General features: G+C 41.9%; 2 protein-coding genes across 4 annotated transcripts; one reads left to right on the top strand and one right to left on the bottom strand.

Annotated features, from left to right (window-relative positions):
• Positions 1–19,214: 19,214 nt before the first annotated feature.
• On the top strand, positions 19,215–217,580 carry LOC124041747 (acid-sensing ion channel 1C-like). Of its 3 annotated transcripts, none has more exons than XM_046359701.1 (11): positions 19,215–20,747; positions 200,482–200,632; positions 201,050–201,177; positions 206,980–207,130; positions 207,317–207,373; positions 212,142–212,295; positions 212,541–212,632; positions 213,001–213,080; positions 213,261–213,332; positions 215,197–215,249; positions 216,512–217,580. In XM_046359701.1, exons 1-11 carry the CDS (start codon positions 20,193–20,195, stop codon positions 216,588–216,590), a joined length of 1,572 nt encoding a protein of 523 aa, XP_046215657.1. In that variant the 5' UTR covers positions 19,215–20,192; the 3' UTR covers positions 216,591–217,580. The 3 variants fall into 3 exon arrangements, with proteins under 3 accessions (XP_046215657.1, XP_046215655.1, XP_046215656.1); XM_046359699.1 differs by lacking the exon at positions 19,215–20,747 and adding an exon at positions 196,653–197,315; XM_046359700.1 differs by lacking the exons at positions 19,215–20,747; positions 215,197–215,249 and adding an exon at positions 196,653–197,315.
• A 3,569-nt stretch (positions 217,581–221,149) lies between these two features.
• Positions 221,150–232,918, bottom strand: LOC124041746 (cyclin-dependent-like kinase 5). Its single transcript, XM_046359698.1, has 12 exons — positions 232,502–232,918; positions 231,897–231,985; positions 231,475–231,542; positions 231,221–231,281; positions 230,951–231,007; positions 226,312–226,407; positions 226,110–226,184; positions 225,885–225,981; positions 224,038–224,107; positions 223,785–223,845; positions 223,498–223,578; positions 221,150–222,801 (listed from the first exon to the last, which is right to left on the bottom strand). Exons 1-12 carry the CDS (start codon positions 232,536–232,538, stop codon positions 222,715–222,717), a joined length of 879 nt encoding a protein of 292 aa, XP_046215654.1. The 5' UTR covers positions 232,539–232,918; the 3' UTR covers positions 221,150–222,714.
• Positions 232,919–233,941: the final 1,023 nt, after the last annotated feature.

Here is a 233,941-nt window from a genome sequence, read left to right as displayed (position 1 = left end):
CCTTGACAACAGCCTGGTGTCACACACTAGACGTAACATAGTAAATGTAAACTCGCAACACTCAAATTAGTATGATTTGGTATACGTTTGGTATGGTTATAACGGCAACATCAAAGGTTCTGTGTGCGAATCCCATCATGGCCAACTTTAGCTACTTTTCAGCTACTTGCTACTTTAAAAAAAAAGATATTTCACAACTACTTAGCATATTAGCTAACACTTCCTCTAACCTTTGTACCTAATTCCTAACCTTAACCCCTAGCCTAGCTAACGTTAGGCAGCTAGCTAATATTAACCACAATAAATTGGAATTCATAACAATCCTTTTGATAATTGATAACATATTGTACGTTTCGCAAATTCGTAACATGCACAAATCGTAATTTGTAACATATGATACGAAATGGATGATGAACATCGACAAATGAATACATACCATACGAAATGTAACATTACATACTACTATAAATGATTCCCGGATTTACATACAGAATAAAACGTAATGCTCTAAAACCAGGTTGCAGCCAAAGGAATTCGTGACGCTCATTGCCCAACTGGAGTTGCCCGTGTCGGGATGGACCGAGAGCCAAAGAAAGAGCATGTCATCAAGTTGAAGAAAATAACACACAGCAAGTGGTTAGTTAGAATATAATTTATAAATCTTGCCTATTAGGCACATTATGATAGATGGGCAAACTACAATTACAAATGATAGGTTAAAAGTATATTTGCTATAACCTCGTCTCTTAAGCAAAGCTTTATTGATATAAAACACGTACGTTTCTCTTCTCTTGGCAAGAGAACATCCCTGGTCATCCATACTGCCTCTGATCTGGCGGACTCTCTAAACACAAATGCTTTGTTTAAAAGTATGTCTTGAGTGTTGGAGCATGCCTCTGACTATCCGTCAATAAAAAAATACAAATGAAATTGTGCTGTCTGGTTAGCTTAATATAAGGAATTTGAAACGGTGTATAATTTTACTTTTCATATAGTACTATTTAGCAATTCCATTTACCTTTGATACTTACGTATATTTAAACCCCCCCAAAATGTAACTTTTACTCACGTAGCATTTTACTGGGTGACTTTCACTTTTACTTGAGTCATTTTCTATTAAGATATCTTTACTTTTACTCCAGTATGACAATTGAGTACTTTTTCCACCACTGCCCTTTTTTTTGGTTACATACATCCTTATTCATTTTAGAAACTTGTAAGATACAAAAGAACAAACAGTACTTCATAAGACCTACCTTTTGATACAGACAAAATAAGATCAATTGTATTGAGATACAGAAGGCACTCTTATGGTCTATTGCGCAGCAGCCAAATTCCCACCTCATGAAGCCGTCGCCATCACTTGATTTTAATTCGTCAACAGCTCACGTGGTGTCCTGCACATATTTCTATATTGGCAGATACACAAATGAGTCTGTCATTCATGCGCAATCCGCTGGGTGTCGCGCGTGCACCAGCTTTGTACGCATTAATAAGCATTGCATCAATAACAGTCATTATCACCTCAAGTGGTTTTAAGATTGTGTAGTAAGTGATAATACATTTTTCTTGTACAATGGCGATAGTGGTCACAGTGCACAATGGTCCTTGACAGTGTGTATAATTTGTATGAAAGTTCAATTTTCAGCATTGCAAATTGGCTGAATATTTTTGTTATCCATCATTGGACGATTCCTGTAGTTCAAGAGACACCAAAACAGCATTCAATCATACAAGGTACCAATTTCTTACTATTGCATGCAAATAATGTAGGTAGTCTATCATGGTTATTTCCAGTCTTGGGTTTGCAGTGTGGTTGTACAGTACCACTGAGCTTATGGTCATAATTTAGAGTGTGGGGAAAAATAGCATTTTGCCAGGATTTGAACACAAAAAAAGCAAGGTTACTGTAAATAACTGTTGTGGGAATGTCTGTGGTCTGCTCAAATCAAATTTGATTGGTCACGTACACATACAGTATTTAGCAGATGTTATTGCGGTTGTAGCGAAATGCTTGTGTTTCTAGCTCCAACAGTGTAGTACTATCTAACAATACACACACGTCTAAAAGTAAAAGTATGGAATTAAGGAACATAGAAATATTAGAATGAACAATGTCGGAGTATGGACAGTATGTGGATAGAATATGTTGTGTACCTGAATAATACGTAGGATAGAATAGCATATTTACAGCAATAGTTGAATAGGATGGCCTTGACTAGAATACAGTATATACTTATGAAATGGGTAAAACAGTATGTAAGCATATTAAAGTGAGCAGTGTTCCATTATTAAAGTGGCCAGTGTTCAATGTCTATGTACATAGGGCAGCAGCCTCTAGGGTGCAGGGTTGTGTAACAGAGTGGTAGCCGGCTAGCGACAGTGAATAAGTTCAGGGCAGGGTACTGGGTGGAGGCCGGGTGGTGATGGCTATTCAACAGTCTGATGGACTTAAAATAGAAGCTGTTTTTCAGTTTCTCTGCCCCATCTTTGATGCACCTGCACTGACCTCGCGTTATGGATGATAGTGGGGTGAACAGGCCGTTGCTCGGGTGGCTGAGGTCCTTGATGATTTCCTTGGACTTCTTGCGACAACAGGTGCTGTAGATGTCCTGGAGGGCAGGCAGTGTACCCCCGGTGATAGGTTGAGCAGACCGCGCTACTGTCTGGAGAGCCCTGCGGTTGCCATACCAGCCGGTAATACAGCCCGACAGGATGCTCTAAATGGTGCATCGGTAAATGTTTGAGAGGGACTTAGGAGCCAAGCTGAATTTCTTCAGCCTCCTTAAGCTGTTGCGCCTTCTTCACCACACTGTCTGCGTGGGTGGACCATTTCAGATTGCCACTGATGTGTACACCGAGGAACTTGAAGCTTTTCACCTTCTCCATTGCGGCCACGTCGATGTTGATGGGGGCGTGCTCCCTCTGCGGTCTCCTGAAGTCCACGATCAGCTCCTTTGTTTTGTTGACATTGAGGGTTATTTTCTTGGCACCACTCAGCAAGGGCCCTCACTTCTTCCCTGTAGGCTGTCTCGTCACTGTTGTGTTGTCTGCAAACTTGATGAGTACAGGAGGGGGCTGAGTACGCACCCTTGTGCGGCCCTTGTGTTGAGGATCAGCATAGTGGCTGTGTTGTTGCCTACCTTCCCCACCTGGGCGTGCCCCGTCAGGAAGTCCAGGACCCAGTTGCACAGGGCGGCGTTCAGACCCAGGGCCCCGAGCTTAATGATGAGCTTGCCGTTTAACATGGTGTTGAAGGCTGAGACATATAACAATGTGTTCATTTAAAAAAAAGTGTTACATAACCTAGCATCACAGTAACATCTGTATCGGTTCTGTTTGTGACTGTGTTAGAATGGTCAAGGAGATGATCTTACACCCACAGAAGGATTGATCCTAACCGTCAGTTACCATTCCACGTTCAATTCACTACTATCTAAAGGGGGTCTTTGCGGTTAGTCAGAATTAAATCCATTTGACATTTCAGATGGGAAACCATCTGTCCTATATTTTGTGAGTCTGTGACAAGGTTTTTGTGACAAATAACGTATGTGTGACGCACAGGAGGCTTCTAAGGGGAGGACGGTTCATAATAATGGACGAAGTGGAGCTAATGGAATGGCACCAAACACTTGGAAAGTATATGTTTGATGTATTTGATACCATTCCACTGATTCCGCTCCAGCCATTACCAAAAACCCACTCTCCCCAAATAAGGTGCCACCAACCTCCTGTGGTGTGACGTCCATATGTTGCCATGTCTCCCAGCTCCTATCACAGGACTATAGACCTTGTATGTTGATGAAAGTCCATGTGTCTGTCATTGCAGGAGTAGGACAGTTTCATCATATGCATTTGGCATATCATTTGAAGGTAAGACTCTTTTAGGTTTGTTTTTGCCATAAATGTTTCATCATTAGACTGTCCTGTTTTGTGACACATACAGTAGGCCTGTCTAAACCAGACTTGATCAAACATAAAATGGCATCACATGCAATGCATTCTAGATTATTTCCCCAAATGAAAGAATCATCTCATGGTTTTAATGATTTCATGCACTTGACTGGACTATGATATGGAGATTAACAATCCCTTTTATAATGAATGGTGTAAAAGGAGCAAATCATTTTGGTATCACCACTTTACCAGGACTACTAGTCGAAGCTGGGGTATACTCATTAGTCCGATTCCGTTGCAAAACGTTTTGTCTGTTGCAAAAGTAACAGTTTACTCCAAATGGAAAATGTTTAGCAACAAAGACGAGAGTTTCTGTTGGACAAATTCAGGTAAGTCTCTCCCCGTTTCATTCTGCTTGTTCTGTTTGCTTCCTTTTGGTTCCTAGAGTAAACACTAAACGGACCAAATGTTTTGCAACGGTCTGCGACTAATGAATACACCCCTGAAGTGTTCTGTCCTACAAAGGCTAAATTAAGTAACTACTGTACACTTTTGGTCCAAATTGAATGAATACTGAAATTAGGCATTGTAGCAGTAGAGGCTGCTGAGGGAAGGACAGATCATAATAATGGCTGGAATGGAGTGAATGGAATGATATCAAAACACATGGAAACCATGAGTTTGATGTATTTTATATCATTCCACTCATTCTGCTCCAGCCATTACCAAAAGCCTGTCCTCCCCAATTAAGGTGCCACCAACCTCCTGTGCTTTGTATAATTTTTAAAAATCTTGCGACCAAGTGGCCTGGTTAAATTATGCTCCGTTTCAGAGAAATAGAGTGTGAAATTTGTAGTAACTACAAAATTCAAGCAAAAATCAAGGCAAGCACTGCTTTGTTCCACTGTGTTTTGACTGCAGTTACCTTCTCTGCTATACAAAGGAAAATAGCAGTAAATGGCCTTAAAGTTTATTTGCTGTCCAGCCAAGTATGTTGTAGGTAGATAATTGATAAAGCACTGATGTATCATCTTATTATGAAGTAATTTGTTATGCATATCAACCATGACCACTGATTTGACTTACGATCAAAAGTCAAATAAATTTCCATAGAATGCAAAACAGAAAAACAAAAAGAAAGTTGGATAAAGACATTTAGATTGTAGATAAAGTAAAGTAAAACATTTGCTTTAAGTATAAACATTCTATTTAATGAAATAGTCCTTACCTTGTTTAAAAGTGCTTGAGGGTTACTACAATATAACATGAAAACATAACATGAAACCATTAAATCTCAAACTGTTTTCATCAAACAGAAAAACAACAAGAACATTGGATAAACACATTAGATTGTAGATAATGCACTATATATTGGTTTATATATTAGTTTACATCCCTTTTAGACAGCATTTCTCCTTTGCCAAGATAATCCATCCACCTGCAGGTGTGGCATATCAAGAAGCTGATTAAACAGCATAATCAGTACACAGGTGTACCTTGTGCTGGGGACAATAAAAATCCACTCTAAAATGTGCAGTTTCGTCACACAACACAATGCCACAGATGTCTCAAGTTTTTAGGGAGCGTGCAATTGGCATGCTGACTGCTAGAATGTCCACCAGAGCTGTTACCATAAGCCACCACCAACATGTAACCACGCCAGCCCAGGACCTCCACATCCGGCTTCTTCTTCTGCAGCATCGTCTGAGACCAGCCACCCGGACAGCTGATGAAAGTGTGTTTTTACAACTGAATAATTTCTGCACAAACTGTCAGAAACCGTCTCAGTGAAGCTCATCTGCGTGCTCGTCGTCCTCACCAGAGTAAAGACCTTACTGCTGTTTGGTTTCGTAAACAACTTCAGTGGCACATGCTCACCTTCGATGGACACAAGCACGCTAGAGAAGTGTGCTCTTCACGGATGAATCCAGGGTTTCAACTGTACCAGGCAGATGGCAGACAGCAATGTCAAAGTTGTGAACAGAGGGCTCCATGGTGGCGGTGGGGTTAACGTATGAGCAGGCATAAGCTACGGACAATGAACACAATGGCATTTTATCGATGGCAATTTGAATGCACAGATATACCGTGACGAGATCCTGAAGCCCATTGTTGTGCCATCCATCTGCCGCCATAAACCTCATGTTTCAGCATGATAATGCACTGCACCATGTCGCAAGGATCTGTACACAATGTTTGGAAGCTTAAAATGTCCCAGTTCTTCCATGGCCTGCATACTGAACAGATAGGTCACCCATTGAGTATGTTTGGGATGCTCTGGATCAACATGTACGACAGTGTGTTCTAGTTCCCGCCATTATCCAGCTTCGCACGGCCATTGAAGAGGAGTGGGAAAACATTCCACAGGCCACAATCAACAGCTTGATCAACTCTATGCCAAGGAGATGTGTCAAGCTGCGTGAGGCAAATGGTGGTCACACCAGATACGGACTGTTTTTCTGATCTATGCCCCTACTTTTTTTTTCAAGGTATTCCCAGTCATGCGAAATCCATAAATTAGGACCTAATGAATTTATTTAAATTGACTGACTTCATTTATATGAGCTGTAACTCGGTAAAATATAAACAATTGTTGCATTTATATATTTTTTTCAGTGGAGTAACACCAAACCCAATGGTGCAACACAATAGGAAAAAAGGAAAGTGGCATGAAAAAGTGATCTAACGTTATCTAGGTAAACAGGTAAAAAAATGCACAAATCATTTGGCTGATTAGCAAGCTTAGATTGAACAGAACAAAGCTGGCTGCATTTCCTAAGTTTTTCATCAGATGTTGTTCAAATTAATTACCTCCAAATGAGTCAGGCAGGACTGTTTTTTCTGCCATGCCAATGCAATGTCGTGAAACGATCAGGTGCCCACTTTAGTCCCTGAAAACAAATGGGGGAAAAAATGATTTGCTTCATGTCTTTATCTGGCTAGTAAGTTCACCAATTCATGATTTAAAAACCATCCAAGTCTATCACAATTGACAGATTGTTGAATCTACAATTAGTTTGTTAAGTTGAACATATCTAAACAGCTGATAAGCAGGATGAGATCACCAGCTAGCTAGCTAGCGCGCCCAACATGTTAGCTAGCTAGCATTTGGCAACAGGTTGAACACCAATTACTCAACATGTGAAATCCATATGAAAGTAATTTGTTGAACAATTTAAACATAATTTGGTGAATAAATATACATTACTTCTAATTGTTCTGGAAAATGTTCTCAAGTGAGTACTTTTTCACTGTGCCACAAGGTGTTATGGGATATTGTCCCCAGCAAGGATACTTGGGACTGGGACAACTGAGGTATAAAACCAACGATTGGGACATGCCAATGTTGACGGCCTGGCTAGAAATTCTGCCTCTAAAAGGAAGCGTCCTTATTATTAGATATTCCTGAACAACGTCTATTTGCGCCCCTACTGGATGGAAATTACAAATGTAATGGCTGTGCTCAATGCAATGGCACTTATAAATGTAGATCCTTCAAACACCCACAAACAGGGTAATCGATCCCAATAAAAGGTGTTATTACGTGCTCCAATAAGGCAGTTATTTATCTTACAACTTGTCCTTGTGGTAAAAATTATGTAGGTAAAACAAAGCGCGAATTAAAAGTACATATCTCAGAGCGTTGTAGCACCATTAGGTGTAAAAGCTTTACTTCTCCAGTTGCGGCCCACTTCTCGGAGGCAGGCCTCTCAATTTCGTCTCTGCCTGGAGTGACCTTGATAATTTATTGTTAAAATGAGAGGCCGCCTGGATCTTGAATTTAAAGACAGTTGCGCCCTTCGGTCTCAACGTAGACTTTGATCTGAAGCCATTCTTGTGATTATTGTGACTTTGCCATTGTAATTGTTTGTAAACTTGTGTAGTCAAATTAATCTATGATCGTATGCTATCCATTTGTTTGTATGCTGTTCTTTGTATGACATTTTAATATTTTATTATTAACCAATGATATTAGGCCACTCTTGGCCATGATTACAGACACCTGTGTCTTTTGACATTATATAAACGAGTCATTCCGCAGTGTTTGTGATTATACCCCTGATGAAGACAGCTTGGCTGTCGAAACGTTGGTAATTACATTTTTGCATCTGAGCTCCTAGAGTGTGCGGCTCTCTTTTATTTTCAAGTTTTCTACTCCGCTAGCCAGCACCTCGTCTTAATAGGTGTGCATTTCTTTTTCTTCTAGACTAGAGCATCCTTATTATCACCGACTGATGTCTCGTTAAACCATCAATACTTGCTAAATTCACCCACACAGCTGATCTCAATTGCAACCATTATTGCTTAACTCATTACCGCTCCCTAAAAGATGCTTGCAACCAAAGTCTTTTAAGATATGTTCGCCCTCTGCTTGGTATTGTCATTGCAAGAACTTAGTCCTTTTTGAACAGACTAAGGGTGATTTATCTATTCGGCAAGCATTGTAAACACAATTTAAATTAAGTATTTCCTTGTTTAACACTGCAAATCTACTGTGGAAAATTACCTGACACTGTATGAATGGAAACTAATGTTGGTGTAGCTTACTGACTAAATATTTTATTTGTTTCCTATTTATGTTATTCAGTATTGTTATTTCTTATGAAGATCAGGGGTAAAATAACCCTGGACTGTCCATATTTTAAATGTGTAACTACATCAAGTCAATCAAGGGATTTAGTTATTTGTGCCAGAATGGCATGGGCCGGAATTGAACCCACGCTGACCAGGTAGGCAGAGTCAGTCTCTCCCTATCCCAGTCTGCTGTTCCCACATGCTTCAAGATGGCCACCATTATCCCTGTACCCAAGAAGGCAAAGATAACTGAACTAAACCACCATCACCCCGTAGCACTCACTTCTGTCATCATGAAGTGCTTTGAGAGACTAGTCAAGAATCATATCACCTCCACCTTACCTGCCATGCTAGACCCACCTCCATTTGCATACTGCCCCAATAGGTCCACGGACAATGCAATCACCATCACACTGCATACTGCCCTATCCCATCTGGACAAGAGGATTACCTATGTAAGAATGCTGTTCATTGACTATAGCTCAGCATTCAACACCATAGTACCCTCCAAGCTCATCATTAAGCTGGAGGCCCTGGGTCTCAACCCCGCCATGTGCAATTGGGTCATGGACCTTCTGATGGGCTGCCCCCAAGTGGTGAAGGTAGGAAACAATATCTCCACTTCGCTGATCCTCAACACTGGGGCCTCACAAGTGCTCAGCCCCCTTCTGTACTCCCTGTTCACACATGACTGTGTGGCCATGCACACCTCCAACTCAATCATCAATTTGCAGACAACACAACAGTAGTGGACTTGATTACCAGCAACGACGAGACAACCTACAGGGAGGGGGTGAGGGCACTCGGAGTGTGGTGTCAGGAAAACAACCACTCACTCAACGTCAACAAACAAAGGAGATGATCGTGGACTTCAGGAAACAGCAGAGGGAGCACCCCCTATCCACATCGATGGGACAGTAGTGGAGAGGGTGGAATGTTTTAAGTGTCTCGGCGTACACATCACAGACAAACTGAAATGGTCCACCCACACAGACAGTGTGGTGAAGAAGAAGAAATTTGGCTTGTCACCTAAAACCCTCACAAACTTTTACAAATGCACAATTGAGAGCATTCTGTTGGGCTGTATGTTGTAGCCTAGTGGAGACCGATATCCCCCAAGACACAAGACTCCTGAACATCTAATCAAATGGCTACCCAGACTATTTGCTCCCCCTTTTACGCCGCTGCTACTCTGATATTATCAATACATAGTCACTTTGACAACTCTACCTACATGTAAGGTATTACCTCAATTACCTCGACTAACCGGTGCCCCTGCACATTGACTCTGTACCGGTACCCCCTGTATATAGTGTCCCTATTGTTATTTTACTGCTGCTCTTTAATTACTTGTTCCTCTTATTTATTATTCTTATTCATATTTTTTAAACTGCATTGTTGGTTAGGGGCTTGTTGGTAAGCCTTTCACTATAAGGTGTACACCTGTTGTATTCAGCGCATGTGACTAATACAATTTGTTTTGATATCTAACTTGTGTTATTTTGTTATATAAAACAATGGTTGTTGATGTGTATAATTGCATTTCAAATGCATTTTTGTACATTTCATTGTTGCAGTAATATTACCTAGGTCTAGTGTTTGAGAGAAAGAGAACTGCTCATTTTCAGCCACTCACAAGGCTCATTTGAATTTCCTGATGCATCAGGAAAATTCTCTGCTACAAAAGGGTGATCAAGTTCAGATCCGACATCTGTACAGTGTCCAGTTTTTAAAGCAGAGTTTTGGGGATGTGGAGGTAGTGTCACCATAGTCAAACAGAGGGTGACTTCTTCAAATCAAGGCCTTGCAAGCTGTTCAGGATATCCTCTTCAGAGACAGGAGTGAAGGATCTGGTGTGGGCGGGCACAGGAGGGGAGGTAGGAGGGAAGGGCTGGTGGGTGTGGGCACAGGAGGAGGGCAAGGGGCAGACAACCTTCTTGCAGCATTTGAGGAAATCTCTACGATATAGCTGGCAACCGTGAAAGTGCTCATTAAAGATCTCAGCCAAACAGGCTTTGTCGATTGTAACCACACCTCTGAAGGTGGGAGAGACTGGCAGCTAGGGAGAGGGTGTGCTATTCTGCATGGATTTCAGTTTTCCAGAATTCAGATGGCTTACTGATGGTTACGGCAAACTGTTTATGAAATAAGATAAGCTACTTCGGTATGTCTGATGGTTTGACAGTATTTGTTCCTGATTTGTCTGAAAACTAACCAGTCTTGAGGAAGGTTAGAGTTTCTGGCCTTTACCCAGGCGTTGTTCTTTTGGGTGATTAGCTCAGAGAGGTTATGGGAGAACTAGGTGTTGGAGCGAGTTTATTGATTATTTGCGTGAATGTGTTCTTGAAGTAGGACCAGGCATCTCCAACAGAGGGTATCAGACTCTGCCAGCTATTGTGATCGCAGTCATGCACAAAGGCTTGCTCGTCAAAATGTTTGTAGCCGCGTTTGTGAACTAACACTTCTGATGCAGCCTACGAGGCAGTGGTCACTGAGCTCTTGGGAGAATACACCAGACTGACGGTGGGAGGGGCAGCTGGTGAGAGTGATGTCAATGAGAGAGGACTTGTTGGGCTCTTTGAGAGAGATATGGGTGGGCTCTTTGATGATCTGACTTAGGCTTAGGGATTCCGGTTACAGGGAGACAGCATCGGGGAGGGAGAGCATGTTCCAATTGAGGTCACCCAGTAACAGGAGCTCAGAGGAGAGGAATGGAGATGCGATAGGAGCAGGCTAAGTTCATGCATTTATTTTTATTTTTTTAGAAAACATAAGCCTAAGGGTCAGAATGTCAAAGTTCTTAGGGACAGATTTAGCCAGAGATATAGATCAGGGTAGGTCCTCTTTGACATGGATTGCAGCCCAACCACCTCTAGGAGATCTGTTAGAGCGAAACACATTGTAACTTGGGATAACCTAGGGGTTAACCTTCTTTATAAGGAGTGTGTGTTTTTTTTGGTTTAGTGCTTACTGTAACGAAAAGTGTTGAGATGTTTGTGTAAGATGGTGATTACTGATTGATTGACAGCATTACAATGCAAACAAGAGCACCTGTTACTCATGGTTAGAGTGCGGACACTAGCAATCTACATCAGATTTATGAGTCCAATAAAAGCATGTAAGAGTTTTGATACTCAGTATTAAATAGAAATGTCTCAATCATATGGACTTGTTATTGTAAATGTGAAGAGACAGTGGCATTTGATTTCATTTCATGAGGAGGAATTGAATGGTCATTGTCCATCAAATGTTATGAGGCCTACTATTTGATTTCTTCCTGTAAGTATTCAATATAAATTAGGAACCCGATAATTTCCTGACCATGCTTGGCTGTTATGACAGCACAGATGGGAACCTGTCTTTGGGTTGGTTTTTGACTGAGAGGATGAGTTTGCAAATGCAGATAACGACAGACCTGGAATTTGAAAAGAGGAATAGTGATCCATGGAAGATTCCTTGGCTGGTGAGCTTAGATTTTTACAATGCCTAGCAAGCCTAAAGATCTCGCTGTAGTAGTACAATATCTAAGACACCAATCAGGGCTCCAGAGGAAGATATTATTTTGTTCAATAGAGATGAATTTGCCTACATATTTACGTGCATTAATATCATAGGCAAATTTATTTGGGGCTAATTCATCACCTGACTAAGTGGAAACTCAACCACATTAGCTAGATTGCTAACTGTAAACATAATACCCAATGCTGGTAGCCATGTATTAATCTAACACTAAATTCAATGTCCCTAAAACAACTTTGCAGTTGTAGCCTTCTACCCAATGAGTCCTATGCACTCAATGGCTATGATGTTAAAGTGCAGACTGTCAGCTTTCATTTGATGGTATTTTCATCCATATCGGGTGAACCGTTTAGAAATCACAGCACTTTTTGTACATAGTCCCCCCATTTTAGGGGGACCAAAGATATTGGGACACATTCACTTACTGTATACGTGTAGTAAAGTAGTAAAAAGTTACGTATTTGGTCCCATATTTATAGCAAGCAATGACTTCATCAAGCTTGTGACTCAACAACTTTATTGGATGCATTTGCTGTTTGTTTTGGTTGTGTTTCAGATTATTGAGCCAAATAGAAATGAATGGTAAATAATGTATTGTGTCATTTGAGTCATTTATATTGTAAATAAGAATAAAATATGTTTCTAAACACTTCTACATTAATGTGGATGCTACCATGATTACGGATAGTACTAAATTAATCATGAATAATGATGAGTGAGAAAGTTACAGATGCAAAAAATATCACTTTTAAAAGTTAATATTCTGTTACTCATACCCAAATAATGTTGTAAACTTGTCCTATACTTGTCCTATTTTTTGCCAAATCATAAATTGGAGTAATAAAATAAAAAAATAAAAAAGAACCAATTATTTTAGTACTCCAGCACCTTCCACTTGCGAGGATAATGACACTGACCTTCTTCCAAAATATTATTTTGAGATTGGAGAACACTTTGGAAAGGACCTTAGACCCAGATAGCAACAAGCATGTGGCCCTCCAAAATGATTTGTCGCACAGCGATACAGCTGCCAGTCAAGGGCAAGCCACTTTTTCAGAGTCAAACCAGCAGCACCCTGTTGCCGTTTATTTTAATATATTTATTGGATGGTCAGATGACATGACAATAGTGCTCTTTGGCTACACACACCAGGGGTGGGTTTGGTGTCCAAAAATGGAAGCATATGCAGAACGTACCTAATATCTACTGTAAAATATGATGGTGGATCGTTGATGTTATGGGGCTATTTTGCTTCCACTAGTCCTGGACCCACTGTTAAGGTCAACGGCACCGTGAACTTTACCAAGTACCAGGACATTTTAACCAAAAACCTGGTTACCTGCGACCATGAGGCTAAAACTTGGCAGCAAGTGGATCTTACAGCAAGACAATAAACCAAGCACACTTGATAATCCCCAAAGAAATGGATTAGTGACTAGAAAATCTACATTTTGCAATGGCCATCTCAGTCTCCGGACTTGAACCTTGATAAGCACATCAGGTGCTGCCTATTATAGGTGATCGTCAGTGAGTGTCCTAGCTGACAGTCGTGAGGCTGTTTGCTTTGTTTGGTGGCAATTTTTGTCTTTAGTTTGGGCATGCTTTTGTATTTTTTCATTTCATACATATTTATGTTTAGTCACTATCTGAACAAATAATAATCTGCTTGGATAGGCCGGCCAAGAGGTCAAGAAGGAGCTGGTCCTGGACCTAGTAGTACACGTTTACTTCCCACATTTATGCACACATCACATCAGGTTACAGACCATGTATATAGGCCTAAGACCCCTAGATATAACAAGTTCAGTGAGATCAGTATGCTGGTTATTGGTTTCGTAACAATTTGAATGATTTGTTTTATAGTCTTTTTTTTGCCATCTTTATCAAGGGTGCCAATCATTTTGGTGACTATCTTATATTGAATATGCCACACATTACAATTTATTGGTGTTGTGAGGCTATCTTGGTTAACTAGCCAACAAACTTTCACCACTCCATCTGTATAAAGTCCAATAAATCACTATTTGTTGTATTCCACTAGGCCCTTCAGCTATGCAGAGTACTGGACATATAGGCTGTATCATTTCAGCTGCTTCCAATCCTGTTCCTTGAATACTGAATTGACCAAGTCAATATGAGGATGACTCCTTGCATTTACAAGCATTTCTCTGAGCTAGTAGAAAATATGAAGACATTTGCGTGGCGCATTGTGCGATATGAAGCCCTTTCTTTGGTGCATTGTGCAGTATGAAGGCATGTTATTTGGTGCATTGTGTGTCGGCGCGAGACTTTTGTTATGTTTAGGTTGAGCTACAGCAGTCAGAGCCACAGAACTGTGGCTGTACTTACTGTAGTTATTGACAGGCAGACGCATTCAAAAAGCCCAGCATAAAGCAAAACATTTATATAGCGCTTAAGGAATAAATGCTTAATATTCACTGCATTATGCCGTGTAAACCACCAGCTACGTGAAAGCCAATTACTAAGGAAAAGTCCTACAAATGTTCCTCTGCAATCTGTAACAAGCAGGCATGGAAGAATTGCAGAAGAAAATGCAAATAATTGCATAGGCTATAAGTGTGTAAGTTATTTGAATTTCTTTTGATTAAATATGTGGTTTAAATGATTTATGTGAAAATGTATGCAAAGGATATGAACAACTTGAGTTACTTTATTGATTAGGCCCCTATGTCACACTTAGACACCTACTGTCTGGACATGTCCATGTGGTACAGAAGTAATGTAATGATGGATTGTAATAATGATCATGCATTGCACATTTTGAGCTTTTCAAAGCACCTTATATCAAAAGTGAAGTACAGGCCTTTACTTAGGGAGGGAACGTTATTTATGCAGGAGTTTTTGAAACGCACAGGGCAAGGGCTTTACAGACTACCATGGACAAGAGCAGGGGTGGAAAGATCTCCATTATAGTAAAAGCAGTGGGGCGGCAGGTAGCCTAGTGGTTAAGCCCGTAACCGAAAGTTTGCTGGATCGAATCCCTGAGCTGACAAGGTAAAAATCTGTCGTTCTGCCCCTGAACAAGGCAGTTAACCCCACTGTCCCCCGGTCGACCGTCATTGTAAATAAGAATTTGTTCTTGCCTAGTTATTTTTTATTGCATGAATCTGTCATCATATTTGCAAGGCCAGGAAGGTTTTTTCTTTTATAAACATTTTATGCAATTCTACGTAATTTGACATATTAGGAGAATATTTTTTAATACCACACTCGTTATCGAAATTCCAGGCTAAGAACATACATCTTAGAATATACATCATACCTGTTCATCTTATCATATTTCTCCAATGCCAAATCAGTGTGTCTTGTAATGAAGCTGTCCCTGTTTGCAAATAATTTAATCTTAGACAAAAGTGTTCATTTAAGTCGGGAATTCACAACACCCAGAGTGTAAAGGAAAAATCAATTCAGGTGTTGATCATTGATCCAATGTTGATACAGTCCCAAAATGTTTTGCATGTCAGCAGTCAAGTTTTCGAGATATTGGACTTTGAAGAAGCAAAGTGTCACTTGTCACATCATCACAATGAGTTATTGGCCTCACAATTATACAGATGAGAGTAACTCGCATTGTGGTGCTGAAACTTGAAGCAGCAGTCGTGGCACAATCATTCAGAAATGGACAGCTCGTGGTGCTGAAAGTAGGCAAACTCAAGTAGGCATAATTCATTTCAACATCTTAATTTTGTTTTTAATATGTCGTTTTTCCGTGATATACAAACGGTAGTTACAGTAGTGTCCCATCGCTGCAACTCCAGTACGGACTCGGTAGAGGCGAAGGTCAAGAGCCATTCGTCCTCCGAAACACGACCCCGCCAAGCCGCACTGGTTCTTGACACACTGCTTGCTTAACCCGCACAACAGCCGCACCAATGTGTCAGAGGAAACAACTTACAGCTGGCGACTGATGTCATGGTGCATGCAACCTGCCTGCCACAAGGCGTCGCTAGAGCGTGATAGGACAAGGACATCCCGGCTGACCAAACCCTCCCCCAACCCAGATGACACTGGGCCAATTGTATGCAGCCTCATGGGTCTACCAGTCACGGCCGGCTGCGACACAGCCTGGGATCGAGCCTGGGTCTGTAGTGATGCCTCTAGAACTGCAATGCAGTGCCTTAGACCGCTGTGTCACTCGGGAGGCTCAATGTCTTAATTTTAATTACAACAATTTCTTCCTCGATAAGAAATAAGAGGTAGGTTTACCTGTTTGACAGTCAAAATTAGGCTATATTCTGGCCAATTCCTCCACCCACCATGCACTCTTTAAATAACAGCCCTTCACTGGAGGTAGGCTAAGTTAAAACCAGGACTCGAATTGAGGTGTGCCATAGGCCTACCTTTTATTAAAGAAAATGGCAAAAAGCACAGGCCTACCCAATATTAGCTTACGAGCTTGAAGAAAATAAAACAGATCTGGTAATATAGTGATATTTAATAGCACTTTGGTCCGCAATGCTTTATGCTAGAAACAATGCATATGGGGATAGCATTGGTTCGTTTCTTTGTCATTGAGGCTGATCTACAACCTTCTATAGCAGAGGAAACAAAACATGTACTTTGCTCGGAAAGTAATCTAATTCTGTCACTATCAATTGATTAAGCTATTCACTTTCTGTACAATAGAAGATGTTTAAACCCAGACAGCTTTGAGGGAAACACTTGTGACCTTGTCTCATTGGGCTACACCACAGTAGAAACAGTAGCCAGCAGTTAAAGCTCCTGCATCGGTAGTAGACCTACTTCTTTGGACTTTTCTTCTTTGGACTTTATATGGCGATTTGCATCTAACTTTCATAGTTACCACGACGACCGACCGAACTCGGTTCATATCTCAATCACCTACGTGGGTATAACCAATGAGGAGATGACACGTGGGTACCTGCTTCTATAAACCAAAGAGGAGATGGGAGAGGCATGACTTGCACCGCGTTCAGCGTCACAAATTGAACTGACTTCTATCTATTTTAGCGCTTGGCAACGCAGATGCTCGTTGGTGAGCGCGAGCAGTGTTGGTGCAATAATTGAATAACATGCATGTTTAAATTTATTTTGCAATGCTTGCGCACGCGACATGAGCGGTGTGGTCAGCATGTTAGGGAATAACACATGTAGGGTATAAAGCCTTATTTGCATATTTCCCAGGGTGCCTTTCGAGTTACCCACCCATGACTGTATTTCTTAGTGAGAGAGACATGTTTTTTCCATTGATTCATTTTCTGTCCTGAGGCCTTCACAAAGTGACTGCGTGAATGTGTTTAACTTTAAAAAGTAAACCCTTTGTGACCATATATTATACTTTTCAGTCTTTAGTTATGGCCTAGTTTTCCCCCAACATTGTGGTCTGAAAATCGTGGCTCATGGGCCATATTAGACCTGCAAGTCACAATTTGCTGGCTTGTGAAGTCATTTGAAATTCCTATTAAAATCCAGCCATATGGAGGCTTTTCAACCATTTAAACGTTTTATCACCCACAATCCGCATCCAGAATGATTCCCATGGTGAAGAACTTGTCAAACATGTCTACCTAATCCATCTTAACTGGAACGGCCATCTCAGTGACAGGTGCAATAAGTCCAACCAATTACAGATTGGATTAGTTTAGAAAAATGTCAGTTATTTATTTTAGATCAATCAATGTGCAAGGAAAAACATATATATTAAAGCAAACTATTCTAAAAATGGGAAATACGATGATGTGGCCCCTCCCGTGTCTTTTATTCAGGTAATTAATGGAAATTAACTCAACACATTTGAGTAACAACAGCACTGGTGTAAATGTAAATCCCACTGGCGTTAAACCCACTAGAAACGACTCTCAGATATTGCACTCACAAAACTTTTTTCATCAACACTGAGATTTTAACACCCGCATATTTGCTGTGCAGGGATCATGTTGTCTCCTTCACTGAATGTTTCCAGTTAGCCATTTCTATGACGCCAATATCAGTTTGACATTGCTTTCTTCCACAAGTTGATGGATGAGTATTTTTAGAATGATCTCAATCACACAACAGACAGCGTTAGTATCGCCGCTGGGTAAGGGTTGGTTGCTATGCTGTGAGTGTGAGCTCTTGGTTAGCAGGACGCCATATTGATTTTATCCTCCCGGGTTGTAGTCATATCCTTGGTAATGTTTCTATTGTTATGATAATGAGGCTTCTCAGGGCGAGTCGATGAGTGTTAATCTTGTTTGCTCTTAAAATAAATAAAAGGTTTCTCTTTAGGATAAGGTGGAGTTTCAACCTTAATGAAAAGGCTGAGCCCATTATTATTGGTAAAGCCTGGAAACCCTAGATCACATTTAGTGAAACAATCAACAGAGAGTGACACCTCCAGGGGTTGGTTGGTTCCTTGGCCCGAAGGTGACAATGAGCTCTGGGGATATAGGACCCTTCAATACTAACCTATGTCTACACTTTAGAAAAAAAGTGCTATCTAGAACCTAAAAGGGTTCATTGGCTGTCCCCATAAGAGAACCCTTTGAATAACCATTTTTGGTTCCATGCAGAACCCTTTCCATAAAGTGTTCTACATGGAACCCAAAATAGTTCTACCTGGAACCAAAAAGGGTTCTCCTATGGGGACAGCCGAATAACTCTTTTGGAACCCTTTTTTCTAAGAGTGTAACAGAAAGTGAATGGAAACCAATGTGTTTGGTTCGCTATCCTATTATAAGAAGAAACCAAAATACTATTTTAACTAGAAGAAGATCAATGGATTCAGTACTTCAATGTGTGGATCGTTTGTTTGACTTGTAAGTGAAAATGATCAAATCAAGACACATTCACATTCGCCTTGTAACGATTTAGGCTCTTGCAACCACATCCCCACTACAGATAATTCATTCTCTTTGTGGTTATGCATTTTACATCCATATCAACATGCAACCTGTGGCATTCCCATAACACAGTAGGAGCTATCACTTGATCACAGATGACAAACGCAGACTGTTAGAACGCATTAGAAAACCATAACACAGTGAAGTTAGCAGCAGCACAGAGTGAGAGACTCCCCCTGTGCACACAGAAACTCAGCCAAAGCAGCCATTCGGCAGAAGGATGAATCCTGACTACTAAAGAGGTAGGGAGCGGGGGCGGGGGGAGAAAGAGAGCGAGAGAGAGAGAGAGAGAGAGAGAGAGTGGTGGGAGGGAGCAACAGCAGCAAGCAAGCGAGCTCGGGAAAGAGAGGGAAAGGCTGGCAGACCGCAGAATATAAACCTGTATGTTGAGATCGGGAGAAAAGCTAGTGGTGTTGAGCAGGTTTTAGATGCTAGACTGGCATCAAGAGGTGCATGGGCTTCCCTGCTAATTGTGGATGAGAGCGGAACAAGGTAGATACCGTGGAGGCTACCTACAAACACTGGGCTTGTCTGTAAACCACACAGGAGAGGTGGGTTAGTGGGAAGTCAATGACCCCCCTCATCATTTTCATCTGGGGAAAAGAGAGAAGAGAGTGACAGAGAGAGAAAAGAAAGAAAAGGAAGGTGGCAGTGAAGGATAGGGGGCCATCGCTCTCTCTCTATCTCTCTCTCTCTCTCTATTGTTTCCCCCCATTCACAAATTCATTGCATCCCATTATCACTGTAGTGATATCATTATCACTGTAGTGGCGTTCATGCCAATTGGAGGAGGAAGGGTCCCATTGACTGTTGAGGCTGAACCCCTCTTCAGCCCTACGCAGCCCTTTTCATTACCAATCCCCATCTCTCCCTCTCCTCTCCTCTCCTCTCCCTCTCCCTCACGCCCGTCTGCTGTTTTCTCCCGGTTGTTCTTTTCATTGTCCATTTCACACTGCTCAGAAGGCATTCCCTTTTGGGTAAAAGTGGGTGTTTCTGGAGCTCATTGTTTGGTTCTGCTACAAAGACAGCTGAGCGGGAGCGAGAGAGAGAGAGCGCCACAGAGAGGGAGGGAGAATAGAAGAGGAGCCTGAAAGAAAAGGGGGGACCTGGGACTATATGGAAGAACTGACACCCACTGGAAGAGACATTTTAAAAGCATCTGCCAACCATTTTAAGATAGCGGTTAGAATCTTCCGCTTGCCGCTTATTGTTGGAATAAAAGCCACAGGCTGCGGAGCCAAAGCATTGGCGACTGGTAGGTTTGTGCTACATTCTGTTGCTAAGCAAGTCTCTCTAACCTGAAGTTCTTGTTGAGGATCACTCACCCAAACTGCAACCATGAAGGGGGACTCGGAGGAAAGCATCGAGAGCATCCGGCCTTCCAACCTGCAAGCCTTCGCCAACATGTCCACTCTACATGGCATGAGCCACATCTTTGCCTACGGGCACATGACGTTTCGCCGCTTCCTGTGGACGCTCTCCTTCCTGGGCTCGTTGGCCTTGCTTATGCTGGTGTGCATGGACCGCGTCTCCTACTACTTTGAGTATCCCCACGTCACCAAACTGGATGAGGTGGCAGCACCCAACCTCACCTTCCCTGCTGTGACCTTCTGCAACCTCAACGAGTTCCGCTTCTCCAAGATCACCAGGAACGACCTGTATCATGTGGGGGAGCTCCTGGCCCTCCTGAACTCCAACTACCAGATAGCCAACACTCACCTGGCTGAGCCTGAGGTGCTGGCTGCCCTCAAGGATAAGGCCAACTTCCTCAACTTCAAGCCCAAGCAGTTCAACATGACAGACTTCTACAACCGCACGGGCCACGATATCAGTGACATGCTGCTGCAGTGCACGTTCCGGGGATCGGAGTGTTACCCATGGAACTTCAGTACCGTGAGTCTCTTCAAATCATGTCTGGTTATCTGGTTTGGGGTTTGTTGTGCGTCATCTCTCTGGGTTTATGCTGTGTTCTTTTCCAGGCTTAACAGAGTTTGGATTTCAATGGTTTTAGCTATGCAGTTTCTATGTTAATTGAGGCTTGTGAGGAATACCTCATGTCTTTATTCAGGGAACTTTGTACTAATTTGCCCTCCCCATAGAGGCGGAAGTGGACAAATTAGTTTTTGCATTGTCCTATTGTGCCCTCAAGATCCACATAAGGCTACTGTTGAGTGTAGAAATGGACTGTCACAGTAACTTTAGAATGAAACCAACGCTTTGACGCTCGTGTTACAGACAAGGTACAGTGACTCACACTGGACCTGCTGTGGTGTCGCTGTGCTGAAAGTTGTACATGTTTAAAGGTGATCCAAAGCCTAAAGGGGAATCCAGAATCGGACATGATGGTTACAACGATAACATCGTATAGATCATTTAACAATGGCTAGGTGTAATGACATTATTTTGTACATGGTAGGCTACTGTGAGAGAATCATTGGTTGTAGTTCAGGCAACTCTCGTGGCCTCGGTAAACAACAAGGTGAGTGGAAGATGGATGCCTCGCAGACAGTAGCTTTCATTCCTTTAAGCTGTGGTTTCTGTGAAGGGAAGGAATGATACATCACTTTTCCCATATATTTTAAAAGCAGGAAACACTGAAACCTCGGACTGTGGTCATATCCAATACAGAAATTGCTTAAAATACTCTGCCCATGAGGTGCAGAGTATTAATCTACCCACATTACCCCATAATGACAAAATGAAAACAGTATTTTTCATCTTTCTGGTGAAGTCCACAAAGGAGATATTGCATGTAAATAACAATTACATGATCTGCAGCATGGTCAAGCAAGTTGTTTTCAACGGTTAACTAAACAACTACTGATTTAGAACCACTGAGTGACTGCAAGTCAGCACTAAGACAACAGGAGCACTGCCTCCTCTATTCCAGCACCATTTCAACTTAAACATCACCAAATCAACAGTGCTATATACAGTGCATTTGTAAAGCATTCAGAACCCTTCCCTTTCTCCACATATTGTTACAGCCATATTCTAAAATTGATTATTTTAATTTTATTTACACACAATATGACAAAGCGAAAATATTTACGTAAGTATTCAGACCCTTTGCTATGAGACTTAAAATTGAGCTCAGGTGCATCCTGTTTCTATTGATAATCCTTGAGATGTTTCTACAACTTGATTGGAGTCCACCTAATTCAATTGATTGAATATGATTTGGAAAGGCACACACCTGTCAATGTAAGGTCCCACAGTTGACAGTGTCATGTCAGAGCAAAAACCAAGCCATGAGGTCAGAGGAATTGTCCACAAAGTTCAGAGAAAGGATTGTGTCGAAGAACAGATCTGGAGAAGGGTAGCAGAAAATGTCTACAGCATTGAAGGTCCCCAAGAACTCAGTGGCCTCCATCGCTCTTAAATGGAAGAAGTCAAGGAACCACCAAGACTCTTCCTAGAGCTGGCCCCCAGGCCAAACTGAGCAATCGGGGGAGAAGGGCCTTGGTCAGGGAAGTGACCAAGAACCCGATGGTCACTCTGACAGAGCTCTTGAGTTCCTCTGTGGAGATGGGAGAACCTTCCAGAAGGACAACCATCTCTGCAGCACTCCACCAATCAGACAACCTTTATAGTAGAGTGGCCAGATGGAAGCCACTCCTCCGTAAAAGGCACATTAGAGCCCACTTGGAGTTTGCCAAAAGGCACCTAAAGATTCTCAGGCCATGAGAAACAAGATTATCTGGTCTTTAGAAACCAAGTTTGAAGTCTTTGGCCTGAATGCCAAGCGTCACATCTGGAGGAAACATGGCACCATCCCTACAGTGAAGCATGGTGGTGGCAGCATCATGCTGTAGAGATGATTTTCAGGGACTGGGAGACTAGTCAGTATCGAAGGAAAAAGATGAACGGAGCAAAGTACAGAGAGATTCTAGATGAAAACCTGCTTCAGTGTGCTCAGGACCTCAGACTGGGGTGAAGGTTCATCTATCAACAGAACAACAACCCTAAGCACACAGCCAAGACAACACAGGAGTGGTTTCGGGACAAGTCTCTGAATGTCCTTGAGTGGCACAGCAAGAGCCTGGACTTGAACCCAATCTAACATTTCTGGAGAGACCTGAATATTGCTGTGCAGCGACGCTCCTCATCCAACCTGACAGAGCTTGAGAGGATCTGCAGAGAAGAATGGGAGAAACTCCCCAAATACAGGTGTGCCAAGCTTGTAGCGTCATATCCAAGAAGATTCTAGGCTGTATTCGCTGCCAAAGGTGCTTCAACAAACTACAGAGTAAAGTGTCTAAATACTTATGTAAATGTTTTAATATAATTTGCAAAAAGTCTAAATGGGTTTTTGCTTTGTCATTATTGGGTGTTGTGTGTAGATTGATGAGGGCGGGAACATGATTTAATCAATTTTATAATAAGGCTGTAAGGTTGCAAAATGTGGAAAAATTCAAAGGGTCTGAATACTTTCCAAAGGCACCATATATATGCAAAGTAGCAGACACTTTTATCCAAAGCAACTTAGAGTCATGTGTGCATACATTTTACGTATGGGTGATCCCGGCAATCAAACCCACTATCCTGGTGTTGCAAGTGCCATGCTCTACCAACTGAACGACAGAGGAGCTCATAACAATGTAGATATTGGATTAAATAGTGCATGTTCCCTTGGCAGCAACTCCATATAGCATTGCCATTGGCTATTTTGTAGTTGTGTAACCTAACCAATAGTAAGTGGTGATTATTATGTACTTTTTGACAACTGGCTAAATGATTTATGGAATATTTGTTTGAGAAATTCTGATGTAAAAACATTTACACTGTGACCAAGATGAGCATTATTTTACTTAAAAATGTTTTGTCATTGATGACAGCTACTCTGGTACATGTGATACATATAGCAGGGTCCAAAAGTATTGACATCCTTGATAAAGATTACTGATACTTGTTCTGAAAACATTTTCAATACCTCACCTTGCGTGGATAATGGCACTGAGCCTTTTTCTAAAATGTTTTATGAGAGGGAGAACACATTGGTAGGGACATTAGACCATTCCTCCATACAGAATCCTTCCAGATCCTTGATATTCTTTAGTCTGTGCTTCAAACCACAGGGTTTCAATGGGTTTCAGAGGTTGGAGCCTTGTTGGAGTTGAGGCAGGAAAATAAATTTACATTTACATTTAAGTCATTTAGCAGACGCTCTTATCCAGAGCGACTTACAAATTGGTGCATTCACCTTATGACATCCAGTGGAACAGCCACTTTACAATAGTGCATCTAAATATTTTAAGGGGGGGGGGGGTGAGAAGGATTACTTTATCCTATCCTAGGTATTCCTTAAAGAGGTGGGGTTTCAGGTGTCTCCGGAAGGTGGTGATTGACTAAAATAACCTCTCCTTCAACGAAACCCCCCCCTCCAATGTAGACTACGCTTTTGTCCTGGGAATGAAAATGGCATGCCCATACTCCAATTTTTCACAATAATGCCTTACGATCTGAGGGGCGGCCTTTTGCATCCCCGCAGTGGTCCAAATGTGGAATCCGTGCCCTTACCGATATCATGGACAGTAATGGTTTGAGAACATTCCAAGATTTGAAAGATGCACATTACCATTCCTTATTTCTTTATTTACAACATCGCTGACCTATGAAGTTCCTTTGGAAACCCAACTACCGAGCCATCCAATGATAGGATTGAGAAATATTTGAACTGGGCTCCCGAAAGGACTGATCTCTCTCTTAGACGTTTTTAGACGTTTTACATTTACATTTACATTTAAGTCATTTAGCAGACGCTCTTATCCAGAGCGACTTACAAATTGGTGCATTATATATATATATATATATATATATATTTTAGAAAGCTCATATTCTGAGCTAGCCCTTAAAAACATCTAATGAACAACCCTGAACAACCCTTTAACTGGAGCAGAATATGGACAAATATTACCTTAGCATCCCGTAATTAGAACAATTAACTTATACATTTTAAGTTTGTTCACAGACTGTATTTAACACCAAGGAGAAGTTTTATAATGAAATTGGCCCCAACTGTTCACTGTGTAACCTAAATCAGATAGGCACATTATTTAATATGATGTGGGAGTGCCGTGCAGTTAAATGCTTCTAGGGCAAAGTTACAAAATTCATTTCAAAGTGTATGAATTTAAAAATTCAATGCTATGCATCTATTATGTTTCTTAACAGTGATATCCCTTTGAATCTCTCAATCAGAAAATATTACTGGCCCAAGATGGCAGCCACCTCACTCCTTCCCATTTAACCAGTGGATACAATTACTATTATAAGTTATTATAATAGAATTAGGGTCGGGAGGCATGGAGGCATTGTTTCTGGGTGCCTGCTCTCCAGGACATGTATAAGCACTCGGTGTCAAAGGAAGGCCAAGAAGATCATTAAGGACCTAAGCCAAAAGTGCTCTATTTTCATGTGTATCATGAATGGTCTACCATCCAAAGGGCGTACAGCCAACTTGATACAACTGTGGGAAGCATGGGAGTCAGCATGGGCCAGGATCCCTGTGGAATGCTTTTGACACCTAAAGGGGGTGCAACTCAGTATTAGGAAAGTGTTCCTATTGTTTTGTACCCTCAGTGTAGCTCAGTATTTCAGTTATTTATTTTATACAGTCATTTTTGCTCATCTTCATCCAGGGTGTCAGTAATTTCGGGTCCCACTGTATGTATGAAAATAAAGATTTGTGATTCATCACATTGGAAATTTTTTTTTTTGCATTTAAAATGCCTCATCACACATAGGACCAACTTTACAAAATACAGCCAAAAAAATACAACGAGATATAGCAGAAGGTCTGCGAGTTAAAAAATCCCTCTCCACTGTTACTATGACGCATTGTATTTCAATCTTGCTTGTATTGATATTCCGTCACATTCCATTTTCCTATACCGCCTACCAATAACACGGGTACTACTTTGTTCTTTTAAAAACAAATGATGGGACTAAGTTCTTCTATTGAACACAGTTCTCAAAGGAGTTTATTTTGATCCAGTGTGAATGAAAGGAACTCAGTAAGCTCATGACTTGAGGTGTCCTAAATCTCATTTATTATATTAGGCCAAATATAAGCACCCATTTAAGTCAGATAAAGCTGAGATCTCACCAGATGATACTTTTAGTACCATCAGTTGGTCCAGAAATGGAGACAGCGATGAGATGGGTGATGGAAAAGGAAATTAAATTGAAAAAGCTTAGCTTACAATTTGGGGCCTAAAATGATTTTATATCATTTCTCGATGATGCCCTCATATTATTACCTGGATTTAGGATAATCATAGTGCTACAGAAATGTAATAGTATGGTTCCTTATTGATTTATGTTGTGTTGGTGCTGCTCCTCTATGCATCTGAGGGAGAACTGAATGAGGAGTTGAAACAGAAACCCTCTATATTAGTCCAGATGATATAATACAGCTGTAGACCTAGTAGGTGTATTTACAGCAGACCCAGTAGCTGTATATACAGCAGACCGTGGATCTGTATATATAGTAGACCCAGTAGCTGTATATACAGTAGACTCAGTAGCTGTATATACAGTAGACCCAGAATCTCTATACAGTAGACCCAGTGGCTGTATATACAGTAGACCGTGGAGCTGTTATCATGACGTTGGCCTCTTTTAGGGCATAGCAAGCCCCATCCCCCTCTCCCTGCCTCCCCCTTGCCTCCTTCAACTAGGTTGCTGTGGTCAGAGAGACGTCGTAAATTCCTGAGGATCTCCTCATGGATACACAGTATAGAGAGAGTAAATTTTCATAGAGAACAAAGGAAATCCTTCTACCTCGCAGAACTTGAGGTACGAACAAATTTCATATTCCGGAGAAAGCATAAAAGACTGGTGAAGAATCCAGCTACGAACTGGTCCGTTTGTCACAACTTGGGGAAGCTCATGGGAGACGGTGTGGCCACATTACCATAACACTGTTTATATAATAGCCTCAGATATAAGGTTTACATCTAATTGTTGTATAAGATGAATGAGTGAGCATGATACTGTTTGTATAATTGTGTAGTATTATTTTGGACTGTTTAATGAAGAAAAATACAATTCCCTTTTGATTTGAAGTAAATCAGAGGACCGCCCCTGAGCCCAGTTAGGGTCAGGCCTCCTGGGACAGCCCTCTTTCGGCCCTTCTGAAGTAAGCTCAGCAGACTGAGCTTACTTCAATTACGAGACGGCTAAAGGTTGCAGACCATGTTTTTCTCCATTAGGGGAGGACAAAGGTTGTGGACCATTGCTGAATATTTTAACCATACCACGTGTTTAAACTCTTAGACTATCGATACCGACAGAATAAGAACAAGTATTTGATATTAATTACTAGTCTGTAGCTAGGAATTCGGTATTATAGAACATGAAGAACGACAACCACCGAAACATCCATTCTATAATGAAACTAATGAATGTCACTCTGAACAATCCATCTAACCACAACAGAGAGAGAGAGAGAGAGAGAGAGAGAGAGGGATTCTTCAAAAGAAACAAACTTTTCACCAGCGATCAAGACGACACACTGAGCGTAAATATATATATTGATTGCAATTGTTCCCGAATGAGTGAGCGTTCATGTGCAAAGGATTAGCATTTCAATTGTTATAATTATCACTTTGTAGTGACTTCTTAGTCGACCCCCACTTCCCTTTTGTCTAACAAGCAGCCATGCCGGTTTAGCCCACTAGGGCACATTCTCCTACCATTTCCTGTAACCATATTTACTGTTTGTTTATGCATTTCTGTGAATTACTTAGTTAGTAATAAATAAATAATTTAAGACAATTGATGTTTGGATGACTCATTGTGAAGACTGGGTTCGCGCAGATAACCAACAATTTACGACGTTTGGAATGAGACTAACGTGAGGTAAAGTAAATCATTCATTAATTCGAAGACTAATTGACCAGATAAAATATCTGAAAAGTTATTTTAGGAAATGATAACCTTGTAATCTGAATATTTTTCCTTGGTGCCCCAACTTCCTAGTTAATTAGTTACGTGATTAATCAGTTGATCGCGTAATACTAATTAGAGAATCTTTGATAAAAACGATGTCTTCAGTTTAATGATAGTAAAGACACGACACTGTATATACAGTAGACCCAGTAGCTGTATATACAGTAGACCCAGTATCTCTATATACAGTAGACTGTGGAGTTGTATATACAGTAGACTGTGGAGTTGTATATACAGTAGACCCAGTAGCTGTATATACAGTAGACCCAGTATCTCTATATACAGTAGACTGTGGAGTTGTATATACAGTAGACCCAGTAGCTGTATATACAGTAGACCGTGGAGCTGTATATACAGTAGACCCAGTAGCTGTATATACAGTAGAACCAGTAGCTGTATATACAGTAGACCCAGTAGCTGTATATACAGTAGACCCAGTAGCTGTATATACAGTAGACCCAGTAGCTGTATATACAGTAGACCCAGATGCTGTATATACAGTAGACCCAGTAGCTGTATATACAGTAGACCCAGTAGCTGTACATACAGTAGACCCAGATGCTGTATATACAGTAGACCCAAGCATAGGGTCTGTTTTAAACTGACATCTCCATTGTTAGTACTTTAAGATAATGTGAATAGGGTGGTGATGTGAGGTGTTGGTTCAGGGAAATTCTCAGTTTCTCACCCAATAGTTTTGATCTACAGTACATTGCTAGGCTACAATAAGCTGCACAGGTTTTACACTTAAATGGTTGCAATTTAGTACTGTGCCTATGCTTCCTGTTAAAAACCTCTCATATTGATGGTAAAATTAAAATATTTACAATTAAAAACTAAGTAGCTAACCAACGACGAGACGGCCTACAGGGAGGAGGTGAGGGCCCTAGGAGTGTGGTGTCAGGAAAAAAAACTCACACTCAACGTCAACAAAACAAAGGAGATGATTGTGGACTTCAGGAAACCGCAGAGGGAGCACCCCCCTATCCACATCGACGGGACAGTAGTGAAAAGGGTAGTAAGTTTTAAGTTCCTCAGCGTACACATCAGGGACAAACTGAATTGGTCCACCCACGCAGACAGCATTGTGAAGAAGGCGCAGCAGCGCCTCTTCAACCCCAGGAGGCTGAAGAAATTTGGCTTGTCACCAAAAGCACTCACAAACTTCTACAGATGTATCAGTATCACCACCTGGTACGACAACTGTTCCGCCCACGACCATAAGGCTCTCCAGAGGGTAGTGAGGTCTGCACAACACATCACCGGGGGCAAAGTACCTGCCCTCCAGGACACCTACACCACCCAATGTCACAGGAAGGCCATAAAGATCATCAACGACAACAACTACCCGAGCCACTGCCTGTTCACTCCACTATCATCCAGAAGGTGAATTGATGTAAAAATGTATCACTAGCCACTTTAAACAATGCCACTTAATATAATGTTTACATACCCTACATTACTCATCTCATATGTATATACTGTACTTTATATCAACTACTGCATCTTGCCATCTTTATGTAATACATGTGTCACGTCCTGACCTTAGTTCCTTTGTTATGTCTCTATTTTAGTTTGGTCAGGGTGTGAGTTGGGGTGGGCATTCTGGTTTTTTTCTCTATGTTTTGTATTTCTGGTTTTGGCCTGGTATGGTTCCCAATCAGAGGCAGCTGTCAATCGTTGTCTCTGATTGAGAACCATACTTAGGCAGCCTGTTTTCCCACTATGGAGTGAGTAGTTGTTTTCTGTGTCTGTGTTTCACCATACAGAACTGTTTTGTTTTTGTTTCACTCTCTCTGTTATTTTGTTTAGTGTTTCTGTTCTAATAAATATAACATGAACACTTACCACGCTGCGCATTGGTCCGATCCATCCTATTCCTCATCAGAAGAGGAAGACAATTGTTACAACATGTATCACTAGCCACTTTTAACTATGCCACTTTATGTTTACATACCCTACATTACTCATCTCATATGTATATACTGTACTCTATGCCATCTACTGCATCTTGCCGATGCCGTTCTGTACCATCACTCATTCATATATCTTTATGTACATATTCTTTAGCCCTTTACACGTGTGTATAAGGTTGTAGTTGTGGAATTGTTAGGTGAGATTACTCGAGGGTTATTACTGTATTGTCGGAACAAGAAGCACAAGCATTTCGCGACACTCGCATTAACGTCTGCTAACCATGTCTATGTGACAAATCAAATTGGATTTATAACTGGCACTTTTCCCCAGGCAAGGCCCTCCTTATTGGATTGCTTTGTAGTGTTCTTTTGACAAAAATACCATCAAATGCATCTGCAAGAGCTTTAGCGATTAGGACTAGCTTACATTAATACTGGTACCATTCCAATACATTTCAAGTCGTGCTGCAAAATGTAGCAGAGAAAGATTTTAGTCAAATAGTCTTGAAGCTATTTGATTGCAGAGCAACAAACACATGTTTTGAAGGTTTATTAGAACACTCTTTCGCTCATACCATTTATTCTCCTATCGTGAGTACTTGACAGCAATGGTTGGGAATATGAATTCTCTCTTTGTTTGAGAGTAACCTGGTCTATAACCTTGTCCGTTATTTGTTGAATCCCTCTAAGCCATTTTTATGCTAATGGTCAAAAGTAAATTTGGGATTTGACTCTCAGTAAGTACACCAATTATACAGTGTGTAGTTTTTGTGAGGTTTGCAAGAATGAGTAGACACTTTATATCGACAGTAATTTACCACCAAACTATCTAGCATGTCAGAAGAGAAGGCAGCAAGTGGTATGCTTATCCTAATGTTGGCCCGGTTGGGTTCCTTTTCTCACACTGAAATATTTAATATCAATTGTATCACTCATCCCTTTCACAGATTATGGCCAAGAGATGTGCAAACTCACCCATGTAATGTTTGACCATTGACAAGTGAGTTCAAGTGCCGTTCATGTGAACCAACTGCTTGTGGTCATCCAGAAGGAATTTTGTGTCTTGAACGTGTTAACATTGTGCTCCCTGTAGACCTTGAAAGGGTAACTTGGCACATGGCTTGGCACATCGCTGTGGGCTTATATGATTAATCCGGGACTATGATTTGGTATTCTGGTGACATTTAACTGAAGTCCTTCTTTGGTTGTGAAGTAGTCAACTGTCGTTTCAATTGCTTGTTCCTTTTTTTGTATGAAATGGAAACATCTTTATTTCCATGTTTGTTGCCAAGCAACACTCTACGCCTTGGAAAAAGCAAATAATGGGTAATTGCTATTGTGATGCTTGATTGAAAACACTTGCCATGAAAAATAAAAAGTGGGTTAGGATAGTTCTCACTGAAGCACATCTTTTTGAATGCACATTTCATTGGGGCTGGTGGTTGAACGCACCGGTGCAATTACACATTCATTCTCAGTCACCATATCTGATCATGAATGATTGTGTTGAAGCACAAAACACCGGGCAAACAAACAATATCAAACACACACCAGAAATCAGGTATTGCCGTGTTTTTGATGGAGTGAGAGAAGCAGCACACTGTACCAACATCATGCATCCCCTGTGAAGAAAAGCATTTGTCACCGTTGGCCTGGATGTCAGAAGAACTACGTACTGTACTGGTGCAGCAGTGAGCTGAGTGCTACATTACATCCATCCCCACCCAACAAACCTTAGCCTTTAACCCTCCATGGGGGTAACAGCTCTGTTGATAACCTGCTGTATTGCAAAAACACTGATTATGCTCAGAACTGGGCATAACTCATGGGAGTCAGTCATGATTAATTATGAAATGATTTACTTCATTTCAAATCAAATGTTATTAGTGAAATGCTTACTTACGAGCCTCTAACCAACAATGCAGTTTAAAAAAATACAGATAAGAATAAGAAATAAAAGTAACAAGTCATTTAAGAGCAGCAGTAAAATAACAATGGCGAGACTATAGACATGGGGGTAACCGGGTCAATGTGCAGGGGGCACCGGTTAGTTGAGGTAATATGGGGGGGGGGGCAATGCAAATAGTCTGGGTAGCCATTTGATTAGATGTTCACGAGTCTTATGACTTGTGGGTAAGAAGCTGTTTAGAACCCTCTTGGACCTAGACTTGGCGCTCTGGTACCGCTTGCCGTACAATTTTTGGGGCCTTCCTCTGACACCGCCTGGTATAGAGGTCCTGGATGGCAGGAAGCTTGGCCCTAGTGATGTACTGGGCCATCCGCACTACCATCTGCCATCTGCACTACCCTTGTGGTTCGACGCTGAGCAGTTGCCATACCAGGCGGTGATGCAACCAGGATGCTCTCGATGGTGCAGCTGTAGAAGCTTTTGAGGATCTGAGGACCCATGCCAAGTCATTTCAGTCTTCTGAGGGGAAAAGGTTTTGTCGTGCCCTCTTCATGACTGTATTGGTGTGCTTGGACCATGTTAGTTTGTTGGTGATGTGGACACCAAGGAACTTGAAGCTCTCAACCCTCTCCACTGCAGCCCCGTCGATGAGAATGGGGCGTGCTCTGTCCTCTTTTTCCTGTAGTCCACGATTATCTCCTTTGTCTTGATCATGTTGAGGGAGAGGTTGTTGTTCTGTCACCACCCGGCCAGGTCTCTGACCTCCTCCCTACAGGCTGTCTCGTCATTGTCGGTGATCAGGTCTACCACTGTTGTGTCATCGGCAAACTTAATGATGGTGTTGGAGTCGTGCCTGTCTGTGAAGTCATGAGTGAACAGGGAGTACAGGAGGGGACTGAGCACGCATCCCTTTGTTGAGGATCAGCGTGGCAGATGTTGTTACCTACCCTTACCACCTGGGGGCGGCCCATCAGGAAGTCCAGGATCCAGTTGCAGAGGGAGGTGTTTAGTCCCAAGGTCCTTAGTTTATTGATGAGCTTTGAGGTCACTATGGTGTTGAATGCTGAACTGTTGGAGTGGGTCTAAGGTTTCTGGGATAATGGTGTTGATGTGAACTATGACCAGCCTTTTGAAGCACTCCATGGCTACAGAAGTGAGTGCTATGGGTCGGTAGTCATTTAGGCAGGTTACCTTAGTGTTCTTGGGCACAGGCACTATGGTGGTCTGCTTAAAACATGTTAGTATTACAGACTCGGACAGGGAGAGGTTGAAAATGTCAGTGAAGACACTTGCCACTTGGTCGGTGCATGCTCGCAGTACACGTCCTGGTAATCCAGGATTACCAAGACCTCGGAGGGCATTTGAATAATCCTGGCCCTGCGGTCTTATGAATTTTGACCTGTTTAAAGGTCTTGTTCACATCGGCTGCGGAGAGCGTGATCACACAGTCTTCCAGAACAGCTGGTGCTCTCATGCATGTTTAAGTGTTATTTGTCTCGAAGCGAGAATAGGAGTAGTTTAGCTCGTATGGTAGGCTCGTGTCACTGGGCTGCTCTCGGCTGTGCTTCCCTTTTGTAGTCTGCAATGGTTTGCAAGCCCTGCCACATCCGACGAGCGTTAGAGCAGGTCTTAGTCCTGTATTGAAGCTTTGCCTGTTTGATGGTTTGTCAGAGAGCATAGTGGGATTTCTTATAGGCTTCCAGGTAAGAGTCCCGCTCCATGAAAGCGGCAGCTCTAGCCTTTAGCTCAGTGCGGGTGTCGCCTGTAAATCCATGGCTTCTGGTTGGGGTATGTACGTACGGTCACTGTGGGGACGAGGTCATCAATGTACTTATTGATGAAGCCAATGACAGATGTGGTGTACTCCACAATGCCATCGGAGGAATCCCGGAATATATTCCAGTCTGTGCTAGCAAAACAGTCCTGTAGCTTAGCATCTGCTTCATTTGACCACTATTTTATTGATCTAGTCACTGGTGCTTCCTGCTTTAATTTTTGCTTGTAAGCAGGAATCAGGAGGATAGAATTATGATCAGAGTTTCCAAATGGAGGGCGAGGGAGAGCTTTGTATGCATCTCTGTGTGTAGAGTGAAGGGGGTCCAGAGTTTTTCCCCCTCGGGTTGTACATTGAACATGCTGATATTTACAAAAATACATAGTCCGCCGCCCCTTGTCTTACCAGACGCTGCCGTTCTGTCCTGCCGGTGCAGCGTATAACCAGCCAGCTGTATGTTGATAATGTCGTCGTTCAGCCACGTCTCTGTGAAGCAGAAGATATTACCGTTTCGTATGTTCCGTTGGTATTTTAATCTTCCGCGTAGGTCATATATTTTATTGTTCAAATATTGCACGTTTGCTAGCAGAATGGAAGGAAGTTTGGGTTTATTCAATCTCCTACGAATTCTCAGAAGGCAGCCTTTTTCTCTGCCTCCTTTTCACGCAAATCACGGGGATCTGGGCCTGTACCCGAGAAAGCAGTATATCGTTTTCGCTTCGGCCTTGTCAGACTTGTTAAAGCGAAAAAAGGATTCTACCAGTCTGTGGTGAGTAATTGCCATCCTGATGTCCAGAAGTTATTTTCGGTCATAAGAGAAGGTAGCGGCAACATCACAAAATAAGTAACAAAATAAGTTACAAACAACACAAATAAACTAACAAATAAACTAACAAAAAACACAATCGGTTGGGGGCACGTAAAACGCCTGCCTTCTCTGGCGCCCTCTTACATTCATTGCCCATTTACTTCAGTTGATGCGTTTGTTTTCATTGTGATAGACGTGAATCCCCCCCCCCTATAAAAATCTGTATTCAGTGTCATAAGGCTTATAGACGAATATTTAGAGAAATACCACAGGAAACTTTTGATTATTCAAATGCCCTCCGAGGTCTTGAGAGAGAGATTTACCATGCAAAGGATTGTGGGAGGGATGAGCTTTGACCTTGAGTAAATGAGGACGGAATTCCATTAAAGTCTGGAGCGTGATGTGATGGCGCTTGGAAAGCATTCAAGTTTACCTTAAAGTAAAAACAAACCACAATTTTCATTGCCAAACTTTCTCCACCCATCATACAAACTTGCTATATATTATACACGACACACAAAATAGTGGCCCTGACATCTAAGTAAGGTGACACTCTTTCGGTCCTGTTTCCTCCATCTATATTCCCCATAGGGTTTGGCTAATAAAAGGAGGGAAATTGAAGCTGTGCTGCTCTGCAGGGCTAGTCTGGAGAGGAGCGCCTCGTCAGTTCACAGGTGAAGGCTGCTGTGCACAAATCGATTTGCTTTGGCTTTTGTGACCTTCCTCTTTTCACTATAATGTTATTTCTGAGTTTAATCCAAGTATGTCCTAGAGTTGTTGTTGAAGAGCTGTCGGTTAGTCCCTCATAATGTAATCTCTATGCAGCAATGTATTCAATGTATGAGTGCTTATAGTCCATCTTATGCCACAACATTCTCAAGAAGCAGAAGTGCCACTAACTCAGAAAGGCCAGGGCATTAGTAGGTCTGTGGGTTACAGTACCTTAAGTCTCATGAAGGCTGTAGCGATGCTAATTTAGCCATCCACTACACTTTCAAATGACAGAATCCCATTGGCTATGGCTGTGACATTTTTATGAAGATGTCTCCTCAATACAAATCAAAATGAGTTTCAATTTTGATCATATTCATCATGTCCACACTGAGGCGGTGTGGACATAATAGCATGGAGCCCATTGAGAAATGTAACAAGTGAGAGCCTAATATGCACAGCGGAAGTACCTTGTAACCAGGTAGGCCAGTTGAGAACAAGTTCTCATTTACAACTGCGACCTGTCCAAGGTAAAGCAAAGCCGTGCTACACAAACAACAGAGTTACACATGGGATAAACAGTCAATAACACAATAGAAACATCTATATACAGTGTGTGCAAATGTAGTAAGATTAGGTAGGAAACAAATAGGCCATAGTGGCGAAATAATTACAATTTAGCAATTAAAACACTAGAGTTATAGATGTGCAGAAGATGGTGTACAAGTAGAGATACTGTGGTGCAAAGGAGCAAAACAAATAAACAACAATATGGAGATGAGGTATTTGGATGGGCTATTTACAGGTGCAATGATCAATAAGCTGCTCTGACAGCAGATGCTTAAAGTTAGAGAGGGAGATATACGACTCCAGCTTCAGTGATTTTTGCAATTCGTTCCAGTCATTGGCAGCAGAGAACTGGAAGGAAAGGCGATCAAACAAGGAGTTGGCTTTGGGGATGACCAGTGAAATATTCCTGCTGGAGTGTGTGCTACGGGTGGGTACTGCTATGGTGACCAGTGAGCTGAGATAAGGCACGGCTTTACCTAGCAAAGACTTATAGATGACCTGGAGCCAGTGGGTTTGGCAACGAATATGAAGCGAGGGCCAGCCACCGAGAGCATACAGATCGCAGTGGTGGGTAGTTTATGGGGCTTTGATGACAAAACGGATGGCACTGTGATAGACTACATTCAATTTGCTGAGTAGAGTGTTGGAGGCAGAAGCGTCCAGAGTAGTGATGCTAGACGGGCGGGATGGTGCGGGCAGTGATCGGTTGAAGTCCAAAGAAGGGCCAGATATATACAGAATGGTGTCGTCTGCATAGAGGTCGATCAGAGAACCACCAGCAGCAAGAGCGACATCATTGAGGTATACAGAGAAAAGAGTCGGCCCGAGAATTGAACCGTGTGGCATGCCCATAAAGACTGCCAGAGGTCCGGACAACAGGCCCTCCGATTTAACACACTGGACTCTATCTGAGAAGTAGTTGGTGAACCAGGTGAGGCAGTCATTTGAGAAACCAAGGCTGTTGAGTCTGCCGGTAAGAATGCGGTGATTGACAGATTAGAAAGCCTTGGCCAGGTCGATGAAGACGGCTGAACAGTATTGTCTTTTATCGATGGTGGTTATGATATTGTTTAGGAACTTGAGCATGGCTGAGGTAATCCTGAATACATTTTCTCTTCTAGATCAATGGAAGAGCTACACAGTGTTTAGGATTTTTATAGAATTTTACTGCAAGGTTTACCAAAGGTTTACTCAGTTAAAGAAGTGGCCTATTCCATAATACTTACACTATGCTAACCCATTCAATGACAATTGTCCTTCTGTGGCTTATAGAGTATGGTGAAATGATCAAGTTTCCTTAGTTGTATGTATGGGACGTACATGCTTTAAATTGTGCAGTATTCAGCTATCACAATAAGAGTCTGGTAGCAGCAGGTGTGTGTGTGTGAATGAGTGTGAATGAGTGTGAATGAGTGTATACAGGTGCTTTCAGAAAGTAGTCCCACCCCTTGATTTTTCCCAAATGTTGTTGTGTTACAGCCTGAATTTAAAATAATTCAATGTAGATTTTGTCACTGGCCTACACACAATACCTCATAATGTCAAAACTGGAATTATGTTTTTACGCATATTTACAAATTCATAAAAAATGAAAAGCTGAAATGTCTTGAGTCAATAAGTATTCAACCCCTTTGTTATGGAAAGCCTAAATAAGTTTGCTTAACAAGTCACAAGTTGCATGGACTCTGTGTGCAATAATAGTGTTTAACTCCCTCTGTACCGCACACATACGAATCTGACCTTATCTGTAAGGTCCCTTAGGCGAGCATTGAATTTCAAACACAGATTAAATCGCAAAGACCAGGGAGGTTTTCCAATGCCTTGCAAAGAAGGGCACCTATTGGTAGATGGGTAAAAATTTTAAAAAGCATGGTGAAGTTATTATTTACACTTTGGATGGTGTATAAAGTCACTACAAAGATACAGGAGTCCTTCCTAACTCAGTTGCTGGTGAGGAAGGAAACCGCTTAGGGATTTCACCATGAGGCCAACAGGGACTCTAAAACAGTTACAGAGTTTAATGGCTGGGATAAGAGATAACTGAGGATGAATCAACAGCATTGTATTTACACCACAATACTAATCTAAATGACAGAGTGAAAAGGAAGAGGCTGACATACAGTTTGGAATTGTTTAAAATGGTCACACTACTATGGACCCTTTTAGGTATTAAACAAATATATACAACAATTTGATAACATTTTGAATTTGGCCTTCACTACTATAACCCAGAGGAATGCATTGAATAACACATTTATAAATGGCAAAGAATACAAGAAACAAGGTTTTGAAGTGTTTGTCCTATATCTAGGAGATAAGGATATATGAAAGCTCAGGATATATATATATATATATATATATATATATATATATCATATATATAAATATATATATATCACACACACATAAAATATTTACACATACCCATTTTTTTGCATAAAACAACATACATACTTCCATACATTTTTAAAACCCGTACCGGTTACTTTTTATTTATTTATTTTATTTTTATTTCACCTTTATTTAACCAGGTAGGCTAGTTGAGAACAAGTTCTCATTTGCAACTGCGACCTGGCCAAGATAAAGCATAGCAGCGTGAACAGACAACACAGAGTTACACATGGAGTAAACAATTAACAAGTCAATAACACAGTAGGAAAAAAAATGGGCAGTCTATATACAATGTGCGCAAAAGGCATGAGGAGGTAGGCGAATAATACAATTTTGCAGATTAACACTGGAGTGATACATGATCAGATGGTCATGTACAGGTAGAGATATTGGTGTGCAAAAGAGCAGAAAAGTAAATAAATAAAAAACAGTATAAAAACAGTATGGGAATGAGGTAGGTGAAAATGGGTGGGCTATTTACCAATAGACTATGTACAGCTGCAGCGATCGGTTAGCTGCTCGGATAGCTGATGTTTGAAGTTGGTGAGGGAGATAAAAGTCTCCAACTTCAGCGATTTTTGCAGTTCGTTCCAGTCACAGGCAGCAGAGTACTGGAACTTTAAGACAGTCCCGTGACACTAGTGGCAGTCATAGAGCCAAACGGAGAACAACAGCATGTTTGTGAGAGTCTTTCCATAGAGGGGTCATAATAGTTTTCTAGGTCAAACCGTTCAGACATTTTCTTGAGAAGACCAATTTTCATCCCGGTCTTATGGTCTGACAAACACCACTCTAGCTCTGCCACCTTTCACCGCAGATGCAAAAGTACGACATCGCCGGATGTGGTGAATTGAGACTCATCCAAAACATATCTCCAGCTTAAATTGACATATTTTGTGGGGATTTTTTAAATTATGTTACTTGGATTGACACGCCTGTGCGTCAATCGACTTTAGGGGGGGTAATATATACACTGGAGTTGCTTACCAAGACGACATTGAATGTTCCCGAGTGGCCTAGCTATGGCTTGAAAATCTATGGCAAGACTTGAAAATGGTTGTCTAGCAATGATCATCAACCAACTTGAGCTTGAAGAATTTAAAAAAGAATGTGCAAATATTGTACAATCCAGGTGTGTAAAGCTCTTAGACACTTACCTAGAAAGACTCACAGCTGGAATCGCTGCCAAAGGAGATTCTAACATGTATTGACTCAGGGGTGTGAATACTTATGTAAATGAGATATTTCTGCATTTCATTCTAATTATTGGGTATTGTGTGTATCTGTGTGGGTGTGAGTGCATGTGTGTTACGGTGCGGAGAGTCAGTGCAGGTGGTCAGTCCAGTTCAAGTGTTCAGCAGTCTGAAAACAAATATTGCTGTTATCGATGTGATTGGCTAGCCACGTTAAAGAGTCTATGCCCAGTAGAGCATGTTAATTGTTTCTCACTCTTTGATGGACAAGCCAGTTATAGTGAGCAAGAAGTTGATTATCATAATCTTATAGCGCTGAGGTAATACTAGAGCCTTTAGTCTTGACAGGTCCCTCTAGGGTACAACCTGCCCTTGCATTTTGTCACACATACAGTACCAGTCAAAAGTTTGGACAAGCTGTCATCGAGGCAAAGGGTGGCTACTTCGAAGAATCTAAAATCTATTTTGATTTGTTTAACATTTGTTTGGTTACTACATGATTCCATATGTGTTATTTCATAGTTTTGATGTCTTCATTATTATTCTACAATGTAGAACATGGTAAAAATACAGGAAAACCCTTGAATGAGTAGGTGTGTCCAAACGTTTGACTGGTTCTGTAGATCTCTCTGCGAATTAAACAGAATCACTATTCATCTGTGTTTTTCTGAAACTTGCTGAAACTTCTTGAAGACCTGGAACAGCCTTTCATCTTGAGTGTTCTCTGTGACAGCAGGTGTTGAGGGGGTGAGACGTACAGTAGCTGTGAGACGTAGATAGCTGTTATTACTAGGATTCAATGAGGCTGATTGACATGATGCTATGTCTCCTGGATTTAGCTGGCACCCACTGAGCATGTGAAGCTAAGAGATCCTAACAACACGCTGATATGGAACCCCATTCCTTATACACTAGTATAGGTATTTTACTTAACAAGGTGCCATTTCAGAGGAACCCGTGACATCATATAGGACTTTTAAAAATGTGTATCAAACAAGACACTCCAGTGAGTAATTGATACATGGAATAAGCATGAATGCTGTTTTTGTGAAACAAGCAACTAGTTATTGTTATGGTGTAGTCGGTCGATGGAAAAGCAAGGACTGTCGTAGTATACCCCTCCATTTTTTTTCCTATTAAACTACAGCAACAAAACAAGGGTAGCTCAAATGAATGTCGCTCTGAAAATCGATTCTGCGTCCTTCCCACACGTTCTAAATTATGATTAATCCCCTTTAAATTTGGCCCAGAGAGAAAAACAAATTGGTGCAGGAAGCTCTCAAGATGAGCAACTAAGGCTAGTCCTCATAAAACCTTACCTCAATGCACCATCACACACGGAGAAACTAAACTAGCAAAAGTCATTTCACCTGCCACTGACTTGATGCAGTCTGTTTTGCATAGTCATAAGCAGTGCTGCGGTTCCCAGAGTCATTTCAATTCATTGCCTGCAGTTAGGTTTATCTTTATCACTGGCCACAACGACCGGATTCCTGAGGTTGAGGCCAAATAACCATAAAACAGGTTCTACTGCATGTCCTATTCTTGAAAGAAGTCAGTCTAGTCCGAGGCCCATTTTCAAGCAATGAGAAACTGAATGATGTTGTTAGAAGACTGTTTCTTACAGTCACTGTAAGTGGGCCTTCTAGTCTGCTACTAGGAATTAATGTGATTCAATATTTGGCTTCCAGCAGTATGTACTTAGGTCCCCACTATGTGGTTCAGAAAGACCCCAGTATTTCCAAGGTAATGGGTTCTTATTTTAAGAAGCCAGTTGTCATTCTGTGATGTGATCCAGACAGTTCTGTTCGCCTACTTCATTTGCTGACTGTTTATGCGGACTGATATAAATGTTGTAAGCAGCTTTATTTGCATTTCATGAATATTTAAGACCCTTTGTCTACCGAGAGATACAGTAGAAGACAAAGGATCAAAAGAACCTGCTACAGATGTTCCCGATTATAGACCCATTTAACGTTTGAACAACAATGCCAAAGTGTTTTTAAACACATGTTAGCTGTGTAATCTGAAGACTTGGTGGAACAGAGGAAATGTTTGCTTCCACCAACATCTCAACAAAGTGTTCTGATGTAGCGTAGCGTCGATGCAAGGTCTTAAAGGTCCAGCGCAGTCAAAAAACACGATTTTGCTGTATTTTATACACTGTATATTTCCACAGTATGAGGTTGGAATAATACTGTGAAATTATGAAAATGATGAGAATGCCATTTTAGTGGAAGAGCAGTTTGAAAAGACCACCTAAAATGTCAGCCTGATATGGCCTGCCTGGTGACATCTGCCTGGTGACTCCACCAGGCGATAAATGAGTTAATAGACCTATAAGAAAGAGTTCCAAACATCTCAAATAACAGGTCATTTTCAGTTTCTCTCCCCTCTCACACCACTCCCAGACAGTCCTATCAAAGTTCTTGCTTGAGAAATGTATATTTGCCAAGAAGCTATTTTTGTTTATTTTGGACCATATTAATTGAAAACAATGACAGTAAGGAACTTAATTGTTACCCATAAATTATTTGATATTGAGATTAAAACGGCTGCATTAGACCTTTAACTTCTGGGTGGGATGTAAACAAAAATAAATGTTATAATTTGACGATAATGCCACCTTTTTTCCTCAGAACTGTTATTTTTAATTGGTCTGTCATGCTGTTTCATCTTCTAGACGAGCGATTCTTCACGAAACCAGGACAAATAAAGACCATGATCTTTTAGCTTCTCACAGATTTTATTCCTTGGAATGGTCCTTTGGAGCTTTTTTGAGGGGGAGATTGTTGACATACAGTATATTTGACAATTGAATATAAAAGCATAGTTGAGAAATAATGTATTCGAAGTTGCCATATGACATTTTGGCCTTACCCAGGCCTCCTTTTAAGACTCCATCATGTTTAATCTGTAAATGCTACAAAGCCAAAATTGGTGTCATGGAAGGTTTTAGTTTACCGCTTGCCAGTAATGAATGGTGTGTGGGTAATATCACTGAGGAAACAAAAGAAAAGAGGCATATTATTGTGATAATTGCGTTGTTTGCTCTAGAACCCATTAGTTCATACGCCATCACACCGTGATATACAATAAGGCTGTGAAAAGAAAAAGACAAGTGGCGGAATAAGTCCACAAAGCAAATATTGCATGTAAAAAAAATAGTTATTTGACCTGCAGCATAGTCAAGCAAGTTGTTTGCAACAGTTTACGAAACACCTACTGATTTAGAACCACTGAGTTATAGCAAGTCAGCACTAAGACAACAGGAGCACTGCCTCCTCTATTCCAGCACCATTTCAACTTAAACATCATCAAATCAACAGTGCTATATACAGTGCATTTGGAAAGCATTCAGAACCCTTCCCTTTCTCCACATTTTGTTACATTACAGCCATATTCTAAAATGTATTAAATCATTTTTTTTACTCATCGATCTGCACACATAGCCCATAATGACAAAGTGAAAACAGGTTTTTAGAAATTTTGGCAGATGTATTTGAAATAAAACAGAAATACCTTATTCAGACCCTTTGCTATGAGACTTGAAATTGAACTCAGGTGCATTCTGTTTCCATTGATCATCCTTGAGTTGTTTCTCCAACTTGATTGGAGTCCACCTGTGGTAAATTAAATTGATTTGATATTATTTGTAAAGACACACATACTTGTCTATAATATAATGCTAATGCTATGATGTGATGGTGCATTGAGGAAATATTTTTTTGATGACTGGCCTAAGTTGCTCCTCTTAAGAGCTTCCTGCACCAAATGAGTTATTTGTTTTTTTCTGTCTGGGACAAAATAATTTAGAATGTGTAGGAAGGACGCAGAATTGATTTTCAGAGCGACATTCATTTGAGCTCCCCTTGTTTTGTTGCTGTAGTTTTTAATACATTTGACAACATTTCTAAAAACCTGTTTTCGCTTTGTCATTATGAGGTATTGTATGTAGATTGAAGAGTAAAAAAATGATTTCATCCATTTTAGAATAAGGCTGTATAAAGTAACAAAATGTGGAAAATGGGAAGGGTTCTGAATACTCTCCAAATGCATCCTCTGCAGCGGAGGTAACTCTGGGTCTTTCATTCCTGTGGCAGTCCTCATGAGAGCCAGTTTCATCATAGCGCTTGATGGTTTTTGCAACTGTACTTGAAAAAACTTTCAAAGTTCTTGAATCCAGAAACTTGGTCCAGAAACCAATGGGTTGGGCCAGAGCCAGAACACAAGTGGGTAGAGTGGCAGTTTGAAATGTATTATTGGCTTTGATACTCTGATTGGTTAGAGACAATCCAATCGCTGAGGACTTTGTTTTGTTTTGATGGTAGTGGTGCCCCCCCAATGATGGCAGTCTCAGACTAAAGTATGTAACGAATGACAGAGCAGTGGAAGAATTTAGTGCGAGTCGTCAGGCTATGACTGCACAAAAATTGTCATAATATGGACTTGGTTTTTTACCAAATAGGGCTATGTTCTGTATACCCCCTACCTTGTTACAACACAACAGATTGGCTCAAACGCATTAAAAAGGAAAGAAATTCCACAAATTAAGCTGGTTGAGAGAATACCAAGAGTGTGCAAATCTGTTATGAAGGCAAAAGTTGGCTATTTGAAGAATCTCAAATCTATTTTGATTTGTTTAACACCTTTTTTGGTTTCTACATGATTCCATATGTGTTATTCCACAGTTGTAATGTATTCACTATTATTCTACAATGTAGAAAATAATAAAAAGTTCTGAAAGACCTTTGAATGAGTAGGTGTTCTAAAACATTTGACCGGTAGTGTATATTATTTAGTATATGTAAAGATACGATTAAATCAAGAATAGTGACAATGTTAGCCTATTCATTGTGAATTATATATTATCACTTGTGAATGACGCCCAGCATAAGAAACAATGCCTTTTTGGGGGGACTTTTTCTAATCATAGTCGTACACCTCATGTAGCCTAGGCCATAGACCTATATGTTTTGATAATGTTTGTATCACAACTAAAGCAACCAAAGAACTTATCTTCATTAATCTGAATTTCAAAGTTTGGGGAAGATAATTTTCACCATATAAAAGCATTAAATGCATAATTGCATTTGCAGTCACTTTTCATAGCAGTGTTTTCCTGCTAATGGAACATTTTCACTTATAGCCTACTGCCATGTGTGCATTGCTGAGCTTATAATGTGAAGAAATAGTTTATCAACATTTTAAGATATATGTTCTGATCTGTTGCATCAGCCAGATTAAGTAAACATGTTTTTGATAGTAGTGGTTGTATTAATTTGGGCTCTATCACAACCCACAACTGTCCCAGACTATGTTTGTAATATTTATTTCTCGCACAGAATAGGTCGACTTTTGTTAAATGGGAATAGTAGATTGACATAGGCTAGTGCTTTTGCTGTTCATTAGGCCTACTCGTCTTGTTATCTGATGAAAAGTAAATGTCTACAGTTCTTCCAATATCTTCAATATGCACCTCGGAATTGGATAAGGATGAGAGCAGTTGTGTCTGCCAATGTGTCTGCCTTCACTTGTAGCCTGTGAGAAAGAACGATGGAGAGCCATGTGATGGAGAGCCATGTGAGTGAGAGGTGCTTCAGAGCAAGCAGCTCTCAGGGAGAAGGGCACAATACAGCACTCTGGGCCAAGGGCACAATGGCCACTTGCCGCAAAAGGCATGTTTTTTTTTGAGGGTGTACTAATGCCACTCAAACAGGATGCCGGAGGGAAATGAATGAGAGACTGAGTGTGTACAGCCTGCGTCTACTCCCGCTCCCCCTCCTCCGGCTCTCGACTTCGCTGGTCTACCAACCAATGGTCCTGGCAACATGGACTCCATCACTACACTGATTACTTCCCCTTTATCTAGCACTCCTTTGTTATCACCCACCAGGCAAAATGGTTTATGTTTCCATGTAAGACGCTTCCCTTGTTTTGTATCGTTCCATGTTTGGATTAGGCATTTTGCTACGCCAGGAAAACCCACAGTTGAGCTTAGCTCAATGCTGATTGTGTCACGTCCTGACCATAGAGAGCCATTGTTTCTCTATGGTATAGTAGGTCAGGGTGTGAATAGGTGGTGACCTAGTATTTCTATGGCTATGTTGTGTTCTAGTTTCTTTTCTATGTTGGTGTTTTGTATGATTCCAAATTAGAGGCAGCTGGTAATCCTTGTCTCTAATTGGGGATCATATTTAAGTCGTTATTTTTCCCACCTGTGTTTGTGGGATCTTGCTTATGTTTAGTTGCCTAATAGCACTTCATTGACCTCACGATTCGTTCTTTCTTTCTTTATTATTTTTATGCGTTTCACTAAATAAATATGTGGAAACCATATCACGCTGCACCTTGGTCTGATGATTCTAACGACGATTGTGACAGATTGGCTAATTATTATTATTATTTTTTATCAAGGGAGGCCAAATACTTACTGGCATCAACCAATCAAATGCTACAGCGGCAACGTGTCATACTCTTTTGTTCCAGACAGCAATAGATACATGGGCTACACATACTGAGACAGAGGGGCACTGTTTCCCCCGCTCAGAAGATTTCTCCCATGAGATTCAGACACTTGAGAATCAATGGAAAATTATGAAAACACAGACAGACAAAAGAGACATTACAATTTTGAAAAATGTATTGGTCAAATATTTGGGAAGCCTGGCTTACCTTGGCATCCATGAATATACGCCTCTGCCGCATTCCCTATAATGAGCATTTAAATTTAAATGTTTTTCTTTTACATTAATTTATAAATATAAAAAATATAAATATAAATATTGAGAACACCATTTTTGATTTGGCTAATTGTTCAATATATTGTAGAACATAATATAATCTAAGGGCATATTTAAGTTCCAGAGTGGGATCTATTTTACTTTCATTACCACTGAGTGAAAGTGAAAAGTGAAAGTTCAAATGGATTCAAAATGGTCACTCTCTGCTGGTGATTTGCAGGATGTGCAATCACACCAAGTAAAAAGTTACATTTTCTAATTTGCTAATTTCCCTGTATACAGTTTTTTAGGGTCATAAAACTTTTCAGGGTCATCAAAGACATTACCATGATGAACCATGTTAACCTTTGTATTGATATCTTAAAAAAGGAAACTATTAACAATTCACTTTTTTGACTATATAACGCTACTGCTACCTCTTAAGGATCTTCCCCCTTTTTAAAATTTTTGCCTAAAATGACATACCCAAATCTAACTGCCTGTAGCTCGGGCCCTGAAGCAAGGATATGCATATTTTTGTTACCATTTGAAAGGAAACACTTTGATGTTTGTGGAAATGTGAAAGGAGTGTAGGAAAATATAACACATTAGATATGGTAAAAGATCATTCAAAGAAAAAAAGAGAAAGTTTTCCATATTTATTTTGTACCATCATCTTTGAAATGCAAGAGAAAGGCTATCATGTATTATTCCAGCCCAGGTGCAATTTAGATTTAGTTCACTAGATGGCAGCAGTGTATGTGCAAAGTTTTAGACTGATCCAATGAGCCATTGTATTTCTGTTCAAAATTATATATCAAGACTGCCCAAATGTACCTAATTTGTTTATTAATAACTTTTCCAGTTCAAAACTGGGCACTCTGCTTTAACAATAGCATGGTATTCTTTCACTGTAATAGCTACTGTAAATCGGACAGTGCAGTTAGATTAACAACAATATCAGATATGTCTATGACCTTGGAAATGTTCTTGTTACCTACAACCTCATGCTAATCACATTAGCTCAACCGTTCCATGGGGGACCCACCGATCCTGTAGAAGCTTTAAAATAGCCATGCAAATATTCTTCTCATGGGCTGAAAGTCAGATTCACTCAACATGTGGTCATTGGACTCATCACAAGAGTCCCTAAAGAGTTTAAGAAAATAATGTTGATTCATTTAAAGATGACCACATTATGTAGATGCAAAATAGCACATACACTAAAATGCAAAAATATGCAAAAAAATAGTTTGTTTCTGGGGCGGGACATCTGTTTTTGGGAGATAATGGGTTATCACATATCTGGTCCCAAAATTTCCTTTTGTAGGATACCTGGAGGCAAACTATTTAATATCTGTTGGGTGATCAATCGGGACAGTTTTCCTTGCCTCGGATCTAAAGTAAGTAAGTACCAACTTCAATTACAGTTCATTTAAAATTAAAAGACCAATCTAACATTCCCGCTCCCCAATAACATTGTTGCTGAGAAGGGGATGCTACTGTTGTTGCTTGCAATGTTCGTAAAAAACGAATCATAATTAATTCATCATTAACTTTTGGTTCATGCATTTGACCGACCAATACTGGTTCATGCATGGAACAGACCGATACCTCACGAGGCTTCCTCTCTCCAATCTGAAACCTTGAAACTGAGGTATCCCTTTCATTCTCAAAACAAGGTTCTGGGTGTAATGCCAAATTGCAGATACTGATAGTGAGGATTCCTCCCAGGCACATTCAATCACTTGAGTCACTTGAACACAGAAATTGGTTATGAACACACGTGAACACAGAAATTGGTTATTAGAAAAGCACAAACATAGAACACATACATTGGTTATTAGAAAAACAATGTGCTCCCTTGAAATACCTTCATTTGAAGAAACTAGAATAAAGCGTCAATATGACTATTTGTCCCTCTTAAGACATTGTAGCAACAAGTACACTTCCTCAAAATAGTCAGAATTAATCTAAGATAACTCAAGAAATCTGTAATTAATTTGTACGTTTTTGAAGAGGTCTTGGTCGTGCAATTTGACATCTAACTAATACGTTTGGTGCAGTATTTCTCAAGTGAACAAAATGTGCATGAAAACTAATCTTCTGTCGTTGAATGACAACAAACACTTCAGTGAAGATTACCTACCATTGACCCTTCACCAATGAAGGGGCGTAGACTTCGGCTACTGAACGCTGCCCAACACCAAAACTAACAAAAACATCACAAAATGTTGAGTTAATATATGCCTAAACTGTTTGGACTGGGAAGCATAGGATAAGCTTTAAAGGAGGCCTGGGTAAGGTTTGCCTTGAGAACCTAAGGCATTCTCCAAAGTGTTCACAGCTATGAGCACCAGTTTCTGGTAGGACCATGTGACCTACAACCCGACACACTGTTTTAATGTTTAAAAACATAAATCATTGCTTGCGATACAGTTATCTTTCATATCAGCGAGAAATAATATTTCAAATAAAAAATATACTTACTGTAGGTTTGCACAGATCCATACGGCTGTGTTCCTCCAGTTGACCAACTACACTTCCGCTACACTTCCTCCCCAGTTACGCTTACACACAGGTGTTCTAGCACGCTAGATAGCTAATTAGCACAGGTGGTCGCTTCTGTCTGTCTGCCGTAAACAAGTGCTGTAACATGGAGAGATAGCTGTGTGAGAATGCAACCCTATAAAGGTGTGTAGTAATTCAACCTTTTTCCCTCATATGTTAGATACTTTCCTTATGTTTTCAAAACCATACCGCAAGCGATGCATGTTAACATTCAGAATGAGTGTCAGGGCTCTTAACCTCTCTGCGCACCGAACCGCGGGATGAAATTTGACAACATACGGTGATCGCTACATAGTCATATTAAACATTCATGACCATACAAGTGTCACATGTTTCAAAAGCCTAGAATCTTGCTAATCCAACTGCATTGTCAGATTTTAAAAAGGATTTACTGTGAAAGAATACGATGTGATTATCTGAGGATAGAGCCCCATAAAAAACAACTATTTCAACCAGCACAGGCGTAACAAAATCACAAACTGCAATAAAATAAATTGTTTACCTTTGACGATCTTCCTCTGTTTGTAATCCCAATGCTCATTGTTACACAATGAAATGGTCTTTTGTTTGATAAAATCATTTTTTTATAGCCTAACACGAAACATTTTGTGAACCGCTTGTGTCGTGAATTCCGTCTCATTCCATTTTCGACGACACATTTCGATGTAAATACACACACTAAACGTGACTTTTCCAGTCATGTTTGGTTTCATTGCAATCAACTGGTTTGTTTGTTTGTAACACAACCAAACCTGATGGGTCATTTCGCAGGACGTATTGACTGAAAGAAACTGTTTTGAAGACAACAAGTAATGACATCATTGTGCACCAATGATGTGACCGCTGTTTCGTTGATTGACTGTATTTTAACCCAATGACCACTGATCGTCTTGAAATCTAGCTGGGTAGATAGCCAATGAGCTGAGGTAAACGGCGATATGTAATGTTTATGTGTTGGAAGACCAACCCATGTCGTAAACTCCGGCAGAAAGATGTTAATTTGCCATTGAAGATTCATACCGGAAGGAGCCACGCATGTTACGCACAGCGTTATTTTGGTAAAGCGCATCTTCAGCAGTTTATATATCAATCAGTATGGCGACTAAGTCAGGGAAAGCTAAATCTAAGTCTAGATATACAGATGAACACACAATTTTAGAAGAAATTGATCGGGAAAGTGAGACAGAAATTGTTGGAGGACGATTCATTTAGCGATTCCCAAATGGAGGAATAGTTTTTGAACAGAGAGGACATCGTTTTGGACTGGTAAGTTTTTCTCATGCCAATGCCGTTGTTTAAAATTAATAATATAATATTATTTGTGAAATGAAATAGCCTATTTGAGGCTGTTGAGGGGAGGGCAGGCTCACAACAATGGCCAAAGTGAAATGGAGACAGTAGATACAGCCGGTCTGTTGTAATATAATAAAGACAGTAGATCTAGCTGGTCTGTCATAATATAATAGAGACAGTAGATCTAGCTGAAATGTCATAATATGAAATAGACAGTAGATCTAGCTGATCTGTCATAATATAAATGAGACAGTAGATCTAGCAGGTCTATAATAATATATTCAACCTTATGTTCCCTGTACTCTACATATACACTGCTCAAAAAATAAAGGGAACACTTAAACAGCACAATGTAACTCCAAGTCAATCACACTTCTGTGAAATCAAACTGTCCACTTAGGAAGCAACACTGATTGGCAATAAATTTCACATGCTGTTGTGCAAATGGAATAGACAACAGGTAGAAATTAGGCAATTAGCAAGACACCGCCAATAAAGGAGTGGATCTGCAGGTGGTGACCACAGACCACTTCTCAGTTCTTATGCTTCTTGGCTGATGTTTTGGTCACTTTTGAATGCTGGTGGTGCTTTCACTCTAGTGGTAGCATGAGACGGAGTCTACAACCCACACAAGTGGCTCAGGTAGTGCAGCTCATCCAGGATGGCACATCAATGCGAGCTGTGGCAAGAAGGTTTGCTGTGTCTGTCAGCGTAGTGTCCAGAGCATGGAGGCGCTACCAGGAGACAGGCCAGTACATCAGGAGACGTGGAGGAGGCCGTAGGAGAGCAACAACCCAGCAGCAGGACCGCTACCTCCACCTTTGTGCAAGGAGGAGCACCGCCAGAGTCATGCAAAATTACCTAAAGCAGGCCACAAATGTGCATGTGTCTGCTCAAACGGTCAGAAACAGACTCCACGAGGGTGGTATGAGGGCCCGACTTCCACAGGTGGGGGTTGTGCTTACAGCCCAACACCGTGCAGGACATTTGGCATTTGCCAGAGAACACCAAGATTGGCAAATTCGCCACTGGCGCCCTTGCTCTACACAGATGAAAACAGGTTCACACTGAGCACATGTGACAGACGTGACAGAGTCTGGAGATGCCGTGGAGAACGTTCTGCTGCCTGCAACATCCTCCAGCATGACTGGTTTGGCGGTGAGTCAGTCATGGTGTGGGGTGGCATTTCTTTTAGCCTGACTGCTATTAGGTACCGAGATGAGAACATCAGACCCCTTGTGAGACCATATGCTGGTGCGGTTGGCCCTGGGTCGCTCCTAATGCAAGACAATGCTAGACCTCATGTGGCTGGAGTGTGTCAGCAGTTCCTGCAAGAGGAAGCCATTGATGCTATGGACTGGCCCGCCCGTTCCCCAGACCTGAATCCAATTGAGCACTTCTGGGACATCATGTCTCGCTCCATCCACCAACGTCACTTTGCACCACAGACTGTCCAGGAGTTTGCGGATGCTTTAGTCCAGGTCTGGGAGGAGATCCCTCAGGAGACCATCCGCCACCTCATCAGGAGCATGCCCAGGCGTTGTAGGATGGTCATACAGGCACGTGGAGCCCACACACACTACTGAGCCTAATTTTTACTTGTTTTAAGGACATTACATCAGCCTGTAGTGTGGTTTTCCACTTTAATTTTGAGTGTGACTCCAAATCCAGACCTCCATGGGTTGATAAATTTGATTTCCATTTACCTGTTGATACAGGGCTCATATGTGAAACTATTCTTACTGAACATTTTCTTTCACAGTGACACTGACTCCGAATGGGAGCCCCCAGTGCCAAGGCGTCCATCCCCCACTGAAGCTGGTTCATCCAGCTCCTGCCACAAGTGGTGTTCATCTGCCCCAAATGTATTTCTGCAGGCATGGATATGCCTCAGGGCCAAAAGGGCACAGCATGGAGGCGTCGCTGTATTGTTTGCAAAATGAAGTCCCCCATCACCTGCACCACATGCTTGGTGACCCTCTACTTTACAGCAGAAAGAGACTGCTATGGCACCTGGCATCAGCAGCACAATATTGTGTAGAGGTCTGAGGGTCTTCCAAATATTGAAAGTGTTATTTTGTAAATGTATATATATATTTTTTCATGTTTTTTCTCCATTATGGGGGGGGGGGTGTGTGTTAGAATACCATTTTGGTATTTTGTATATAGTTATTCCATTCAAAATGTATAACTTCACCAATTTGGGCTACTTATGTGGGACACCTGGGTGACTTCATGATAAATGTCATGTTGCACACTCATTTTGGAAGTTATCATTGTGAAACTTTGCACAAGTACTGTTGCCCTATTACGTTTTTCACTGAAATTGTCCCCATCTGAATGTTTGTTTTGTCTTGTTCATTTTAAAAAGATGATACAACAATAAAAATGAAAAAAACATATGGTTTTTTGATTGTATTATCTAAACCAGATCTATTGTGTTATATTCTCCTACGTTCAATTCACATTTACACAAACTTCAGAGTGTTTTCTTTCAAATGAAACCAAGAATATGCATATCCTTGGTCCTGGACCTGAGCTACAGGCAGTTAGATTTGGGTATGTATTCAGGCGGAAATTGAAAAAAGTAGGGGGGTAGCTGTAAGAGGTTTAACAAAACTCCCCCGGCCAGAAGATACCTTCATGAATAGAAGCTAAAGTGTCATAAATATGTAAACTTTTATAAATTATTTCTCAATGCCAAAAAAAGTTGTCAAGTACGTGTCAACAATCTTTCCTCCAAAGAATCATTCTATAGATACAATTTTGTGAAAATCACCAAACTCACTATTTTTTTTGTCCTGGTTTCACAAGGAATCACTAGGATGTGAGTCTTGAAAAAGATTTATCATAAAGCGTCAATCAGCAGTTGAAACAATAACTAACAAAGTGGACTCCCCACCACTGTTTTGGTAAAACGCGGGGGGGCTGGAGAAATGTAACCACACACAAATTCAAAGACGGAGCTATGGATGCGAGGACTGACCATCCATGATATTAAAATGATAGTTTTAACCATGTTTTAGGCTGTATAGTGTTTACATTTACATTGTTTACAATCATCGGAGCATATATTTTGGGTTCTGATGGGGTACCACAGTTGAACGAAGCTCATAAGGCCTTATCTAAGTTATATTCTTCAAGAATCAATGGGTACATATCATTCATTTTTATGTAGCAACTACGGATTACCCCTTTTATGAAATGAATCTCTGCGAGAGAAACTGGTGTGTGTGTGTGTGTGTGTGTGTGTGTGTGTGTGTGTGTGTGTGTGTGTGTGTGTGTGTGTGTGTGTGTGTGTGTGTGTGTGTGTGTGTGTGTGTGTGTGTGTGTGTGTGTGTGTGTGTGTGTGTGTGTGTGTGTGTGTGTGTGTGTGTGTATGCCTCTTGCTTTTCAGTGGCTCCATTGACATTAGGCCACCACCAAAATGTATCTTGTTTGTTCTGGGTACTGACTGGCTTTGCTCTGTCATGCATTGTTGCCTCTATCACACGAATCTGTGCTCAGTACTATAGTGGTTTTTAGTATTTGTTTCAGACCTTCCCTGCATGCTCTTTGTATAGCGTTTTCATATTGAGCGCAATATCATGCCCTAGGGTAATATGCATGGCACGCTGCATAATTTGCAGTGTCGTGTTGTAATGTCAGCAAGCTTACATTGAACTCTCTGCATTATCCCCCCACCCATGATTCTATTACACCAATGGAACTCAGTGGAGTGGGTGTTTGTAAAGCAACTGCAACTGTGAGAAGGCTTTCCAAACGCAGTCGCAGCAGCAGTCACCATGCAGTCAAAGAGCACACTGCTGGAGTGATGCGCAGAGCTGTTTGATAAAGCGAAACACACTATCCTGTGACGAGAGAATGAGGTCATACGCTGTAGTTTCAGTCAATGTTTGTGGGCAGGTTAACAGACCATTACAGTGTTTTTGTCCCCGTAGATTACCTTATGGCCTGTAGACGTCAGGCGTTTCTATTGGAACCACATTGCAACAACAATAACTTAAGGGATAGGCAACCTCGTTTTACAAAGGACACTCCTTTTATTATCAACTGCATTTAATTGTTTAGTTTGTTGGGTCTCTTACTGCAGCTTTAAAACGTTTTTATTCATCTCGGGGGATTAAGAGCGGGTTCATTCCTATCGATTTATTTTCATTTCTTGCCGTCAACAAAAACAAATGAATTAAGTACCAGCGAAACGAAGAACTTGTGCAAATAGACTGACATCATCAGTGGAGTCTAATTGGAACCAAAATCCTATTTCCACACACACACACACACACACACACACACACACACACACACACACACACACACACACACACACACACACACACACACACACACACACACACACACACACACACACACACACACACACACACACACACACACACACACACACACACACATATATGTTCTCAGAGAATATTTTATTATTTAGAACCTCCAATCAGATGTAAACCATAATTTAATCCATAATCTATTGAACACATGTCACACCCTAACCTTGGAGAGCCTTTTTATGTCCCTATTTAGTTTGGTCAGGGTGTGATTTGGATGGGCATTCTATGTGTTGTATTTCTTTGTGTTTGGCTGAGTGTGGTTCCCAATCAGAGGCAGCTGTCTATCATTGTCTCTGAATGGGAACTGTCACGCCTTGACCTTGGAGAGCCTTTTTATGTCCCTATTTAGTTTGGTCAGGGTGTGATTTGGGTGGGCATTCTATGTGTTGTATTTCTTTATGTTTGGCTGAGTGTGGTTCCCAATCAGAGGCAGCTGTCTATCGTTGTCTCTGATTGGGAATCATACTTAGGTAGCCTTTTTTCCCACCTATGTTGTGGGATCCTGTCCTTGTATTGTTGCGGTTGAGCCCTACAAGGCTGTAGGCTTCATTAGTTCGCTCGTTCTTGTTTTTCTGGTTATCGTTAAAGATAATGATTAACCTACCCCGTGCTGCATCCTGGTCTCATTCCCCCAAAGACGATCGTTACACCACATTTCTTATTTTAGCTGAAAATAAACAAATCTCCTGGGAAAACATGCAGGCATCATCAGTTGAGAGTATAATTCTGAAATATTCTAACCAAGCAATTTCCAAATTAAAGAAAGTACAACCCACAATGCACTGCAAAGCTTTAGATGCATACATACTCTTTACATATGTAATTTCCTGTGCTGCTGGTCTACCTTGAACCCTTCCCCTTCATAGTCATTCTGTATGTATATATTAATGTATGTATATATTCATGTATCTATATAAGGTAAAGTGGAATGTTGGGTCAGTAGCCATGGATTCTATCTGCTCTATCTAAAGCATGATATTGGCATGTTGGATTTTCATAAATAGATTTGTTCAAGGTGTTTTTCACGGTCCAGCCTGTTCTGTTGCCATGGCAGTAGCAGTGTCTTCTGGGATGCATGGCTCCTCTGGCATTATCAAAATCAGGATAAGTTTGGGTTGAGCATAATTAAACCAAAGATGGTTAATATGAAGATGCCTAGAAACTGCTTCTCCAATAGAAATCCCCAATCAGGCTTGTAATCTTTGTCATGTGGAAGTTAGCTAAGCTCATGCACAGAAATATCATCGGGTCTAATGGTCGTGTCTCTCAGAACTGCGCATGTGCATGCCGGCACTCCTTCGATATATAAAGATCTTTTTAAAACAATAATGTAACTTTCAGGAGGTTGGAGTATTAACATGTTCAGCTAATTAAGACATTGACTCGAATATAGGTTGTGCCTTTCGAAATAGAGAACATTTACAACTAAGAAATAATTTTTCACTTCTCTCATTGACTTCCCATACCCCCGTCTGGTCTCTCGAGTCTGCTTCACAAAGCATTCCTGGGAAGTACCGCGATGTCGGGCCTCTGGGTTTAGAAATTCTGTGAATAAAAGATCGTTCTTCCCTCTCCTCTCCACCAGCTCTTTAAGACTCAGAGCAGAGGCCCACTCCATTTGGATAACATGCATATTGGGCAAAATGGGGAATACTTCAATTGACACTTTTCTTTAGATGAAGCCTGTAAGATTTCTAGGCATATTCAATAGAATTCCTGTTACATTGTCTGATAACTTTCTTTTATTGTGTAGACACAGTCCTGTATGGTTCAGTTGGTAGAGCATGGCGCTTGCCATGTCAGGGTTTTGGGTTTGATTCCCAGGACTACTAAGTCACTTTGGATAAATGGGTCTGCTAAATGGAAATGACTGTGCCTTCAGAAAGTATTCAGATCACTTGACTTTTTCAACATCTTGTTATGTTACAGCCTTATTCTAAAATTGATTTAAAAAATAAATTATTCTCAGCAATCTACATACAGTAGCACATAATGACAAAGTGGAAACAGGTTTTGGGACATTTTTGAAAATGTATACAAAATTAAAAACAGATACCTTATTTACATAAGTATTCAGACCCTTTGCTATGAGACTCAAGACTTGAGATGTTTCTACAACTTGATTGGAGTCCACCTGTGGTAAATTCAATTGACTGGACATGATTTGGTAAGGCACACACCTGACTATATAAGGTCCCACAGTTGACAGTGCATGTCAGAGCAGAAAACCAAGCCATGGGGTTGAAGGAATTATCCGTAGAGCTCTGAGACAGGATTGTGTCGAGGTACAGATCTGGGGAAGGGTACCAAAACATTTCTGCAGCATTGAAGATCCAAGAACACAGTGGCCTCCATCATTCTTAAATGGAAGAAGTTTGGACCACCAAGACTCTTCTTAGAGCTTGCCGCCAGGCCAAACTGAGCAAACGGGGATATGGAAGTTGGTCAGGGAGGTGACCAAGAACCCAATGGTTACTCTGACAGAGCTCTAGAGTTCCTCTGTGGAGACGGGAGAACCTTCCAGAAGGACAACCATCACTGCAGCACTCCTCCAATTAGGCCTTTATGGTAGAGTGGCCAGACGGAAGCAACAACTCGGTAAAAGGCACATGACAGCACGCCTAAAGTACAGAGAGATCCTTGATGAAAATCACAGGACTGCTCAGGACCTCAGACTGGGGCGAAGGTTCATCTTCCAACAGGACAATGACCCTAAGCACACAGCCAAGACAACGCAGGAGTGACTTCGGGACAAGTCTCTGGATGTCCTTGAGTGGCCCAGGCAGAGCTTGGACTTGAATCCGATCAAACATTTCAGGAAAGACCTGAAAATACCTGTGTAGCAACGGCTCACCCATCCAATCTGACAGAGCTTAAGAGGACCTGCAGAGAAGAATGGGAGAAACTCCCCAAATACAGGTGTGCCAAGCTGAGTAAAGGGTCTGAATACTTATGTAAATTTGATATAAATTAGCATACAAATCTAAAAATCTGTTTTGCTTTGTCATTATGGGGTATTGTGTGTAGATTGATGGGGAGGGGGAAAAACAATTTAATCAATTTTAGAATAAGGTGGTAATGTAACAAAAAGTTGGAAAAAGCCAAGGGGTCTGAATACTTTCCGATGGCACTGTATATTATAAATTATAAGGCATACTGGACTGTAATAGCTCCTTTCAATTCACATTGTCCTCGAGGGAGAGGGTGGTAGTCTAATCATAAATAGTACACAGCACAATGAGGTTTGGAAAACATTTTCAAATACAAGAGAACACTTTTTGTACTTTTCAAACCATTCACGCTTCTCAATTTGCTGGCAAAATTCATGGTAATTAATGTAATTGTGTAATGTAAATTCAATTAACCGATCTAGACTGGTCAAGGCAAGACAGACTGCCTTGTCACTACTCAAGAAAATGTGCATTTCATGACTGACATGTAGGCTAAAGCTACCTCTGATATGTGCCTTGTGTAGAAATTGTTCATTTTCCTTCATTTCGTTTTTCCTTCAAGCTTTTACATAAATAGAGTTAAGACACCATCATTGACTTGTATGGAAATGTCATTTCGTTACACTGCTTTGCGTTATGATAACGATATGCACAGGCCCTGCTATTCTCCATCATCCTCTGTCAGGGCCCAATTCCAGTCCTGGAGGTCCTAAACAATTCTTGTTTTCATCCGCTCCTTCCAATCAGGGACTAATTCAGACCTGGGACACCAGGTGAGTGCAATTTAACTGGCAGAGGTGGCTACGCCCTCCAGGACCGGAATTCGGCACCCCTACTCGGTGTTTGATTCACAGCAGGTCAACTGTAACAAGTTACATTTTATTACTGAAATGTCTTCCTGTCTCCCTTTGTGTTTGGAGGAAGACGATGCCTCTCTTTAAGCCAGCCCTTCCTCGAGACTCATTATGACTCTGAAACTGGAGGATATAAAATAATGACTTCACAAGAGACTTGAGCCTCTCAAACCCACGCCACGTCTTTGAATTAAGAGAGGACGGTAAAAGCACATCCCGATCAAGGTGCTCTGTCTAGATCCGCTGTCACAGTGTGGACACTTGAAAGGCATGTCTGTATGCATGGTCGCAGCCATAGCACTTTACAAGCAGCCACCTCATTACGGTACATGCGATTACGGTGCATATGGTTGGTGGGTTAGGTTTGGACGTCAGAGTGAATACTGATGAGAATCTCCCTTCAGGATGTCAGTGGTCAGTCAGTCGCTGTGTGTAGAATCCCGATTAGACCTAAGGTTATTACCAGCGTTGGGCTAGTAAATGGAACGTTGAGTACCCAAAATATGGTGTAAGTGTACAGAACCACATTTGCGTGATGACATGGAGTGAAAGTACAGGTGGACCTACAGTATCACTACCTGCCTGTCTCCCAACTCTCCCTTCTCAGACTGTGAATTAGTGTGCATAACAAAACATTGAGACAGCACTTGACTTGCACTCTTTACATTTTCAGGTAATATTATTGCTTGACTGACAATTAGTCGATTATGGATGTGGGGGAAATGATTTGCGCTTCCTTTTTTTGTGTGCACACTGCTTTCTCCCGGAATCAGGGAAAGGGTATACCTAGTCAGTTGCACAACTGAATACAACCAAAATGTGCATTTAACCCAACCGCTCTAAATTAGAGAGGTACGGGGGACTGCCTTAATCGATGTCCATGTCATTGGCGCCCGGGAGCAGTTATTGTTGGGGTTAACTACCTTGGTCAAGGGCAGAACGATAGATTTTTCTACCTTTCCGGCTTAGGGACTCAAACCAGCGACCTTTTGGTTACTGGACCAACGCTCTTAATCGCTAGGCTAGTTTACTGAATGTATGATGAGTCTATCACAGAGAAGAAAGAAGAAATGTTCACCAAATCATAGTCTTCATAACTACATGTATTACTGCATTAGGCACAATTAGACAATTGCACCACTTTACATTTTTCAATAAAACACTAATTCCATGTGTATTGAAGTAAAATTGGGGTATTTAATAATTAAATCGCTATTACAATGACATTTGGGCTGCCTGGGAAAATAGAGAATGATACGATAACGTAGTGCGGCACTTACTGTAGTTAACTATCCTCTTTGCCTTGGAAGTTGAACCAATGCAGCGGTTCATATAATTAATGTACCTCAGGACATTTCAGGGTGACCCAGGGGAATCTCCCCTCAGTAAAGGCTGCTCTACACTCTCCTCTCTCTCTGTCTTATCTGCCAATAGATCGAGCCTGTTAGGGACTCTACATCTCACAACCACATGGGGGTGGAGTGCATTCTGAAGAGACTTTAGTGCTGCTGAACAGTTATTGAGGAACAAACCGTTTGGAGTGTTCAGCAGGGACCGTCTCTGATGAATGGGTATGCGTCGTGTTCCTCCAGAAATAATCACATAATGTTACTCTTTGTATTCACCTGCTTCATACCCAGTTCTATCTTACAAGCAGTTTGTGTGTAGGCCATGATGCTAAGAGGATGTCTTATCTGGATAAAGTGATGCTACATGTCGGTCCAGGCAATTCTGAGCCAATTTGTGGGCTAACGTAGTGGGTCCAATGCTAGCACCAGCAGCGTTATGTGTTTGATTCTTGTATGTTCCACCTACAGTGAATAAATGTTTCACATTGAACTGTAAGTCGATTTAGAAGATATGTGTCCTCTTATTTACCTACGGTATGAGCTGACCAGAGCCTTTCCAGAATGGATGAGGTGCTGATCTCGTCTCCCCTCCAGCCCCTGTCGATATGAGTGTGAGAAGGGTTGCTGCAGACAAGTCAATGTCTCTCTCCCATTCCCTCTCTCTCTCTCTCTCTCTCTCTCTCTCTCTCCATCCCACCTCTCTTTATCACTCTTGCTCTCACCCCCCCCCCCTTACTCTACCCCCTCCTCTCTCTCCCCCTCTGCCCCATTCTCTCTCCATGCTGAGTCAGGTCCAACACAACGGAGGGAGATCACTTCTCTGAATGCATTTGCCTACCCAGACTCCTTGCTCTGGCCAAAAGATACGCCACGCCCATGGATGTTAGTTTCTTCTCAGTGACGAGTCTGGATCTGAGTACCTCTCTGACCCTTCACCGAATGCAAACACATTTGAGGCCGTCTGATTGATTGGTCCAGAAACCGATGGGTTGGGCCAGAGCCAGAACACCAAGTGGGTAGAGTGGCAGTTTGAAAATGTATTATTGACTTTGATACTCTGATTGGTTAGAGACGATCCAATCGCTGAGGACTTTGTTTTCTACAATGCTCCCCGTGCCCCTTGTCGCCACAAATAACTCCAATGTTGGCAGTCTCAGACTAAAGTATGTAGCGAATGACAGAGCAGCGGAAGAATTTGGTGTGAGTCGTCAGGCTATGACTGCATTATAAATGAAAAGAGATTGTCTCGTCCACGCTTTGTTATCTGCTGCTCCACTGAGTGCTTTTTCAAAACTTCTCACAAAATCTTGCCAATGCTCGCTTCAGGGACTAATGGCAGATTTGAACTCATTCACGTTTCATGCAGAGCAGGGGGATGAGTAATGACAATGTGAGGCGAGCGTCTGTTTTGATGGGCGGTGTTGCAGTAGGTGAAATGACTACTGGTGATTCACGTTGGACCCACTCGTGTTTCATTTTCATAAACAATCTTGTGTTGTTGACACTTGGAACATTCTGCACACGTGTACAGTACAATATGTCTTCTTTGTAGTAGTAAACAATGACTCGTTCTTTGTAGCCCATATCAGTCATTAACCATTTTCTAAAGATTTTCTTTTAAATATCAGGGGACTTCAATTACTTCATGGACAATAATATTAAGCAATTGACTTTTGGAAAAGATCAGTCATTATTCAGGCTAGATGTTACTGTTTTCAGAGCTCTATAACATGCTTTCCAATGGCAACTAGCTACAGTATTAGGGCAACACACGTTGTTTACAAGTAGTGGCCATGGATTTTAGCTCCCCAGTAAGTGGTTGGTATTTTCCAACCCCATGTCTTCTCTGGGCCAATGTGTTGAGTATTGGGTTTTGCCAATCTAAATTGCTCGGGTCAAAACTAATACAGGACTTTAAGGTAGAGAATACATCAGTCTTGGCTATTTCCCCATTTTAATTGAGTCATTATAGGGCTGACAATTTACTTCCTTTTGGTCAAGAGGATTGGAAAATTGTGTGTGAGAATTATTAAGATTATGGCATTGAGGTTCCTTAAAAGGTGGAATCCGAATGAGGGGAAGTGGCGTCACTGTCCGCCCCAGCACCTTTATTATTGTTTTTGTTGTTGACAAAACTGAGGTGAGGTGAGTAGAGCAGTGTGGTTAAAAAAATGGCAGTACATATTCTGCAGTTCTGTCGCCCCCGTGCAATGATGTACAGAGGGGGGGGGGGGGGGCAGTGTTTGTTGTTTGCAGAAACGTCTTTGTTGTTGTAAAAACCCGAACGGACTTGGCACTTTCACTACTAAGGATTCCAACGTGAATTGTTTTCTCTATTTCAATAACTAAGAATGTCAGGAACTGAGTTGTATTGATAATAACTGTTGTTATCAGTAGTATTGTTAGTTGTTGTCTCAGTAATGTTGACAGTGGCACAAACTAAGGGCATGAACCAATACATAGACGTGATTGTGAGTTGCTATAACTTGTTTGCATACTACTACCAGAATAGTACCACTTTATTCAGTGCTGTAATGTGGAGTCCGATTTAGATGTACTGTACATAGTCTACCAAAGACACGTACACCAATTTGGGCAACTGAGCCATGGATGCAGTGCGGAGTGCCATTTCTAATATAATATGGGGATACTATTCTCATCTGTCTGTCAGACTCCCAACGTGCTGCTGTGTGGTTAGGCGGAAGCAGCAGCGCCTGCTCTGCATTCTGATAGAGTGTGTGTGTGTATGGGTTCATGTGTGCATCTCACTTGCTGTTATAGACCCGTCTCTCTCTTAATTGGCTGGGTTAAGGCTGACCTCGTTCAGGCTCGTCTCTGACGATCTCCGCTCCAGACCCTTTAAAGAGGATTTCCACTCAAATCTCCCTGACCCTCACCACCCCTCATGTCATTTACCACACCAACCTCCTCTACTTGTCTGGAAAGAGCAACAATGTTTAATGTCTTGTCTTGTCTCAACCATGTACAGTGGGGCAAAAAAGTATTTAGTCAGCCACCAATTGTGCAAGTTCTCCCACTTAAAAAGACGAGAGAGGCCTGTAATTTTCATCATAGGTACACTTCAACTATGACAGACAAAATTAGAAATAAATACATCCAGAAAATTACATTGTAGGGTTTTTAATGAATTTATTTGCAAATTATGGTGGAAAATAAGTATTTGGTCACCTACAAACAAGCAAGATTTCTGGCTCTCACAGACCTGTAACTTCTTCTTTAAGAGGCTCCTCTGTCCTCCACTCATTACCTGTATTAATGGCACCTGTTTGAACTTGTTATCAGTATAAAAGACACCTGTCCACAACCTCAAACAGTCACACTCCAAACTCCACTATGGCCAAGACCAAAGAGCTGTCAAAGGACACCACAAACAAAATTGTAGACCTGCAACAGGCTGGGAAGACTGAATCTGCAATAGGTAAGCAGCTTGGTTTGAATAAATCAACTGTGGGAGCAATTATTAGGAAATGGAAGACATACAAGACCACTGATAATCTCCCTCGATCTGGGGCTCCATGCAAGATCTCACCCCTAAATGATCACAAGAACGGTGAGAAGAAATACCAGAACCACATGGGGGGGACCTAGTGAATGACCTGCAGAGAGCTGGGACCAAAGTAACAAAGCCTACCATCAGTAACACACTACGCTGCCAGGGACTCAAATCCTGCAGTGCCAGACGTGTCCCCCTGCTTAAGCCAGTACATGTCCAGGCCCGTCTGAAGTTTGCTAGAGAGCATTTGGATGATCCAGAAGAAGATTGGGAGAATGTCATATGGTCAGATTAAACCAAAATATAACTTTTTGGTAAAAACTCAACTTGTCGCGTTTGGAGGACAACGAATGCTGAGTTGCATCCAAAGAACACCATACCTACTGTGAAGCATGGGGGTGGAAACATCATGCTTTAGGGCTGTTTTTCTGCAAAGGGACCAGGACGACTGATCTGTGTAAAGGAAAGAATGAATGGGGCCATGTATCGTGAGATTTTGAGTGAAAACCTCCTTCCATCAGCAAGGGCATTGAAGATGAAACATGGCTGAGTCTTTCAGCATGACAATGATCCCAAACACACCGCCCGGGCAACGAAGGAGTGGCTTCATAAGAAGCATTTCAAGATCCTGGAGTGGCCTAGCCAGTCTCCAGATCTCAACCCCATAGAAAATCTTTGGAGGGAGTTGAAAGTCCGTGTTGCCCAGCAACAGCCCCAAGACATCACTGCTCTAGAGGAGATCTGCATGGAGGAATGGGCCAAAATACCAGCAACAGTGTGTGAAAACCTTGTGAAGACTTACAGAAAACGTTTGACCTCTGTCATTGCCAACAAACGGTATATAACAAAGTATTGAGATAAACTTTTGTTATTGACCAAATACTTATTTTCCACCATAATTTGCAAATAAATTCATAAAAAATCCTACAATGTGATTTTCTGGATTGTATTTCTTATTTTGTCTGTACCTATGATGAAAATTACAGGCCTCTCATCTTTTTAAGTGGGAGAACTTGCACAATTGGTGGCTGACTAAATACTTTTCTGCCCCACTGTATGTGAAAGTTTCTTGACATGTTTATGTTTTGCATATTATAGGCTCCATCTAAGAAGTTAGTGAGAAATTGGACGAGGCTATAAATCGTTTCTGACCAGATTATCATCATGAGGCTCTCAGGACATAAATAGAAGAAGCCTTTAAAATGCCTGAATACCAGCTTTCATAACATAGAGATCACCATCATCCCTCAGACTTGGAGAAAGGCCCATATTGCCTAAGGCCTGTGTTTGTCAGGATGGAGGGCTTCAGCTTGTATCTGGCTCCCTCTGCCAGATATTTAATGTCCTCCTCCCTTCCTGTCTCGCTGTGTTACACCCCCTCCCCGCTAAGAGCCCCCTGCTAAGAGCCCCCTGCTGTACAGCCACCTGTCTCTCTGTAGAAGGCCTCCTCCCACCCACCATCCATCCATAAGGGAGCCGTAGATGCCCACCATGATGCAGGACTCCCACCACTAGGCCTCAAACGTCCCAATACTGACAAGACTGTATGCTGTGACTTGGCTTCACAGCAATGCAGTGTTCCGCAAACCTAGGTTGTGTTCAGTAGTGAGAAGAAAGTTTTTAAACAGTGAAACTGGGAAGGTCTACATGAATTTGTCCAACTAGAATACTGATTTTCATTTGTCTTTGAAAATGTTTTGCTATGGTGTGCTCATCTATTGAACACGACCCTGTGTTTTGCTATGGTGTGCTCATCTATTGAACACGACCCTGTTTTTTGCCAGTACGCTATAAAAACTACATGAAGTAATGAGTGGTTAAATTATTGTTCACTGTGCATGCCACTGACTGGCCATTAAAGGAATTTGGATTTCTTTTACACTACCTTCTATGTTGCCAAACAATGTTACACTCTGCATTGGTAAAGTCAGAGATTTTTGAAGAGATTTCAGTTGATTTTAAAGCATTTAAAACTAGAGGCCAGTGAACCACAGGAACATGGAAAACGTATTTAATAATTCAGTGTGAGGAGTGTTGGTGTGGATGCTGACCTTTTTAGATGGAATTTTCCCTATGAGCCAATCACCAGTGACCAAATTTAAGGTCTTCAATCTTGTAGATGTAAACTCTGACATTCAGAGCCCTTCTGTCTGTCTCATTGATTTGGCAAACATCAAGCACCAGAGCCTCGCAAGCAAATTCCCCTCGCAAGCTGCAGTCCCCCACCATGCCATTTCCCAGCCTCTCTTCTGCCTCCCATGGATGCAGAATACAAATGATGTGTGGTATTTAAACGGCTGTAACATTTGCTTAAATCAAACAGTTGTTGTCCCGGAGCAGGTCGGTCAGTCGGTTCGTCTCCCCACAGCATTTAAAAAAACATGCAAATAGAATATTAGTAATTTGCCCTGCTGTCTGTAGGACGACTACAACACATTAGCCTTATGCTAAGATGTAGCAAGTCTGCTGCCAGGGGCCCTCTGCACAACCAAGCCTATATAACCAACTGTTGCTGATTTATAAACTACTCACTCAAAGAAATAAAGTCATGTTGGAAATATTGCAGATGCTTCAGTTGATATTTGTAAAAATACCAGCTACAATTCAGGAAACATTGCTTTTGCATCAGGATCTCTAACAGAATCACAGATTGAGATGAATTCATATTAAACTTCCAGTATAATTGAGCTTGACATTAACTTAGTTAGTAGGACTGATTAAAAAAAATACTTGCCTGAAAGCTCAAGTCAATTGTCCCCCCCTCCCAAAAAGGTCTAACACCATGGGCCAAAAGGTGAATGACAATTGTGTTGTGTGATTCAAGGAACCACTTCACAAAATAAAATGTATTGACAATGGAAGGCTGCTGGTCTCCGTTCCCATGTACACTACATGGTATGTGGACACCTGCTCGTCGAACATCTCATTCCAAAATCATGGGCATTAATATGGAGTTGGTCCCCCCTTTGCTGCTATAACAGCCCCCACTCTTCTGGGAAGGCTGGCTTCCATTCAGCCAAAAGAGCACTGATGTTGTTCCAATTCATCCCAAAGGTATTTGGTGGGGTTGAGGTCAGGGTTCTGTGCAGACCAGGCCGATATCAACAAACCAATTCTATCTGGACCTCGCTTTGTGCACGGGGGCAATGTCATGATGAATCAGCAAAGGGCCTTCCCCAAACTGTTGCCACAAAGTTGAAAGTACAGAATCGTCTAGAAAGCCATTGTATGCTGTAGAATTAAGATTTCCCTTCACCGGAACTAAGGAGCCTAGCCAAACCATGAAAAATCACCCCATATCATTATTCCTCCTCCACCAAATTTTACAGTTGGCACTATGCATTCGGGCAGGTAGCGTTCTCCTTGAGCCAATCAGTTGTGTTGTGACAATGTAGGGGGGGGGGGGGTATACAGAAGATAGCCCTATTTGGTAAAATACCAAGTCCATTTTATGGCAAGAACAGCTCAAATCTGAAAAGAGAAACGACAGTCCATCATTACTTTAAGACATGAAGTTCAGTCAATATGTAAAAATGTAAGAACTTTGAACGTTTCTTCAAGTGCAGTAGCAAAAACCATCAAGCGCTATGATGACACTGGCTCATATGAAAACTGCCACAGGAAAGGAAGACCCAGAGTTACCTCTGCCGCAGAGGTTAATTTCATTAGAGTTAACAGCCACAGAAATTGCAGCCCAAATAAATGCTTTAGAGAATTCAAGTAACCGACACATCTCAACATCAAATGTTCAGAGGAGACTGCGTGAATCAGGCCTTCATGGTTGAATTGCTGCAAAGAAACCACTACTAAAGGACACCAATAATAAGAAGAGATGCAGAGTAGGTGAACGGATGACATGTGGGTCCCACTGTGAAGCTTGGAGAAGGTGTGATGGTGTGGGGATGCTTTGCTGGTGACACTGTCAGTGATTTATTTAGAATTTAAGGCACACTTAACCAGTATGGCTACCACAGCATTCTGCAGCGATGCGCCATCTCATCTGGTTTGCGCTTAGTGGGAGGATCATTTGTTTTTCAACAGGACAATGACCCAACACACCTACAAGCTGTGTAAGGGCTATTTGAAAAAGAAGGAGAGTGATTGAGTGCTGCATCAGATGACCTGGCCTCCACAATCACCCAACCTCAAGCAATTGAGATGGTTTGGGATGAGTTGGACCGCAACTCATGAAGTGAAGGAAAAGCAGCCAACAAGTGCTCAGCATATGTGGGAACTCCTTCAAGACTGTTGGAAAAACATTCCAGTTGAAGCTGGTCGAGAGAATGCCAAGAGCATAAAAAGATGTCCTCAAGGCATGGCTAGGGTGGCTACTTCAAAGAAAATATATTTTGATTTGTTTAACACTTCTTTGGTTACTACATGATTCCATATGTGTTATTTCATAGTGTTGATGTCTTCACTGTTATTCTACAATGTAGAAAATAGTACAAATAAAGAAACCCTTGAATGAGTAGGTGTGTCCAAACTTTTGACTGGTTCTGTATACGCACCACACGCATACTGGACACAAATGGTGGAGCCACTCTTTTTTCCCGGTAAAAGTGGCAGGGAGAAAGCCACAAGCTCCAAGGCGAGACAATTGTAATTGCCACAGATCTTATGCACAAAGGCAAATATTTCTGTTAGCTTGGGTCAGCAGATCGCTGCTCTGCTCCACAGTATAATCCTGACAGATAGTCTGTGTAAGAGCAGGGAGCGAGTGCCACCCTGGTGGTTGATGTAAGCCACCACCGTCATGTCGTCGGTTCTGATAAAGACTTGACAATTCCGAATGAAGGGTCGAAAGTGTCTCAGAGCAAGAAACACTGTCAGCAATTCAAGGTAATTTATGTGAGCAATGCAGAGTTGTGGGGTCCACACTGCTTTTGTTGCATTCTTCTCCTGAACTGCGCCCCAGTCTGTGAGTGGCACGTCGTCACCACTATCCTCATTGCCACTACCCCAGGAGAAGTAGCAAGAACGAGGATCGAGGAGCTCTTCCAGTGAAGGAGCCCCGAAAAACATGAGGTCACCTTTATCAACGATTGAGGTGACACTGTGTACACAGATGCTGAAGCCTAGCTCAAGAGGGAAGTTGTGTCTCGTACCGCTTGCTCTTGGGATGGGGAGCAAAGCAGGTAATCGTCTATGTAGGCGGAGACTCTCAGCCCCTTGTTTCTCAGGGGTGTGAAAGCTGCGTATATACAGTCGTGGCCAAAAGTTTACTTTTTCACAAAGTATGCTGCCACAGTTTGTGTGAAGGCAATTTGCATATACTCCAGAATGTTAAGAAGAGTGATCAGATGAATTGCAATTAATTGCAAAGTCCCTCTTTGCCATGCAAATGAACTGAATCCCCCCAAAAAATTCCACTGCCTTTCAGTCCTGCCACAAAAGGACCAGCTGACATGTCAGTGATTCTCTCGTTAATACTGGTGTGAGTGTTGATGAGGACAAGGCTGGAGATCACTCGGTCATGCTGATTGAGTTTGAATAACAGACTGGAAGCTTCAAGAGGAGGGTGGTGCTTGGAATCATTGTTCTTCCTCTGTCAACCATGGTTACCTGGAAGGAAACACGTGCCGTCATCATTACTTTGCACAAAAAGGGCTTCACAGGCAAGGATATTGCTGCCAGTAAGATTGCACCTAAATCAACCATTTATTGGCTCATCAAAAACTTCAAGGAGAGTGGTTCAATTGTTGTGAAGAATGGTTCAGGGCGCCCAAGAAAGTCCAACAAGCTCCAGGACCGTCTCCTAAAGTTGATTCAGCTGCGGGATCGGGGCACTACCAGTACAGAGCTTGCTCAGGAATGGCAGCAGACAGGTGTGAGTGCATCTGCACGCACAGTGAGGCGAAGACTTTTGGGGGATGGCCTGGTGTCAAGAAGGGCAGCAAAGAAGGCACTTCTCTCCAGGAAAAACATCAGGGACAGACTGATATTCTGCAAAAGGTACAGGGATTTGACTGCTGAGGACTGGGGTAAAGTAATTTTCTCTGATGAATCCCCTTTCTGATTTTTTGGGGCATCTTGAAAAAAGCTTGTCCGGAGAAGACAAGGTGAGCGCTACCAACAGTCCTGTGTCATGCCAACCGTAAAGCATCCTGAGACCATTCATGTGTGGGGTTTCTTCTCAGCCAGGGGATTGGGTTCACTCACAATTTTGCCTAAGAACACAACCATGAATAAAGAATGGTACCAACACATCCTCTGAGAGCAACTTCTCCTAACCATTCAGGAACAGTTTGGTGATGAACAATGCCTTTTCCAGCATGATGGAGAACCTTGCCATAAGGCAAAAGTAATAACTAAGTGGCTCTGGGGAACAAAACATTGATATTTTGGATCAATGGCCAGGAAACTCCCCAGACCTTAATCCAATTGATAACTTGAGGTCAATCTGAATTCTGACAAACTCCAAGCATTGATTATGCAAGAATGGGCTGCCATCAGTCAGGATGTGGCCCGGATGTTAATTGACAGTATGCCAGTGCAGATTGCAGAGGTCTGGAAAAAGAAGGGTCAACACTGCAAATATGAACTCAGACCTCGGACTTGGGACACTCGCCACGGGTCCCGGACAGGCGGGAGACTCCAGCAGCTCCAGAATGAAATGCGATTCTGGCGGCTCCTGGCTGGCTGACGGCTCTGGCGGCTCCTGGCTGACTGGCGGCTCAGGACAGACGGGAGACTCTGGCGGCTCAGGACAGACGGGAGACTCTGGCGGCTCAGGACAGACGTTAGACTCTGGCGGCTCAGGACAGACGGGAGACTCTGGCGGCTCAGGACAGACGGGAGACTCTGGCGGCTCAGGACAGACGGGAGACTCTGGCGGCTCAGGACAGACGGGAGAATCTGGCGGCTCAGGACAGACGGGAGATTCTGGCGGCTCAGGACAGACGGGAGACTCTGGCGGCGCTGGACCGGAGGAACTATGGTCAGAACGTGACACTGCTGTTGTTTTGATGTTTTGATATTAGGAGATGGAAATGTCTGATCCATCTGAAGCTTGGATGCATCTCAGTAGTCAAAAGTAGTTTCCTCTCCTCACCTCCTTTCCTCCATTTTCAGTGACTTTAAAGTTAAAATTCAGGTGAAATTCAGGGAAATTCCTGGTAGGTATCCTTCATATTGCTTTAATTATGGCCTGTGTTATCACATTGGTGTAGAATGGAGAGGAGATGAGTAGGGGGAGCCACTTTAGAGTATTAAGATTCACTAATGATCTGTTGTCATGGACAGCAGAGCTTATATCAAGGTGAAGTGGGGTTAAAAATTGATTATTGGACGATCATTATAAATACACAGCTTGTTGGGGCTAGGAAGTGGTTGCCATAGCAGCATTCCTAAGTTATTCTATTCACAATGGAATTTTCTTCTTTCACGCTTGGGGAAAAAGACATTGACAATGAAATGGAATGTGTTATGCACCATTTCATGATTGCTGTGATTTTGCCAAATTGAAAATGACATGAGTGTTACAGTGGAGAGCCTTGACATTTTAATGCAAATCACAGCTACTTCACAATCAAAGAGGACTCCTAACTTTGATAAAGGTCTGGATACACAGAAGAAAAAGACACGCCTCGTTCAAACCATGAAGCTAGAAGAGAATGCAGCCGACAAAGTTACAATCATAGGCTAGCAAATTTGATTTTGAAATATAATAGAGCCTATTTCCCATTTTTATCATTAGTAGGCTGACTCATATACAGTGACTTCAGAAAGTATTCACACCCTTTAAAGTCAGTTGGAGGAAAAGCGGAATGTCAATGTGCTTGGTGTGACTACACTTTTGTTATTCCTCGTACTTTTCATGATTATTTGGTTTCTTCACTATTTGTTGTAAAATATGTAAGCCTACTCACTGTGATTGTTGTTCAAAATAGCTTTATTTTGTCATCTTAAGGCAAGATTCTCAAGGTAGGCTACAGTAGAATGTTTTTTTTTTTCAAAATGTGTGGTATTAATTAAGAACCAAAACACAATGACATGATGTATGGAGTGCTGTTCTTTCTTTCTGTTAATCAAATTTGGTCTACACAACAACAAAATATGCAGGCTGTATACAAGTAGCTCGTGATTTCTTTTGTATGAAGTAGCCTTTAAAAAGTTGGAGACCCCTGCTCTAGCCCCAAAAACAGTTTAGACAAACCTACTCATTCAAGGGTTTTTCTTAAATTTGTAGAATGATAGTGAACACATCAAACTATGAAATAACACATAGGGAATCATGTAGTAACCAAACAAGCTTTAAGCAAATTGAAATGTATTTAAGATTTTAGAACCACCCGACCCTCAACCCACCACAACCACCCGACCTCAACCCAGTTGAGATGGTTTGGGGTGAATTGGACGACAGAGTGAAGGCCGCCAACAGTACTCAGCATATGGGAACTCCTTCAAGACTGTTGGAAAAGCAGTCCAGGTGAAGCTGGTTGAGAGAATGCCAAGAGTGTGCAAAGCTGTCATCACGGCAAAGCGTGGATACTTTAAATAATCTAAACTATATTTTGATTTGTTTAACACATTTTTGGTTACTAAATTATTCCATATGTATGATTTCATAGTTGTGAGGTCTTCACTATTATTCTACAATGTAGAATTTTGTGTTCTATAACGCACACACACATTCATCACTCCTCTGCTCTGTTATAAGATACGTTAACAATGTGGGTCGACACACAAATTAACTTCTGTCTTAATTCATAAATCAAATTTTATTTGTCACATACACATGGTTAGCAGATGTTAATGCGAGTGTAGCGAAATGCTTGTGCTTCTAGTTCCGACAATGCAGTAATAACCAACAAGTAGTCTAGCTAACAATTCCAAAACTACTACCTTATAGACACAAGTGTAAGGGGATAAAGAATATGTACATAAAGATATATGAATGAGTGATGGTACAGAGCGGCATAGGCAAGATACAGTAGATGGTATTGAGTGCAGTATATACATATGAGATGAGTATGTAAACAAAGTGGCATAGTTAAAGTGGCCAGTGATACATGTATTACATAAAGATGCAGTAGATGATATATAGTACAGTATATGCGTATACATATGAGATGAATGATGTAGGGTATGTAAACATTATATTAGGTAGCATTGTTTAAAGTGGCTAGTGATATATTTTACATAATTTCCCATCAATTCCCATTATTAAAGTGGCTGGAGTTGAGTCAGTGTGTTGGCAGCAGCCACTCAATGTTAGTGGTGGCTGTTTAACAGTCTGATGGCCTTGAGATAGAAGCTGTTTTTCAGTCTCTCGGTCCCAGCTTTGATGCACCTGTACTGACCTCGCCTTCTGCATGATAGCGGGCTGAACAGGCAGTGGCTCGGGTGGTTGTTGTCCTTGATGATCTTTATGGCCTTCCTGTGACATCGGGTGGTGTAGGTGTCCTGGAGGGCATGTAGTTTGCCCCCGGTGATGCGTTGTGCAGACCTCACTACCCTCTGGAGAGCCTTCCGGTTGTGGGCGGAGCAGTTGCCGTACCAGGCGGTGATACAGCCGGACAGGATGCTCTCGATTGTGCATCTGTAGAAGTTTGTGAGTGCTTTTGATGACAAGCCAAATTTCTTCAGCCTCCTGAGGTTGAGGAGGCGCTGTTGCGCCTTCTTCACGATGCTGTCTGTGTGAGTGGACCAATTCAGTTTGTCTGTGATGTGTATGCCGAGGAACTTAAAACTTACTACCCTCTCCATTACTGTTCCATCGATGTGGATAGGGGGTGTTCCCTCTGCTGTTTCCTGAAGTCCACAATCATCTCCTTAGTTTTGTTGACGTTGAGTGTGAGGTTATTTTCCTGACACCACACTCCGAGGGCCCTCACCTCCCCCCTGTATGCCGTCTCGTCGTTGTTGGTAATCAAGCCTACCACTGTTGTGTCGTCCGCAAACTTGATGATTGAGTTGGAGGCGTGCGTGGCCACGCAGTCATGGGTGAACAGGGAGTACAGGAGAGGGCTCAGAACGCACCCTTGTGGGGCCCCAGTGTTGAGGATCAGCGGGGTGGATATGTTGTTGCCTACCCTCACCACCTGGGGGCGTCCCGTCAGGAAGTCCAGTACCCAGTTGTACAGGGCGGGGTCGAGCTTGGAGGGTACTATGGTGTTGAATGCCGAGCTGTAGTCGATGAACAGCATTCTCACATAGGTATTCCTCTTGTCCAGATGGGTTAGGGCAGTGTGCAGTGTGGTTGAGATTGCATCGTCTGTGGACCTATTTGGGCGGTAAGAAAATTGGAGTGGGTCTAGGGTGTCCGGTAGGGTGGAGGTGATATGGTCCTTGACTAGTCTCTCAAAGCACTTCATGATGACGGAAGTGAGTGCTACGGGGCGGTAGTCGTTTAGCTCAGTTACCTTAGCTTTCTTGGGAACAGGAACAATGGTGGCCCTCTTGAAGCATGTGGGAACAACAGACTGGGATAGGGATTGATTGAATATGTCCGTAAACACACCAGCCAGCTGGTCTGCACATGCTCTGAGGGCGCGGCTGGGGATGCCGTCTGGGCCTGCAGCCTTGCGAGGGTTGACACATTTAAATGTTTCCTCACGTCAGCTGTAGTGAAGGAGTGTCCGCATGTTTTAGTTGCGGGCCGTGTCAGTGACACTGTATTGTCCTCAAAGCGAGCAAAAAAGTTATTTAGTCTGCCTGGGAGCAAGACATCCTGGTCCGTGACGGGGCTGGTTTTCTTTTTTGTAATCCGTGATTGACTGTAGACCCTGTCACATACCTCTTGTGTCTGAGCCGTTGAATTGAGATTCTACTTTGTCTCTATACTGACGCTTAGCTTGTTTGATTGCCTTGCGGAGGGAATACTTACACTGTTTGTATTCGGTCATGTTTCCGGTCACCTTGCCCTGATTAAAAGCAGTGGTTCGCGCTTTCAGTTTCACGCGAATGCTGCCATTAATCCACGGTTTCTGGTTTGGGAATGTTTTAATCGTTGCTATGGGAACGACATCTTCAACGCACGTTCTAATGAACTCGCTCACCGAATCAGCGTATTTGCCAATGTTGTTGTCTGACGCAATACGAAACATATCCCAGTCCACGTGATGGATGCAGTCATGGAGTGTGGAATCAGATTGGTCGGACCAGCGTTGAACTGACCTCAGCACGGGAGCTTCTTGTTTTAGTTTCCGTCTGTAGGCAGGGATCAACAAAATGGAGTCGTGGTCAGCTTTTCCGAAAGGAGAGCGGGGCAGGGCCTTATATGCGTCGCGGAAGTTGGAATAGCAATGATCCAAGGTTTTTCCAGCCCTGGTTGCGCAATCGATATGCTGATAAAATTTAGGGAGTCTTGTTTTCAGATTAGCCTTGTTAAAATCCCCAGCTACAATGAATGCAGTCTCCGGATATATGGATTCCAGTTTGCAAAGAGTCAAATAAAGTTTGTTCAGAGCCATCGATGTGTCTCCTTGGGGGGGAATATATACGGCTGTGATTATAATCGAAGATAATTCCCTTGGTAGATAATGCGGTCGACATTTGATTGTGAGGAATTCTAAATCAGGTGAACAGAAGGACTTGAGTTCCTGTATGTTGTTGTGGCCACACCACGTCACGTTAACCATGAAGCATACGCCCCCGCCCCTCTTCTTACCAGAAAGATGTTTTTTTCTGTCGGCGCGATGCGTGGAGAAACCAGCTGGCTGCACCGACTCCGATAGCGTCTCTCCAGTGAGCCATGTTTCCATGAAGCAAAGAACGTTACAGTCTCTGATGTCCCTCTGGAATGCTACCTTTGCTCGGATTTCATCAACCTTGTTGTCAAGAGACTGGACATTGGCGAGGAGAATGCTAGGGAGTGGTGCACGATGTGCCCGTCTCCGGAGTCTGACCAGAAGACCGCTTCGTTTCCCCCATTTAAGAAGTCGTTTTTTTGGGTCGCCGGCTGGGATCCATTCCGTTGTCCTGGGTGAAAGACAGAACACAGGATCCGCTTCGCGAAAGTCATATTCTTGGTCGTACTGATGGTGAGTTGACGCTGCTCTTATGTTCAGTAGTTCTTCTCGACTGTATGTAATGAAACCTAAGATGACCTGGGGTACCAATGTAAGAAATTACACGTAAAAAAACTAAACACTGCATAGTTTCCTAGGAACGCGAAGCGAGGCGGCCATCTCTGTCGGCGCCATTATGTCAATGTTAATTTGTAATATAAGTAATATGTATTATACTTATCCATGTTGTGGATGAGCGTGTTGTTTGTTTGTTCTGTTCCTCTCTATCTCTGTAGCTTCCGGGTATGCTGGATAAGGACCCGAGCAAAGGGAATTGGGCTGACTTTGTAGTGCCTGTCTCAAATGGCTCATTAATGTAAATGGGCATATTAAAATACACTGTCAGTAGTGATGTAACTGTTATGTGGTGATATTGTTTAAATAACGTGTTGCAATGTATATCCTTTAGTATGTTTAGTTAATGGAAAATGTAGGTTTGACGAGGTAATTGCTTAATAAATTGGTGTTAATTGTTCTGAGGGGAGGGGCTAGCCCTACAAAAGGAGCCTCTCTTTCAGTTCATGAAGAAGCCATTTTGGATTGTGCTGCGAATGGGGCAGCATTGTTTTTAAGCTGTCCCGTAAGGTATATGGTTGATGGCAGTACTGTTCTTTTTGTTTCGGAATCACTTTGCACAGAAGAACTTTAGCGGCTCCGCCATCTTTTGATTTTTGATAGAGGTTAGGTTTGCCAGTATAGCCTTCTAGCCTACTCTATGTGACAATTGTGTTTTGCTGCTGTTTGTCTGATATTCAGACTCTGTTGACCATGAGAGTATTTTGCCAAGAAAATGGGTGTAGGCAATCTATTTAGGCTTGGTATGACATGTGGCCCACTGTTTACCTGGTCATCAATGATATATGGCCCATTGGTTACCTTGTTACCTAACAACGGCCAAAAGTAAGCAAGCTCATGAATATAATGTAAGCTCCCCTCCCTCTCAGCCTGTTCTTTCAGGCTTCCTGATAGTTAGAGATGAGAGAAAGTAACCTTTCTTAAATCTAGATCACTTTAATAGTGTACAAATATTATGGATGATGTTTAGGATGACTGTGTGGGACTGTTAAGAAACTAGAAATGTCAGACAATAAAAAATGCAAACATGTTCAGGGGGAGGTCCCCCAGACGCTGGGTGTTATTAAGAACCTATCTCCCAAGCTCTGTTGTCTTTAACTTCTATTCCTTTTAATTTCACTGCAAATTAAGCTTTTCTATTGCTCTCTTCCAGTCTCAAAGGATTATTCTGCTTTTTATTCATGCATTTATATTATCTACTAAGCATCAATGACTAGTGCTCTGCCTGTTGTTTTCATTCTGATGGCATATTACAACCAAGTGGCAAGGGATTATGGGTTATTTTTACTCAAGGATTCTTACAGCCCCACTTCCCCATCTCCCATGTGACTGTGACTCAGGGATTTGGGGCTGTGTGTGTGAAGCAATCAAAGATCAGAAAACATGATGAAGAAGTTGGCAATTACCTGCATGTTGCAAACAGTTCAAGGCATGAGGAAGGGGAGAAATAAATGCAGACCTAAGACCAATGTCTGTATGGTAGCTTTACAGTATTATAGGCTGGCTAAAAGCAGATGTACACTATTCCTTTCAAGGTACTCTATGCTCTGGTTTGCCTTACTTAAGGTTGTAATAAAACAAGCAAATATAGTGTTGAGAATTATTGTACCATTTAAACTGCAGTGAAATATGTTTTCCATAACCAAAATATTGTATTTTCAGCTGTTTGAAGTTGGTGTACTGAACCGAATGTAAAAGACTCAAAAACAAAACTTAAAAAGGGAAGAAACCCCCCCCCCACACAGCAGATAGAACAGATCTACTGCTTCTTAGATTTGCGTTCAATGAGAATAACAGATCTTATAACTCACATTCCTACGTGAATTTTGGCAGGTTGCCCAACAAGTTACATATTGTAGCTTTAAATGTATTTTTGATAGACATATATTCTTTGATATGGTTGTAGGCAGTGGTTTGAAAGACATCAGGAAATGCACTTTTCTCTGGTGGCAACAGATCTGCCACCTCGCGTATCTTGCTATTATTCCAAGACTAACTCCTTCTCACAGAAGAAACTGCTGAGCAGGCAGCTTTACATTTGGTTCGGAATTTTAGCCCACATACTTAACAGATATGCAGTGGAGATTTTAGAGTTTTTTTCCCCCTGTCCTTCATTGTCTCATTTTTCGTTCCAATTTGAAGCAAACTCCCTAGGTGGCAGGTGTATTAAATTGGAAACACGTTCGTCTGCCGGCAGGGTTGAGGTCAGTTCCATTTCAATTCCCGTCAAATCAGAAATTAAGTTTGCTAGCAACCGAGCTACATGCAGTTTAAGGCACGCCCCGTTTATACAATGGTAGAGGAAACACTTATTATACCACACCTTCTTGGTGTGTGAGGCGAGTATCAAGGTGAAACCTGGAGGTTGTGAAAAGAAGTGAACTGTGAACTGACTCCCCATGGCTTTAGTTTAGGGAGTTTTTTTCATCACTGACTAGTGATGAAAGGGAATCTCCAGAGCTTGTTAAAGAGACGTTTGACATGGTCATCATTTAGCAAAGACAATTCCATTCAAATGGATGTGCTGCTCAATTCTCAGGCATTGTTTATTAACTATTTCTTTTTACCTTTATTCAACTAGGCAAGTCAGTTAAGAGCAAATTCTTATATTTTTGAAACCTTTTTACCTTGTTAACTTGGGGAATTTATCTTGCAACCTTGCGGTTACTAGTCCAACACTCTAACCACTAGGCTACCTGCCACCCGAGGACAGAAAGGAGTAAGGGAGAAAGGAGTAAGAAGTAAGGGAGAAAGGAGTAAGAAGTAAGGGAGAAAGGAGTAAGGGAGAAATGAGTAAGAAGTAAGGGAGAAAGGAGTAAGGGAGAAAGGAGTAAGAAGTAAGGGAGAAAGGAGTAAGGGAGAAATGAGTAAGGGAGAAAGGAGTAAGGGAGAAATGAGTAAGAAGTAAGGGAGAAAGGAGTAAGAAGTAAGGGAGAAAGGAGTATAAGGGAGAAAGGAGTAAGTAGTAAGGGAGTAAGGAGTAAGGGAAGGAGTAAGGGAGAAAGGAGAGTGAGGTGGTGGGTAGGTGGTGTGTGTGTGGAGGTTGATAGCAGTTGTGGCGAGAAGGCGTATTTCACTCTGCTGACAGCTGTTACCTAGGCAGAATGTAGAGGGCCAAACGCCAACCCATACAGGGAAGGAAGATTTGCAGTAATGTCATCTCTCAGGGACTATTGCAAGCCATGTCTGTAATTGTGGTGCAACCTGAGGGGTTGTGAATTGCATTCAGTAGATAAAACGGACCCATAAGTCAGCCATTCCATTCAGTAAAGTTTTTAAAAAGCAGAGTGGAATTTTGACTGAGACATCCGCAAGCACAACAGGTATTAAAACACACTTGTCCACTCTTCGTCTCTTAATGTCTCTTCTACCATGGCAATCAGAGGTTTCCTCTCCAACGATGGTGTTGCATTTGAACCATAAATAGACCCAGTTGATTCGACGGAGGCGGTTGGCTCTGCTGACCTGTCAAGAGGAAGTTGAAAAGGTCATGCTGTAGTCTGACCGTAATTTGTTTACCCTGGCAACTAGTATAAACAACCACAACAACAACAACCTCCCAGTATAGACAGACAGAGGATGGAGCAGTGTGTGGGCCTGTCATTATTAATGCAGGATCCTGGGGTTCATTATTTCTAATGTGGGTTACATCCACAGGCAATTTACACCATTGCTGAGAGGTGTGTGTGCACATTGAATACTTGGGCTAAATGCAAATGTGTTTTTTTAATAGATCAGGCTTAATGGGTTGTGTTTAGCAACGATGTTTGGATTTGAATAGGTCAGTCTACCCTAACTTCCCTAATTGCATTAGCTACTGTTGAATATGGATGATCACAAATGCTATCTATTAGCACTGTCATAAATACAAACACACTTTTACAAAAGGTATGAAATTGAGCATTCTACCACTGCAAACTAAACAGGTTCATTCACAGAGAGTAGGGGGGATTATTTCGAGTCTCTTTTGTAGATTAGTGGTCAGGTTCAGGCGGAGGGCTAGGGTTTTGGACAAGGATGATATTAAGTTAGTTTCCCTCAGGAAACGTTCACAGTGCATGAATAGAGCTGCCAAGGGAGCATGAGAAACGAGCGAAGATAATTGATCAGAGTCAGAATTTTCATGATCTTTCGTCTGTTTGAAACTGGCGACTAAACTGTGACACACACCTGTGACACACACACACAACCGTAACCAGAGTCCTGAGCGTTTATGTAAAAAGCCAACCTGTCTTTTAAGACTGCATCAGAAGCCCTTTGAAAATTTGCTCTGTTCTCTCCATAGAGTTTAAAGGAAGCAGCTTGTCTCAGATACAATTAAAGAGAAACATCTAAGTTTTGTGCCTTAACTTTATTTGGACTTAGCAATTACAGTGACTTGACTTATCAACACTGCACCTGCTATGATGACTTCATTTTGCCATTGATGTTCAAATGTTATTGATGTGGTTTGTATGTGGTTTAAATGTCTCACATTTGTTGAAAAAAGGGACAAATGGGCATCAACTTCTGTCATCGGATAGCCTAAGCAAGGAATACAATTTAAAAGTGATTCTCTAATTCAATTCTGTCATCAATAATGATAACTTAACCAAGATTTACTGGGATTTATGCACCAAAACCACTACCTATTCCCGGGATAAATATCTGCGAGAAACTGGTAAATTATAATAAATTATTTATATGATCAGCATGGCGTGAAATGGAACTGTTAAATGATATGCGATGTCTAAATCTGGCTTCCCTACGGCCCCTGCATGATGAATCATTTAAGTCATTTAGCAGACGCTCTTATCCAGAGCGACTTACAAATTGGTGCATTCACCTTATGACATCCAGTGGGACAGTCACTTAACAATAGTGCATCTAAAACTTAGGGGGGGGTGGGGTGAGAGGGATTACTTAACCTATCCTAGGTATTCCTTAAAGAGGTGGGGTTTCAGGTGTCTCCGGAAGGTGGTGATTGACTCCGCTGTCCTGGCGTCGTGAGGGAGTTTGTTCCACCATTGGGGGGGCCAGGGCAGCGAACAGTTTTGACTGGGCTGAGCGGGAGCTGTACTTCCTCAGTGGTAGGGAGGCGAGCAGGCCAGAGGTGGATGAACGCAGTGCCCTTGTTTGGGTGTAGGGCCTGATCAGAGCCTGGAGGTACTGAGGTGCCGTTCCCCTCACAGCTCCGTAGGCAAGCACCATGGTCTTGTAGCGGATGCGAGCTTCAACTGGAAGCCAGTGGAGAGAACGGAGGAGCGGGGTGACGTGAGAGAACTTGGGAAGGTTGAACACCAGACGGGCTGCGGCGTTCTGGATGAGTTGAAGGGGTTTAATGGCACAGGCAGGGAGCCCAGCCAACAGCGAGTTGCAGTAATCCAGACGGGAGATGACAAGTGCCTGGATTAGGACCTGCGCCGCTTCCTGTGTGAGGCAGGGTCGTACTCTGCGGATGTTGTAGAGCATGAACCTACAGGAACGGGCCACCGCCTTGATGTTAGTTGAGAACGACAGGGTGTTGTCCAGGATCACGCCAAGGTTCTTGGCGCTCTGGGAGGAGGACACAATGGAGTTGTCGACCGTGATGGCGAGATCATGGAACGGGCAGTCCTTCCCGGGAGGAAGAGCAGCTCCGTCTTGCCGAGGTTCAGCTTGAGGTGGTGATCCGTCATCCACACTGATATGTCTGCCAGACATGCAGAGATGCGATTCGCCACCTGGTCATCAGAAGGGGAAAGGAGAAGATTAATTGTGTGTCGTCTGCATAGCAATGATAAGAGAGACCATGTGAGGTTATGACAGAGCCAAGTGACTTGGTGTATAGCGAGAATAGGAGAGGGCCAAGAACAGAGCCCTGGGGGACACCAGTGGTGAGAGCGCGTGGTGAGGAGACAGATTCTCGCCACGCCACCTGGTAGGAGCGACCTGTCAGGTAGGACGCAATCCAAGCGTGGGCCGCGCCGGAGATGCCCAACTCGGAGAGGGTGGAGAGGAGGATCTGATGGTTCACAGTATCGAAGGCAGCCGATAGATCTAGAAGGATGAGAGCAGAGGAGAGAGAGTTAGCTTTAGCAGTGCGGAGCGCCTCCGTGATACAGAGGAGAGCAGTCTCAGTTGAATGACTAGTCTTGAAACCTGACTGATTTGGATCAAGAAGGTCATTCAGAGAGAGATAGCGGGAGAGCTGGCCAAGGACGGCACGTTCAAGAGTTTTGGAGAGAAAAGAAAGAAGGGATACTGGTCTGTAATTGTTGACATCGGAGGGATCGAGTGTAGGTTTTTTCAGAAGGGGTGCAACTCTCGCTCTCTTGAAGACGGAAGGGACGTAGCCAACGGTCAGGGATGAGTTGATGAGCGAGGTGAGGTAAGGGAGAAGGTCTCCGGAAATGGTCTGGAGAAGAGAGGAGGGGATAGGGTCAAGCGGGCAGGTTGTTGGGCGGCCGGCCGTCACAAGACGCGAGATTTCATCTGGAGAGAGAGGGAGAAAGAGGTCAGAGCACAGGGTAGGGCAGTGTGAGCAGAACCAGCGGTGTCGTTTGACTTAGCAAACGAGGATCGGATGTCGTCGACCTTCTTTTCAAAATGGTTGACACTGCAGAGAGGGAGGAGGGGGGCGGAGGATTCAGGAGGGAGGAGAAGGTGGCAAAGAGCTTCCTAGGGTTAGAGGCAGATGCTTGGAATTTAGCGTGGTAGAAAGTGGCTTTAGCAGCAGAGACAGAGGAGGAAAATGTAGAGAGGAGGGAGTGAAAGGATGCCAGGTCCGCAGGGAGGCGAGTTTTCCTCCATTTCCGCTCGGCTGCCCGGAGCCCTGTTCTGTGAGCTCGCAATGAGTCATCGAGCCACGGAGCGGGAGGGGAGGACCGAGCCGGCCTGGAGGATAGGGGACATAGAGAGTCAAGGGATGCAGAGAGGGAGGAGAGGAGGGTTGAGGAGGCAGAATCAGGAGATAGGTGGGAGAAGGTTTGAGCGGAGGGAAGAGATGATAGGATGGAAGAGGAGAGAGTAGCGGGGGAGAGAGAGCGAAGGTTGGGACGGCGCGATACCATCCAGTAGGGGCAGTGTGGGAGGTGTTGGATGAGAGCGAGAGGGAAAAGGATACAAGGCAGTGGTCGGAGACTTGGAGGGAGTTGCAGTGAGGTTAGTGGAAGAACAGCATCTAGTAAAGATGAGGTCGAGCGTATTGCCTGCCTTGTGAGTAGGGGGAAGGTGAGAGGGTGAGGTCAAAAGAGGAGAGGAGTGGAAAGAAGGAGGCAGAGAGGAAAGAGTCAAAGGTAGACGTGGGGAGGTTAAAGTCGCCCAGAACTGTGAGAGGTGAGCCGTCCTCAGGAAAGGAGCTTATCAAGGCATCAAGCTCATTGATGAACTCTCCGAGGGAACCTGGAGGGCGATAAATGATAAGGATGTTAAGCTTGAAAGGGCTAGTAACTGTGACAGCATGGAATTCAAAGGAGGCGATAGACAGATGGGTAAGGGGAGAAAGAGAGAATGACCACTTGGGAGAGATGAGGATCCCGGTGCCACCACCCCGCTGACCAGATGCTCTCGGGGTGTGCGAGAACACGTGGGCGGACGAAGAGAGAGCAGTAGGAGTAGCAGTGTTGTCTGTGGTGATCCATGTTTCCGTCAGTGCCAAGAAGTCGAGGACTGGAGGGAGGCATAGGCTGAGATGAACTCTGCCTTGTTGACCGCAGATTGGCAGTTCCAGAGGCTACCGGAGACCTGGAACTCCACGTGGGTCGTGCGCGCTGGGACCACCAGAGTAGGGTGGCCGCGGCCACGCGGTGAGGAGCGTTTGTATGGTCTGTGCAGAGAGGAGAGAACAGGGATAAACAGACACATAGTTGACAGGCTACAGAAGAGGCTACGCTAATGCAAAGGAGATTGGAATGACAAGTGGACTACACGTCTCGAATGTTCAGAAAGTTAAGCTACGTAGCAAGAATCTTATTGACTAAAATGATTAAAATGATACAGTACTGCTGAAGTAGGCCAGCTGGCAGTGTGCGTTGTTGACACTACACTAATCAAGTCATTCCGTTGAGTGTAATAGTTTCTGCAGTGTTGCTATTCGGGGCTAGCAGGCTAGCTAGCAGTGTTGTTTACGTTACGTTGCGTTAAAAGAACGACAATAGATGGCTAGCGAACCTAGAAAATCGCTCTAGACTACACAATTATCTTTGATACAAAGACGGCTATGTAGCTAGCTAAGTAGCTAGCTACGATCAAACAAATCAAACCGTTGTACTGTAATGAAATGAAGTGAAAATGTGATACAACCTGTGAATGCGACCGGGTAGTTGAGTTCTATACAGAAGACGTTGGCTAGCGTTGGCTAGCTGTTGGCTAGCTAGCAGAGTCACCTACGTTAAGGACGACAAATAGCTGGCTAGCTAACCTCGGTAAATTAAGATAATCACTCTAAGACTACACACTCTAAACCTAAACAACACAATTATCTTGGATACGATGATACGATGATACGAAGACAGCAAAGACAGCTATGTAGGTAGCTAACACTAAACTAATCAAGTCGTTCAGTTGAGTGTAAAAGTTTCTCAGTGCAGCTAATCAGTGGACGTTAGCTAGCTGGCTAGTGAAGACTACGTTAGGACGGCGAAATACGATAATTACGCAATTATCTTTGATACAAAGACGGCTATGTAGCTAGCTGAGAAGAAATTGCTAAGATAAGACAAATCAAACCGTTGTGATATAATGAAATATAATGAAAAAGTTATACTACCCGTTGGAGCGACGTGCAGATGCGACCACTCGCTCCAACCGGAACCGGAACTCAGGGTGGGACAGCACATCAGTATGGAGCAGCAGTTCACAACGCATGTAGTAGACCTATCATCTCACCCTGGTCACTTTTTTTCTTGAGACTGGCAGGCCTACACTTGCAGCAGAATAGCCTAAGCTACAGTAACATAAAGACTGAATGTGCGTCTGATTTACCAATCTCGATTTTGCTTTGGGGGGGGGGGGTCAGTCTGTTTTTCAATTGTAAAGTTTTTAAAAATGTATTGCAGCTCCAGAGTTTTAAAACAGCCTATCACTCGAATATCATTGCTTTAAATCAGTGCAGCCGCGAGCACTCTTGAAGTATTTCTCTCTCTCATCAACTCCATTCAAATTGCATCAATTAGATAATTCTGTTTTCGATTGATATATAGCCCAAAATACATATACAATGCCTTGGAAAGTATTCAGAACCCTTGACTTTTTCCACATTTGGTCACATTAAAGCCTTATTCTAAAACAAATTACATTGTTTTTTTAGCTCATAAATCTACACACAACACCCCATAAGCAAAAACAGGTTGTTAGATTTTTTTGCTAATTTATTACAAATGAAAAACGAAAATATCACATTTACCTAATTATTCAGACCCTTTACTCAGTACTTTATTGAAGCACCTTTGGCAGCGATTTCAGCATCAAGTCGCCTTATGTATGATGCTACAAGCTTGGCACACCTGTATTTGGGGAGTTTCTCCCATTTTTCTCTGAATATCCTCTCATGCTCTGTCAGGTTGGATGGGGAGCGTTGCTGCACAGCTATTTTCAGGTCTCTCCAGAGATGTCCGATCAGGTTCTAGTCCGGGCTCTGGCTGAGCCACTCAAGGACATTTAGAGACTTGTCCCGAAGCAACTCCTGAGATGTCTTGTCTGTGTGCTTAGGGTCGTTGTCCTGTTGGATGGTGTACCTTCGCCCCAGTCTGAGGTCCTGAGCGGTCTGGAGCAGGTTGTCATGAAGGATCTCTCTGTACTTTGCTCCGTTCATCTTTCCCTCGATCCTGACTAGTCTCCCAGTCCCTACCGCTGAAAAACATCCCCCCAGCAAGATACTGCCACCACGCTTCACGTAGAGAAGGTGCCAGGTTTCCTCCAGACGTGACGCTTCGTATTCGGACAAAGAGTTCATTCTTGGTTTCATTAGACCAGAGAATCTTGTTTCTCATTGTCTGAGAGTCTTTACGTGCTGTCAAGCGGGCTGTCATGTGCCTTTTACTGAGAAGTGGCTTCCGCCTGGCCTCTCTACCATAAAGGCCTGATTGGTGGAGTGCTGCAGAGTTGATTGTCCTTCTGGAAGTTTCTCCCATCTCCACAGAGGAACTCTAGACGTGTGTCAGAGTGACCATACGGTTCTTGGTCACCTCCCTGACCTCACCTCCCTCCCCCAATTGCTCAGTTTGGCTGGGCGGCCAGCTCTAGGAACAGTCTTGATGGTTCCAAACTTCTTCCATTTAACAATGATGGAGGCCAGTATGTTCTTGGGGACCTTCAATGCTGCAGAATGCTTTTGGTACCCTTCCCCAGATCTGTGCCTCGACACAATCCTGTCTCGGAGCTCTACGGACAATTTCTTTGACCCCCGTGGCTTGGTTTTTGCTCTGACATGCACTGTCAACTGTAAGACCTTATATAGACAGGTGTGTGCCTTTCCAAATAATGTCCACTCCATTTAATTTACCACAGGTGGACTCCAATCAAGTTGTAGAAATATCTCAAGGATGATCAATAGAAACAGGATGCACCTGAGCTCAATTTCGAGTCTCATAGCAAAGCGTCTGAATACTTATGTAAATAAGGTGTTTCTGTTTTTTTATTTTTAATACACTTGCAAAAAGTTCAGAAACTGTTTTCACCTTGTCGTTATAGGGTATTGTGTGTAAATTGATGAGGGAAAAAGTCAAGGGGTCTGAGTACTTTCCGAAGGCACTGTAGATGTCCTATCCTACCACTTTCAGGTAACACATTCAAAGCATTATTAGCCTTATATTTACCTCATTAATGAAGGTTTATACATGTAAGCTTATATTTTATAGCCTCTGTCTCTTGCGTAATACGCAAGCACCTGTGCTCCGCTTGCCTCTCCTTTAAAAAACGCTCCTTAGCTCTTGGAGTCCCATGCAGGAAAAGCTAGACTAGAATAGCTTGCTGGACATTATTTTTTGATGTTGTTGCTGAATGTGAATTACAGCAGCCCAATAGAACTCACAGGTAGTTTGAAAGAAGAGCGAACACTCGATGGCGGTAGGCTATAGCAGTTCTTTATTCAGACCAATAACCATTCAATCTTCGTGAAGAGAAGTGAAAGCATTCTGCATCTAATTCTAGTCCTATATTATTCAAGGATGTCATTAGAATGATAAAGGACAATGAAACATATTTAATTTAGCTGTTTAAAGCGAGGAAGGAATGACGCAACAATCGAGAGAGAAAGAGGAGGTAGGCTAATAACGTTAGGGGAAGTTTTAGGGAAGGTATATATGCGTCAGCCTACTCATTTTACAAATAGGCCCTATTATATTTCCAAATCTAAATCAAATTCGCTAGACTATACTTAACTTTGATATCAGCATGTGCTGCACCAGAATTGCATGTTTTCTTCTGCTATATTATGGTTTGAACGATGTGCATAATTCCAGTCCATATAATACAGTATAATATAGTACAGTAATACAGGTCATATTCAAAAAGGTTAGCCTACTGGAGCTAGTTTCATTTATTTACCAAAGAGAGCATATTACCATATGAAATGACCTTCTCCCATTCCTCCTCTGGATCATCCAGATGGTCATTGGCAAACTTCAGACGGGCCTGGACATGCGCTGGCTTGAGCAGGGGGACCTTGCGTGCGCTGCAGGATTTTAATCCATGACGGTGTAATGTGTTACTAATGGTTTTCTTTGAGTCTGTGGTCCCAGCTCTCTTCAGGTCATTCAGATCCCTCACCTTCCTCATGATCATTGATGCCCCACGAGGTGAGATCTTGCATGGAGCCCCAGACCGAGGGTGATTGACCGTCATCTTCAACTTCTTCCATTTTTTAATAATTGCGCCAACAGTTGTTGCCTCACCAAACTGCTTGCCTATTGTCCTGTAGCCCATTCCAGCCTTGTGCAAGTCTACAATTTTATCCCTCATGTCCTTACACAACTCTCTGGTCTTGGCCATTGTGGAGAAGTTGGAGTCTGGTGGAGAAAAGGAGGGCTTTTTAAAGAAAAACTAATAGGTCTGTGAGAGCCGGAATTCTTACTGGTTGGTAGGTGATCAAATACTTATGTCATGCAATAAAATGCAAATGAATTACTTAAAAATCATACAATGTGATTTTCTGGATTTTTGTTTTAGATTCCGTCTCTCACAGTTGAAGTGTACCTATGATAAAAATGACAGACCTCTACATGCTTTGTAAGTTGGAAATCCTAAGAAATCGGCAGTGTATCAAATACTTCTCCAAACTGTAGCTAGCAACGTCTATGGGTTTTTATGTTTTTCTGTTGTGCGTAATAGCCTATAGGCTATGTAATGGATAATGGCACAATACTTTTTGGGGCTTAGGCTCATTAAATGTCGTTAATGTAAGGCTCATAATATGTATTTAATATATGCCTCATCAGGCTCAGGTAGCATCAGGTTAGAATTTTCATGTTGATCAAAGCTCTAATCAAATCCAGACATACTGTATTTATGTGCTTTATAATGCTTTTGAATTTTACTTCTGGTTTTGGCGGGAAATACCGGAGTACCTGGTAGAAAAGTGATTTATTCTCAGGATGGAACATTTGTAAAATACCAGGAAAATATTCAACCCTAGTACAGATAGCTTTTCTAACACCTACTGAATGTTCCACTGAATGCCTGTTAGGTTAGGCTAACTTATTATCTGTTCTCTATATCCTATTCTCATGAGGAGCTTTGAATTACTTGAAATATTGCCATGAAGTAGCTCCTTTTGAGGTACAGATAATAATGGTCTTAAAATTTTTGCATTTGGCCTCTGGAGTGGTGCAGTCGTCTAGGGCACTGCATCGCAGTGCTAGCTGTGCCACTAGAGATTCTGGGTTCAAGTCCAGACTCTGTCACAGCCGGCTGCAACCGGGAGATCCATGGGGTGGTGCACAATTGTCCCAGTGCTGTCCGGGTTAGGGGAGGGTTTGGCCGGCAGGGACGTTCTTGTCCCATCGCGCACTTGTGGCTCCGGTGGTGGGCTGGGCGCAGTGCATGCTGACACAGTCACCAGGTGCAGTGTTTCCTCTGACACATTGGTGCAGCTGGCTTCCAGGTTAAGTGTGCATTGTGTCAAGAAGCAGTGCGCTTGGGTTGTGTTTCAGAGGATGCACGGCTCTCGACCTTCACCTCTCCCGAGTCCGTACGGGAGCTGCAGCGATGAGACAAGACTGTAACTACCAATTGGATAACACGAAAATGGGTAAAAAGAAACATTTAAACTATTGATTTTATGACCATCTTAATTTAAATTATTTGTATTATTCTTGGTTTATTAGTAGCTTTGATCTGAACCTTGTATATTAACATATTTGGCAGCAACATGAATGACCAAATCTGGTCATTTCTATCCATTTGTTTTGGCAGTGAAGTCTTCAGTAAAATGACACTAACTGACTCTCTAAATCCTCTACTGTGGCTAATATGAAACTGATGGGCCTTTCAATCTGATTGGCCAATGATTTATCATTTGTCTACCAATCAGTTTATAATTTGTGTTCTGATTTGACAGCACGGGTTCAGAGACGGAGATTATGCTCTTCCCATTGTCGTCCCAGCTCACCTTACCATTCACCCGTCTTTCCGTAGCTGAGGCGAACACAGAAGCGGCTCAATCTGTTATCTGTTTTAAGCAGGAAAGTCTCCTAATAAAGTGCTGTGTAGCCGGGACAGGTCCACATTAATCATTTTAATTCAACAGCTCCACTAAAGCCTGCTGGAACCAGAGCAGGCCAGAGCTCCACTGTTGCGTTGGGGTGCATTATGAGTCCTCTCCTCTTCCTTCATTCTCAAAAACTGATTGCTACCTTTTCTACTGTTGATATTCCACAGCACAGTTAATATTTTTCTCTCATTTCACCTGCCACAGTTTTTTAAAGTTGTGTTGTGCTGCATCGTCTCATTCCTTTCCTTCATTTTCAAAAATGGAATGCTACCTTTTCAGTTGATATTCCACTGGAACATTTATTTATTTAAAAAAAAAATTTGTTAGCCTGCCACAGTTTTGAAGCAACATTGAAAAGTTTACATTCATCCATAGCTGAGTTTTATTGTGCCTTCAATTATCTGTTTCTAACCCAAACAGCTGGAATCCATGCCTCGTGTGTTGATGTTTTGTCACATTTCTTTCACTGAATGTCTCAAGTTCTTCCCTAGGGAGTATAGAGCTAGAAAGCTGTGGTTCCCCATGGGTCTGTTTTGATTGATGCAGCTTCTCTCTGCTGTGTGTGTGTGTGTGTGTGTGTGTGTGTGTGTGTGTGTGTGTGTGTGTGTGTGTGTGTGTGTGTGTGTGTGTGTGTGTGTGTGTGTGTGTGTGTGTGTGTGTGTGTGTGTGTGTGTGTGTGTGTGTGTGTGTGTGTGTGTGTGTGTGTGCCTATGTGTGATGTGTTTGGTGATGCAGTGGTGATGGAGTAAGAAAAGACTCTTGGCGAGTTCCTGTTGCAAGCTGATCCAGTGTTTTGGCTCTTGTTTCACGCTCACGGTGACTTTTCCTCCAGTTTTTCCTCCTCACACCTTTTCTCTATCCTCATTTTCCTTATCCTCATTTTCCTTCCCAAAAAATACCCTGGGGGATGGTTTGTTGGTATAGCTGGGGTCCCAATTTACCCTATTTCTCCCTTTTCCCCCAAGCCTTAGAAGTATACACATGGGAAATAAAGACAGATGTACAGTGCATTCAAAATGTATTCAGACCCTTTTACTTTTTCCACATTTTGTTACGTTACAGCTTTACTCTAAAATTGATTAAATAGTTTTTTCCCCTCATCAATCTACACACAATACCCCATTATGACAAAGCAAAAAAGGTTTTTAGAAATTATTGCAATTTTAATAAAAATACAAATGGAAATATCACATTTACATAAGTATTCAGACCCTTTACTCAGTACTTTGTTGCACCTTTGACAGCAATTACAGCCTCTATGTCACGCCTTGGTCATTGTATTTTGTATTTTTGTTATATGTTTGGGTAGGCCAGGGTGTGACATGGGTTTATATGTTGTGTTTCGTATTTGGGTTGTATTAATTGGGATTGTGTATGATTAGGGGTGTGTCTAGTTAGGCTTGGCTGCCTGAGGCGATTCTCAATTGGAGTCAGGTGATTCTCGTTGTCTCGGATTGGGAACCGTATTTAGGTAGCCTGAGTTCGATTTGTATTTTGTGGGTGTTTGTTCCTCTCTCTGTGTTGTAGTCACCAGATAGGCTGTAATTAGTTTCACGTTTCGTTTGTTGTTTTCTTATATCAGTTATTTCATGTACCGTTTCCATTCATTAAAGTCATGAGTAACCTACATGCTGCATTTCGGTCTGACTCTCTTCTTACAACAGACGAACGTCGTTACACTCTAGTCTTCTTGGGTAAGAACATACAAGCTTGACATACCTGTATTTGGGGAGTTTCTCCCATTCTTCTCTGCAGAACTTCTCATGCTCGGTCAGGTTGGAATGGGGAGCGTTGCTGCACAGCTGTTTTCAAGTCTCCCCAGAGATGTTCAATCGGGTTCAAGTCCGGGCTCTGGCTGGGCCAATCAAGGACATTCAGAGACTTGTCCCGAAGCCACTCCTGCGTTGTCTTGGCTGTATGCTTAGGGTTGTTGTCCTATTGGAAGGTGAACCTTAGCGCTCAGGACCTCAGACTGGACCTCTGGAGCAAGTTTCCATGAAGGATATCTCTGTACTTTGCTTCGTTCATCTTTCCCTCGATCCTGACTAGTTTCCCAATCCCTGCAGCTGAAAGACATTCCCACAGCATGATACTGCCATCACCGGTATTCACCGTAGGGATGGTGCCAGGTTTCCTCCAGACGTGACAATTGGTCATTCAGGCCAAAGAGTTCAATCTTGGTTTCATCAGACCAGAGAATCTGGTTTCTCATGGTCTGAGAGTCCTTTAAGGGGCTTTTGGCAAACTCTAAGCGGGCTGTCGTGTGCCTCTTACTGAGGAGTGTCTTCCGTCTGGCAACTTTTTTTTACCCCTTTTTTTCTCCCCAATTTTGTGGCATCCATTTGGTAGTTACAGTCTTGTCTCATCGCTGCAACTCCCATACGGACTCAGGAGAGGCAAAGGTCGAGCGCCGTGCATCTTCCGAAACACAACCCAACCAAGCCGCACTGCTTCTTGACACAATGCCCACTTAACCCAAAAGACAGCCGCACCAATATGTCAGAGGAAACACCGTACACCTGGTGAACTAGTCAGCGTGCACTGCGTCTGGCCCACCACAAGAGTTGCTAGTGCACGATGGGACAAGGACATCCCTGCCGGCCCAACCCTCCCCTAACCCGGACGACACTGTCCCAATTGTGTGCCCTTCCCATGGGTCTTCCGGTTGCGGCCGGGTGTGACAGAGCCTGGACTCGAACCAAAAGTATCTAGTGGCACAGTTAACACTGCGATGCAGTGCCTTAGACCACTGCGCCACTCGGGAGGCCACCGTCTGGCCACTCTACCGTAAAGGTTTGATTGGTGGAGTGTAGAGGTTGACCGATTATGATTTTTCAATGCCAATACCGATATCGATTATTGGAGGACCAAAAAAAGCCGATACCAATTAATCGGCCAATTTTTTATTATTTTTACAATAATGACAATTACAACAATACTGAATGAACACTAGTTTTAACTTAATATAATACATCAATAAAATACATTTAGCCTCAAATAAATAATGAAACATGTTCAACTTGGTTTAAATAATGCAAAAACAAAGTGTTGAAGAAGAAAGTAAAAGTGCAATGTAAGAAAGCTAACGTTTAAGTTCCTTGCTCAGAACATGAGAACATATGAAAGCTGGTGGTTCCTTTTAACATGAGTCTTCAATATTCCCAGGTAAAAAGTTTTAGGTTGTAGTTACTATAGGAATTATAGGACTATTTCTCTCTATTCCATTTGTATATCATAAACTTTTGACTATTGGATGTTCTTATAGGCACTTTAGTATTTTCAGTGTAACAGTATAGCTTCCATCCCTCTTCTCGCCCCTACCTGGGCTTGAACCAGGAACACAACAACAACAGCCACCCTCGAAGCAGTGTTACCCATGCAGAGTAAGGGGAACAACTACTCCAAGTCTCAGAGCGAGTGATGTTTGAAAGCTATTAGCGCGAACCCCGCTAACTAGCTAGCCATTTCACATCGGTTACACCAGCCTAATCTCGGGAGTTGATAGGCTTGAAGCATTGCGAAGGGCTGCTGGCAAAATGCACGAAAGTGCTGTTTGAATGAATGCTCACGAGCCTGCTGGTGCCTACCGTCGCTCAGTCAGATTGCTCTATCAAATCATATACTTAATTATAACATAATAACACACAGAAATATGAGCCTTAGGTCATTAATATCGTCCAATCCGGAAACTATCTTTTCGAAAACTAAACGTTTATTGTTTCAGTGAAATACGGAACCGTTCCATATTTTATCTAACGGGTGGCATCCATAAGTCTAAATATTGCTGAATAATACTCCTGGCATTATCCCAGATTCATGAGGTGCCTTTGGAAAGTCTAAAATAAATCTACATAGAATGTGCAATTTATCTTCAATGTGTCTGGGAGATATTGAGATACATTGTCTATATTTATTAAAATATTGTCTGCCTATAATGAGATTACGTGATCAGTAGATTTGAGGGAAATTGGTGTTATTTCCTTTAATTGATGAATTGCCTGGGCCAAGGGTTCCATGGATAATAAAATTAGTAAGAGACATTGCATCCCCCAATCTGCTGCTTCTAGTGTTTCTGAATGGAGCATAGCCTATATTGCCTGTTACAACTATGGCTGAGGGATTGGTATACAGCATTTTACTCATATTAATGAACTTGGAGCCAATTTCCATATGTTCCAAGACAGTCCTGAGTTTTTTTTAGCATTCCAGCCCATCAAAAGCTTTTTTTTGCATTGAGCTTTTTTTTCTGATGAAGAATTTAAGATATGTAATAGTAGACGAAGGTTATCCGCGGATAAAAGTTTTTTTAACAGACCTGCTTTGGTCCCTGTGGACAAATTTGGGTAAGTAAGTCTCAAGACAGGACGACAACATTTTGGAAAACAGTCTAATATCTGTGTTTATCTGTACCGAAGACACTGAGTGGCATCCTTACCTTTTATTAATAAAAGCAAAATCAGCGCTGTATTCACATCTCTCCCAAATGAACCTTTGTGAATGGCTGTGCTAATCATTTTGAGCAATAGTGGACCTAATAGACCCTTTAGCACAACGTAGCACCACCCACTTCCCCTCAACTTTCTACTCGATACATAGCTTCTGCAAAGCAGCCGCTGTGGTTAGCCAATCTAAACAATGTACTTGAAACCACCTGAAATTAAATAATTGTATATAGTCAACGTGTAGCTCAGTTGGTAGAGCATGGCGCTTGCAACGCCAGGGTAGTGGGTTTGATCCCCGGGACCACCCATATGTAGAATGTACGCACACATGACTGTAAGTCGCTTTGGATAAAAGCGTCTGCTAAATGGCTTATTATTATTATTATTAATAGGATATGACCAGCTACAACCTACTATACTGGCTATTAGGGAATACCCGCCCCATCCATCCCTCTGCCATGCACTTTTTGGTGGGCTTGGTGATGGTCATTTTGCCTATGGGCCAAGGTTGCAGACCCTGTAAAAAGACACAAGGGCACTATTCTAAATTGAATTATGAGACGATTTAAGTGTTCATTATGTGGTATAGCTATTAAAACATACCATAGTCATTGGCTTATGCCACTGCTGCTCAGCCTCTGTGCAGCTGTGCACAGGTGGGACAACTGGTGTTTCCATCTGGGACTAGTGTGCAGACTGGAATAGTAATGCAACTGTGTGGTTGCACAATGCAGTGCCAGCAACACATGAACAGTGTTGTTGTGTCATTGTTACTGGATCAGAGGGCTTCAGTACAACCTACGTGGGGATATACAAATAAAATGATTAGACTGTAAAAAATCACTCAACATGTGTCACGACCAGCAAACAGAAGTGACTGGCGCAACATGCAACAGCCGCTAAATTCATTACAGCAATACGGGTATAAACTTTGCTATTAAGAGTACGTGCCCTTGTTTAAATTGAATCTAATGCATCCAACATAGAGCTTACAGAAAGAGCAAGGAGGACAACTGAACAATTACTTCACTAAGAACGGTTTCATAGAAATGGGTTAAGCCTAGTCCGAGACTAAGCAATGCCTCTTAATGCAGATCTCCATTGAACTTCTTAGTCTAAGACTAGGCTTCATCTCTGACTGTGTTACCGGCATGTAGTGTGTCACAAACAGCTGACTTTTCACCCTACACTCAAACTGTGTGGTTTCTCAGTTTTCCTCATGGAGCTGTAGCAGCAAGCCCTTACGCTGACCTCTCCTGTCACTTTGTCCCTGTTCAAAACTGTTTGGAATAAAAAGAAGGCGCAATCATAATGTTAGCTAGCTACTGTAAAAGGCATGTCTTAAACTGGGTTACAGCTTTGAGTAAACATCCTTGTCTGGTCAGATAGGCAACTTGGCTATACTTACCTTCATAGTTGAAAAGGTAACTGGAGACAAAGTTTAAATCCTTTTTCCAACTTGGAGGTCGGTGCTTTGCGACTTGTCTTGGCCAGACGATGTACATCCATTGCTGTTATCTTTGGCAGTTCTTGCAAGCGCCTTAAGTAAAACAGTGCCATGGTTGGTAAGGGAGGGGGGGGTTGGCTAATTGCTAGCCACCTTACTAGTTAGCACGTTAATAGCTAGCTAGCTAAGAGACAAAAAAAGACACAGAACACAATCGAATTACAAAAATCACTAACTGAACGGATGAACAAAATTTTCAACAAGAATGATTAAAAGAACTATCGAAATATGATTATATTAATATGCTGAGATAATTATAAAATTAGCCACTTCGAAGCTAATATGGCTACAATCAGGCTGACCGAACGTGATTGGGAGAGGAAGCTATTGAGAGATATTTAGGCTCCCTTCGAGGTGGCTTCCTCAGTTGAGAGAAGATGACTTATTAATTATTTTAGAATGGATTTAGTCTCGCTTGGTGTGGATTTACTACAATCAGAGGTGTCAGAGAATTAGAGAATCTTTGATTGATTAATTTGTTTTCTGATAGTAATTTTCCCTGTTTCAGATTTAATAGTTGCTATATCAGCTAATTCATCCTTACTGCGTAGCTTGTCGGCCAGTAAATGACTGGGACGATTGGACCTTGGAAGTAATGGTTGAGTCTAATTTTGCTCTCTAACTTAAACAAATTCAGTTCTGTCTTGACTTTGGAAAGAGTAATAGCTACCTGGTCTGAAAATAGTTTGTTGAGAATGCTCTAATGCAGTTAACAACATGTCAAATTCTGATATCGTCTTTAATTGTGATTTATTCAATCCAGATGCAAATGCAGTTGCATTCTTTTTTATAAAACCTTTGGTGGCATCCCATAAAATCCGGGGGTCATCGAGTTAATTTTTATTGATCATAATGCATTTATTTAGTTCAATTTCAAATTGATCACAGAATATAGGATTTTGCAGTAGTGAAACGTTGAAATGCTATTTTGCGGCTCTTTTTATAGGAGATTCTGAGATTTGACATTGGTGGTAAGTGTGGTGGTCAAACAAACTCATAATATGTCGAATTTCTATTTTCTTGATTCAAGTCACTCGCTCTGAGACCTTGAAGTAGTTGTTCCCCTTGCTCTGCAAGAGACGCAGCTTTTGTGGAGCGATGGGTAACGATGCTTCGAGGGTGGCTGTTGTCAATGTGTGCAGAGGGTCCCTGGTTTGAGCCCAGGTAGGGGCGAGGAGAAGGACGGAAGCTATACTGTTACATTGATGCTGTTGACCTGGATCACTGGTTTCTGCAGAAAAGGAGGAGGTCAAAAGGGGGGTGAATGTGGCCGGTGTGAAATGGCTAGTTAGTTAGTGGGGTGCGCGCTAATAGCTTTTCAATTGGTGATATCACTCACTCTGAGACCTTGAAGTAGTTGTTCCCCTTGCTCTGCAAGGGCTGTGGCTTTTGTGGAGCGATGGGTAACAATGCTTCGTGGGAGGCAGTTGTAGATGTGGGCAGAGGGTCCCTGGTTCAAGGCCAGGTAGGGGCGACAAGAGGGACGGAAGCTATACACTGTTACATACACCAGGATATGTTGTGGAGAGTACCCATGCGGGGCACAATGTTTATCAGCGACATGGGACCCAGCTTCTCCTGCCCAAACAGTTCATAGAAAAGATTGGTCATGACGGAAGTTAGGTTACCCGCCTCCACACCAATTTTAAGTCCTGTGACCCGCACATTGAATTTAGGGAAAATATTTTCGACTGATTCTGTTTGATTTTTTAAGAGCTTGATTTCACCTTCTAGTTTAGTTCACGATGTTTCCAGGTCATGGAGTTGTCATGGCCACTGTCTCCAAACTTTTTACTTTAGAAGTGAGCAGTGCAAGAGATACATTTACCAGTTTTAATTGCAAGTTCAGGGCAGAGGTCATTTCCTCATGAACAATCTCTTCGATAACAGTGGCCAACTCTTTCTCTTGTCGGTGTTGAGAGCCGCCATGTTCCCACAGGTGAATTGTGAACAGACAGATAATGCCACCTGCTGGTGCAAATAGAACTGCTAGTTGTTCCTTTTAATACAATGAACATCCCACGCCTTAATGTAGTGTTATATGTTGAGAATGAGTTTAAAATAAGTGTTAATTCATAGTTATTTGCAAAAGATAGCCACACATTCCAATGCATGCCACAAGAGGGGGGAATATACCGCCCCGTAGCACTCACTTCCGTCATCATGAAGTGCTTTGAGAGACTAGTCAAGGACCATATCACCTCCACCCTACCTGACACCCTAGACCCACTCCAATTTGCTTACCGCCCAAATAGGTCCACAGACGATGCAATCTCAACCACACTGCACACTGCCCTAACCCACCTGGACAAGAGGAATACCTATGTGAGAATGCTGTTCATCGACTACAGCTCGGCATTCAACACCATAGTACCCTCCAAGCTCGTCATCAAGCTCGAGACCCTGGGTCTCGACCCCGCCCTGTGCAACTGGGTACTGGACTTCCTGACGGGCCGCCCCCAGGTGGTGAGGGTAGGCAACAACATCTCCTCCCCGCTGATCCTCAACACGGGGGCCCCACAAGGGTGCGTTCTGAGCCCTCTCCTGTACTCCCTGTTCACCCACGACTGCGTGGCCACGCACGCCTCCAACTCAATCATCAAGTTTGCGGACGATACAACAGTGGTAGGCTTGATTACCAACAACGACGAGACGGCCTACAGGGAGGAGGTGAGGGCCCTCGGAGTGTGGTGTCAGGAAAATAACCTCACACTCAACGTCAACAAAACTAAGGAGATGATTGTGGACTTCAGGAAACAGCAGAGGGAACACCCCCCTATCCACATTGATGGGACAGTAGCGGAGAGGGTAGTAAGTTTTAAGTTCCTCTGCATACACATCACAGACAAACTGAATTGGTCCACCCACACAGACAGCACCGTGAAGAAGGCGCAGCAGCGCCTCTTCAACCTCAGGAGGCTGAAGAAATTCGGCTTGTCACCAAAAGCACTCACAAACTTCTACAGATGCACAATCGAGAGCATCCTGGCGGGCTGTATCACCGCCTGGTACGGCAACTGCTCCGCCCTCAACCGTAAGGCTCTCCAGAGGGTAGTGAGGACTGCACAACGCATCACCGGGGGCAAACTACCTGCCCTCCAGGACACCTACACCACCCGTTGTTACAGGAAGGCCATAAAGATCATCAAGGACATCAACCACCCGAACCACTGCCTGTTCACCCCGCTATCATCCAGAAGGCGAGGTCAGTACAGGTGCATCAAAGCTGGGACCGAGAGACTGAAAAACAGCTTCTATCTCAAGGCCATCAGACTGTTAAACAGCCACCACTAACACTGAGTGGCTGCTGCCAACACACTGTCATTGACACTGACCCAACTCCAGCCATTTTAATAATGGGAATTGATGGGAAATGATGTAAATATATCACTAGCCACTTTAAACAATGCTACCTTATATAATGTTACTTACCCTACATTATTCATCTCATATGCATATGTATATACTGTACTCTACTGTACTCTACATCATCGACTGCATCCTTATGTAACACATGTATCACTAGCCACTTTAACTATGCCACTTTGTTTACTTTGTCTACACACTCATCTCATATGTATATACTGTACTCGATACCATCTACTGTATGCTGCTCTGTACCATCACTCATTCATATATCCTTATGTACATGTTCCTTATCCCCTTACACTGTGTATAAGACAGTAGTTTTGGAATTGTTAGTTAGATTACTTGTTGGTTATCACTGCATTGTCGGAACTAGAAGCACAAGCATTTCGCTACACTCGCATTAACATCTGCTAACCATGTGTATGTGACAAATAAAATTTGATTTGATTTGATTTGATTTGATATACTGCTCGTCTCTCATTCTCTGACACGTTGACTGATAGTCTCTGGGATGTCCCGAGGTCGCAGAGTTCTGTGGTTGTACAGTTAACTGAATAAAAAGGAACATGTGTTGTATTTCATCCTTCATTTACTGTCTCTAGCTGGCTGAACATTGCAATGTGAGGAATGGGAGATGGAACTGTCTAAACTAATAGAACAGGATAAAGGGCTTCTGTGCGATTCCGGGAAATGATAGAACATTCAGGAAAAACCCAACTCTATTGTGTATCTTAAAGATTCATGGTGCAATACACAATATTCTCTCTCCTTGTTTGTATGTGCATTGTATCCCTCTTAATTTGCATTGTCTAGACCTGTATACCCGTATTGGGATGCATCATCATACCTGAGAAGGCTTTGAGTCAACCTCCTCTTCAGCAAATATATTTTCTTTTCCAAGCAGATTCTGACTTGAACATCTGATCGTAACCAGACTCAAAAAACCTTTGAGATGTAGATAGCTACAGTGAGTGTACAAAACACTAAGAACATCTTCCTAATACTGAGTTGCACCTTCTGCTCTCAAAATAGCCTCAATTTGTTGGGGCATGGACTCTACAAGGTGTCGAAAGCATTCCACAGTTGTGTCAAGTTGGCTGGATGTCCTTTGGGTGGTGTACCATTCTTGCTACACACGGGAAACTGTTGAGTGTGAAAAACCCAGCAGCGTTGCCGTTTTTGACACAAACCGGTGCGCCTGGAGCCTACTCCCATACCACATTCAAAGGCACTTAAATCAATGGCGCACATCCACAATCCATGTCTCAATTGTCTCAAGGCTTAAAAATCCTTCTTTAACATGTCTCCCCTCCTTCATCTACACTGATTGAAGTGGATTGAACTATTTACATCAAAGGGGGATCATAGCTTTCACCTAGAGTCACCTGGTCAGGCTATACCATGGAAAGGTGTTCTTAATGTTTTGTATACTCAGTGTACATGTGCAGTGAGACACAAGTGTGTGTGGGTGTGCTTGCCTGTCACATGAGTGAAAATCAAAATGTGCACACTCTCCATTAGTATTGACTTGTGGTTGTACATTAACTTACTTTGCAAAGAGCTTTTTATTAACATGAAAAATGTCAAATGTTATCTCTGCAACCATCAACCGTCTGGTATTTCAAGACAGAACATTTCTGCTCCATTTTAAGTACACATTTTCCCCCCTTTTCTCGGAATAGACACAGCTATATGTACGTTATGTAGCCGACACAGATACAAATGAAATACTGTATGTTCCTTACTGTGACTGTAAATGTTGAATTCAAACAACTTTTAATTGCTACAATGCGATTAAGCCTGTGCTCTCCTTCAATGTCATGGAGTAAATGGGGGTTGCGTCAGAAAATGAATGTTGAGTGAACTGTCGAGACAAGACTACACCTGGGTGTATAATTAGGAGCTAAAGAAACAATTTCTTCAAAATTATAGGGAAAATCATTATTCTAATAAAGGCCTAAGTAACAGTGACGTCACACTTATTATTTTTGCTGAATTTATAGGCCTACAATTAGGGATGGTACAGTGACCATAATTACTGCCACACCGGCAATCATGAGCGCGGTAAAAGTCCACGTGACCGTTGAATCACAGTAATCTCCTTTTATGCACTCTGGGCATGATTTGGTACTACCCAACTTGCTAACGATCATCAGTTCCTAATGGCCTGTTACTCAGGGCTCTATTGTCCCTCTAGTCACTCTGACATTAATGCAAATGCAATCGAAAGTCACATCAAACACTTATCGAAACTGTATCCTGCTTTTAAAACTCACCTCTCTGTGATGATCAATTTGAAGAAAAGAAGTTCAACAGCAGATGTCTTTGGTATTTAATTGGTTTAGCCTGTACTCCAAAATTAAACAAATTAGGGTAATCATCTTTGAGTGTGGACTGTATTATTAGCATACTGGATGGACTACCTTATGCTACACACCAACATGTCTATCCATGAGTCTGGGAGAGAACATATAGCCCTAGGTGATGATGTTGGTTCATTGATTGTGCAGGGCGGTTTACAGGTAGCCTACAATTCTAGTAAATGTGTGTTTGATTTTGAATAGCCTAATAATAGGGATTTAAAAAATATAGATTTTCATAATTAATTGGGTGGAACATTAACTTTGGCTATACAGAATCTCTCACCACCACGCGTTTCCATCTCCTCCTCTCTCTCATGTATTCCTTTCTTGAGCGAGCAGAGGGGCTGTCAACAGTTTAGTGAAATATGTTTAGTTGCAAAAACAAGTTACTATCGATGTTCCCCAAAAGAGTTCACTTGGTTTCTTAAATTAAACACTGGGTAGTTGCTAGAACAGGGTTGGAGAGCTCGTGGCACACAGTTTGGGCGGAATAATACCTGTTGCCCAGCCAGAGCGTGCTCCTCAAACAGTAATATCACCTGTCGCCCAGCCAGAGCGTGCTCCTCAAACAGTAATATGACCTGTCGCCCAGCGAGAGCATGCTCCTCAAACAGTAATATCACCTGTCGCCCAGCCAGAGCATGCTCCTCAAACAGTAATATCACCTGTCGCCCAGCCAGAGCATGCTCCTCAAACAGTAATATCACCTGTCGCCCAGCCAGAGCATGCTCCTCAAACAGTAATATCACCTGTCGCCCAGCCAGAGCGTGCTCCTCAAACAGTAATATCACCTGTCGCCCAGCCAGAGCATGCTCCTCAAACAGTAATATCACCTGTCGCCCAGCCAGAGCATGCTCCCCAAACAGTAATATCACCTGTCGCCCAGCCAGAGCATGCTCCTCAAACAGTAATATCACCTGTCGCCCAGCCAGAGCATGCTCCTCAAACAGTAATATCACCTGTCGCCCAACGAGAGCGTGCTCCTAAAACAGTAATATCACCTGTGCCCAGCAGTAATATCACCTGTCGCCCAGCCAGTGCTCCTCAAACAGTGATATCACCTGTCGCCCAGCGAGAGCATGCTCCTCAAACAGTAATATCACCTGTCGCCCAGCGAGAGCATGCTCCTCAAACAGTAATATCACCTGTCGCCCAGCGAGAGCGTGCTCCTCAAACAGTAATATCACCTGTCGCCCAGCCAGAGCATGCTCCTCAAACAGTAATATCACCTGTCGCCCAGCCAGAGCATGCTCCTCAAACAGTAATATCACCTGTCGCCCAGCCAGAGCATGCTCCTCAAACAGTAATCATCACCTGTTGCACCAGCGAGAGCATGCTCCTCAAACAGTAATATCACCTGTCGCCCAGCGAGAGCGTGCTCCTCAAACAGTAATATCACCTGTCGCCCAGCGAGAGCGTGCTCCTCAAACAGTAATATCACCTGTCGCCCAGCCAGAGCATGCTCCTCAAACAGTAATATCACCTGTCGCCCAGCCAGAGCATGCTCCTCAAACAGTAATATCACCTGTAGCCCAGCGAGAGCGTGCTCCTCAAACAGTGATATCACCTGTCGCCCAGCGAGAGCGTGCTCCTCAAACAGTAATATCACCTGTTGCCCAGCGAGAGCGTGCTCCTCAAACAGTAATATCACCTGTCGCCCAGCGAGAGCGTGCTCCTCAAACAGTAATATCACCTGTCGCCCAGCGAGAGCGTGCTCCTCAAACAGTAATATCACCTGTCGCCCAGCGAGAGCGTGCTCCTCAAACAGTAATATCACCTGTCGCCCAGCTCCTCAAACAGTAATATCACCTGTCGCCCAGCGTGCTCCTCAAACAGTAATATCACCTGTCGCCCAGCGAGAGCATGCTCCTCAAACAGTAATATCACCTGTCGCCCAGCCAGAGCATGCTCCTCAAACAGTAATATCACCTGTCGCCCAGCCAGAGCATGCTCCTCAAACAGTAATATCACCTGTCGCCCAGCGAGAGCGTGCTCCTCAAACAGTAATATCACCTGTCGCCCAGCCAGAGCATGCTCCTCAAACAGTAATATCACCTGTCGCCCAGCGAGAGCATGCTCCTCAAACAGTAATATCACCTGTCGCCCAGCCAGAGCATGCTCCTCAAACAGTAATATCACCTGTCGCCCAGCGAGAGCGTGCTCCTCAAACAGTAATATCACCTGTCGCCCAGCCAGAGCATGCTCCTCAAACAGTAATATCACCTGTCGCCCAGCGAGAGCATGCTCCTCAAACAGTAATATCACCTGTCGCCCAGCGAGAGCGTGCTCCTCAAACAGTAATATCACCTGTCGTCCAGCGAGAGCGTGCTCCTCAAACAGTAATATCACCTGTTGCCCAGCCAGAGCATGCTCCTCAAACAGTAATATCACCTGTCGTCCAGCGAGAGCGTGCTCCTCAAACAGTAATATCACCTGTCGCCCAGCGAGAGCGTGCTCCTCAAACAGTAATATCACCTGTCGCCCAGCGAGAGCGTGCTCCTCAAACACTGGTTGATGCGTGGAGTGAATTAAGTGTTATATTTATTTCTCAGCTTCTCATATTAAGCACGTTCCGCTATAAAACTGAAGTATCCTAATAGGTATCATTGAGAAAATGGACTGGCAGGAAAGCACACAGCCTCCATTCACTATTCGAGTGCATACAGATGATGTGACTTTTTCCCCTGCCCCTGTTCCTGCCCATTTGATAATGGACCATTCCATATCGAAACTAGTTTTACATATTAGTACATTGAGTTGTCAACTTACATCAGACAAGTTAAATTATATACTTCTTACTATAAAATCATATAATATTTTAAAAATGGCCCGAGACTTATAAGCATATCAGCTAAATGAACAAGCCTACAGCCTGCAGCATGGAGCATGCAGCTTGCATGCATGAAGGCCTGGAGAATCGAAATGTGTTTATGTTAATTAATGGTCAATTACAGTGAGGCCGGCAGGCTTTTGCATGACAGTATCCAGTTGACAAAATGTAATGACCGCCACAGCCCTACCTACCACATTACAAAACCATATAATACATATAACACAATATAGTTTATATACAGGGTTGGGTAGTATACTTTCTAAATGTAATCCGTTACAGTTACTAGTTAACTGTCCAAAATTGTAATCTAAGGCAGTAACAATCTGATTACATTCAGTTACTTTAAGATTACTTTCCCCTTTAAGAGGCATTAGAAGAAGACAAAAATGTATGTTACCAATTGCAGGATAAATCAATGTTAAAGTTTACATAGCTGGCCATATATGGATGTTTAATTTCACTTTATTGGTTGGCCATGTAGGCTTCTTCTAACCCATCGCTTTCTTCTATATGTAACAATATGATTCAATTATACCAGTTTCTACAAAGATACAGGTGCTTTCCAAACTCAGTTGCCAAAGAGAAAGGAAACCGCTCGGGGATTTCTCCATGAGGCCGATGGTGACTTTGAAACACTTCCAGAGTTTAATGGCTGTTACACGAGAAAACTAACTTAAATGACAGAGTGAAAAGAAGGAAGCCTGTACAGAATAAAAATATTCAGAAATATGCATCCTGGTTGCAATAAGACACTAAAGTAAAACTTCAAAAAATGTGGCAAAGGGCCTCCTGGATGGCGCAGTGGTCTAGGGCACTGCATCGCAGCACTAGCTGTGCCAACAAAGACTCTGGGTTCGCGCCCAGGCTCTGTCGCAGCCGGCCGGGACCGGGAGGTACGTGGGGCGACGAACAACTGGCCTAGCGTCGTCCAGGTTAGGGAGGGTTTGGCCGGTAGGGATATCTTTGTCTCATCGCGCACCAGCGACTCCTGTGGCGGCCCAGGCCCAGTGCGTGCTAACCAAGGTAGCCAGGCGCACAGAGTTTCCTCCGACACATTGGTGTGGCTGGCTTCCGGTTTGGAGGCGCGCTGTGTTAAGAAGCAGTGCGGCTTGGTTGGGTTGTGTTTCGGAGGACGCATGGCATTCGACCTTCATCTCTCCCGAGCCCGTACGGGAGTTGTAGCGATGAGACAAGTTAGCAATTACTAACAATTGGATACCACAAAAAGGGGGTAAAACAAAAAAAAACACTTTAACTTTAGGTCCTGAATAGAAAATCTTTTTGGGGGGCAAATCCAACACAAAACATCACTGAGTACCACTCTTCATTTTTTCAAGCATGGTGGTGGCTGCATCATTTTATGGGTGTGCAAGGACTGAGGAGTTTTTGTTAGGATAAAAAGAAACAGAATAGAGCTAAGCACAGGCAAAATACTAGAGGAAAACCTAATTGTTTGCTTTCCAACAGACTCTGGGAGACAAATGAACCTGTCAGCAGGACAATCACCTAAAACCCAAGGCCAAATATACACTGGAGTTGCTTACGAAGACGACATTGAATGTTCCTGAGTGGCCTTGTTACAGTTATGACTTAAATCAGCTTACAAATCTATGGCAAGACTTGAAAATAGCTGACTAGCAGTGATCAGCAATAAACTTGACATGAGCTTGAATCATTTTTTAAAGAATGGTGGCCAAATATTGTACAATCCAGGTGTGCAAAGCTCTTAGAGACTTACCCAGAAAGACTCCCAGATGTAATCGCTGCCAAAGCTGATTCTAACATGTATAGACTCAGGGGGTTGAATACTTATCTAATCAAGATATAGTGTTTAATTTTCGATAAATACATTTTTCTTAAATCGAATTTTTCTTCCACTTTGACATTACAGAGTATTTTGTTTAGATAGTTGACAAAAAACAACAACATTTTCATCCAATTTTATAACACAACAAAACGTGGAAAATATCAAGGGGTGTGAATACTTTCTGAAGGCACTGTAAGTGAGAGAGAGAAGGAGAGAGAGAGAGACTGCCAGTTTCTTAATGTTTTAATGGCTACGGTACATTAGGGAACTGGCAGTAACTCGCACTCCCTTCATCTATTGGATTCAATATACAGTACAACCTTCTGTGTTTATGTGGATGCGGATAAATTTCCAGCTTTGTGCTTCGTTTTGACAGTGCTGAGCACGTATGCATATTTTTCAGCCAAGAAGTTACAAAGTGATGGGCCTTTCAGTGAATGAATTAAGTGGGAGATAAGGAGCACTTTCCAGCCTTCAGTGCAATGGCTATGTAATGTAATCCAACACCAGAGTCACTTGTTACTACAGTTTGAGGTTGACCAAAGACTAGGGCTGTGGCGGTCACGAAATTTCGTCAGGTGGTGATTGTCAAGCAAATAACTGTCGGTCTCACGGTAATTGACCCTTAATTAACATAAACACATTTAGCGTCTCCTGGCTTCCACAGCCATTTTTTAAAAGTCTAATAAATTAATGTAATATAGCCGACACCTCCACAATAAATCCATTCTTTATTTCAGACAGGTCAAAAGGAGCATGATATGAAGAAATGGAATCTATTTCAGTAGAAAAAAACAGCATACTCTTGAGTTGTCATATTAGCTCATGTGGGCTACATTACAGTAGTTCATTCAGCAGGCAAGATTTGTTTATAATTCCGTCGCATTATTTTATATTATTTTATAGTATGAAGAATAGCTGAATAAAATATAAATATTTTCTCCAAATGATTTGAGGGAGTGCTCACATGCGGCTATTCTGTTTTGATAGGTACTCCTATATGCTTAACCTAGAGTTATTCATGTAACTTTAGTTGTTCTACAACTAAAGTTACAGGCTGTACACACTCCAATAGTCTCTCATTCACAATTTGACAATCACTTGATAATGCCTCGAATTTCACGACGGCATCCCCTTTGTGGCCGTAACGCACCCTAAAAAAAAGTCCATGCCTTTTGTAGCCTGGGGTGCTGTGTTATGCCCTCTCCCAGAGCGTACTGCACAATCCGAAGCAACTCTCACTCACATGGATCTCTGTCATGTGATCAGGTCTTTCTCACAGGCAACAACTGAAGACAGAGACATCAGGGACGCAACTGCGCGTGTATTTATCCAGTGCATATTGAAGATATTGGAAATATTGACTGACGCAACAGATCAGAACGTTGAGCTTAACATGCTGATAAACCCTTAGGCTATTTCTTCACATTATAAGCGCAGCAATGCGCACGTGTTAGTAGGCTATAAGATCGAATGTTCCATTAGCAGAAAACACCATTATCAAAGTGACCGCAATGCAATTATGCATGTAAAGCTTTTATTATAAAGGTGTATTTTTATGATGAAAATGATCTTCTCCAAAGTTGAAACTCAATCGCTGCTTATATATACTACCGTTCAAAAGTTTGGGCTCACTTAGAAATTGCCTTGTTTCTTAAAGAAAGGCACATTTTTTGTTCTTTAAAATATCATCAAATTGATCAGAAATACAGTGTAGACATTGTTAATGTTGTGAATGACTATTGTAGCTGGAAACGGCTGTGTAATGAACTTCATCTGTATTTGTAGAAAGTCAGACCGAAATGCAGCGTGTAGGTTACTCATGACTTTTAATGAAGCTAATATGGTACATGAAATAACGGAAGAAGAAAACAACAAACGAATGAAACTAATACAGCCTATCTGGTGACTAACACAAAGACAGGTACAATCGCCCACGAAATACAACCGCACTCAGGCTGCCTAAATACGGTTCCCAATTCGAGACAACGAGAATCAGCTGACTCCAATTAGGAATCGCCTCAGGCAGCCAAGCCTAACTAGACACACCCCTACTAATACACACTCCTAATTAATACAAACCCCAATATGAAATACAACATAAACCCATGTCACACCCTGGCCTACCCAAACATATAACAAAAACACAAGATACAATGACCAAGGCGTGACAGAACCCACCCCCCCTAAGGTGCGGACTCCGGGACGCACCTCAAGAGCATAGGGAGGGTCCGGGTGGGCGTCTGTCCATGGTGGCGGTTCTGGCTCGGGACGTGGACCCCACTCCATAAATGTCCTAGTTCCTCCCCTACGCGTCCTAGGATAATCCACCTTCTCCGCCGACCATGGCCTAATAGTCCTCACCCTGATCCCCACATAACTGAGGGGCAGCTCGGGACCGAGGGGCAGCTCGGGACCGAGGGGGACAGAGGGGCAGCTCGGGACAGAGGGGCAGCTCGGGACAGAGGGGCAGCTCGGGACAGAGGGGCAGCTCGGGACAGAGGGGCAACTCGGGACAGAGGGGCAGCTCGGGACAGAGGGGAGGGGCAACTCGGGACAGAGGGGCAGAGGGGCAACTCGGGACAGAGGGGCAACTCGGGACAGAGGGGCAACTCGGGATAGAGGGGCAACTCGGGATAGAGGGGCAACTCGGGATAGAGGGGCAACTCGGGATAGAGGGGCAACTCGGGATAGAGGGGCAACTCGGGATAGAGGGGCAACTCGGGACAGCGGGGCAGCCCGGGACAGAGGGGCAGCCCGGGACAGAGGGGCAGCCCGGGACAAAGGGGAAGCCCGGTACCGAGGGGAAGCCCGGTACCGAGGGGAAGCCCGGTACCGAGGGGAAGCCCGGTACCGAGAGGAAGCTCGGTACCGAGAGGAAGCTCGGTACTGAGAGGGAGCTCGGTACTGAGAGGGAGCCCGGTACAGAGAGGGAGCCTAGTACTGAGAGGAAGCTCAGTACTGAGAGGAAGCTCAGGCAGGTAGTAGGCTCCGGTAAATCCTGGCTGGCTGGTGGACCTGGATGATTAAGGTTGTCTGGCCGATCTAGAAGATCTTGGTAGACTGGCACTTCTGGCAGATCCTGGCAGACTGGCACTTCGGGCGGATCCTGGCAGACTGGTGACGCTGGGCCGACTGGCGGCGCTGGGCAGACAGGAGACTCCGGCAGCGCAGGAGAGGAGAAAGGCTCTGGCTGCGCTGAACAGGCGAGGCGCACTGGACGCGCTGGGCCGACTGGGAGCACTGGTGGCGCTGGACAGACAGGAGACTCCGGCAGCGCAGGAGAGGAGAAAGGCTCTGGCTGCGCTAAACAGGCGGGAGACTCCGATAGCGCAGGAGAAGAGAACAGCTCTGGTTGCGCTAAACAAGCGGGAGACTCCGGCAGCGCAGGAGGGGAGAAAAGCACTGGCTGCGCTGAACAGGCGAGGCGCATTGGAGGCCTGGTGCGTGGTGCTGGAACTGGTGGTACTGGCGCGAGGACACGCACAGGAAGCCTGGTGCGGGGAGCTGCTACCGGAGGACTGGTGTGTATAGGTGGCTCTGGATAGACCGGACCGTGCAGGCGCACTGGAGCTCTTGAGCACCGAGCCTGCCCAAGCTTACCCGGCTCGATGCCCACTCTAGCCCGGCCAATTGGAAGGGCTGGTATAAGTCGCAGCTGGCTCTGCACCCGCACTGGAAACACGTGCGCTCCATAGCATAACACGGTGCCTGCACGGTCTCTCTAGCCCAACGGTGAGCACAGGAAGTATGCACAGGTTTCCTACCTGGCATAACTATTCTCCCTTTTTGCCCCCCCCCCCCAATACATTTTTTGGGGTGACTTTCCGGTTTCCAACCGCGTCGCAGTGCTGCCTCCTCATACTCACGCCTCTCCGCTTTAGCTACTTCTATTTCCTCCTTGGGACGGCGATATTCTCCCGGCTGTGCCCAGGGTCCTTTTCCGTCTAATATCATCTCCCAAGACCAGAAGTCCTCATATTGCTGCACCTCACAATTAACAGGGAGAGTAGGCTCAGGTCTGACTCCTGACTCTGCCACTCTCTCTCTGCGCTTTCCCCGTTACCTACGGGTTTTCGCTCTGTATAGCCGTGCTCTCCTTTTCGATTCCATCCGTGTATAGCCCTCTTCGCATTGCTGTAGGGAATCCCAGGCGGGCTCCTGAACTCGCACTGGGTCGGCCGCCCACCTGTCGATTTCTTCCCACGTAGTATAATCCATATCGTCCTCCTTCAGATCCTGCCAGTTCACACGCTGCTCGGTCTGTGAATCGTGGTGGGTGATTCTGTAATGAACTTCATCTGTATTTGTAGAAAGTCAGACCGAAATGCAGCGTGTAGGTTACTCATGACTTTTAATGAACCTAATACGGTACATGAAATAACGGAAGAAGAAAACAACAAACGAATGAAACTAATACAGCCTATCTGGTGACTAACACAAAGACAGGTACAATCGCCCACGAAATACAACGCGCACTCAGGCTGCCTAAATACGGTTCCCAATCCGAGACAACGAGAATCAGCTGACTCCAATTAGGAATCGCCTCAGGCAGCCAAGCCTAACTAGACACACCCCTACTAATACACACTCCTAATTAATACAAACCCCAATACGAAATACAACATAAACCCATGTCACACCCTGGCCTACCCAAACATATAACAAAAACACAAGATACAATGACCAAGGCGTGACAGGCTGATTATTTATGGAATATCTACATACTGTAGGCTACAGAGGCCCATTATCAGCAACCATCACTCCTGTGTTCCAATTGCATGTTGTTTTAGCTAATCCAATTTTATCATTTTAAAAAGCTAATTGATCATTAGAAAACTTTTGTAATTATGTTAGCACAGCTGAAAACTGTTGTTCCGATTAAAGAAGCTATAAAAATGGCCTACTTTAGACTACATGAGTATCTGGAGCATCAGCATTTGTGGGTTCGATTACAGGCTCAAAATAGCTGGAAACAAATAACTTTCTTCTGAAACTCGTCAGTCTATTTTTGTTCTGAGAAAGGAAGGCATTCCATGCGAGAACTTTCCAAGAAACTGAAGATCTCGTACAATGCTGTATACTACTCCCTTTACAGAATAGACAGAATAACCTTGCTCGAGCCAGAATAGAAAGAGGAGTGGGAGACCCCGGTGCACAACTGAGCAAGAGGACAAGTACATTAGAGTGTCTAGTTTGAGAAATTGACGCCTCACAAGTCCTCAACTGGTAGCATCATTAAATAGTTCCCGCAAAACACCAGTCTCAATGTCAACATTGAAGAGGCGACACCGGAATGCTGACCTTCTAGGCAGAGTTGCAAAGAAAAAGCCATATCTCAGACTGGCCAGTAAAAATACAAGATTAAAATGGGCAAAAGAACACAGACACTGGACAGAGGAAGATTGGAAAAAAAAGTGTTATGGAAAGACAAATCTACATTGGAGGTGTTCGGGATCACAAAGAAGAACATTCGTGAGATGCAGAAAAAATGTACAGATGCTGGAGGAGTGCTTGACGCCATCTGTCAAGCATTTTGGAGGCAAAGTGATGGTCTAGGGGTGCTTTGGTGGTGGTAAAGTGGGAGATTTGTACAGGGTAAAAGGGATCTTAAAGAAGGAAAGATATCACTCCATTTTGCAATGCCCTGTGGACGGCGTTTAATTGGAGCCAATTTCCTCCCACAACAGGACAATGACCCAAAGCACTGCTCCAAACTATGCAAGAACTATTTAGAGAAGAAGCAGTTAACTGGTATTCTGTTTATAATGGAGTGGCCAGCACTGTCACCGGATCTCAACCCTATTGAGCTGTTGTGGGAGCAGCTTGACCGTATGGTACGTAAGAAGTACCCATCAAGCCAATCCAACTTGTGGGAGGTGCTTCAGGAAGCATGGGGTGAAATCTCTTCAGATTACCTCGAGAAATAACAACTAGAATTTCAAAGGTCTGGAAGGCTGTAATTGATACAAATGGAGGATTTTTTGACAAAAGCAAAGTTTGAAGGACGCAATTATTATTTAAATGAAAAATCATTATTTATAATATTCCTATTTATTTTGCAACTCATTTCATGTATGTTTTCATGGAAAACAAGGACATTTATAAGTGACCCCAACCTTTTGAACGGTAGTGTATGCTGGTTTGGCTCTACACCAGTTTGTAAAGTGGATGAATGTGCTTAATTTTAAGAAGTTATTTGGCCATTTTAGTTGTGACACAAACCTTGTTAAAACATATAGTCCTATGGGCTAGGCTACATGAGGTGTGCGACTATGATTTGCAAAAGTCACAAAAAATAGGCTTTGTTTCTTATGCTGGGCATCAGTGTCACGCCCTGGTCTTAGTATTTTGTGTTTTCTTTATTATTTTAGTCAGGCCAGTGTGTGACATGGGTTTATTGTGGTGTGTTTTGTCTTGGGGTTTTGTTAGGTATTGGGTTTGTGGCTTAGTGGGGGTATCTAGCATAGTCTATGGCTGTCTGGAGTGGTTCTCAATCAGAGGCAGGTATTTATCGTTGTCTCTGATTGGGAACCATATTTAGGCAGCCATATTCTTTGAGTGTTTCGTAGGTGATTGTTCCTGTCTTTGTGTTTGTTGTCACCAGATAGGCTGTTTAGGTTCTCACATTTTTTGTTAGTTTATTCATGTATAGTTTTCTTCATCAAAAAACATGAATAACAATCACGCTACATTTTGGTCCGCCTCTACTTCACCCAAAGAAAACCGTTACAGTCAGTCACAAGTGATCTTGTCTTTACATATACTAAATAATATGTGTGACATTTGTTTTGATTTAGAATGGACCATTATCATACACCTGTCTTAAAAATACATGTCATCTATGCACTTAAATAGCAAATGGAGGACTCTCTTACCTGTGGTTCATTTTCATGCCAGCCACGTAGGCTATACTCCTGCTGTAATACAAGTAAAGTGCTTAATATTAGGAAAGTAGAGACATAAATATAGTAGGCCTAGCCTATAGAAAGCTGATGAGATCCTCCTCTTTTTATTAGCGGCCATCACTCTGTTTTCTCCCACAATTGAATAGCCTGTAGAAATGTTGTGCAACATGAGCTCATGGGCTCTGATGAAGTGTTTGATTAGATTTTCTAAACTATTTGCATTGATGTCAGAGTGATTAGAGGGACAATAGATAGTCAGTTTGCAAGTTTGGTAGGCTATTATTGACCAGCAGCAGCATCAGGGCTTGGAGAAGCCTAATTAGCTTAACTAAGCGGTCATGTGGAATTTGACAGCCTTCATGACTCATTATCGCCACACCGGCGGTCACAAGGTCACCACAACAGCCCTAACTACAGCTCAGAAACTCACTTTCTGGGCTGAAGAGACTGAGATTCAAAAGTTAATAAACATTGATAAAATGATTAAAATACACAGACAGTCTCCGAATGTACCTTTAATGTAATACGTGACTTGTGTTTAGTATAATGCACTTTATACATGTCTAGTAGATGGCTATTGCCTTACCTATGTGTTATAAAAGCCGATTTAACAACTTGTTAGGCTATATTACAAACAGCCTAGTGTCTAAATGCTCCCCCAAATCCCGATCCCTATTTACCCTACTATATCAGGTATAAAAATATACTTCATACAATATACACCCAAAAATGATGGCCTAACTGGCAGTACTATGATACATGATTTGTGTCAGTGTCTGTGTCTTTCTCAGTTTTCTTCCTACCTTGACTACACCACAGCAGATGTCATTTCTCACAGACACAGACCTCGGACCAGCAGAACCAGAACTTTTAGCAAATACGTCTGTTAACTTCACACATTTAGCAGCGTTGGCTTCAAGAGCCTTTTTTGGTCTCTCTAACTTTTCAGCACAGCCCTTCTGTTTTTCTGTTTTGAATGAGTAACTGGGAGAGTCAGAGAGGGTCTCACTCTCTTCGATGATACGCATTTGTCTCAGAATGTTTTTGCTGTTGTTACTAGCCCACCCTAATAAAAGATGGTCCAGCCCTTCTGGCATTTACCAGAATTGCCATACGGCCAATCCGCACATGACACGGTGTAAAGGCTTGGCAATGAAACCACGTCTATTTATAGTAGCATGACAATGGTTGGATAGGAATGTGATGTATGGCAACACAGTGCCAGTTCCCTAGAGTAAGATTAAGTAGGGTTTCATGGGTTCAATGGAATTTGTTTGCTGCAGAGAGGGAGACAGGGAGAGCAGTTCTTAAACTCATTGTAGTTTTGGTTGGTTTGTATGGTTAAGCCATGTGTATGATTCTGCTCACAAATAGAGAAAAATACAGAAATCATGTAACTATTTTGCTTAGTCCTCACTCACGTTATGATTACCATAATGTAAACATGTTTAATAGTTTCTTAAGCTACTGTTTGCTTCATGTGATAAAACGAATCTCCAACATGGGAATAGAAAATAACAAAACAATAAACCGTCAATAGCTCATCCCTAACATCAGTATATTTTCTTAATTTCGTGTAAAAATGTTCGACCATATTCCTTAATTATTCAGTCTATAACCTACTAATCCTCACAATAGAAGAGACATTAGTTTAACACAGAGAACACCATTTCCCCAAATCTTCCCTGCTGTTAATCCGTCCAAAGCTTAGTCATTATGCAGAATTTATGACTCATTAAATTGACACTCATCTCAATTAAACAATGTGCATTCCTCATTGTTAACATTGTTTTCATAAACAACCTAATTTAATTCCCCCCTTCTCCTATCTGTTGTAACTCAAGGTTAATGGGTAAACCCATGTTTAATATGCATCTGATGGCAGTCTCAGAGCAGCCAATCAAACTTCCACTGTTAGTGTATGACGGTGTCCGTGTGTACGTAACGCAGCACTGACACGGTAGTATCCGATAACGATCAGAAAAACAATGAAGCTCATTACATTGAGGTAATACAACAAACGGGGGCACTTCAAACACTATTAGAGTGGGCGTGGTCAAGTACGATGTCCCAAAGACGTTCTGGCAACGTCACAGCAAAACATGACATTGTCTTCATATCACACTGTATAAACGTTATGGTTATCTAATGATGTTGCTACACTGGAGTGTTTTTGTAAGAGGTTAGACTACAAAAATCACAAGCAAAAAAAAATCACAAGCTGTGGAAGTTTTTCCAAGGAGATTATCCTCACAAACACGTCCTGGCTGACATTGAGCGACAAAATTACACAGTGATTATACACATACTATCTTATGATATCATCATACTCCATGGTAAGCTAATAGCAAAGTTCTACGTGCACAGTGCAGCTCTACAAACAAACATCAACCAGGCAACTTGATTCAAAAACATAGCTTTGCTTATCTTCAATCAATAGACCTAACATGAATAAGCTACCAGTAATTTACTGTGTCATTCGAATGTGTCAATGTAAATAACATGTGACTACTTCCCTCCAAAGGGTTGACAGAGGCAAGATCGTAGCAATAGTGGATTTGTTAGGAACACCATTAGGTGTGTACACTCCCAGTAGTAATCAATTGTTCATCATGATTACTCTACTGCACCTGTAAGAAATGAAGTGCATACAACCTATGACAGCTGAGCTATTTTGCTTTTAATTCCTTTGATAATCTATTAATAGAATTGAGTACACAAAAAAACTAATCTAGGAGGAAAAAACATTTAAAGCTTTCTTTCTCCAATCAAGGGCAACAATCAATATAATTAATTAAGTGCATCCCTTAGGGCTCTATCATCAACCAACCCATTTTATAAATCACTTTATAGTAGCAAAAAGAGGCGAAGCAAGAACTGTGACCAAAGGCTTTATTTGTACACGCTGCAGCTAAATTGTATTTGTCACATAGGCTCCCGAGCTGCGCAGCGGTCTAAGGCACTGCATCTCAGTGCTAGAGACATCACTACAGATCCTGGTTTGAATCCAGGCTGTATCATAACTGGCAGTGATTTGGAGTCCCATGGTAGGCCCCCATTGAAAATAAGAATAAGTATGATTCTCAATCAGAGACAACTAATGACACCTGCCTCTGATTGAGAACCATACTAGGCCGAAACATAGAAATACCCAAATCATAGAAATACAAACAGACTGCCCACCCCAACTCACTCCCTGACCATACTAAATAATGGCAAAACAAAGGAAATAAAGGTCGGAACGTGACACTTCCCAACAATGCAGAATTAAACAAATATATAATAATATATTGTAATTCTTTATTGTGGGGAAAAATAGAAATAGCAACACAAGACGGATAAAATACACAAAGATGAAGCTAACAGTAACAGTATCATATCACTGTCCAGGGGTACAAGTTATTTAAGGTAGATACAGAGCATTTGGAAAGTATTCCGACCTCTTAACTTTTTTCACATTTTGTTATGTTACAGCCTTATTCTAAAATGGATTCAATTGTTATTTATTTTCTCATCAATCTATACACAATACCCTATAATGACAAACCAAAATAGTTTTTTTTCGAAATTGTTTAATTAAAGTTAGAAAAAAATGAATTAACACATTTACATGAGCATTCACAGTCTTTACTAATTACTCTCTTGAGGCACCTTTGGCAGCGATTACACCTTTGAGGCTTCTTGGGTATGACGCTATGAAGCTTGTTACACCTGTTTGGGGAGTCTCTCCCATTTTTCTCTGCAGATCCTCTCAAGCTCTGTCAGGTTGGATGGGGAGCGTCGCTGCACAGCTATTTTCAGGTCTCTCCAGGTGTGTTTGATCGGGTTCAGATCCTGGCGGGCCACTCAAGGACATTCAGAGACTTGTCCCGAAGCCACTCCTGCTCTGTCTTGGCTGTGTGCTTAGTGTCATTGTCCTGTTGGAAGATTAAACTTTGCCCCAGTCTGAGGTCCTTAGCACTCTGGAGCAGGTTTTCATCAAGGATCTCTCTGTACTTTCCGTTCATCTTTGCTTCGATCCTGACTAGTCTCCCAGTCCCTGCCGCTGAAAAACATCCCCACAGCATGATGCTGTCACCATGCTTCACCGTAGGGATGGTTCATGCTTCACCAGTTTTGCTCCAGATGTGACGCTTGGCATTCAGGCCAAAGAGTTCAATCGTGGTTTCATCAGACCAGAGAATCTTTTTTTCTCATGGTCTGAGAGTCCTGTAGGTGTAGAGGGCTGTCGTGTGCCTATTACTGAGGAGTGGTTTCCGTCTCGCCACTACCATAACGGTCTGATTTAGTGAAGTGCCACAGAGATGGTTGTCCTTCTGGAAGGTTCTCCCATCTCCACAGAGGAACTCTGGAGCTCTGTCAGAGTGACCATCGGGTCCTTCTCTGCTGATTGCTCAGTTTGATCGGGCGGACAGCTCTAGGAAGAGACTTGGTGGTTATTTCTTTTAAGAATGATGGAGGCCTCTGTGTTCTTGGGGACCTTCAATGATGCAGAAATGTTTTGGTACCCTTTGCCTCGACAAAATCGTCTCAGAGCTCTATGGACAATTCCTTCGATCTCATGGCTTGGTTTTTGCTCTGACATGCACTGTTAACTGTGGGACTTTATATAGACAGCTGTGCGCCTTTCCAAATAATGTCCAATCAATTGAATTTACCACAGCTGAACTCCAATCAAGTTGTAGAAACATCTCAAGGATGATCAATGGAAACAGGATGCACCTGAGCTCAATTTTGAGTCTCATAGCAAATGGTCTGAAAACCTCTGTTTTTATTTTGTATACATTTATGACAATTTCTAAAAAACGATTTTTGCTCTATCATTATGGGGCATTGTGTGTAGAGTGATGAGAGAAAAAACAACAATGTTTAATTTAATCCATTTTAGAATAAGGCTGTAACGTAACAAAATGCCTAAAAAGTCCCCTTGGTCTGAATACTACGCATCAGGATAGATACTAATACAAGTTAAATAATGAATAGAGTAGCAGAATATGATGAGTGTGTGAGCACGTGTGTGTGTGCGTGCGTGTGTGGGTGGGTGCATGTGTCAGTGTAGTGTATGAGTGAGTGAGTGTATATGTTTTAGTGCCTTCAGAAAGTAGGCATATCCCTTGATTTATTCCATATTTTGTTGTGTTTCAGCCTGAAATTAGAATGGATTAAAAATATTTTTTCTCTCACTCATCTACACACAATACCCCATAATGACAATGAGTTTTGCAAATCTACTGAAAATTGAATACAGAAATCTAATTTAAATAAGTATTCACACCCCTTTGCCATGACACTAAAAATTGAGCTCAGGTGCATCCAATTTAATTTGATCATCTCATTGGGATGTCACTACAACTTGTGGCCAATTCAATTGTTTGGACATAATTTAGAATAAAGTACACCAAATTTTATATAGTGCCTTCAGAAAGTTATTTGTTGTGTTACGAAATTATTCAAGCACTTTCAAGTTGATTGTCGATAATTGTTAAACAGCCATTTTCAAGTCTTTTCAAGCCAATTTAAGTCATAACCGTAACAAGGCCACTCAGGAACATTCAATGTCGTCTTGGTAAGCAACTCCAGGGTATATTTGGCCTTGTGTAATTGTCCTACTGAAAGGTGAATTTGTCTCCCAGTGTCTGTTGGAAAGCAGACTGAACCAAGTTTTCCCCTAGGATTTTACCTGTGGTAAGCTCTATTCTATTTATTTTTATCCCAAGAAAAACGCCCTAGTCCTTGCTGATGAAAAGCATACCCATAACATGATGCAGCTACCACCATGCTTGAAAACATGAAGAGTGGTACTCAGTGATATGTTGTGTTGGATTTGTCCCAAACATAACGCTTTGTATTCAGGACAAAAAAGTACATTTATTTGACACATTCTTTACAGTTACTTTAGTCTCTTATTGCAAATAGGCTGCATGTTTTGGAATATTTGAATTCAGTACAGGCTTCCTTTTTTCACTTTCTTCTTGATGTTAGTATTGTAGAGTAACTACATTGTTATTGATCCATCTTCAGTTAACTGAAATTACAGCCTTTGAACTCTGTAACTGTCTTAAAATCAACATTGGCCTCCTGGTGAACTCCCTGAATGGTTTTCTTCCTCTCTGGCAACTGCTTTAGGAAGGCAGCCTGTATCTTTGTAGTGACTGTGTGTTGATACAACATCCAAAGTAACTTGATTTCTTGAACTGCATTGTTGGTTAAGGGCTTGTAAGTAAGCATTTCACGGCCAGGTCGTGAATACCTGTCGTATTCGGGGCATGTGACTAACATTTGATTTGATTTTAATTCATAACTGCACCATGCTCAAAATGATATTCAAGGTCTGCTTTTTTTAATGATTTTCTTCATCTACCAATAGGTGCCATTTGTGAACCATGGGAAAATCTCCCTGGTCTTGTGGTTGAATCTTTGCTTGAAATTCACTGCTCGACTGAGGGACCTTACAGATAATTGTATGTGTTGGGTACAGAGATGGTGTAATTATTTTAAAAAATAATGTAAAACACTATTATTGCATAAAGAGTGAGTCCATGCAATGTATTATGTGACTTGTTAAGCACATTTTTACTCTTGAACGCATTTAGGCTAGCCATCACAAAAGGGTTGAATAGTTTTTGACTGTAAGCGTTTCTAAAAACATAATTCCACTTTGACATGATGTGGTATTGTGTGTAGATCACTGACACAATCTAAATGTTATCCATTTTAAATTCAGGCTGCAACACAACAACATGTGGGAAAAGTCAAGGGGTGTGAGTATCTGTATCTAAAGTGGGTAGGGGTGAACACTTGAAATGCACTCATTTGAAATATGTAGTTAGGCTGTTATAAGGTATTATATAAGCCAATGGTCATCTAAAGCATTTATTCAGTGATTTCACTACTAGGATGGGGAACACTTTATTTTAAGGGTCCGTAATAAACCAATTTATAAGGCATTTATAAATTGTGTTCACCCTTTATCAATCATTACCCCCACATTAATAAACCATTTACTTACTAGTCATTAGCAAAGTATTTTTGCAGTCCATTTTCTAAAGTGAGCGCTAAATGTTTTGGGTGACCAGTGTAATTTCTCACAATAAGATTGACGTGCCATTGGTAGACATTCCTGCAGTACCTGGTAAAAGAACAAAAACACAACACAGGATGAGTAAGGAAATATATATACATGTGTGACAGCCAGGCAATATAAGTAGTTAGGTTTTCATAAGGTATTATGAGCTAGTGGTCATCTATTAAGCATTTATTCAGTAATATTTATTCTTTATCCAATAAATGTGTTTATTCATTTACAACTAGCATGTTGCTGGGCCCAGCACAGGCAGTGTGGCCCCCTGGTCATCTGGTACCAGTGCTGTGAGAAAGGATGCTAGGCTTAGCAGAGACAGCTCAGAGGTGAGTGCAGTTGAAGTTGGAAGAAAACAGAAAGACTCAGATGTACTGGCAGTTCCTTAATATGTTGGCTCTATATGTCATAGCAATTAACACTTAGGAGTGGCAGACAGACAGAGTGAAAATGAGAGCACAAGGAGAAGCAAAGACGGACGGAGTGACAGGGAGACGGAGGGACAGCAGAGAAGATGTAGAGACAGACTGCCAACATAGGGGCAACAGAGGCACAGTTATTGTGGTGAGATGAATTTCCAGGTCTGCTTTTACATGTTGTATTTCTCTCAAACATGAGCTGGTTAAAAAGTCCTGGTTAATAAAGGAGGATGGCTATGTTTCACTGGTCACTGGTACAGTAAAAGTTGAGAAACACTGTACTATAGTTGCCTGTGTTGTGTGTCAGTGGGGGGGGCTGGTGTGGCTGGTGTGTTGCTGAAATGCCAGGGCTGAATATTTCTCCCATTTCGCCCTTCACTGTATTGCCTGGCCAAAACCGCTCGTCTGTATGGCATTGTGCATATGCATTGCTTTCACATGACTACAATAGAACGTAACCTCGTGACCTGGACTCATTCTAAGGCTTCATCAGCCTTTTTTTCCCCCATTCTAACCAGACTTAGGGAGCTGCATGGGAGGGAGCAGGCACGCTCACACAAAACATGGGTAGGATTTTGTATGAAATGCCACATCCTTCGCTAGAGTGGTGTTTGGTGAGGAGAAGGCATTGGAGTACTTCAGCAGATTGCACATTGAAACCCAGTAGGTGATATTGTTCTTCTAGCCCCTTGCCAATAAAACACACAATATATTCATCTTTACTCATCAAATTTTAATGTTAGGTAATAAAGGCTATTTTGGGTTAGCTAATCCTAAAGCAACAACTATGTCATACATTTTTACACACAGCATATGAGCTTATGAGCTTTAAAAATATATATATTTATATAGCCTACCTAAGTAAAAAAACATGGCTAGGATCACATTTTATCTCCAAGAGCAATCACAATTGAGACGTGTTCAATACAATGAGAGCATTGCCTGCGGCACTTGGTTGTATTGTATTGATTTGGGGAAAATCAAGTGGCATCCATTGGGTGGGCTGGGGGAATGAAAAAGAAACATTCACTGACTCATAGGGTATTCACTTTTAACAGGAGAAGAAGGAAAAGGAAATTCATTTACAACCCCTTCTTCACCAGCAAAGAGGATTGTTCTTGAATTACCATCCCACGGGACATCTTTCCCCCTATTTAGAGGAAATCCTAAATCTATTTTATCACTGAAATGATCAAACGTTTCCAAGCATCGCGATCAAACAGTGTGTGAATTTAACTTCTATCATTGAACTGTACAAATGACTTCAGACTGAAAGCTAGCTTTCATTTGCATACACTGTCTATGTATCAACAACCACCACACTGTCTACATTGGCAGCTGTTTTATTGAATGCTAATCCCTATTCCACAAGCTATGGATTACTTCTATGTGAGTAGGTGTTGTTTTTTAGTTGGAGTGCTTCAGCATACAATACCCGTATGTATTATAATGATGATATGGGTGGGTGCTACACATTGTATAGGATGAGGTGAGATACTTTTGTGTATATTGTGTATGTGGACACCCCTTCAAATGAGTGTATGTGTCTATTTCAGCCACACCCGTCGCTGACAGGTGTATAGAATCGAGCACACCGCCATGCAATCTCCATAGACAAACATTGACAGTAGATTCCAGGCTGTATCACCACCTGGCCATGATTGGTAGTCGCATAGGGCGGCGCGCAATTGGCCCAGTGTCGTCCGGGTTTGGCCGGTGTAGGCCGTCATTGTAAAAAATAATTTGCTCTTAAATAAAGTCAGTTCGTCAAATTTCTGCCATGCTAGAGCTGCCCTGGTCAACTGTACTGTAACTGCTGTTATTGTGAAGTGGAAACGTCTAGGGGCAACAACGGCTCAGCCGTGAAGTGATAGGCCACACACGCTCACAGAACGGGACCGGCGAGTGCTGAACTGTGTAACGTGTAAAAATTGTCTGTCCTCGGTTGCAACACTCCATACCGAGTTCCTCCGGAAGCAACGTCAGCACAAGAACTGTTCGTTGTCATGGGAACCCGTTGTCATGGGTTTCCATGGCCGAGCAGCCACACACAGCCTAAAATCACCATGTGTAATGCCAAGCGCCGCCATTGGACTCTGGAGTAGGGACAACATGTTCTTTGGAGTGATGAGTCACGCTTCACCATATGGCAATGTGACGGACAAATCTTGGTTTGGCAGATGCCAAACCAGGAGAACGCTACCTGCCCCAATGCAAGTGCCAACTGTAAATTTTGGTGGAGGAGGCCCTTTCCTGTTTCAGCATGACAATGCCCCCGTGCACAAAGGGAGGTCCAGACATAAATGGTTTGTCAAGATCTGTGTGGAAGAACTGACTGGCCTGCACAGAGCCCTGACCTCAACTCCATCGAACACCTATGGGATCAATTGGAACACCGACTGCGAGTCAGACCTAATCGCCTAACATCAGTGCACAACCTCACTAACACTCTTGTGGCTGAATGGAAGCAAATCCCTGTAGCAATGTTCCAACATCTAGTAGAAAGCCTTCACAGAAGGTTGGAGGATGTTATAGCAGCAAAGGGGGGACCAACTCCGTATTAATGGCCATCATTTTGGAATGAGATGAGATGTTCGACGAGCAGGTGTCCACATACTCTTGGTCACGTAGCCTATACTAAAGCTATTTGAACACCTGAAAAATGACCACTGTCTGAAACTAATCCATTATGCCAATTATTGCCCTACTACTGGAGAGGATAGTGTGAGTCAGAAATGCCCATGATAATTAATGCAGAGTAAAGTAAACTCTGTTTCGTCATGCCAACACACTTTCTCAGGTGGTGAGCAACCCTTAATGACGAATAACACCGAACAGGAATTAAAGAGAGTGCAGGTTACAGTAGCGCAAGTCTGTTTCTACCCTGCTAGGCATATCCAACTCAGATGTGTGCCTCTGTTTACATATATTTAATCTACTTTACATAGTGACTGCAGCATTAAATGAGACCTTGGTTCGACACTTGAAGCCCACACACATTGCTGCAAGCGTAGGAGTGGGATCCGATGACAAATCCAGGATAAATCAGCTTGGACTTAAAACTTTTATAAACAACCAGTTGGTTGGTTGGTAATTCTTCATCTGCATTTAAAACAGTCACATTTGTAAAGCAAGATTCAACTGTGTATGCGCATAGAATAAACTCTGTTTGTGCATGGAATTGTTTAGCGTAGCTGACAGTCTAAAAGCTATGCATGAATAGTTGCCATCCTTTAAACACAGCTTATTTTTTACACTGCTGTGTTTCGACAGCTACTAGATAGATGAGGGGCTTTCCTTGTGCTGCATCCCTTCGTTCTCTCGCCCTTCTTCAGAGACACAAGAGAGGGTTTTCCGCTAATGATCCTTCACAAATTAAAAAGCTTCAGCCCTGAAACCAAATCCGTTCAATTTCCTATCCATCAGAGCTTGGCACATCAGTGGTCTATCTGTATTAAAAGCCCACTCCTTGATTTGGAAAAACAAAAACACTGCAGCCCTGCCACTTGGTTTGTTAAAGAAGTTGTCCATTAAGTAATGATATTAAAACAATGACGATCATATATATATTTTAACTATGGCACTTATATACCAAATCCTAGACTGTTTTCTAATGAGAATCATGAACGTTGAGTTGTTGAAAATATTTGTATTTCATTTTTTCCCTCTTTTTTTCTGTAATACTATTAGCTACCTAGCGATTTTATGAAGTTGGCTTTCGCTAGCCCAGACAGGTTCCCGATCTCCCAAAGCTACCAAGATGCCATTTCAGGCAATCAATCAAGTTAGAGTAGCGAGCTTGTCTAACTATCTTAGCTGGCATGTGTGCTGGCAAGGTTGACGGACTTTACAAAAGCAAGCAATTACTAAATGTACTGAATAAGACTCACATTCCTTACAACATTCCTTTCAATATTTTACCCAAAGTTCAGCAAAGATGCAGAGAATATTTTGTTTCTTACAAAAAATAAAACACCATTCAGGAGGACATAGACGCACATCCAGAGGCGGCACTCCTAGTCGCTGGGGACTTTAATGCAGGGAAACTCAAATCAGTTTTACCTCATTTCTATCAGCATGTTAAATGTGCAACCAGAGGTTAAAAAAAACTCTAGACCACCTTTACACCTTTACACACAGAGACGCGTACAAATCTCTCCCTCGCCCTCCATTTGGCAAACCTGACCATAATTCTATCCTCCTGATTCCTGCTTACAAGCAAAAACTGAAGCAGGAAGCACCAGTGACTCGGTCAATAAGAAAGTGGTCAGATGAAGCAGATGCTAAGCTACAGGACTGTTTTGCTAGCACAAACTGGAATATGTTCTGGGATTCTTCCAATGGCATTGAGGAGTACAGCACATCAGTCACTGGCTTCATCAATAAGTGCCTCAATGATGTTGTCCCCACAGTGATCGTACGTGCATACCCCAACCAGAAGCCATGGATTACAGGCAACATTTGCAATGAGCTAAAGGGTAGATCTGCCGCTTTCAAGGAGCAGGACTCTAACCTGGAAGCTTATAAGAAATTCCGCTATGCCCTCCGACAAACCATCAAACAGGTAAAGCATCAATACAGGACTAAAAATCGTACTACACCGACTCCGACACTCTTCGGATGTGGCAGGGCTTGCAAACTATTACAGACTACAAAGGGAAGCACAGCCACGAGCTGCCCAGTGACACGAACCTACGAGACGAGCTAAATTACTTCTATGCTCACTTCGAGGCAAGTAACAGTGAAACATACTTGAGAGAATCAGCTGTTCTGGACGACTGTGTGATCACGCTCTCCGCAGCCGATGTGAGTAAGACCTTTAAACAGGTCAACATTCACAAAGTGCGTAGGGGTTCAAGCTTCCTGCATCAGGCAGTGTCAGAGGAAGGCCCTAAAAATGGTCAAAGACTCCAGCCACCCTAGTCATAGACTGTTCTCTCTGCTACAGCACGGCAAGCTGTACCGGAGCGCCAAGTCAAGGTCCCGAACAGCTAATCAAAGGGCTACCCAGACCCCTCTTTTACCCTGCTGTTACTCTCTGTTTATAATCTATGCATATTCACTTAAACTCTACCTACATGTACATATTACCTCAATTGCCTTGACTAACCGGTGCCCCCGCACATTGACGCTGGATCGCTACTCCCTGTATATGTGACAGGTTAAAGGAAATATTCATAGCCTGTTATACATTAAAAAGTATTAGTAAGTTCATAGTATGTGAGGATCTATTTTTTACGTACTTTTTTTTTTCTTAACTCCCTAAAGCATTGTTGATAAGGGCTTGCAAAGTAAGCATTTCACTATAAGAAATTTCACTGTTGTATTCGGGCAAAATGTGACAAATAAAGTATAATTTGATTTGATTTAGACCGGTCAAGAGTTATACTGAGATATGCAGAGAAATAAACATATTTTTGACCTAGAATGAAGCATAATGATTATGGCTCTAGATTTCAGTAAAAATGTGTTTCAGGTGTTTGTAAAATGCAAAATTCTCCAACTAGTCCCCCTCCAGACCATCCTTTAACTATCCTCACATAATTTGTGCCCCCTAAGATGTTTGGGGTGCATGACGCCCGGGCTGAAGAACTGGAGAGACACTTAAATTCATAGATGGGATCTATGTATCTAATGATGGGTATACATAATTAATTTAATGTAACATATTATCTACTAATACTGTATTGATGCCATTTAGCAGACACTTTTATCCAAAGCAACTTCATCATGCATATAGTACAATCATCCAAAATGTCTGTGAATATGAAGCACATTGCGTTGCATTTCATATCTGAAATGTGCTGTATAAATAGAGCTCGATTTGATATGATATCATAGACTGGTTAAAACAGGGCTGCTATTCCTGTGTATTCTTTATCTAACATGCTGTCTGACAACCAACAGCTGGAGCCTCACACACACGATCCATTTGAAGACAAAGAGATCAACAAGCCAATTGATCATTAACATGAACAGGCATGGTTGGAAATGCATGTCATCTTTGACATTTACTGTGTGTATATGAAAGAGGCTATATATATATATATATATATATATATATATATATATATATATATATATATATATATACATGCACTAGGGAGCAACCAAGATATTGACTGCATATGATGGCAGCGGTATATTGATGAAATGGCTTATTGCGTAGCCTATCATGCACAGGAATCTTTAGCTTAGCTTAGATCCCAAGCGCTGTATTATAATAAATTCCATCCTCTCTCGGTTTCACTCTCTCCTCGACAGTGACAAGGACAAAAGAAAAGATGATGATAGCCGTTTAAATTGCTCACAGTGTTGATGTGGAGGCAGTAAATGGCAGCTACTGTCAGGCAGACAGGAGCAGGCGCAGCTTTTCCCTGAGAGTATTTATCAAGGCTTCACAGGCTGGTTTTCCAGCCTCTATGGTATTGGTCATGGAAGCTCGGGAGCAGGCAGGGGGATGCATAGCCTTTACACGACACTCCCTCACAAAACTGTATTTCATCCTTTACTGCATCGATCCACTGTGTGTGTTCGTTTTCACCTCTAGTGCAGTCAAAAGCCTAGCACCAAGCAAGGGATATCTTGTGAAGTAATATTTTATGCATCTACACCTCACCTGATCGAACAAAATTGGGCCCTTCATCTCAATGCTAGCACACTGGGAAAAGGCATTACAAGTAAGGCTGGAGGAAAATACAGCTTTCCCTCAATATAATCCCACTAATTATCCAATACAGACCGAAATCATTCAAAAAGGATTGAAATACTCTATATTTGCGTAACCTATATTATCTGGATCAGATAAGGACATGCTGTGTATGTGAGCATAACTTCTGTCGCTAACATGGCTTTTCAAGAGGATGAGCAATCTGCTGATAATTTAATTTTAATGCCAACTCTTGATACATGTCCTGAACAAAACCTGCCTTCGAGACAGAAACTCAGCTCCCTAATACCCAGGTATTAGAAAACATTGTACCATGAAACTGTTTCAAACCGCGAATCAAGCTAAAAATGCTCTGGGACCCTGGTTCCAAGGTATATTGGGAGGTCATCTGAATATTCACAGCATTATTTCTAAGAGTGAATAGGTGGAACATTTATTGAATGACTCTAATCTACATTTTTTTCTGTTTCTCTGAGACATGGCTGAAGAAATCTTCTCCTATTTCTGCTTTAATGTCCCTGGATATTCCATATTCAGGAGGGACAGGAAAGAGGGCAGAGGGGGTGGATTGCTTATGTACATGGACGATTACTTTAAATGCAATCCTACCATATGGAAACATGCCAATGACATTGAATGTATGAGGCTGAATGTCTTCCTCTCCCCTCATATGTCTCTCACTATTATTGGATTATATCGACCACCAACATCGGATATCTCGTTTTATGACCATCTAAATTCCATGCTTAAGAGGATTGGCGTTCCGTCAACGGGGCAGTTGTAAATCATGCAGCACGTAACGTAACGTCAAGTGAGTGCAGTATATACATATGAGATGAGTATGTAAACAAAGTGGCATAGTTAAAGTGGCTAGTGATACATGTATTACATAAAGATGCAGTAGATGATATAGAGTACAGTATATACATATACAAATGAGATGAATAATGTAGGGTATGTAAACATTATATTAGGTAGCATTGTTTAAAGTGGCTAGTGATATATTTTACTGACTGTTCACCCCGCTATCATCCAGAAGGCGAGGTCAGTACAGGTGCATCAAAGCTGGGACCGAGAGACTGAAAAACAGCTTCTATCTCAAGGCCATCAGACTGTTAAACAGCCACCACTAACATTGAGTGGCTGCTGCCAACACACTGACACTGACTCAACTCCAGCCACTTTAATAATGGGAAATTATGTAAATATATCACTAGCCACTTTAAACAATGCTACCTTATATAATGTTAAATACCCTACATTATTCATCTCATATGCATACGTATATACTGTACTCTATATCATCGACTGCATCCTTATGTAATACATGTATCACTAGCCACTTTAACTATGCCACTTTGTTTACATACTCAGCTCATATGTATATACTGTACTCGATACCATCTACTGTATCTTGCCTATGCTGCTCGGTACCATCACTCATTCATATATCTTTATGTACATATTCTTTATCCCCTTACACTGTGTATAAGACAGTAGTTTTGGAATTGTTAGTTAGATTACTTGTTGGTTATTACTCCATGGTCGGAATTAGAAGCACAAGCATTTCACTACACTCGCATTAACATCTGCTAACCATGTGTATGTGACAAATACAATTTGATTTGATTAGATCATTTCCGATCAATTCCCATTATTAAAGTGGCTGGAGTTGAGTCAGTGTGTTGGCAGCAGCCACTCAATGTTAGTGGTGGCTGTTTAACAGTCTGATGGCCTTGAGATGTAAGGTGTTTTTCAGTCTCTCGGTCCCAGCTTTGATGCACCTGTACTGACCTCGTCTTCTGGATGACAGTGGGGTGAACAGGCAGTGGCTCGGGTGGTTGTTGTCCTTGATGATCTTTATGGCCTTCCTGTGACATTGGGTGGTGTAGGTGTCCTGGAGGGCAGGTACTTTGCCCCCGGTGATGCGTTGTGCAGACCTCACTACCCTCTGGAGAGCCTTACGGTTGTGGGCGGAGCAGTTGCCATACCAGGCGGTGATACAGCCCGACAGGATGCTCTCGATTGTGCATCTGTAGAAGTTTGTGAGTGCTTTTGGTTACAAGCCAAATTTCTTCAGCCTCCTGAGGTTGAAGAGGCGCTGCTGCGCCTTCTTCACGGTGCTGTCTGTGTGGGTGGACCAATTCAGTTTGTCTGTGATGTGTATGCAGAGGAACTTAAAACTTACTACCCTCTCCACTACTGTCCCATCAATGTGGATAGGGGGGTGTTCCCTCTGCTGTTTCCTGAAGTCCACAATCATCTCCTTAGTTTTGTTGACGTTGAGTGTGAGGTTATTTTCCTGACACCACACTCCGAGGGCCCTCACCTCCTCCCTGTAGGCCGTCTCGTCGTTGTTGGTAATCAAGCCTACCACTGTTGTGTCGTCCGCAAACTTGATGATTGAGTTGGAGGCGTGCGTGGCCACGCCGTCGTGGGTGAACAGGGAGTACAGGAGAGGGCTCAGAACGCACCCTTGTGGGGCCCCAGTGTTGAGGATCAGCGGGGTGGAAATGTTGTTGCCTACCCTCACCACCTGGGGGTGGCCCGTCAGGAAGTCCAGTACCCAGTTGCACAGGGCGGGGTCGAGACCCAGGGTCTCGAGCTTGATGACGAGCTTGGAGGGCACTATGGTGTTAAATGCCGAGCTGTAGTCGATGAACAGCATTCTCACATAGGTATTCCTCTTGTCCAGATGGGTTAGGGCAGTGTGCAGTGTGGTTGAGATTGCATCGTCTGTGGACCTATTTGAGCGGTAAGCAAATTGGAGTGGGTCTAGTGTGCCAGGTAGGGTGGAGTTGATATGGTCCTTGACTAGTCTCTCAAAGCACTTCATGATGAAGTGAGTGCTACTGGGCGGTAGTTGTTTAGCTCAGTTACCTTAGCTTTCTTGGGAACATGAACAATGGTGGCCCTCTTGAAGCATGTAGGAACAACAGATTGGGATAGGGATTGATTGAATATGTCCGTAAACACACCAGCCAGCTGGTCTGCGCATGCTCTGAGGGCGCGGCTGGGGTGAAGGAGAGTCCGCATGTTTTAGTTGCGGGCCGTGTCAGTGGCACTGTATTGTCCTCAAAGCGGGCCAAAAAGTTATTTGCCTGGGAGCAAGACATCCTTGTCCGTGACTGGGCTTGTTTTCTTTTTTTTTTTTAATTTGACCCCTTTTTCTCCCCAATTTCGTGGTATCCAATTGTTGTAGTAGCTACAACTCCCGTACGGGCTCGGGAGAGACGAAGGTTGAAAGTCATGCGTCCTCCGATACACAACCCAACCAAACCGCACTGCTTCTTAACACAGTGCGCATCCAACCCGGAAGCCAGCCGCACCAATGCGCCGGAGGAAACACTGTGCACCTGGCCACCTTGGCTAGCGCACACTGCGCCTAGCCCGCCACAGGAGTCACTGGTGCGCGATGAGACAAGAACACCCCTACCGACCAAGCCCTCCCTAACCCGGGCGACGCTAGGCCAATTGTGCGTCACCCCACGAACCTCCCGGTCGTGGCCGGTTACGACAGAGCCTGGGCGTGAATCCAGGGACTCTGATGGCACAGCTGGCGCTGCAGTACAGCGCCCTTAACCACTGCGCCACCCGGGAGGCCCCTGGTTTTCTTTTTATAATCCGTGATTGACTGTAGACCCTGCCACATACCTCTTGTGTCTGAGCCGTTGAATTGAGATTCTACTTTGTTTCTATACTGACGCTTAGCTTGTTTGATTGCCTTGCGGAGGGAATAGTTACACTGTTTGTATTCGGTCATGTTTCCGGTCACCTTGCCCTGATTAAAAGCAGTAGTTCGGGCTTTCAGTTTCACGCGAATGCTGCCATCAATCCACGGTTTCTGGTTTGGGAATGTTTTAGTACCTACAGTAGCTATTACTGCAAAAAAAAATGCCATGCTATTGTTTGAGGAGAGCTCCCAACAACAAAACACTTTTTTCACTGTGATAGGTTTGATACATTCACCGCTGAAGGTAAAATGTGTACTTACATTCTGAAATCTTGCTCTGATTTATCATCCAAAGGGTCCCAGAAATAACATGAAGTGTTGTTTTGCTAAAAAACATCCTTTTTCATATCCTAAAAAAGGTCAATATTACATGCACGATCGATTTTGGATTTCCACTCGTTGCAAAGAAAGGAATCTGTGAGAATCTCACCCTAAACGCTGTTTCAATGAGTCAAATCACGTTTGAATGTATTCCTCAGCGATCCTAGAAGGTAACAAGACTTCACTATATCATTAGGGGTGTAGTATATCCTATAGGACACCATATTTGGTCAGAGAGCGACGCCTTCATGGCACACCATTGATGCGGGCAGTCATCATTTGAATGACTGTATCTTTGTCAAATAAGCACCAATCGTGGTCAAACAAAGCTAGGTAGATAGCTAATGAGCTGGGCAATACGGGAGTATCTGGAAACCATTTATATGTTGTAAAATGTAGGTACTAACCTTGTAAGACAGCATGCCTTTTCATTTTGGACAAAAATGATAGGGAAATTCAGAGTTATGAAAACTGGTTGTTTTGTAAATGTTGAACTTATAATATGGCTACTAATACTTGGAATGCTCAATCAAAGTCCAGGTATACAGATTTGACAATATTCTTGCAGAAAAATGTAACATATATGCAAATGTCTCCTTCACGATTTGCCCACATGTACCTGTGGACTTCACACTAAAAGTCTTGTAGTTCACTCATACTTCAAGTTATACATCCGAAACTTTGCACATACACTGCTGCCATCTTGTGGACACTATTGGAATTACAACCAGAGTGATGGCTAGAACTGTGACCTTTCCGGGTTTCAATATATACTGGGAAAACAAAACTTGCATGGAAAAACTCAGTGATCACAGATTATTTCAACCTGAGTCAAATAATACAAGGTCCAACCAGTGTAACACAGTCATCCAAGACTCAAATTGATCAGAAAAACCTGATTGAATAATTATGTCCAGTAACTTACCAATTGACATATCTGACCACAATATTACATTGGTGGTTAGAAAGCTCAATAAAAGGAGATTTAAGAACCATATTAATGTGCAAAAGTACGATATAAAAATCCAGAAAAGTTAGCAGAGTAACTACGATGCACCTATAAGTCAAATTGACTGGTCTGATCTGATAATTAAGCAATGACGACCCAGAGTCTGTATACAGAACATTTCTGTCAGCTATTGACAAAGTGGATACCTCTTTTAGTAGGACATTTCAAAGTAAGCCAAGACGGAAAACCTCTCTACCATGGCTCAACGAGGACCTCGGGAGGCAGAGGAGAGAACAGGATTTTTCCTTGAAAAAATCCTTGACGTCTGGTAAGAATGGTGACAGACGTATATATGCATCACTGAGAACTAAGGTGGTTAGGAATATTAAAAAAGCAAAAACAGAGTCATTTCTTAGAGTGATCAATGAAACAAAAGGAAATGGGAAAGTGGGAAAGTGGGAAAATCTCAACAAACTAACAGGGAAAAGAGCTGAAAAGTCCAAAGAACATCCTGAATTAAAGGTTAATGGGATTCAAATTAAAGACTCCAAATTCATATCCACCACCTTTAACAATTTTTTGTTGACTCTGTCAGGGAACTGGCTCAAAGATTTTCAACCAAGACCACAGTCCTCACTCCCATAGATAATAATAATAAACCATTATTCACAATCCCTGAAATCTCATTGTCAGCAGTGGACAGTATTATTAGCTTCTCCGGGAGCTCTAGAACAGAATATGTATTTGGTCTAAACACCGTATTCCTGAAGAGACACAAATATTCTCTGATTTCCCATATTGTACATCTAGTTAATCTGTCCATCAAATATGGGTTCTTCCTCAATGCTTGGAAGTCTGCTGCAGTGATACCTGTTTTCAAATCTGGTGACCCAACACTGGTGGGAAATGACCAACCTATAAGCATTCTTCCAGTGCTAGCAAAAGCAGCTGAAAGATGGGTGGCTGATCATCTGACTGATCACCTCATTCAGGGAAACTCGAAACAGCCAATTGCTATTTTCTGGAGTGCATTAAATCTAAACTGGACATAGGTGGTGAAGTCGGTGCAGTCTTTTTGGATCTTAGAAAGGCCTTTGATACAGTGAATCATGAGGTTCCTCCTACCCAAACTATCCTCCCTTAATGTGTCCACTGAAGTCATTAGTTGGATATATTCCTATCTAACAAACAGAAGTCAAAGGGTTTGTTTGGAGGACACTCAGTCGGACTCTCTTTACTATAACATTGGGGTCCCACAAGGGTCATTATTAGGCCCCCTTCTGTTTACCATCTACGGCATATAAATGATCTCCCACTTGCTTGCCCACATGCTGACGATGCTGACAATACTGTTCTGTATGTACACTCAACAAATAGACAATTGGTTATTCATAAGTTAACTGGAGCTATGGTAAATGTTTCTAAATGGATGACTAATTCTTGCCTGCATTTAAATATACACAAGACTGTTTGCATGTACTTCTCTAAGAAATCCATTGATTCTTCCCAACGAGCTGTTCTTGTTCATGGGGAGAATCTGAAAGTTGTGTCTAACTTTAGGTATCTTGGTCTCATTTTGGACATTTAAAAAACATGTGAAGAAGGTGGTCAATACAGTTAAGTTTGGATTATCCAACTTTAGGTTTCTAAGACCTTTCCTTCCCCTGGAGGCCGCCAAACTGTATATGCATGCTATATGATCTTCTCAAATTTGAGATATTACCTCACATGCTGGTCACAAGCAGGAGCTACTATTCTGAAACCAATTGAATCACTTTACAAACAAAGACGTAAGATTTTTGATAACAAACTAAACAGTTACCACCGTTATATAATTTACAAAACATAATTGACTTAGTCTGGATAGCTTAAAGCATTATGTATTGCAGATGAAAGCCTTGTCTTTAAGATCATGCATGGTCTGCCGCTCCACCCCTATGCCGGCATATCACGCTCAAGGAAAACAACTCCGGGATAACAAGGGCAGAGGGGATTGCATTGTCCCTTTTCCACACAGTAACATCGGCCAATATGCCTTCTCTGTTACAATATACTGGAATACAATGCCCATGGACTAGAGTTGATGCACTGATTGAACTTGAATTGAAAACATGGCTAAAATCAATCCAAACTTGTACACATGAGTTATCTGTGGTTCCTCATATGTAAGACGACAGTTGGTGATAGTGTTGTTGTTGTCGTTAGAATTCTATGTCATATTATTGGATGTAATATATTTGTATTTTGTATTGTTTTAGTGAGTAGTTGTATTGTGGTTGTGTACATGTCCTACTGGTGCAAATGAGCTTTTGGCTAATTACATGGATGTTGCATTATTGTAATATTGATGTTGATTCATGTGCATTGTCCCCTATAAATAAATAAAACAAACTCACTTGTCTGTGCTGACATGGGCAGATCGTGAGCTGATAGCTTGTTTGTGAATGTTAAGAGAATTATTTGTGGCTCAATAGTTGCACTATGATGGAATACTTTGGTATTTGTATGAGAATACACAGTGTATGTATGAGTAAAGCCGGGGCTGCCGTCAAATCCTTCCAGGCTGTGCATTTAATCAATGTCATCTATTGCCTGAGTAATGTTTTAGGTGTGTGCATTGCCATTACGAATAAAAAACACCATACTTATCCAAAATGTCATTCTCCCCTACTTAGTCTAAATCAAGGACAAGACCGCGTGAGGTATTTAAAAAGCGTATTAAGGCAACTCTTGAGATTCAGATCAGCCTAGATGGACGATTGAAGCTCCAGTCGATGATGAATCAATCAGTGTACAATTCAAATTGACCACTTATAGTGCACCTTGTGGGCGTGGGAAAAATCCCCATAATCTTGACTTGAATGGCCTACTACATCTTCAATGTTCCCCATGTTAATAACATTAATATGACAAAATACACTAAATGTCCTGTTTTTGTATACATTTTTAGATCAATTAGTCATATCACTCCTATAGGAGTGTCTCTAATCTTTCTCTCTATTCATCGAGCCAGAATCAAAGCAAGGACAGTTTCCACTGACCATGTCCCCTCAATAAATTAACAGACGCTATTCATTCAGGTTTGGCAACAAAATAATATCTTTTTGATTCATCTACAGAGAGATGTAGCAATCGGCAGACTAACTCTCTATCCCCATCATCCACAAATGAACTCCACAGGCTTATTCACTGTCAAGCCAGTAACTCTGCTAACGCTAATGTAAATCCTATTAGTGGAGTCCGGAATTATTGGTTCTGTTGATAAATATGAGCAAAAAAGACTGTATGAAATAAATAATACAAATACTGAGCTATATCGTATGCTAAAAAAATATATTTATACTAATACAATTGCTCAGAGAAATATTATTTTTTACAAATATATATATATATATATATATATATATATATATATATATATATATATATATATATTTTTTTTAAGATAAGGGTCAAAATGATTGGATCCTCTGTTTTCAATACTCCAGAATCCTCCCCCTGCGAGAATAACAAGACCGAGCCTTTTTATCAACTGCTTTTATGAGATTGGAGAACACATTGGGAGGGATTTTAGACTGTCCCCCATAGAAAATATTTCTAGATCCCTCTTCAATTCAAACCACATGTTTTCAATGGGGTTGTTGTCTTGCTGGACAATTCACCTGTGCCAAGTTTCAGCCTCCTGGCAGAGGCAACCAGGTTTTTGGCTAAAATGTCCTGATACTTGGTAAAGTTAATGATGCCATTGACCTTAACAAGGGCCACAGGACCAGTGGAAGCCAAATAGTCCCATAACATCAAAGAACCATCATCATATTTTACAGTAGGTGTGAGGACCTCTATTTTCGTGTCATATGATCATAGCACCGATTCCAATTCAAGTGCGATTGCTGTTTAGCAAACTCCAGGCAGTCCTATGGTCAGAGGAAAATAGAGCTCTTTGACCATGCACACCAATGGTGGGTTTGGCCTTCGAAAGAACAATGCATATGCAGAAAACACCTCATCCCTACTGTAAAATATACTGGTGTATTGTTGATGTTATGGGGCTATTTTAATTCCACTGGTCCTGGGGCCCTTGTTAAAGGGATGGTGTGAGATTTAGAGATTTAGGTTGTTTTTTCAACTTATCCAGGCAAAGATCTCAATTACATACTACTCGCTTCCTTTCTCCTCACCTCCTTTTCAAAACCCATTGGATGAGAAAGACAGAAGTCTCTCCCCTCTGACAATTGAGATATCTTCCCCCATTTACCCTAAGCACACATCAAAATCCACAAAGAAATTGATAATTTAGGCTGGTTTTCTGTACAACACTCTGTGACATCAGCTGATGTAAGAAGGACTTTATAAATAAATGTGATAATTGACAACAAAATCAACATTTTGCAATGACCATCTCAGTCTACGGACCTGAACCCCATTGAAAACCTGTGGTTGGAATTGAGATTAGGTTTTTTTTTCTGAGTAATTGTATTAGTTGCATATAGCTCAGTATTTGCATTGTACTTCTTTTAGTCTTTTTTTTTGCTCATATTTATCAAGGAATCCAATAATTGTGGACCCCACTGTAGAAAGAATGGTAATCATTTAGCAAAACCATCCCGGGGTTTATGAGCAGTATCATACTAAATAGCATAAAACACTGCACTGTAACATGCTTCAATGTTAATATAATATGTACCTGTAGGAGAGTTGGGGTTGGAGTGGGTGGCTGAGAATGGCAGGGTACTTACAGCAGAGGAGTGCGTGTGTGTGTCTCACGTCTTGTGTGGAAGACAGAATTGTATTGAGATACTGTCAGTATGTTCTGGGCGGATGTACAGTAAAGAAGCAGGATAGCTCTGAGGCTCACTAGAGAGCTTGTTAAAGAGGCATCTCTCAGATGAAGACAGTATCGAAGCCTCACTTCACTGTCTTTCTAAAGGAGGTGGTCCAGCAAAACACAGAGATCTGCCCAAATGCAACCAACACAATGAAGGCAGGTGTAAACTACGGTCAACTAGATGAAACCATATGGCCTCAAGCAACACCGAAGGAAAAATACAATCCTGAACAGAGTAACTGCATCCAAAATGATTAGTTGTGTTCCAAACTGTCCTCAGTGAGGTTACAGCACCTGGAGTGTTAAATAGAGAGAAAAGCAGTGTAGCAACAAGACTGAGATTTGGAGTGAAACGTCTAATAGTACCTCTTCCTAACTAATATTACTGTAGATTTCCATTACTGTAGTTGTTAGACAAGCCCACAACCCTGATGTAAACAACACCATACTCTAGCTCTAAACCACTGAGCCATTGGAACTACAGTAAGTAATGTAGCTAGCTAAAAGAGTGACTTTTGTAATTGGGAGGGGGAATAAGGGAAATGATCCCATGAGTGGATGTCACAGGATGTAGCTGAGACAATGTTTACTGGGGCTTTGAGATGGAATTTCTCATGCATTTTAACACACCCATTACAGGGTGAAGTGGGCTTAATTAGTTAACTCAAGCCTGTGGCTGCAGCCTGATGACAGTTACGCCACACCAAAGGACTGTGTAATTGGAAAAAACTCCCCTGGACGGTCAGTATAAAAACACTGTTTTAAACACCATTGATTGGAGAAGGGTGATCTTAAAGTAACTGTCCAGTGAACATATCACTTTTAAAAGTTAAGGTCTTTACTCATACACAAATAATGTTTTGGACACACCCTTTACTCCAGTGGAGGCTCCTCAGCGGAGGAAGGGGAGAACCATCATCCTCCGTGAATTTCAAAATCCTTTTAGATAAAAACTTACTAAATATATGCACGTTGCCAAATAATTGATTAAAACAAACTGTTTGTCAATGAAGGTCTACATTTGCCTCAACAGCACTCTGTAGGGTAGCACCATCGTGTAGCCGGAGGACAGCTAGTTTCCATCCTCTTCTGGATACATTGACTACAATACAAAACCTAGGAGGCTCATGGTTCTCACCCCTTCCATAGACTTACACAGTAGTTATGACAACTTAAGGAGGACGTCCTGCAACCTATCAGAGATCTTGCAGCATGAACTGACATGTTGTCCACCCAATCAAAGGATCAGAGAATTAATCCAGTTCTGAAAGCACAAGCTACAGCTAGTAAGCAGTGCAGTGCATGAAATGTGGTGAGTAGTTGACTCAAAGAGAGAGAAATATAATAGTTGAACAGTTTTGAACAAATTAATTTCTTTAAAAATGAAGAAGTGAGAGAGAGAGCTATATGTTTTTTTTACTTTCACTTAGTTAGCGAAAGCAGCTAGCTAGTTTAGCCTACTGAAACACCCAGCTCAAACAGAGAGGGATGCTATGTTAGCTAGCTGGCTATGGCTATCCAACATGGGACCCCTTCCAAGTCAAGGTAAGCTTTTGGTTTTATTAATTTATTGCCACTGGGACCCGCTGGTGTAACTGCTAAACTGCTTGCTGACAGTACACTCTACTGTATGATTGGAGTGGGTTTACTAGCGCGTTAGTTCTAGTGTCTATGTTGGCTATATGCCATAGATTTCATGCATTTGATGCCATTCCACCTATTCCGCTCCAGACATTACCATGAGCCTGTCCTCCCCAATTAAGGTACCACCAACCTCCTATGGACCCCACTATGGAAAGGGGAGACTCTCATGAAAATTATGATATTTTGCTTTACGATCCCCATAAGTGTCACGAGACTCATCTGAAGGTAACTCATACACATGGATGGAAGTATGGAGGTAGTTTTGTGCCAACAAAAATTAGGGGTTAAATATGTCTCCAAAAAAACACAACACTTTCCTGAACTTCCTTAAATCTCCTAGATATAGGACAGACACTTCAAAACCTTATTCCTTATGAAACTGTCTTTTTTGCCTGTCTTTTTTTTCCATTTATGAATGTGTTATTCAATGTATTTCTATGGGCTATTGTAGTAAATGCTAAATTCAATATTTTATCAGAAACATTTAGTATTTTTATTTTCATATCTACATTGAAGGAGGACTAGCTAAAGGATCCATGGTATGACCATCTTAAAATAGCCATGGTCTGTTCCCAAGAAAGCTAAGGTAACTGAGCTAAACGACTATCGCCCAGGGGCACTCACATCCGTCATCATGAAATGCTTTGAGACACTAGTCAAGGATCATATCACCTCCACCATACCTGACACCCTAGACCCACTCCAATTTGCTTACCGCCCCAATAGGTCCACAGATGACGCAATCGCCATCACACTGCACACTGCCCTAACCCATCTGGACCAGAGGAATACCTATGTAAGAATGCTGTTCATCGACTACAGCTCAGCATTTAACACCATAGTACCCTCCAAACTCGTCATTAAGCTCGAGGGTCTCGACCCCGCCCTGTGCAACTGGGTCCCGGACTTTGAAGGGACACCCCCAGGTAGTGAGGGTAGGAAACAACATCTCCACCCCACTGAACCTCAACACTGGGGCCCCACAAGGGTGTGTTGTCAGCCCTCTCATGTACTACCTGTTCACCCATGACTGCGTGGCCATGCACGCCTCCAACTCAATGATCAAGTTTGCAGACGACACTACTTTGCAGTGGTAGGCTTGATTACCAACAACGACGAGACAGCCTACAGAGCGGAGGTGAGGGCCCTCGGAGTGTGGTGTTAGGAAAATGACCTCACACTCAACGTCAACAAAACAGAGGAGATGATTGTGGTCTTCAGGAAACAGCAGAGGGAGCAACCCCCCTATCCATATCGATGGGACAGTAGTGGAGAAGGTGGAAAGTTTTAAGTTCCTCGGCGTACACATCACGGACAAACTGAAATGGTCCACCCACACAGACAGCGTGGTGAAGAAGGCGCAACATCGCCTCTTCAACCTCAGGAGGCTGAAGAATTTTGGCTTGTCACCAAAAACACTCACAAACTTTTACAGATGCACAATCGAGAGCATCCTGTCGGGCTGTATCACCACCTGGTACGGCACCTGCTTCGCCCACAACCGTAAGGCTCTCCAGAGGGTAGTGAGGTCTGCACAACACATCACCGGGGGCAAACTACCTGCCCCCCCAGGACACCTACACCATCTGATGTCACAGGAAGGCCAAAAATATCATCAAGGACAACAACCAACCGAGCCACTGCCTCTTCACCCCGCTATCATCCAGAAGGCGAGGTCAGTACAGGTGCATCAAAGCTGGGACCGAGAGACTGAAAAACAGCTTCTATCTCAAGGCCATCAGACTGTTACAGGCATCACTAACATTGAGTGGTTGCTGCCAACATACTGACTCAAATCTCTAGCCACTTTAATAATTACAAATTGGATGTAATAAATGTATCACTAGTCACTTTAAACAATGCCACTTTATATAATGTTTACGTACCCTACATTAATCATCTCATATGTATATACTGTACTCTATACCATCTACTGCATCTTGCCTATGCTGTTCGGCCATCGCTCATCCTTGTATTTATATGTACATATTCTTATTAATTCCTTTACACTTGTGTGTAAAAGGTAGTTGTTGTGAAATTGATAGATTACTTGTTAGATATTACTGCATGATCGGAACTAGAAGCACAAGCATTTCGCTACACTCGCATTACCGCATTACCATTTGCTATGTGACCAATAAAATTTGATTTGGTATGACCAGCCCCCCCCCCCCCCCCCAAGCACGGCTAAGACTTTTAGAGGTTAAGCAGGATGAAAAGTCACCTTTTATTTTAATATTGCGCTTGATGTCTGTGTAGTTGCTAATTGGTTTCTCCCACTGCCAGGAATTCATTTTGGAGAGGGACCTTTGAAGCCTTTGTTTGCCTTTTTGTATTCTTCAATGGCAGCTTTATGAATTCCCCTGTGGTCCCTTAATGAATGACTTCCAGTGCAGATTTAAAGCATTACATCAGCTTGGGGAGGAAATTCTCTCATTACTTCAATGTACTAACACACAGGGACAGAGGAATCAAGCTACTGCAGCTCCTAGTAAAGCATATCTACAGTTGAAGTCGGAAGTTTCCATACACTTATGTTGAAGTCATTCAAATTCGATGATCAAACACTACAAATTTCTTGTTAACAAACTATATTTTTGCAAGTTGGTTAGGACATCTACTTTGTGCAGGTAATTTTTCCAACAATTGTTTATAGACCGATTATTTCACTTATAATTCACAGAATAGCAATTCCAGTGGGTCAGCGGTTTACATACACTTAGTTGATACTGCCTTTAAACAGTTTGGAAAATTCCAGAAAAGTATGTCATGGCTTTAGAAGCTTCTGATAGGCTAATTGACATAATTTGAGTAAATTGGAGGTGTACCTGTGGATGTATTTCAAGGCCTACCTTCAAACTCAGTGCCTCTTCGTTTGACATCATGGGAAAATCAAAAGAAATCAGCCAAGACCTGAGAAAAACAATTGTTGATCTCCACAAGTCTGGTTTATCCTTGGGAGCAATTTCCAAACGCCTGAAGGTACCACGTTCATCTGTACAAACAATAGTACGCAAGTATAAACACCATTGAACCACGCAGCCGTCATACCGCTCAGGAAGGAGACGAGTTCTGTCTCCTAGAGATGAATGTACCTTGGTGCGAGAAGCGCAAATCAATCCCAGAACAACAACAAAGGACCTTGTGAAGATGTTGGAAGAAACAGATAGAAAATAATCTATATCCACAGTAAAACAAGTCCTATATCGACATAACCTGAAAGGCCGCTCAGCAAGGAAGAAGCCGCTGCTCCAAAACCGCCATAAAAAAGCCAGACTACAGTTTGCAACTGCATATGGGGACAAAGATTGTACTTTTTGGAGAAATGTCCTCTGGTCTGATGAAACAAAAATAGAACTGTTTGGCCATAATGACCAAGATTATGTATGGAGAAAAAAGGAGGAGGCTTGCAAGCTAAAGAACACCATCCCAACCGTGAAGTACGGGGGTGGCAGCATCATATTGTGGGCGCGCTTTGCTGCAGGAGGGACTGGTGCACTTCACAAAATAGATTGCATCATGAGACGGGAAATGATGTGGATATATTGAAGCAACATCTTAAGACATCAGTCAGGAAATTACAACTTGGTCGCAAATGGGTCTTCCAAATGGACAATGACCCCAAGCATACTTCCAAAGTTGTGTCAAAATGGCTTAAGGACAACAAAGTCAAAGTATTGGAGTGGCCATCTCAAAACCTTGACCTCAATCCTATAGAAAATTTGTGGGCAGAACTGAAAAAGCGTGTGCGAGGCCTACGAACTTGACTCAGTCACACCAGCTCTGTCAGGAGGAATGAGCCAAAATTCACCCAACTTATTGTGGGAAGTTTGTGGAAAGCTACCCAAAACGTTTGACCCAAGTTAATTTAAAGGCAATGCTACCAAATACTAATTGAGTGTATGTAAACTTCTAACCCACTGGGAATGTGATCAAAGAAATAAAAGCTGAAGTAAATCATTCTCTACTATTATTCTGACATTTCACATTCTTAAAATAAAGTGGTGATCCTGACTGACTTAAGACAGGGAATTTTTACTAGATTTAAATGTCAGGAATTGTGAAACTGAATTTAAATGTATTTGGCTAAGGTGTATGTAAACTTCCGACTTCAACTGTATTTTTATTTTTACAGTGTGTCGGGAAGTATTCAGACCCCTTGACTTTTTCCACATTTTGTTACGTTACAGCCTTATTCTAAAATGTATTATATCCATTTTTTCCCTCATCAATCTACACACAAAACCCCATAATGACAAAGTGAAACAGGTTTTTAGAAATGTATTATTTATTACAAATAAAAACCGGACATATGACATTTACATAAGTATTCAGAACCTTACTCAGTACTTTGATAAAGTGCCTTTGGCAGAAATTACAGCCTCGAGTCTTCTTGGATATGACGCTACAAACTTGGCACACCTGTATTTGGGGAGTTTCTCCCATTCTTCTCTGCAGATCCCCTTAAGCTCTGTCAGGTTGGATGGGGAGAGTTAATGCACACCTATTTTGAGGTTTCCCCGGAGATGTTCGATTAGATTAATGTCTGGCTGTGCATCTCAAGGACATTCAGAAGCCACTCCTGCGTTGTCTTGGCTGTGTGCTTACTGTAGGGTCCTTGTCCTCTTGGAAGGTGAACCTTTGCCCCAGTCAGGTTCTTAGCGCTCTAGAGCAGGTTTTCATCAAGGATTTCTCTGTGCTTTGCTCCGTTCATCTTTCCCTCGATCCTGACTAGTCTCCCAGTACTTGCTGCTGAAAAATATCCCCACAGCATGATGCTACCACCACCATCCTTCACCGTAGGGAGGGTGTCAGGTTTCCTCCAGATGTGACGCTTGGCATTCAGGCCAAATTTTCCATTTTGGTTTCATCAGACCAGAGAATCTTGTTTCTCATGGTCTGAGAGTCCTTTAGCTGCCTTTTGGCAAACTCCAAGTGGTTGTCCTTCTAGAACGTTCTCCCATCTCCAAAGAGGAACTCTGGAGCTATGTCAGTGACCATCAATTTATTGGTTACCTCCCTGACCAAGGCCCTTCTCCCCCGGTTGGCCAGGCGGCTAGCACTAGGAAGAGTCTTAATGGTTCCAAACTTCTTCCATTTAGGAATGATAGAGGTAACTGTGTTCTTGGGGACCTTCAATGTTGCAGACATTTTTTTGGTACCCTTCCCAGATCTGTGCCTTGACACAATCCTGTCTCAGAGCTCTACGGACAATTCCTTCGACCTCATAGCTTGGTTTTTGCCCTGACATACACTGTCAACTGTGGGACCTTTCAATCAATTAAATTTACTACATGTAGACTCCAATCAAGTTGTAGAAACATCTCAAGGATGATCAATGGAAACAGGATGCACTTGAGCTCAATTTCGAGTCTCGATACAAAGGGTCGAAATACTTCTGTAAAAAAGGTTTAAAATTATTTATTTTTTTAATACATTTGCAAAAATGTCTAAAAACCTGTTTCACTTTGTCGTTATGGGGGGGGGTATTGTGTTTAGATTGATGAGGAAAACAAGGGCTGTAACGCAACAAAATGTGGAAAAAGTAAAGGGGTCTGAATACTTTCCGAATGCACTGTAGATACACTTATAAAACACAACTTTAAGGACACCTGCACTTTTTATGACACACCCTGAGCAGGTAAAAGCTATGATCCCTTATTGATGTCACTTGTTAAATCCACTTTAATCAGTGTAGATGAAGGGGACTGGACAGTGTAAAGAAAGATTTTTAATCCTTGAGACAACTGAGACATTGTGTATGTGTGCCATTCAGAGGGTGAATGGCAAGACAAAGTGAATGGGCAAGACAAAGTGGCTTTGAACGTGGAATGGTAGTAGATGCCAGGCACATCGGTTTGTGTCAAGAACTGCACCGCTGTTGGGTATTACACGCTCAACTGTTTCCTGTGTGTTTCAAGAATGGTGCCCCCACCCAAAGGAAAAGCAGCAAACTTGACACATCTGTGGGAAGCGTTGGAGTCAACATGCAACTCAATATTAGGAAGGTGTTCTTAATGTTTGGTATACTCAGTGTATACACACACACACACACACACATACACACACACACACACACACGCACATGCACACTGTACCTATTGTAGCAGCCCTCTTCTCACCACAGGGACTTCCAAGGCTCTGTCTCTTTTATGCACATACTCAGATAATGAGTCAGTTTGTATTCAACTTTTCCCTTCCCATCCAAAATCAAGAGATACTTAAAGCTAGCTTCCTTCCTCCTGTACTGAAATCCCAAAGGTCCTGCAGGGTGTGCTCACAAATAATTGCCATTTAGAGTCATGACAGGAAGTGGTTTGAAGCCAGCTACCTTTAAAAAGAGAGGAAAACAACCTCTTAACATATTCCGCAGATGTCATCTGAACGTGGGAGAGAGATAAAAACAGATGCATGCCAGTACAGTAGTCCCCAACCTGTTTTGAACACCTTTATAGGATACAAAATGCTTTGGCACTCCTTACTTTTTCCTAATAATTTATTTAGTGGTGATGATCTCCATCTCATCTGATACATACTGTAAATCATACTTTGTCTATGAATTTTAAAAAATTGCTTAAGTATTTCAACTTTTCATAGTTTCTTCCTCATTATGGCTAAATTGCGTGTACCCCCTTAAAGAACGACTGCCCCTAAAAACCAACTAATCCCATTGAAAACGACCTATGTAGCATCGATATGAGTCAAACATGTATTTTAGTGTAAAATGTACTACAAAGTGTATGGGATAATAATGATAGAACCCTGTAAATTTGTATTTTGACATTCGTGGTCACACATTGAGATGTGTGGTTCGTAAATGTGCAATTTTATTTTAGCTTGTATCTTAATGTGTGAAAAAATAACAACAGTCGCAAACATGTGACTTGGCATTTGAATACATTCAATAAGATTTGCAATCATCATTTATTTTCAGAATTATTACAAGTCTATTTACGACTATGAATATTCTGCAGCGAAGCAAAAAATACACTTCAAGATTGTATCTGCGCACACTTGGAGTTACGTAACTGTTGTCACGTTACCAAGAGTTACCAAGTATGTAGAAAGTTTTTTAAAGAAAGAGATTCACAAGTTTTTTTTAATTCACTGAGCAACATTGCGGGCAGGACCTTTTACTCCTGACCAATCAGCCAAAACCACCGCCGCCTATTGCTGCAACCACTGGCCGGATTGTTCCATCAATCAAATCTCAGGAAGTAGTTTGAAGAGGAGAAGGGAAGTCATTTCTTCAAAGTAACTAGAATATAATGATCAAACTGAAGGTAAACATCTCTTTTATCTGTGTACATATTTTGTAGTTGTAAAAATGCATGACAGTAGTTTGTTTGTGAAATATAAATAGTACATTACAACTCAATTGACAGCAGCTAAATTAATGTTAGCTAGCTGGCTTCTGACATTCATCCTAGCTTTACTGTCAATTGGCTAGCTTTAGATGCGAGGTGGAAACAAATGTTTGTGGTAGTTAACCATCTTCTTAATAAAGGTCATAAATGCCATTAGCTAGCTGTCAACATGAAGCTAGCTACAGTGCCTTGCGAAAGTATTCGGCCCCCTTGAACATTGCGACCTTTTGCCACATTTCAGGCTTCAAACATAAAGATATAAAACGGTATTTTTTTGTGACGAATCAACAACAAGTGGGACACAATCATGAAGTGGAATGACATTTATTGGATATTTCAAACTTTTTTAACAAATCAAAAACTGAAAAATTGTGGGGATGGTGTGTTCAGGGTGATGAGCTGTGTTGCTTTTACGCCAAACATAACGTTTTGCATTGTTGCCAAAAAGTTCAATTTTGATTTCCACATGTTTGGTGTGTCTCCCAGGTGGCTTGTGGCAAACTTTAAATGACACTTTTTATGGATATCTTTAAGAAATGGCTTTCTTCTTGCCACTCTTCCATAAATGCCAGATTTGTGCAATATACGACTGATTGTTGTCCTATGGACAGAGTCTCCCACCTCAGCTGTAGATCTCTGCAGTTCATCCAGAGTGATCATGGGCCTCTTGGCTGCATCTCTGATCAGTCTTCTCCTTGTGTGCTGCCATCCTGTTAGAAGGTAACAGATTATTTTATTACAATGGTTAAATTGGATTTTCATTGTGTTCAACGGTGTTATTTGCCCCCTAGTGGCGCTTTCTGGTTCTTAGAAAGACAACGCAAACGGGAAGTTCAGAATTTGTTTTGCACTCATAGAAGCAGCTACAAACAACGCTACGGTGCAGGTCTTTCAATGTAGTTATTTCTTGTCACGCTTCAGCCTTGGAAAAATATTTGTTTGTAAGTTTGATTCAAGCATTTAGCTAATGATGATAATCTTGTTATTGATAGAGTTTCTTACATATCAATGTTGGTTGCATTTACTCACAAATTGCAATGCCTTTTGTGTATGTCGTTAGCTGTATTACTTTGCTCATGCGTCATGCAAACGAATTGTAAAATATACAATACTGTAGTTTTGTTACTGTTTCTAGTGTAATATGCTTTGTTATTCTACATAGATGGTTATACATTAGAGTAATGAAAGGAGCAATTACCACATGGTTAACAATTAGCTATATGGTTTGGCATCATGCCAGATGCATGGTACCTTAGCGCGTGCTTTGTATTTATGCAACTTCCTATGTTTAATGTACAGCTACAGTATGTCGGTGTGAATTGAACACTAAAGTATATTCTTTTCTGTATTTTGCAGTTTCACAACATAAACGTTTCAATATATTCATTCAAGAAAAGCCACGCCTTGGGAGTTTTATTGAAGACTTAGTTATTAGCTATCTGTCTAGTTTTGCATGGGAACGCAACTCAAGGGCAGAATACCTTGTAGGAGCTGAAAGTTTAGAGGGACGGCCAGGTCTTGGTAGATTTGCAGTGGTCTGATACTCCTTCCATTTCAATATTATCGCTTGCACAGTACTCCTTGGGCTGTTTAAAGCTTGGGAAATCTTTTTGTATCCAAATCCGGCTTTAAAATTCTTCACAACAGTATCTCGGACCTGCCTGGTGTGTTCCTTGTTCTTCATGATGCTCTCTGCGCTTTTAACGGACCTCTGAGACTATCACAGTGCAGTTGCATTTATACGGAGACTTGATTACACACAGGTGGATTGTATTTATCATCATTAGTCATTTAGGTCAACATTGGATCATTCAGAGATCCTCACTGAACTTCTGGAGAGAGTTTGCTGCACTGAAAGTAAAGGGGCTGAATAATTTTGCACGCCCAATTTTTCAGTTTTTGGTTTGTTAAAAAAGTTTGAAATATCCAATAAATGTCGTTCCACTTCATGATTGTGTCCCACTTGTTGTTGATTCTTCACAAAAAAATACAGTTTTATATCTTTATGTTTGAAGCCTGAAATGTGGCAAAAGGTCGCAAAGTTCAAGGGGGCCGAATACTTTCGCAAGGCATCGTACCTAAATTGAAACTGCTGGGGGAAAAACTCCCACCATAATCATAGTAATTCGGTTTCTAAGAAAGCAATACTATATATTTGCTAGCTATATATTAAAGACTTGCTACTGACTTTTGAAGACATTTACATTTAAGTCATTTAGCAGACGCTCTTATCCAGAGCGACTTACAAATTGGTGCATTCACCGAACACTGACATAAGTACTGAACACTGACATAAGTACTGAACACTGACATAAGTACTGAACACTGACATAAGTACTGATCACTGACATAAGTACTGAACACTGACATAAGTACTGACATAAGTACTGAACACTGACATAAGTACTGAACACTGACATAAGTACTGACATAAGTACTGAACACTGACATAAGTACTGACATAAGTACTGAACACTGACATAAGTATTGAACACTGACATAAGTACTGAACACTGACATAAGTACTGACATAAGTACTGAACACTGACATAAGTACTGACATAAGTACTGAACACTGACATAAGTACTGAACACTGACATAAGTAGTGGCATTAGTACTGAACACTGACATAAGTACTGACATAAGTACTGAACACTGACATAAGTACTGACATAAGTACTGAACACTGACATAAGTACTGGACACTGACATAAGTACTGACATAAGTACTGAACACTGACATAAGTACTGAACACTGACATAAGTACTGAACACTGACATAAGTACTGACATAAATACTGAACACTGACATAAGTACTGAACACTGACATAAGTACTGACATAAGTACTGACATAAGTACTGAACACTGACATAAGTACTGAACACTGACATAAGTACTGAACACTGACATAAGTACTGAACACTGACATAAGTACTGATATAAGTACTGAACACTGACAGACTTTTGTCAAACTACTTCGTTCCACTGCATTTTTGATTAATTGGTGACTGAGAAGCTGGCAAGAGAAATGCATCATCCTGCAAACGGGCTGTGTTGTTTTGATATAATTTGGCTGAATAAGCTTGTGAACAGTTACATGAGTGTTTAATTAGCCTAGTTAGCCAAATTACTGACTGACCAGGCTGGTTGTTATTCAGGTTTTTGTTGTTATTGCAATTCAGGTGGAGGGGAAGTAAGATCACTAGAAAGCAGAATTCTGCCAGACAACCACAGGACCCAAGAGGTATTATAGTCAATGCTTATGAAGTGGACATTGTATGTGGAATTGCCCATTTGTATCAATGACACTAACAAAATGGTTGGCTTGTGCAGCAACATGTGCAGTGAATGCTAACATGGCTTTGGTGATGAACGGTACATCATGTTTATACTGTCATCTCCCAATCAGACCTCTACATGCTGTAACATGGGCCTGGATGGTGAGGCACAACTGCTTCTGGCTGCCTTACTGAATATTGGGGCCTTCAGTGGTACCTGACGTTACAGTAAGAGTCTCTACATCTCTTTCTCGTAGCCATTTAACATGTCATCATGAGGCTCCAGTTCGACAATGCATGCTTCCAGCAGGATGCACAGACAACTATGGTTTGCATGCCCTACTGAAGGACCCTACTGTGCGGAATAGGTGGTTGTAGTGTTTTGGTCCCCAATGGTGGTGAGTATACCGGTAGCTAAACTATAGACTGCTGGTTATGTATCACTATCATCAATGACATAGCTGATGTTCACACTTCAATACAACTCAGATGTGGATTGGAAACAGAATAACATTTCAAAAGAAGGCAAATAATTAGTAGGAACCTCTTGTCATGATTGTGATGTCGCCAGATTGACTTTAGAGGCAGTATAACTTCTGCCAGCTAACTAAAATTGAGGGGAACACTGTATTGTAGCTAGCTAACATTAGCATTGCTAGCTATTTTTGACTTACTTTGCTAGTTACATTAATAGCAACATTGCCATCTCTCTAATGGAAATTTGACGACATCATAATATGGCAAAGTTGTTTCCTACTAATTATTTGCCTACTTCAGCAATGTCATCTTGTCTCCATGCCACTATAATTTAGTGTAATTTAGACTAAACAGTCACATTAGCCTTTTGAGGTGCAACCCATGTCTAAGGCACAAATAAAAATTGGATGCAGCTATGGTGGTACTAGCTAACTCATGTCTGACTACAACAGTGTATGTAAACTGCCATTATTTGTTGCTTATTTCCCAGGCATAACTTAGCTCGATGAACGAGCCTGGTCGCTGTGTTCACCATTCTATTTCTCTTCACATTTTATGATATTTGAAGTGAAATAGAAAGGTGAACGCAAGGATCAGGTTGGTTCCACCAGGCTAATCATAACTACCATTGATTGTGTATGTGTGAAAGAGACGATCCAGTATCTTTGATGAGGGGCCAGGAGCTGATATACGGCTGCTATGCCCATAAATGTGGCTCTGGCAAAGACCTCACCTGTTGCCTGCTCACCAACGGTTGTTGATGGGGAGAACAAAATTAGTTAGATTTAATCTGACCTGATCAAATTTCAACATAAAATAGGTGATATCTGACAAAAAAAAAACAGATTCTAACTGCCATTGGTAATAGAACCGTGACTGTGTGCATGTGTTCACATATACCTTTATGGAGACAGCAGTTGGGAGACTTTCAAGATGATATAATGGAGTCCAGACTGACGAGACAGGCTTGATGCTGATGTCTCTGAATGGATCAAGACCTTGCACTCAGCAATATAATTATACAGGACACATCTATTTGAAGTCTGAATCCCGTTTGGGTGAAAGATCGTCCATTGACAGACTTGTTGGGGAATGCTTGGCGAGTTAGCTGGTTAGCCTAGCTATAAATGTAGCTGGCTAGCTAACTTCAACGGCAATAACAGACACACTTAACCGCTAAAACATATGGACTCCTGTAGAAATCTACGCAGTGGTGAGAAAAGCATAGAGCTAAATATATCAAAGAAAGTGCCAATCCAAAGATGGATGAAATGAAGCTGAGTAATGAAAAAGAAATTAATAGTAAAGTTAACAGCTTACGTGGATAAAGCCATCCAGGATAATCATACAGTTTTGCTGACTCAACTGGAGAATAATAACAAGCAGCCACATGACCACATAGCTCTTGAAGTTGGACGTCTGCAGACTCGTGTAGAATTCCTAGAATCTTGGAGAGTCGGCGCTGCCAAAACAACTAAGTTCCACTAAGACGTGTCTGTCATAGTTGCAGGACTGCCAGCTGACGAAAACGAGGACCTAATCTCCAAGGTGAACCAGCTGATATTGGTAGGCTGCGAAACAGAGTTGATTGCAGTTGAGAGGATGAGGGAGAGAGGTAAAGGTCCCGGGGTCGTGAAGGTGCGGTGTCAACCCATGAAGGAAAAAGTGGCGAATAACAATACTAAAATCCTTAAACCCATACGTTATCTCAATAAATGAAACATTTGCGTTGGCAAGAAACTATTGATTTTGAAGGGCATGTATGGTATGGACACAACAGAAAAGTTCCTCTGTCCAATGTCTGTTCTTTTGTCCATCTTAATCTTTTCTTTTTATTGGCCAGTCTGAGATATGGCTTTTTCTTTGCAACTCTGCCTAGAAAGCCAGCATCCTGGAGTCTCCTCTTCGCTGAGTTGAGACTGGTGTTTTGCAGGTACTATTTATGAAGCTGTCAGTTGAGGCATCTGTTTCTCAAACTAGACACTAATGTACTTGTCCTCTTGCTCAGTTGTGCACCGGTGCCTCCCAATCCTCTTTCTATTCTGGTTAGAGCCAGTTTGCACTGTTCTGTGAAGGGAGTAGTACACATCATTGTACGAGATCTTCAGTTTCTTGGCAATTTCTCGCATGGAATAGCCTTGATTTCTCAGATCAAGAATAGACTGATGAGTTTCAGATGGAAGTTCTTTGTTTCTGGCCATTTTGAGCCAGTAATCAAACCCACAAATGCCAATGCTCCAGATACTCAACTAGTCTAAGGAAGGCCAGTTTTATAGCTTCTTTAATCAGAACAACAGTCTTCAGCTGTGCTAACATAATTGCAAAAGTATTTTCTAATGATCAATTAGCCTTTTAAAATTATAAACTTGGATTAGCTAACACAACGTGCCATTGAACACAGGAGTGATGGTTGCTGATAATGGGCCTCTGTACCCCTATGTAGATATTCCATTTTAAAAATCAGCTGTTTCCAGCTACAATAGTCATTTATAACATTAACAATGTCTACACTGTATTTCTGATCAATTTGATGTTATTTTAAATAAGGACATTTATAAGTGACCACAAACTTTTGAACGGTAGCGTATATTACGCTACTTTCGATGATGTGGACAGTATGTGTTACTACATTACTCCCTCCCGGAATCAACATTCGCCTTTCAAAATATAGATAGAAGCCTTCTACAAATTCTCATCATACCAACCATGTATAAGTTATTCCAAGTTTCTGTGTGGCCTTTGAATAGTGTTAGTTTAAACAGCACTACAACCCAAACGTCAACCCAAATACAAGTAATATGATTACTATTGCTGCACTATTTCTGCACTGTACCATTGAAGTCAGAAGTTTACATACACCTTAGCCAAAATACATTTAAATTCAGTTTTTCACCATTCCTGACATTTAATCCTAGTAAAAATTCCCTGTCTTAGGTCAGTTAGGATCACCACTTTTGTAAGTCGCTCTGGATAAGAGCGTCTGCTAAATGACTTAAATGTAAATGTAAATGTAAATTTTAAGAATGTGAAATGTCAGAATAATAGTAGAGAGAATTATTTATTCCTCTTTTATTTCTTTCATCACATTCCCAGTGGGTCAGAAGTTTACATGCACTCAATTAGTATTTGGTAGCATTGCCTTTAAATTGATAAACATGGGTCAAACATTTTGGGTAGCCTTCCACAAGCTTCCCACAATAAGTTGGGTGAATTTTGGCCCATTCCTCCTGACAGAGCTGGTGTAACTGAGTCCGGTTCGTAGACCTCCTTGCTCATGCACACTTTTTCAGTTCTGCCCACAAATTTTCTATAGGATTGAGGTCAGGGCTTTGTGATGGCCACTCCAATACCTTGACTTTGTTGTCCTTAAGCCATTTTGCCACAACTTTGGAAGTATGCTTGGGTTCATTGTCCATTTGGAAGACCCATTTGCGACCAAGTTGTAACTTCCTGACTGATGTTTTGAGATGTTGCTTCAATATATCCACATCATTTCCATTCCTCATGATGCAATCTATTTTGTGAAGTGCACCAGTCCCTCCTGCAGCAGAGCACCCCCACAACATGATCTGTCAACCCCGTGCTTCACAGTTGGGATGGTGTTCTTCACCTTGCAAGCCTCCCCGTTTTTCCTCCAAACATAACGATGGTCATTATAGCCAAACAGTTCTATTTTGTTTCATCAGACCAGAGGACATTTCTCCAAAATGTACAATCTTTGTCCCCATGTGCAGTTGCAAACCGTAGTCTGGCTTTTTTGATGGCGGTTTTGGAGCAGTGGCTTCTTCCTTGCTGAGCGGCCTTTCCAAAAGAAATCAGAAGTCTTTGCTGATTTCTTTTGATTTTCCCATGATGTCAAGCAAAGAGGCACTTGAAATACATCCACAGGTGCACCTCCAATTTACTCAATGATGTCAATTAGCCTATCAGAAGCTTCTAAAGCCATGACATAATTTTCCAAGCTGTTTAAAGGCACAGTCAACTTAGTGTATGTAAAAAAAAAACTTATGACCCACTGGAATTGTGATACAATGAATTATAAGTGAAATTTTAATGACTCCAACCTAAGTGTATGTAAACTTCCGACTTCAACTGTATGTGTAGATGTTTATATTTTCTATATATCACAAACTGTTTCTATGTAATAGTTATTTATTTGGACACTTTAAAACTGTGTTTTGACATTGGGCAACATTCCGCTGAAAAGGCAGCACACAAATTAAAAAATATTTTTTAGAAATATGTAACTTTCACACATTAACAAGTCCAATACAGCAAATGAAAGAAACTTCTTGTTAATCTACCCATCATGTCTGATTTCAAAAATGCTTTACAGCGAAAGCACAACATATCTTTAGGATGTTTTTAACATAAAATGTCAATTATGTTCCAACCGGAGAATTCCTATGTATGAAGAAAAGCACTGGAACGAGAGCTAACTCTGTCGGGAGCGCGCGTCACGAGCCTGAGACACTCTGCCAGACCACTGACTCAAACAGGTCTCATGAGCCCCTCCTTTATAGTAGAATCCTCATTCAAGTTTCTAAAGACGGTTGACATCTAGTGGAAGCCGTAGGAAGTGCAACTTGACTCCATAGACACTGTATTCGGTAGGCCAAGCTTTGAAAAACTACAAACCTCAGATTTCCCACTTCCTGGTTGGATTTTTCTCAGGTTTTCGCCTGCCATATGTTATACTCACAGACATCATTCAAACAGTTTTAAAAACTTGAGTGTTTTCTATCCAATGCTAATAATAATATGCATATATTAGAATCTGGGACAGAGTAGGAGGCAGTTCTCTGGGCACACTATTCATCCAAAAGTGAAAATGCTGCCCCCTATCCCAAAAAGGTTATTAAAAGCATAATTTTCAACTTAAGTTTTAAGAATATAAATTAAACTTAACATTAATTTCCAATGATATTGAACATAATCTTTGCTGTGAATTATTTATTTTAATGGTATAACCAAAAATCACCAAAACAGGTTTTCTCCGCCTACTCAAGGTTTCCCCTTTTCGTTTTGTAATTGTAAGCCAGTATTGTAGAAAGGCAGTTTGTAATGAGTCTTTCTCCAGATGATGGTGACATTGGCGTCTTCTACACAACTGGTGAGTGGGTAATTATCATGTAAGGAATAGAGAGACAGATTTAGGACCTTTCCCTCAACGTTGCTTATTCAAATGACCTTTCAGCATAATGAAAATGGCAGCCTTATATCTTGCTTATAGCATGAGCTCAGTCAGATACAGATACTGGGTCTGCCTGACATTTCCATCGCATTGCCGGGATACATAGTGGATGATGAGAAGGGGCACATAGTCTCCGAAGAGATTAGTTACCTCCACACGTGTGAAAGCAGCTCTGCTCCGGCTTCCCTCCCTTGCGCCACTGAAAGAGCCAGGGTATTTGGAACACGGCTCCAGTGCACGCTGCAGGGGTATGCTGGCCAGGGGGGCGGCCCCGAGGGTGAGGAGCAGGCCAGACCGGACGGCTAAGGTGGAAATCTCGGATGAATTTGGGATCTAGAATGTCGTCCACTGGAACCCAACACCACTCCTCTGTACCACCAGCCTGAGGAGGGAAATGTGAAAATAGGGTGAGATCCGGTAGTTAGTGGGTAGCTGTAATCAGTAACTTATTGGGTCTCTGGAGGACTTTGAATGGCCCCACAAACCATGGGCTTAACCTCCAGCAGGTGGAGAACGGCGCGTTGGAGCCTCATGTGGGAAGTATTCCAAACCACTACTCGTCCACCGCAGGAGCTTCGGTCTGGCTTGGGGTTCACAGATCCAGGTCCGGCTGATACCCTAGGACTCACTGGAAGGGAGACAGCCTGGTGGAGGAGTGACAAAGTGAGTCCTGGGCATACAACGCCTAGGGAAGGGCCCACTCCCCCTGCCAGTCCTGCCAGTGACTCCTAAGGAACCTCCCCAGCTCTTGGTTGGTCCTCTCTACCTGCCCGTTAGACTGACACCAGTACCTGGATGTGAAGCTGACCATGACCCCCTGCTTCTCCATGAAGGCTCTCCATACCCGCGACGTGAATAGGGAACCACGGTTGGAGACGATGTCCTCAGGAAAGCCATAGTGTCGGAAGACCTGCTGGCACAGTGCCTCAGCGACATGGACAGCGGTAAGGAGACCATAGAGAGTTATAAAATGGAAAGATTTGGAGAATCTGTCCACAACAACCATAACAGTGGTGAAACAATCAGATGGGGGAAGATCAGTAACAAAATTGATGGACACATAGGACCAAGGGACTGAGGATTACCTTGTATGTGTGGGTGATGAAGAAGGCAAGGCTTTCCTGGTGCATGGGTCCAATGGTGAGGGAGAGTGGTGCGGTGATCTGCGTAATTGTGCTGGATCCCAATGGTCACGTATCTCGGGCTTGGAAAGGAGGAGGAGAGGAGAGCGGGTATGAGGTTAAGTTCAGGGAGGAGTCGAGGGCTGGAATACTCACGATTACCCTGGGAGATGGAAGGTCACAGGACTGCCCTAATGCTCTAGTGGACCCCGGGTTAGGGGGCACCGGACACCTCTGAAGCTGGTGCCCCTCCTGGCCACAATAGCGACAGCTGTCTCCAACGATGCCGCTCTGCCGCAGAGAGGCATATGGTCCCTACTACCATGGGTTCAGGCTCTGCCTCAGCCAAAGGAGGGAGGCGAGTGGCGAGGTGGACACTGGTGCTCCCGAATAAGGTTATCCACAAGGATGGCCAGCGAGATGAGTGTCCAAGGATATGTTGTCTTCCTGACATGCCAACTCCATCTGTACCTCCTCGCATAGTCCACTGCGTAATAAAGTATGGAGCTCCAGCTTATTACATCCGCTGGAGGCTGCCACAGTCCGAAAGGTGAGGGTGTACGCAGCGGTCTGGGCACCCTGCCGGTGCTGGAAAAGTCTCTCACCTCCCTCTCTGGAGGATGGTTAAAGACCACCCTGAACAGAGCCATGAACCTCTCATAGGAACCCAGCTCATCCTCTCCCATGGCAACCTTGGACCTCTCAGTGGTGGGGGCTCCCGTCTGAAATGCAAAATAGAGGGAGCACTGTAGTAGGAAGCCACGATAATTTGATGGACTGCCGTCATATTTTTCCGTAAGGGACAGCCAGTCATCGCTGACCTGGGTGGATGGCGGGGTAGGCTAGGGGACAGGCTCACTGTGACGACCTGTGGTAGGAGGCCCTCTGATAGGTGTATGGGGACCGCGCAGGTGGGGTCGAGGCGGTGGAAAACGCGTAGGACTTAGTTTCGCTAGCTCATCGTGGTGTTGATGGAATAGATGACCTTATTCATTAACCATCTGGAAGAGGGTTGAATCTGCTGCTGCTTCCATATTGTGAGGTGTTATTCTGTAAAGTATACGCCGGGAGTCAAAAAGCAGCTTCAGAAGGTGAGTTTAATACGGAACAGATACTAAATAACAAACATGGGACGTGTACTAAACATGAGAAAAAAACAATAACACCGAAGGACTGATGACATCTGAGGGCTAATCATAATCAGGGTAGTGATGAAGTCCAGGTCTGTCTAATAATGGGGCACAGGTGTGCGTAATGAAAGGTTGCCAGGACTGGTAGTTAGTAGACTGGCGACATCGAGCTACCCACTTTGGGAGTCAACTTTTAATCTCCTGATTGATGGCATAAGTGCTGGGTGAGTCTAGACCAATTATAATTTTAAAAGAACCAAATCAGGTTAAAATTAGTGCATGCAATGAGTGATAAGTATCTGTGATGTATAGGGGTTCAAGTTCTCTATTAAAGGTTTGAGTCCTTTTCTTAAATCCCAATCAGTTAAAATAAGCCATTTTATATTTGGGTTAAATAAATATATAAACATATAGATATATAACTTTTGAAGTTAATGTAATGCCATTGTTAAGTGAGAACCACTTTGGAAAAGGGCGGAACAGCTCCTCCGGATGTGAGCATGAAAGAGATTTTAAATTCACTGTCTAGTGATTTGAAGAACCATTTCAAAGTAGAGACGTGTAGGCAAGAGATTAATAAAGAAATATTCCATCATTATTGACAAAGATGGAATATGGAATCTGTCTCATAGACAAAAAGCTTGGGGGAAAATACAGAGAAATCGTTGACAAAAACGAGATGGTCTTTAACTCTATTAGCCGAAGTAAGGAAGAGTGATGAGAAATTGTGTCTTGATAACCGTGACAGGACATTGAATAGAGAGAAAGAAAGTTTGAGGGCTCTTGGTGAACAGATAAAACGTTGAAAAGTGAAATTCATCAATTACAGGAGGCAAGGGTGGCAGACTTGACCCCCACCTGTGGACCCTTTGTTCCCTCAATCTACCCTCACACTGAGTTTCGCAAGGATGATCAGGTTTCAAGCATCTTGTCAGCATTGCCAGGCTTTGAGTCAACAGATTATGACACCGGTGACGAACTCTGTTTTAGGCCAACCAGAACACAGGCTGTAAAAGGTAGTAAAGACAAACCTCCAGTGACAGTAATCACACACAAATCACCATAACCAAAACAGTTGGATGAATGGTCAAAAACTTTTAAACATCCACGAAACGTTGGTTTGATAACATGGGAACATTTAAAGCGTTATGAGAAACTCTACAATCTACATCCTTATGATGGGTTAGAGTTATTAGCCTTTGTTTGGAACAACCGTGAACATGGTGTACTTGAAGAGAAGGTTTATAGAGCTGTGGTTGATGAAGAGAAAGGTGTGGCAGATGGACAGAGAGCCATACATGTTTCACTTAAGGGTTTGACCAATGGGTACTTAAGGGTCTCTCCAATTGTGGAGAGAGAAACAAATGTGTTCAAAAACCAAAATAAATGTTTGAATATGAAGAAAGGTTTAGTTAGAGCAGAGGTGGTTAGACACAGTGGGTTACCCGACATGGAAGATGAAGATAAACTCAATTCCTCCAAAAATGGGGTACTCACCCATCAGCTGATGCAATCAATACATGATGATTGTCAAAAAACTTTTGTTTCCACAACTAATGCCTGGGAGAGACAAAACTATGGCGACATCATCAACAGGTTGTCGCGACTGGACAGAGACATCAATCAACGTAATAAACCGGCTGTTATCGCAGTTGTGCAGATTCTGAGTGAAACCAACAACATTATTCGTTCAGCCAAAGAGAAACCTGGTGTATGTCATTATTGTGTGATTTCTGGTCACTGGCAACAAGAATGTTGGGAAAGAAAACGTGTTCTTATGAGGAATGGCCAGGAGAAGCAGGGTCCGTCTAAGGGAAAATGGAATGAAGACAACAGCCCCAACGACACAATACTGGTGCATAAATTTAAGAAGCTCTCTCCGGCTCAGCAGCAGAGTTTGCTGGATGCTGTGGAGGTAAACTAATAGACCCCTTCTTTACGTCCCATCTCAGCTGGTGTACATATGAAATCGGATGGAATATATGTAAACATGATGGTTAACAACTTTGGGGTACATTTCTTTAGTAGATACGGGTGCTGAAGTCACTGTATTGCCCATATCTTATGCAAACATATGTTTTCAGTACACGGGCAAGAAGATGGGAGCAACAGGATATGAAACAGCCCACTATTGTAAAGTGACTGTTCCACTGGATGTCATAAGGTGAATGCACCAATTTGTAAGTCGCTCTGGATAAGAGCGTCTGCTAAATGACTTAAATGTAAATGTAAACCATTATCAATTTCTATTGGTCCAATGAAGATTGATGCAGGGGTGTGGATAGGCTCATTTGAACAACCTATAATAGGCCTTGATGTTATTATGCAACTTGACTCGACATTGAACATTTCTGAAGGAAAGGTGACGTGGCAAAGTAGACAACTGCAGGATTCTACAGTTAAGAACAATCTTATTTGAACTATGCAGAAAAATTAGTGTGGAACTTTTGGATATGGAACCAGTGTTCTTGACAGTTGTTGCCCCACCTTGCACAAAACAATATCCCATTAGCAAGGAAGCTATGGGCACTACTAAAGTAGTGATTAAAGATCTATGGGACATGGGTATAGTTGAAAAGACACATTTCTGCCTCTCATAGCCCAGTATGGCCAGTGAAATTAATTAATCAAGTGGTGACTAGCGAGTGACAGTGGACTCCAGGAATGGAAATGACGCCATCTCCAACTCACTCATCTGGTGGCTGATACTTCAACCATTTTTTCCTCATTGTCACCTGCTCACTATGTGTTCTCAGTCATTGATATGGCTAATGGGTGCTGGTCTGTACCCTTACATCCAGAGGTCTATCCATGGCTTGCTTTGTTTGTGGATGGTTAACAGTATTAGTGGACTAGGACTCCTATGGGCCTTGATAATAGTCCTTCGATTTACCATTAGGTATTGTGGAGACATCTCCAAGATCTCCCTCAGATGGCCTCTGTTTTCATAAAATATGTTGATGATATATTGTTGGCCTCAGAAGAGGAGGAAACGCATGCTAAAATCACTGTTAGAATGCTTGCATTGCCACAGGCCATACAGCTAGTCCTAAGAAGGCCCTACTCATGCAATCACAGGTTATCAACCTTGGTCAACTGGTCTCACAGGGAAAAAGGAGCGATGACACAAAGTCGTACGGCTGCCATACAAGCTGCAAAGGAGCCCACTACTATTAAAGAACTTTGCTCCTTCATGGGCTTGTGCAACTACAACAGATGCTGGGTGGACTCCTTCACCAACATTTCAAAACCCCTTAACGACGTCCTCAATGGAGACCCTGATTCAAAAGACTCTGTAGCCTTCATAGAAGAACAGAAAGAGGTTTTTGGCAAGCTCAGACTAACTTTGTCATCAATACTGGCTTTGGGCATTCCGGACTCAGGCCAACCTTTCACCCTCTTTGTGGCTGAGAAAGATGGCCACATGACCTCAGTGCTGACACAAGACCATGGTGATTGTCGGAAACCTGTAGGCTACTATTCAAAGAAATTGGATGATGTGGAGTTGGGATGGGGTCCCTGTCAGAGCTATGCAGGCTACTTGTGTCGATGGTGGCATCGCTTGTTCTCGACCAACATCTTACCATCAAGTGTCCACATGCTGTTCATGCTGTTTTGACAATGAATTGAGCTGCACAAGTCACAGCTGCTCATTGGAACAAATGGTCGACAGTGTTGGAGGCTCCTAACATCATCAAACAACGCGTGACACACCATGTAATCCAGCTACTTTGGATCAGCTCTCTGATGGGTTTATTAAGAGTCATCCGTTGAAAAACCCTTTCTACACAGACGGTTCAAGCATTGTGGAGGGGGGTGCGTGGAAGGCAGGCTGGGCAGTTAGGGACAAAATGGGAAGGTCCTTATCAAGTTTTGCTCATAACGAGGTCAGCAGTAAAAGTCCAGGTAAAATCACGATGGATACATGTCACTCATTGCAAGGTTGTCCATTTCGCTGACAAAGCGGAGCCTGGAGAATAAAGCACTGATTGACCCCGATTGCTAATCAATCTCAGGTGAAGAAGCATAGTAAGATGATCAGAACCTGATAAGCTTCTACGTTGTTCACCACAGTCATCATATTAGGGAGATCTAGGTGAAGTGTCCAAAGTTTTCCTGAAAATCAGGACATGCTTACTTAGGGAGATCTATGTGAAGTATCACGTTCTCTTGAAACCAGGACACGTTACCTTCACTTCTTTGTGTCCTTTGTTACAGGTTATGAGAATCTACCATCTGAAGCTGAAGCAATATCCCTTGACCCAAGGGCTGTACTTGAAATGATACAAGATCACCGGTGAAGTGTTCATTAGAGAAGTCCTTATCAACCAGTGGAACAGAAGAAGAATTCCTCACTACCTGCAGACTGTCAGAACATAACTTCTAATAGTTATCTATGTGGGACTGATACCAGTGTGAAAGAGCTGGTCTCTTTTAATGGACTTGGTGAATGGTTACCTTGCCAGTAGGATGATTTAATATTATTGTAGACACTATATTTTTGTGTGAGATTCCTCCTAATACAGGATGTGGTAGAAATCGTAAGGGACATCATCATTACACCTGTTAATACTTATTTTCTATAACTTTGAAATCTGTTTGTTATTGCAACAGCAAATAAAATATGCCCTTTGTGTTTTATAGAGATGCTAGGTGTTTAATGTGAATGATTTTACGCTTACTGCTAATGTTTTTTATATTGTCTATTTTTTTTTCATGTGTTATAAAAATAGATTTGAATTATATTTATTTTCAAAATGGTCTGGGGGGGGGTTGTAAGAATATCTAGAAGATAAATACTCAACGCAGAGGACGAGAGGTCAATAGAGTACTAACGATCAATGGAAATTGTGTTTTTTTCTGTAATATCAGTGGTCAGAGACATGGGAGGAATTTCAGTCTGGGACTCATAGCTACATGGCAAGTTCTCATTGGTCCAAATTGTTTATATGTTGAACCTGAAATAGGATACTTGTTATTTGGCCATTGGCCCAGTTTTATTTCAAGGAATTCAAATTGGTCAACCACAGGCTAGGGCTGGGTTATAAAACTACATCCTGTCCCTTTGTTCTGTGGAGAGAATCACTGAGGACAGGGGAGAATGAACATCTACCATCTACCTCCCCGCATGATTTGCTCTCTTTGAATTAAACTATTTTCCTCCCCCTGATTTGCTTTGCGGTGTGTGTTATTGAAGAGTAACATCAACTGCTAACAGGGCCCTATCGATCGCAGAGTCTCAGGGATTAATTACTGAAATGTGCTTTCACATCACCACAAACTAATTTGGTTTAGTGGCCACAGGATTAAACCTCCCATGGGTGACCAAGGCGTTTGCTCTCATAATTGCAAAGATAATATTCTGGAGACACAGTAGTGTTGCCCTGTTTGAAGGGAGCATGTACTGTGTGTCTACTCTACCGTTTAAACTGATCTACTTACTGTTTTATACTGTAGGCCATCTTCAATATTGTTATTGTTACTAGAGTAATATTTGGGTTATTATACAGGTATAAGAGCAACTCAATGTAAAAGTGTCACCCAAAATCATATAGGCTAATTTATGGGTTCACACAATCTCATTGTTGATTGGAAGTTGAATCGGGTTTTATTAATTGTTTTACTCTATGGTCTGCTCTGCCAGCCCAAGGTATAATCGGATAGATTTTCTGACTAAAGGTAGCGTCAGCCACCGTCCTGCACAGTCCTGTCTCTTCCCTGGGTTGGGAAAGAGGGAATAGAGATTATTCTAAGCTCTTTCCCGTTGTCGAAATTCACTTCACCACAGTGGGGTAAAACCAACTCAAGCATTAGCTCTTCAAATACAAGAGGATTATATTCATTACGGTTCACCAAGCTCTTTCACCAAATGCTCTCTCCCACCTATGAGTCTACATTAAACTGAATTAGTTTTTAATAAAGATTGAACATGGCTATATATAGCTCTCTTTGGGCAAAATATAATGCTCTTAAACAATTTAATAGAGCTCATCAATAAATGTCTGACTCAAACATTTGTAACAACAAATGTCTTCAACAAATTAATCGCAATGGGAACAGATGCCTATGATAATGGACTAACAAACTTAGGTCCTGAATCACATCAGCCCAGTCTCCACTATACCTTTGTCTGTAGCAGAGATAAACAGGGAGGTAGGCTCATTAATTATGTATTTTGTATTACACATGAGAGGGAGACTGCAGAAAAAGAAAACACACTGTAAACTGCTGATCAAAGTTAAGAGTCCAGCTCCCTCTAGTTGACATATTCGTTTTGGAGAAGCATACAGGCGATGCAGACTTGATTTTCTATTAGATAGTGCAAACGCCTTAAAGTTAATGGATGGAACGGGTTTGCTAGATGAGCAAGGCCAGACAGATGACTTGTTAAAATCATTGAAGAAACTAAAAAGTACAAGAACAAAGAACATACATTTATTGACACCTAAACTTCTCCTGTATTTTGAAGAATATGTTGTCTCTGAAAATATGAGTTCCAGTGTCTGGCTATTCAATAAAACCATAACTTTGTGTTATTTGTGACCTTATACATCATGAAGAGGAGAACATTGTGATCCAAAGGCGTTTCTTTACTTCATAATGTGGAAATAAAGCTTCTAGACTTACAGTACTTTCTTACATGTGCAGCCGGTGCAATTCTATTCCTATAATTGAATTCAATGTGCATCATTGCTGTGGTCTCTGATTGAACCCACTGTCCCACCTAACCCTCTATGGGACTATTTCTCATATCCCAATGAAACTCTATCTCCTGCTCTTCAATGTGCCTTCTAAGATCTCACCAAGGATTGGCTGAATCAACAATCCATCTCTCCTTTCCTGCTTCTGATGATAGCCCACCCCTTTTTGCTGGGGAAAGTGGACCCTTATTGATTCAATTGCTCTCCCCCCTTTACTTTTGGACAACCTCCCTGCCACCAACAGTCTTTCTGAGCTTCACTGGAGCACCAGGAGCTTGTGTACGGTAGCAGAAGTTGTGGTTAAAAGGAACTGTCTTTCAGAGATCCACAAGACTAGCAGTGCTTGCATCGTAGTGATTGTGGTTGTGAAGAAACCTAAACTTTAGCTGCTTGATATAGGAGGATGGCTTCCCCCGACAGTGGAAGACGAGCATCCCCGGGGTTCCTCCTCACATCACGGTGTCCTGCTTCCTTTACCAGGTGGTGGGCATGGCGATTTTGTACTACCAGTACCACTATGTCCCCATCCCGGAAGAGATGGATAGCCATGTCATGCTTTTCCCAGCTATCAATATCTGTAACTATAATAGCTTCCATAAGTCCCAGGTGTGAAGGAACAACCTGCTCTAGATGGCCTGCATGTTGGACATGGAGCAGGGAGACTTTGACCTCCTGGCTGTACTGGGGCAGCCCACAGACAACAGCAAGTTCTTCCCCAGCACTGACCTTCAACATGCTAGAATTTGTGCAATTGACAAATCACAACATAGATGAGATGCTGCTGGACTGCAGATATTAAGGGAGGGAGTTCGGTCAGGAGAACTTTACAATGGTAAGTATGGATGGATGGGACAGTCTGAGGTATTCTGGCAATTTATCTTTCGCAATAAGAGACAAAATCCCTGTGTCGTTGCCTACTTGGGGCTTGCGGCTGTCATCGATGCTTGTTTAATGTAAGCGGGTCAGAGACGCAATTTCAGGGCTACTGATCCAGTCTTTGAGCTGTCCCAAAAGTCCCGTTATTTTCAAACTCTGTAGTGGGAGATGTGCAACGACAGGTTTTGAGAACGGTGATCGGCAATAGCCGACGAGAGATTGACAGAGAAGAAGCCAGTGAGATGACGTTGTATCGTATCACCCAGAATGTGTAGACTCTCGAGCAGGAGCGAGGACTTCTACTAGCATGCGTTTATACTTGCCTTTAACCAAAAGCCAAAGTGTAAAATCGTTACAGCACTGAAGTTCACAAGTAATGTTATTCAATTCAAAATGTACTGGTTAGATATTTCAACTCTTTATGGCAAATGTGAATGTCTGACTGAAAACGTTTATGAGGCTGCTTTGAGCCACAGCTCGAAATAGCTACGTTAATGATGTAATCAAATCAGCACATCATTATTTTCAAGAGACAACGTGGTATTGAAAATCCTCACGACCAAGTGAAGAATCGTGTAGTGTGACCCCCCCCGTGACACATTTTCTTTAGTGCGCGCGCCATTATGTTGGCAAGACAAAAAACGACAAGGAAGGATAGTCGTTTAATGTGAGAGGCTCAGCGATGTTAGGATTATAAAAGTATTGTACTGCGCGCCCGGCATTATGGGGGATCTGTCAGAGTAAAGCAGTAAGCAATGGTCCACGGAGGACTGTTCATCTTCGTTTCTCCAGAGTTGCGGATAGAAACAGTTTGATAACGTTACCAGCAATGTTATAATATATCTAAATCAGGGATGTGCGGGTACGCTCAGATAGGAGAGATGTTAGTTACAGACAAATGATGTCAGTGATGTGAGCCATTTTCCTTCATTTAAAAAGTTATGAACAAATGTGAGTATGCGGTAAAATAATTTTGTTGGCACTTTTAGAGTCTGTAGGGTCTTTATGTGTAATTGTAGTAATTAAAGTAGTTTGCTGGGTCTCACTTTCGGGAAATACATTGCATGCATCCATAACGGATCAATCAAGAGATGGTTTTGAAGACATGCCAAAGGACTTGGCAAAAAAGCAAACATGATAGTGAAAGTCTGAGGACCATTAAGCACTTAATTCGTGCCCTTACCTCCATTCAATTTTCACAGATGGTAAGTTGAATTGTAATGGAATTGTTGTTTATTGGTGTCAGGAGATTTATTGTGGCAAAAGTGATGAGAAATATCACAGAGGATCAATGTCATGCTGAATCATTCCAAAGGCGGTCATGAGAAGAGATGCCCACCACACCTTAACATGCAGACTACATATTCTCATACAAAGTCATTTACAGTAAAGTAATACACTTTGAGGTAAATATGACTTAACATTCAAAATATGTTTACATGTTTTCATTTTAGACCTGTGAGTAGAAGATGACAATCCACAGGCCGCTCGTTAGGATTAAGCATTTAGCATTTTTGGAAAGCATTCTTGGCATGTTGATTAAAGGAATATTGCAAGTAGCTCTGGGGTGATACAAATTCCGGTATGAGAGAGTGTGAAGATTTCGCTCTCAAGCAGGATTATAAAGCGGGATTTGGATTCATCACCAGTGGGCAATGCCAGTTCCAAGGGTATGATGCCAATCCCTATATGGTGCCATGCCAAACCATTTTCTTAAACAGCTGTCACAAGTTTTTACCTCTCTTTTAGTTGCGAGAGTTGCTTTATCTGAGCAGGTGGGAATAATTGCTATTTCCAAAATTGTAACTGCTCTGAAATGTAAACTGTTAACGTGCTATATGGCCCGGCCAAATCTCTTCTGAATCCATTCATCATGCGTTATAAAGCAAACGTGCTGTTTTCCAGCTTTCCAGTCACTGTTATTCTTTTGAAAACGGCCAAGGAAATATTTTCGTCATCACAACGGCTTTGTCAGCAGCAACTAAGACAAGAACTCAGATATTTATATTACCTTCTCTTGGGAACATTAAACGATTCATTTGCACTTTATATTGACAAGTCTTTTAGAAACGCGACATTTTGATTTACTGAGGAGCATTCCTTTTCTCCAACATTCCGTCCTGTCATGTCCGTCTGGTTCTGGGGTTTTCTTTACCCACAACCCCCTGGAGAGAAGATAAAATCATGTCAGCAGAATTTGAATGGAACTTAATCGTCCTGCTGCAGAGACAGGGGAAGGATGTATTTTGATGAAATGGACCATTGATTTGAGTGATGAAAGCCTAGAACCAGGAGGGGTTGTCATGCAGCATAGTGTCTTTGTACAGGAGCAGAAGTGAAACTGAGAGTCAAATGACTTATCTTAACTAGATAGACAAAGGTCTACATTGAAAAATGATGCCCCACTGTTAAACACGTGCCAAAACAGACACCCATAGCGTTCCATGCATCAATACAATTCCCATAATGGTGATAATAGAGAAGCATTGGAGTCAGTGTGTGTAATGTCCATTAAGACAGACAATTAAAAGTTGGTGGTGTACTGTCTTTTTGTCACCTCTCGAAATAACTACAATATTGTTTGATGTTAAGCTAAATGAAATGGGACGAACACAGTTCTAAGCTAACTAAGGCATATAGACGGACTAGAAAAGCCAGGTGATGTGTCTGTCCGTGGTTTAGCAGTCTAATAAGTCTGACCTTGGCTTATGACATCCGCACAAAACGAAGGGAAGATTTCAACTAAATGTCTGAAATTGGAGAAGCTGAGAAGGCCTAAGTATAGAGGAGCCCGATTAAAGATTCATGGAGCTCTCCTCTCTCCCTTTATCAGCCAGGTCCTGGCTGCATGAATCCCCCTCCTCCTTTCCTTTCCTCTCCTCCTTCTTCTCCTCTCCTCTCCTCCTCTGCCTGTAGATCTGACAGTAGTGTGAGGTTCAGATTCAGGCACAGAGAGGAGATAAGAGGGGATGGAATTCAGATGACTCTCCTCTAACGTGCATCAAGGACCTAAAGTTAAATCAAATCGAACCAGGAGGAACAAGGAAGGAGACTTTCTAGGCCTAGTTCTAGTGACCTTGCTGTGTGCTATTGCATGAAATGTAAGACTGCTGCTTACGTTGTGGTACTGCTTACGTTTGCTGTCCAATATTAGACGCATCCTATTCTGTACAATATGTTGGTATTCCCTAACTATAGCGAACCCTGGTTGCTATGGTTGGCAGTGGGTAGAGAGGTGCGTGTGTGAGAGGGAGCACGAGTCACAGCATGACTGCGTCATTTGGGGAAACTGCAGATGTTTCCGGTAATGAGCTAGATATTGGTGCGATAATATTGAGGAATTTGGGCGACAAATATCAGGGCACCAAGAGTAATTATTCCCTCTGCAAGACGTGGAGGAATGAGTCTGGGTGCTTGAATTCACTGAAGAAGAAACGGTCTCAAGTAGAAAGATGCAGGCAGATGGCAAATACTTATTTAAGCCAAGTGCTAAAAATATACATTTATTACAAGTACGGATGCTTCAATGATGTTGTCTCTCCTTTGACACTGCTGTAGTCATTATTAGTAACAAAAATATATCCCACTGCCTAGTTTTACAAATGTGAATCTGTGAACTTCTTTTTGGTGTCATGTACATTTTAATATAATATACATGCCACGGTAGGAATTTTACACTGAGTGTACAAAACATTAAGGACACCTGCTCTTTCCATGACAGACTGACCAGGTGAATCCAGGGAAAAGCTGTGATCCCTTATTGATGTCACTTGTTAAATCCACTTCAATCAGTGTAGATGAAGGGGAGGAGACAGTTTCAATAAGGATTTTAAGCCTTAAGACAATTGAGACATGGACTGTGTTTGTATGTGTGCCATTCAGAGGGTGAATGGGCAAGACAAAATATTTATGTACCTTTGAACGGGGTATGGTTGTTGGTGTTATGCACACTGGTTTGTGTCAAGAACTGCAACGGTGCTGGGTTTTTATGCTCAACAGTTTCCCGAGTGTATCAAGAATGGTCCACCACCCAAAGAACATCCAGCACACTTGACACAAATGTTAGAAGCAGTGGAGTCTACATGGGCCAGCATCCCTGTGGAACGCTTTCAACACCTTGTAGAGTCCATGCCCCGTTTATGTGTGTATGCCCTTTCTGCTACATTCTTTTACAGTATACCATCTAGAATTAAGCAAAAAGGTTGTATGAGTCTCCAAACATTTTAACAGAGACAAATAGATCAACCCAAAGTCAAATCAAAGTGAACCTACTGTATCGCACACCGCAACCTCATTCCTTCAAATAGTGGCAGTTTTCCAGACCTGGATTCAAATACCATTCAAAGTCACTTTATATTGGCTTGATTGAGTGTTTTTAAGGTTAGAGTTAAGGTTAGAGTTAGGTTTAAAATCTGATGCTGTGATTTTTTAGCTGTGCCCGGTAGTGACCACTCTGCAGAGCTTCCTTCAGGGCAAGACTCATGATAATAAATGCCAACCTGTGTTTGAAGCAGGGAGAGATAATCCTGATCACATAAATCAGGCTGTCTGTCAATGAATATTTGCTGTGCACATGCCGAAGTTTGCGTTCAGTAATATAGTTGCTATCGATTATTGGGTTTGCGCTTCATCATACCAACAATTTGTCAAGATGGGAGAGTAATCTGTTACAGATTATATTTTGTGGTCTGATCAAAGTTTCCTGACCGTTGAGGTCTCAAGTTTTCTCTTGAAATTGATATGTTTTAATAATATTTTTTTTCATGTAATGTACTGTCTGTCTGTGGGTGGGTGGGTGGATTTTTCTTCAGTGTTCCGTGTTTATCAGTCTGTGACCCCCAGACCTCTGGATATGCTATTCAAATCAAATCAAATCAAATTGTATTTGTCACATACACATGGTTAGCAGATGTTAATGCGAGTGTAGCGAAATGCTTGTGCTTCTAGTTCCGACAATGCAGTGATAACCAACAAGTAATCTAACTAACAATTCCAAAACTACTGTCTTATACACAGTGTAAGGGGATAAGGAACATGTACATAAGGATATATGAATGAGTGATGGTACAGAGCAGCATACAGTAGATGGTATCGAGTACAGTATATACATATGAGATGAGTGTGTAGACAAAGTAAACAAAGTGGCATAGTTAAAGTGGCTAGTGATACATGTGGTACATAAGGATGCAGTCGATGTTGTAGAGTACAGTATATACATATGCATATGAGATGAATAATGTAGGGTAAGTAACATTATATAAGGTAGCATTGTTTAAAGTGGCTAGTGATATATTTACATCATTTCCATCAATTCCCATTATTAAAATGGCTGGAGTTGGGTCAGTGTCAATGACAGTGTGTTGGCAGCAGCCACTCAATGTTAGTGGTGGCTATTTAACAGTCTGATGGCCTTGAGATAGAAGCTGTTTTTCAGTCTCTCGGTCCCAGCTTTGATGCACCTGTACTGACCTCGCCTTCTGGATGATAGCGGGGTGAACAGGCAGTGGTTCGGTGGTTGATGTCCTTGATGATCTTTATGGCCTTCCTGTAACAACGGGTGGTGTAGGTGTCCTGGAGGGCAGGTAGTTTGCCCCGGTGATGCGTTGTGCAGTCCTCACTACCCTCTGGAGAGCCTTACGGTTGAGGGCGGAGCAGTTGCCGTACCAGGCGGTGATACAGCCCGCCAGGATGCTCTCGATTGTGCATCTGTAGAAGTTTGTGAGTGCTTTTGGTGACAAGCCGAATTTTTTCAGCCTCCTGAGGTTGAATAGGCGCTGCTGCGCCTTCTTCACGACGCTGTCAGTGTGAGTGGACCAATTCAGTTTGTCTGTGATGTGTATGCCGAGGAACTTAAAACTAGCTACCCTCTCCACTACTGTTCCATCGATGTGGATAGGGGGTGTTCCCTCTGCTGTTTCCTGAAGTCCACAATCATCTCCTTAGTTTTGTTGACGTTGAGTGTGAGGTTATTTTCCTGACACCACACTCCAAGGGCCCTCACCTCCTCCCTGTAGGCCGTCTCGTCGTTGTTGGTAATCAAGCCTACCACTGTTGTGTCGTCCGCAAACTTGATGATTGAGTTGGAGGCATGCGTGGCCACGCAGTCGTGGGTGAACAGGGAGTACAGGAGAGGGCTCAGAACGCACCCTTGTGGGGCCCCGTGTTGAGGATCAGCGGGGAGGAGATGTTGTTGCCTACCCTCACCACCTGGGGCGGCCCGTCAGGAAGTCCAGTACCCAGTTGCACAGGGCGGGGTCGAGACCCAGGGTCTCGAGCTTGATGACGAGCTTGGAGGGTACTATGGTGTTGAATGCCGAGCTGTAGTCGATGAACAGCATTCTCACATAGGTATTCCTCTTGTCCAGGTGGGTTAGGGCAGTGTGCAGTGTGGTTGAGATTGCATCGTCTGTGGACCTATTTGGGCGGTAAGCAAATTGGAGTGGGTCTAGGGTGTCAGGTAGGGTGGAGGTGATATGGTCCTTGACTAGTCTCTCAAAGCACTTCATGATGACGGAAGTGAGTGCTACTGGGCGGTAGTCGTTTAGCTCAGTTACCTTAGCTTTCTTGGGAACAGGAACAATGGTGGCCCTCTTGAAGCATGTGGGAACAGCAGACTGGTATAGGGATTGATTGAATATGTCCGTAAACACACCGGCCAGCTGGTCTGCGCATGCTCGGAGGGCGCGGCTGGGGATGCCGTCTGGGCCTGCAGCCTTGCGAGGGTTAACACGTTTAAATGTCTTACTCACCTCGGCTGCAGTGAAGGAGAGACTGCATGTTTCCGTTGCAGGCCGTGTCAGTGGCACTGTATTGTCCTCAAAGCGGGCAAAAAAGTTATTTAGTCTGCCTGGGAGCAAGACATCCTGGTCCGTGACTGGGCTGGATTTCATCTTGTAGTCCGTGATTGACTGTAGACCCTGCCACATGCCTCTTGTGTCTGAGCCATTGAATTGAGATTCCACTTTGTCTCTGTACTGACGCTTAGCTTGTTTGATAGCCTTACGGAGGGAATAGCTGCACTGTTTGTATTCAGTCATGTTGCCAGACACCTTGCCCTGATTAAAAGCAGTGGTTCGCGCTTTCAGTTTCACGCGAATGCTGCCATCAATCCACGGTTTCTGGTTAGGGAATGTTTTTATCGTTGCTATGGGAACGACATCTTCGACGCACGTTCTAATGAACTCGCACACCGAATCAGCGTATTCGTCAATATTCCCATCTGACGCAATACGAAACATGTCCCAGTCCACGTGATGGAAGCAGTCTTGGAGTGTAGAGTCAGCTTGTTCTGACCAGCGTTGGACAGACCTCAGCGTGGGAGCCTCTTGTTTTAATTTCTGTCTGTAGGCAGGGATCAGCAAAATGGAGTCGTGGTCAGCTTTTCCGAAAGGGGGGCGGGGCAGGGCCTTATATGCGTCGTGGAAGTTAGAGTAACAATGATCCAAGGTTTTACCACCCCTGGTTGCGCAATCGATATGCTGATAAAATTTAGGGAGTCTTGTTTTCAGATTGGCTTTGTTAAAATCCCCAGCTACAATGAATGCAGCCTCCTTGCAGTAATTATAGCAAGCTACCTTAATTTACTGTTGGACGGCCTCTGGTTGGGGTGAGTAAAGGGTTGGGAATGAGAGTGCCAACTCTGGTCTGTCTGATGATTGGTACTCTCAGACTGCAGGCACAGGGCAGATGTTCACCTGCCTCCTCCAAAGCATCTTCTTTTGGGGTGCTGCTATAGGCCACCAAGTGTTCACAGTGAGTATTCGGATAATATGTGTGCAATGCTTGAAAGTGTGTGTGATGTTTACAGGTCTATTCTCTGAGGACCTGAGCATTGACAGGTTAGCAACTAGCTGTCCTCTAAAGAGGAAGCTTTTAAATGTGACCAATGCCTATAATATGACCCAGGTTTTCACTCAACCAACTAAAGGGCAAACTAATATTGTTGGATCTGTGAAAAGCAATATCAATTCTCATTGGCTGTAGTGACCATAACATTGTGGCAATAACAAGGAAAGCCAAAGTGCCTAAGGTTGGACCTAAAGTAATTTATAAGGGGTAGATGAACAGAGCAAAGTGCAGAGAGATCCTTGATGAAAACCTGCTCCAGAGCGCTCAGGACCTCCGACTGGGGAATTTTTTTACCTTCCAACAGGACAATGACATTTTACATTTACATTTAAGTCATTTAGCAGACGCTCTTATCCAGAGCGACTTACAAATTGGTGCATTCACCTTATGACATCCAGTGGGACAGTCACTAACAATAGTGCATCTAAAACTTAGGGGGGTGGGGTGAGAGGGATTACTTAACCTATCCTAGGTATTCCTTAAAGAGGTGGGGTTTCAGGTGTCTCCGGAAGGTGGTGATTGACTCCGCTGTCCTGGCGTCGTGAGGGAGTTTGTTCCACCATTGGGGGGCCAGGGCAGCGAACAGTTTTGACTGGGCTGAGCGGGAGCTGTACTTCCTCAGTGGTAGGGAGGCGAGCAGGCCAGAGGTGGATGAACGCAGTGCCCTTGTTTGGGTGTAGGGCCTGATCAGAGCCTGGAGGTACTGAGGTGCCGTTCCCCTCACAGCTCCGTAGGCAAGCACCATGGTCTTGTAGCGGATGCGAGCTTCAACTGGAAGCCAGTGGAGAGAACGGAGGAGCGGGGTGACGTGAGAGAACTTGGGAAGGTTGAACACCAGACGGGCTGCGGCGTTCTGGATGAGTTGAAGGGTTTAATGGCACAGGCAGGGAGCCCAGCCAACAGCGAGTTGCAGTAATCCAGACGGGAGATGACAAGTGCCTGGATTAGGACCTGCGCCGCTTCCTGTGTGAGGCAGGGTCGTACTCTGCGGATGTTGTAGAGCATGAACCTACAGGAACGGGCCACCGCCTTGATGTTAGTTGAGAACGACAGGGTGTTGTCCAGGATCACGCCAAGGTTCTTGGCGCTCTGGGAGGAGGACACAATGGAGTTGTCGACCGTGATGGCGAGATCATGGAACGGGCAGTCCTTCCCGGGAGGAAGAGCAGCTCCGTCTTGCCGAGGTTCAGCTTGAGGTGGTGATCCGTCATCCACACTGATATGTCTGCCAGACATGCAGAGATGCGATTCGCCACCTGGTCATCAGAAGGGGGAAAGGAGAAGATTAATTGTGTGTCGTCTGCATAGCAATGATAAGAGAGACCATGTGAGGTTATGACAGAGCCAAGTGACTTGGTGTATAGCGAGAATAGGAGAGGGCCAAGAACAGAGCCCTGGGGACACCAGTGGTGAGAGCGCGTGGTGAGGAGACAGATTCTCGCCACGCCACCTGGTAGGAGCGACCTGTCAGGTAGGACGCAATCCAAGCGTGGGCCGCGCCGGAGATGCCCAACTCGGAGAGGGTGGAGAGGAGGATCTGATGGTTCACAGTATCGAAGGCAGCCGATAGATCTAGAAGGATGAGAGCAGAGGAGAGAGAGTTAGCTTTAGCAGTGCGGAGCGCCTCCGTGATACAGAGGAGAGCAGTCTCAGTTGAATGACTAGTCTTGAAACCTGACTGATTTGGATCAAGAAGGTCATTCAGAGAGAGATAGCGGGAGAGCTGGCCAAGGACGGCACGTTCAAGAGTTTTGGAGAGAAAAGAAAAGAGCACACAGCCAAAACAACGTAGGAGTGGCTTCTGGACAATACTCCGAATGTCCTTGAGTGGCCAAGCCTGAGCCCAGACCTGAACCTGATCAAACATCTCTGGAGAGACCTGGAAATAGCTGTGCAGCGACACTTCACATCCAACCTGACAGAGCTTGAGAGGATCTGCAGAGAAGAATGGGAGAAACTCCCCAAATACAGGTGTGCCAAGCTTGTAGCATCACATCCAAGAAGACTCAGGGCTGTAATCGCTGCAAACGGTGATTCAACAAAGTACTGAGTAAAGGGCCTGAATATATCTGGACCTGTGATATTTTTATTGTTTTTGCTTTGTCATTATGGGGTATTGTGTTTAGATTGATGAGGTAAAAAACAACGATTTAATCAATTTTAGAATAAGACCGTAACGTAACAAAATGTGAAAAAAGTCAAGGGGTCTGAATACTTTTAGAATGCACAGTACTGTACTGTAAATTGAGAAACTTGGTGACTGAACTTAACAAAAATGATATATTATTTTACCAAACTAAGATAAATTACATAAAACACATTGGGAAAAGTCTTTGGAGTACCTTAAATTATATCATTGGCAGAAAACCCAATTCATAACAAAACCATTCAATATTGCCAATCCTTCCAATGAATATTTCACGAGTAAAGTGGAAAAACTCAGAAGTGAAATGAAAACATTGAACAGTGAACCATCATATTTAGTATAAAATATCTAATAATGAAATAGAAGGATTTCAATTTTGAATTTGGTCAAGTTTGTGTGGGAGAGGTGGAAAAACTACTGTTACTAGGTATATATATGATTTGATTTGATTTGATTTGATTTGATTTGATTTTGATTTGATTTGATTTGATATAGACAACCTTGATGGGAAAATATTGGGAATGGTAGCAGACTCTAGTACTACCCCTATTTGATATATCTTAACCAAAGCCTAAAATGAGTGAATGTGTCTACAGGTGTGGAAGGAAGTTAAAGTAATTCCACTGCCTGAAAATAGTAAAGCACGCTTTGCTGGTTCTAACAGCCGCCCAATGAGTTTGCTGCCTGTTCTTAGTAAACTGATGGCGAGAATTGTGTTTGACCAAATGCAATGCTACTTTTCAGAGAACAAGTTAACTACTGAATTCCAGCATGCGTATAAAGAAGGGAACTCGACTTTTACTGCACTGACTCAGATGAGAAAGGATTGGTTAAAATAAATGGATAATAAGATAGTTGGAGCTGCATTGTTAGATTTCAGTGCAGCCTTTGATGTTATTGATCATAAATTGTTATTGAAGAAACTCACTTGCTCTGGCTTTACATCACCTGCCAACAAATGGTTGCATAGTTATTTATCCAGTAGAACCCAGAGTGGGTTCTTCAACCTAAGCTTCTCTAACATTCTCTCTATGTACAGTGTGGTGTCTGTCCGTCAGGGCCTAGGGCCTTTTCTCTATTTTTACAAATGATTTGTCAATGGTTTTACACAAAGCGAGAATGACTATGTCTGTGGATGACTCCACACTCTACATGTCAGCACCCAAAGCCAGAGAGCTCAGTGAAATTCTAAATCAGGAGTTACAGTCATTATCATAGTGGGTGATTAATAATAAACCGGTCTTAAATACATCTAACACTAAAAGTATTGTATTTGGTTATAAACATTCTCTAAGACTTACACCTCAACACTGGTCACACCTTTTATGCAAAGTTGTGCATAAAAGGGTGTGACCATTGAGAAAGTTGAGGAAGCTAAATTCCTGGGTATAACACTGGATGGTCAATTATCACGGTGAAGTCATATTGTCAAAGTTGTTGCGCAGAAGGGAAGGGGTATGTCTGTTATAAAACTATGTTTTGCATTTTTTTTTTTACACAAAAATGAATTGTACTAGCTGTGAAGGCTCTGCTCTTGTCCCATCTGGATTACTGTTTGGTTATATGCTTAAGTGCAGCAAAGAAAGACTTTGGCTCAAAACAGCTGGCTCAAAACAGAGCAGCACACCTTGCCCTAAACTGCACTTACAGCACTAACATCAACAGCATCCATGTCAGTCTTTCCTGGGTGAGAGAGAGATTAACTGCTTCTCTAGTAGTTTTCATGAGAACTATTACTGTGATGAAAACGGCAGATTGTCTGCATGATCAAATAGCATTCAGCTCAGACACCCATACCTAACAAGACATGCCACCAGGGGTCTCTTCACAGTCCCCAAGTCAAAATCAAATTCATGGCAACGCATGATGTTATACAGAGCCACGATCACATCTCCAATTACTCAAGCAGAAAGCTAAATGACCTATACAAAATTGATTAAACAACATCTCATGGAACGGCAGGGGCTGTGCGGGGACACACACAGACACACGCGCGCACACACACAGACACAAGCGCACACACAGACACACGCGCACACACAGACACATGCGCACACACAGACACGCGCGCACACACAGACACGCGCGCACACACAGACACGCGCGCACACACAGACACGCGCGCACACACAGACACGCGCGCACACACAGACACGCTCGCACACACAGACACGCGCGCACACACAGTGTTTTAGTTGTATTGTTTGTATATCATTGTATTCAAATATGTTGTGACTGTCGTTGTCTATTAATCTATCAGTGTTTTGTTGTCATGTTTTGTGTTTCTCGTGGACCCCAGGAAGAGTAGCTGCTCCTTCCGCAAAAGCTAATGGGGATCCAAATAAACAAATAAATAAAACGTGACGCCAGGGTGGCGGAGAGAGACAGAGAGGGAGAAAGATAGAAAGGGGGCGAGAGAAGCGGAGCGAGAGACTAGGTCGTTAGACAGAGAGGTATACAGAGAGAGCTGCATGGTGACACTGGGCTGGCAGACAGAAAGAGAAAGACTGCAAGGGTGGCAGGCAGACAGAGAGATACACTACATGGCCAAAAGTATGGTAATACTCCTTCAAATGAGTGGATTTGGCTATTTCATTCACACCCGTTGCTGACAGGTGTATAAAATTGAGCACACAGCCATGCAATCTCTATAGGCCAACAATGGCAGTAGAAGAACTCAGTGTCTTTCAACGTGACACCGTCATAGGATGCCACCTTTCCAACAAGTCAGTTTGTCAAATTGATGTCCTGCTAAAGCTGCCCTGGTCAAATGTAAGTGCTGTTATTGTGAAGTGGAAAGGTCAAGGAGCAATAATGGCTCAGCCGCGAAGTGGTAGGCCACACAAGCTCACAGAATGGGACCGCTGAGTGCTGAAGCGCGTACCGCATAAAAATCGCATATTGTCGGTTGCAACACTCACTACCGAGTTCTAAACTGCCTCTGGAAGCAACGTCAGCACAAGAACTGTTCGTCTGGAGCTTCATGAAATGGGTTTCCATGGCCAAGCAGACGCACACAAGCGGCGCAATGCCAAGCGTTGGCTGGTGTGGGATAAATCTCACCGCCATTGGACTGGAGCAGTGGAAATGAGTTCTCTGGAGTGATGAATCACGCTTCTTCTGACGGACAAATCTTGGTTTGGCAGATGCCAGGAAAACGCTACCTGCCCCAATGCAAGGTGCCAATTGTAAAGTTTTGTGGAGGAGAAATAATGGTCTGGGACTGTTTTTCATGATTCGGGCTAGGCCCTCTAGTTCGAGTGAAGGGAAATCTTAATGCTACAACATACAATGACATTCTAGATGATTCTGTGCTTTCCTGTTACATTATGACAATGCCCAAAGCGAGGTCCATACAGAAATGGTTTGTCATGATAGGTGTAGAAGAACTTGATTGGCCGGCATGGGACCCTGACCTCAACCTCATCGAATACCTTTGGAATGAATTGGAACGCCAACTGTGAGCCAGGCTTAATCGCCCAACATCAGTGCACGACTTCACTTAATGCTCTTGTGGCTGAATGGAGCAAGTCCCCGCAGCAATGTTCCAACATCTAGTGGAAAGACTTCCTGGAAGAGTGGACGTTGTTATAGCAGCAAAGAGGGAACCAACTCCATATTAATTCCCATGAATATGGAATGAGATGTTCGTCGAGCAGGTGTCCACATACTTTTGGCCTTGTAGTGTATATCCATACAGAGAGAGAAAGAGCGACAGAGAGACAGAGAGACAGAGAGACAGAGAGACAGAGAGACAGAGAGAGATAGTAGTCCTCACAGTGAGAGAATAATACAATTTGTTTTTGTAAAAGAGAGCACTGTGCAATACGGCAATACGGCGAACTTAGCAAATGAGGTGTTTGTGGTAACCACATGGGGGCCACCATCTTTATGCACCTTCGCCTTTGGGACGGGTGCTCCTGCCTGACAGATACCATGGTGTGTCAGCAGTGGTGAGAACTCATCCAGCCAACAGCCCAGCAGTTCAGCCATCTAGGAGACTACAAACAACTGGGAACAGGCATTAAGTGAGGTGAAGGACATAATAGAGTGAAGGAGTCTGGGGGTTATAATGCTGTGATATCTACAGTGTATGCAGACAGAGAGATGGGAGAAGGAGGGATGGATACCAGCAGACAGGACTCAGGCAACAGAGATAGAATGACGGGAACTAGAGAGGGAACACTAAAAGTGGACCGTTGTCCTATAATTGTGCTTCACGAAGGCCAAATAACTGCAAGTTACAGTTACAGTATTGGCAGTTTGGTCAGTAGCACTGAAGACAAACAATAAAGGAATGTCAAGACTGGGAATGTACTCTCCACTAAGGAAGCCATTTTCTGGCAGGAGGTGAGAGAGAGGGAGGGTGAAATCACACCATTTAACCTCATTAGGTTCTTAGATTGAGACCCAAGCATGAGCTTATTCATCCACAACCAATTGTAGTCACACTGTTATGTTATCATATGAAATGTGTGTTTTATGAAGTGGTCTCAATGTCCACTGTCTACGTTGATAAAAACAGATACATAATGTTTTCTTCAGCTGGACTATCATTGGCCAGAATCACTAGACTGGAGCCTTCCTCGTCATTTGATATCAAATTACCTTTGATCTAGAGTTACCTCCGTTACCTCTTGAGGTCAATATTGGGCTTTGGTTTCCCTCTAATGGCCTCTCCGATCAATACAAAGCCCTCTCAGCCAAAAAGAAAGCCTTTCTAGCACCTTCCGTGGTATTTTGCACCTACTTCCCTGTAAATCTATATTTCCCTGGTATCCCGTGGCCTTGTACTGCGGGAAAGTGGGAAATGAGACAGCAGTCTGAAGGTTCACATCATTCAGAAGCAAAGGCTTTACATTTAGACAATGACATTTAAATATTAGGCCAGGGGATCCCAAACTTTTTGGGCGCGCGTCGCCATTTTGATATTAAAAATATTTTGCACCCCGTGAATAAAAATGGATGGAATCAATGGCCAAATGTTTACGTTTTTAATTGGGGCTATGACAGTCTTTTACAAATCAGTCTGACAAGTACTTTTGACAGTATTTAAATCTGAAGGAAGTATGGTTTGAAGTGACATGCATCGGAAAGGTATTGGGATGTTCAGAAGATGTTCATCGGGCTATAGTTTTCCCTGATCTTCTGTGTAGAAACGAACATCATCATTGATATTCTATTTCCAATCTGTTCTGACTCCTGCTTGGCATGTGGGCATTGTAGAGGGAAACAGAAGACATACATGCTCCTGAGAGTCTTATCTTTCAGTGATGGGGTCATAATATTTTGTAGCTTAAACCGTTCAAAAGATAGAGCCACATTTGTCGGAAGAAAAAAAAGGAACCGATCTGTTCATTTACAACCACACCAAGCGGCTTACCGGAGGTTACTCGCGTAACCCCAGTTCTATGAACGCGTAACCCCGGTTCTATGAACCAAGCTCAATGTTTAACATTTTATTTCAGAGTTTAAACGTCGCGTTTAAATTTACCCGTTAAAATAAGTATAACCTGTAGACTAATTGATGCAGCATAGCGGCTTTACATATAAATAGGCTGAAGCATTGGTTTGTCCATCTGCATTAACCTCATTGAAAAACCCCCAAAAGACTTTGATTACATCCAATGCTACAAATATACGTTGTGACTTGGTTTTTTTTCTGGATCAAAATGTGGCTTAGGTGGTTGGCATAGCGGGGCGTAGTTAATGGCAGGGAGACCCTCATCTTGGCCACAGAGACAGGATTTATCTGTTTTAAAGATAATTTACTCAAAAATTGTAACATTATAACAAAATCAATGGGGGCACCATGCTATGACATTTTAATAAAATTAAACATTTTAAATTTAAAATGTAAAAATTGGACTGTCTTCTTTTTATTTTGGTGCTTGTTAGTTCTCTACTGAAACCCTGAAGCCCAAGGCAAAAATAATAATAATTGGACTTGAACTGCTTAGTATCTCATTCAAACAACTTATTATCTAATTTGAATGGCTTAATTGTTACTTTTTATCTAATTAGGCCTCATTTGTTATGCAGCTTGTCAGACCATGTAATGCAGCGTTTACCAAACTCACCCCAAGTGGTGCATGCTTATAATAAAGACAGAAAAATACACATGTAAAGCTTAATTACATAAAGGAATATAAGTTGGAATATAGCGATAATATAAACAAGAGAAAGGAGAATGGAATATATTTGAAAAGCATCAAATTGAAAAAATGCATTGAGATGAATCCGAGTCCAGGAGGACAGTGTCACAAGGCTACATCGTCATAGGCCTACATTTCACAGCTACTGGAGAGAATACACATCCATCCTTAAATGTGAGCTAGAATGAAATGTTGGATGACTTGTGTGCGACAGATGAGGTAAAAAACAGATTTCCATCAATAGAATCAATGTAGGGAGGAAACATGACACCATAATGGAATTGCTTAGACCACCCTTACCAGTACGACTAGTTATCTCACATTAAATGAATATCGGTGAAACACTGTCAAATGTATTCACACATGACTGTAACTCGCTTTGGATTAAAACATCTGATAAAATGCCATATATACTGTATACAGTGCCTATAGAATGTCTCATTTTGTTGACTTGTAGCCTGGAATTAATATAGTTTTTCTCCCATTGATGTACATTGGTGTACACAACTTCCAAGTGGAAAAATGTTCTGGATTTATTTTGGAAAATCAATAAAATAGCGAAACTTAAATAGCTTGGTTGGATAAGGCACAGATCAGGGGATGGGTATAAAATATTTAAAATGCCTTATATATCCCTTGGAGCACAGTCAAGACGATTATTAAGAAGTGGAAAGTTGATGGCACCATCAAAACCCTGCCTAAATCAGGTGTTCCCCCAAACTTGATGACCAAGCAAGTAGGAGACTGATCACGGAAGCTACAGTGGCTTGCGAAAGTATTCACCCCCCTTGGCATTTTTCCTATTTTGTTGCCTTACGACCTGGATATTTAAAAAATGGTGAGGGAGGGGCTGGATGTTGTATCATTTGATTTACACAACATGCCTACTACTTTGAAGATGCAAAATATTTTGTTATTGTGAAACAAACCAGAAGAAGACAAGAAAAACATCAAACTTGAGCGTGCATAACTATTCACCCCCCAAAGTCAATACTTTGTTAGAGCCACCTTTTGCACCAATTACAGCTGTAAGTCTCTTGGGGTATGTCTCTATAGGCTTGGCACATGTAGCCACTGGGATTTTTACCCATTCTTCAAGGCAAAACTGTTCCAGCTCCTTCAAGTTGAATGGGTTCTGGTGGTGTACAACAATCTTTAAGTCATACCACAGATTCTCAATTGGATCGAGGTCTGGGCTTTGACTAAGCCATTCCAAAACATTTAAATGTTTCCCCTTAAACCACTCAAGTGTTGCTTTAGCAGTATGCTTAGGGTCATTGTCCTGCTGGAAGGTGAACCTCCGTCCCAGTCTCAAATCTCTGGAAGACTGAAACAGGTTCCCTCAAGATTTTCCTTGTATTTAGCGCCATCCATCTTTCCTTCAATTCTGACTAGTGTCCTTCATGTCCTTTGTTTTAAATGTATTATTATTATTATTTATGTTTTTGCATTGTTGTTTGCTGTTTTCTTCTGTCTTTTCCTTTTTTCTCTTTAGTTCATTATCTTGTTTGTTGGTGCATTCGGGGGTTCTTGAGGGTGGGGAATGGAATTAATTTTATTTTTTATGGGTGGGTGGGGGGACTGTGGGAGGGGTCTCGAATGGTTGAGAGACAGCTATTTGGGAACTGTGGGGGGATCTGGGAGGGTTCAGGCTTCACAAGATTGTGAGTATGAAAAAGGAAACTATGACATATATTTTATATCACTATCATGCACACGCACCCTGACACATAATGTCTCTGTTGCGGAAAGACTGATACATGTTTGATAGTGTCTTGATGCTGTATTGTTTGTCCTTCATGTTTTAAAACTTTAATCTTATCCATTTCCTTGTGTTTTTTTGTAATAAATAATTACATATAAATAAAAAATATAAATTAAATCTGACCAGTTTCCCAGTCCCTACTGATGAAAACATCCCCACCACCATGCTTCACTGTGGGGATTGTGTTCTCTGTGTGATGAGGTGTTGGGTTTGCACCAGACATAGTGTTTTCCTTGATGACCTAAAAGCTCAATTTTAGTCTCATCTGACCAGAGTACCTTCTTCTATATGTTTGGGGAGTCTCCCACATGCCTTTTGGTGAACACCAAATGTGTTTGCTTATTTTTTTCCTTAAGCAATGACTTTTCTCTAGCCACTCCTCTGCCCAGCTCTATGGAGTGTACGGCTTAAAGTGGTCATGGACAGATACTCCAATCTCTGCTGTGGTACTTTGCAGCACCTTCAGGGTTATCGTTGATCTCTTTGTTGCCTCTTTGAATAATGTCCTCCTTGCCTGGTCTGTGAGTTTTGGTGGGCGACCCTCTCTTGGCAGGTTTGTTGTGGTGCCATGTTCTTTAAAGTTTTTAATAATGGATATTTTTTTATAACCCAACCCTGATCTGTACTTCTCCACAACTTTGTCCCTGACCTGTTTGGAGAGCTACTTGGTCTTCATAGTGTCGCTTGCTAGGTGGTGCCTCTTGCTGAGTGATGTTGCAGACTCAGGGGTCTACCAGAACAAGTGTATGTATACTGAGATCATGTGACACTTAGATTGCACGCAGGTAGACTGCATAGGTTACTGTAGCCTACTGACAATGTTGCATAGGTTACTGTAGCCTACTGACAATGTTGCATGGGTTACTGTAGCCTACTGACAATGTTGTATAGGTTACTGTAGCCTACTGAGAATGTTGCATAGGTTACTGTAGCCTACTGACAATGTTGCATAGGTTACTGTAGCCTACTGACAATGTTGCATGGGTTACTGTAGCCTACTGACAATGTTGCATGGGTTACTGTAGCCTACTGACAATGTTGCATAGGTTACTGTAGCCTACTGACAATGTTGCATAGGTTACTGTAGCCTACTGACAATGTTGCATGGGTTACTGTAGCCTACTGACAATGTTGCATAGGTTACTGTAGCCTACTGACAATGTTGCATAGGTTACTGTAGCCTACTGACAATGTTGCATAGGTTACTGTAGCCTACTGACAATGTTGCTTAGGTTACGGTAGCCTACTGACAATGTTGCATTGGTTACTGTAGCCTACTGACAATGTTGCATAGATTACTGTAGCCTACTGACAATGTTGCATAGGTTACTGTAGCCTACTGACAATGTTGCATAGGTTACTGTAGCCTACTGACAATGTTGCATAGATTACGGTAGCCTACTGACAATGTTGCATAGGTTACTGTAGCCTACTGACAATGTTGCATAGGTTACGGTAGCCTACTGACAATGTTGCATAGGTTACTGTAGCCTACTGACAATGTTGCATAGGTTACGGTAGCCTACTGACAATGTCACAAGTGTAATTCAGAAAATAAGGAGAGATGTTTAATTAGAGAAGAATGGATTTACTTTTTCAATGCTAGTTAATGATACTGTTGTTCACATTTCACATTGGATTTATTAACTTCAAAAAGGATAAGACATGTTTTTAATTCTCGTGCTGCTCTGCACACACAAGCTTGTCAGCTAGTGTTTTATTTATTTATTGATTTTACCTTTACTTTACTAGGCAAGTCAGTTAAGAACAAATTCTTATTTTCAATGATGGCCTAGGAACAGTGGGTTAACTGCCTGTTCAAGGGCAGAACGACAGATTTTGTACCTTGTCAGCTCGGGGATTTGAACTTGGCAGTTACTAGTCCAATGCTCTAACCACTAGGCTACCCTGCCGCCTGTAGATCAGTGGAAACAAATCCTTATTTAAATGCATGAAACTCTAAGGCACACAACATTTTTATGAAAAACCTTCAAGGGGTGTAGACTTTCAATAGGCACTGAACATGTTTTGTGATTACAAGTGCAGAGTAGAATCATAACTGTGTCTTACTGGATTTGAAATAGCTACAGCATATTACGCCCAAGGCAAGTGCTTAGTCCGCTTTATTTTCTGCAGAATGTGCAAAATAGCTTTAACAGTTAGATCTCAAGAAGAACCCTACAAAGTTTATTCTGAACAACCCAAACCCAATGCATTGGGACATTTTAAAGCACTGCAGCGCTACCACACCAGAAGGGCATGATCCATGAAATGAATGATCTGTTGGAGAGGATGAGAGAATTCAAGGAATGAGGAGTCTCTCAAAGTGTGACTGTTGTCTGTGGACTATACATTTTTGAGTGACAGAACAGATATGTTTCCTTCAGATGGATGCGGCCTGCTCTGCTGTGCTCGGGGACCTGGGAACAACATGCTGTGTGTAAGCAACAGCTTCTGGTATTCATTGATACAGACGGCCTCTTCTCGGTTCTGCTCAGGCCATGGGGCTCAGACTCAGTCTGCCCAGGGAATACAACAGCACACACTCAGGCAGAGATGTCAGCTATTTTGATTACAAATAAGTAATCCTGCTGGCCACTGACTTCTGGATTCTTCTTACCGCTCTCTGTCTGGAAGAGAAATCATTTCAGACTTGAGAGCAACATAGTAATCATTTTGAATTGAAAGTTAAAAGATCATGTTGGTTTTCTGAGAGTGTGATATGTACGTCATTGGTCCCAGACTACAGTCTGATTCATGCATTTCATTTAGTTCCCCACTGAATAACTAAATAGGAGATTTTGAAAATATGGCAGTTTTTATGAAGACTTTGAAAATATTTTAACATATACTTTCTGCTCTGTATCTGTAGCTTCAGCTGAATCTTAAAAATAGTAACAGTCCGAAATTATTTTTCTGTACTGTTTGTGTGCACCTAAGGGGTGCAAGTGTGGGAATGGCCTGCTTTTGGCCCCACCTGGTGGCTACATGACTAATTGCAAGGTGTGGCAGCTCTCCACAGAGACGTAATTGACTGCAGCTACACATTTTGAACACTTGGCTGCCATTAGAGCAGTAGCACATAGGGGTGCAATGGCATTCACATGGGGGGAGAGTTGGGAGGAGGACACACTGAAGCTCTGTTTCAAACATTTGGACCAGCCAACACCCCAATGCCTAAGGTTTGAAGCTCTCTCTGCCCTGCGGTAAAATAATATCTTCCCCGGTGATTTGTTAATGTTCAGTTGCTGCCATAAAGTGCCAGTTGTTGATTTTGAGTATTTTCGGAATTTTTTTGTGAACAAGCTTTTGGGGCATGAAGATTCCCCATGCTACCTTTTGAGTTAATAAACCTTTTTTTGTGTGCTGAACTGCCCTGTCATTCTCTTTGCTTTTGCACTACCAGATGTGACACACTCCGCCTTCGGAGTTGTTAGAGCGTGTATAACATCTCCAACAACGTGAAATCTCCTTGATTTTTCTGAGGGAAGATGGTTCAATATTCACCCTAACTGTACATTTTATGTGAATAAAACCACAACATTTCAAGGAAGTCTTTGATGTGAATCTATTGTTGGTTTCTTTGTGTTCCATCTGTAGAATGTAGAGTGGTTGTCCTGCTTCCTCTCTGGGCCAGAGGTTAGGTTAATTTAGAAACAAGCCACAAGATGTCTCCCTTGACAAAAGAGGCGAGAGTCGCAATCTGCTAGAATTACTTTAAACCAAGAGGGTTGACGATACAAGATGCACTTTCACTCTTTTTTTCTCCCTTTTTAATTGCATGTCCTGTATTAGAATTTGATACATCTTGGTACTAGGACAATACTTGAGTGTTTTTATTTGTAGGTTTGCGGATTAATTTCCAATAATATTTTTGAGGTTCAGACAGTGCACCATCAGAGAATGATCCGTCCTAAATCATTTCTTACAACATGACTGTTTTTTGGCAATCTATTGATTTGAGATTTGTAACCCTGCTTGAAGCTTGTCTTCACAATCACAGAAACTGTTTTTTTGATCATACAGGTGGAACTCTTCTTTCATTCTCCACACCTCTCCCTATCTCCCCACCCTCCGTCTCATACATACTCTTTCCCTCCATCTCTCTCCCTCCCCCTTGCTCTATGCCTCACTCTGTATTTCTGAGGTGTCTAATTGGTGCCAGCCAGGGAGGTGATGTGTGAAGCAACACGCGTTCCTTCTCAATGGCCCTTGAAGGAGCTAGCTCTCTCCTCTCCATACAGTCCAAACCATGTTCTGCCCCTCTTCTCCTCTGGCCTTTTAATGAATCCTCTGGGTCTTCAACACAGTGGTAAATACTCCGAAGGAAAATTGTAACTTTGCACAGGGATTGTTGAGGTACTTTTAAAGTGTTAAAACAGTAATGGGGAATCTCACTCCAAATGCTGCTGTAGAAGAAAGTAAAGTGGTGTTTCATTTCTAAGGATTCCGTCTCTTTGCTGATGTTTTTAACCGCAACCAGGACAGTTGATCATGCATTGATGATGGTAAATCTTCAAATTATGCATACTGTGTAAATGTTTAATCAAATGGAACGTTATAGTTACACCCACTATGAAAAATTACAGTGCAAGCGCTGAGGCCATAGAAATGTATTTTCAGCAGCGGTTCCAATTTTATAGAGCAGAAAAGTCATTAACTATTGCCCCTGAGCAGGTAATATTCCTGAATAATGTCAACGCTGCCTTTGAGAAGATCTCATAACATAACTAATGTCTCATCCGTAAAGTGAGTGTACCAACATAAATATAGTAAGTGTTTGGGCCAATCTTTGACAACTCCACTTTCTAGATACTCCTAACGCATGACAATATCAAATTGTCAAGACAATAGTCATTTGGTGTCTGGAGAAAACACAGAAATTGATGTTATGGGGAAAATTGAGTATTAACATTCCTCATATTGTTTATGAAAGCAGTTGTTGGCTGTTCAAATGTTTTTCAGATTCACCATAACTGCAATGTGATAAAGAAAATGTGTTATGCAGAGTGGGAGCACAATGTGAATCTTTCACACTTGCTTTTATGGTACAGTCTGGATATCTAAACTAAGTTTAAATAAAAGAAACGTCCCTTTTTCAGGACCCTGTCTTTCAAAGATAATTCGTAAAAATAACTTCACAGATCTTCATTGTAAAGGGTTTAAACACTGTTTCCCATGCTTGTTCAATGAACCATAAACAATTCATGAACATGCACCTGTGGAATGGTCACTAAGACACTAACAGCTTACAGACGGTAGGGAATTAAGGTCACAGTTATGAAAAGTTAGGACACTAAAGAGACCTTTCTACTGACTCTTAATATCACCAAAAGAAAGATGCCCAGTGTCCCTGCTCATCTACGTGAACGTGCCTTAGGCATGCTGCAAGGAGGCTTGAGGACTGCAAATGTGTACAGGGCAATAAATTGCAATGACCGTACTGTGAGATGCCGAAGACAGCGCTACAGGGAGACAGAACGGACAGCTGATTGTCCTCACAGTAGCAGACCATGTGTAACAACACCTGCACAGGATCGGTACATCTGATCATCACACCTGCGGGACAGGTACAGGATGGCAACCACAACTGCCCGAGTTACACCAGGAACACATCATCTGTCCATCCGTGCTCAAACTGTCCGCAATAGGCAGAAAGAGGCTGGACAGAGGGCTCGTAGGCTTGTTGTAAGGCAGGTCCTCACCAGACATCACTGGCAACAACTATGCCTATGGGCACAAACCCACCTGTCGCTGGACGAGGCAGGATACTTTTCAGACAAGGCAAAAATTGCTCTTCATTGACGAGACGTGGTTTTGTCTCACCGGGGGTGATGGTCGGAGTCGGGTTTATCGTTGAAGGAATGATAGTTACACCAAGGCCTGTACTCTGGAGCGGGATCGATTTGGAAGTGGAGGGTCCGTCATGGTCTGGGGCAGTGGGTCACAGCATCATCGGACTGAGCTTGTTGTCATGGCAGGCAGTCTCAACGCTTTGCGTTACAGGGAAGACATCCTCCTCCCTCATGTGGTACCCTTCCTGCAGGCTCATCCTGACATGACCCTCCAGCGTGACAATGCCACCAGAAAATACTACTCGTTCTGTGCATGATTTCCTGCAAGACAGGAATGTCAGTGTTCTGCCATGGCCAACGAAGAGCCCGGATCACAATCCCCTTGAGCACATCTGGGACCCGTTGGATTGGAGGGTGAGGGCTAGGGCCATTTCCCCCAGAAATGTCCGGGAACTTGCAGGTGGAAGAGTGGGGTAACATCTCACAGCAAGAACTGGCAAATCTGGTGCAGTCCATGAGGAGGAGATGCACTGCAGTACTTTTATTTTATTTATTTTTATTTTTATTTCACCTTTATTTAACCAAGTAGGCTAGTTGAGAACAGGTTCTCATTTGCAACTGCGACCTGGCCAAGATAAAGCATAGCAGTGTGAACAGACAACACAGAGTTACACATGGAGTAAACAATTAACAAGTCAATAACACAGAGAAAAAAAGGGGAGACTATATACAATGTGTGCAAAAGGCATGAGGAGGTAGGCGAATAATTACAATATTGCAGATTAACACTGGAGTGATAAATGATCATGTACAGGTAGAGATATTGGTGTGCAAAAGAGCAGAAAAGTAAATAAATAAAAACTGTGGGGATGAGGTAGGTGAAAATGGGTGTGCTATTTACCAATAGATTATGTACAGCTGCAGTGATCGGTTAGCTGCTCAGCTAGCTGATGTTTGAAGTTGGTGAGGGAGATAAAAGTCTCCAACTTCAGCGATTTTTGCAATTCGTTCCAGTCACAGGCAGCAGAGTACTGGAACGAAAGGCGGCCGAATGAGGTGTTGGTTTTAGGGATGATCAATGAGATACACCTGCAGGAGCGCGTGCTACGGATGGGTGTTGCCATCGTGACCAGTGAGCTGAGATAAGGCGGAGCTTTGCCTAGCATGGCCTTGTAGATGACCTGAAGCCAGTGGGTCTGGCGACGAATATGTAGCGAGGGCCAGCCGACTAGAGCATACAAGTCGCAGTGGTGGGTAGTATAAGGTGCTTTAGTGACAAAACGGATGGCACTGTGATAAACTGCATCCAGTTTGCTGAGTAGAGTGTTGGAAGCAATTTTGTAGATGACGTCGCCGAAGTCGAGGATCGGTAGGATAGTCAGTTTTACTAGGGTAAGCTTGGCAGCGTGAATGAAGGAGGCTTTGTTGCGGAATAGAAAGCCGATTCTTGATTTGATTTTTGCAGTCTAGCCAGACACCTAGGTACTTATAGGTGTCCACATATTCAAGGTCGGAGCCATCCAGTGTGGTGATGCTAGTCGGGCATGCGGGTGCAGGCAGCAATCGGTTGAAAAGCATGCATTTGGTTTTACTAGCGTTTAAGAGCAGTTGGAGGCCACGGAAGGAGTGTTGTATGGCATTGAAGCTCGATTGGAGGTTAGATAGCACAGTGTCCAATGACGGGCCGAAAGTGTATACAATGGTGTCGTCTGCGTAGAGGTGGATCAGGGAATCACCCGCAGCAAGAGCAACATCATTGATATATACAGAGAAAAGAGTCGGCCCGAGAATTGAACCCTGTGGCACCCCCATAGAGACTTCCAGAGGACCGGACAACATGCCCTCCGATTTGACACACTGAACTCTGTCTGCAAAGTAATTGGTGAACCAGGCAAGGCAGTCATCCGAAAAACCGAGGCTACTGAGTCTGCCGATAAGAATATGGTGATTGACAGAGTCGAAAGCCTTGGCAAGGTCGATGAAGACGGCTGCACAGTACTGTCTTTTATCGATGGTGGTTATGATGTCGTTTACAGGTACTATATATTTAGTACTATATCTCTTGACACAATGATGAAAATAATCATGGCCTCTAAACCTTCAAGCTGTATACTGGACCCTATTCCAACTAAACTACTGAAAGAGCTGCTTCCTGTGCTTGGCCCTCCTATGTTGAACATAATAAACGGCTCTCTATCCACTGGATGTGTACCAAACTCACTAAAAGTGGCAGTAATAAAGCCTCTCTTGAAAAAGCCAAACCTTGACCCAGAAAATATAAAAAACTATCGGCCTATATCGAATCTTCCATTCCTCTCAAAGATTTTAGAGAAGGCTGTTGCGCAGCAACTCACTGCCTTCCTGAAGACAAACAATGTATACGAAATGCTTCAGTCTGGTTTTAGACCCCATCATAGCACTGAGACGGCACTTGTGAAGGTGGTAAATGACATTTTGATGGCATCGGACCGAGGCTCTGCATCTGTCCTCGTGCTCCTAGACCTTAGTGCTGCTTTTGATACCATCGATCACCACATTCTTTTGGAGAGATTGGAAACCCAAATTGGTCTACACGGACATGTTCTGGCCTGGTTTAGGTCTTATCTGTCGGAAAGATATCAGTTTGTCTCTGTGAATGGTTTGTCCTCTGACAAATCAACTGTACATTTCGGTGTTCCTCAAGGTTCTGTTTTAGGACCACTATTGTTTTCACTATATATTTTACCTCTTGGGGATGTTATTCGAAAACATAATGTAAACTTTCACTGCTATGCGGATGACACACAGCTGTACATTTCAATGAAACATGGTGAAGCACCAAAATTGCCCTCGCTAGAAGCATGTGTTTCAGACATAAGGAAGTGGATGGCTGCAAACTTTCTACTATTAAACTCGGACAAAACAGAGATGCTTGTTCTAGGTCCCAAGAAACAAAGAGATCTTCTGTTGAATCTGACAATTAATCTTAATGGTTGTACAGTCGTCTCAAATAAAACTGTGAAGGACCTCGGCGTTACTCTGGACCCTGATCTCTCTTTTGAAGAACATATCAAGACCATTTCGAGGACAGCTTTTTTCCATCTACGTAACATTGCAAAAATCAGAAACTTTCTGTCCAAAAATGATGCAGAAAAATTAATCCATGCTTTTGTCACTTCTAGGTTAGACTACTGCAATGCTCTATTTTCCGGCTACCCGGATAAAGCACTAAATAAACTTCAGTTAGTGCTAAATACGGCTGCTAGAATCCTGACTAGAACCAAAAAATTTGATCATATTACTCCAGTGCTAGCCTCTCTACACTGGCTTCCTGTCAAAGCAAGGGCTGATTTCAAGGTTTTACTGCTAACCTACAAAGCATTACATGGGCTTGCTCCTACCTACCTCTCTGATTTGGTCCTGCCGTATATACCTATACGTACGCTACGGTCACAAGACGCAGGCCTCCTAATTGTCCCTAGAATTTCTAAGCAAACAGCTGGAGGCAGGGCTTTCTCCTATAGAGCTCCATTTTTATGGAACGGTCTGCCTACCCATGTCAGAGACGCAAACTCGGTCTCAACCTTTAAGTCTTTACTGAAGACTCATCTCTTCAGTGGGTCATATGATTGAGTGTAGTCTGGCCCAGGAGTGGGAAGGTGAACGGAAAGGCTCTGGAGCAACGAACCGCCCTTGCTGTCTCTGCCTGGCCGGTTCCCCTTTTTCCACTGGGATTCTCTGCCTCTAACCCTGTTACGGGGGCTGAGTCACTGGCTTGCTGGGGCTCTCTCGTGCCGTCCCTGGGGGGGATGCGTCACCTGGGGGGTTGATTCACTGTTGTGGTCGGCCTGTCTGGGTTCCCCCCCTTGGGTTGTACCGTGTCGGAGATCTTTGTGGGCTATACTCGGCCTTGTCTCAGGATGGTAAGTTGGTGGTTGAAGATTTCCCTCTAGTGGTGTGGGGGCTGTGCTTTGGCAAAGTGGGTGGGGTTATATCCTTCCTGTTTGGCCCTGTCCGGGGGTGTCCTCGGATGGGGCCACAGTGTCTCCTGACCCCTCCTGTCTCAGCCTCCAGTATTTATGCTGCAGTAGTTTATGTGTCGGGGGGCTAGGGTCAGTTTGTTTATCTGGAGTACTTCTCCTGTCCTATTCGGTGTCCTGTGTAAATCTAAGTGTGCGTTCTCTAATTCTCTCCTCTCTTTCTTTCTCTCTCTCGGAGGACCTGAGCCCTAGAACCATGCCCCAGGACTACCTGACATGATGACTCCTTGCTGTCCCCAGTCCACCTGGCCATGCTGCTGCTCCAGTTTCAACTGGCCTGGGCCCTAGGACCATGTCCCAGGACTACCTGACATGAGGACTCCTTGCTGTCCCCAGTCCACCTGGCCATGCTCCTGCTCCAGTTTCAACTGTTCTGCCTTACTATTATTCAACCATGCTGGTCATTTATGAACATTTGAACATCTTGGCCACGTTCTGTTATAATCTCCACCCGGCACAGCCGAAGAGGACTGGCCACCCCACATATGCTCTCTCTAATTCTCTCTTTCTTTCTCTCTCTCGGAGGACCTGAGCCCTAGGACCGTGCCCCAGGACTACCTGACATGATGGCTCCTTGCTGTCCCCAGTCCACCTGACTGTGCTGCTGCTCCAGTTTCAACTGTTCTGCCTTATTATTATTTGACCATGCTGGTCATTTATGAACATTTGAACATCTTGGTCATGTTCTGTTATAATCTCTACCCGGCACAGCCAGAAGAGGACTGGCCACCCCACATAGCCCGGTTCCTCTCTAGGTTTCTTCCTAGGTTTTGGCCTTTCTAGGGAGTTTTTCCTAGCCACCGTGCTTTTACACCTGCATTGTTTGCTGTTTGGGGTTTTAGGCTGGGTTTCTGTACAGCACTTTGAGATATCAGCTGATGTACGAAGGGCTATATAAATAAATTTGATTTGATTTGATTTGGTTTAGTACCTTGAGTGTGGCTTGCAGCTGGTGGCCACACCAGATACTGACTGTTAATTTTGATTTTGACCTCCCCTTTGTTCAGGGACACATTATTCCATTTCTGTTAGTCACATGTCTGTGTAACTTGTTCAGTTTATGTCTCAGTTGTTGAATCGTGTTATGTTCATACAAATATTTACATATGTTAAGTTTGCTGAAAATAAAAACAGTTGACAGTGAAAGGACATTTATATGCTCAGTGAGGCTGTGTCATAATATAATCTCACTGAGATATCATTTTAACATCCTTTTGGAACTGTCCAGAAACAAACTACTGGGAGTTATCCTTGGAGTTTGTAGCTTGAAAGAAAAATTACACTCCAATTGAATGTCTGTTAAGATCCGCATTTTTGAGATGCCACTTCGCTTATTAATGACTGAAACGAACTACAAAAATCTCTGAAACTGGAAACACTTATCTCCCTCACTAGCTTTAAGCACCAGCTGTCAGAGCAGCTCGCAGATTACTGCACCTGTACATAGCCCACCTATAATTTAGCCCAAACAACTATCTCTTTCCCTACTGTATTTATTTTATTTATTTATTTTGCTCCTTTGCACCCCATTATTTTTATTTCTACTTTGCACATTCTTCCACTGCAAATCTACCATTTCAGTGTTTTACTTGCTATATTGTATTTACTTTGCCACCATGGCCTTTTTTTGCCTTTACCTCCCTTATCTCAACTCATTTGCTCACATCTTATTTAGACTTGTTTATACTGTACTATTGACTGTTTGTTTTACCCCATGTGTAACTCTGTGTCGTTGTATGTGTCAAACTGCTTTGCTTTATCTTGGCCAGGTTGCAATTGTAAATGAGAACTTGTTCTCAACTTGCCTACCTGGTTAAATAAAGGTGAAATTTAAAAAAATTAAAATTAAAAAAATTAAAATTAAAAATTGGCTTGAGCTGGGCTGAGCTGTGTGAAATGAACAACCGTCTGTCTCAGCCCAAGCCTCGTCAGTGGAGAAAAGTAATTGAAAGATCTGGTGATAGACAGCAATGATAAGATAAGTGTGAATGTTGGAATGTCAGGTGAGTGTGGAATAGTTTAACTTGATTGAATCCTTCTCTTTGTAAAGTGTCCTGGGACCATGTGTGAAAATGCACTTTAAAATTGATACAACTTGGATAGTGAAGCACAAGCTTGGATATATTAATTTTAGCTCAAAGAGGAGCAAAGTGTCTCAGCAGCACATCTCCATCAATCCCTGTTCTGTACCATTTTCCAGGTGGTTACTTAAGCAATAAGGTCAGAGGAAGTGTGGTATATGGCCAATATAGCACGGCTTAGGACTGTTCTTATGCGCGACGCAACGCGGAGTGCCTGGATACAGCCCTTAGCCGTGGTATAATGGCCTTAATAACACAACCCCCCGGGGTGCCTCATTGCTATTATAAACTGGTTACCAAAGTAATTCGAGCAGTAAATATACATGTTTTGTCATACCCGTGGCTGTCAGGCAATCAGCATTCAGGGCTTCAACAACCCAGTTGATTAAATGCCTTATATCAGGTGTTTAAGGTAACAGCCTGTAAAGAGAGACAGAAAGAAAGAGAGCAAGGAGAACGTGGATGGAAAGAAGTGGTGGTGAAGTAAGAGGACCCTAGAGAAGGTCCGTATTGGGGGGTGGTAGCAATTATGATTATCATGCATGGCCACAACGTGACCTCTGGTAGGCGGTTCCTAATGGAAGCTGTAAATTGTCCTTTGGTCTCAAGATGCTGACTAGGGAGCTTTTAGAAAACCAAGTAAAGCTCTATGGACCTCTGGACCTGCATGGCCACAATAGGCTTTTGGAACAAATGGGCTTTAGCAATTAACTTCCCTGGTTAAATATTCCGGAGACATCACAGGTTCCCAAAGAAATAGAGTGGGCTGTAAATCAATGCGGATGGTTGATCGATAAGCAGGCAGAAACGGTCAGCATTAACTCCTATAGAGGCGGTATTGCAAAGGTAATTCATTTGTTTACTTAAAGACTAAAGCACATTATTAATGTGAAATTAACTACAGTAGTAACGCTAAATGTATATCACGTTTGTGTTATTTTATTCCTCTGAATGATTAATAATTCATAGACAGCCAATGTAACTACTGTAAGTGGTTAACAAAAGGATTGCATGTACAGAACCTACCATAGCTAGTGAACTGATTTTGAACCATTGTGCCCCACAGACAGACACCTGGTTCCAAGGGGAATTAGTAGGAAAAAAGGCACAGAAGTAGGCTGAATCTGAGGAATATATGCTGTACCCTAAAATTGATTTGAAAATGATTTAAAATAAGTTTGCAACATTGCAGTAACAAAGGTGTGACATGCTGGCACAGGAGGTTGGTGGCACCTTAATTAGGGAGGACGGGCTCATGGTAATTTACATTTACATTTAAGTCATTTAGCAGACGCTCTTATCCAGAGCGACTTACAAATTGGTGCATTCACCTTATGACATCCAGTGGAACAGCCACTTTACAATAGTGCATCTAAATCTTTTAAGGGGGGGGGGGGTGTGAGAAGGATCACTTTATCCTATCCTAGGTATTCCTTAAAGAGGTGGGGTTTCAGGTGTCTCCGGAAGGTGGTGATTGACTCCGCTGTCCTGGCGTCGTGAGGGAGTTTGTTCCACCATTGGGGGGGCCAGAGCAGCGAACAGTTTTGACTGGGCTGAGCGGGAACTGTACTTCCTCAGTGGTAGGGAGGCGAGCAGGCCAGAGGTGGATGAACGCAGTGCCCTTGTTTGGGTGTAGGGCCTGATCAGAGCCTGGAGGTACTGAGGTGCCGTTCCCCTCACAGCTCCGTAGGCAAGCACCATGGTCTTGTAGCGGATGCGAGCTTCAACTGGAAGCCAGTGGAGAGAGCGGAGGAGCGGGGTGACGTGAGAGAACTTGGGAAGGTTGAACACCAGACGGGCTGCGGCGTTCTGGAGCGGAATGGTATCAAATGCATCTATCACATGGTTTCAATGCCATGTGATTGATGTGTTTGATGTGTTTGATGCCATTCCATTTCCTCCGTTCCAGCCATTATTATGATCCGTTCTCCCCTCAGCAGCCTCCACTGCTTGCTAGATACAGGTGACTGCCTGGGTAGTCTTTGAACATCTGTTTCAGTGTTTTTGAGCCTCAATAAGTATCTGCTACAATTACTGTAGGACTTTTCCCAATTAGCAGAATATTATGTCTATTATACTCCAGTGGGGAAAAAACCAGTACCACACTTGCACGAGTGCTGTGCTGACATGGATCTCAATACTCGTGGGTCCAATTTCCTCTGCCTTGCTGGTTCTTGAGGCTCTTGAGAGGCTGTCCGATCAAATCAACAGAACGGTGCTTCATATCTGTTAATTGCGTCAAAGCTCCCTGTGCTTCATTGCACCTTTTTTTGTTTGTTGTGAAACTAACATGTAGAACTGTCTAAGACCCGAAGAACCACAAACAAGTGGTCAAAGTGACATTTGATATTGCCGGATTACTGGAATACATTTGATTTTCAAATAGAATTCTGAGGTTGTCATTTGAGGTCTTGCCCATAGGCTAGTATCTGGATTGCTGTTCCCTGGTTTATCAATAATACCGTTTTTAATCGATCACGTGGAGAGAGAAAAACGGCTACTTTTGCGGCACTAGCAGAGTGTAGATATAAGTGGATGGAATCAGCCCTTCTTTGTTGCATTAGGACTTTTTGCCGTGTTTCATTCTGGAGCACTCTTAATATTTATGCGTGAGTGGTGGAAATACCTCCCCCCCCTCCATTTTGGCCATTATTGGAGTGCCTATTCCATCACTGGAGGGAAGCAATTTCACTCACTGGCTCCCCCTCATTCCCATTCGACTGTAGAGAGAAGAGAGTGAGGAGGGGAAATAGCTTTATATTCCTGCTTTAAGTCCAAAGACCAAAAGTATCTCCTCCAGCTGAGCAGGAGGGAGGAGTTGAGAGCTTTCTAGGCAGCTTCTGCACAAAAGGCACAAATCACTGGAAACTGGGAGCAGCATTGCGGATATGAAGAAGAAGGTGATGAGGAGAAAGAGTGAAACAACATCTGAGCAACAGGGTATGTCTTTACAGATTTCCTAAGAGACTGATTGCTTCAGGAATTGAACTAGACCCCTGCACCTGCAACATGTTATTATCACACCCGTGCATCTGTTGATGAGAGACTAGTGTTGGATAATAAAGAGAGGAATTCTGTCGATCGAGAAATTAATGCGTCATTCTTTATTAAATCGTGATGTAAATCAATCGTGATGTAAATCCCTAAAAAGTCAAATACAGTACGTGCCTTTTTGTTTGTTTGGTTTGCAAAGACTATTCAAGCCTGAGGACTGGACAGCTGTGTGTATCTGGAGCATCGGAAAGGAGATTATTTTTATGTTTTGCCTGGGATTTTGACACCAATTCAACCAGAAAACCCATCATGATTTCTGCATGTAAAATGAATAGCCCGAAGCTTGACTAAAAAGACTGCCTTTTGTCTTGAACCGTATGTGTAGCCTTGGAACAGAGATCATTATGGTAACTGCCCCCACATCAGAATCAATCAGCCCTGGGTCTCTACCTAACGATGCCCAGGAGACCACTATCCAGAACAAAACAGGAAAGAGGAGGAAGAGCATGCTAAAACAATCATGGATGGAGATCACCGTAGCTTTCATGAGGAGGACAAAAGTCCACGGGCTGATGTTCGTCTTCTCCCCAGACAAGACCCTGACCCAACGGATCCTTTGGCTCCTGGCCTTCTTTGTGTGTGTGAGTCTCCTGTTCACCTGGTCCTGGAACCGCATCCTCTACCTGATGTCCTACCCGGCCGTCACCAGGATTAAGATGGAGTGGACTCACAACATGTCCTTCCCGGCAGTGACCTTCTGCAACCACAACCTGTTCCGGGTGTCCAGTCTAACCAAGGTTGACCTGTACCACTGTGGTTACTGGATGGACCTGATGCACCAGAACCACTCGGTTTTGGAGAAGAGCCTGGCACTTCTGAGGGACAACCACAAGTACAACCTTCTCAGCCTGCTGGACTTCAACGGCTACACCCCGCCTCCTCGTTACCATGTCAACACCACCGAGATGATTGGCAGGCTGGGCCACCAACTGGAGGACATGTTGCTGGAATGCAGGTTCCGGGGGGAAAACTGTACTCACCAGAATTTCACCACTGTATGTAAAGTAATATAGCCTAGAGATATCATGAAAGACGTCTGTGAGGGGTTGCTGATGTGCGTTTTGTGTACAAGGTATTAATAATTCATTCAATGGTGTGTTTGAATGATATTCACTCTAGCGGATATTCTCTGGGCAGGATTGAAGACACTGACGTTTTAAGGCTTAGCCACCGGTATGGTCAGATGGATTTGTCTTGACCTTGTCCTTTTCTTTTTGTTTTGCTTATACAACATAATAGTTGTTCAGTGAGTTGTAAGAATACAAAAGAATACAGATCCGCCTAGTTTATAGGATGGCATTGATCGGGTAGAAATACGGTTCTTTTTTTCCCTAACATAGATCACAGTTGCGCATAGTTCGCATGTTGGCTGATTTTCGAAGCACAGTGGTACAGTATAACAAAGTCAACCCTCAAAGCTATCACATGACCTCTCGAAACATGAACTTCAGTAAGTGCTATTCACAATCACTCCGCCTTTGTGTCGCTCTCTCTTAGCAGGGGAGAATAATAAAGGCATCAATAATTCAAACATTATAAATGAGTACTAATGACAGTTCCAGCACTTCAAATGAAACATCTGGACATTCTATTGACACTGTCCGTCCATTACATGAGCTTATTCCCCAGAGAGATGGTTGGCTTCATCAGTCAAAATAAGCCCCAGACTGCACTAGTCTATAGCAGTCGGTTGCTCTCAATCATTTTTTACCTCAAAGCTATTAGCAGTCTTCAAACAGATTGCTGTTCAATTTGACATGGAAATAAAATGTCATTGTTAGTCACATTCAAAAGCTCGCTAGACATAACCAATTTATCAACAGTATAAGATTGGACAAAATATGAATAGACAACTTGGGGCCTGTGTTTAAGAGAGTTTACCTCAATTATGAAATTACAAATTGGTTTCCTTACCCTGTAAGCAGTCCATGAACAAGGTATGACAGCAATCCATGCTTGGATTGCCTTCATACCTTGTCCATAGACTGCTTACAGAGTAAAGAAACCAATACTTAATTTTGTAATTTGGGTGAACTATCCCTTTAAGTAGCTGACAGACACAGAGATTTGTATCGTGTGTGTCATTTCAAGTTTTATCCGATTATATCAAATTCCATCTAACGGAAGACTTTTGTCTTCAGGTGCCGTCTTTTGACAGAGATTTCCCACAAAGATTAGGTACTTCAATGTGAGGCATGCAAGGCTCGTTATAGGGATTTTATTACATTCGAGCTGCTGTTTTTATAAGGTTAAACCTAAAAGCGTTAGAATTCCAGCTGACATTTTGGTTCTGGCAGGGGCCAGTTGCTCAGAGGGCCTCATTATGGACAGGAGGGGAGAGGAATCTGAAGCCCTGTCATGTCTGTCTGAGCCCATGTGGGTCTGAGATAGGACATGGAAGACTGACTCTGATCTCTGGAGAGAGGCTTTGTTATGCTATCAGAGTCATCCCTCTCTCTAAAAAACTTTCACCACAATGGATATTGAAAGGAAAATCTTTTGCCCACGCCATAGGATTCCTCCCTATGGGTTTCCTGTTTCCCTTCAAATGTATAGCTGTGGGACCAGAGCATTGAGCCAGGAACAGCAATGGTGATTATTCCAGCAACAAGGCTTGTCTAGACCATGCTCATGTCTGCCAGTGGCTATTAAATACTGACATATTACGCCCCAGCTCAAACCAAATGGGATTTGGCAGTGTAAAATGAGTGGTGACCTTATCCATCGTAAGGCCTTATTAGTTAGATGAGACACAATTCTCCCGACAAATGGGTGTACCTTGTACACGGTAGTTGAAATAGCAAAACAAGAGAGGCAAGCAAGTCTCATCCCATGATCTTGGATGTACAATATGTCCATGTGTACAGATGTAGATTCTTCATTTGATCACTCTTTTGTTGCTGAGAAGTTTCCTGCACCAGCTTTGTGATTTACATAAATTAACTGAAAACCCATACTTATTAACAGTATTGCACTTTTCATGTAGCTTACTTTTGGCCAGCAAATAGCCTAACCTCCGATCAAGCAACATTATGGACTAAACATTCAAATCCTGTTGTTGCAGGATCATTTTGCTGTGACATATATGTCCAATTAAGACCCGGCATCTGTGTGTACACTGTATATGCCTATACCTTTGTGCTAAATCACTTTTCATTTCCTGTGGTTACTAAGATACACGTGGAGGATAACTGTATGACATACAGTACATGCTTAGGGTAGATACAAACCCTCAGAGCACTCCATGGCCAATCAATTCCATCTCTGTGAAATGAAATCACTTACACAGCCAAATGGACCTAGAATTCAAAGGCCTTATTGCCTTTCCCTATTTTAACTTTGAGTTTTTAGTTATAGCTCACCAGCCATGAGTGTCAGTTATGAAAAGCCAGATGCAGCATTCTAAGAAGCTCCTAAGGCTAACTTCTGCTCTGTTGGCAGACATGAGAGGAAAGTTGCCCATCTCGGGGGGGAATTTGTCAAATTGAAGAAAAAAAATACACGAAACGTCAAAGTAACTTGTGAGGGGTGCCAAAAGAACATGGTGCTGTTACACTGGGAAATCAGCACTGTACATCTCTGAATCAGTAAAACTAGTTGGGTACAGCTACGGGCTAAATATAGTGTGCGCCAACAGTTAATATTAGGTTACCATTGAGCTGCAATGGCATACATTCACGCTTTCCTAGGGCCCATAATATATGTCACTTCCTAATGTAAATTGCATTTGAACAACTTAATTTAGTGCTGGGTGGGATGGGAGAGGGTGGGTGGGCTTTGCCTATATTGCTTAACGAAAACGTTCTGTTTTAATGGAAAATAAGTCAAAAAATAAGTCCTAAATAAGTATCTAAATTACTCAGGGGGAATATAAAATGGGGCTGGGTAAAGATTTCCAGTTGCTATGTTACCGGTGTTCATTTATTTATTAATTCATCAATCTATATAGCATCTTGTTTGGTTCAGTGTTTTCTCTGATAATGACCTCCGAAGCTTACCTGCCCAGCAACCCTATCCCCAACTGCAACCTGCAGTAAATGAGTCTTGACAGAGAGCAAGACGGAGAGCAACCATTACACAAAGTGACTGTGCTGTTTACTCGCTATGTCAAAACAATGTTGTTACTTTGAATTAATGTCATTTACCTTCTTCTTCTTGCAGATTTACACGCGGTATGGGAAATGCTACACCTTCAACTCTGGCTTGGACGGCAACCCGTTGTTGACGACGTTAAAAGGCGGGACAGGAAACGGGCTGGAGATCATGCTAGACATTCAACAGGACGAATATTTACCTGTTTGGGGAGAGACAGGTGAGTACGCAGTCGTATGACATACCGTAACTTAGTTAGAATCCCACAATAACTAATCTGTCCATTTTAATGCAGTAATGACTGGATTTTGGGCCATGGTAGAATGAACTTTGAAAATCAACCAGCCAACTGACATGCATTCAAGGTGCCTTCCTAGCACAGCATGTCACCTGGACAGTATTACAACAACAGATGATGCTGTTCAAACACTTATCCAACACAACATTTAATGTCTCCATCTTGGGAAAAAGGGTTCCTTCTTAACAGTGCATTTCAACATTGGCTTGACCACAACAACCGATATCCAGTAAAAAACATCCCATTCCCAAACACACCACTTAATGCCTTCACTCCGGTTAAGGAGAGGAGCAGAGGTTTCTGTTGTTACATTCTCTGGCCTGCTGTATGTATCCACAGACGAGACCTCGTACGAAGCAGGCATCAAGGTTCAGATCCACAGCCAGGACGAGCCTCCTTTCATTGACCAGCTGGGATTTGGTGTGGCCCCTGGTTTTCAAACTTTTGTGTCATGTCAGCAGCAACTGGTACCTAATGCTCAGCCTCTCGCACAAACACCTTTCCCTCCCTCCCTCCCTCCCTCCCTCCCTCCCCCTCCCTCCCTCCCTCCCTCCCTCCCTTCCTTCCTTCCTTCCTTCCTCCTCTCGCTCTGCTTTTTGTCCGTGTTTTTATCCAAACCTCCAACCCTTCTTCCCCGTCTATACCTACTGTGTCTCAGAGCCTGGAGCAAAATCAGTTGTGTTTACCATTCATGCATGCAATAACATGCAGCCAGGGCATTAGCTAATCCTGGACAGCAACAAAAACAGTCTAATGACTCTGAACTGAAGTAGTAACAATGTGGTATTCATTACCCACTATGTATCCAACAATGGATACAGAGGGAAAGACGGATTGGATGTACCAAGCAGACACTGTCTATACATTTATTTACACTGCTATCGGTGGGCCAGAGCTAAAGTACCCCACACATCTCCGACAGCTCAAAAGTACATTTTCCATATAATGTTGCTGGCAATGACTGATCCCACTTAGGATGGGAGAAAAGTAGTATAATATCGCTGGATGCTGCATAAATTGGATTCAGTGATGCGTAATAACACTGTGTAGAGAGAAACAATAACATTCGGAAGACTTTGGTTTGCTTTTCACAAAATGCATAGAACCATAGCAAGCCGTTGTTAACTTTTTTTGTAAGAAGGAAAACCATTTCAGTGTGAACTTGACATTTTCCGGTGTAACAAAAAAGCAATGTAGCACAATCACTGTGGCTTTGCAAGAGAGGGCAAAAAAAATGACTAAGCTTGAATTACTGGCCGTGATTAAAGTGTAGTCAGAATTGGCTCCTAAGAGTAGCACACATTCAGTAGAAATGACACGTCTTCAGAAGCTCTCTCGCTTAAATCAACTCCACTCAGTAGAAATACAAATCACGGATAATTGAGCATATCTGGTACAGCGTATCAAACAGATGTTCTAAGGATTTAATTTACCTTGTGTGGATACATTTCAGATGATATTGAAATTAGAGCTGAAAAAATACTTTAGGCTATAGGCTACAGTGCCTGTAAGCACGGTCCTATAAATTAGCCTTCTATCTGATGGGCCCTGTGACCAGTCAAAATGGAGCAATATTCCCTAACAGGCATCAGCCAGTTGTCAGATACGAATATTAAAATAAGGCAATATTAGGACCTCAAGTATCAATTTCATACCGAACTGAACTGAAACGTCCCCGAGAACTCCGGTTTCCTCGTGGTCGCAATGGCCATCCTTTTTTTCAAATCCTTAGGACATCTATTTCACTGTCCTGCCATTGTCACTAACTGTAACCACAGGGCAGGATAACAGCACCCGCAGATTCCAGATTATGCCAGTGAATGTCAAACATCAATTTCCTTGATCAAACATTAAAATAATGGAGCCTTGTAGACTTTAAAAAAAGAAGATAATCCTGAATCTCAAATAGCTAATTGGCTAATGCTATGGGTCATTAACAGACCCACTTAGCAGAGTCTTTTCCCTGTAATCAGTGGAGAGAGAGAGAAGTAAAAATGTTTGGGGTATGCTCCCAAAAATTCCCTGGATAATAGAACAGGGAGGTATGCCCATAATACCCACATTGATTTTCACATTAAAACCCCAACCAAATCAAAACATGTCATGAAAATGAGTAATCATTTTAATGCGAGAAAAGAAAATACTGTAGCATCACACTGTTGAGGAAAACACGTTCCAAGGAACAGGCAGAGCTCATTATTCTGTTTATAAGAGTTTATTCAAGCAATTGCAGGGAAGCTCACACTCCGGATTAAACTGGAGAAGAACTGAACTATTGCTGATGAATTATACTTCATCTACACAAAGAGCTGTTTACCCTTCCTATGGGAGGCAAGCTTACATGAGAGATAAGGGGTACTTGGCTCCAATTTCTTAAAGCGTCGTGCAAACAAGAACAGGTTGTAACCAGTTTTCACAGCCTATGTGTCTAAGATTGGGGAGTGATAAAGATCTTTAGAGCCTAAATAGATATAACAAGAATTCAGCCTTTGCTGGGCCTTTAGACAAGGAGACAGTAACAAATCACTATTTTGTGCAGTGTATGAAGAGGGTACTGGACATTTGTGGAAAATTACCAGTGATATAGGACATATAGTATTATTCAACTAAAGCATTTACATAGCATTAGACTGCAACAGACCATTTTGCCCCAACAACACACTATCAAACCTATTGCAATAACATGCCACTCAGCCTGCAGCTTACGAAGTCCTGTGATTATAACTTGAAACAGTGACAGGAAGGTGAAATACAGCTGTGATCTATTGACAGATATTTCCTTTGGCAACCACTTTATTGTGAAGGACCTCAAAAAAGTGTCATCGGAGTCTCAATGTCATGTTATATACACTTATTGAAGATACTCAAGTCACAACTTAGTTTCTCTTCAGAAGTTAGTGAAAACTCAGGGTTCAGGGTTTGTATAACTTTTCCTGCTGACTGAGTTACAAAATGTAACTATCCGGATTATAAATAATGACCAGAAAAATATTTGAATACATGAAAATTACACCTTGACCTACAAGTTATTCAACAAGTTATTTTATCCCAAAGAAGATTTTCTATCAAGGGGCTCTTCAAAACCCCTCTCCTCCATATTCAAAAGAATAACATGAGATTATTGCTTAAGTGCATCTCTAAAACAGACAATTGGACACCACAATCCAAACAACTTTGAATTCAACTGACTTTCATTGTAAAATAGCTGTTGTATATACAGCAAATTAATCTCCTCTAATGACTAGAGCAATTCATTGACATTAATTGTACTGAATTGATTATTGTACCATATAAATCTGGACGGATTCAACGATCATACTAGTATCACCATCTCAAATCAAATCCAAATTGATTGATACATTTTTTAACCCCATATCCTTCGACTCTTTGTAGCTTTTCATACCCTTTTCAGAGGAATTGATGAATACATGACTTATCATACATCCCTTCACCAGAACCACCCATATCTACCTCACTACAACCACATGATACAAACATGTAACCCTCTCACAATCTCAGTGGAAGACAAGTCTGACCTAAAAACCAGTAGTTAAAGGACACATTCATTATATACCAACAAAACGTCGAATCACTTGATGTTGAAATTTGGAGCAATATGTTTACAAACACGTCCACCAATCAAGCTTTGAGCGGTTATGATCAAATATTGCAAGATGGCTGAATGACAAGAAATCAACGTTTCTGAACTAATTTGGGCTGGTGTCCTCAAATCTGGGCACAGCTGTTTTGGGGCTCAGTAAGATGAACACTAATAGGCTGGATGGCTGGCTGACTGCTTATATTCGGGGTCCAAACCAAGGGCTTTGACAGATGTTGTCCTATTCGTTAATGCATCACTGTTACTGCTCTCTGTTAGTTGGTGACGTGTTTACTGGTCCCTCCCCCAGATGAGACGTCCTATGAGGCCGGAGTAAAGGTTCAGATTCACACACAGTCAGAGCCTCCTTTCCCCCACCAGCTGGGCTTTGGGGTCGCCCCCGGCTTCCAAACGTTTGTTTCCTCTCAAGAGCAGCGGGTAGCGTACCGTATGTCTGTCTGGGTATGCTGCATGTATACCACAAGCTAAGAGCCACCCAATTACATTCCCCCTTCAAGTCTTCATGACGGAATGGACCAATCATCTCCCTCCATGTGGCTGTAGTGACTACATTTCAATGTCTGTCCCTTCCTGGTTAATCTCTGTCTTCTGTCTCATTATAAATACCATCACTATGGATTAGGAACACATAATACTATCCTTTCCACTTCAGCTAACACATCCAGCAGTCATTATCCATTCTTTATCTTCATACAAGCTGTTGTATATGGTGCGACCAGTATTATTGTGCAGTTGTTTTGTTTGTTTTGTTGTTTAGGGCTTTGCATTTGAATGTTTCAGACTGGTAGGATACTCTTCATCTGCTTAATGTCTCCCAATGGCCAATCGTTGTGTTTAATGTGGCCCTTTTAGAGCACAGTTCTATCTGTCTAGAGGATCTGATATTTCCTCTGGGTTTTTATTTCCTAAGGGGACAATGGTTATGAGAGCCTGTAGGCTTATTGAAGACTTCAAGTTTTACATTTTAAATCACTTCCAGACTTATGCCGGACGTACACAACTTTCAAAATCCAAACATAAGGATCGACGCTGGTACAGATGAGATGAGAAGCAGGTGCAGGGAGTGAACATTTAATAGCAGCGGACAAGTAATAGGACAGGACAGCGTCGTGACATGAACACATAACGACATTAATGCAGATGCAGGGAACAAACAGTGGAGCAGACAGAAATGGGGAAGGCAATCAACAAAGTGAAGGAGTCCAGTGAGCGCTAATGCGCGTAATTATGGTGACAGGTGTGCGTAATGAAGGGCAGCCTGGCGCCCTCGAGTGCCAGAGAGGGAGAGCGGGAGCAGGCATGACAGAGCCTCTCACATTAAACAACCATCCTTCCTGTCGTTTTTTGTCTTGCACACATAGTGGTCGAGTCTCATAAATGTTTTCAGTCAGACATTCATGCTTGCCATACAGTTGAAATATCTAGCAAATACATTTTGAACTGAATAACATTACTTGGGAACTTCAGAGCTGTAATGATGAGACACTTTGGCTTTGGTTAAAGGCAAGTGTAAACGCATACTAGTAGTAGTCATCACTCCTGCTTGAGAGTCTACACATTCTAGGTGATGCAATATAACGTCATCATCTCACTGGCTTCTTCTCTGGCGAGCTATCATTGGCTATTGCTGATCACCGTTCTCAAAACTTGTCATTGCCACATCGTTTAGTGTGCGAACCACTAAGTTGGCAAGACAACAAAAATACAGGGAAGACAGTCGTTTAATGTGAGGCTCAACAATGTTCTAATTTTGAAAGTTGTGTAGTACACCTGGCATTACTTGTTGTTGGGTTGGTATCCTGGTCAATTATGCCTGATTGTTTGTACCGCTGAGCAGCTTTTTTTTTGCAATACTGTTTGTTGAATGCACAAATTGACTGATGACAATAAGTAGCTAGTATTTCTGGAAGTCTTAATAATGAAGTTTTGTTAAGTAGATTCGTAGTACTGTTAGACCTTCAAACCTTTGAGTGAAGTTTGCTGTACTGTTTGTATCATATCACACTGCAAATAGTTTATCAGGGAAAGTACCCAATCCAACATCATTTGAATAACATTGTGGTTTTTGTTACCATACAGTACATCATAATCAGCTGCATTCATTCCTAAAATATAGGAAGTCAAGGTTTGCATAAAGTCTGTCAAGACAACAATTCCATTGTATTCATCTTAAAACCTCACAAACATATCTACATACTGTATACAGTAGAACATTCCCTGGGAAGTATTTAAAACAATAATTCCCCATTAATTGTGGTGTCCAGTCTGAAGTTACATATTTACAGATTATATTTGCCCTGTCTCCATACCCTCCATGGTACTCTGCTTTCCTTTCAGCACGAGACCTGACTTGCATCAGTGATTTACTGCATGGTGTCTGCCTGCTGCTGTCTGTGAGCTGTGTTTACCAGCTACACCGTCGTCTGAGTGGAATATTCTTGTAGATGTGAACAGCATCCAGAAAACATGTATTTCATTACGTTCCCTTATTAAACGTTTGATACTTTTCTGTTTTGTTTCTTTTGTCTGCTTGTTTGCACTTTTTATGTTGGGTTTCCCGCTGGGCTGGGATTGACTAGCTGTTATTGACAGTGGTTCCTAGACTGTGCCGACATACTGAGGGGAAACCTGTACTCTGTTTTTCCCCCAGCTTCAGTACCTCCCTCCCCCTTGGGGAGACTGCAAGTCCACTCCCATCGACTCCGAGTTCTTCTCCACATACAGCATTACAGCCTGCCGTATTGACTGTGAGACACGCTACCTGGTGGAGAACTGTAACTGCAGGATGGTCCACATGCCGGGTACTCACCCACATTGGCTTGACCATCACATAGTTCACCAATGGAATAGGATGAATAATGTTGTTGTTGTTGTTGTTGTTGTTCTGCATGGGAATATGTAATTATGTTAATGGGAAGAAGTTCACATTTATATTTTACACCCCCCCCCCATTTATATTTTACCGCCCTCTCTCTCTTGTTGAATAGGGACCTCAATGGTATGCACACCCGAGCAGTACAAAGACTGTGCAGACCCAGCTTTAGGTAAGGCAGACAATGGTCATGATATCTATATTAGAAATATGAACTTGTTATTAGTAGATACACCACACAACATTTTTATGAAAGCCCTGAAGCACAAGGCAAAAAAAATATGAATAATTACTCTTGGAATTATCTCGTTTGAACGACTTAGTATCTCATGTGAACGACTTAGTATTTCGTTCAAACGATTTTTCAAAAAACTATTTAGTTGTTATTTGTTCTAATTTAGACCTCATTTGGTTTGTGTAATGGTTGCTGCAGCCATTTATTCACTGATTCCATCCATTGATATTATTATTCATTGACAGTTCTTTGACAGCCTAAAGCCTGTCTGCTTTTGAGTGCCAGAGCATGTAAGTGAGCTAGTGTGGAGCGAGGAGCAGAGCATAATTAGAGAACATTTTAAGAAATGTTGTCGGCCTTCTCTCCCACTCCAATTTCGCTCTGGTACTGCTCAGCCACAAACTCGGGTCATGCTCCGCCTGGCATTTTTCATTTCCTTTATCCCTATTCTTTTAATTAGGCCTTTTCGGTTGTAATTATTTAGCCTGCCTCACCCACAGTAGCCTTTATCTAGTATACATTCAGCTTTCGAACATTAGGATACGTAGTTTATATTTTGAAGGACTTCAAATGTATTAATGGATGTTTTAGGTAGGCAATACATAGGCTACTGTAAAATGTGTTTTTTGCTTTTTTGGGGGGTGGAGGGGGGTAGAAACACCAAAATATACATCAATTTGATGAAGCTAAAATATCAAAAATTAATCATGAAGGACCAGTATCAGCTTCTTTTCATAAATTAAAGGGAATAAATAATTTCAAACTTCATCGGTCAAGACTCAAGCACCAACAAGCTGTGCATTGAGCATGGGAAATGTGCTCTACAAATTAATTATTATATAATATAAAAATAATAATAATAATAACAATTATTATTATTATTATCAACGGCAGGAAAAACACATCTAAAAGCTTAATAACATAACGGAATATTAGTGGGAATATAACTATAATATAAACAAGAGAAAGGAGAATGGAATATACAGTGCCTTCAGAAAGGTTTCACACCCTATGACTTTTCCCACATTTTGTTGAACCTGAGTTGAAAATTGATTTAATTGAGATTTTGTGTCACTGGACTACGTACAATACCCCATAATATCAAAGTGTAATTATAATCATTATAATAATTATTATATTTTCAGACACTTTTACAAATTAAGAAAAAATGTAAGCTGAAATGTCTTCAGTCAATAAGTATTCAACCCCATTGTTATGGCAAGCCTAAATCAGTTTTAGAGTATAAATGTGCATAACATGTCACGTAACAAGTTGCATGGACTCACTCTATGTGCAATAATAGTGTTTAACATGATTTTTGAATGACTATGTAATTTATGTACCCAACACATGTCCCTCAGTCAAGCAGTGAATTTTAAAAACAGATTAAACCACAAAGACCAAGAAGGTTTTCCAATGCCTCACAAACAATGGTTAGAATCACCTTTGGTAGTCTATTGATAGATGGGTTCAAATAAAAAGCAGACATTGAATATACCCTTAAGCATGGTAAAGTTATTAATTACACTTTGGATAGTTTATCAACTTACCAAGTCACTACAACGATACAGCCATCCTTCCTAACTCAGTTGCCAGAGAGGAAGGAAACCGCTCAGATATATGAGGCCAATGGGTACTTATAGTTACAGAGTTTAATGGCTGTGATAGGAGTAAACTGAGCATGGATCAACAACATTGTAGTTACTCGACAATACTAACTTAAATGACTTGTACAAAAAAATTCTCCAAAACAATAAGGCACTCAAGTAAAACTGCAAAAATGTGGCAAGAAATTCACTTTATGTGCTGAATACAAAGAGTTATGTTTAGGGCAAATCCAACACAACACATCACTGAGTACCACTCTTCCCATTTTCAAGCATAGTGGTTGCATCATGTTATGGGTATGCTTGTCATCGGCAAGGACTAGGACGTTTTTTTATGATAAAAATAAACAGAATAGAGCTAAGCACAGGCAAAATCCTGGAGGAAAACGTGGTTCACTTTTCTTTCCAACAGACACTGGGAGACAAACTCACCTTTCAGCAGGACAATACCTAAAACACAAGGCTTACCAAGATGCTTAACCAAGTTGTTTACCAAGATGCTTACCAAGATGACATTGAATGTTGCTGAGTGGCCTAGTTACAGTTTGACTTATAAGAGCTTGAAAATCTATGGCAAGACTTGAAAATGATTGTCTAGCATTGATCAACAACCAACTTGACAGAGCTTGAATATATTTTTTAAGAATCATGTGCAAATATTGTACAATCCAGGTGTGCAAAGTTCTTAGAAACATACCCAGGAAGACTCACAGCTGTAATCACTACCAAAGGTGATTCTAACATGTATTGATTCCGGGGTGTAAATACTTATGTAAATCAAATCAAAAGTTAATTGTTAAAAAACAAAACGTTTTCACTTTGTCATTATGGGGTATTGTGTTTAGATTGGTGAGAACAAAAATCTATTTAACATTTAACATATTTTGAATTCAGACACAACAACATGTAACACAAACAACATGTAAATAAGTCAAGGGGTATAAATACTTTATGAAGGCACTGTTTTCGAAAAGCCTGAATGTAAGTAGACCCCTTTCCTGCAGTCAAATTACCTAGTGGCCTCATGGGCAGGATGGTATTAATACTTTTCATTTCATAATTAATAAGCATTCTTTCTTTTTTTTACACCCAAAATATAGTGTTTTTATGTTAAAAGGTTTTGTTATATTTCAGTCTTCTGTGATGTAATGTTGGGATGCAAACTTCAAATGTAAGACATTTCAAATCTATATCTGACATTGTACAGTACAGGTGTCTCCGAGCTGACAAGGTAAAAACCTATCGTTCTGCCCCTGAGCAAGGCAATTAACCCATTGTTCCCTGGGTGCCGAAGACGTGGATTAACGTGGATTAAGACGTGGATTAAGACGTTGATTAAGGCAGTCTCTGATTCAGAGGGGTTGGGTTTAAAGCGGAAGACACATTTCAGTTGAAGGCATTCAGTTGTACAATGGATGGAGTCAGTGAATGAATGGCTGCAGCAACCATTACATAGTCTGACAGGCTACATAACAAATGAGGCCTAATTAGATAAAATAACAATGACGTCATTCAATCTAGACGCTCAAACGATATAGTATCTCGCTTGAATGACTCAGTATCTCATTTGAAAGACGTTTGAACAACTTTTTTTACTAAGTTGTTTCAATAAAATACTAATTTGAACGAGTATACGTCGTATAAGTCGTTCCATCAAGATAATTCTAAAGTCTTAAGTATTTTTTTAAAATGCTGCCTTTGGTATCAGGGCTTCTGTAACATTTTAGTTCAAATATTAGTAAGTAAGCTTATATACAATTTTGAAATAAGGAACTGCTGAAAAGCAAAGGTTGTTTTTGCAGCATCTTTTAAATTGCACTACTTTTCAAATCAAATCAAATTGTATTGGTCACATACACATGGTTAGCAGATGTTAATGCGAGTGTAGCAAAATGCTTGTACATCTCATCAAACAATTTCCAAACAACTGCCAAATACACACAAATCTAAAGGGGTGAAAGAGAAAATGTACATGTAAATATATGGATGAGAGATGACCGAGTGGCATAAGCAAGGTGCAATAGATCTTATAAAATACAGTATATACATATGATATGAGTAATGTAAGATATGTAAACATTATTAAAGTGCCATTATTTAAAGTGGCATTGTTTAAAGTGACTAGTGATCCATTTATTCAAGTGGCCAGTGATTGGGTCTCAATGTAGGCAGCAGCCTCTCTGAGTTAGTGATTGCTGTTAAGCAGTCTGATGGCCTTGAGATAGAAGCTGTTTTTCAGTCTCTCGGTCCCAGCTTTGGTGCACCTGTACTGACTTGATGATGCCTCCTGGATGGTAGCGGTGTGAACAGGCAGTGGCTTGGGTGGTTGATGTCCTTGATGATCTTTTTGGCCTTCCTGTGACATTGGGTGTTGTAGGTGTCATGGAGGGCATGTAGTTTGCCCCCGGTGATGCGTTGTGCAGACCACACAACCCTCTGGAGAGCAATGCGGTTGAGGGCGGTAGAGTTGCCGTACCAGGCTGTGAGTTGGAGGCATGCATGGCCACGCTGTCGTGGGTGAACAGGGAGTACAGGAGGGGGCTGAGCACGCACCCTTGTGGGCCCCATTGATGAGGATCAGCGGAGTGGAGATGTTGTTTCCTACTTTCACCATCTGGGGGCGATCCGTCAGAAAGTCCAGGACCCAATAGCACAGAGCGGGGTTGAGACCCAAGGCCTCTAGCTTGATGATGAGCTTGGAGGGTACTATGGTGTTGAATGCTGAGCTGTAGTCAATTAGCAGCATTCTTACCTCTTGTCCAGATGGGATCGGGCAGTGTGCAGTGTGATGGCGATTCATCGTCTGTGGACCTATTGGGGCGGTAAGCAAACTGAAGTGGGCCTAGGGTGGCCGGTAAGGTGGAGATGATATGACCCTTGACTAGTCTCTCAAAGCACTTCATGATGACAGAAGTGAGTGCTACGGGGCGGGGCGGTAGTCATTTAGTTCAGTTAGCTTTGCCTTCTTGGGTACAGGAACAATGGTGGCCATCTTGAAGCATGTAGGGACAGCTGACTGGGTGAATTGTTTCCAGTAGGCTATATTCTTATCACCTTTTTGAAAACATAGACTCCCGTTCAATTGTCATCCTCCACAGACTTCTTGGTAGAAAAGGACAATGACTACTGTGTGTGTGAGACACCATGCAACATGATACGCTATGGCAAGGAGCTGTCCATGGTGAAAATACCCAGTAAAGCCTCTGCCAAATATCTGGCCAAGAAATTCAACAAAACTGAGCAATACATCGGGTAAGTACCTGGAAAGTTAAAGTGAGTTAACATAAGTGGTGTAGGGATCATATGTTTGCATTTTGATAAGAAACCTATCATGAATGAAGCATGATTTTGTTTTCCACAGTTCACATTACGACTGAGAAGTAATGCAAAATGTCTCAGAATTGATAAACAAAATCAATCAATTGTATCTCTAAGATGTACTTTACAGCGTAACACCTTTTGTATGTGTTTTTTTATTCTTCTTTTTTTGTCCCTAGAGAAAACGTACTAGTCCTGGACATCTTCTTTGAGGCGTTGAATTATGAGAAGATTGAGCAGAAGAAAGCGTATGAAATTGCAGGGTTGCTTGGTGAGAAATGTTCTTCCCTACCAGGCTCATTATCTGTTTTTACAGACAGAGAGGAAACGTACTAGACCTAAAACTCAAATCCTCAGCAAGCACGGGGCTAAACTCCTTTTGAGGCTGTTTTCTTTTTAACCTTTTCTTTTAGAGTCTCGGCTGAATGTGTTTTTATATTGTACTCTGAAAGAGCACTCAGTCAGGAGAGGCAGATAAGAAGCAATGTCTGGATGGACAGTCCACAGTTTCCCCTCAGCTGGCTGAGATACTAAGAGTTCAAGTAAATGTTTCAATCAGGGTTTAAGGCACTAGGTTATTACCTGACCGACTGTGTTTTTGCCCTGTCCATGTCTGTTCATCTGTCATCCACTTTTTAGGTGACATCGGAGGTCAGATGGGTCTGTTCATTGGAGCCAGTGTTTTAACGATACTGGAAATTTTCGACTACTTATATGAGGTAAAGTGGAAGCACTCACATTTGTTTAATCACCTTAAAGTATTCTCAAGTAGTACTGTAGAGTTAATGATGATGAATTGTCTGAATTTAATCAAAAATAAGATATGTCTGTCTATATTGGTTGAAGTGTTTGCATGTGCCTGGATTGTTGTGATGTTAACGAGATGTTCTTTTATGTAGGTATTTAAGGATAAGGTTTTGGGTTACTTCATGCGCAAGAAGCGACCACAGCGTTGTCCAAGCGACAATCTGGTAATTTGAGTCTCCCACACTGCACTGGTTTGTAGTTCTGCACTGCACTACAAACAAAATAACGCAATGTAATGTTTCAGAAACTCAAGCCTTTTTCATGACCAGTCAATGACAGAGGTGGAACACTAATCAATGTGAGGACTTTTTCCTTAATTATAGACAGTATATGCCCAAAGCCTGGTTCCAAGGTAGTGAAAAATCCCTGGGTTTCTGTTTCTGCATGAGTTGTCTGCATGCACGGTTGCTTCAATCTTGGAGTTTGGCCCATAAACTGATGTGGAAGAAAAGGTGAGGGAAAATATGTCCTGGCCCTACTCCTGAGATAACTGCAGTTACATGTACCAAGAAGGTATTTTCCCTACTAATATTTATTTTTAAAACTCTCTATTTTGATAAGACTGAACGGACAGGAAAGCTTTAAAATACACTTTTGTTGTTGATATAGTTAAACCTATCAGATATTATAGATTTGGACACTTAGACATAGTTGGACTTTTAGTCATTTAAACAGCTGAAAAAGCAAGATGTGTTTGATAATTATATTCATAGATATGGTTCTGTATTTTATTTATTTTTTCAAATGAAAGGATATGTCAGGTTTATTCAGACATTCTATGTGACAAAGGATAGAGAAAAGTAAAATTGTTCAACTGGATGTACCTTAAGAAAGATTCTCTATTGGCATTGAATCCTGTCATTATGTACACATTGTGTGAGCACTATGGCTGCGTTACACAGCCAGCCCTATTCTGATTGTTTTTGTCTTTTGATCAATCAGATCAGCTTGGAAAAGATCTGATGTGATTGGTCAAAAGACCAATTATTGAAGAAATTTTTAAAAAAGATCAGAATTGGGCTGCCTGTGAAAATATCAGCTTGGTAGTGATGGAACCCATCATATCTGAACAGTTAAATCTGTGCAGATGGAATAAAAACATCCCTGTTTCCATGCCTGTTACCTTGTTTCATAGTAAATCAACAGAGTAAAGTTTTAAAAATACCTTTGTGGCATTTCACATCAAGTTTTCCTCAGGCTTTAGATGGTTTAAATCAGCAGGAGCCAACAATGTTATATTACATATATTACATATTACATATTACATACTGGAGGCACGTACTGCAACATGAAACAAGAACAGGGAGCTTTAGGTGGATGTAATGCTGTGTTTCACTACCACATATAGTTTCTCCACCCATGTCATGGACTCATCCATTATTGAAGGCTTTCTTTGCATTAAAACATAATGATAAGCCATTTGTGATACCTTTGACTCTCATGTTCTCCAATCCTCTCCTTCTTTTCTGCCAACTCCATTCACCTTCTCTCCTCTCTAACCACCCAGTGAGTCAATCTACATTAGATAAAGTGCTAAATGAAAACAGTATGAGACAGTGCAACCTACTGTATGCTAAAATAAGTCATGCACATGAGTGTTAAATGTAGTGGTATAATAGTTCCAGGACTACTTACTTTACATAGTCCATTAGATGTACTAAAATGAAGGGAGCAAATAGCAACCATTTTCATAACAAGATACAGTATGTTTGTGATTTATATCATTGAATGATGAATATCTACCCTTTTTTAAGCATTACAAAACATACATGGCAGAGACTAGCAATGGTATCTTGCTTTCTCAAATTGATCTGATTTTTGAAATCAAATGGCTGAACGGAGGTAGCTCTCTGTGACCTTTAAGTATTAGTGTGCAGCGTTCTTGTCTATACTCAATCGATTACACAGGGCTGTAAGGCCTAGCCGTTTTGCACAGACAAACTTGCTTGGAGCCAATTGTTTTACTTATCAGCTCTGCATTTGATATTTTTGGGGTCATCTTTCTATTTTTCATCATGTCTATTCCAGGAGTTTCCAGAGAACCCAACCAGCCCTGGTGTCACGCCTAATCATGCCCCCAGGTAGCAAACCCCATTGATAATAGATCCTCCCTCCCATACTGTCCTTCTTTTTCAGACATTCTGGGAACCATTTCATACATTTCCTTCCTGGTTAACAAGCTGTTGGTTCACCTAAAGCTGGTTTGGTGGTTGATTTTGTAGAGATACAAGTAGTGATCACTTTATAAATGTGCTTTTCCAACACAGCAATAGGTCAATGATATTATAGCCAATGTAAATGCATTTTCCTCTGTAGATACCATTTTGAAATCAATGACTCTCAATGCCATAAAACACTTTGCCGTCCGAGATTATTATCGGTTTTATTATAAACAATGAGTTGGTTGGATTCTACATCTGTTAAGAACGTTTGGAACTTTGCTAGTCAGCAATACAGTCTTACTTCTCTTTGATAAAATGCAGTTTCCTGAGAAAAATATAAATATAAAAATACAGCATTTTTTGGTAGATAGTACAATAAAAGCCAATCCGCAGGGATCATCGATATTATTTCCTACTAGCTTTCCTGCAGGACCGAGGTCCGTTTTAGGGGACCATTTGTACTGGATCCTGTGCCCAATAACATCACTAGATGCATTCCTTAGTGATGCTATCACAGGTCTGCATGCAATGCAGTTTGCACCAAATGAAATGGTTGTTCATCTGCTTGAATAGTGATCGACATCGTTGGCTATTGCTTCTTTTGAACCCACACAACGGCAATATATTAACTGAAACAACCGCAGGTGCACTAAACGTATGCAAACATAATGTGTGTGTCAATGACCATGTACAAATGAAGGTACTAATATCGAGACAAGGACTGAAAAAACTGTTTTTCTTTTCTCTTTATCTCCTTCGCCCGTGCCATACCCCTCTTATCTTTCTCTCGTACTCTTTCCTTTCTCTACCCATACCCTGAAACATTACTGACCTCTTGTAACTGTCCCCTGCACTACCACTTTAATCCTTTTTCTTTATATGTTATCCCATTTGTATTGAATTATTTTGTCAATTTGTACACTATGCTTTCAACCATCTTCCTGTCTGATGCATCCACGATGGTTAACATCATGTTATGTCACTTCCTTTTGTATTCTGTTTTCCATTTGGTCCTGGTTATGTTGAATGCTCATTTATTTATTGTTCTTCTTCTCCTGTTAATGTCACATCCTCTCCCATTTTTACTGCGACCTGCATGCCTCTCTCCTCTTCTCCTCACTCTCTCGTCACCCACCCCTTAATACGGTTGAACTCCTCTTCCCCCTTACTTTGTCTTCCAGAGCACCTGTGACACCCTCCGGAGTCACTCGGACAGTCTCGGATTCACACCGAACATGTTACCTCGTCACCCGACTCTAGGCAACTTTGAGGAGTTTGCTTGTTGACAACACAAAACAGGGTGGGACCTGGGATCTTCGGGGTTTGACAGCAAACTGTGAAATAACTTCTATATTATTACAAACGTGGTCAGTGATAAATACTCAAAGAGTAGTAGGATCTGTGAATTGCCTGAATAGAAATAGAATACTATCATAAGAATAAACCACTTTTAAAACAGAACTCAGGTGATAGGGCCATATCAAGGCATCGACTCTACACTATGTATTGGATGTTTCATTCATGTTGCATTCACTTTAAACAGGGTGACATTAGAGTGTGTTTGAATCGGGATTAATCAGCCTATTAAAGTGTCAGCTTAGTAATGTAAATGGAAAGGCCTTCAGAGCGGTCTCATTTTATCTAAATTTATACACCTTTGTAATCACAGTCCGTTCTGGTGTGCTGAATATCGAACCGAGAGGCTAGCGATGGTTAGCACGTGTAGCATCAGCATATCCAGATCCATTCGTAAATAGAACAAGAGAGGAGGTTGAAAGATATCTTTCTGGTACCACTCTTTCATTTAGTATACCTCATTGTGAGTAAGAAAAATCAGATTTCAGTGATGCCTACTCAGCTATGATCACAATGCTCCAAGGAGCTGACTTGAATCCCAGTAGTAGACTGCTGTTGTAATTGTTGCCTTGTTGTACTCAAGTTATTCTGTTCTGAGATTCTTGATCATCTCATTGATTTGAAGTATTAATACCAAGTGATGAAAGCCTCTTGTGTAAGGTTCCAAGAAGATACGCTTTTGCAAGATCACTGAATGCCATTCTTGTTTACAAGTTACATATTGAAGAGGGGAAAACAAGTGTATATGTTTGCACAAATGAACAATCACAAACTTTTCCATAGATTTTTGGAAAATAGGAACATTGTCCATGGTTATGTATAGTGCTCCGCTCAATGTTTTCTATCTGTTTACTGCTGAAAAACAATTAACATCAATGACTAAATGTTATTCTGTCGTGGTTTCTCTTTTTTGTTTTGGGGGGGGGTAGTGTTATCAGACTGGCTGGACTGTCACTGGAAAAGAGCACCAATCACAGGAGTCTGATATAACTTAGCCTCCCTCTTTTTCACCACTTTCATTAGAATAGATAAACAAGCAAGACGATGCACCCATCCTTAAAGTTAACATATGTGGGTGTTGAAATGGTTTTGTTCCATGGTCATGGCTTTTAACTGCTACAAAAACACTCATGAGCACAAGTCCCCTGTGATAGTAATAGATTCTCTATTGGAAACTAGTGAAAAATCAAACATTTTCATTTTCAAGGTGGTGTTCTAAATATTGATTGAAATGTGTAAATACTAGATCAAAAATAAGAAATTAAATCTTGCTCGTATGTTGATATATTTAAATGCAAAAAAAACTAAATATAGAAATATCCATTATTGCTGTTGCACCAGAAGGGAATTAGAGGACATTGCATTTGGATGGGAGCAGCTCACTTGCCATACGAACACACAATGGCCTACCCCAAGGATTGCCTATTAATCTGTGTTGATACCCAAGTTGACCTCAAGTGTCTTCCAACTTCCATTTAATTTCAGGACCGGACACCGAGACAGTTTATTACAGTGCTTCAAAAACATTCTATTCAGTTCAGTTGGTTTGTAACACTGAAACGCATTGTATAACTGCATTATTATATACTATTGTTATTGAAATTTCAGTACATGTAATAAGACTCAAATAACAGTCCGTTTGTGATGTGTAAATGATCAAATATAATAAACTGTATATTTAACCACCTTCCTATGTACACACCTTTTAATCTTTGTTGTCAGTCTAATTGCTCTCATGCTACTGTTCCTGTTCATCACAGTTATCCATGCGATTAATATATATATATATATATATATATATATATATATATATATATATATATATATATATATATATATATATATATATATACACTATTGTTCAAAAGTTTGGGGTCACTTAGAAATGTCCTTGTTTTTGAAAGAAAAGCACATTCTTTTGTCCTTTATAATAACATCAAATTGATCAGAAATACAGTGTAGACACTGTTAACGTGGTAAATGACTGTTGTAGCTGGAAATGGCAGATTTCTTTATGAAATACATAGGCATACAGAGGCCCATTATCAGCAACCATCACTCCTGTGTTCCAATGGCACATTGTGTTAGCTAATCAAAGTTTATCATTTTGAAAGGCAAATTGATCGTTATAAAACCCTTTTGCAATTATGTTAGCAAAGCTGAAAACTATTTTCCTGCCTAAAGAAGCAATAAAACAGGCCTTCTTTCGACTAGTTGAGTATCTTGAGCATCAGTATTTCTGGGTTTGATTACAGGCTCAAAATTGCCAGAAACAAAGAACGTTCTTCTGAAACTCGTCAGTCTATTCTTGTTCTGAGAAATTAAGGATATTCCATGCGAGAAATTGCCAAGAAACATCTCGTACAGCACTGTGTACTACTCCCTTCACAGAACAGCGCAAACTGGCACTAACCAGAATAGAAAGAGGAGTGGGAGGCCCCAGTGCACAATTGAGCAAGAGGACAAGTACATTAGTGTCTAGTTTGAGAAACAGACGCTTCACAAGTCCTCAACTGGCAGCTTCATTAAATAGTACCGGCAAAACACCAGTCTCAACTTCAACAGTGAAGAGGCGACTCTCTTTGAAAATGACACTTCAAAATGCATTGAATCAGAAATGGGATGATCAAGGTATTCATTATCAAGTCTGGTCAAACTGTACTGCTGCCCTACTACTAAGTTGAAGTTGGAAGGCTTGGATGATCTGAATTTCTCTGATGGGACTGGCATAAAGAAATTCATGGTTAAATCTCTGCTGTACTGTAATGCCACAACTGATGATGTGACATTGTCTTGGTTTTGACTGTATTTGACAGTGACATTGTGGTCTGGTCTGTCATGATGAACATAGTGGGGGTCAATCATAAATTTACCACCAGGGTTTACCACCTTTCCTTTCCAAGCATTGTAACTATTATGATGCAAGCGTAAATCAAATCTGCAATGAATTCATTTTAAAGTCAGATTAACAATAAAAGAAGTGATAAACTTGCTATGCTACAGTTTTATGAATACTCTGTACAATGTACTGTCTCCTTCTACAATCTTTACTCATCTCTGCCCTCCTCTCCTTCTCCTTACTGCCAGTCAAAGAATAGCAGAGCAGCAGCCACACATTACTCAGTAGTCTAAAGCTGAATATAATATAATAATAATAATAATATACGCCATTTAGCAGACACTTTTATCCAAAGCGACTTACAGTCATGTGTGCATACATTCTACGTATGGGTGGTCCCGGGGATCGAACCCACTACCCTGGCGTTACAAGCGCCATGCTCTACCAACTGAGCTACAGAAGGACCATTGTCCTGTCATATTTGAATAATACCGGCAATACTGGTTGTGCCTATTGATTCAAGTCTTTTCATGGATATTTTAAAGCATAATCAATTACAGCCTAGTAGATGACAGTGTTATATATTTTTGTCAACACAATAGTCTAAAGACCTTTATTCTGGCAGCCTAAGTATAATGTGAATTGTTATTGCATCTTAACTCTTTTCCTTCTTGCATGACCACCATTATCAGCCTTGTTACGCATTACTTTGCTGGGAACCAGATGGTTCATCTCCGTGTTCTGTGGTAGCCTACTATACAATCTTCATGGTCATGAAAAACCATCATGACAAAATTAGGCTTGGGGTTGTGCAATATTCAGTGACCATGAAGTATTGAACATGGGGATGAGACGCTGGGATGTTTTCTGACCAATTTTTGCAGGTCAAGTTATTGTATGTTATATTTCTGTAAGACTAGAGTTTTACAGAAGCTCTGCTTATACCTGGTTCTCATATGCGTCCTTTGTCCTGATCTTGCCCACATTCGGATTGTGCCCACATTTTTAAACAAGTGTAGACGATTATAGTAGAGTATGGATTATAGTATTCCTCACCCTGTTGGAGGCCTACAGACAGCTGTGGAACTGAACTAGGTTAATCTGGCTCTATGTACTGTATATGTGATATATCATTTGTGATTGACCTTGAGTAGTCATTAAATACTTTATACCCTCTCTTTAACAAGTGTAACGTTCTCAATTTTATGTGAAGCGTGATGGATTATCTGGAAATGTAATCAGCATTGTTTGGTGCGTCGGTTAATCAGTGTAGATCAGATCATCCACCCCTACACAACACGTGATATTACAATGCCTCCCTCCATATGGCTTCCTTCAACTACATGGACCGGTTGTGTAACTGGGGTCTTGGCAATAACATTTGGGGCTAAAGGTAACTTTAAAATCATTGGTCGGTAAACATGGTAACAGCTTAACTGAAACTCACTCATCCCGGTTGCAACTGCTGGTGCGTAGGGCAGAAAGTTGGAACAAAGGCTCTCCACTTTGGACATCTTCTCCACCGTGCCCCAGCTCTGATATTGACAGGTCTCAGTTTTGACTTGAACAGACAATGGGCAAATTTGAAATCATTTTCCACACAACAAAAAGCAGAACAAGAAACAACTTTTGAGTCCATTTTATTGAACCGTCGTGTTTTGAAATTGAGACCACTGACTGACAGCAAGTGTCTAAATACTTAACCCAAGTCCTACAATAAAACTATGATAACAGGAAAGTGCAAAGTTCACTCGTAATTCTAAATAAAGATTCAAATCATGTCATATTTAAACTAATATTCTACAGTACTCTTTTATAAAATAAGCACAGGGAATTGCTTGTCTTTACACGTGATCATGGAATCTTGTGATGTCCCAACTCAACTCGGATGCAAACACACACACACACACACACACACAGCATTAAAGAACTAAGTGTCACACGTTTCATTATTTTAATAAGGAGAACATTGCAACTCATGAAAGGTAATGTGTTGTATATATATATAAGAGACTAAATGCATACATAAGCAGACATTCAATTATCAATAAATACATGCATTCTATTATTTTCTCTTACATCAAAGTGAAATATTTTTTCCCTATTGATCAAAACCAAAGTTTTGGTAGTTGACAGCAACCTCAAAGAGGAGTTAAAAATGTTGGCTTTCGTGGGAGAAGTAGTGACTACCCGGAGTAAAATAACACTGCAAAACTTACTAGTCCTTTGCCAAAAATTAAGTTACCCATCTGCGTGAACACAGCTAAAGTCAGTGGTGCAAAACAATCGTAATGTAGTAATATAGGTATCAACAGATGTCCTCCGCTCTCACTTCACTTTCATTAAGCTATAAGACATCAGGTCAATGAGTAAAGATGGTGGAAAGTTACAAAATGAAACTAAAAAAACAAAAGCAATTACTCAAGTACGTATGGTCCACTGTTCATAACACATATGTTGACCTCATCTTTGTGTTCAACTTTACTTGACTGCGGACAAGATCTAAACTATTAAAAAAAGAAAAATGCCATTTACCCAAAGTGCACAAAAAAAAAATCTATCTAATACAAAAAGCTAAATAGAGAGCCTGAGAAGTAACTGATGAATATAAATAAACCTCCCCCTCTGGTTTACAATCTATTAAAGTAAGCGGAAAATGGTTTAGACTATGATGAAGGACAAGGAAGACTGTCTCCAATCTTATCATAAACTATTAATGCAATATTGACACGTTAATAACAGCAGTGGCACAAACACGATTTGAAAGAATGTATCCAAAGAACTACATTTTTTGCCAGTACATTATGCAGCACACTCATGCAATTGTTCAAACCGCTTACTCTGCAGTGCAGCTATTGGCTCAGAAGGATTCACTGTTTCTCCGGGTGCAGAATTGTTCATCGCTACATGTTATGTTCCTATGTCAGTGCGCTTAATGTGCTTAACAGACAAAGAGAAGACAAAATCGGCTTGCTAATAGAACCTAAAATCTTGCAGAGCAGACAAGGACTCAATTCCATTAGGAGGCACAACAGGATATACTGAAGGAAAGTCTTAGTTAAAACAGGTGCTGCTGGGAGATGAGTCTTGTAGGGAGTCAGGATAGACAGGTCCTGTAGAGATGGAGAGAAAGAGGATTGAGTCCGATGTCTGAGGTTCAGTTAAGTGACGTGTGTTTTGGCATCTCATCTACGGTGGGCAGAAATCAGCAAAGTATGGGTGCTGCAATGCCTCCTCTGCAGAGATCCTCTGGACAGGATTACACTTCAAAAGATTCTAAAAGAAGAAAAAAAAGAGAGAATGTGACTAAAAATAAGCGTTTGTACGGAAACATTTCTTGAGCATTCAAGCAGTTTCTAAACCCACAGGAGCAACATGGCGAAACTTCTGGGAGCGCTTGCGAAACAGAACAGGGTTTGGGAAGTCCAAAATTCTTCCTTTGTTAGCCAACATCGCTATGACGTCGCCAACAAGTGTGATCGAGGATTTCTATTGGAGAAGCAGTTTTAGTCTAGTATCTTCATGGGAGTCCCATACGGCAGTGCACAGTTGGCCCAGCGTTGTTAGAGAAGGGTTTGGCCAGGGTAGGCAGTCATTGTAAAATAAGAATTTGTTCTTAACTGACTTGCCTAGTTAAATAAATACAATTCATACTGTACTGTCTTTGATTCAAGTTTGGTTTGGGAAAAAGCCTTGCACTGGCTCCACCTGGTGGTAAGTTGATGTCCCCAGCTAAGCGGTCAACGAGTTACAAACTACACAACTCCAGACACATGCATGTTGTTTTAATGCCACTTGTGTGGGTTTGCAACATATGTATCTGTGCAAACATATGAATTCAGAGCCATACAATAGAAGAGTGAAGGACATTGGATTGTAAATTGATGTTAACATCAAGGGATGGTATAGCATGACAATACATTGTATACTGAATAATATAAAATGGTCATTTGGGGGAGGGGCAATACTAACCTGTAGCAGATCCCGTCCTGTGCTACTGAGTTTGGGGACAACATTCACCAGCGAGGTCGTGGCTGGATACATGGGGTACGGCTGTAGACAACAAAAAAACAATGTAAACCAACGGCAGAGCAGAAAATATTTGTTCCTTCTCTTAAGAGATGAATCTGTGATCTGGAAACTGCCATTCATCTCATACCTTGCAAATCATATAATCACATTGTTTTCCTGACAGGCAGTAGAAAACATGGATTTCTATATAATCAACTGTAATTCACAAAATGAGTGGGTTTGACTACCTTGTAGTCTGGGAGCTTTGTCATTGTCTGCCACTGTTCTTCAGTTGGTGTACCCAACAATGTGTCACAACAGCATTAAGGAATGACTTGTCACCACTAAATAGGACTCGTCAAGTTGAGTCATTACAATAGATTTCATCTCAACAAAGTGGGCCAACTTTAGTTCATGTGTTCGGTTTCTACATACCACACAACAAATGGACAGTGTGCTGAACTTGGTGGTTAACTATCGAAAACATCTCGGAAAGGATATCTGAAGATCCTCTTCAGCTGGTCGTCGACGTCATTACCCGGGAAGAGAGGCCTTCCAGCATTTGCCAACTCTAAAAAATAAATAAAAAGATAAGTTATTGTAGACAGGAGGCAGACCTGCCAACCTTAAATCATTTTTATGAGTACCACTTCAGCGTGGCGTTGGACCCCATGGCAGAGAGCGTGTGACAACCCCACAGATGAAATCAGAGGCAAATGCACCTGTTTCTAGCCTAATAAAGATGTTGACAGAAGACTCCCAGTATCAGTATGAATGCTAGGCTATAGACCAGGGCTCTCCAACCCGGTCCCTGGAGAGCTATCATTCTGTAGGTTTTTGTTCCAACCCTTATCTAGTGCTCCTGATTCTAATAATTAGCTGGTTGATAAACTGAATCAGGTTGGTTACAACTGGGGTCGAAACTAAAAGCTACAGGAGGCTAGGGTCTACCTTTCCTGTGGCGGTCCTCATGAGAGCCAGTTTCATCATAGCGCTTGACGGTTTTTGCAACTGCACTTGAAGAAATATTCAAAGTTCTTGAAAGTTTCCGGATTGACTGACCTTCTTGTCTTAAACAATAGACTGTAGTTTCTCTTTGCTTATTTCAGCTGTTCTTGACATAATATGGACTTGGTCTTTTTACCCAATAGGGGTATCTTCTGTATACCAACCCTACCTTGTCACAAACACAACTGATTAGCTCAAACGCATTAAGGAAAGAAATTCCACAAATTAACAAGGCAAACCTGTTAATTGAAATGCATTCCAGGTGACTACCTCATTAAACTGGTTGAGAGAATGCCAAGAGTGTGCAAAGCTATCATCAAGGCACAGGGTGGCTACTTTGAAGAAAATTATTATTAAAATATATTTTCAATTGTTAAACACTTTTTTGATTACTACATGATTCCATATGTGTTATTTCATAGTTTAGATGTCTTCACTATTATTCTACAAATCAGAACTAGTCAAATAAATGAGTTGGTGTGTCCAAAGTTGACTGGTACTGTATATGAAAAGGTAAATTAAGAACTGATTCATTAACATAGGCCTACTAAACTTTCACAGACCGACATAACCTTTGAAGGATGGTATTAGCGGAACAGCTCTCCGCCATGTACGTTTCCAGCCACACAGCGACGTTCACAGAACTACCGCAACACTGCACGTTTCCTTGCTTGTCGAAGCACTCGTGCCTGCTACTGTTGTGGAGATCAAAGCATGTGCGGGCTAGAAAGTGTTCTCGCTTAGTTGACTAAACTTCGTAGCCAAATACCTTTGTTATAATGACGCTGTAGCGCTTTAACTAACTACAAAATGATGTTGGTTATGTGCTTGCCTAACTTATGCAATTTGTTAGTCCGTGTATTTGGCAAACAGTTTGTTCAACTTCACAATTTGTTTCTACCCTTTTCCTCATACAGCAGTGGTACGCGAAGGGGAGAGATGCCATCCAGCTCGAAAGAGGAAAATAGTACTACGATTACAGGTGCCGCATGAGCGGAGGGCTAGAGATTATTTCCAAAGATTGTCTATTAGCCTCTTCCTCCCTGTTTTTCTCCTCGACAGAGTCCTCTGATTGGTTCTGCTCCAACTTCAGACGGCCGAAGTCAAAAACCACAACGTGCCGACGAAATGCCTCTTTTTGTGTACTTTAGGGTCGTTTTTCCTACCAGCATACTTTGAATTCAAATTACGTGCATGGTACGCAGCAACACGTGTGGCAGGTTGGCAGGTCTGCAGAGGCCCCAAACTTACTTGAGCGTTATAACACACAGGTATGAACAGACCGTAAGATCATCCCCCTTGAATTTGCGTCTCAATTTTAACCTTTACGTTACACATACCTGCAAATATGCATCCAGCAGACCACATGTCAATGGAGGTAGAATAAAGCTTGGCACCGAAGAGCACATCTGGGGGCCTATACCACAACGTCACAACCTTCAGGAGAGAGAGAGAGAGAGAGAGAGAGAGAAGCTTGAGTGTCACCAGTAAGTTAGGCCAGTAATTGTTTGCCAGTATCCCAATGAATCATGTAATTGCATATAAACATGTAGTCAATATCCCACCTCTGCTGAGTAACATCTCACTGGGATTCCAAAGGCTCGAGCCAGGCCAAAGTCAGCCAGCTTCAATTCCCCATTCTAAATTAAGCAAATCATACCACATTTAAAAAGGGAAATACTTTCTCACTAATAACTAAGCAACAACATCTCTGTTAGGACTTTCTAGAACTAGAAATTAAAAACGGTCAATATTCCACGGACTTACCCTGTTGATGAGAAGGTTCTGTGGCTTCAGGTCTCTGTGGAGAACATTCCGACTGTGGCAGAAGGCAAGCCCCTTCAACAGCTGGTACATGAATGACTGCACATACAGAAAGCAGGGGAAGACAGATTTAAGCCCAGAGATACAGAAACACAAGGCAGTAATACTACAGTATTCTCACTCTCAGTGAGATAGTCATTGGAGGTATTCTTCAAAGTGATTTTTAAAAATTACAATCGCAAACTTTTTGCAAAATCAATAATACCCTGGATATTTTGCGAGGGCTAGCAAATTTGACCAATCACAGCATTAAAACAGTCAATTCATCACAATATCACATAAAACTGACTGAAAAAGATGGTTAGGAATTTCAACCAATCACTGCACATGTTAGAGCATGATATGGCTCAACCAAGCCACACATTTACAAACTTTTCCCCTGGTCACTGCATTTGTAACAAAATATTTACATATTGCCAAGCAAAAACAAATATGTAAAAAACTTTTTTTTGCCACAAAATCCTGAAGGGACAGAGCTCTACTGATGGGACATCATTAGAGCCATATTCTGCTCCTTATTTGAATCTCAATTAGGGCCGTGACGATTATGGAATTTGGGTAACAATTCATTGTCATCAGGGATGCAAACTGATGAGGGCCCAAAAAGGTGACACGTTTTTGTTGTTGCATTGAAACAGTCACAAAAATCCCTGCTAGGGGGGAATGCAGGTTAACTCATTAAAGCAACAAATAATATGATCTACATGATCAGTCTCTGTGTGTAAAATAAAAAAGTGGTTAATGTGAACCTAACCCAACTAAAAACTGTAAGGAAAGCAATCCAATGTCATTCGTTGCCTTGATTTTACTGCAAATGACATTTAAGTCCTGGAAAAACAAATACACTAATATTGCAGTTAGCCTTTATAATAGAATGCCTGTGACCACACACACATCTAAATATTGCATTTGGGAAGAAGAACATCTTAACCCTAGGATGCATATGCCTGGTCATGTTTGTTTTGTTGCTGTATTGATCCCCAAAAATGTCATCTAATATTCCAGGAATCTTTAATGTTCTAACATCCTAGTTTTTATTTAATTTAATTTCTTTAAAAAAATAGTTTTTTTGCATCACTACCCCAAGTTTTCATGTGGGTCAAATATGACCTGCATGCATTTCCTACGGAAATCACTGCATTGCGCTCGTCAAACTGACCTTGCTTTTGCTTTTTGCTACAACAATAAAAATCTAAGTAATTGATAACATATTTATGGTGTGACGAAAGAGAGCCATGCCACCACCACTCAGAGCAGCCAGGACCAGAAGAGGTGCCAGCTCTGCCCAAGTGCAAAGGATAGAAAAGTCAGCTGCTGGTGTTCTCAGTGCAACACACCCACAAAGAGCAGTCACATGCTTGTGGTTTGTAACAAATGAATGGACTAAGACAGCATCACACACGCAGACTTTGTTCCTTTTAGTGTTCATGTTTTCTGAATTCACAATTGTTCGTGTGGTCGTTAATATTGATGATGAACTTTTGGATTTTCAAATAGATGTTTTGAAATATTGTAAAAACATGTTTTAAGGTGGTTTTACAGTGCCTTGCAAAAGTATTCATCGCCCCTTGGCGTTTTTCCTATAATGTTGCATTACAACCTGTAATTTAAATGGATTTTTATTCAAATTTAATGTAATGGACATACACAAAATAGTACAAATTGGTGAAGTGAAATTTAAAAAATAACTTGTTTCAAGAAATTCTAAAAACAAAAGAAGAAAATACAGAAAAGTGGTGTGTGTGTGTGTGTGTATCTTTGCTATGAAGCCCCTAAATAAGATCCGGTGCGACCTGGCCAAGATAAAGCAAAGCAGCGTGACAAAAACAACAGAGTTGCACACAAACAAACGTAGTCAATAACACAAAATAAAAATCTCTGTACAGTGTGTGCCAACGTAGAAGTAGAAATAAAGTCCACCTGTGTGCAATCTTAAGTGTCACATGATCTCAGTACACACACACACACACACACATTCTGAAAAGCCCCAGTGTCTGCAACACCAGTAAGCAAGGGGCAACATCAAGAAAGCGGCACCATGAAGACCAAGGAGCTCTCTAAACAGGTCAGGGACAAAGTTGTGGAGAAGTACAGATCAGAGTTGGGTTATTAAAAAAAATATCAGAAACTTTGAACATCCCACAGAGCACCATTAAATCCATTATTTTTAAAAATGGAAAGAATATGGCACCATAACAAACCTGCCAAGAGAGGGCCGCCCACAAAAACTCACGGATCAGGCAAGGAGGGCATTAATCAGAGAGGCAACGAAGAGACCAAAGACAACCCTGAAGGAGTTGCAAAGCTCCACAGCGGAGATTGGAGAATCTGTTCATAGGACCACTTTAAGTCGTACCCTCCACAGAGTTGGGCTTCACGGATGAGCAGCCAGAAAAAAGCCATGGCTTAAAAATAAAAATAAGAAAACACATTTGGTGTTCTCAAAAAGGCATGTGGGAGACTCCACAAACATTTGGAAGAAGGTACTCTGGTCAGATGAGACTAAAATGTAACATTTTGGCCATCATGGAAACGCTATGTTTGGCACAAACCCAACACCTCTCTTCACCCCGAGAACACAATCTGTGTGAAGCATGATGGTGGCAGCATCATGCTGTGGGGATATTTTTCCATATTGGCAGGGACTGGGAAACTGGTCAGAATTGAAGGAATGACAGATGGCTCTAAATACAGGGTAATTCTTGAGGGAAACCCGTTTCAGTCTTCCAGAGATTTGAGACTCGGACAGAGGTTCACCTTCCAGCAGGACAATGACCCGAAGCATACTGCTAAAGCAACACTTGAGTTGTTTAAGGGGAAACATTTAAATGTCTTTGAATGGCCTAGTCAAATCCCAGACCTCAATCTAATTGAGAATCTGTAGTATGTCTTAAAGATTGCTGTACACCAGCAGAACCCATCCAACTTGAAGTGGCTGGAGCAGTTTTGCCTTGATGAATGGACAAAAATCCCAGTGGCTAGATGAGACAAGCTTAGAGAGACATATCCCAAGAGACTTGCAGCTGTAATTGCTGCAAAAGGTGGCTCTACAAAGTACTGACTTGAGGGGTGAACAGTTATGTACGCTCAAGCTCAGTTTGTGCTATTTCTTGTTTGTTTCACAATAAAAAAGATTTTGCATCTTAAAAGTGGTAGGCATGTTGTGTAAATTAAATGATACAAAACACCCAAATAAATCAATTCTAATTCTAGGTTGTAAGGCAACAAAATAGGAAAAATGCCAAGGGGGAGGAATACTTTCGCAAGAAACTGTATTTTGTTCTTCACACGAAAAGGTTGAATGTGAAACTTTGTAAGATTGATTGTAAGAAACATGTGCTCATATTTTCAATAGTTGTAATGAATTTTCATAATATATTATCATTGAAATGTGTATCAAACTGTTGAAGAGCGACTAAAAACATTTCAAACAAAATCATTATTGAAATGTACAAATCACTCAAAAATAATTATGTTCCAAAAAATGTATCATATTTTAGACACATAAATAAAACAGATATTATATTATGGGGACATTTTGACCCGGCATATGCATTCTTTGGGCGCCATGTTTACTCTGCATCCTAGGGTTAAAGTAGAAATAGAAAGAAACAAACAAGCATTCTGTTTGCTCTGTTATAGTGGCCACTATAGTAGACATCAAACAAGTACACAAGGCTACATGTGTGCAAAAATACCCCCCCCCCCTAACTCACACAAGTGTTACTGTCAAGTTCAACACAACAAAAGCAATAGCTTTGGGATGCACTGCACACCTGCCTATGGACATCAGTTCTACAATGTGCCAGCAGAGCATGATACTCTTTGTTGGCATAATCTCTTTCAGGCAGCGAATACACCAGTGGCATATCCCTTTTTATCCACTTTATTGAAAGAGGGAAAGTGTGTGACATTTCATTCACTTCTATTGGCATCCAGCTTAAGCCAGGCCCCAGCTACAGCTACACTTGATCCCTGAATCCATTTGTTTAACAAGCAACGCCTCATTTTCACCTAATTCTCTCATTCTGAAAATTAACCACAGAGGGAAAACATTAGTTCACTAGGAAACATTTCACACAGATTGCCAGTGTCCAGTAAGCAACTACCACATTATAACGTGATGAACAGTGTTGTGCCGAAAATCCCCCCCCCCCCCCCCCACGTGACCTCGCATGCAGGCCAGAAAATGGCACTGCTCAAATTTCGCCTAAAGGTCACTAGTTTGCATCCCTGTGTCAAGCAAATGGACATGGTTATTGTCATAACAGTCATTTTTGTAGAAAAGTATTTTGAGCTTGTCATGGATCATAATGAATCTTAGAAAATAATCTAATAATAATAATAATAAATGCCATTTAGCAGACGCTTTTATCCATAGCGACTTACAGTCATATGTGCATACATTCTACGTATGGGTGGTCCCGGGGATCGAACCCACTACCCTGGCGTTACAAGCGCCATGCTCTACCAACTGAGCATCTCGGTTTTAAAAAACGAATGATGTTTGTTTTTTTGTGTGTTATTGTTATAATTGTCGGTTACACGATAATTGTGCCAGGACCTAATAGCAATGACTCACCTTGACCGTTTCTGGATCTAGATCTCCATTGCAGCTGTCAAAATACTTCTTTAGATCCTGTGGTTGTAAACATCAGAAGTTCTATCAGCAACATTGCATTTATTCTCATCATATCAAACTGGTTAAAAGTACAAAACCCTTATAGTTGAACCTGCGGTCACATCTACTTTACAATGGTCAGTCAAGTCTATTGGAAAATTGTCATAACTACAAACTCCTCTTTATACAATAATGTCATCTGCATACAGCTGGCAACAACGCAACACTCACCTGGTCACAAAATTCAAACACCAATGTTAACTTCTTGTCACTGTGCAGAACATCATGCAACCTTGGGAAAACAAAATGAATTGTCAATTAAACTCTTTGCATAGCTAGATATTTAATCGAATGCTAATTATAACACTCTTGAAAAGTAACTTACTACTACTTAATGAGTAAGTCTGATCTAACTATGCTATGGCATAAATACATTTAGCCACCTATGCATTTTCAGAATTTGACAAATTTCACTTCAGACCTACCTCACAATGTTTTTATGCTTCAGTTCTTTTAGGAGGCAAATTTCTCGCAGGGCAGAACTTGGGACCCCCTACAAGAAACAAGGGGTGTAATCATTAGCCAAACAGCTGCTAAAACAATAATTTTAGTTAGGTCCTAATTTCAGGTAGGTGCCCCCATGGCGCTGTAAAAAAACTTGCAGTCGTAGGCAGGTGACAAAGTGGTGTCATTTGAAAACTAGAGTCCTATCAAACACACCATTTCACACCTGCAGTGGGAGCTCTCTTCGGGCTTGATGCCGTGTGTGTGAAACGTTTTGCAACATAATCTGCTTTATGAATACGCCCTAGCGTACAGCAGCAACCAAATTGAGCCATCAAAAAATATGCTAACCAGTTGGACAGCAAGCTAAAGTAGCTGTATTTGTAGTCTCAAAAATGCCTACCTCATCGTCGTCATCCAATCTCACTCTTTTCAAAGCCACGATTTCATGCGTTTCTCGGTTTTTTGCTTTGAAAACAGTTCCATATGTACCTGGAGAAAGAAATCACAACGTTCGCTAGCTAGCTTGACTGAATGGGTTGTGCTAATTAGCAAGGTAGCTAGCTAACTTGCCCTGGACTGGGCTAACTAGTTTCATTATTTACATAGAATAATGAAAAGCTAACTAGCAGCCAACTTCAACTAATTTAACCAGATGCCGACGAGAATATAACTTATGTTACATATTTTTATTGATACGTCAACATGTCTAGTTAACTAGCTATATTTTGTTAACACGCAAGCTAACGCGTCAGACAACTAGCTAATAGTAATGTAGGTAACTAACGTTAGCTAAATGTTGTCGTAGCTTATGCTTGCTGCTACTACCAAATATATAAACACTATCAAACGTGTCACTTAGCAATGACTTGCCATATAAAATTACGGATGTGATTGCTGCTAGCATTCCTATTAGCTAGCTATTATTATTATTAGCTAGTAGCAGTCATAGCAATGCTAACGGAAAACAACAGCAAGAGAAATCCTGGGAAAGAAACAGACACTTACCCTCTCCAATCTTTTCAAGCTTTTCATACTTCTGCATATTTTGTCAATAAAGCTAGTCTTTAACTAGTGAAAAGCAGCCCCAGGGTTTGGGAATATTTGTGATACGCGTTAGCTAGCTGTTCTCAGCTACAATGATGCTGCTACATGAGCATCTAAAGGCCAGATTATGAACTGCATGCAAAAATCGCCCATTCCCAGTCAAAAATAATTCTTATGAACCTGTTTCACTGTCATTCTCATGTGGTCAATCAGAAATGTTTACTAAAAAGCAATACTTCATTTTGTTGCAATGTTCCCTCCTGAATAAATCCCCAATCAGAGGTCCAGTTAAACAGCCGGTTTAAATCCAATTCTAAGAAGCCTGTTAATGGATTTAGCTAGCCTAGATCCACCATTTTCACATAGTATTATCTGTTCAGACAATGATCATTAAAAATGCCCCCCTCAAATTCTTGCTAAATTTACTGAAATATACAGGTCAGGTCCAAATAACCCCTTTAAATCCACAATCACATACTGTATTGTACAGTTAGTATTCTCTTCATATTAAGAGCACATGATAAACACTTGCAATTTCTGCAGCCTCGAGGCACAATAACATATGATCGCGTTTGTCCACCCATACATTTGGCTTGTATAAAATGGAATTTGACATTTGACCATTAAACTAAAGCAACTTTACACCAACATCAAACTAGTTATAAAACATATACGTCCTTTTAGGCAACGGCTATGTCACAAAAGTACATTACAACAAGTATTTTCAGTTCACATTGTAGGTCTACAGTTTTGCGCTATATCAAAGTCAGGGCTGGCAACTTTTGAAGAAAGCTTGGAGTGAGTTTTGCCATGTGAATTTCATTGCCCCCTGACACAATCCCTAGATGGGGGACTGGGGGTCCTCCCCCAGGAAGATTTTACTGTTTTAAAGTTCATTTCCTGCAATTCTATGTATTTTTACATAGCTAAGTCCTATGACCAGGGTGAAAGTATGTGTATTCAGGATGCTTTGAACATTAAATTAACACCCAATATTCAACGACTTTGTTACTTTTAGGTGATGAAATGTAAAGTATGCTAATATAACATATATTTTTTAGGTGGTTTCACACTTTATTCAGACAGTAATGAAATGAGATAGGGAGAGGCAAAATGCTAGAAACAGTGAGATGTTTGGAAGTAGGAATTGATCCTTGTTCTCAGGTGGAAAGTTGGAAACTTGGCACCATCCCTACGGTAAAGCATGGTGGTGGCAGCACCATGTTTTTCAGTGGCAGGAACTGGGAGACTAGTCAGGATCGAGGGAAAGATGAACAGAGCAAAGTATGGAGAGATCATTGATGAAAACCTGCTCTAGAGCACACAGAACCTAAGACTGGGGCGAAGGTTCACCTTCCAATAGGACAACGACCCTAAACACACAGCCAAGACAACGCAGGA

Source organism: Oncorhynchus gorbuscha, linkage group LG08, assembly GCF_021184085.1.
Source record: "Oncorhynchus gorbuscha isolate QuinsamMale2020 ecotype Even-year linkage group LG08, OgorEven_v1.0, whole genome shotgun sequence".
NCBI classification, from domain to species: Eukaryota; Metazoa; Chordata; class Actinopteri; order Salmoniformes; family Salmonidae; genus Oncorhynchus; species Oncorhynchus gorbuscha.
The sequence above is the reverse complement of the archived record's forward strand: the minus strand, read 5'-3'. Positions and strand labels throughout refer to the sequence as shown.

Bases quoted from the DNA above. Each gene is read 5' to 3' on its own strand.
- LOC124041747 (XM_046359699.1), top strand. From the start codon at position 196,665: ATGGTAACTGCCCCCACATCAGAATCAATCAGCCCTGGGTCTCTACCT. The intron at 200,633-201,049 runs GTGAGTACGCAG...ATGTATCCACAG, and splicing joins ACCTGTTTGGGGAGAGACAG to ACGAGACCTCGTACGAAGCA. The intron at 213,333-215,196 runs GTAATTTGAGTC...TGTCTATTCCAG, and splicing joins GTTGTCCAAGCGACAATCTG to GAGTTTCCAGAGAACCCAAC.
- LOC124041746 (XM_046359698.1), bottom strand. From the start codon at position 232,538: ATGCAGAAGTATGAAAAGCTTGAAAAGATTGGAGAGG. The intron at 231,986-232,501 runs GTAAGTGTCTGT...TTCTTTCTCCAG, and splicing joins GCTTGAAAAGATTGGAGAGG to GTACATATGGAACTGTTTTC. The intron at 223,846-224,037 runs ATATCCTTTCCG...CTGTTGTGACAC, and splicing joins CAGCTGAAGAGGATCTTCAG to ATTGTTGGGTACACCAACTG.